Source organism: Ursus americanus, chromosome 11 (assembly GCF_024610735.1).
Source record: "Ursus americanus isolate L20-20 chromosome 11, mUrsAme1.1.p, whole genome shotgun sequence".
NCBI lineage: Eukaryota > Metazoa > Chordata > Mammalia > Carnivora > Ursidae > Ursus > Ursus americanus.
Window position 1 is genome coordinate 27,399,339 of NC_142137.1, and position 288,358 is coordinate 27,687,696.

The 288,358-nt window shown below is 39.1% G+C and overlaps 3 protein-coding genes and 1 pseudogene across 15 annotated transcripts; 3 read left to right on the forward strand and 1 right to left on the reverse strand.

Moving 5' to 3' along the window:
* Positions 1-4,845: 4,845 nt before the first annotated feature.
* On the forward strand, positions 4,846-34,119 carry LOC123792895 (uncharacterized). 12 transcript variants are annotated; one of them, XR_015726073.1, is made up of 5 exons: positions 5,023-5,446; positions 27,174-27,312; positions 29,021-29,091; positions 31,353-32,493; positions 33,502-34,119. XR_015726073.1 is itself a non-coding variant. In XM_087865394.1 (3 exons), exons 1-3 carry the CDS (start codon positions 5,043-5,045, stop codon positions 24,748-24,750), a joined length of 546 nt encoding a protein of 181 aa, XP_087721520.1. In that variant the 5' UTR covers positions 5,017-5,042; the 3' UTR covers positions 24,751-27,161. The 12 variants fall into 12 exon arrangements, 4 of the variants coding, with proteins under 4 accessions (XP_087721520.1, XP_087721521.1, XP_087721518.1 ...); XR_015726077.1 differs by adding an exon at positions 18,529-18,573 and having other exon boundaries at positions 5,028-5,387; positions 29,021-32,493; XR_015726080.1 differs by adding an exon at positions 18,529-18,573 and having other exon boundaries at positions 5,046-5,446; positions 29,021-32,493.
* On the reverse strand, positions 28,122-192,203 carry CDK19 (cyclin dependent kinase 19). Of its 2 annotated transcripts, XM_045798477.2 has the most exons (14): positions 191,825-191,960; positions 149,236-149,297; positions 128,003-128,078; positions 75,756-75,866; positions 73,358-73,498; positions 53,453-53,510; positions 48,545-48,676; positions 44,237-44,380; positions 44,000-44,069; positions 39,253-39,325; positions 38,753-38,850; positions 37,989-38,067; positions 37,020-37,286; positions 28,122-32,517 (listed from the first exon to the last, which is right to left on the reverse strand). In XM_045798477.2, exons 3-14 carry the CDS (start codon positions 128,024-128,026, stop codon positions 32,386-32,388), a joined length of 1,329 nt encoding a protein of 442 aa, XP_045654433.2. In that variant the 5' UTR covers positions 128,027-128,078; positions 149,236-149,297; positions 191,825-191,960; the 3' UTR covers positions 28,122-32,385. The 2 variants fall into 2 exon arrangements, with proteins under 2 accessions (XP_045654433.2, XP_045654432.2); XM_045798476.2 differs by lacking the exon at positions 149,236-149,297 and having other exon boundaries at positions 191,825-192,203.
* LOC148109256 (large ribosomal subunit protein eL39 pseudogene) lies at positions 64,636-64,791 on the forward strand (annotated as a pseudogene).
* Positions 192,204-240,345: 48,142 nt separating the features above from the next.
* On the forward strand, positions 240,346-259,090 carry AMD1 (adenosylmethionine decarboxylase 1). Its single transcript, XM_045798478.2, has 9 exons — positions 240,346-240,732; positions 254,715-254,801; positions 255,794-255,920; positions 256,498-256,600; positions 257,726-257,768; positions 257,873-258,017; positions 258,122-258,214; positions 258,294-258,449; positions 258,804-259,090. The coding sequence occupies exons 1-9, from the start codon at positions 240,623-240,625 to the stop codon at positions 258,942-258,944; spliced, it is 1,005 nt and encodes a 334-aa protein (XP_045654434.1). The 5' UTR covers positions 240,346-240,622; the 3' UTR covers positions 258,945-259,090.
* The last annotated feature ends 29,268 nt before the right edge of the window (positions 259,091-288,358 follow it).

The window sequence follows — 288,358 nt, forward strand, 5'->3', positions numbered from 1 at the left end:
GACCCCTGCAGCGTGAGGTGGGTCTCCAGGGCCTTTTCATCTCAATCCACAGGGGGAGGAGGAGGGAGCAGGGGACAGCTGGGCTGGAGTGGCATTCTGTCCACTGACTGATCCTCACCTCTTCCTCAGGGCAGCAAAATACTAACGTGGCCTTCCTCAAATAGCAGCCCCAAAACCCGAGGAGGCCCTGCTGTGGTTTCCAAACATCAATTCAACACAGTTTTGGGGATTAACTGGAAATAGTACTCAGCAGATGGAATTCACTGAACATCTGCTATGTGCACTTTGGACCTGCTGCCATCCTCCATGACTACAGTTTCTCTGAGGACCCATCATCAAGAAAATCTAGAAAAATCTAGAAAATCTAGAAAACCATGAGAAAATGGTGTTTATCGAACCCTATAGTGCTTTGTACTAAGCTCTTCCATGCAGTATTTCATTTAATATTCAAAACAATACCAGGAGGAGGGGACCAGCCTCTCCCATCTCACAGAGGAGGAAACAGGTTCAGAGAGTTGAAGTGGCCCAAGATCACAGAACCAGAGCCAGGACTCACAGCCAGCGAGCGGACCCACAGACCATGCACTTACCCACCAGCTTTTGTGGGAGCCGGGGAACAAGGAGCAGGAGGCAGAGGAAAGGAAGAGTCAGGCAGGTGGGTTTGTAATGCAGGTGTGGTTCAGAGGACATCCCCTGTGAGTCTCCCAGAGCTGAGATGGAGAATTCCTCTCCACGACACCAGACAGAGAGACGGGGGGGGGGGGGGGGGGGGGGGGACCGTAAAGAGAAAAAACAAAACAAAAAACCCTGCTCCCAATGAGGAGCCAGGAGCGGAGTGTTGATGGCAAAGTATCTGGGAGACTGGGAGACGCTGTGGTTTATGCTCTTTGTCTCGCGTCTCCGGCTGCCGTGGCAACAGTGCGTAAGGTCGCGCTAAGGCTCCGCACAGTACTGCCTACTCGGCTGTCGCTCCAGGCAGCAAGGACTGCTAAACAGAAACGCACGCTGATTTCTGCTCCGTTAAGCAAGGGAAACATGATCAGGGTCTGCCTGGTGCAAGAAGACCAAAAGCAGATGGAAAGATGCTTATATGTCAAGGTTGTGCGAGAACAAAGAAGAAAGAACAGGTTGCAAATTATTTTTTGAAATATTAAGCTACTAACAAAACCTTAACACTCACCGAGACAGACGGCAGAGGGAATAAAATGGGGAGGGGCGGGGAGGGCTGGGGAGTCGTGGCTGAGGCCGCTTTGGCGCAGCATCCTGCTGCTGCCACGTTTTTCTAGAGTGTCTGAAAATATCAGTCTTTAAAATACATAGGCATTATTTTTTGAGACGTGTGTGTCTATAGCCTCAGGGCCGAAAAGCAAACAACTCCATTGCCATGAGCTCATGCTGGAGTCGGTGTAAATTGTTTCCCTCCTATGTATAATGTTTCTAATTAGGACTATTATGGAGGACGAGCTTTGTGGGCTGGTGAATTGGCTCTTTGTGCTCATTGCAAACAGAGGGCTCTGTGCCGGCCTGTACTCCGCTGACCTGCTTCTTAGATGCCTCACAAGGTGCGGTGACCCCTCCCACCCCGCTCCCTGATGTCCCGCGTCAGGGGAACCACCGAGGGGACGTGCTCCCTGCCTCCCCCCGCCCCCAACACGCTGGTCATTAAAAACAGGACGGCGTGAAGAGATGATGACCCCGGCTTCTAGTTGGCCCTTTTACTCTGATAGAACACCTTTCATTCACAGAAGTCCGGGGCGACGCCATTCCTCTGAAACTATTCACCTAAAAGGAGGAGGGCGAACAATATACACTGGCTCCTCCCTCCGCATCGAGAATTTTGGAAAGATCCCACTTTGACATCTGTGAAACGAAAGTGGAGAAGGCCTCCGCTTCCCTGAACGGCTGAGGCCCGGGAGGAGGAGGTAATCCAGAGGCTCTGAGTCGGACTCTACGGTTCCCCACTTCCCCGTGTCTGTCAGAAACACAAGAAATCAATCCTCAACCAGCTGAGTAGCTAAGAGGAGGTAATTGCCTTCTACAGGTAAAAACCTCGTTCATCCTTTTAAGAACCGTCTTATTAATTACTACCTCCCGGGTCTGGCAGAGGTATGCGACGCCTAGAAACAGAGTTGGCTTGGCTTAGAGGTCTCTGCATTCTTGGTCACAGAGGACCATGGAAAGGTCCCCTCCTGATCCAGCAAACCGTTTCCATGGTGGGACGAGAGGCTCCAGAGTCCACAAGGGTGCCAGAATTTTAAGGTGGGCGGAAGCTGGCACGGAAAAGCCTCCCCTGGGGATTCTGATAAGCTCGGATGGGGTGATAGCAGTGGTCCTGGGCACGCTTCCCATTACCTCAGGCCAAATGTATCAGCGCCTCGTCCAGGCCTGCAGAGCCAGAATAGCCCAGCCCGCAAAGCCAAAGCCACAGGGAAAGGAGCTCAAGCTGTGGCCGGAGAGCCAGACGCTGCCAGAAAAAAGCCCCATTCTTGCCACCCCAAGGCAAACCCTAGATCCCTCAGCCATGGGCCCGTTGGCAGCTCCCTGCGCCTGGGAACCGAGTAGGGTGGTGAGTCCCCAGAGCCAGTGGGACGTGGGGTTCCAGAGAGTCTAGCTGCAGACCAGGCCGAGGGGGTAGAAGCAGACTGCGGCTCTGAACCACAGAGGCATTCTTGCCTCATGCCTGCTGGTCTGTCTGGATGCCCTATCCGTGACTTTTTTTACCTGGCTTAAAAGGAGAAAAACCAGGATCACATAGTATATTTTTAACGATGCCCAGTTTGTTCAGTTTTGGAGAACTACCATTTGTTCTGGGACGATGTCCTTTCTACTTTTTTGGTAGAAAAAAAAGGGCGTGTTATTTCAGAAACAGAGAGGATAATGTAATAATAGATGATAACATTTCTTGGCTTTGTGTTTTTAATATTCCTAGTTATCAGAATAAACTATGGCAATACCATGCTAGTCTTCCCTTTCATTTTTTCGGGGGTTTTGCTGGGGTGTGTAGTAGCTTGAAGATGCTCACCAATTCTTTGGCTCCTCTCCCACCGAGAGGGGCATCTAATTTGTCTCCCTTTGAATCTGGGCTGGCCTTACTGACTTACTTGGCTGATAAAATATAGTGGACATAACAGTCAAGATCTTCTGCAACTAGGTCATAGGAAGCCTTGCAGCCTCCTCCTAGGCCTTCTGGAACACTTACTCTTTGAACCCAACTGCCATGCTGTTAGAATGCCCCAGAAGCCTCAAGGAGAGGCCCATATAGAAAGGAAGCAAGGCCCCTGGCCAATGCTGGGTGAGCTCCTAACTGATAACCGCCTCCCACTTGCCAGACGCAGTGAGCCCTTTTGGAAGAGGATCCTTCTGAGCTGCCAGCTGAGCCGCCACAACTGATACTACATGCACCAGAGATGAATTCCACCAACACTGCCCAAATTGCAGATTTGGGAAGACAATAAATGGTTTTTGTTGCTTGCAGCCACTAAGTCTGGGAGCGATTTGGTACACAGAAGTAGATGACCAAAACAGCTTGTTTGTCTAAACAGTTTGTGAAATTCAAAAGTCAGAGGATTGTGTTTCCTGTTGTTTGTTAAACATCTATATTAGGCCGAATAATGCCCCGCCCCCAAGATGTCCATGACCTCATCTCCAGCATCTGGCAATATGTTCTGTTACATGCAAAAGGGAATTAAGATTACAGATAAAATTAAGATTGCCAATCAAAACGGGGAGACTTTTCTGGATTATTTGGGTGGACCCGATATAATCACAAGGGTCCTTCAGTGTGGCAGAGGAGGCAGAAAAGGAGGTCAGAAAGATGCAGGATGAGAACTTGACCTGCTGCTGCTGGCTTTGAAGATGGAGGAAGGAATGTGGATGGCCCCTCGAAGCTGGAAGAGGCAAGAAAAGAGATTCTCCCATAAAACATCCAGAAAGGAATGCAGACCTGCCAACCCCTTGATTTTAGCCCAGTGAGGACCCATGTCAGATTTCTGACCTCCAGACTGTAAGAACATACATCTGTGTTGTCTTAAGGCACTAAATTTGTTGTAATTTGTTACAAAACCATAGAGAACGAAAACAGTGTCTAGCCTGAGCTACCATGTACCATTCACCTCTTCGAGTCAGAATAGATGGTTAAATCTGCTTGAAGATCTTGTACAGCCCCTATTTTAAAGATGGGAATATAGAAGCCTAAAGGTCAACTCTAAGGTCAAACAGCTAATGTGTAATACAGCCAGGACTAGAACTCAGGTGCTCTCAAATTTAAACTCCTTGAGGAAAGGAAAGTTGGGGGGCGATGGGGAGTTCTCTTTGGTCCATCATTCTATCCCCAGTGTCTAGAACAGTGCCTGGCACATGGTGGGTATTTGTGGAAAGAAAAGGTAAAAATTAATTCCTACATGTTGTGCGATCGTCACTTCCTCCTGTAAAGTCACCAAAGGACAAAATCCATAGCTTCGTCAAAGACAAAAAGACCTCCATCACCTCTTATATTTTACATCAGATTATGTGGCTTTTAACAATGTGCTGTCTTAAATCTCACCATTTGCTTAATGTCAATTATAAGTTATATATTTTTATATAGATATATGGTACAAAATTTTTAAAATATGAAAGAATACAATGAAAAATAAATCTCATTTTCATCCCACTCTCTACACGTCACCAAAGTTACCACTTCCTCGTGCATTCTCCCAAAGACTTCGAGCCGGATCTTTGAGACTTGAGGCTGAACAGTTTTAAGTATGTCTACCGTAGTCTTTGGATTTTTACCTTCTCGGCACCTCTGTTGCCATTTGTCACTTTGGCTCTAAAAGCATCTGAGCTACTCCTTGTAACTGGACAAGGCTCCCCCTGCCCGAGGCGGAAGTCAGGGTCTTCCCGGTGCCGGGGCTCACACAGACCTCCAGGAATAGGATTCGCGGTGGTTATTTAGCTCCGGGGCTGGTTACTTAAGGCCCAGGCGAATCTGACACTGTCTCACGTCCCACAGCTGGCGGAAGAGACATGAAGATCTCAGTCGCGCTTTCCTGACACACTCTATGGAGGCTGACGGACATACAGCACCCTGCTTTAACCACTGGGCCCTGATTGAGTTCAAGAGGCGAACTGGCTCCTCTCCAAGAACCGCCCAGTCACTTCCTCGGTTGTGCGCTCCGAATGACAGCAGCAGCTGGATCATGATCTGCGTGCAGTCAGCCGTGTGGCCGCATAGAATTCTGGGCTATCTGTTATTTAGCCCGGGGCCCAAGGACCCAAAGCTGTTCTTTGACAAGAGCACAGAGGCAGTTTTCAGGCCTGGTGGACCCGATCTTGTGGGAAGCCCCCTTGGGGGACCTGGAATTCTCAGCCGTTGGTTCTCCAAACGGCTCCGTATCACTTTGCAGGTCAGTTTGAATACCGGTGCGTGGCTGTTCTTTTCTACAGTTATTAGCACTTTGGACATGTAAGTAAATGTGTTTTTGTTAAAGGAAGGCGGGTTATTGTCAAACGGGTGGGGAGGCATTTGGGGCCCTGGTAGAGAGGGACCCCAAGCGGGCACCGTGCTCATCGCGGCATCAGCACCAGCTCCGTGGTCTGCCTCAGCCGTCTCAAGACTTCGCTCTAACTGAGCCCACTCCGGTCCAAAGCGAGGAGCGAGAAGTTGTGGTGCCACAGAGCGAGCCAGAGTTTCAGGGAAGGGAGGACATTGGTAAGGAGACAGACTCTTCTATTTATCAACCGTCGTTTCTGTCTCCAAACGGCAAACCAAAACATAAAGTAAAATATGAAATAAAATCAAATTTAAAATCCCTCCCGGTGCTTTCAGAGGTAGACCGGTCCTGGCCTCTCCCCAGCAGACACCACCCAAAGGCCCAATAACCTCATTCAGTTTTGGTGCGAGAGCAACTGTCTACTTATAATAACGTTCAAGGTCCCTGCTAAGAACAGGGGATGAATTAATACTTAGAAATTTCTCTTCTCTGCAAGTGCCATGCCATGTTAAAAAAAAACTGCTATTTTGGGCTAAAATTAACAAGTCAGGAAATGACAGATGCTGGCGAGGATGTGGAGAAAGGGGAACCCTCCTACAGTACTGGTGGGAATGCAAGCTGGTGCAGCCACTCGGGAAAACAGTGTGGAGGTTCCTCAAAAGGTTGAAGATAGAGCTACCCTACGACCAAGAATCACACTACTGGGTATTTACCCCAAAGATACAAATCTAGTGATCCGAAGGGGCACCTTCAGATAAACCCAAAGTTTATAGCAGCAATGTCCACAATAGCCAAACTATGGAAAGAGCCCAAGATGTCCATCAACAGATGAATGGATAGAGAAGATATGGTGTATATATATATATATACATGGAATATTACGCAGCTAGCAAAAAACGAAATCTTGTCATTTGCAATGACGTGAGTGGAACTAGAGGGTATTATGCTAAGCGAAATAGGCCAATCAGAGAAAGACAATTATCATATGATCTCACTGATATGTGGAATTTAAGAAACAAAACAGAGGATCATAGGGGAAGAGAGGGAAAAATGAAACAAGATGAAACCAGTGAGGGAGACAAACCATAAGAGACTCCTAATCTCAGGAAACAAACTGAGGGTTGCTAGAGGGGAGGGCGTGGGCGGGATGGGGTGGCTGGGTGATGGACATTGGGGAGGGTATATGTTGCGGTGAGCACTGTGTGTTGTGTAAGACTGATGAATCACAGACCTGTACCCCCAAAACAAATAATGCATTATATGTTAATAATAAAAAACCCTGCCATTTTGATGATTCACATTTCCTTCAAAGAGAAGATAAGCACCTTGATTCATATCCATGTGCAAATGTCCCCATCATGCAGGGAAAGTGGTTCCTCTGAAGGGCTGGGGGGCTGAGAAGCCCCTGGGTTTCCTGAGGACTCTGCCTGATCCCTGCTGGTTTGTGGGAAAGAGGAGGGGGTGCATCCTGTCACATTTACTGTTTCCTATTTCTTCATTTCATGCTTTCATTTAACTTTTACTTTGTAGAAAGTGAGAAGTGTTTTGTCTTTGTGAATCTTTCACCCAAATCAGTATTTCTTCTACTCTCTATCTACTCCAGAAAATACTGCAAGAAAATTCTTTGTATGTCTTTAAATAATAACATTCAAATTCTTGTTGGAGAAGTAAGCCATGTTCATTACTGGAAATCTAGAGGAAAACAAACTGCCCATAATCCCAGGATCCAGAGACAGTCATTATTCATAATTTGGATTACCAGATAAACCTGTCTAGGTCCTGATGTGTTACCTTTTTGTTCATTTTGCTGGATGTGATTTGCTAATTTTTGTTAAGGATTTTTGCATGTATGTTCATGAGGAATTTGGGTCTGTAGTTTGTGTGTGTGTGTGTGTGTGTGTGTGTGTGTGTGTGTGTGTGTGTGATATTTTGTCTGGTTTTGGTATCAGGGTAATGCATCCCTAATAAATTGAGTTGGAATGTGTTTCCTCCTCTTTTGTATTCTGGAAGAGTTTGTGTAGAATTGGTATTATTCCTTAAATGTTAGAATTTGCCAGCAAAAACATTTAGACCTAGTTTATTTCATTGAGAGTTTTAAACTACAAATTCAATTTCTTTACTTATTATAGATTTATACAGAATTTCTCTTTCTTCTTGAGTCAGTTTTGGTAATTTGTTTCTTTTCCTGATATTCCTATAAAATCCTTTCATTTTATCAGGAGTGCCTGGCTGACTCAGTCGGTAGGGCATGCGATCGTTCAACTCAGGGTTGTGAGTTCAAGCCCCCCGTTGGGTGTAAAATAAATAAACTTAAAATAATAAATAAAATGTAAAAATAAAACCTTTAAAAGAAATGTTTTTATTTTATCAGATTGGTAGTGATATCCCCCTCTTTCATTGCTGATTTTGATAATTTGTGTCTTACCTCTTTTTTTTTAATTGTTCACTTTAACTAAAGTTTTATTTTTATTTTTATTATTTTTTATTATGTTAGTCACCATACAGTACATTAGTTTTTGATGCAGTGTTCCATGATTCATTGTTTGCATACAACACCCAGTGCTCCATGCAATACGTGCCCTCATTAACACCCATCACTGGGCTAGCCCATCCCCCCACTCCCCTCCCCTCTGAAACCCTCAGTTTGTTTCCTGAAGTCCATTTAAAAAAAATCTTTTCGAAGTACATAGTTTTGGTTTAATTGATTTTCTGCATTACTTTTCTGTTTTTTATTTTATTGATTCCTACATTGATCTTTATTTTTTCCTTTCTTTGGCTTACTTAAGGTTTCATTTGTCCTTCTTTTATAATTTCTTAAGACAAATGATGAAACAATTGGCTCATAATATTTCTTTTTTAAAGATTTATTTTATTTATTTTAGAGAGAGAGTGCACGCAAGTGAGCATGGTGGGGAGGGGCAGAGGGATAGGGAGAGAGAATCTCAAGCACACTCAGCACTGAGTGTGAGCCCAACCCACGACCCTGAGATCAACCTGAGCTGAAACCAAGAATCGGACACTTAGCCCGACTGCACCACCCAGGTGCCCCAATATTTCTTCTTTTTTAATAGAAGTATTTGGTGTTATGAATTCCTCCCAACCAGTGCTTTGGCTGCAATTCATAAATTTTAATATGTTCTGTTTTATTTTAAATTCATTATTGAAATACTCTTTAAAAAAAAACTATTTTATTTATTTATTTATCTTAGAGAGAGAGAGGAGGGGCAGAAGGAGGAGAGAATCTCAAGCAGACTCCACCCTGAACGCCAAACCCAAGTGGGGCTCAATCTCACAACTCTGAGATCATGACGTGAGCCAAAATCAAGAGTCAGACACTTACTGACTAAGCCACCCCAGTGCCCCTCCTGTTTTTTGTTTTTTTAAGTAGGCTCCATACCCAGCATGGAGCCCGACTCAGGACTCGAACTCATGACCCCAAGATTGAGACCTGAACTGAAATCAAGAGTCAGATGCTTAACGACTGAGCCACCCAGGCACCCCTGAAATTTTCTTCTTGATTTCTTCTTTCGTCTGTGGGTTATTTAGAAGAGCATTGTTGACCATCCAAATATTTGGAGATTTCCCGAGTTTCTTACCGTTGATGATCTTTAACTCCATTGTGGTCAGAGAACATCTTTTGAGTAATTTCAATCATCTTAAATTTATTTAGCTTTGTTTTAGGACCTAGTATATGATCTATCCCGGAGACTACTTCGTGTGCGGTCTAAAAGGACATATATTCTGAGGCCCTTGGCTGGCTCAGTCAGTAGAGTATGTGACTCTTGAATTCAAGGTTGTAAGTTCAAGCCCCATGTTGGGTGTAGAGATTACTTAAAAATAAATCTTTAAGAAAAATAAAAGGATGTGTATTCTGCTGCTGTTAGAGTTTTTAAGTCTCCTCTACCGTTATTTACTTTCTGTCCTGTTATTCTGTCAATTATCAAAAGGTGGGTATTGGAATCTCTAATGATAGTCTTGGAATTGTCAATTTCTTCCTTCACTTCTGTCAATTTTTGCTTTGTATATTTGGGGGCTCTCTTTGTTAGGTGTGAATATACTTATATCTTCCTGATTTATTGAGATTTTAAGTATTGTGAAAGACCTCCCTTTGTCTCTTGTATAGCTTGTTTTAAAATCTGTTTGATATTAATACAGCCATTCTATCTCTCTTATGATTACTGTTTATATAGCAAACATTTTTCCATCATTTTACTGTCCATCTAAAGTTTGCCTCTTATAGACCGTATTATTGAGTCTTATTTTATAGCCAGTGTGAGAATTTCTGCCTTTTCATTGGATGATGAGTAATGTAATTAATTTGATGCGATCAATGATAAGATTGGATTATGTCTATCATTTTGCTACTTAATTCCTCTATGTTTTTTTGTTCTTCTGCTGTTCTTTTGCTGTTTCCTTTTCTGTTAAACAAATATTTTAGGTGCAACATCTTTATTCTATTGCTGATTTTAAAAGTATTTTTAAAATTTATTAATGATTGCTCTAGGGATTAAAATCTTACCTTGTCATAATCTAGCAGTTCAAGTTAATACTGACTTAATTCCAGGAAAATGTAGCAACTTTGTGCCAATATAACTCCATTCCCCCTTTCCTTTATGCTATTTCTGTTTATATATTACATATGTGTTCATTATAAGCTCACCACGTGTTCTGTTATAGCTTTACAGAATATTGATTTTTAAAGAAATTAAGAGAAGGGAAGATATATTTATACAGTCCTTTATATCTACCCACATATTTACAGTCTCCCATGTTCTTCATTTTTCTCTTTTTTTCTTTCTCTTAATGATGAACACTTTACATTTAGAATTAGCCAGCTGGACTCAGTTTAAATGACCCTAATTTCGTTGGCAACATCCAAAGCATCATAGTCAGGAGCCAAACATATGCCTTCTTCTGTCCATCAGGCCTCTTCAGGGTGCTGACCTTGGCCACATCAGTGTCACAGAACTTTCTCACGGCCTGTTTGATCTGTTTGTTGGCCTGGACATCCACAGTGAGCACATGGCTGACTCGGCAGTTAGGGGAACTTCATGATGGCCTAGTGGTCAAGCTTGTTTCTCCCAGGGCACTCTTCCAGAGATATTTGGGTTGCCGTCTCAGCTGCAGTGTCTTAGGCCATTACAAAGTAGGTGATGTATGGATCTTTCTTTCTGTGTGTGGCTGTGGACATCTTTCAACACCACTTTCTTGGTTTTCAAAGTCTTTGCTTTGGCTTTGGGGAAGGAGCAAGGGTTTCCTTCTTTGCTTTTGACACCATCCTGTAAAAACCTTTATTTCTTCTTTGGATTCAAGTTACCATCTGGTGTCACCTACCTACTTTCAGCCTGAAGAACTTCCTTATAAAGCTGGTCAGCTAGCAACAAATTCTTTCGATCTTTATCTGGGAACGTCTTTCTTTCATGTTCATTGTTAAAGGACAGTTTTACTGGATATAAAATTCTTAGTTGAAAGTTTTTCTTTTTTCTTTGAGCAATCTGAATATCTAATTCTATTATGTTTAACCTCCATGGTTTCTGACAAGAACTCGACCATTATTGTTCCCTTGCACATAATGAGACATTTTCTCTCACTGGTTTCAAGATTTTCTCTTGTATTTGGCTTCCAGTAGTTTGACTATGGTGTGTCTAGACGTGAATCTCTTTTTATTTATTCTGCTTGGAGTTGGTGAGCTCCTGGGTCTGTTGATTATTGCTTTCAATCAAATTTGAGAATTTTTCAGCCATTATGTCATGAAATATTTTTTTGCCACTTTCTCCTTTAGCCTTCTGGGACACCAATCACATGATGTTGGTATGCCTAATGTTATCTCTCCAGCTTCTCAGGCTCTGTTTAATTTTCTTTAGCATTTTTCCTCGCTGTTCCTTAGATTGAATAATTTCTACGGATCTGTATGCAAGTTCACTGATTTCTTTCTTCTGTGACCTCTTCTAGCAGATTTTTAAATTTCTGTTTTTATATATTTCAATTCAAAATTCCCATTAGGTTCTTTTTTATAATGTCCACTTCTTTGTTGCAATTCTCTACTTGTCAAGTCATTGTCACTGAACTGTTCTTTAATTCTTTTTTTTTTTTTTAAGATTTTATTTATTTATTCGACAGAGAGAGAGACAGCCAGCGAGAGAGGGAACACAAGCAGGGGGAGTGGGAGAGGAAGAAGCAGGCTCATAGCAGAGGAGCCTGATGTGGGGCTCGAACCCATAACGCCGGGATCACGCCCTGAGCCGAAGGCAGACGTTTAACCGCTGTGCCACCCAGGCGCCCCTGAACTGTTCTTTAATTCTTAAGTGCAGTTTCCTCTAGTTCTTTAAACATATTTATAGTAGCTATTTTGAAATTTTTTTCTTCTAAATCTAGCTTCTGGGCCTACTCAGAGAGTTTCTATTGTTTTGTTCTGAGTATGGGTCACATTTTTTTAGAGTATGAATCAGATTTCTTGTTTCCTCTCATGTGTCATCATTTTTCTTGAAAATTTGACATTTTAGAAAATATTCTATAGCAACTCTGGACTCTAATTTCTTTTTCTGAGGTGGTTATGTTGTTTTTATTAACTTGTCTGGACTTAATCTGTAGAATGTGTCTCCTGCAGTGTGTGGCCATGAATGTTTTCTGCTCAGTTTTTTGTTTTTAATTCTTATATTTAATTTTTAGCCTAGCTCCCAAAGCATTGTCCCTGTGTCTGCATAGTTTAGAGGTCAGCTGATGACTGGGCAGAGTTTATGCTCAAATACCTTAAGCCTATAAGATCCGTCCTCTGTTGATGGATCTGTGTGTGGGTTGAGGAATGCATTCAAAGGTCAGTCAGTCTTCAAGTCTGCCTGACTTGTACTTTCTTCCAGGCTTTCTTGGCTCTTCTCTGTACATATGCATAGTGTCTTGCTCAACTAGGGATGCATGGAGAGCTTAAATAGCTTTTTTATGGCTCTCTTATTTCTAGGATTTCCCCATTAAGTGTCTGACTGGTCAGCCGCTCACTCCAACCAGGACTGCAGTCTCAGGCTAGCAGCTCTGCAAGGTTTCCTTTTTAAATCCTAAATGAGTTGCTGCTTTTACTGACAGCACTGCTGGGTGTGGGTTTTCACCATTCACTCCAAATCAAATCTACCCCCTCTGACAGTGAGGCCGCTGGTTTTCACAGCCAGTACGGTGCTGGTAAAATTATCAGGCTAGATGTGCTGGGGACACAGGGAAGAGAGCCATGAAGGACACAGACTCTCATCATTTTAACACAAAAGGTTAGCAGTTTCTCATGACTAAATGCTTCTCGATTTGTTCTTCCCTTTGCTTGATTTCCCAAACCCTGAAATTGTTTTTGTCATTTTGCTCAGTTTGATATTTTATTTTGGGGGGGTGAGAATTTGTCAGCCTTTTCACTCTGCCATAGCCAGAAGTCCCACCCAATACATACTTTCAAAATACAATCACACTGCACATTCTGTTTTCTATACTGAAAAGTCTATCTATTCAAGGTTTTCAATTTCATTTCTGAATTTGATAAGTTGTCTTCTTTTAGCTGCTTTTCTGAATTCCCAAATTGAACTTTGGGGACCTTTACCTCCTTTGTCCTAGGATCACTTTAAAAACTCAAAAGAAATTTTAAATGACCATGTAGTTAGGAGACTCCTAACCTGGACCCCTTAAACCTTAGGAGTAGGAGAAAGTAGTGACAGGGACAGGGAGGGGCAATCAATAAGAAAATTTCAATATTTGAAAAACACCACATGAACACTGTACAATTACCAGAGACAAGGCAAAGCTTACCACAATGTCTCATTTCTAAGTTTGGGGCTGGAATTACTTCACCTCAATATAAGGATTCTGGTAATCTTATGCTGATCAGAGGTGTTTGCTGGTAGTTATAAATAGTGCCAGTTAACAAAAGTGGGAAAGTAAGCCAATTATTACCTAATAGCGGTTTATTTTAAACAGGGGTGTGGGTCCAAGGGAACAAAGTAACAAAGGGACCTTAGAGATAAAATAGATAGAAACCTCTGATGTGGCCCGCACCTCCCTGGTACAGAGGAGGAAACATGAAACCAGTCCAATAGGCCACATGGCAAGTTAATAGCAGGACCCAAACCTCCATCTATGGGCAATTCAACTTTCCCTTTAAGCCTATAAACATATTACAGCACAGACTACACAGTCACTATCAATTAAGTCCTATGATTTAAATAATATAAAATACATATCAATGCTATCTAACAGAACTTTCTGCAATGAAGGAAATATTCATATTTGTACTGTCCAAAATGGTAGCCACCAGCCACATGTGGCTATTGAGTCCTTGAAATATGGCTAGTGAAACTGAAGAACTGAATTGAATTCTTTATTTACTTTATAGTGGCTCAAGTTTTGGAGAATGAAGATGTAAACATCTGAGTCATTCATAAAATTAAATTCCTCCTCTAAGCTATTCAAAGCATAAGGCAGTTATTTTCAAACTTTATTTTTTATTTTTTTTAAGATTTATTTATTTACTCTAGAGAGAGAGAGAGAGCAGGGGGATGGGCAGAGAGAGAGGGAGACAAGCAGACTTCTGTGCTGAGCAGGGAACCCGACGCGGGGCTCGATCACAGTGCCCTGAGATCATGACCTGAGGCAAAGTCAAACCCTGAACCGACTGAGCCACTCAGGTGCCCTTCAAACTTTAAATCACAGAATCTATTCTTTTAAAAAAGAAAATATTGTTCCCAAGCTAATAATACGTAAACCAGAAGAGCTAACATGAGGGTGGGCATGGAGTCAAACTGCTTCCTCGTCTGCTTTCCACCTTTACAGAGTCTCACCTGCCCAGCCCACGGGGGCCCTTGGGCGCCTCCTCAGAAGCCCTAAGACTGCACTGAACATAGTGTGACAATCACCAACAAAAAGTGCAGGAGAACAGAGCAGCAGGAGGGAATTCCCCCCACAAATATTTACTGAGCAGCAGCTGGGAACGAGACACTGGTCTAGATACTATAGGAATTACACAGGAAATATGGCCCCTGCGACGAACAGACAGGAAAAGACAATAATGCTTATCAATAATATCTTAGCCAGATGCTATCTATACCTTATCTCATTTTATCATTGTGTTAGCTCTGGGACGTGTTATGATCATAACCAGCTCCCCCAGGGGTCTTTTTAGAAATTTGTGGGAACTTTGAGGGTAATCTAACGATTGGAGGGTACTGCTGGCCTGCAGTGGGTGGGGGCCAGAGCTGCTGAGCACACTGAAATGTACCGGCCCGTGCCCCACCATGAAGAATTGTCCTGCATCCATTGCAACTTTTGAATGTCCTCTCAGTCATTCATTAGGTGAATTTTTTTTTTTTTTTGAGAGAAAGAGAGGGAGTGTACAAGGCGGGGGTGCAGGGGGGAGGTGGAGAGGGAGAGAATTTTAAGCAGCACAGAACCCAAGCTGAGGCTCCATCTCACAGGCCTGAGATCATGACCTGAGCCAAAATCAAGAGTCAGATGCTTAACCAACTGAGCCACCCAGGTGCCCAGGCGAAAATTGTGTTTATAATTATTTGAACCCAGAACAAAACTTACCTTATATATAAACAAGAAGTATTTTCTGCATAGTCTTAATATAGCTGAATCGCTAGGAACGAGGCTACCGCATGAATCAAGGTAAGTTGGACTTTTGTGCTTATCATTTAGATTGTTCATCGTTCATTGGTCATGTCAGAAAGTCGCATCACTAACAGCACCAGGGCTGATGGTGTTCAAGCTGCCAAGACCACACATTACATCAGTATGCATTTCTTCAGTTATTCACTGTGGCTTCTGCAATCAGGACAACCATTTACATAGACACATACAGATATAGATATCTACATATTACTTTATCTTAAGTTCTTTTTCTTTTTCTTTTCTTTTATACCACAGCTAGAGCACTGACTTGATAAACAGTTGACCCTTGAACAACATGGGTCACCTATATGCAGGGGCCACTTATATGCAGGTTTTTTTAATACTGTACAGAACTGCAACTGTATTTTCTCTTCCATATGATTTTCTTAATAACGTTTTCTTTTCTGTAGCTCAATCGTAAGAATACAGTATATAATACATATAACATACAAAGCATATGTTAATTGACTGTGTATATTTTTATTTTTTAATTAATATATATTGTATTATTGATTTTGGAGGTACAGGTCAGTGATTCATCAGTCTCATATAATACCCAGTGCTCATTACATCACATGCCCTCCTTAATGTCCATCACCCAGTTACCCCATCCCCCCACCCACCTCCCTTCCAGCAACCCTCAGTTTGTTTCCTATGGTTAAGAGTCTCTTATGCTTTGTCTCCCTCTCTGGTCTTGTCTTATTTTTTCCTCTCTTCCCCTATGATCCTCTGTTTTGTTTCTTAAATTCCACATATCAGTGAGATCATATGATAATTGTCTTTCTCTGATTGGTTTATTTCGCTTAGCATAATACCCTCTAGTTCCACCCACGTCATTGCAAATGGCAAGATTTCTTTTTTTTTTTGATGGCTGAGTAATATTCCATTGTGTGTGTGTGTGTGTGTGTGTGTATGTGTGTGTGTGTGTGTGTGTATACACACCATATCTTCTTTATCCATTCATCTGAATCGACTATGTATATTATTGGTAAAGCTGCCAGTCAACAGTAGGCTATTAGTGGTTAAGTTTTAGGGCTGTCAAAGTTTATACAGGACTTTCAACTGGGGGATTGGTGCCCCCAAGCTCCATGTTGTTCAAGGGTCAACTGTATTTTGAAGTTATATATATAGGCCAGTTCCCTTATCTATGAATTTCATACTAGATAAAGGGGTGTTACAAAAGTATTTCTTATAGGGGCACCTGGGTGGCTCAGTCGGTTAAGCGGTATACTCTTGATTTCGGCTCAGGTCATGATCTCAGGGTTGTGAGATCGAGCCCCACGCTCAGCAGAGTCTCCTTGAGATTCTCTCTCTCTCTCCCTCTGTCCACACCTATGCCCCACTCCCGATTGTGAGCACTCTAAGTAAATAACGAAAGAAAGAAAGAAAGAAAGAAAGAAAGAAAGAAAGAAAGGGAGAAAGAAAGAAAATCTTAAAAAAAAAAAGGTATTTCTTATAAAATGGGTTTGCTGGACAGGACAGAGTTGAGCCACTGACCTGGATAATACTCTTATCACGTCCACCTTCCCCCCACTCCTTTCATCCAACAGGGGGCCTGCAGAAAACACAAACAAATAAGAGAAAATGTAGGGTGTTTCAATTAAATGCCAAAGTGAATGGTTCAGACTGGGCATCTAGGAAGAATCCTTCCAAAAGGCTGTTTAGTGGAGGCTGGAGTAACTGGGGAGGTTCCTTGCGGATGGGACTTCAGCAGGACTGGGATGGGGAGTAGGACTTGAAGGAAGGGGAGGGGACTGTGCCCAAGCTTTGCACACAGGGAGAACGCGATGCAAAGGAGAGAACGGTCTTTGCCCTGACAACGTGCAGCATACGCCGGGCAACCCACAGGGAGACACAGGGCTGTTGTGTGTGTCTTGCTTCCTACGCCCAGCTCCGGCTCCGGGGCTTGTGGGGAGTTATGGATTTCACTGTTACAGCACTTTGATAATTGTTTATCATCTTAGCCTGCCCCTGCTGTGAAGGAATAAATGTTTCATTTTCTAATTTAGAGTCACTAAAAATGGTAGTATTAGAGTCACTCGTTTAAATATACAGGCTGCAAATCCTGGTAATAATGGTGGTGGACACTCCGTTTGTAATAAGCTACTGCTTTTTAACAATTAACATTTCAAAAAAAATTAATATTTCCAGAAACAATGCTTTGAATGTTCTGTACTTGTGCCAATGGTATTGAGGCTCTGACTAGTGAGAACCCCATATATGGATGATTTTGACTGCAAATATTAAGAAAAAGAAGAAAGAAATTGATATTTAAAGTAAGGACTATCTATAATGTCCCAGAAGAGAACTCCAGAGACTGGGCAGTTCCAATGGTAAAATGAGTGAATCAGTGCAGTTCTCAACACCACGGGCTCTTTCCATTTTTCTTTTCTCGCTGGTTTCTGTGTGGCCTCCAAGACTGGCTCCCTTCGTAGTCTTGAAATGGCCGCCACAGCTCATATTTAGAAGTCCAGAAATAGAAAATGGACTGTTGGTGTCTTGGTTATCTTTTTAAGCTTAAAACAAATCCTCCTAAAAACCCTCCCTGAAAGTTTTCCCTCAAGTTTTATTGGCCAGGATTGCATTACATGGCCCTGCTTGAGCCAGTGGCTTAGCAAAGGGAATGAGACCAATGTGTTGGGTTTGGTTCAATCACTATTCACCCTCTGGAGCTGAGGGGGGCCAGCCTCCGTGGAATGAGAAAGCCACTCCGGACAGAGTAAACAAATAGGGCTTCTGACAGCAACGGAGGAGACAACAACACTGTCTGCCACAACCAGGGGTTTCTAAATTGGTTTCCCCAGAGCATTCTTTGGAGGTGCAAGAAATAGGAGTTCTTTGGTCAAGTAAGTGTGGAAAAGGGTGCACTAGCTCATCTCCCCAGGAATTCACAGTGCCATCAGCATATGAAAGGCTCTGAGAAAACCTGTACTTTATGTTAAACCTAGAATTTCCCAGATGTGTGTAAACTCCTGTTTGTGAAATGCTGTGAGCAATCCAACAGAAGCAGTGTTCCGTGAAACATCTGTTTGTGAGACGCTGGGGTGGCTACTGGGTCTTTATTTGGCTTTTGTAATATTTTAAGTTGGATTTAGGTGTTAATAAGTTTTAAGTGTTAATGCCGTTATAAGAAAATTTTAGACAGTTTTATTTTAGAGTGTTTTGCTACTTTTTTAAAAGATCTTACAAATGTTGCAGAGTTCATTTGTTCCCTTCTCCAAATTAGAAAGGGTGTGGCGGCGGTGGTAGGCTGGAGACCAGCTTGTTTGCTGAAACTAGATCTGGTGTAAAGATCTAGATTCTAGATCTATTGTTTTCATTACTTAGCCTTTGGAGCAAACAAAAGTTAATTCTGTTGGCCAGGGTAAGCTCCAGATAAGATGTCCAGCCTTTCTATTATTTTGTTTTCCCACAGAACACAGGGACAGGAACAATCCAAAGAGACTATCCAAGTCACATGGTACGTAACCCACTCCAAGGGCAATATAATGGTTAATAGTTTCCAAAATGAGGGCATGTGGCCTCGCTTAGGTTCACTAACCAGTTAGCAAAGTTTCAGCTTAGGAAGTTGCTCCATATGCTCCCCCCGAATCTTCTGTATAGTTCACTAACAAACGCAATTGAATGTTCACTGTATGTGTAAGGCCCTGGGAATTTCAACAGTGAACAAAACCAGAAGCATGGTCCTTGCTTTAACAAGTGCACCATCAGGGCACCTGGGTGGCTCAGTCAGTTAAGCATCTGACTCTTGGTTTCAGCTCAGGTCATGATCTCACGGTCGTGAGATCGAGCCCCACGTGGGGTTTGAGCTCAGCACGGATTCTGCTCGAAATTCTCTCTCCCCCTCTGCCCCTCCCAATGTGCTCTCTCTCTTTCCCTCTGAAATAAATGAATAAATCTTAACAACAACAACCACCACAACAAAAAACAAGTACACTATTTAGTTGGTGTCAAGAGACAAGTCCAAATGTTAAAATGATACCAGGATAGCTAACTGATGCAGGGCAACTTCACCAGAGAATATTAATTAAGACTACATGAGACACACCCTGAATTTCCGACTAAAAACTTATTTTCCTTTGTCCAATCCTCACTGGAAATAAAGAACGTGTTACAACAAATTGTACAAGAATTTTTCACATAATTTAGTTGCCAGAAGCCCCCAGTTAATCTGTAGTTCTTTGGATCATTTTCATATGAAAGTTCCTATGAATTACGAGTAAGGAATTCTATATGAAAACTATGTACACATATATATTATAATCAGTGCTAAGCTCGTTGTTTGTTCCAAAAGAGCTATTATACACATAGTATGGTTGGGGAAGCAACATAAGTCTATTCCTCGTTTATATGGAAAAAAGGGTGTGGGATTTTTTTAAGCCATGGGAAAAATGGAGAAAGTGGTTTTTGAAAAGATTTTTAGATACATGTGTAGAATTGAAATGCTCATGATTAAAAGAGCTTAATACATTTCTACAAATACCTTAGGGGGGAAATGCCTTTGGATTTTCCGGACCCATCTTCTCTGCTCCATCCCCTCTTTTCATTTGGACCTCCTCTTTCCTTTAGCCCTGTAGCCTCTGCTCTGCTCAGTTTGTATGATGGTGGCTTTCTGAAAGGGAACTTCGTTTTATTGGTTTGGAGTTTGGGCTCAGACTGCTCCAACTCCCGCAGGCCTTTCCTCCATGGCACTTTCCAACAGCCTGGAGTCTCTGAGTCTCCCAGACTGGGAGTCTCACCTGCTAAGGGCTGCTCTTCTCAGGGGGGCCCTCACGTTGTCTATGTACAGAGAGAGGATCTCTTTCTCTTTCTCTCTTCCCTCCTGTCCCTTGGGTGACACAGACCTTCCAAACCCAGCCTGTAGGGGCTAAAAGGCAAAACTCAGGAGCTCTTTTTATTCCTGGTGACCTTTCTCCAGATGAATGATACAAAAGTATTGGGAGTGGAAGGGTTTTACAAATCTCTGGACCATGTCTTTGTGAGATGTGATGACTCAGGAGTTGGAAGTACAGATGGCAACTTATGAGAACCACAGTGAGGAACTGGAGGAACTATGTTCTCTTTGGACCTAGACTCTGTGGGTGGCTTCTGCCTCATGTTGCAATTTCATGTCCAGAAAAGATAGTTGCTCTGATTAGTATAACCATAGCTACAGATGGTATGGAAACACTATCTAATGCATTTATGCTCTTTTTAAACAGTTTCTCTGTTTTTTCTTTTTTTTAAGATTTATTTATTTATTTTAGAGAGAGAGCATGTGCATGAGAAGGGGGAGGGGCAGAGGAAGAGGGAAAGGGAATCCTCAAGCAGACTCCCCATTGAGTATGGAGCAGGTCACAGGGCTCGATCGCAGGACCCCAAGATCATGACCTGAGCCAAAACCAAGAGCCAGCCACTCAACTGACTGAGCCACCCAGACGCCCCTAAAGTTTTTATTTCAATTCCAGTTAGTTAACATAGAGTATGAGTTTCAGGTGCACACTATAGGGAAATGCGGGAAAGCAACAGAAAAGGTGGTGGGTAATGCCACCAAAACACAGTGAAAGAGTCCCTCATTTTTTTATAGTGTTTCTTTAAACAATGAACCCGAATACCTATTACATAGCCCCCTGCTTGTAAGAGTGCTCTGTGGCTCAGTGGGTGGTGTCTTCGGCATTCAGATGGCTGACCAGTAATCTGTGCAGATATAGATGTCATTCTCTATACAAAGAGAGATCATCCAATAAAGGAGATAAAGGGTAGTAAACTTCCTATTTATACTAGAAACACACTCAAGTGCATAGAAATTTCAGAGGGAGGAAAAAACCAAAGGAACCCACATTTACTGAGAGCCTCCTATGGGGCAGGCATTCTTCTGGGCACAACACATATTAAATTATTTAATCCTTCAACTCTATGAGGTAGATGCTATCTTTTGCATTTTATGGACAATAAGGTAAGATCAGAGAGGTTCAGTAACTTATCCAAGGCCACGTAGCTCAGAAGTAGAAGTGCTGGGTTTCAAGCCTAAATTTGTCTCCAAATCCCATGTTCTTTCTGTCGAGCCATGTTGATATGACTGAGGCGGAGGTGAATATCACAACTCAATAATTATTAGAGACTATAAATGGAAATTATCCCAGTGATTTTTTTAAGTAATCTCTATGCCCCACATGAGGCTCTAACTCATGACCCTGAGATCAAGAGTCCCATGCTCTACCAACTGAGCCAAGCAGGCGCCCTCGCCCTGTGATATTTAACCAGCTCAGTTTTTATGGGGTCTTTTCTGCAATGTGGTGAAAATATAATGGGAAACACCATGAAATCAAATCATGGGGACCTTTGGTCAATCAAGGTTTTTCTGTTTTGGACATAAAAAAGGTGCTCCCTCCCCCTGAAATGTCAAGATCAGGGATTAGGTTCCCCCAAACACTTCTGAAGCTATCACTTGGGATGACTATGAATTTCTTTGCTCCTACACCTTTTGTCCTCATTGATATCTGGTCCCCTGGCACCACAATGCCAAGAGGTACACAGAACTGCAAGGAAAATACACAATTCAGAAAAGGATCATCATTAACAAAACCTGAAGAAGACTTTGTATTTCAAGCTCAGGAAACAAAAAAAGATTTTTATATTTATATAAGATAATATATTTGCTTCTCCCTACTCCTAAAGAACGAGATTAATTTAGCACTCAAGCACCACATGGTTGCCTGGATAGGTTAGAAGTGTTAGAATTGAGGGGCATCTGGGTGGCTCAGTCGTTAAGCATCTGCCTTCAGCTCAGGGCGTGATCCCGCGTTCTGGGATCAAGCCCCACATCAGGCTCCTCCGCTGGGAGCCTGCTTCTTCCTCTCCCACTCCCCCTGCTTGTGTTCCCTCTCTCGCTGGCTGTCTCTCTCTCTGTGTCAAATAAATAAATAAAATCTTTAAAAAAAAAAAAAGAAGTGTTAGAATTGAGAACCCACCCCCAAAAAAGGAAGGTCAATGGAGTCAAAGGCCATGTAGAAGAGAGGAGGCCCAAGCAGGGCAGGAAGGGAAAGACAAACTGACTCTCACCAAAAGAACCAAAATATTTTTTTTAAAGAAACAAGACAGGGGTACCTGGGTGGCTCACACAGTGAAGCCTCTGACTCTTGATTTTGGCTCAGGTCATGATTTCAGGGTCCTGGGATGGAGCCCTGCCTCAGGCTCCATGCTCAGTGGGGAGTCTGCTTGAGGATTCTCTCCCTCTGCCCCTCCCTCCATGCTCTCTCTCACTCAAATAAATCTTTTTTTTTTTTTCTAAAGAGAGCAAGACACTACTCTTTGCCTATCAAATTGGTACATAATTTGAAGATTGCTCATAGTGAATTTTGGTAAGGCTCAGGGACGTCACACTCTCATATGCTACTGGTGAAAGTAAATTAATCCAGCCTTTTTAGAAGGTAATTTGGGAGTATATGTGAGAAGAGTGTGGTACAAGTCTGGGGTTCTCAAACTTTAGCATGCATCAGAATCACCTGGAGGCTCATTAAAACACAAATTGCTGGGCCCCACCCCCAGGGTTTCTGATTCAGCAGTATGGGGGAGAGTCAGAGAATTTGCATTTCTAACAAGTTCCCACATGATGCTAATGACGCTGGTCTAGGGAATACATTTTGAGAACTACTGGCATAAATGGTTGGGAATTTGGCTCTAATGCTTATCAGTTGTGTGACATATGCAAGTTACTTCTCTGTTTTTCATTTATTGAAAATGGGGAAAACAGGGCACCTGGCTGGCTCAGTCAGTGGAGAGTGCAACTCTTGACCTTGGGGTTGTGAGTTCGAGCCCCACATTGGGTGTAGAGATTACTTAAAAATAAAATCTTTTAAAAAATATGGGAACAATAAATAGTGTCTACCTCATACAGTTGTAAGAATTAAGAGTTAATAAATGTAAAGTGCATATGGGAAGTGCTCACTAAATGTTAGCTCAATAAATGTTTTAATGTTTTTTTTCTTAAGATTGTATTTATTTATTCGAGAGAGTGAGCATGTGAGTACACACGTGCACAAGCAGGGCAGAGGGAGAGGGAGAAGCAGACTCCCCGCTGAGGAGGGAGCCTGACATGGGGCTCGATCCCAGGACCCTGAGATCAAGACCTGAGCCAAAGGCAGATGCTTAGCCGACTGAGCCACCCAGGCATCCCTCAATAAATGTTTTCATAATTTAAAATGCTCATTCTTTTTGATTAGACAATTCCATGTCTAAGTATTTATTTCCAGAGAAATATTTATATTACAACCTAGATGAAATAAATTCATTTAAAAATATAACAATAAAATATTCTTGACTCAAGACTAAAAAATCTCTATAGCTCTATAACCTTTAAAGTAATCCGCCTTATAATTAAAATGTTTCTCATAAAGAAAAATCCAGAGGTCCTCACTGGTGTCTTCTACCAAACTGTTTAAGGAAAAAATAATACAAGTATTGCACAAAATATGTCAGACAACAGAAGATAAAACATTTCCTGGGGTGCCTGGGTGGCTCAGTCATTAAGCGTCTGCCTTCGGCTCAGGGCATGATCTCAGGGTCCTGGGATCGAGCCCCACATCAGGCTTCTCCGCTGGGAGCCTGCTTCTTCCTCTCCCACTCCCCCTGCTTGTGTTCCCTCTCTCGCTGGCTGTCTCTCTGTCAAATAAATAAATAAAATCTTAAAAAAAAAAAAAAAAGTTTCCCAAATCATTTTAGGAGTCCTGCATAACCTTGACATTGAACTTGACAAAGACATCACAAGAAAATTATAGACCAATATCCTTCATGAATATAGATACAAAAATTCTTAACAAAATACTAGCAAATCTGTTGTCAAAAACCGACCTCTGTGCTCCAGAGCCAAAACATGTAACGCAAAGACAGAGCTGGGGTATAAAGAGGAACAATAGATTTATTGCTTTGCCAGTCAAAGGAGGCTGCCTTCAAAACTGCAAGGCCACCCAGAGGAAGGAGCTGGGAGTTTTATAGGGAAGTCCAGGATCTAGCCAGTTCTGACAGGAACTGTGTACGTGCCGCCAGCCTCCTTTGCCACGTCTTCAGGGTGGTATCAGGTTCCTGAAACAAAAGGCTAAGATGGGAGGGGTGGTTTGCAGAAGAGAGGGAAAAGGTTACCTAAAGATTTATGCATTTATTTTAGAGAGAGTGACAGAGAGAAAATGTGAGTGGGGGGAGGAGCAGAATCTTTCAGGCGGACTCACCACTGAGTGCAGAGCCCCACTTGGGGCTCAATCACACAACCTGAGATCATGATCCTGAGGTCATGACCTGAGCCCAAACCAAGAGTAGGATGCTTAACCGACTGAGTCACCCAAGCGCCTGAGGTTACTCAGTTTAAAATCGAGTTTTCCTGAAGCATTAGGGCAGCCATTTTGATTTTGTTCCACTTTACGCTTTTAAGCAGTCTCAAATCAAACCCAGCAAATTAGAAAAATGGTAATACACCATGACCAAAATCTGTATTAGTTTGCTGTGCTTGTTGTAACAAATTACCACAGACTTAGGGGCTTAAAACAACAGAAACTTATTCTCTCTCAGTTCTAGAGACCAGAAGTCTGAAATCAGTGACAGCAAGGCCACATTCCCTTCAGAGGCTAAAGGAGAATTCATCCTCGCCTCCTCTAGTGTCTGGTGACTGACAGCATTCCTTGGCTTGTGGCGGCATCACTCCAGTCTCTGTTTCCATCTTCACATCGCCTTCTCTTTGTGTTGATCCCAGGAATGCAAGGTTGTTTTAACACCCAAAAATCAGTCAGTGTAGCCCCCAATACACATCCTACATAATTCCCCTCCCTTGAGCAGGATTTGTGAATATGATGGAATAGTTACATCGGTGATTACATTATATTATATAAAACTCTACCATTTAACAGACCAAAGAGGAATTTTCCTGGTGGCCTTGAAGAAGCCAACCACCATGTTGTCGAAAAGGCCACATGGCAAAGTACAGTCTCTGGGAACTTAAGGATGGCCCTCCACTGACAGCAGACAAATCCTATAACCACAGGAGCTAAATTATGCCAAAAACTAGTAATCTTAGAAGAGAACCCCAAGCCTTAGATGAGCTCAAAGTCCCAGTTGCCACCTTGAGATCTGGTGAGACCCTGAGCAGAGGACCCAGTCAACACGTGACCACACTCCTGACCCACAGAAACTGTGAGATCATAAATTCGTGTTGTGCTAAGCCAAAAAAAATTTTTTAATTTATTTATGTAAGTAATCTCTGCACCCAACATGGGGCTCAAACTCACAACCCCAAGATCAAGAGTTGCATGCTCTTCCAACTGAGCAAGCCAGGCACCCTTGGCCAAAAATATTTTTTAATGTAATTCCTCATATTAACAGGATAAAGGAGAAAAATCATATAATCATCTCATATGCAGGAAAGGCATTTAACAAAATGCAGCACCTGTTTGTGATTAAAACTCTTGTCAAAATAGAAGTAGAAGGAAACTTCCTCCATTTGATTTAGGGCACCTATGAGAAACCTTGATCTAACATCATACCTACTAGTGAAATATAGAATACTTTCTAAGACTGAGAAAGTTACAAGGTGTTCACTCACACCAGTTCTATTCAACATTGTATTGGACATGCTAGCCCATGCATTTAGGCAAGAAAAATAAATAAAACCTATTTAAATTAGAAAGGAAGAAGTACTGTCTTTATTCACAGATGACATGATTGTATATGTAGAAAATCTAAGGGAATCCTCTCATATTAGAACAGTGAATTTGGCAATGTTGCAGGATATAAAGGCAATATGCAAAAACCAACTATATTTCTATATATAGCAACAAATAATTAAAAAATGAAATTTTACCCCTCAAAAATTCTACCTTCCATAAAACACTAGAGAACAGGGGCACCTGGGTGGCTCAGTCGTTAAGCATCTGCCTTCGGCTCACGGCATGATCCCGGAGTTATGGGATCGAGCCCCACATCAGGCTCCTCCACTGTGAGCCTGCTTCTTCCTCTCCCACTCCTCCTGCTTGTGTTCCCTCTCTCACTGGCTGTCTCTCTCTCTGACAAATAAATAAATAAAAATCTTTAAAAAAATAAAATAACATAAAACACTAGAGAACAATTCAGCCATGTTCTTTGCAACTTTGTAACAAGGAGTGCCTTTTCTCCAGTTTCCAATTACCTGTTCCTCATTTCCATCTGAGACCTCACCAGAATGGCCTTTATGTCCCTATTTCTGCCAACATTCTGTTCGTGATTATTGGCGGGTTCTCTAAGAAGATGGAAGCCTTCTCTCTTGCCCTCCTCTTTTCTTTCTAAGCCCTCACCCAAACTGCCTTTAACATTTCTCATTTCTACCATGTACCTCAGACTCCTCCAGCCTCCCCCATCCCCCAGTTCCAAAGCTGCTGCCACACTTCTAGGTACTTGTTACAGCAACACCCCATTTCTTGGTACCAAAATCTGTATTAGTCTGCATGAGTTGCTGTAACAAAATGCCATAGACTGGGTGACCTCAACAACAGAAATGTATTTTCTCACAGTTCTGGAGGCTGGGAAGTCCAAGATCAAGGTCTGGCAGGGTATGGTTTCTGGTGAAGGCTGCCTTCCTGGCTTGCAGCTAACAACCCTCTTGCTGTGTCCTCACATGGTAGGGAGAGAAGGCTGTGGGGAGAGAGAAGAAAATGTGGGGGTGGGGGGCAGAAGGTAAAAAGGAGAAGGAAGAGAGCTCTTACAAGGAAACTAATCTTTCTTACAAGGAAACTAATCTTAGTAGATCAGGGTTCTATCCTTTTATTGCCCCCCCATCACGGTTCTATCCTTATGACTTCATTTAACTATAATTACTTTGATAAAGGCCTCATTTCCAAATACAGCCACATTGGGGATAAGGGCTTCAACATAAAAATTTTGAAAGGACACAAATATTCAGTTCATAATATCACCTTTATGTGAAAAAATACAGCAGTACTTTCTAAAATAATCGAAGCAGCAGAAAAAGTCTGAAAAATCAGCAGTAATGTACTTAATACATCTTAAAGCTTTAAGTCAGTATTTTTATCTCTTTCTCTTATATTATATTCTCTCATTTAGAACAAATGAACAAATGTTCCTGTTGGGCTTGTGTTTTGCTGGTCCAAGCTGGCTTTCTACTGCCTGCAAGATTAAGATGATGCTATCTGAGGCTTTAAAATGCCCACCATTTAATATGATCCAGGAATTCTATGCCAAGGTAAAAAAATGACGCTAATGACTTGCCCTATTAATTGCCTGTTCTGTGTTGGGTATCATGACAGGTGCTGGGAGTGCAGGAGAAATAAAGCCCACGGCTTGTCTACAAAGAACTTACAGTTGGCTAAGGACATAGACCTGTCCTTTCAAAGTGATTTTCCCAGGAGTGGTAAGGGGTTTGTACAGTCCTCACATTCTCTTATCCGGGTGGCTGGTTAGAAAGGCAGCTTCCGTCAAAGAATAGTTTTCCAAGAGAAGCTCTACCCTACAAACGGCGCTGTACTGAATATACATATGGTCTGTGACAAGCAGTGAGGCAACTGGACTGTGCAGTATTTATTTTAAATAGAAATGGAAGTTTTGTGTTTGTGCCACTTAAACATTCTTCAGTTTACTCCATGACACCCTTGGTGGTATTAGGTTCATCAAGTAAACTATAAGGGGCAGCCAGGGAAAACAGAGTGTTCTCATAAAAAGGAGAAGAACCCAATGCCTCTCTACCCACAAAAAGCTGCCTATTTGTTTTTTCCAAAACGTCATTCTGATCTTCATTTTTTTATAAAAAGGATGTTTCCCCGAGAAATGTTTTAAAAACCGTGATTTTGCTTCTGTGGTATAAGTACGCAGTGTGTCTGTGGTTTTGTGACATCGTAAGCATCCTGAATAAAATAACATATTGCAACTCGCAGGGAGACTTTGCATCTCTGCAGGACAGGTGTCCTCTGAGAAGCTTCTAGGCATGCAGATAAAATTTTGACACTAAAACTTATTAACAGGAGCTTTCCTAGACTTAAAAAATCCACAGAGAAACAAAGTCAATTAAATTTTATTACAACCAAGAATATAAAATAAATGCAATGTAATTTATTTTAGTTTTAACAGTCATTTCAAGAAGGATGGCAGGACAACTCAAAAGCAGGGAAACACTCGGGCTCCAAAGTGGCTGCTCTCCTGCCCCCCACGGAGCACGCCTCGCTGGGGGGCAGCCGGCTCTGAGCACACACTTCGCAGCAGAGTGTGGGAAGCGTACACAGTCATCTCTATAATCATAGAAAGAGGGGTGCGTGCAGAAAATGGCTGAGAGAAGAGACAAGGACAGGTACACTTCACAGATAGGAATTATGGGAATTACAAACTAGGCAGTTTAGAAAGGATATACTACATAACATATATAAAAAGTACTTTAAATTGTTGTTAAAAAGGACATCTTCAGTCCAGATTTTGTGTAATACTTTTAGTGTCTACACAGACAAATCTTTAAAAAAATTAAATAGTATTAATTTACTAAATATTTAGGAGATAACAGTGCATTAAGGATCTTTTTCATATAATACATACGTATCACTCCTTTGCAGTGATCGCGTAGAAGAGTAAGTATGGCCTTAGGTACAGCACATTTTTTTAAAAATCCTAAAACAATGAACTTTGCTTTATGAGATCTGTGACTACTCTTGAAGATGATGGGGGCCTAAACTGCTATGTCTGATATAAAATGTTACTTATACTTGAAATCCTTCGAGCCTCCTTTAGGCTAACTGCTATGTTACTGCCTTTCTCCATTCCCTAGAAAGATATCGCCAGAGAGTTTAGGATTTGCAATTTTCATAGAATTCTTCCTTCATTGTATAGTTTCTGCCACATCATTTTGTTCAAAGCAGAGTAAGCTGCAAATCTCATTGTCCAACGATTTTTCCTTTTCCCTCGAGCAGAGAAAACAGCATCGTTTCAGAGGCATACACCCAGCAGTTGCTTCACCAGGAGTGAGGCAGTGAACACGTAGGTAAACATCGTCCCTTTCCATTCGTCAATGTAAATTAGGTTTATAAGAGCGAAAGAGTAGTGCAGAAGGGCAAAGGTCTAAGTACTGAAGTTTTAAAACCACACAGATATAAAAATATACATGCCCTTGGTTTTCGTATGTTACTGCACGATCTACTTTCATCACAAGGATTGCTTCAGCCTCATAGTAACAGCCCTGCCACCAGGCTACCTTACCCTTGGGCTCAGCTCTCCTGAAACTCTAGAATCCCTTTTCCCAAACACACACCTCACCAGAAAGCTAATTTCAAAAACTGATTTGTAATATGGAGGGCAGAGGAACTTCACTTTTATTCGTTCCTTCCTTTCAAATAACCTCCCTTGGTTTGGGTGTTTTCATGGGCTGAGCCCCCTACCCCTGCATTCTCAGGGAGCAAGACAGTTAATACGTTTTCAGAGAGGAATGAGGTCATTTGGGGACCACAAAGTTAAATTCTAACCTCAAAAAGCTTCACAGATCTCCCTCAATGTCCCACAGTTTAGGGTCCATAAGAATGTTAAAGGCTTTGTTCCCCTTCACGGAGAAAAGGAACTCATGAGCCAAAATTATTTCAAGGGTACTGGGCCCAAATGGGCATCCCCAACTTCGATGCAAGAATGAGAAGAGGGCTGGCCGGTACCAGCACAGTGACCAGAATAACAGGAACATCTGGCTGTATCCTAGAGAACACCCTGGACTAGGAAAAATGGATGAAATCCCCTCACAGTTTCTGTATCAGTTCTGCCAATAAAATTAGCTATCTGCAGGGAAAGCAGGGTAGTTCTGTGATTATGTAAGCACATATCACAAGAATAGTACCTCGAAGCTGCTCAGAGTATTCAGGGGCATGGTGTTTTGGCCTATGCATGTAGGTGGGCTCTCCTCTTATTAAATGTAAGTGCGCCCAAAGGGCAGTGACAGAGCCTCTGTTTTCATTGTAATTTCCCACAACCACTTAAGGAGTGTATTCTGCTTATAAGGGCCACCCAACTGTTGTCGAGAGGCTGCTGTGAACATTTCAAATCTGCATTAATGCCTGTTGTGATATTTAATTGCTGGCTTTCTCTAAGGTCTATAGAAACCTCTCGATAACACACAGAATTCGGAATAATAACTCTATCCAAGTGAGTAGAATTCGGAATAATAACTCTATCCAAGTGAGTCTGGAAGTAAAAAAAAGGACCTTCATACTCTTATAAGCCACTCCTCTCATCCCAGGAGAACTCACTGTCATGGAATGGATCCTAAGCTCCTTACGGACAGGAAGTATGTCTTGCCCTTTGAGTCCTCCAGCCAGCATGGCACTGGGCACGTGGTGAGGGTACAGTCAGCATCCGATGACCAATAACTCTGGACAGTGAGGCTTCAGGGCACAGGACAGAACTTTACACAGGTAGCTACGTTATGCAAAGGGCAATCATTTCTCATTTTAAAAAAAATGGAAGGGGTGAATTACCATAGAGACGATCAGAAATTCCTTCCAATGGATCATGTCAACTGTTTCATCTTCGATGTTCATGAGTGTCACTATATAGCTTTTATTATTAACAAGCATTATTATGCTGAGATCAGTAAGGTCCTTGCTGGCTACAGTATCACATTAATAGTGCAAAATGTATACTGGCTTCTGTCTAAAATCTTATTTTACTTGTGTATGGACCCAGAGTATCATAACCAGGTAGATAAGTTCACAAAGAATAGTTTTTTAAAAATGCATATAACTTGCATATACAACAATCAGCTATCTCTTCTAGCTCAAGAAAACATTTAAAACAAGGCTGGTGCTGCTAGTAGCATTCAGAAGAACACAAATTTCTTGCCCCTTACATTACAATGGGAGCTCTAAGTTTTTACATTTCCTGTGACTCTGGGGAGGGAGGGGCTCCTTTCCCTGGCTAAGAAAGAACTCAGCCTCTAATTCATAGATCGTGGAAATGCACTTTATCTAGTATAGTCATGTATACTTTATCTAGTATAGTCATGTATACTACCTGCCCATAGTTTTTTAGGCACAATTATTAAGTTTTCTCCTAGGGGCAAAGAAAGCATTCAGTGCAATGAAAAGATTCTTGATAGAATTAAGTTTCAGTAACAACAGCAAAATTATGCATACATAATACATACTTGAAACATGAATAAAACCTAAATTTTTAACATGCTTTAAAAATAGTCACTCTATGTCTAATGCAAATATGGAGAACACTGCTCTTTAAAAGCAGATTAATTTGCAAATCAATTTGCAGGCTTCTGTTTGAGTACTCTTGATTATGTAAGAAAGTTACTCAAGCTAACCCCGACGTGAAGAAACCAACGATTCTTTAGAGAAGCCAACTTTATGTACAATACACACTAAAAGCTTTTCCTTCAAAGGTAAGTAACACACCCTTTGATCAGCATTACTCCTTAAAGAAACCCTAATGCAGTTAATACTCTCTTCTGCTTTCTGGTGTGGGGCACCAGAGGGCTGCAGTTCATCAAAGCTCTCGAAACCCTTTTTAAGGTAGACTTAGCCACATGAAGTTTAAATGAGAATTCTTCATTACTGAATACTCTTCGGAACAAGGTGATTCTGGGAACTACGTTCCATGTGAATGATTGATTATACAAAAACTAGCACATACTTCACTTCTTCATAGCACAAAGCATAGTAACTGTAAAGATCTAGGCTGTTTTTGGTTGTAGGTTCCCTCTGTCCCACCATTTGTCTTCTTTTAGACCTTCCCTGAAACTAGATAAATAAAAACGTAATAGTAAAGTACTTTGGGACAGTAACAGTTTCTGTTTAAGACTTCCATGAGCAAAACAGTCATATTCTGTGAAAACAACGTAGTGCTTTAAAAGGTGCATTTTTACCTGTGTTGCTAGATCAGTTCGTGAAGTATAAAACTATACACCACTGGAGTCCTGTTTCTAAAACATTAAAATCCTATTAAAAGAGCTTCGAAAAGATAAATCATAGTGATTGCTACAGCATGAGAAAGGTGCACCAGGAAATCCTTCCAAAAAATGCTGAAGGTTACAGAAGTGAAGTGCTGGGTTAGCTCAGACGCTGGATCAAAGTCACAATGGAACACATGCAGGGAAAGGGTGTGGGGGGACTTCACAAAAATCTTCTTTACGTCAATAAAGAAGAGGCATCAGTCAGTCCTGCAAAATGCTCAGGATGGAGTCTTCCTCCTAAGTGGATGAGTTTTAAATGGCATCATCGTTTGCATTTTTTGGTTCTTTTCAATGCGGACATCATATTGCTGGAGTCTGTGCTCTGGGCCGCGGCGGTCAGTAGCGGTGGCCCTGGTGAGACGGGTGGTACTGTGCGCTCTGCTGGGACGAGGACGAGTAGCCGAGTGTGCTCTGGGACTGAGAGGATCCCTGAACGCTGCTTTGGTAATTCAGGCGAGAACTGGAGTGCTGGGGGAAGGAAAGGGAAAAAGGGAATCACTGGGGGAGGCAGAGAATGGCTCCGGGTTCAGATCCACGGCAGCTGACAGCTGACGTAAGCTTATTAACACATTTTGCACATCTGAAACCATGGCCTGCCACCACTGTGACAACATGTTGTGGCAGGCATGAAGTTTGGGTGGATTTCTGTGGGGCATAAGCCGCGGTGGCAAAGAAAGGCAGAGGGGAAACGTAGGCTGACCCCCTGCTCTTGATACTAACTCTGCTGAGTTGTTCTTTGTGTAACTGAGATGTGCAGAAAGAATGATCAATTTGGCACACTGAATTCATGGTATTCTTAAATGGATACGGATGTGCTGTTAATTTCCTCATTATAAATAACAAAGCGATGATTAAGAAGTCATTTTTAGAGAAGAGAATTTTCAGAGGTAGAGGTTGGAGTGGCATCAGCAGCACCACCGATAAGACAAAGCAAGGCATGCTAGGCAGGACTGGCAGCAGTAAGTGCGTCGTATAAACCACAGGTAACATTTAGAATGAAAAAGAATGTTCATACATGAAAATGCTCTCAAGAGAAAGCAGAGACAAATGTATTTCAATTCAATGTTTTTTTTATTAACTGAAATGAAACATTCATCTTTATGGCACCAAGGGCAAATACGGAAAATATGTTTAAAAAATCATCCATAGAATAAGAACACGGTGCCTAGTTAGAGATAAGCATAGCCGGAACCAGTGTCTTTTGCTAAGCTCAGAAGGCTGGTTTTTCCCGTGAGCAAAGTGGGAAAGATCTTCCTAATAAAACCATTACTCGGAGTAAAAAATGTAAATGACCTTGAGGTACTGGGTGTTTAAGGAAGGACAAATCAGCAGGGTCCCCCACTCAGTGTGCAAAGGCTGCCAAACCGAACTTGCAACATCTGGTCTAAGACAGCAGGGCCATAAGACAGTCTTGGTGAAAAACAGCTCTGCTTAGCTCCTTCTCCATTACAGAACTCCGGCTCGCTGCAGAGATCAAGATGGAGTCACTCGTGTCAAGCAGGGGCCTGTGTCAAGCCATGACATGGCAGTGAAGGGGACTGCAGCTACCAGATATCGCCGAGACCAGCACCAGCTGATGACACCTCAGAGCTCATAATCAGCAAAAGCAGAGGAGGTCGGCAGGGGCCCAAGACTGATGAAATCCCTTTAAAAAGGGAGAATTTTTACAGCAAACTATCCCACTCCTCAGACACTGACCCGTCTATGTCCGACCACTTCAAAATGGCACCTGCAGCCAAAGGCTCTGCCTGATTGATCTCTGAACAGAACCGAGATCTTCCACTGCCTGAACATCAGAAGCACTAAGTGCTGAGAGCTGACCTGGACCGGACCGAGACATTGTCTCAATGTGCGCCCAGACTGACTTCTCGTTTGGTTCGGTAACTTCCTGCCCCCTATGCGACCTCCTTTGTTGTGTGACTTATCTTGTGTTCTGCTCTGTGTGCCATGTACGGAGCCAAGTTAATCATGTAGCGAAGTCACTGAGGAATCCTCAGTGGAATCCTGCGCCTGCTTTATAATGATGTTAATCTTGCTTTATGACTGAATAAAGCTGACATTGTGGAAAGACGCAACTTGTGTTTGCACCTTCATAGCGTGCTCATGACACTAGATGTGTCAGTGTAAGAATCCTTTCAGGCTCCCAAATTCACACGTTTTATTTTTAGGTTTATTATGAAAAACACATTCTTTCCACTCATAAGCCCTACAATTGTTAGGCTGGCTATGATTACTTTACTTTACCAGATTAGATTCAGCACGAAAGTTCCCCCATAAGAGACAAAGAACAAACATGTTGAAATGTGAGTCACAGGTAGGTGCAATGGGGTTCTCCCACCTCCATGTCATACTGATCTCTCCAACGAAGCAGCTGCAATACCTACCCATTCCACAGATACGCTATTTTTAAGTAGATAGCATAGTATAGGACAAAGAAAAGCATTTTGAAGAATTCTTGGGTTTGAAAGGAATACAGTAGGGAAGTAATCTGTCCATAACGGACTATACTCAGGTTAATATAATACGATCAGAGACACAAAGATGAAGCAGTATATAATAAAGGTTTGGTGCTCACATAATAGGAATAAACTACTGTTGGGAGGGGGGAACGGAATTTACAATAAAATTCAAATATGTTCATGACTATTACCCAAATTGCATGCTGTTTTTAGTAGGTCAAAATGAAGCCTTGATTAGCTTCATTGTGTTTAGAGAACAAAGCCACAGGCTCCAAACGGTGTCACTTAGGCCAAGTCACCAAACCAGAGCTTAATACCTGATCTAATTGCAGTTTCAACTTTCCCCAGAAATGTAGTTGACCAGGTCAGTCAGGAAAGTTTCTGATGGGTGCCAAAAAGTCTGCCACCTGGGCCCTCTCCGTTCCCCCAAAGGAAGATGACGTAATTTACACAAGACCCCTGCTCTTTCCCCCTAAGGGAAAGTGACCCAGCCTGGAACAATCTTTGCTTCTCTTTTAAAAACCTGCCATTTTGCACAACTCCTGGGAGCTCCCCTCTACTTGCTAGATGGGCTGCTGCCCAAGTCACAGATCATTTAATAAAGCCAATTCGATCTTCAAATGGACTCTGTGGAATTTTGTTTTTTAGCCAGTGGAACCAATGGAAGTGCTACTGTGTACTCCTCTTTGCAGGGCCTCTCTTCCAAGAGAAGTTTCCAGAGAAGAGGCTGTGTGAAAACACATTCGTCTGCAGATATATTCAAAACGTAAAGCCAGTTGAGGCAGCTATTTGTTATGTCTTTCTCGTTAATGTTTCTCTTGATTCCCGTTCCTTATCAGTGAGTTTATGGCTCCCTTGCCTGTGGTTTTTGTTTTCTATTATCTCCATCCTCTTGCTCCTCTTCCACCAGCACCCTGAGGTTCTACATTTTTTTTTTTTAAGTTTTATGGGTTTGTTTTTGTTTTTCCCTTTCTTAGATCTTAGCTGGGTACTTTCCTTGAAAATGAGAGGGAAGAAAGAAGAAAGAGAGGGAGAGAGGGAGGGAGGGAGGGAGGGAGAGAGGGAGGGAGGGAGGGAGGGAGAGAGGGAGGGAGGGAGGGAGGGAGAGAGGGAGGGAGGGAGGGAGGGAGGGAGGGAGGGAGGGAGGAAGGGAGGAAGGAAGGAAGGAAGGAAGGAAGGAAGATGAGGGTTTTGTGGGGTTTGTTTTTTTGCAGTATTCCCTATGGTTTTCACAGGTATTTTTACCTCTCTCTCTCTCCCCAAATACTAATAATCCTGAGACTTTTTTCCCTTTAATTTCCCAAATTACTAGTACAATCTGTAGATGCCACTTTTAGACAACAAACTTGAGCAATGAAACTTGATCAAGGCAAAAGGGCCCACAGCGACCCCCTGGCTGAACACAGACGGGCCCCTCAGGTGACCCACCTCAAGATAGCCATCGGCTGTAACTGACCAATGGGCTACTTACAACCAGGTACGGTTAGCATAAAAGGGGAGAATTCCATAGTCATCATACCTCCTCACCTTCCCGCCTTCACCACAGCCCCACCCACAGCCTCCTGGCATACAGCCTGTCGTCTGCTGTCCTGTCTGCTGTCCTGCCCGTGGCTCCCTTGCCGTGTATTCAATAAACTTCGGGCTCCTTTGTTATCCTTTCACCGCCTGGCCCACCAGCTGCCACTGGCTTCCACCTATCCTCACCCCACACCTGGGGGCCCCTATCCCACGGAGAGAGACACCACATTTAGCCAGATATCACACAACTGTAGTGGGGTTTTTTTAAGCTTAATAATAAAAAGTATTTTCTAGTCTCAAGAATACTTCTAGTGAGATTCAACGGTGATTTCTGAAAAGTCTCCATCTTAATCCCTTTCTATGTTTACATGGCTACTTACTGATTATTTCCTGTCGGTGACAGCAAATCTTTCTCAACTATGCAGCTTATTTTGGACAAAATAAGCCGCCACTCCTCTCTCTTTCAGTTGCTTATCTAGCTATCTTTTCTGACCCAAAGCTGACAGGCAGCTGGAACGGTAATACGAGAAATTTTCTTTGAGGAGGGAGATGCCTGCCTCCCCTTCCCTCCTCAGGAAGTCAGGAAAAACCAGTCAAGAAATGAAATGTTTTGTAATTACGTGAAATGTGACCAAAATCTTCATTTTTATATAATGACCTAGAAATAGGATTGTAGCGTTTGTACGAACTTTAGAGTTAAGCACTACTTAAGCCTAAAAGGCTCTATTATAAAATTGACTTCCGGGTCGCCTAGGCGGCTCAGGGGGTTGAGCGTCAGCCTTCGGCTCCGCTCATGATTCTGGGGTCCGAGGTCGAGCCCCTCGTGGGGCTCCCTGTTCAGCCGGATGTCTGCTTCTCCCTCGACCCTCCCTGCTGCTCGTGTTCTCGCTTGTGCCCGTTCTCTCTTAAAAAAAAAAAAAAAAAAGAATCGACTTCCCATTTCATAAAACCTACGGCCGTTAACAAGAACAAAATGCAGGGGCAGGGGAGTACCTGATAATCCGACGGCATAACAGGCCCGCCTGAGTTTGCGCCCGAGGGCCCCAGGCGGGGCTTCTTGTTCGGAGGCACCGGATTGAGGCCCGAGTCCTGACTGTGCTGCAGGCCGGCCCCCGCAGCCCCGGCGCCCGCCCCCGCCCCGCCCGCAGTCCCGTTGGTCTGCGTGCTGTTCTGCGGCGGCGGGGGCGCCTGCGGGGGGGCTGCCGCCTGCTGCGCGGGTGCTGCGGGCTGCTGATGTTGGTTCTGCTGCTGCTGCTGATTCTTGGGAGAAAAAGAACGAGGCAAACTTGGTTTGGCACTAAATTTACAGGACGGTGCTTTCTGTTCTATTCCCTTTTTTCTTTGTAACAGGACATTACTTTGATGACTGGACACGCACACTGACTGCCGGCCGACCAAGCTGGCGAGCGGCGACCTAGGTGGGACGCGGACGTGACTACAGCCGGGGAACGCAGCATCCCCAAAGGTCAGAGTACTGAGTCCTGAACAGGATGCACTCTCTGAGGTTCATTTACGATCGCGCTGTCACCCTCCGCGTCAGTCCCAGACACCGCGCTGAGCGCCCGCGGCACCCCGGAAGTAGTTCTGCAGTCGTGAACCCAGCCTTAACGGTGTCCATCAGGAGTTTGGAGAAGCAGAGGGATACGGGGAGGGCCTGATCTACCCAATTACAGGCAAAGAAGAGAAAGATGCTTTGCCAGCAGCCTGCATAAAGTGATGGTGATGACACCGAACAAACAAAATGCAACAATTAAGAATCAGGGAATAAAATGGGCTCTAAAACAAATCAGAAGTTCATTTATCTGTAAACTTATTACATTTCGAATTGCAAAGTACATCTGCAATCACGTCAATACACACTTAATTAAAGGCAGTTAAATATGGAGGAATCATTCTACTTCCCCCAATTCTGTTTTTGCCTCCCTTACTCTCTGGACGTGAAGTACACGGTGTAGCTTATACCTTGTCACCTTTCTCTTCAGGTTCATCTTCATTAAGGAATTCTCGTTTGGGGTATGGAATCTGGCAGCCAGCAAACACACTACAAAATCATTTAAAAAAAATATACATCATGATCTAAATTCTACAGTATCATTGCCCTTGTTAACTTAAAATTCCACTTTTTTTTCTTAACGTATTTCCCACTCTTCATCTATAGCTAATATTTGCTGGATGCCTCCCAAGACAACTTAACCCAGGCAAGTAAGAAAAGAATTTGTGGTGTGCCTGGGGGCGCAGTCCGTTAAGCATGCAACTCTTCATTTCGGCTCAGGTCAGGATCTCAGGGGTGAGATGGAGCTGCACTGGGCTCCGACCACACCGGGCATGGAGCCTGCTTAAGATTCTCTCTCTCCTTCTGCCCCTCGCCCCCCTCTCTCCCTCTCTAAAAAAAAAAACAAAAACAAAAAAAGAATTTGTTGTCTAAGTTTTATACTAATTGTATAAACTCATCTGGCTGACTGATCTTAAAGTCCCACCTGTTCTCAGCTTTAGTTTTTTTCTGTAATACTGAATAATGGTCATTCCCAAAATACTCATTTTCGTTTACACCTCTCTATAGTTTTGCCTGTTCCAGAATACAGGCCCTTTCTCTTGAGTACTCCTTCTCCAAGGTAGTATTAATGGAGAACTTCAGTGACACTGCAGTAAAGTGCTTCTCTTACTTTCAGCCACCATCCGACACCCTCAACCCGGAGCAAAGGGCACAGAAAATGCAGGATACATACTCTAATGTTGGCAAGGGGTCCTCCTGAAAATAGGGATCCTGCAGAGCCTGCTCCGAGGTAATTCTCTTGGTTGGATCCATAGTAAGGAGTTTCTGAAGCTAGAGTAACACACAAGAAATTGATAGCACGTGGAAAGATTGCTTATAAATCAATGTTTTGACTTTTGTATAAATGTCTAGCAGGATTCATATCAAATGCCATTTTGTAGAGCTCACCGAGCTATTAGTACACTACACACATTTACGTGAAATTGGCAGAAATCATTAGCATTAAAGCCCTTTAAGAATGTAATTTTTTTTCCTGCTGATAAATCATTGGAAAAAATTAAGTCTAGAAGTGAAAGGTGACACCTCACAAGAAAAATATTTAATTTTGCCTCAGCATCCACCAATTTTTTTTCTTTCCAAAGAGGAGGAATAGCTAGGACAACTCCATGGTGAATGGGATGAGGTGGCCTGTGCCACGGACCCGACGTCCCCGTCCAGAAGAGAGGCACCTACCAAGAGGAACACTTTGCTGTCAGGCTTGACCTTGTGTTTCTCCATGTACTTTATGAGGCTACTGTTGGCGTACCTGCAAGGACACAACAATCACGCATCACTGTGAACACTCACACATTTTTTTCATAAAATGTTTATTACTGAAGTACAGGTTACACAATTTGTATTTTTTAACGGAAACCTCCCAGACTGGTTTTCCTATAAGGTACATGTTTAGCCCATTGTTTTTTCTGACTAATAAAAGAACACATGACCGAATACTGGCAAATGTGTGAAGAAGTAGGAATTGTTAAACACTGCACGTAAGAGTTTCCATTGTTATAATGGCTTTGGAAAACAATTATACATTAACCATTAGAGTTGAAAATGTAAACAACCTCAAATCTAGCAATTCCTTTCCTAGGTACATACTCTAAGAGATTCCTTTGTGCATGTTTATCACAGGGTACATGAACGAGAATGTTCTTAGCAGCATTTCTGTAGTAGAAAAACTGTAAACAACACAAATCCCTATCAACTAAAGAATGGGTACATTGTTATATATTCACAGAATGGATGGTTACGCAATAGTAAAAATGAATACAGAAGTTGAGTGGGGAATAAAAGCAAATAAAAGCAGACTATAGAATATAATTTCTATAAAGTTCAAAGATATATTAAACTGAAACAATAATCCACTTAGAGATACATACACCTGTAGCAAAACCAGAATAAAAAACGTGGAATGATAAATACAAATTCAGAATAATGTTTACCCATTGAGAGGGACATGAACAGGAAGGCAGTGTACACAGAGCACTTCAGTAATCTTAGTAATGTTCTATTTCTTATGTTGAGGGGTGAGTAGAGGAGTATTCATTATATTATTCTAAAAAGACTACGTATCGTATTTTCATCATATATGTTCTTTCCTATATATGAAATATCTCACATTAAAAAGGTAAAAAAATAAGATACATACATATATCTTATATATATCATATACATATATATGATATATATATAGTTTATGGTAGAAAATTTAGAGAATACAGAAAAGTGTAGAGAAGAAAACTGAAATCACTCATAGTTAAGTCATTCGATGATTAAAAAACCAAAAAAACAAAACACTGTTGATATTTTGCTAATTTTCCTTTGGCATTTTTGCTACATATCTATGTATGATACAAACACAGAGGGGTTTTTGTTTTGTTTTTGTAAAATTGGGATCATATACAAATTGTCCTACCTCTTTTCACTTAATAATAATGTTTCATAAACATTTTTCCTTGTCGAACACTACCTACACTATTAATTTGCAGTGGCTATATATTCCTACTGTTACTGATGTTTGTTTTATTAAGAAATATGGGCCCTTGTAGGTTAATCTGACCCGCATGGTAGGGAGACAATGCTGCACAGCAGGTGAGAATCAGAGACCCCTCCCAGACTCCTTGACTCCCACATTTACCAGCTGTGTGATCCTGGGCAGTTCCTTAGCCCCTGCGAAAGCCTCAAGTTCCTCCTCTGGAAACTGAAGATTATAATCATACTATTTTACAGAGTTGTTGTGAGGACCGTATGAGAAAATGTAGCTAAGGGCTTAGCACCATGCCTGACACATAGTAAGTACTTAGTAAGACACGTGCGGCTGCTCTGATTGCTTCCATAGGATAAATTCTTGGATTTATTAGGTCAAAGCCATTTTTACGTGCTCTAAACCTTGCTACACAAAGCTGGCCCTCAGATCAGCAGCATGGGCCCTGGAGAGCCTGCATTTTTAACAAGGTCTTCCGGTGATTTGTATGTACATTAAAGTTTGAGAAGCATTGTGCCCATTTTGTCATACCCTTGCCAACCCTGGGTATGTTCATTTTTAAAATCTTTGCCATTAATTTAAAATATTCTCGGAGTGCCTGGCTGGCTCAGTCAGTAGAGCGGGTGACTCTTGATCTCAGGTTTGTAAGCTCGACCTCCACCAAAGGGTATAGAGATTGCTTAAAAATATAATCTTAAAAAAAATTTTTTTTAAGTTTTTCCTCCAATACCAGGAACATTTTTTTTTTTAAGATTTTATTTATTTATTTGACAGAGATAGAGAAAGCCAGCGAGAGAGGGAACACAAGCAGGGGGAGTGGGAGAGGAAGAAGCAGGCTCCTAGCGGAGGAGCCTGATGTGGGGCTCGATCCCGGAACGCCAGGATTACGCCCTGAGCCGAAGGCAGGCGCTTAACCGCTGTGCCACCCAGGCGCCCAATACCAGGAACATTTTTATTAGCAAGGTAGTCACTAAGTTTGTTAATGGGAAGAAATTTTAAAGTTTATATAGAAATGGGAGTTTGTCTACATATATGTCTTTGGTCATTATATTAAATCAACTGATTTCTTGGGTTAACTCCAGATTCTAAGTTATTTGTTTCTATCGGACCATGCTTATTGGAGCATTCAATTTTAAAGTCAACTTAGAGATAGCCTTTTAATTCCACTTTCACCTTGCCTTCTACTGAGCGAATAAGAGCTGACACTCTGGAAAGATTACAGAAGCTTCTATTCACTATCCCTCCCAATTCACTAAAAGAAGGTCAATTCTTTTCATCTGATATAATGAAAGCAAGTTATTTTACTTTTTATGGCATTTCAAATCATGTTTTCTGGAATTTTTAAATTATATTTTACTTTAGTGACTTGTATGTACTCCATTAGATTTAGCTAATTTTTAATACCTTCCTTTTATCTTATGTATCAGTAGCCTGCTTTCACGGGGTAGAACCATTTGCGTAAGACACATGGGCTCTTATTGCTGAGCTTCTCGAACTATTACTTTTCCAACTGAATTTCATTTATCGAACTATTACTTTTCCAACTGAATTTCATTTATCTTTTAAAACTTCTCTCCTTTTATTTCCGGTTACCGTAAACACTATCATTCTATGTGAAAATTTTCCTTTGGTCTTTAAACACTAAGATAAATGTTAAGTGCTTACATTAATTTTCTCCATCTTTGATACTATTAGCGTGTCTTCAATTACTTGTACCACTTTCATTAATACCCCTTTGACAAGTAATTAATGTACCGGTACGTACCATGTACCAGGCCCTGGGGATACATACAACGGTGTATAGAGTATTCATAACCCACGCTACCTAGAGGGAAAGGCAGGTAAGCACTCAAGCGAACTGTAGTGTAAAGTCATCAGTGCTGAGAGAAGCAGCAAGGATGCTGGGGAGGAGCTGGGGGGGAGTACCTAACTCAGACCCAGAAGGTCAAGGGAGGCCTCTGCAGGCACGTGATGCCTAAGCCAGGACCAAAAGATAAGTAGAAAGGAAAAATAGGAGTTAATCTGAGGAGTTAAAAGGAGTGGGAGGAAAGTACAACCTAGACTGAAGGAACAGGGTGTATAAAAACTCAGAGGTCAAAAAAAGCTCTGGGTTTTTCAGGTTCTTAAAGAAATTCATGATGTCCAGGCTACCGAATACAAAGTGGACAGTGGTTTAGTAGATGAATTTGGTGATGTGGAAGCCGAAGCTCTGTAAGCCATCCCAAAGAATTGAGAGTGGCAGTGAATTAAGAGCAGCGAGGAGACCAACATGATCCAATTTGCTTTTGGCAATGACTGCAGTATAGACAGTGAGTTGGAATAACGACCGGAGGTAGCAATGCCACTTGGAAGGCCACTGCAGGATCCTAAGTGAGAGACAGTGGTGATCGGGACTGTAATAGTGGCAGAGTAGATGGCGACAAATACAAAGAACTGACTAGACCTACTGTTTGGACCCCGCAAGGTAAAATGGGAGAGAATGGGATAAGAGAAGGATTGGGGATAGCTCAGGTCTTGGGCTTGAACAACTGGGTGAATCATGGAGCCATTTCCTAAGATAGGAAATACAGCGGGAGGACGGTGTGGGAGGATAGATGATGAGTTCAATTTTGGACATGTAACTTGAAGTATTTATGGAACATTCAAGTTGGGATTTCATAAGGCAATTAGACAAGTGGGTCTGAAACTTGGAAAAGAGATCGGACTCGGATGTGTAAACTGGGAGTTATCAGCATAATCAATGGTAAACTATGGCCAATAAAATCAGAGAAACTGCCCAGGGAAAACGTCCAGAGTGAGAAGAGAGCCCAAAACAGAACCTTGAGCAATGAGTGTTATCTTTAGGAGACAGATAGAGGAAAAACACCCCACCAGGGACCGTGTACAAAAGGGGCCAAAAATGACAAGTGTCATTTCCTACTTCTCTTTATCATGTCTGCTTTTGTTCCTACAAGCCATCCTGTCCTGAAATTTTCCTGTTCAGTTGGCCGAAAGAGAACCTGTTTTGCCTTTTCCTCCAGGCGTGCACATTTATAACAATCTCCTCTCATGTTGTCACCTTTATTCTCTCATTTCTGCTCAATATACACCGGTGTGTTTTACACCTTCTGCTGTCCTTCCTGGTTGCTTGACCCAGCATTTCAGTCATTATTCAGATAAAGATAAAATCACAGTTGCGGCCTTAAACTCAGCCCTCATCACGCTAAAATAGGAGAGACGTTTAAACACTACATTGACCCTTAAAATTCTTAAAGGTTTGTAAAATACTACAGCCTAAGCCTGACATGTACGTTAACAACATCTGGGATAGCGTCTTTAAATCATAAGCATAATTAATATGTTAAAATCTAAATTTCTGGTTTAAATACTAATCTATATCTGGTTTTTAAAAGGATTAATTTAAATATTCCCATTGAAGTTACTACTTATATTTAATATGAAATTACTTACGTTGTTCTTCTAAAGTCTTTCTGAAGTGTGGGGTATTCTGGCATCTTTCTAATATCTTCCCAATCTTTATCTTACAAAAAAATATCGAATATTGTTATAGAAAATAAGGTCACTTACATGAAAAAATCTACTTATGTTAGCTTAAAAATATACATAAAAATACTCAAAATATGCTTTTGAAAAGGAATTATTTTGAAATATGACTCCAGTATTATTTTGAAAAGAAAAATAAATTACCTGCAGGAAACCCCATGACACTAAATATCCGATCTAGTTGATCATGATGAAAGGGGTTGCTTGTTTTTATATCTTCCTGACGACAGTGAAAAATAGGTTCTGAAGTCAACAATTCAGCAAATATGCAACCTATTGCCCATATATCTAAGAAGGAAGAAAAACAAGTTTTTATACACATTTATTATATTTCTCGGGTTATAATTCTTGAGTATAATCACAACCTACATATAAAAATACTTTTCAGTGATGGAATATACAGCTCTATTAAGAAGATATAGATATAGATGACATGAAAAGCTGTATCATCACATAACAGATTAAAAGCCAAATAAAACACATTTACTTATGAATTTCCTAATGAAGATACACTGGGGAAACTCAATTTAGCAAGTAATGAATTTACACTTAGGCAAAAGCGTTTCTAACCACTATTAATAATGTAGTCACTGAAGCATTCAATTAATAATCTAATGCAGGGTTAAGTACTCATGACCTGAAGACTAAAACAATATCATCATCAGGTATAGTGATATATTCCTTTAAAGCAATCAAATGCATAATGATAGAGCATAATTTCTGATTTGTGAGTGTAGACAGACAGTATAGGCCATATAAGATGATTTGGAAAAACTCAACTTCTGTATGAAAGACTACCAACTTCAATTTTTTCAACAAATTGTAAGGTCTAGAAGCTGATAAATACAAATATCTACGGGTACAGCATGACGCCCATAGAAATAGACGTTATTTGAATATATTCAGTAGGATCAAGCTGCTCCAACCCTCCAACACTCCAGGACAAAGTCGGACATCTTTAAAAGTTTTATTAACTATTTTAAATCACCAGTTATAGATTATTCTATTTGGATTTTACACGTTGAAAAGCTGTAATTTCGATTCTGACTATAATATTATATTCACAATGTTTTGCCAAATGTACAAGTGAATTAATTTTTGTAAGATATATATGCACACTTGCCCACTTAAATAAATGCTATTTAATTTTTCTTTTTTAAATAATGCACGGACCACAGTACAGTATAGAAAAGCACAGTGTTTAGTAGCCCACTAGATGTGGGAATCACATTCTGTAGACAAGCTAAATAAGAAAAAAGCCTAATTATACCCGTTAGGTAGAATTAACATTGGTATGCTATTTCATAAAACAAACTGCCAAATGAAAAAAAAAACAAAAACAAAAAACCGGAGAGTAAGTGTCTTACATAGCTGACTCCGTTCAGGAGCGGCTTCCTTTCATGTGCATCAGCCTTTTGGATAATGGAAACACAGCCCTTCAATAATCATTTTTATTGTACCATTACCTGCCATCTTAAGAGGCTATAAAATATAATTTAATCTTTCTTAATGACTCAAAAGGGTCATCATAAACATCCATCATGAAAGAGTAGAGTAATAATACTCTTCAGTGTCTACTTTTAAATTCTTTTCTCTCTCCCACGTCATGTTGTTGTCACTCTTGCCCCTGATACAGCTGCCTCTGACACAGTCCCATCTCTCTTCCTGCTGGCTGCCTCTCCATGAAGTCACCTGGGACTGGGACTGCATGTTCCTGGTCATGCCAGTTCCTGGTTTGCCTTCCATTTAAAGGACAGAAGCCAGGATCGAGATTCTCCTAAGAACTGCTAAGAGAAGGAACCTCAGTGTAGCCGGTAATGTTAAGTTCTAGGGTTTCTTGCTTCATATTAGCCTCTAATTTTAAATGGTCATCTGGCTCTCGTATCATCTATACCGTTTCTCAGCTCTCATTCCTCTATCAATGACTTGTTCCTCCCTTCCTCCCTCTACACACACACACACACACACACACACCACGGATGCACAAACGCAGTGACTCCCCTCCCCCTTTAAATGTTACTCCATAAAACGTCACTGATATCAAATCATCAAACTCTTCTTTTATATGCTCTGAATAGATAAAATACTCATTTCTGACATGAACCAGTATGGAGGAGAGTAAGAACGAGTGAATGTGTAGGTATTTAGTATATTTATAATGTCTGCTATGAATATATTTGAAACCTAAAAATAATTGATTTGGGGATTATTCTTTTTCTGTGTCTTTTTTCCTAACTGCTATCCAGAATGGATAATTGCAACTTGGCTAAAATTGGAAATTAGTGATTATATTTGTATCTTTATCTGTAAGTTGCAAACTGGTTTAAATTCAATTTTAGTAGTCCTTGCCCTGAGGAAATAGGAAATAGAGTTGATTTCCAATTCATACCCAATTATCTTTATTTCCCCAAAAAACATCTAGCTTATTTCAATAGTAGAACAGTTAGTCAGAAAATATTCATAGAACTGTGCTTCTCAAAGTGTGGGCTGTCAAAATGTATGGACCACATACACAGAATCATATCATGGCACATATCAAAAATGAGACTTACTACCATGGATTTGCTCTATAAGAATCTCTGAGAGTAGGACAGACTTTGGTGGGGAGTCATTTAGTTCAATGGAAGGTTTTGGCCAAATGTGCCTTTTCTTACTGGAAATCTCCCTTCTAGATAATAGACTGCATGTAGCTTGGTAGGAGCCCAGGGAATGTGGATTTCTACTGTTACCATGTCCTCTACTTGCTGCCCTATGCCCTGGGTTATCTCATCATCAATTTTGCTCTGAGGCACCACCTGTTACTTCCCAGCTACCACCCCCTTTCTCTGGTATATTTTCAGTCTCTTCCTATCCCCTGGTTGTCTGGTTCTGAGATTGTCTAAGAGACTTTACTGTTCTCATCTGAGAGGTCTAATAGAAAAAGCAGACATAATTCTAGAAGTTGCAAAGATACAGCTCCTCAGTAAAAATCACTCACTGGAATGTAAGTTAGAGTCAGGCTCTGATTTTAACGCCTCATTCCGAGCGCACTCTATTCCTTCCGTCTGCTTGTGTAGTACTCCTTTCTGCAGCCTCCACACACAGCTGCCACGGTCTGGCCCGATGCCGATGACACGGCCTCGGCAGCCTCTGAATGGGGCCTTACCAGGGACTTGGCTGCTAGCAGAAGGGTCAAGGGTTGGTCTCACACGCCCCTATTGTCAAACACTCATGGGCTTTTTCACGGATTTAACAAAATCTTTCAGCAATATTTATAAAGTATTACAAGATTCCAGCACTGTCCTGGCATCTCAATCCTTTGACGAAGTATAAATGTGTGCTGGGTGTTGGAGTTTTGCAGAAACCACATCTCCTGATGAACGAGGACATCACTATATTTTAATCTTTGTTTCTCCTTTTACCCACAACTAGGTTAATTATTGGTCTAATCTTTTCAAACACAGGAACTACCTTTGTAGTTCTTCGCATGCCGTTAGATCTTTTATTAACTTAACAGAAAGGCTTGTGCTCATCTATTTTTAATAATTTTATACTTTTATCGCCTTTATTCAATAGAACTTAACCAAAGCAGCTAAATGTAGTAAAACATGATATTAGTCTATTACCAGTAAATGGAAAATTCAACAAAAGGAAAATTTCAAGAAATATACCTGGCAGATTTCGGTACCTTATAGAACTAGCCCAACCCAGTGACAGTACTACCTACCCTTCTCTATCCTCTCTTTTTACCTCATTTAAAGAGATCTCAAGGGTTGAGGAGAGTTCTCTCTTCCTGACTCCCCCAGTTCATAGCTGGGCCCTCTGAGGAAACCGGAGTGATCAGGTAGCAAAATCTCTGCTTCCTCTGTTTTGCAGACTTCAAATCCTACACAGAGTGTGTTTGTAACAGGCTTCCTCACTCCGTCTCTTCACTTAGTAACATGGCAAGATGCTGAGCACAGCTAACCCACCCGGACTCTATTTCCTACTGTAACGGAGAAACCGTCATTCTGATAACGGTAACGGCAGGAGAGAAAAATCTGTCACGTTATTTCTTGTTGAGGAAAGGACTGACTGACTGACTTCTCCCCCAGACAGAAGGGGCTCTCTTCAACACCACCCTATACCTGTCTTCCGTTTTTCTTTTTGTGGAGAAAACAATTCTAAACCTCTCTCCGGTTCTTCTGATCAATGGTAGGTAAGTGCGAAATAAAATTTCCATAGCAACTCAACAGGCTCAAGTAACTCTGTTCTCTACAAGAAAATGCTTTCTTCTTGTTAAAGAACCATATTCCCCTACGAAGTTAAAAATCCTAATCTACCAGAATAGAATATCTAGGAATATAGAAGACAATGGGACTTCGACAAAGAGATATAAAAGTGGTTTTTACAAAGCAGCTTCATTATTGTTATACCATTTGGTATTTACGAGACTTCGATGCTACAACAGTAAGTCATTTTAGACTAACTTACCAATGGCCTTTGTGTAATGCCTCGCACCAAGCAGAAGTTCAGGAGCCCGGTACCAAAAAGTCACAACTACTGGATCCAAATCTGCTAGTGGCTTTAGAGGAGAATTGAATAATCTGGCAAAACCCATGTCAGCTAAAAAAAAAATGAAATAAATTAATATAACACTCAGTTTGGCATGCTACTAGAACCATGCAAGGTTGATGACAATAGCCACTAGCCTTATAAAGCAATCCTTTTCCTCCTTTTCAACCAGGGGTCTGCACCAGGCACCAGATTCCCCCTTCGGAGGCAGATATTATTATTGTGCCTGTTTTACTGATTAAAAAACGGAGGCTTAAAGATATTCTGACTTGCCCAAGGTCATAGAGCTAGTAAACACAGAGTCATAATTAGAATACAGGTCTGATTTCAGAACCCTGGCTTTTAGAAACATTGCAATAATCTTAAATGTTTTATAAAATTGAAATAGTCTACAAGTTTCCATGATTAATTATGACCTCTGTATGCCTATGAATCTAAAAACTGACTCCATCTTAGTTTGGTGTGAGCTGGAGTTGGAATATGGACACACGAGAGCCAATTTGTACACATTTCTTCCCAATGCTGAGTTCAGTGATGTCATATTGGTGACTTGAAACTGGCTATGATGGGAATATTTGCATCATGAAAAACAACAAATGCTACAAATTGGGGCTTTTTTAACCCCAGAGAGTCACTGTTGTATAATTACCAGCACATCATAAACATGTTTCCAAGAACGTGTATAGAATAGGTAAGAGATAATTTGTTATAATTCAGGATTTAACAAAGCTCTATACCAAAGCTAACTGATTTAAATATTAGAGGTGTATGCAAGTAGTAAAAAGAATAGTTACTACTATAATAAATTCCTGGAGACGATCTAATTTTCTTAACATTTCATCAATAACAAACACCTTTTATCTATCAAGCACTTTAGAGTTTACGGATGGTTTTCACATATATCATCCATCGCTTCATCTAATCCTCATACGAATGCTGGTTTAGTATTTTGTTCCCCACCTCTGAGATGAAAAATCTAAAGCCCGCGGCAGTTAAATGACTTGCCCAAGGTCACAGGGATAGGAAGTAAAAATGCCAGGGCTCAAGCAAACCACGTTACAATTTAGCAGCTATATTCTTAATCATTGATCTGACATCCAAGAGAGATACTCCCATGTCACAAAGGTAAAATCACGAGAATGAAAAACCTCTATAATTTGAAATATATAATAGACACAGTATATTTTGATAATAAGGAATAATGTACATTATGTAATAGTACATTAAGGTTTCAATGATAATCATTTAATCTAAAATTAACATGCTATGATATACATTAAAATTTTAATTGACAGTGATTTTATTTCTTTGGAGTGTGAATAATTTACAAGACTTTCTGAGAATGCTTTGGAGAACACAGGTCATAAAAAAATAAAGCTATCCAAGGAAGCCTGTGCTATGCCTACTCTTTCTTAACTAGATTTCCCTAGGGCAAACGAAAACATTCAAAACCATTCTACCAATATTACGCCTACTTCGAAGCACTGCTTTATGTATTTAATAGATGCTGATTGTTACTGATGGCAAAGGAATATGATGCAATGCTGTCTCACCCACTGAAAAGCATATTATTTTTAAGTAAAAGCTAACGCCAGTATTTCTCCCCTTATTGTCTATCTTCTTTGTTTTATATAAGCCTCATCTATTCACTGTCAGGTAAAGTCAAGTCTAAAGGAAACAATAAACATTCTTAAAAACAATTCCTGTCTATTGTTTGAACTTTACAGGAGTTTCAAACCCTTCCTCAAATAATCAGTACTTTAGACATAAGGTAACTAGCCTAAACATTACTAACAGTTGTTTTCCTAAAATTAGATATGAGTGAAACTGTTCAATTCAGTGGACTGCAGTGGTAACATTCTGGTGTGAGGGCTAATTAGATAGTATCAGATGATGGAGAAAAGCAGGAAAAGGCAGTGCCTACCACCAAGGAACTTACACGAAGGTGAGGTGACAAAATACACGGAGTGGATAAAAGCAAAAAAGGGTAAGGGCTGTAAAGCTAAAAGGAAAGTTGCCAGTGGCTTCTACTAGACTTGACGTCCTTTGAGGGGAGGGCTTGTGTCTCCCTGGCTTTAACTGGAACAGTGCTTGCTAAACCTCTGTAGCACTGGACTAAATTGAACGTGGGACTTGAGCTGTATTGTACCTGAAGGGTGAATCACTGTGAACCGTAAGGGGGGCAAGCAAACATTTCAGGTAAGGCCTGAAATCTTAGGCTGCCGGGGCAGGGGAGGCTCAGGGGCAGTGAAGGGCATGATGCATTTTCCATTTGCACTTTTCTTTTCAAGTCCTTTTCAAAAAAGGACTGTATAAAAGCGTTAAGCATAGGCATCCAAACATTAACTAATTTTTAAAAAGTAATGTGCTATTAAAACAAAATTTAAAAGCAATTTAATCAACTAGATTGCCGACTAGACTGTTGGTATTGCTTATTGCTTACTTTTAACCCTGATTTTATCCCAAATCTTGGATAGAATGACAATCCTAAAACTCTTAACAGGAGCGCAACTAACGGGCCTGGCTGGAACGCAGCATTTATGCTGCGGACGACTGGAGATACCTGGGAGCGGTGGGAAGACAGTAAGTGCGGGTGACCGGGATAAACGTGATGACTGGTACAAACAAGGGGGAGTATGGCATGTGACGATGAATTTGGTTGGAAACAACGGAGGAGAGGTTGCCAGCAGCACATCCAAACAAAGGTAAAGATTTCAGCTGGGGTGAGAGAAGAGAATCTGAGATTCAGATCTTAAAATGACTTTTATAGAATCCACGATTTTTAAGGCCACAATTTATCGATTCCTTAAGGAAGTAATTGCAGAGGGAGGCCACGCCCCAAGCCAGTGCCTAGGGGATCTTGAAACAAAAGGCTAATAGGAATAAAAGCCAATAATGAATAAAATGCAGAAGTAAGAACAAAAGTGGTAAATAGAAAAATAGAATCCTGTGGTGTCATATAGACCAAGGGAAAAGACAGCCCTGAAGCCAGACTAGTCAGAGGAAGGAATGACTAAGGCAATAAAGGAAAACGGTGACTAACTACAGGCCACTGGCTCTGGTGAGAAAGAGGTCATAGGTGACTGTCTGGAGAGCAGTTTTGACATAGGGATGGAATTAGAGGACAGATCATAACAAATTAGGGTGAGTGGAACCCGTGGGTGAACACAGTGTGTTCTACAAGTAGAGGAACAAGGGGAAAAAATGAACACGTGGTAAAGAAAACACAATGGATATGAGAAGATTTATTCTAGAATTGTGAAGGGGGTTATGAATGTTGAAAGGTGAAGAGAAGAAACCCGGGAAGCAGAGAGTGGAGACACAACAGTGTGAGAGCTTAAGTACAGCAGGAAGATATTTAGAAGCTGGGGTGGGGGGCGCGCCAGACAGGACTCAGGAAGGGGGAGAGTCGCTCTTTGTCTGAGACCCTTTCAAAGGCAGCACTGTGCTGACAGAAAGTGGACGGTGAGGGTACAGCAGACGGCTTTGATATCTGGGCAGCAACGTTTGTTGCAGGGAAAGAGACTCCCGACGTGGAATTCGAGCCTTCCATCGGAGAGGGTCCGTAAGCTGCAACCTCTCTAAAGCCAGCTCCCCTCCTCGCGCACACCCACCGTGCAGGGTGGTTGAGTAAAGTAAGCGAGGTAACGTGTGACGGCATTTACCACACTGGACGGTGAACTGTCTGTGTCACTGTCCCGCATAGGGAGGGTCACCCGTCACCACCCTTTCCCTTTCAGCCATGTCGAGCAAAAGGTAGGGACTCGAATACCTACAGGAAAAAGTATGAGCGTGAAACAGGAGGAAGTGAGGAGTGGTGGAAAGGGGGTGGGGCGGGCGGAAGAGGGAAGGGAAGGAAAGCAGCTATTCAGTTCTTAGTGACCATCAACAGTATTTTTTAGGACTCTGAATCTCAGTAAACTCGGCATAGAGGTTTAAAGGAAGGGAAGTTGGTTTAAAACAGCTTCTTCTGGAACTAGGCTAGCAAACTAATCGAAGAAGTAGAAAACCAAGCAGCAGGCAGGCGCAGTTGTAGCAGGACAGAACGGATGGGTAGCTGGTCAAGTTAGCACGATTTTGCATCACCTCTAGTATGATATATTCTAACAGCAAAGAAAGCAGGTAGATGAAACAAAATTTCTTTTAAAATCCTTCTAAAAACCATTGAACATTTAACAAATGTAATTTATATTACAAAAAAATTAGAATAAACCATTTCTTTAGCTCATTTTCTTCCCCGATATGTCATGTGTATAAATGATGCCAATTTCTTTTAGAACACCCTCAGGGTTGCAAAGGAAATTTTAAGATATAGATAGGATTCCTGCTGGTGCCTTAATTTAAGACTACCAAGTAAGAGAGTCTATAAACATATGGATTCATTTGGAAAAAGTATGTTGGTACCTGGCCCAGGCATGCAGGGGGCAGGGACAGGTTTCTGGGGAAGACGTGTGTATTAGGTCAGGAGGGAGAGAGGCATTCTGGGAAAGAACTCTGGTGAAGCTGAGACAAAAGCAAGACTTAGCAGATTATGCTTAGGGTAACTGTGCAGGGCAGTAATCACGGCACAAACGGATGCTTGGGTACTGTATGGGAATGACGTTTTCATGGGCTTGCTTGCCTCAGCTTAGAATCACAGAACCTTTTTGGGGAATAAACCTGCGGAATTTTATAAACTATCTATCTACACTCCCCAACACATTTTCTAAAAACATGATGAGGAAGTCATTTGAAAATTACCTACTTAAATAAGAGTCTTAAAAAGGGGATACCACCTTTGCAGTCACTTCGGTATCTTAAAAAATTATTTTAGAAATAATTACCTACCTATTTTGACTCTCCCCCTTTCAGGACCTTCTCCCATTACTAGGATATTTGCTGGTTTCTAGAAATAAAAATAGAGCATTCAAATTACTATGCTTATTCTTTTGACATGCTCTAAAATGGAAAGAAGTTCTTAAAATATGAAAATATCACTTCTGTATTTGCATCAAAACCATAATAGAATATTAAGTACCCTCTATATAAAAGCATTTGACATACCTGAAGTTAGCACTAAACTTCTATAAACATCTTTGCTTTGAAAACATCTTATTTTCAAAATTATATCATATAAGTAATTATAAAAAATTGAAGCTATCATTTCTGTTTACCCCACAGAAGTAACAAGTAATAATAATTTTTTAAAAACCTGCACATAAATAAACTGTCCACTTGCTGCCCACAACAAAGTTTTTGTGGTTGAAAATTTTTATGTAAAATTTCTAACCACAACATCATTGCCTTCATTTAAGTGAATCAAATAGGATATTCCTTGCTCAATATTTCTAAACCACTATAGGAAAACATGATCGACATTCAACAGACTCCATTAAAATCCACATGCATTTTCATCTATAGTTCATGCAAACGTGAGAAATTCCAAATAGAATTTCAAGATGTAGGAAAATTAAAACCAGGGCTAATACGGAGCTATATAAAGAAAAGAATAAACTGCAAATGTATCCACTGTCTTTTAAGTCATCCTCATTTGTAGATATTTGGAAACAGAGGAACTGTGGAAACAGGCTTTTGGGCAAGTCAGTCTCCTCTGTAAACTATTTAGGGAGAAAATTTATGATTCATTTATTCAATCAATGAAAGTATTTTTAGCATCTTCTAGGGACAAAAAAATATATTAACAATTAAGAGGAAACACAAGCGCATGATGAACCAAATTCCTAACCTCCAGATGCTCGTTACATAAGTAGAACGAAAAAACAGGAGCTTTGTATCTTAGAAGCTAATGCCATTTATGAGTTACGGAGAGGAGTGAGGTCTTAGGCTAGAGGTTAAACCAGATTACATTTAGATCCCTTCCAATTTGCTGGCTCTTCTTAAAGTTTCAATGAAAACAATAAGCACTCAAACAAACAAAAAACCAGTTCAAAGGAGGAAGTGATTAACCAGAGTTTCCAGAGTTTCCATTGTTGAGCGGATTATTCATTGGAGGTGAGGGCAAGGGTGGTGTCCGTCATCCAGATTCTGAAAAATGAACAGGAACTAGCATGGTGGAATAGAAGGGCAAGAGAACCACAGGAGGTGAAAAAGGCTAGGAACGAGGTAGGCTTAGGAGACCATAACCTGGACAGAATTCTGGACAGAAACCAGAGGACTCATGTTGGGGGTAGTAAAGTGAACCTAGATTCAGGATAATCTTAAATGCCAGGTGAAGTGATCTGAGTTTTATATGACAGGCCGTGAGATGATGGGCGAGGGGCAAATATCAGAACTAGGCTCTGTCCAAGGTCTTCTCGGCTGAAACGGAGAGGGAGGTATGGAACTGAGTAACACTGTGAAGGAGAAATTAACATGACTTTGTGACTAGTTGAAGTCAGAAGACTAAGACAAAGGGTGATAAAATTCAGCAAGGTTTTGAGTTTCCGCAACTGGAAGAATGTTGGTGCCTTTATTATGAAAAAGTTATGAGAGGTCCTGGTTAGGGAAGGGGAATAATCTGAGATGCCTACATCCCACTAGCTAGGGGAGTGGAAATAGGAAGATTCAGATTTGAAAGTTTTTGTCACTGGAGTATGATGACTAAAGAAAACATGAGACAAAATTAGTTTATCACAGCCAAAAGAGAAAACAGCACTAGACAAAACCCAAACCTGCAAGATTCAAGTTTGACAATTTATCAATGATCCATTATAGATAAAACACTGTACTGCAGACTTTTTGGAAAGAAAGAAAAATAAAACATGAAGCTCTTGACTTCAAAGAGCTTTTGAATCTAGTAGGGAAAGACAGACAAACTGTTTTTTGTAATATCAGGCAGGTTATGAAAAGTACCAAAATAAGCCAAAAGAAAGTAGAAGTAAAAAGATAATGGTAAGGGCAGAAATCTATGTATTTATGAATCCTCTAGAATGACTACTGCAAGAGAAGAGAAGGTACAAATAAACATTACAAATTATAAGAATGACTATAACTACAGGTCCAACAGAGGTTAGAAAGATAAAAGAACCTCACAAAGAACTTCATATGGATTAACTTTAAAATGTATACAAAATAGCCAAAGTCAAGAAAATGTAACCTACAAATGGACGCAAAATGAATTAGAAAAGCTTAAGAAACCAATAAGTGCTAAATGAATTGAAACTATAGTTAAAAATGCTCCTTCCAAGAAAATACTGGACCCCAAATGATCACAGAAGCGAGTTCTCCAAGTTTTCAGTGAACAGATTGTTCAATCTTATTCAAACATTTGCATAGAACAGAAAAAGAGGGGACGCTCCCAATACATTCTAGAAGGCCAGTGTAATCTTGGTAGCAAACCCAAAGCATTCGAAAGAAAAATTTCAGGCCAACCTCATGAAAATAGATACAAAAATACTCATAAGTATAGATGCAAAAATATTAAACAAAATATAAGTCAAAAGCCATTAACAGGAATTCCAGGATGGCTTAATATGAGAAAGCCTATATATGTCCATCACCATATTAACATATTAAAAAAGAAAGATGGTATAATTATCTTGATAGAGGCTGAAAAAGCAGTTGATAAAATTTAACACCCATTCATGATAAAATCTCTCAGCAAGTTAGACTAGAAAAGTACCTCCTTAACCTGATAATGGGTATGTCTCCAAAACTGAGAAGTAATCTGGGAAGGATTTCCTTTAAAATCGGGACTAATGCAAGGATACCCACCATTACCACTTCTAAAATCAACATTCCACTGTAAGTCTAATGCTATAAAACAATAATTAAAGGAATATGGATTGGAAAGGCAGAAACAAAATTATTGTTCATTGCAGATGATGTAATTATTTACATAAAAAACTCGAAGTATTTACAGATAAATTATTAGCAATAGTAAGAGAGTTTAGTAGGATGTTTGCCTAATTGAACAATATGAAAAAAATCAACCGTATTTCTATATAACAGCAAAAAAAAAAGTAGGAAATAAAAATTTTCAAAGGCAGCATTTCTATAGCAATAAAAAAAATAAGGTACCTACAAATAAATACACTAAAGGATGTACAAGATTTTTGTACAGAAAATCTTGAAACTTGATCTTAAATGACATTAATAAGTCCTAAATAAATTAAGGGGTCATGTTTATAGATAAGAGGATTCTATATATAAAGACATCAATTTTCCTCATACTTATCTGTAAATTCAATGCAATTTCAATCAAACTTCCATCAAAGTTTTGTGTGTATGTGTGCGTGTGCATGTGAACTTGAAAGCTGATTTTAAAATGTATGTGGAACATAAAATAAAATAAAATGTATGTGGACGAGTGAAGACCTAAGGATGGCAAGATACTCATGAAGTGCTAGGGGTAGGGAATGAGGAGAGGCATCTGACTCAAAACAGGATGTCACGATTTATTTTAAAGCCACAGTGATTAAGACAGTGTGATACTGGTACAGAGAGAGACAAATGGATCAATGGGATAGAATGGAGAGCCCAGATGGAACCATAATACTGGGAGAAGAAGAACTTCAAGTCAGTGGAGAAAAGAGAAACCATTCACTAAATGGTGTTGGCACAAGAGGTCATCCAAATGGAAAAAAAATAAATAAAATGAATGCTCACCTCATACCACACACACAATTTCAGGTAGATTAAGGATTTAAACATGCAAAACTTTAAAAGTGTTGGGGGGAAGGGAGAATGTAGAGAATTTCTTTCTGACTCTCAGGTAGGAAAGAATTTCTTAAACAAGATTTTAAAAAATAATCAAAAAAGAAAAGACTGATCAATCTGGCTATTAAAAATAACTTTCAATCATCAAAAATAAATAAAATAAAAAGACAAAGCACAAACCAGAAGTATTTGCAATACACATAAGTAACAAAAATTTTGTATCCAGAATAAAGAACTCCCCACAAATCAATATAAAACCAACCTAATAAAAAAATGGGCAAAATGTCCGAACAGGCATTTAACAAAAGAAGAAACATATAACCATTAAGTATATGAAGATGCTCAACCTCATCAATAATGAGGGAAATGCAATTAAAATCACAGTGAGATACCATTTTACACCTGGTATATTGTTTAACAATTAAGAACTGTTGAGTAGGAAGTGGGTCAGGGGGAACTCCAGTACATTGTTGGTAAGAGAATAACTTGGTACAACTTCTTTGGAAAACAATTTGGCATCATCTTGCAAACCTGAACAATCACATACCCTTTGACTCAGTAATTCCATTTTTAGACACACGAGAGAATGTTCATAGCAGCATAAGTTGTAATACAAAAAATCTGGACAAAACCCAAATTTCTAGCTAATAGAAAAATGGAGAAATTAATTTTGGTAGAATCACACAATGGATTTTAAAATAGCAGTGAAAATTTTGGGGTTACTAATAAAGGTAAAAAAAAGTTTGAATCTTAGAAGCATTATGTGGAGTAAAAAAAGCAAGTTTGGAGGACTATATACAGCAGAATGCCATTAACATAAACTTAAAACCAAGCAAAACTAAAGAATATATGGGTTAGGCCCACAAACAAACATGATAAACCTATTTTTAAAAAGGAGTGAATAATGGATTCAAAACTTAGGATATTTGTTACTTCTTGAGGAGGCAGGAGGATGGGATGGGGCGGGGAGCATAAATAGAAACAAGCTACCAGTAATGTTCGAGTTACTGGGGTAAGTGACAGGCTCTCGACTGTTAGCTTTGGAAGGTACATAATGTTCCAAATACTCTTTTGTACATATCATATATTAAGACGATAATAAAGACAAAAAACAAAGCGAGGAATGGGGATATGCATTGCTGGGAGGGTGTCATTTTTAATAGTAATAAGCTCAGAGAATTGCTCAGAGAATGCCTGCTTTTGAGAAGGTAACTTTTGGGATAAGACCTGAAGAAAGTAAAGAAATAAGCTGCTGGAATTTAAGGGAAGAGCAGTCTAGACAAAGGGAAGGGGAAGCTGAAAGGTTTGAGACAGGAGTTCGGCTGGTGAACTGGAGACTTACTAGGGAGAACAGTGGGCATCAGGAAGCACAGAATAAGGCGCTGATGACACTAGAGAGAAGGAAAGCCAACAACAGAGGGCTTGCTTGCTGTTCCCAATGTTCTGCTTTGGGCACAAGTCATCTGAGTACCAGAATTGGTAAGTTCTTGAGCACTGTCTGGCCTGCGCTCTAAGAGTAGGTGAGGGCTCCTGCAAGATTTGCAGAAGGGCAAGGCCATGGCGTAGAGTAGTGAGGAGAAGCCTTGGTGAGCCAGCAGCCTGGTTAACTGGAGAAGGAGCCAAGAGGTCAATGTGGCTGGAGTCAATGAGACAGCAGGAGAGTTAGCACAGGAGAAGCAGTGGAGAGGTAAGGTGAAGCTGGCAGGGGGCTGTCAATCATACAGAATGATGTAGGAACTTGCAAAGACTAGGTTTTACATGACTAGAATTAGCATTATTTTATTATATATTATCTTTCTCTCTTATCCATAATTTTTATAGGTTGTACAATATGGATTTTGGCATTTTGCCAAATCTCTGATGGAAGGATATGGAGAGACTATCATTTTCTACAACATTATATATTTCTATAATGTCTGATTTTGTATTTTTTGGTATGGTTTCTCATTAGAGAAATAGAATTTTTTAATAAAAAATAAGTAATGTTGAGAGAAATAAAAGGTGTTTAGAGGGAAACAAGCCTAATGAAAAACCCCGCGAAGGAGCAACCATGGTAAGAAAACAGAGCCCGTAGTGTTCTAGAAGCTAAGAGAGCTTGAAAAGGAAGAGGTAGTCTTTAGGTGCAATAGAATGAAAGATGGGAAGAGGCAACTTCTGTCCATTTGCACAAGCCAGACACAGTACATGAGACCCAAATAAGTAGAGAGAAGGTAAAGGCAGAATTAGAGTATACTGTTGAAGGCCTTAGTGAGAACAGACTCTCTGGGATATAACAATTCTTGGGGCGCCCAGCTGGCTCAGTCAGAAGGGAATGCGACTCATGATCTTGGGGTCATGAGTTCAAGCCCCACATTGGGTATAAAGATTACTTAAATTAATAAAACTTTAAAAAAAAACAACTCTTAAAAATTATCCAATAAACCACAAACCATAAACCCTTTGCTATATTATTTGTAATTCCTAAATTTTGAGCTTAAACCCTCTCAGAATAAATCTGTAAGATAAAAACACAAAGTATGTGAAAAGGGAGCAAAGTTGCTTCTCATATGAAAGGCAAATAGATTATGAGCATTTGAATGGGAGAAGAGCAGGAAGCTGGTCTCAGATCACTGTTAGCTAACTCTCAGAAGTTCCTGCAGTCATGCTCTCTAGAAAGAGAGAATATGAACACCACTATGGAATGAGGTGACAGAGACAGAGAGAGGAGTCCAGCTGGTAATGAAGTTTGTAAGGAATACCTTGTATATAAGATACTTGAAGCCTATGGAAGCTCTAAGTGTGGGGTCCCCCTGGAGAGCCAGAGTTGAGGGCAGAGGCAGTGACGTGGTTTGGGGGAGCAGCGGCTATAAGCTCTTTGGTACAACCTAAGAAAGGAACCCAGGGCTTGGGCAGTATCCACAGAGAAGGGCTCCTGTAGTCAAGTTAAGATCCGGAATTGCACAGGAAGCCATTTTTAAATACGCACCCCTTAACTGGGATTACATGCCCCCACCCCCCGAACAAGTACATAAATGTTAAGGTCACAAGATATTTGATGTTTCAAAATAACAATGATAACAACAAAATAAATGTTATAAGCACCATTAAAATGCGTTTACATTTTCAAAGCATTTTCATATCAATCATTTCCTTTTTCTTAAACCGAAACACTCAAGGGCCTACAGGTCTGGGGCAAGTCTCAGAACTCCGCCTGGTCCTCAAGGTTCCAAACCAAGTCATATTTACAGATATTACGCTTACTTTTCAAAGACTAACTTTAATAGTGATTACCTGAAGTGAAAGTATAGGCTTTAATAAAAAAAAATTAAGGCAACTGCAGCTCACGCACACGCACCCACACCCACGCACACCTGAAAGAACGAAGAAAGGATACCAAAATTGTTCTGACCTACTTACATCCCAATTAACACAGACTGTGCTTTACTAAAACTCCTCTTACTGTGAACACAAAATGCCAGCTGTGAAAGAAAGTGATACTGCTGGGTTTGCACACTTTCGTTACCATAGAAACAGCAGAAATGGCAGGACTTGGATGCCTCACATTTAAGTTATCAGCAATAAAATCGGATAGACAAATCAAGGCTGCAGGGTTTAATTTAGTTAAACTGTATTTTAAAGGCAAAAGTCAGGGAAATCATGTGACAAACAATATGATGACTTGGAAACTATTCTTGAAATATCTGCATTTTAGCAAAATTCAGCTAATTCTTGAAGTTACATTCATGATGCTTTGCGTGTACTTCAGATTTGCTTTTTCCTTCTATAGAAACAATTTTTTTCCCACAGGGTTAAATTTATTTTAGTTAATTGGCACCTCATAAAAGAACAGCCTAAAGATACACAATTATCCTTTACTACATTTCCTTTGCACTCCCCACCCCAGGACATTTGAAACAAAAATATGAAGCCACAAATGACTCTTATCAGCACCAATAAAGAAGACAGGAAAACACAAACACAATTGTCTACCACCCTGAATAATAGGGACAAAACCAATCAGAATATCCATCGGACCAGTTTCTGAACAATGAATAGTGCTGGTCTAATACTAATAGCTACAACCACTCTTTTACTTAAATTTAGTAGTGGCACAACTCTCCTCATATTTGATGCAGAAGTACATTCCCAGGAGAAAACCCTCCGTTTATGGTCCTTTCTTTATACTGTTCTCCATTGTTCACCTTGAACAAAAAAGATTGTGTTGTAACAAATTGCACAAAGAACTATGAGTGAGATAAATGTGCTTTTTCTCTTTAGCAAACACAGCAGTCATTTGCTAAGAGCATCAGATTATCATAACTGTTTATGCCTTAAAACCACCCCAGTGATAGTAGAGGGTTTAAAAATACGGAGAATCTGGTCATTGTGAATGGAACCTCCCAGAGGGCAAGGAAGATACTTCTGTCACCACTTTCTGTATCTGCTGAAATCCAGGGACACAGTATTTAATAAATATTTATTGGATGAAGGAATAAAAATTGTCAATGGTTAGTACTCATGGGAGGCAAGTTTTCAATTTTAAAAGAAGTTGCAGGGCGCCTGGCTGGCTCAATCGGTGGAGCATGAGACTCTTGATGGCGGGGTTGTGGGTTCAGGCCCCACGTTGGGGGCTTTTACTTAAAAATAAAATCTTTAAGAAAAAAAAGAAGTTTACAAGAAACTAGAGTCAGCACTTACCCCAAAATATGCCAAGCTCACTTCTGAATACAGGTCTCCCCTGCTTTCTAAAAGTTCAGTCACACCCCTTTACTTTTACAAAGGACCTGCGTTAATATCTGCTTTTTCTAACTGAAAGAAATACAGAGATTTCGTTTAAAAAAAAAAAAAAGATGAGAAGTGAAAATCGCATTCAGCATCGGTGTGCACCCACCGTTAAGGGGGCAGTGCGTCTGGGGCAGGGAGAGCGGCTCTGCCAAGCTCCGCCCCCCGACCGCACTGGGCATCAACCTGCCATAGCTTTCAACTAGCAGCATCTGGGCTTTCTCTGGATTTATGCTGAGCATCTGTTAGCAAGATGTGTCCTAAGGCATCAGAAAAGCCTGAGAGAGGTTATTTTTTGGGTCTAGGAAAGCTCAAAAACTTCCATATAAATTAATGGTTACCATTTCTTTACTCCGTTTCAGCCTACAAAAGATTTCATAGGACGCTCTACTTTCAGACAGTGGGGGAAACCCGTAGAGGTGTTTTTTTTTTTTTTAATCCTGATTTTAGTTTATTCTAGAGTTTCAGCAACCACCCGTATGCTAATGATGCTCAAATCTATAACCACAGGTCTCTAAACTTCTATATACTTAGAGTTATGTCAACGGTAGGTTGGCTGTCTCCACAATCATCTCCACTTATTCAAACTGAATTTTTACTGCCTCTTTTTCTGGTATTCCCTTCTCAGTCAATCAACGAAAGCGGAAGTCTGAATACCCTGTCCTTCATCCCTCAAATCGAATCCTCAGCTCTGATTACCTTACTTCCTACATATTTAGCTGCTCTTTCCCCTCCGGTCTATCTTGATTACCTCTGCCAGGTCTTCACCAATTCTCCACCACCTGATTACAACAGCCCGAAAAAGCTACTATCCCGGCACCCTCAAACCAGTTCTCCCTATCCCTGTCTGAGTGGTCTCTCTTCAGCAAAAACCTGATCAGCTCAGCTCTAACTGGCCAAAGGAAAAGTCCACGCTTCTGAACACAATGGTGAAGCATCACCATGGTCGGGTCCTTACTTTTCTGCTCCTTCATTCACTACTTCTTGCTTCGTTCCAGTGATACCAACATGCTTGTAGTTTCTTACCCCATGCCCTTACTCCTGCCAGCTCCTCTGCCTGGAATGCTGCCCCCCCTTCCCCCTTTCATCTTATAAATCTCTACTTCTCCTTTAGACTCAGCCCGCACCCCAAATGGCCAGATGTCCTTCTCCTGTGCTCAGTACCTTCTGCATAGCGGATCTCTGACTATACCTCATAATGTCCTTTTTTTTTTCTTTTAAGATTTTATTTATTTATTTGAAAGAGAGCGTGCATGAGAGAGCACAAGTTTGGGGGTGGGGGTTGAGAGGGACAGACGGAGAGGGAGAAGCAGACTCCCCATTGAGCAAGGAGCCGGACGCAGGGCTCGATCCCAGGACCTGGAGATCATGACCTGAGCCGAAGGCAGACACTTAACCAACCCAGGCACCCAGGTACCCCCATAATGTCTTTTTTAAACCTTGTTGTTATATGATGATCCATTTGTATATCTTCCCCACCATGCATTCACTGAAGGAAGGGATTGTATTTTATTTATCTGTGTAGTCCCAGCGCCCAGCATAGCTCCTGGTACATATTAGGAGATCAAAATCTATTTGTAAAGCAAATATTCTGAGTCTATAAGCCAGCACTTCTTCCACAGAAATCCAGTTATAAATGAACAATCTAGTTAAAATGACAATTAGTTTCCATAGTTCTTCACGTGTCACACTTTAGCTATATTGTAGGTGAAATAGGCATTTTTTTTTTAAGATTTTATGTATTTATTTGACAGAGAGAGAGACAGCCAGCGAGAGAGGGAACACAAGCAGGGGGAGCGGGAGAGGAAGAAGCAGGCTCCCAGCAGAGGAGCCTGATGTGGGGCTCGATCACGCCCTGAGCCGAAGGCAGACGCTTAACGACTGAGCCACCCAGGCGCCCCGAAATAGGCTTTTGTATTCAGAGAACCTGACCACTGTTTAAATTGCTATTTCTGAGCAAAAATGCCTTCCCAGTTCAAAATTATTTATCTACAACTAGATGCAGGCTATCTGTAACTCAGGAACCGTCTACAGCATTAAATGCTGTGATTCATTTCATTTTACTTAAAATGGTTTGGAGGTATCTGTAATAGGTTAATCTGAATAACCTATGTTAATCAAACCTTGGTGCTCATAGTAAACAACGCCTGCCAACCCAGCACTGCACAACAGTTAACAATGCACTTCTTTGTTTTGGCCTTTTAGGAGTGGTTACGGGCCTGGACAGCAGAGATAAGGTTTTCTTTTCTCTAACAGGAACCAATAAAAAGCAGCCGTTATTAGAAGCTTAATGCAAGACAAACACAGGTATCTAGAAGGCTACTTACCTAACTGCAAGGTCACTAAGAGTATAATCAAGATAAATCCTACATTGATGGCAATGCCAGGACTAATGCTACAAAGACATTCAGATTCTATCTTACTCGTTAATGAGTACAATCTGTCCTCAGAGTAGCAATGCTGGTAGAAAGTAGTTTTCTATTTACATTTGTGACATTCATATTTAAATCAAATAATTCAGTCTTATCATTGAGAAATTAAGAATGTCATAGGCAGAGCTCCTCTCTCCTTTTCTCTGCAGTGGTGGTATGTGCCGTTGACGGTTCCTGGCCATGTCTTCTCCCAAGACTTTCAGGATCAAGCGATTCCTGGCCGAGAAGCAAAAGCAGACTCGTCCCATTCGCCAGTGCATTCGGATGAGAACTGGTGATAAAATCAGGTGTAGCTCCAGGAGGAGACAAGAGAGAAGAGCCAAGCTGGGTCTCTAAGGAATGGCACATGAGACGGCACATGTGTTTATGCTGCATGCAGGTCATGTGCTCGTATCCTATCACTCTGTAAACATCACGCCTACCTGAACAATAGACCTGTTTTATCGGGGGGGAAAATGATTGTTCTCTGTCACTATGCTTTTGCACCAGTAGGCTGGTTCAGCAATAAATATGGAAGACCTTTGGTTTGGGGGGGAAAAAAAAGAATGTCAGAGGTAGAAATTATGAAACTGAGCCCTCTCTTTTGACTCATGAAGACACGAAGGTGAAAGACCTACAATCTTACTCAAGTTCATTGTCCCCCCTAGACAGTGGCAGACCCAGGATTAGAACTCAAGCCTCTCAGGAATGCACCACAGGCCAGGGTTATGAGAACAAAAGTGCACCTGGAAAATGCACAACACTTAATTGATTTATGGCCCTCACCTGTAGAAGGCTTCTACTCAGATGAGTGCTTAGTTGAGAATAAGATCACCCAAAATAATCATCATATGCAGTCTCCCAATAAATAATCAGTCCATGCATGTCAGATCCCCTCTTGATGAAGACACCATCATTCTCAATGAGGGATCCTGAATCACCCTAGAGTTCTAGTCACAGAGGATGCCTGTGGTAGTGATTACCCTGGTATATACATTTGTCCAAACTGATCGATTTCTAACTAAAATGGATACATTTTATCGTGTGTGAATTCTACCTCAATAATACTAATTTAATAAAATAGTATGCCTGAAATGATTCTTCAGTTTTAAACACAGGCCTCAAAGTGCTGGGGCTCCTGTCTATGGCCCTTGATTCTTAACCAGTTCCTGCTATTTCTGTCACTGTGGAATATATCTTAATTATCGCCTCTTAGTGACTTTGGAGTTAGTTTGGCAAACCACCTTCTAGATGCATGTGTTTGTCAGTACAGGCTACTAAAACTTTACGCTAAAGTCAGGGATCATCACAAGAGCCCTGTCCCTGAGCTGAACCTTAAGAGGTCTCATCCCCTTTGAAGTGGGCCCTCTTGGAAGTGTGGTTCTTAGTGTTTATCACCTGTCCACGGAACAGATGGTGCAGCAATACACTCCAGCTCACACCAACAGATGTGTAGGACTCTGCAGAAAGCTCCCGTGACTGGGGTATGGGTGTGCGTGATTGAAAACCTGTTATGCCAAAAAAAAAAAAAAAATCACAGCCCAGGGGCGCTTCAGTGCCTCAGTCGGTTAAGGATCCAACTCTTGATTTCAGCTCAGGCCATGAACTCAGGGCTGTGAGACCCACGTCTGGCTCCATGCTAGGCGTGGAACCTGCTTAAGATTTTCTCTCTTTCTCCCTCTGCCCTCCACCCCACTCACACCCTCTAAATAAATAAATAAATGAATAAATGAATAAATAAATAATAAAATATCACAGCCCGTATCTAGAAAACACCTCAATAATACCTTCTCACATTTTAAGGTATATGTCACAGTATCCAGAGCACCTTAAGAAACATTATCTCGCCTGATCTTCACAAGGCTTTAAGTACAGGTGGGACAGGGGTGACATCACTACCATCAAAGGCCTTCGGCTGCAGACATGAGCTGCTGAGCCACAGACTCTGGAGGACCCAGCCCTAAGGAACTAGTAAGGGACCAAAGGTCACCAGCAGGAACCCCAGTGTGATTCATCAGCGTGACAAGATCTGGAATTGCCCAAAGTCACCTAAAATTGCAAGTGAGAAAATAACCAAACCATATTTTCCTAGGATTTTTATTGTTAGCTCTGCATTCTAAGCCATTAGGAAAATTCTTCAAAATGCCAGCATGATGGCTACTGTCAGATTTTAAGGGGTTCATTGTGGTAAACACATTTACCCTGTCAGGCCCTGTTTAGCACAGACAAAATTAAAGACCTGATGTATCTCCTTGTCAGACAAGGTATGAATAGAAGCTGTGCTGCACACAGAGATTCTTAGAAAACTCTCCAACCACTGAGCACTTATTTTAATCAAACTTCCACAAAGAGTAACAGTACAGCACTTCCTCTCCAGCTGAGTGGAAACAGAGGCCATCTCTGACTTTCGTACGTTGATCTTTATACAGCGATGTTCCTAAAGCACCTTCAAATGCTCTCTCTTAGCTAAAGGACGATAATATTTCATGCTTCCTCATGGTGTCTTTTCATTGCTTGTCAGCTCCCTGTTTCAACACAGCAGCACTACCAATTTTTAGTAGTGGGAAACTTAAATTTTTCTTTGCATTTTTGCCTTTGTTCGAAAGAAATGCATGAAAAATAGAAATGAGATAGTGGTGATAAACATAGGCCTCAGACTGTATAACAAAGATGGGATCTCTAGGTACGTTCAAAGTGAAGAAAAATCCCGGATCTCAAATGAACACACCCTCTAGATTTAAGTAGCTTAAACCTGTGGTTCCATAATGGGTGGGGAAGAAATGGAGGGGGAGGGGACAGGAGAGGAGGGGAAATGAACATACACCAAATTCTGGAAATAAATCACTGAAGAATGTTTGGAAAAGCGGAGGGATAAGTGGTACATTATATTATTTTTTAGCTCTTTAGAACCAGAACTACCCCCAAACTCTTGCCACTCAAGCAACTTTTCAACAAGGAAAAAGTGATATATGAAAGAAGGGACTTCTTGCACTTTCTTATGTTTCCACTAAATAAATAGAACAATAACAGGATCCAAATATCATATAAAAGCCTCTTAGAGTTTGCGGTAGGCAGCCTCGGACACGGTTTCCAATATCCCCACCCCTAGTAAACACGCCCTTTGTAATCACTCCCCGAGTGTGGGCTGCACAAATGACTTCTAGTGAACAGGAGACAGCAACGGTAATGGGATGTCACTTCCATGATTCACTAACAGAACACCGTGACTTCCATCTCGCTAACACACACTCTCTCGCCCTCTTGTTTGCTCACTCTGGTGAAGAAAACTGCCATGTTGTAAGACGCTCTGTGCAGAAGCCTATGTGGCAAAGAACCAAGGGAAGCCTCCACCTATCGGCTCCTGAGGAAATGAATCCTGCCAACAACCACGTGAACAAGATGCTTCCTAGTGAAGACTTGAGATGACTGCAATCGTTTAAGGAGACTCTGAGACAGGATCCAGATAAGCCACACCGAGAGTCCCAACCCACGGAACCTGTGAGATGATAAATGTTGTTTAAACATCTTTAAAGCCACTACGTTCAGGGGCAATTTGTCATACAGCAGTAGATAACTAACACAGACTTAAAACATACACAGCCAACAGGTCATAAACAACCTAGAATGCTGTTGAAAATCAAATAAGTATTCTGCCTGAACAAGCTGGTGTCATAGGAAAAAACAAACCAAACCTATGTAGCTCTCTCTCAGTTAGTATGACAAAGTATCCAGAGGCATTAGTACACATTTCTCTGTAGCTAGAATATCTATTACACCATTTTCTTTAATCAACTGAAATATACCTGACTCTAAGTATTGGCAAGTTTATTATTATTATTATTATTATTATTATTATTATTACTATTAACCTCTAATTGAATAAAAAAGTCTTTAGGTCTGTGACAGGAGTGACTTTTTGACAACCGTAAAATGTTTAGTAGATGTTAACTAATAACAAAACTCAAAAGACTACTGGATACAAAATCATTTTCTCCCTCAACTAGATCTCACAAAATGTCCACGTACCATGTTTGCAGACAATATAGTTATCTGTACCCATACACTTCAAAAGAGTACAAATTCACCCACCATTGTGAATAATAATTACCATTCAAACCCAAAGTTAGAGTTTTAGGATGGGACCCCCACAAATATTTTTTTGAAAGACAGAGCATGATCAGGGCCCTGGAGCATTTACTAAGATCTTTCATTTGATAAAGACCTAGCATTTATCATGTGTTAGGGACTGAGATAGGAAAGTGACAGAGAGAGTTTAACTTATAGTTCAGTTTATGCCACTGATCCAGTAGCAACACTGAGTAACTAAGGAGCCATAAATCTTAACAACACTATCATTGAGCCAGTATTTCTCTACCTTTGCTAAAGAACAATATGCAATTGTCAGATGGTTTGCTGAAATTCAATACATGTAACTTAAAACACAAACAATATACCAACACTAGGAATACAAAAATTAGTAAGATATGATCCTTGCTGCCCAGAAGCTCATAATTTTGAAAAAGGGATAAACTGTATCTTGGCACTCTTCCAGCCTTACCAGAATCGTAATCTCATAAAAGTGAGTCATCCTATATTTCATCTTCTTACTCTTAGCTATATCCTGCTGTAAAATTAAAATACATCTTTTTTCCCTTGGTGTTTACAAGTTCCAAATATTTATAGACTCATGTCTCTACTTTGCTGTCTCTCAGCCAAGATGAATATATTTAGCTCCTCTTCTCCTTTCCTTTTAAAGCAATTCCTCAATATAAGTAATCTTTTAGTGACTTTATTTAAATTCTCTATTTCTGTTTTAAATTCTGGGATCCAAGTGACATAACTAAATACTACTCCAGATATGTAATCAATCACAGGGAAAAACCCCAACCTTCTTTGATGATATAATGCCTGTTTGTAGAGTCCAAAACACTGATTTATATTTACTTTTTCAGTTTGGGGGTTATACTATTACACTGTAAATTTAATGCCTTTAGGATCTTGCAAGTTTCTCGCTCTGAAACAATTGTGACCAACAAATAGTATAAAGCCAAATTTCTTTCAGCGATAGGAAATGAAGCATTAAAAAAAAACCACTCATGATTAAAATCGCAACTCTATTAAGCTTACACACAAAAAATAACTTTTCAAATGTCCCCATCAAGTTTTTAACACCACATTCATATTTGATATACTTTATATTTCTATATCTACTACAGAATACATTTAAAGTAAACATACAAAACAAAATCTTCTACTCCTGGAAGTACTTTGGCAGAACCATGACAATATGTTCCAGCTATCAGGATTCATGATCAGTGATAAGAACTTAGCAGGCTGTCCCAGGGTAGATTCCTACTGGTTCAAAGTTTCAAATATTATTAGTTACTTATTTGAAGAGTAGAGGCATTCAGCGAATGTGAGTAAATTATGAATGTGCTATCCAAGGTCAGAACCACATGCAGAATGTATTTTCAACACTATGCTCATGCTATGGATGAGGTAATAATAATCAATAGTGGCTTTTTTAATGGGAAAAAAATTTTCATTCCAGAAAAAAACATTCATTCTGTTGCTTCCAATTTTTTTTTAAGTAAACTCTACACCACACACAAGGCTTGAACTCACAACCCTGAGATCAAGAGTTGCATGCGCTACCCACTGAGCCATCCAGTCCACCCCTGTTGCTCACAAACTTTTAGTACTTAAGAACAAACAAACTCCCAGGGCACCTGGGTGGCTCAGTCAGTTAACCGTCTGCCTTCGGCTTGGGTCATGATCTCGGGGTCCTAGGATCGAGCCCTATGTCGGGCTCCCTGCTCAGCGGGGAGTCTGCTTCTCCCTCTCCCTGTGCCTCTCAACCTGGTTGTGTTCTCCCTCTCTCTTACTCTCTGTCAAATAAACAAAGAAATCTTAAAAAAAAGAAAAGAAAAAAAAGAGCAAGCTCCCTAGCCTGCTATCTAGAGCTTCCTTGATCAGGCTCTAACTGATATCTTTCTAGACTTCAGCACACACTACCACAATTTAGCTTATCCATTTTGTAGTCAGACAGAATTCCATACTCTTTCTGGGATAACTCAAGAGCTTTCTCACCTCAGAAATGTTTACACCCAACACTCCCTTAGGTTACCCTCCTCTCTCAAATCTCTACTTAGGGTGTCAGTATAGCCGAGCGGTCTAAAGTGCCAGACTCAAGCTTCGCTTCCTCAAGTCTCTATGTTCATTCTACTTATCCTTCAACGTCTGGCTCAAGTGGCAGCTCTGTGAAGCTTTCCCTGAGCCCCCCCCCACCCCTCATAACCTCTTCTAACCTTGAGTAGCATTTGGTCTGTGCCTGTCACATGGCCACGATCACATTCTTTCTCATCTAGCTTATAGCATCTTGCTTGCGTCCATGGCACATTTCTTCTCTCAGAGTAAAGTCCTGAGGAGAAGGTCTTCCATGCAGTCATATTTGTACTTATCCCCATCCCTCATGCTTTAAACATACAAGGTAGTAATAAATGTTTATTGTAGACAGTGTGTTGAAATATATACATGTTACTTGATCCAAAAGCATACCATAATAATCAGTATTCTTACTCATACTCACTCACTGGGGAAATATTTACTCAGTACCTATTGTGTACTCAGGTACTACTAGGGTGCCAAAATGAATCATAGACCCTGCTCTCTCAAGAAGTATACTGTCTAGGGACGCCTGGGTGGCACAGTGGTTAAGCATCTGCCTTCGGCTCAGGGCGTGATCCCGGCGTTACGGGATCGAGCCCCACCATCAGGCTCCTCCGCTATGAGCCTGCTTCTTCCTCTCCCACTCCCCCTGCTTGTGTTCCCTCTCTCGCTGGCTGTCTCTATCTCTGTCAAATAAATAAATAAAATCTTTAAAAAAAAAAAAAAGAAGTATACGGTCTAGAAGATGTTCTAAGGCAGCTACATAAATTGCTATAATATTAACGGATAAATTTCATAAGAGAAGTAAAGATGTACAACAGCAACCAGCAAGAAGGAGAGATTATTTCCAAGTAGGAATGGCTATGAGGGTAAGTTTTAACATTTGTGCAAGTCCTCAAAGACAGGTACTATTTGAATATGAAGAGACGGGGTAATAAATAAAGGCCACTGAGGCAGGAAATCTCAGGACGACACAAGAAACAATCAACAGTTTAATGGTACAGTGTAAATGAAAGACTACAGGGATAAAGAAAAATTCTAAAGGCAGTTGGAGCTATATCTGTTACGACCTTGAAAGCCCAATAAGGAACTAGAGCTTTAGTCTGTAAGCAATGCGGAACTATTTCAAAGTTCTGGAACGGGAGCTCTATAATTATTCAGAAGGTCCCAAGTGGATGGAAGGGAAAGAGACTGTTTGCAAGGAGACAAGTCCAGAGGCTAGTACCATACTTCAAGAGAGAGACAATAAAGGCCTGAGCTAGGAATGAGGCACCAGGGATGGAAATGGACAAATGGAAGAGATAGTTTGGAGGTGAAACTGACAAGACTAGGCAAGGTCTAGATGTATAGTGCAAGGGTCTGCAAGGGGTAAAAAAAACTTTCTAGGCTGAGAGGAGGGTGATGCCATAACTAAAATAGACAGGAAAGCAGCAGCTAACCAACTAGGAGAAAACTGAGTCCTAGTCATACTGAGCTTTAGTACAGGTGGATACTCAGGTGAAAACGTCAGAAATAAAATCTGTTAATCTATGCTATTCAGAATAAAATATAGAATTTTGTGAAAAAAGAGTTGAAATTAATCTTCAATAAAAGATTCTGATCGATGATGATTCAAACATGATCATGAACTCAAAAATAACTCACATCCGTTACATTAAGTACATATAGCAAATTAATATCTAAAACCATTTATGAAGGAGGCTTTGATCTAGAACGACCTCAGGTACCCACGTAAAAAGTGCTGATTCATGGTTAATAGCAAAGTGGATAGGTGGAAGTCTTTGAGATCCTTACAGTTCAAAATTACGAGGTGAAATGCATCTGTTGAAATGGTAAGTCCATCTTTGTGGTCACTGTCATTTGCCTCCAATTTAACTTCAATGTCACAGAAAGAGATGGTCAAGTCAGACGGCAAGGCCTGACTGACAGGGTAGCAAGGGGTACTAACTAGATGTCCTGTGTATTCATTCCTTTCTATAACAAATACTTCTCAATTAGTAAAACCGAGTCGACCTAGATTTATCCCTACTATATCCCTAGAATCTCCAAAAGCCTAAAAAAAAAAGATCATGAAACCACTTTTCCTAGGAGAGTTGGGAAATAAAATTTCCAATTATAAACTCCTGGGTATTACAACTATTCAGTAACCATATTTTCTTACGAAAAACAAAAAAGATCTCATTAATATAAACTAACATGACAATAATGCAAAGGTAACTAGAATCTGACATTAATAAATGTTTGTTACATGTGTACTGAAAAAAGTAAAATCAAACATTTGATTTATTGTAATACTGGTAACATTTACTGATAACACTGGTAACAACAGTCTATTTACTGGATGCAATGTCATTATTTCAGCTTAGCTCTTAAGGAAAAAAAAACAAAGAGAACTCAATTTTTATTATTAATGTTTTTACTAATAATGAGCAATAACATGAAAAACAAAATGGATTGCAAGTTACTTATTTCACATACAACTATCCATTAAGAGTATACCAATCATTCGTTGAAAACCACACTGACATTTTATAGCTATGCATATATATAATGGAAGAACGAACACCAAATGTTAATAATGGTAATCTTTTAATTGTAGGCTTATTGGTGATTTTATTTCCTTCCCTTTTGCTTATATGTGTTTTAAATTTTTTTTACAATTAATATTTATAATAATTCTACTAAGAGGAAAAGATATTTTTTAAGAGAAGGTAAAAAAAAATTGTATTGATCAATTTAAAAGAAACATACTTACCAGATCTCTGTGAAGCACCCAATTTGCATGGAGGTAATGGATACCATCAAGAATCTGGTAAAGTAATGATTTAACCATAGATCTTGGCAACTGCATGGGCTTTTTATTTGCTTTTGATGCCCGGTGAAACTTAATAATATGCTAAAAATTAAAAAAAAATAAAACATACAAAATAATATATAGTATTTGCTAATATCTACATCAATGAAACACAAGTCTGCAATAAACTCTCTACATTTAAAAATTACTTACTAAAGGCCAATAATGACGCAAAGAAAAATAATTTGAATAATAAGGTCAACCAAATAGAACCTATATTGGGGGTGAATGTGACAATGTTATTGAGGGTATAATGACTAGATTTACTGAAACCATTAAGATTTTCATTAAATAAGACCGACAGGTAAAAAGCGTTGATGTTTAAAAGCCTGCATAAAAATAGTACTACTAGTTGTATTCTCTATTGACAGAATGAAAGACTAAAAAAAAGAGAAAAAGACCCTGTAAATCTTTACTGTTCTTCTTCTCCTTCTTCTTTTTTTTCTTTTTTAAAGAAACTCCATGCCACATATGAGGCTTGAACTCAACAATCCTGAGATCAAGAGTCCCATGCTCTACTGACTGAGCCAGCCATGCACCCCTATATCTTTACGATACTATAAGAAGTTAGCACTTAGAGCATTTGTGTAATGTCACTGACTATGTGTACATTTGAATAATTGTTAAGTTCTACCTTCTTTTGGTACAGAATGAAATTAGGATACAATCCCATTAGTTAATATTAAATAGGAAATCGCTAGAAAGGAGTAGGGAGAGGAAAAACGGGAAATTCAATCCCATTGGAATAAATACAACTGCATCAACATATTATAATTTTTATGTCCACATGTTATTTCTAGGTTATAAAAACATTACAATGACAGGGAAGAAATGCTACCTGTCCCCCAAACCTGTACCTCCATCTTCACCTCACCCCTACGCAAAACATGACATAATGGGTATTAAAGGCCACTTAAACCCCTATTAAACAACACTGGTAAAGCTGTCAACAATGCTCCACTAACTTTAAAGTGGCCAAATCGTATGGAAAAATTTTAAGCTGTTTACATAGATTTTTTGCTTTTTTATAAACTGTTCAACAATATGTACTTTATTTAAAGAACTAATAGAAAATTAGGGTTTATACTGTAGCAGCAGTGCCCAAAAAACAAAATATATATATATATATATAGTAAGAGCTACACATATATAACTTTCAACTTTTTATAGCCACATCAAAAGAAAAAAAAAAGAAACAGGTAAAATTAATGGAATATATTTTAATTAACCCAGTATATTCAAAATATTATCATTTCAACATATAATCAATATAAAACATATTAATGAGATATTTTACTTTTTTTTTTTTCCTACTAAATCTTCAAAAGCCAGAGTGTATTTTATATCTGTAGCGCATCTCAACTTAGACCAGCTACACTTCCAGTGCTCCATAGGCACACGCGGCTAGGGGCCGCCATGTTACAAACAACACAGTTCTGCGGGGAAGTACTACATGTTCTTTCATCACATCACTGAGGTTCAAAGTGAAGTACACATGTTATCAAATAAACCTTGGCAGAAATATAAAGGATACAGAGAAATAGGGAAAACATAATTTTTATGAATATCCATGAGAAAAATTCACTGGACATTCTTGTCAATATGCTATAATAGCATAAATTCTGAAAGTTCCTTCAAGACCTGTAAGTCTGTTAAAGTTACTCTAAACAGATGTGCCATATGTATAGATGACACACCACAATATGTCAAGTCAAAACTTAACTACCAAAAATCTGGACTTACTGCCAAGTTTGATTTTTTTTTACTTTTAGCAACTCCTTGGATAAAACGTTTAAATACCCTGACTTCTGACATAAAAAATTGGGAATTAGAATTTGGGGCTAATATTTGTAAAACTATATATGTACTTCCATTTGGTGGAGTCGGTTTTAATTGGAAAAATGCTGCAAGAGATTGACCTTAACTTAGGGAAATTATTCACAAGTACATAACTGGTGAAATTTGAACTACCGTGTGTACCACAAAAGAAAGCAATTTTCACTACAGATTATCAGTAAAGTGTCACTGATTACTTGCATAAAATTATAATCTCACACACATTAACACTTTCTGAAGTGAAATTCCTGAGTGTTACGAACACCATGTTCTCAGTATATGAGATTATATGTTTATTGCTTGAGTTCTTTGAAATCTGCATTTGCATTTGATACTTATTTTACACTCTGGTCAACAAAGCAAGTTTTCCTTTATATGCATTAGCAATATGCAGTGCATACATTAATCTGTTTCTCCATACGTAGATGAAATAGTCCTAAAAATAAAGCTCGTTTAGACTTACCCACAAATCATGTTCTGCATAATCAAAGAGCAGCCACACCTTCCTGTCACTGTGAGAAAGGAACACCTTCTGCAAGGCGATCACGTTAGGGTGCTTCAATTCTCGCAAAAGCTGAATGCAAGAGGAAGAGAGGGGTCACTCTCCTGTTCGCAAGCAGGGGGAAATGATGCATTTTCTAGTGAAATCTTTGAAAATTTAGACAATCCGGATAAGCAAAATAAAAGAAAAAAAATACCCCTACTCCAAGATAAGCTCTGCCCCATCTTGGTGCATATCCTTCCAAATCCTTTTTCCACCTGTATGTGTGTGTTTTCAAAATGGGATCATTTTAAGTAGTAAAACGTAAAATGGTAAACAAAAGTAAACATCATAGAATGAAGTAATTAAAAATAATCTGGAATGTGATTTTTTTTTTTTTTACTATTGGGGGGCAGGAATCACGTATTATTTCTGTTTTTTTCTACCCTAGCACAGTAGGTGCTCAGTAAATATTTGACAAAAGAAGGAAAGAGATTTAACAATCCCTACACTTATCCATGCCTAGAGCATGTACTTGAGGTTTTTTAGAAAAGCAATGAGTATAAGGTAATGACTCTGATACTCGCTGATAAAAAAAAAAAAAATTGGTGTGGAGAAGAGGTCCCATAAACAGAGAATAAGGAATAGGTCCTCACGCAGTAGAAGCCAGACCCTGAGAGTAAGAAGGAAATCATAAGATAGACCAGATCCGCAAGTGAAACCTTAGCACTTGGCCCATAACAGGCAGCTGCTTGATAAATTATTTAGCAACAACAACTTTCGCTGTTTGAGGGGAAAGCCTTATAAACACGCCTGCCTCAGGCAGTTCTTAACCAGGGTTCAGATTTAACACTAACATGCTCCATTTGATATTTTCAATGTCTTTTAAATGTAAAACTCTGTGGGAGATACAAAAAGGGAGAGGGAATGAAATTTCTACTGAATACTCTGTGTGTCGGATTATATATACATGTTTTTCTCTCGTTTAATCCTTATAACAATCCTATGATGCACATGGAACCTGAAGTCAGTGTCATAAAAACAGCTTGACCAAAACCAAACACCTAGAAAGAGAAGAGGTTTGGATTTAAAGAGATCTGCCTAATTCCAAAGTCCATGCTTTGTCCACAGTGGCTGAAGTTTTTGTCTTCAATTCCCGCAGTGTAATGGGCAAGACAGACACACAAATCGATTAACGAGGCAAGAGAAAAACAAATTCCTTACCCATTCTAATAACTTTATTATTATTTTTTCCCAATGACTTGAAATGAGTAAAGTATACCTTCAGTGCCTGTGCTGAAATCCTGTACAAATTCATGTGAATTCCATCTCTGGAACTTTTAATAAATTACTTCCCAGTTGCCTAATTCTTCACTACTTTCAATGTTGTTTCCCAGTCCTTCAATTCTCTCATTTTGGCTCTATACTTCAACCCTTTCTCTTGACCTGCACTTTGACCACCTTTGCTGGAAGGTGGTGCTCTACTGGCTATAATTTGGGCATGGTTCCGGGATACTACTCCCTGGGTTCTCCTTCAACCCACATGCCCTGGAACACAGCTAAGAAACAAGGCTTAGGATGGGCTTCTGCTTCACAGTCTGCCTCAGGGTTCTACCCGCATTGCCTACTGGATCTAGGTGGGAAAGGAGAGCTGGAAGGAAATGTCCAGGGAAGACAGAACAGTCCTACTCCCTTGGTGGAGAAGGAGGGCGGTGGGGCTATTAGGTGGGTGCTCAGCTTTGGGCTGCTATCTCTGTTCCCACTGCCTAAGAAATGTTAAACAACCCTGCTTCTTGCTTCAGACGCAAATGTTAGACATAATATGCCCCTAATTAATAACTGAATCAGAGAAAGTGGGGGATACAGAGCTATATCCAGACAGTTTCCTCCTTTTGAATGGTTTAGGCTCTCTGACACAGTAGGTTAATATGTTTAATGACCCTATTTGCCATGGTCAACCTTCAAGCTCTTGGACTCTGGGAAGAGGCCTCACTGCAGGTGCAATGTCTTGTCACCCTTTCTTTCTGACTCTTGGTATTAATGAACTTAGAGAGTTTGGCTTTATTAAGTCTCTACCCAAAATACATTCTCTTTGTTGCCTGCAGTGGAAGGGAGGTGAAACTCACTGCTGCATCTAAACCAGGTTCTGACTTGTTGGGGGAAGGGGATGTCACATGTAGCAATGTTTCATCACATAAAAAATTATGTTTTCTGTGACTACAAATTGGTGATCTCTCTACAATGAAACCACTTTAACTCCCATGTTTGAACATTACTTTGAATAGGTAATACATTTACATGGTCCAAAAATCAAAAGTACATAAAAGGATATACACTGAGATGTCTCATAACCATGCCTGCCCCTGGTGACCTTAGTCCTCCTTTCCTGCTAAAACTAACAACTTTTATTAGTTAATTCTTCCAGTGTTTCTTTATGCAAATAAAAGCAAACAGGAGTATATATTTTTATCTGTCCTTATTTACTCAAAAGATAACACTTAAGTTTTTTTCAATACAATCTATCCTAGAAATTCTCTCCAATATCAGTATACAATATTAGTATTGTAGGTAGAAATCTTCAATACAATATTAGTATTGTAAGTAGAAATCTTCCTTTTTCTTCATTACGGCAGCAATAAATTTCTAGGTCTTTTCTTTTCCAGCTCTTTTTTTTTATTGTGGTAAAATATACACAACATAAACTTAACATTTTTTTTTAAGATTTTATTTATTCGACAGAGACAGAGACAGTCAGCGAGAGACGGAACACAAGCAGGGGGAGTGGGAGAGGAAGAAGCAGGCTCATAGGGGGAAGAGCCTGATGTGGGGCTCGATCCCATAACGCCGGGATCATGCCCTGAGCCAAAGGCAGACGCTTAACTGCTGTGCCACCCAGGCGCCCCTAAACTTACCATTTTAACCATTTTTAAGTGTACAGTTATCCTTTGATACTCATTTTGCAGAAATATCTCACTGTTATAGTCTTTATTCATCCATGTAAAGCAAGAGATAAGACAAAGGCCAAATAATGGGGAGCCTTGTACGCCATGCAGAAGTGTCACCAGCGAGGCTCTCTAATATCACTGGAAACTTGGTGAGCACAGAGGGTTAGTGGAGAAGCCAGCCGATATTAAAGGGTCCCACACCTTAACTATCTTCTGTGTGTGTCTCATGGTCAGGTCACCGAACAAGGAAGTTTGAGGGTGACGGAGTTTAAGACGACTCTTAGATTTGGCTTCACGAAATCATCTGTACTTTATGTGTATTTATATTAGTATTTTTTATACTGCTTTAACTGTTTACAACTGTCCCCCATTAAACCTTGAGGACAGTTTTTAATTTATCCCTGTATCCCCAGGGACTAACGCAGGGCCTGGCACATAGAAGAAGTCCTGTTTTTAGTGATCTCATCTACTTTGAGGGCTTTAAATGTCACTGACGTGCATGAACTCCTAAATGTTTATCTCTGTCCACACATCTTCCCTGAGCTCCAGCGATAGGTATCCAACTGCATCAACATCTCCACTTGAATGCCTAAGGGCCAAAACTGAGGTGGTGATATCCACCGCCCCTGCCCTCTACCTAACTGTTCTTACCCCGGCTCAGTTCATAGCAACCTCATCATTCCAGTTACTCAGGTAAACAACTTCCTCTACTTTATTATTTTTTTTTAAGATTTTATTTATTTATTTGACAGAGAGAGAGACAGCCAGCGAGAGAGGGAACACAAGCAGGGGGAGTGGGAGAGGAAGAAGCAGGCTTCCAGCAAAGTGGGGAGCCCGATGCGGGGCTCGATCCCAGGACCCTGGGATCACGCCCTGGGCCGAAGACAGACGCTTAACGACTGAGCCACCCAGGCGCCCCAACTTCCTCTACTTTAATTCTATTCACAATACCACTTTCTCGGCGAGTCTTTCCTGGTTCTCCCTCTGCACCTTTATTTTTCTGCAAAGCACTATCACTGTCAAACTATTATAGCTCTCTATCCCTTATCTATAATTCTAAAGCACTCAGAAAACAAAGCTTTCTAGGAACTCACGTAGGGAAAAAAATTTAACTTTAATGGGGAAAAAAATGCACTGTCAAGGGTACACCCTTTCAGGTTATCAGATTCTGATCCTATGGAAGCTATTTTACAACTCAGTACATTATAGATAACTGATAACAATGCAGGATAATTCTTGTCTATACACATGCAAACTGTCCTGTCAAGGACAGGTTCACCGACTTCCCTCTCCCGTTATGGAAGAGGTGAGTTTTGCCTCAATTTGCCCATCATTTTAGTATTCCTGATCTATAAATACTTCTGTTCTAAGGATTCTCCTTCGAATGGGCTATACCATCTACTGGGTTCCTTCATTTAATAAGTTAAATAAAATCTTCAAAATGTGCTCATTTTGTATCTGTATCACATCATAATTTTACCTTCTTTGAAAATTATCCTTTGATACTCATTTTGCAGAAATATCTCACTTGCCCTAATGTGAAGCTGTTATAGTCTTTACTCACCCAAGTGTGAATGATCATACTTCTATACTAAAGAACACTAACAGGGTGATTACTATTTCCCTGGCTATCAGGTGACATAATATATACACCATATTATCTTTCTAAAATCTTTTAAAAATATTTTAATCTAAAATACATGTGGTTCCTGAGGCTTCATTTAAGGAATTGGGGACCTAGGTATTGTTTATTTATTTTATCTTGTTTATTGTCTGTCTCTCTCCATTAACCTATAAGCTCCATGAAGGCAAAGTTTTTGCTGGTTTTATACCCCCGCCCCCCGTGCTTAAAATGGTGCCTAATAATTTATTGAGTAAGCACTCAATAAATATTTGTCAAAAGAATTAAATCTACTGAAGTTACCTAGTTCTTACAAAACATACCAGCAAACAGCTCGGAATATTATAAAACTTTGGTATCCTTGCAAAGGTGTTTTGAATGATTTTGTTTTTAATAAACTGAATAGACTGTGTCTAAAATAGTTTTTCTAAGTACCGACTTTCTGCAAGCTACATCTATTTTAAGCTTAAAAAGGAATCGTTCTCTCAACTAGCGCCCACACGACCAGAAGCAGAAGAGAGCTGCCTTGATGTGAAGGGCAGAAACACAGCTCTTAAGAGCTCAGGGTGAGGTATTTCACCTGTGCAGAACCTGAAACGGAGAAGGGTGCTGCGAGGGTGTTCCCTGAAAGGGCTATGAATGAAATAAGCACTACAAAATTCTGAAGAAAATGCACGCAGGAAAAGGGGACCTGGGGGGACACACCTGAGGAAAAAAACAGAGATGACTTCAATCACTGGTTACTTTCAAGGCTAGTTTACCAACACAGTGCTACACCCTAAAAAATGCCATATAAGAGTGTACTCTCTACCCCGATTTACTGAAGCAGACAAATGAGAAAAAGGAAATTTCCCTACCACTATTTACTGAAGAAACAAATGAACAAAAACAGCAAATATAAATGTCCAATAAGAAAGCCATTAGGTGAATTACGGTATATCCACATATTGTGGCCATATGCCAAGAGTTTTTAACTACATGAGAAAAGACTTATACTATAATATTGTGATGTAACATAAAAAGGCTGCAAAATATTAAATGTCTATAAAATAGGAAATACATCAAAACATTAATAATAATCAAAAAATCTTAGGGGATTAGGTGTGATTTTTAGTTCTATTTTTCTATTTTACAAGTTTTTTATAATGAGCTCTTATAATTTAAAAACTTACTCTTATCATTTAAAAACTCACACACATGTAAACACAAACTCCCCAAACACAGTTCTTTCTCTCCAGAAAGAGATCTCCTGCTAGGTTAAGATACTATCAAACTATCACGGTTTCTTACGTGATTGATCTGAAAAGGGACTCAAAGAAAGAAGGAGATGGTTGTGCTTGCTTGTACTTTCCTACATTCTCGGCAATATCAGATTTTACCAATGGACTTGAATCTCTTGTTACACAAATATTTGTTCAACATGACATCATGCAACTACCGATATGCTTTAATCATATCTAAATAACAGTTAAGTATAATGTGATTTTCCTGTGAAAATCCCACACTAAATGATAACCTCTCCTGTGCAGATACTCAGAGTACTAACATAATCTCAAAGGGGCCTAATGAAGAATGTGCAATGAACATTCCAAGACTTTATCTGCTCTTCCTTCAAGGGCATATAAGTGCTATGAAGAGTATCCACTTTTCACTATCCCAAACATATAATAATTCAAAGTTACAGTCCTAATCTTTTTTCCCTAAGGCACTATTTAGGATCCTGACTCACTTTGGGGAGGCTTGGGCTAGACTACCAGTTACAGAACTCATTCTAATTTTTATACACACATCTTTCTTCCCCTTTTGTCCCCTTTCTATTCTCCAAGTCTCTGATGCCCCCATGGGTTCCAGATTCCTCTTTTAGGGTATCTGAATGGAAAGGGTCCTCTTATACTTCAATAACTCACTTATCTCAAAGTAAATTCAATTTTCTATTCTTTTTTTTAAAGGAGGAAGAGAGAAATAGAGGTGGGGGAGGAGAAGAGGGAGAGGGAGAGAGAGAAAATCTTAAGCAGGCTCCACACCCAGTGCAGAGTCAGAGGGCTTGATCTCACAACCCTGAGATCATGACCTGAGCTGAAAAATTGGGACACTTAACTGACTGAGCCGCCCAGGCGCCCTCAATTTTCTACTCTTATTTGATCTGTTGCAAGTAACTGTGTGTTTCATTTGACTATCAATCTTTCCCATGATGAAATGGCTTTACTTTAGGAAACACCTGAGTGTATCATTTTTTTAAAATGATACACACACAAAAAACCGGAAGACGAAGCAGTTTATTTTATGGCAAAGAGGGGACTCACCTAATTCCAAAATGCTGCAGTATTCCTAAACTGAAATCTAAGAATTAGCATTTTGAAATCTGCCCCTTCCACGTCTGTGACAGCAGCCCTTTTGGAAGCTGGTCTCTGCAAACACATAGATACATTATAACCTTCCAGCAGGTGGCACTCATACCCTGAAAAGGGGTCTATAAAACAGTAACCCAGCGCTGGGTCAAGGTGGCCCTCAATTATTTTGCTTTATTTTACTTTAGGGACACTGCTTAGGTACCAGTCATAAGCTTCAGGGAGGTCAATGCTCCTACTGCCCCAGAGTAGAGGTAATAGTGAAGCAGCAGGCATAAGGCAAAAAGTACAGGTTTTAGAATTCCGAGATCTGAGTTTGAGTCCCGACTTATTAACTATGATATAAAGCAAGTGGATTTCAAAACCCCTCTGGACCTCATGGAATAATGAATATCTAATGCCAAAAACAAACACAGGGTCTGTACGAATTCAATGAATATAAGTACACTGACTATGTAACACAATGCATAGGACATATTAAGTACCTGATAAATTATAGTTATTACTCTTATTAACTCTTATTAACAAGAATGTGATATGGACTAAATGACATAATATAGGCAGAATGCCTGACATACTATAAGTTCTTGATGAATAATAGCTATTATTGCCCGTATATGTAAGTGAAAGAGACCAACCGGTCTGGATAGTCAGAGAACCTGTTAAAGGGAGATGTGCTGCTGGGGTGCCTGGGTGGCTCAGTCCATTAAGTGTCTGCCTTCAGCTCGGGTCATGATCCCAGGGACCTGGGATCAAGCCCAGTATCGGGCTCCCAGCTCAGTGGGGACCCTGCTTCTCCCTCTCCCTCTGCTGCTCCCCCTGCTTGTGCTCTTTCAAATAAGTAAGTTAAATCTTTAAAAAAAAAAAAAAAAAAAAAGGAGATGTGCTGCAATGGGGAATGCCATAGCATTTCCTTACCAAATTCCTGAAACTCCCCTGGTACAATCTATAAATAATACTATGGCTATAGGAAAGTTACTTTCCTTTCCATTTTGTAGAAATCTGGTTTCCTTTTCTCTCTGACCTCAAGTACTACTTGAGAGATACTTGAAACCAAGTGAGGTCTGTAATAAATAAATAAATATCCCCTCAACTATGATAGCTTATATGTTCTTTTTAAACTATGAGGGTTTTTTTTTTTTAAGATTTTATTTATTTATTTGACAGAGAGAGAGAAAGAGCACAAGCAGGGGGAGCGGCAGGAAGAAGGAGAGGGAGAAGCAGGGTCCCCGCTGAGCACAGAGCCTGATGTAGGGCTCAATCCCAGGACCCTGGGATCATGACCTGAGTCAAAGGCAGACACTTAACCAACTGAGCCACCCAGGCGCCCCTCTCCTATCTCTTTTAATACATCCTATGCATTGACATCAGAATATCTTCCTAAAATAAAAAGTCTGATAATGTTAACTCTCCCATTCCAAAATCTTAAATGGTTTCAAAGTTAAAATTCCTAAATAGAACATTCAAAACCATCCACCCCAAAGGCTAAATCTGTTTTTCCAGAAATAGTCTCTTGGGGGGAGGGGATGGTGTGCTGGGAGGAGCTGAGACTCAAGATAAAACTGCACTGTAAATGAGGCAGATGGATAAGATCCAAATTAAGGACCAGTGAGCTTTTCCCTGGTAAAGGGAGTATCATAATCGCCATATGTTGTGGCCCTCACCGTAAGGATATTCCCTATGTCATCATCACGAATGGGCTCCCAAGCTCTCCACTGCTCTGAATTCTGCCCATTACCCAATATCTCCCACAAAGCCTTGCCCTAGGACATGCAGATAAGGCAGAAGCATGATAGAAAATACCCAGCAGGTAGCAATGATAAAGAAAAAAAAAAAAGAGAGAGAGAAATCAAAATGCCTTAATAAACATGAGTGCTGAGCATACTGCAGGCACAGGGACCTCAGGTTAAGCTTACGGAGTAATAGAGACCAAAGAGGAGAAAGAGTAAAGAAGTAACTTTTAAATTATAATTATGATGAGGCTATTAAGAAAAATGCAGAACATGCATATACAGCAAACGTAACCTGCTCTGGGAAGTCAGAGCCGGTGCTCTAATGCAGTGTGCTTGCTGGGAAGAGGACGGAGAAGTGCAGAGCCACCACCTGCCAGCAAGTGCGCTAGCAGTTACTCTATGTCGTGAAGACACCAACTCGAAGAACTCCCTCACCATTCATCTTCTAGGAGCACATATCAAGTGAAATTCCTACCCTATTCTAAATTTGCCTGGGCAAACCTCTCACTGTGTAACAGAGATGTGTCTTTTCTTTGCAGATGAATATTTATAAAACCACCTAGCACAGGACTTGGCACAAAGTAGACACTCAGCATGTTTTGTTGAATGAAGAAACGAAAGCAACAGTATATGAATTGGTTTTCAAACACATTGGTTAAATGACATTTATTCCCCACTGAAAAAAATAATATTTTCAAAACAGAGAAACAAAATTTCTAACAAGGAATTTATTAAGTCTGAAAATTGAAGTTGGCATTTGATTAGTTGAGCAAATAAAGTAGTAATTTTATCCTAAATGGCCATAATAAACTTTATTTTTATTTCAGTGTACTCTCAAGCTATCTGGGTTCACACCTAACCCATATCTTTATAGCTTATACTTCTAAAATATATGGTTTACATTTTCTTATTTATTTTTTATTTTTAAAGATTTTATTTATTTATTTGACAGAGAGAGAGCACAGGCAGGAGGAGCAGCAGAAGGAGAGGGAGAAGCAGCTAAGCAGGGAGCCTGATGCGGGGCTCGATCTCAGGACCCTGGGATCATGACCTGAGCCCAAGGCAGACACCTAACCGACTGAGCCACCCAGGTGTCCCTGGTTTACATTTTCTTTAATAAAAGCAGGCAACCAAGTAGCCCTGAAAGTCATCCCCTACCCTCTCCCTCCCCGCCTGCCATCTAGATGGTTCTGGCTAAGGATCTTCAGGGAGAGGGAGGGGGGTTTGCTTTCTAAAGGAACTGGTTTAATCCATGTTGGATGTTCTGTTTTTCAGAATGACTGGCATATCAGTGGTCAGACACCCCTCCCATACAACTACAAGAAATTGCACTAACATTTACAATTTATAAAGGTTTTGATTAATAATTAATAGCTAAAATACCAATACCAGTAACTCAACATATTTCACATCACTATGCTTCCAGAGAAGATAAACACAGTAAAGTCAAGGCTCAAATAAATTAATCATTTATAGCTCCGGAAGACCTCAGGGGAATTTAAACAGTAGTAATAAGAAAAGCTACTAAATGATCTGACCAAAATGCAATCCAGGAAATATCTACTGTATTGTCTCCATTAAACAGAAAATCCACTTCCTTCCTATTCTGCTAAAAAACCTTTGGACGCATTATAAGCAAACACAGAGGGGGGTGAGTTTTCACAATGAAATAAATGACTTCTTTTATATTAAACATATTAAACATCTACTAGAATTAATAAATCCTAAATATTTCCACTATTTACTTTTTTAAAAGAGCTACACTGCGACATATGTGACTTTTATGAAAATATGTTAAAACAATTAGGGGGAAAAACTAGTAATTACTACATTATAATGATGAAAGATAATTCAAAAATACTATAACTTTCAATAATATTGTGTTTAGCAGAGCACAGATGCAAAAAAGGACATTAACTTTAATAAGCTTTCTTTGAATAATCTTAGAGCTTTGAAATGTCTTCATTCAAGACTGTTTGAAAAGTACATATAAAATGTCAAATCTCACTAGACTCTCCTCTTTGAAATGTAATTCTCCAACATAAGTTCTGGTCACACTTAAAACAAATATCTGCTATAGGGAAAAGCTCTCCTTTTAAATAAAACTCACAGGGAAAAGGTTAATAAATTTGACTACAAAACTATCTTGTTCAGAAAATATATCCTAAACAAAGTCAAAAGGTTAACAACAAATGTGGAAAACATCACCAAATTGTAAGACATTAACATAAAGGGCTAATTTGCTTGATTTATAGGGTTTACAAAAATCATTAAGGAAAAAAAACACTTCAATAAAACAATGCGCAGAGAATATGAATAGACATTTCACAAAAAGAAATACAAACAAAAATCTGTATTATTGGTATGGAAAGAGTACCAAGATAAAATGTTAAGTGATATAGATGGAACAGAATATATAATATCTTTTGGTACTTTTTAAAAAATATAGGGGCGCCTAGGTGGTTCAGTCAGTTGGGTGTGGGACTCTTGGTTTAACCTCAGGTCATGATCTTGGGGTTGTGGGATCAGCTCCCTGTCAGGCTCCCTGCTCAAGGCAAAGGCTGCTGGTCCCTCTCCTTCTCTCTCTGCCTCTCACCCCACTCACAGACACACTCTGTTTCTCTAAAATAAATGAATAATGGGCGCCTGGGTGGCTCATTTGGTTAAGTGTCTGCCTTTAGCTCAGGTCATGATCCCAGAGTCCTGGGATGGAATCTCACATGGGGCTCCCTGCTTAGCGGGAGTCTGCTTCTCCCTCTGCCCCTGTCCCTGCTTGTGCTTGCGCTCGCTCGCTCTCTCAAAAATAAATAAATAAAATCTTTAAAAAAATAAATAAATGAATAAAATCTTTGAAAAAAAATTTTTAAATAGAATATATATATGTGCTGATATACACATAAAAAAACATTGGTAAAGCCAAAAGAAGTCATTTATAACAGCTACTTTTGTACAGAAGCACCAGGCTGAGGAAGACAGAGATTTAAAATTTTTCATTTCAAATTTTTCAATACTTTTTGAATTCCTATTATGCTATATTTCTTCAATACTTCTGTAAGATCGACAGGAGTTACCTGAAGGAACAAATTATGCATAACTGAATTTGCTACCTTATACTGCTCTGCATTTCTTAATTTTTCTAAAAACTTACTCTAAGATACAGTTTTTTTAACTGCAGCTTATAACCTATTAATGGATTATGAAATCAGTTTAGTGAGTTGCAACCAGCATTTCCCATCCACCAGGGGAAATCACCTCAATTGGGACTAGAGCAGAAAATAATTGAAAACATCGTGTACCTCACAGGTTATGAGCAGGAGAGAGCCAGAGCAAGAGTGGAGTAAGGAGGGCACGTATTGCACGGTACACTGGGTGTTATACGCAACTAATGAATCCTCGAACTTTACATCAAAAACCAGGAATGTACTGTATGATGACTAACATAATATAATAAAAAAATATTATTATATAAAAAAAAGAGTGGATGACAATCAAAGAGTTTGGAAACCACTGCTCTAGGATATTATATGTTAATACTGTTCTGAGTCAGGAAAAATCTTAACGACCTTATCATTCCCATTCCATGCCAAGAACCATCTTATAGTAAACTGAGTTTTTATATGTCAATTCTTAGTATGACCAACTTGGGAAAAAATGCTATTAGTTGAAATGGTAATGAAGAAAAAAATACAATTTCTGAAAAATCTAAAGAGATGTATTAATAAGACACCTATGCAATGTACACAAAGACTTGAATGAATTTTCTTAAAATGAGTGAATTTTTAAAAAACGAATCTACATACATTTATTGGGAATAGCCCCATATTATAAGTTATAAATATTAGTAATCTCTGGAATTGATAAGATGGAAAAGAAAGAAGTTTGGTTAAGATAGTTTATCTATAAAGAAAGCACCAAAATAACAGACTTTTTAAAAAGGCGAGGCTGAGAATTTCAGAATATTGACAGAAGACCACATAGCTCAAGCACATATACAAAAGATATTCATGAGGGCATGTATTGTAGGTTCTTTCTGGTGTCAAAGTATGTGTTTATTCTGGTTACAAACACAACCTATTGCCCAATCACCTGTTTGATAAGGGTAGATAAATAACTAAAAAGTGATTAGCCAGGATTAGGAACATAGTTCAGTCCACCATAAATTAAGTAAAACTGAAGAACTACAGGAGAATGAAATCAAAAGACTTTGTTTTCACTAACATGGCAACTAAACCCTATACATTAAGTACTCAGTGCATCCACTTCACAAACTTTAATTTCATGTATCTTTACTCCTTCCATTTTTTTTCTCCCTTTCAGCCATGCCCAATCCTCCACTAACCCTTGCTGGCTTTTTGCTTCCTTCGTTCCTTTCCATTCATGAAGGGCTTTACTATTAATGATCTCTCACTCTTCCAAATCCCTATGGCAATTATATATACCACTCGTTTCAAATTTAACATATGATTTCTTATATTATCTACTTTTTCAATACATATCCTAATACTATTACATATAGTTATATACTTATGCTAACTCTTTGGTAAGCTATATGGTCATTCCATACGATGACTATAGTAAATATCAATAAATCCTTTTAGTTATACTTTTAAGTTCTCATATAACCTAGAAGTCAAAAGTTGTTCAGGGATGGGTTCCATGACTAAATAGATTCTAGGAATCCACATATGTCCCAGGAGTGTGGGACCATGGGCCAAAACTAATTTTGGAAGCAGTGAGTCCAATAAGTCTTTAAAGAAGAGACAGGTAGAATACTACTCAGCCATCAAAAAAAACCCACGAAATCTTGCCATTTGCAACGACATGGATGGAACTGGAGGGTATTATGCTAAGTGAAATAAGCCAATCAGAGAAAGACAATTATCATATGATCTCACTCATATGTGGAATTTAAGAAACAAAACAGAATCATAGGGGAAGAGAGGAAAAAATAAAACAAGACAAAATCAGAGAGGGAGACAAACCATAAGAGACTCTTAATCATAGGAAACAAACTGAGGGTTGCTGGATGGGAGGGGTGTGGAGGGATGGGGTAGCTGGGTGATGGACATGAAGGAGGGCACATGATGTAATGAGCACTGGGTGTTATATGCAACTGATGAATCACTGAACTCCATCTCTGAAACCAATAATACATTATATGTGAATTAACGGAATTTAAATTTTTTAAAAGGGGGTAGGAAAGACAGGGAGGGAGGATATTACTAGACATGAACGGCAGGGCAGAATTAGTATGATATGCTAAGAGCAAATGATCCAGGATGGCACAAACCACTGAATAGATAGTGGTAAGATTTCTTTTATTTTTTTTTTAAAGATTTTTATTTATTTGACAGAGAGAGAGAGTGCACACAAGCAGGGGGAGCCACAGAGGGAGAGGCAGACTCCCTGCTAGGCGGGGAGCCTGATGCGGGGCTCAATCCTGGGACCTGAGCCAAAGGCAGACAGTTAACCGACTGAGCCACCCAGGCGCCCTGATAGTGGTACAATTTAGAGACAAGGGAAAGCATTACAGCTTTGAGAGGGGGAGAAAAATTGATTTTACTATCAAACGTGACTGAATTTGAGATGTTCGTGGGGCACCTTGATAGTAGTCTTGGATATGTGGATCTGGAACTCAGGAGCGAGTGTGCAGTTGGGACAAAAAATTGAGGGGTCATCAGCACAGGGATGAGATGGCCCTGGAAGTGTTTTACATGAAAAGGTGAGAAGGGCAATTAGTAGAGAGCACTTTTGGGAAATTAAAACATTTTTTCTTAGAGATTTTATTTATTTATTTGACAGAGCGACAGCATGAGCATGGGGAGGGGCAAAGAGAGAGGGAGAAGCAGGCTCCCCACTGAGCAGGGAGCCCGATGCAAGGCTCGATACCGATACCGGGACCCTGAGATCATGACTGGAGCTGAAGGCAGACACCCAACCGACTGAGCCACCGAGGCACCCCAAAATAAAAACATTTAAGAGTCTGAAAAAGAAACATTTAAGAGAAAGAGGATCACACAAAGACTCAGAATGCGTACTCAGAGGAAAAGCCTTCTTCTTCCAGGAGAGAGGATACTGTTATAAAAACCAGAGGTTTTCCCTCCTCTCAGAAGGGAGAATAGATAATGATTTCAAGTGTTGAGAGAAGTGTTTATTAGATTTGTCAGCCTTTACTGGAGGTATTTAGGGAGCTTAGAAAGAACAGTTTTCTCCACTGATACCTTAAATTCCAAAGGAAAGTTATCACAGCTGTCTTGTTTATTGTCATTTACTGCATGGAGAACAGGGCTACTCACTTGCTGGGCACTCAATAAATTTTTTAACTAAACTGAAAGTGGAAACAAAGTCAGATTGCAACAAAAGCTAGGGTGCCCTTAAGAGTTAGTGGTGAGGAGAAACTGCCAGGTTATGAACGGGGGCACTAAGGGCTCAGAGAGGTGGTTTTATATCGTTTTGCTTTGTGTGGTAGGAGAGTCTTCAATATTTTTTAAATATGGGGACGCCTGGGTGGTTCAGTCAGTTAAAACATATACATAGATATATATACATATATGTGTATTATATGTATATAATATATATATTTTTAAATATGGAGAGAGAATAATCTACAGAGCAGGAAGAAAAAGCAAACATCTGCCCAGACTTCGTATGTGACCCTGCCCAGAATTATTTGCTAACTTTAGCCCAAATGAATATCTAACTGGATGAAGATCTGAAACGTTTTGTTTTAATGAGTAGGAAAAAAACAAATCAAGCAACATAGGATTATGATACAGAACAGAATAGCCTCCTTATAAGCGAGCGAGTATGGCAAAATCAGCTACTGAACCACTACACATCTCTTCCCCAGCTTCCTCCCTCCCTTTACATCTAACTCACAAATTCTTTAAAGGTGTTCCTATAGCAGGGACAACGAGACCTTGTGGGAGTCAGAGTTTGGTACAGGTGCGGTGATGAGAAGGGGGAAGTAAGGGAATAGGGAAGGAAGGAGCTGAAAGTTCAGGAAATACCAACACAGTTTCAGTTGCCAATTTAGTGATATGGTAAGACCCACATCATTTAAAAAAGGAAGAGGAGCAGGAGGAGGAGGAGGAGAAGAAAAGGGAAAAAACAGGAAAAAGGAAAAAAAAAAGAAAAGACCATGACCTCACATAAACTTCCATAGAAGTTCGGAACACCTCAAATCTAAATCTATGGCATTAAGTGTGAGCATTTTTTTAAAAGATCTGATCAAACAAAAAAAAAATGGTCAGCAGTTTCTCTTATCCTAAGCATATTTCTGAAAACATCAACACTAGAGTTCCTTGACCTGATTCTCCAGCTTTGTCACTGGCTGGCCTCTGGCTTGTATTCTACCTCAAGCCACACCAACCCACTTTCAGGCTGCCCAGTGCCCCATGCTGCCTCAAACGCCAGCTGCTTCACTGCCAGAAAGGCCTGGACCCCAAACGGCAAATACTCAGACACCCACCTTCAGGATCCAGCTCCACATCCTGTCCCCTCCTTGATAGCCCCTTTTCAACTTTCTCTGCCCACAACCCACCCTCACTCACTCAAAATATAACTGACCACTGTTCCACTGGTACCCTCCCGTACCCACTCACTTTTACCATACCCACGTTTAACATCTGACTGTTCTGGTTGTTTAATTGCCTACCTGGCCAGACTGGCACCTTTCTCGTTTATCTCATTCCCCAGAGCCCAGAACAGAACCTGACACATGTAAATTCTAAGCCAAGTGAAATATAAAAGATTGCTGCCAACAATTTTGGAAATACAAAATTCAAGGCTATCCACCAAAGCAATACCCTAACTTGGTGTCTATAGCTTTGCCAACAATCTACACCACCGTTAGAGCGACTGAAGCCCAGAAATAAGCAATCACAAACAAAACCATCCCCAGAGATAACTGTACTGTTTTTGCCCAGATTATGAAAGATACAAGTTAAAACATAACTTGTCTTAGTCTTCCCTGATGTAAAATGTGATTAAAACTATAATTCTACATTAAGGAATGTGTTTCAATTACACTACTACATTTCCAACCACCTTAATTTTACAGATTTTCTATGACCACAAAAATAGTCGTGCATCTCTAAGGAGAGTGATGAAATCCGTATTATAAATCTGTATCATAAATCCTTCATCCACTTACCATGAGTCATTTTGTTTAACTGGTGTTATTGTATGTTAATTACTTAAGCACACAGAAAGATTTTTTAAGATTTTATTTATTTATTTGACAGAGAGAGAGAGAGCGCACACACAAGTAGACAGAGCGGTAGGCAGAGGGAGAAGCAGGCTCCCCACTGAGCAAAGAGCCCGACGTGGGGCTTGATCCCAGGACCCTGGGATCATGACCTGAGCTGAAGGCAGATGCTTAACCAACTGCGCCACCCAGCCATCCCAAAAGTTTTAAACATTTTAAAATTATAGAAGTCATACATGTCCAAATGCAATACCAGAATCTGAAAACATAGAAAATCACGAATAAGAAAATATAGGTCACCTGCAATCCTACCAGACAACTTGCAAGTACTTTTTATGTACTCCTAAACTTTCTCCTATGCACATATACATACGATAACAATAATAATCACCAAGACCACAAGAAAGCTGCTGCTTTATATGATCTTATCACAGGATGATACAGGCATCCTGCTAAGCAATTCAGCCATGTTATTTCATTTAATCTTTAAAACAACCCAATGAGATAGTTGCTATTTTTAATCCCTCTTTTACAGTGAAAAAACTGTAGAGGCTGAGAGGTTAAGTAACTCGCACGATGTCACAGAGTTAACAGATGGCAGAACGAGGATGAAGATAAATCTTTTGATGCCTAAGTTCCAGATCCTATTTATCTATGTATATGTTTACCATACACACACACGATCTTTTCAAATATTGACATGAAAATAGGGGAACACACTAACCCCATGGTTTTGTAACCAACCTCCTTTCACTTAACATATTGGAAAAAACTTTTCTGTCCCTAAATGCCTATCTACATCAGCATTTCAGTGAATGCGTACTACCCCAACACTCTCCGGGTATGAAACAGACTGCTTTAACCAAGACATTCATGTTACTCTGATACTACATATGCTTTTTAACATAAAAAACAATGCTGTGATGATAGCTTTTGTCTGATCAACTCCTTAAGAGAAAAATAACCAAAAGAGGAAAGCCCTTTTTAAGGCTTTTGGTAGTTATTCGGTTCTTAGCCACATTTCAAGGGCTCCACACACTGGACAGCACAGATATTCCGCTAACTGCAGAGGGTTCTACTGGGCAGCACTGGCCTACACTGTACTAGGTCGTGCAGATCACTGTTGATTTTTTTTTAAGATTTTATTTATTTATTTGACAGAGAGAGACAGCCAGTGAGAGAGGGAACACAAGCAGGGGGAGTGGGAGAGAAAGAAGCAGACTTTCAGCAGAAGAGCCTGATGTGGGGCTCGATTCCACAACGCCGGGATCACGCCCTGAGCTGAAGGCAGACGCTTAACGACTGAGCCACCCAGGCGCCCCCTACTGTTGAATTCTTGATTAGGGCACAGCCTCCCCATTCAGCCTGAAGCTGGTAGGGGTAGGAAACTCCTTTATATTCACTTACTATGGAGGAGCCCCCTCCACGGTGACGTCTGCTCTGACTTCCACCCGGGGTAGGATACAGATTTGACCTACTGACATCACTGGTCCCATTTTTGTCTCCAGCCCTAGCTCCTAGACTGGACGTGTTACTAGACTTACATGGAAAACTAGGCTTTCTGATCAACCTCCTTAGCCAATTTCTCCTGAATGGGCTGGCTGGCAACTGGCAGGCTGACTTGCACCCTCGCCCTACTCTTACCTTTACTGTTTCCTACCATAGCTCTTCAAAAGGAGGACAGTGGGAATGAGACTCTCCATTAGTTTTCCAAAGGTGATATAAATTTTTTTGCATTCTACCATTTGGGTGGTTTCAAAAGGAAATTGGTAAGAGGGTGAAAATAAAAAATAATCACCATCATGGACTCAGAAGTTAGAACTTTTGAGGTTTACAGATATGAGAATAGTTTTAGATAACAACTTGGTATCTCAACTATCTCTCTTTATCTTTCCATTTAGAATCCGCTTAAGAAATAAGTACCTAGTGATGTAATGAGCACTGGGTATTAAATAAGACTGATGAATCACTGAACTCTACCCCTGAAACTAATAATACACTGCATATTAATCAATTGAATTTAAATTTTAAAAAAATGTTTTTAAAAAACAATATAAAAAAATGAAGGAAATAAGTACCTAGAAAAGCTTTGTCTTGGTAAAGTGTCAAAATATATTAAGCAAGAAATAGTAGATTGTCACAAATTTAAAGTAAATAGCAACTAGACTTTACATGGGATCTTTACCATGGCAATGCAATTTCTTTGAGGTAGAAAGGACGGAGGTATTTTCCAATTTTTTACATAGAAAATAAATTATCAGCCCACATGTAATTACATAATGAAAGAGCAAAGACAAGAATTGAAATTCCCAGTTCTCACCCACAATCATGCTAGAAAGGCTTTTTCAAATATTTTATTTTTATTTTTTTATTTGAGAGAGAGAAAGAAAGAGAGCATGAGTTGGGGGAGTGGCAGGGGGAGAAGCAGACTCCCTGAATGAGCAGGGAGCCCGATGCAGGGCTCAATCCCAAGACCCTGGGATCATGACCAGAGCCGAAGGCAGATGCTTAACGGACTGAACCACCCAGGCGCTCCATAGAAAGCCTTTTTTAAGAAGCTATATTATTCTTTAAATTTTTGTAAGCCATCAAAAGATATATAGAAGAGTAGAATCGGACAAAAACAATATTAAAGATAAAACTTCCAGCGGACAAATCATCTGTTTGCTACTGATATATATCTGTATATCATTATGTGTTACCATTTTCCCAAACAAACAAGATTTTGGCTTTAGGAATTCATCATCACGTGCGCACACACACACACACACGCAAAGATTACAGTATAGATTCTAATTTCATTTTCAAACTCCCTCTAATTTGGACAACAGAATATGTACAGAATTGAAAATATTATGCCATAACAGCTAGTAGATCACATCAAAGTACAAGACACCATTTGAGAAGAAAGGCTGCTTGTGACTAGAAAAAGCAAATACAAGAGAAAAACATTAATTTACAAGCAAGCAAAATTAAAACTAGTCTTAAAGCCGACTCAAACAAAAACAAAAAGCTTTCACTTCAGGCTTTGTCGAAGTGCCAAGACGGTCTTGTGAGAGAAGATCTGTTCCGGTTCTTCGGGAACTCACCTGGGAGTCATTTTTACTTCATCTGGGAGAAGCTCTGAAAGCACCATGTTCTATCGCTGCCAGACATGGCTGACTTGTATGGGGTCAGGAGCCAACAACACAGAAACGACTCTGAACAGAAACCGGGGCCATCCGTCAAAAGACAGAGCAGGAGATCTAAATGGAAATATAATACACCCCTAAAACACACAAGAGGAATCCAATCCACACGGCTGTGGGCTTTATTTCCCCCTTAGATTCAAACACTGTGCCTAAAAAAACAACAAAAAAGGGGCAAGCCACAACAATCTAATCTTATCCCATGTATACTAAGAGAGCCTCACAGATTATTGATGAATATATGTGATACCCATTATAAACTATAAAGTTCTCAAGAACAAGAAAGACAATGTAATGAGAGGTATATTATAGAGAAAAGAAATTCAAGTACATGAAAAGGCTAAAATTTTTTAAAGCTAAAATCCTACACTAATTACACCTAAAAGAAGAAATGATACCTACTATGTATTACGTAGGAATATACTGTGATACATAATTTTAAGTGTCCACACATTTTTATGTTATTAACGGAGAAACACTGAGTGCCAGCTGTTTGCTGTAGAGAAGAATTAACAAGGTAATGAATTGTGCTTATTTATTAATTATACCTTCTACATCCAAGGCTAATTACTTTTTTAAGAAAGGGCCTGTCTTGACAAAAATTCATAGTAAATGAATACATGGCTTGGATTTCAAAGGGTGTTTGAATTAGACAAGTCTGAAATTTTATAACAGACTCAACAAATACATGTACTACAGCTTTAACAGAGCTGTTTACTTATTTAAAACTGGGAATGTCCTAAGTGCCTTAGTCACCCTTCAAAAAATATTTTGATATAACTAAGTAAGAAAGAGCAAGAAAATCACTGAAAGACAACAATCTGACACTTGTAAGTAAAGGGGAAAAAAATGAGGTCTATCTTGATAGAGAATTTATAGGATAACTATAAACAAATGCTGTACATTACATAGAACATATGAAGGATAGGTAGTTTTCTTACTAGCTGATACAGGTAGCTATTTTTTGGAATTAAAATAAAAACTTAAAAAAATAATAGAACACTATATGTTAGCTAACTGGAATTTAAATAAATAAGTAAATAAAGACAGCTACTTTTTTTTTTTTAAGATTTTATTTATGTATTTATTTATTTGACACAGAGAGAGAGACAGCCAGTGAGAGAGGGAACACAGGCAGGGGGAGCAGGAGAGGAAGAAGCAGGCTCCCAGTGGATGAGCCTGATGTGGGGCTCGATCCCAGGACTCTGGGATCACGCCCTGAGCCAAAGGCAGATGCTTAACGACTGAGCCACCCAGGCGCCCCCGACAGCTACTTTTTTTTTAAACTACAGTTGTACAAATTTACAATGCTCTAAGACAATATCTTCCCAACTGATGTTATTATGTAAGATATTAACAGCTATGCTGTCCCTTCCCGCCCTACCAACAGTTCTGGGCTCAAATAAGTTTGGAAATGCTGAGTCAAACAAGTTTCTTGACTACGTTTCAGAGCCCTTAAAGACTAAGGTGTGATATATCCCCAAGAGGGGATAAGCAGCATTTTCTAAATATATTTGACCATGGGAGCCTCCCCCTTCCAAAGCAGAACTTCTAGTAATATTACCAGGGACTAGTATTCTGTGGAACATATTTTGGGAAAGAAATAACTACTCTCAAGACAGCCTAGATGTTCTACGTTGACTAGAAACATAAATTTACTGGATAAGCTATATAATAAACATTAAATAATGTTTGATTTCTGGAAATAGCAGGCCTATATGGAACCAGAGTGCTCACATCTATGGACAGTTCCTCTTCTAACAGATTTCACAAAGAAGACAGGGCCTTTGTTTCATTAGCTTTCATTCACCCTTCCCCCTATTCCTGTCTTTGGGGTCCTTGCTGTCCAGGTTTCCTTAGGAAGGTCGAAGAAGTGAAGATGCTGAAACATGAAAGAATCTAGGTAACTGAACAGGGCCGTGGGGAAGCAAGATAAACAAGGTGTTTATTCAAAGTGGCTGGAAACAGTGTCTGTGAAGGAGTAGGTTAACTAATGAGAGAGACCCTATTAATGCTAATTGAGCAGTATATAGTGTCATGTCAGAAAGGCATGCATGAAGCTCACGACAGTAAGAAGTCAAGCAGATCTAGAAGAAGATGGCAAGGAAAGTGTAAAAGGTTGAGAGACACTGCTCATGACTACAGAGAGGGCCAGCCAGTTAAAAAGCAACGTACTAGGGGCGCCTGGGTGCCTCAGTCGCTAAGCATCTCCCTTGGGCTCAGGTCCGATCCCAGGATCCTGGGATCGAGCCCCCGCATCAGGCTTCCTGCTCAGCGGGAAGCCTGCTTCTCCTTCTCCCACTCCCCATGCTTGTGTTCCTTCTCTCGATGTCTCTCTGTCAAATAATTTAAAATTTTTTTTCAATTTTTCAAAAAGCAACGTACCAGTCACAGTACACAGCATGAGACTGCCTCCTAGTGCTTTATCCTACCCCACAAAATCCCTCTGAATGAGGCACAAAACACACATACCTTGTATTGAAACCTGCTCTAAAGAATATTTATTTGACTTCATACGTATTTTCACCAAACATGTTTTGTAATTTTTCTAAGCACAAAATAACAATGTCGAGATAAATTTTCCTTCGATATTAAAATTCTTACTTTATTATTTCACTGAGAATTATAATCACACTGAATATTCTTTTTTACTGAGCTAAAATTCTATAATATAAACTTTACTATTTTAAAGTTTATTTAAATGTACTGGAAGTTCAGTGACTTCCAGGACATTCATAATGTGGAACCAGCAGCACTGTCTAATTCCAGAAAATTTTCACCATCCCACAAAGAAACCCCATAACCACTGAGCAGCTATTCCCCATTCCTTGCTCATCCCAGCCCCTGGCAACCATTAATCTGTTTTCTGTCTCCATAGATTCACCTATTCTAATCATTTCTTATAAATGAAATCATACAATATCTGGCTTTGTGTATCTGGCTTCTTTCACTTAATATTTTTAAGGTTCATCCATATTGTAGCAAGTATCAGTACTTCACTCATTTTTATGGTTGAATAATATTCTATTATATGGATGTACCACAGTTTGTTCATCCATTCATCAGCTGATAGACATCTGCGTTGTTTCTCTTTTTTGGCTAATACGAATAGTGCTGCTATAAACATTTGTGTGCAAGGTTTTGTTGGAACACCTGTTTTCAGTTCTCTTGGGTATTTATCTAGGAGCTGAGTTGCTGGGTCAGATGGCAGTTCTATGTCTAATTTATTGAAGAACCACAAAAATACTTTTCACAGCATCTGCACTATTTTACATTTCCACCAGCAATGTATGAGGGTTCCAATTCTCTATATCATCAACAGTTGATATTTTCCTTTTATGATTATTATTGCCATTCCAGTGCATGAGAAGTTGTATCTCATTGTGGGTTTTAAGTTCCTTAATAACTAATGGTGTTGAACATCTATTCATGTGCTTATTGGCTATCTGAATACCTTCCTGATAGAACTGTCTATTCAAGTCCTTTGTCCATTTTTAAATTAGATTGTCTTTTTTGGTGAATATTTATTTTTAAATCTATTAAGCAACTATCTTTTCTTTAATTCTTCATGTCTATAGACTGGTTTTATCAATATTTTGTAAGATATTTTCCTCTAATATTTAATATTTTCTTCACCATTCTCCATGTTTACATCTTACAATTACCTTCTGGAGCACTGAGGGCCAGTTCACAATATCTAACATATCTAAGAGTAGCTTATTAAGTGAAAAAGAGAACATTACGCTACTAGGTTAACAGGTCAAGATTAACTTGGTCATTTAAACTCAGCCAACATTTTCTTTTTTTTTTTTAAAGATTTTATTTATTTATTCGACAGAGATAGAGACAGCCAGAGAGAGAGGGAACACAAGCAGGGGGAGTGGGAGAGGAAGAAGCAGGCTCATAGCGGAGGAGCCTGATGTGAGGCTCGATCCCACAACGCCGGGATCACGCCCTGAGCCGAAGGCAGACGTTTAACCGCTATGCCACCCAGGCGCCCCTCAGCCAACATTTTCTGAACACTCCTACATATGAGGCACTGTGTGGGCTTTGTTAAAGTACTTAATTAATCATAAGTCTCATGAGTATTGAAAATCTTCACAATGGTGCTACCATTCATTTCATGTGTTCAGTTTCTTGGCAAAAATTCTATTTAAATGATCTGATCAAATCTCTGAACTCTGAAATGTCATGTAGTTTGCTTTTCATAGCACTTTTATAAGATTAAGTAATAGACTAAAAACAATGGAACCTCTTTCTAAGAATAATCTTAAAGTATTTTTGGATTGTAAATGTTTTTATTTTAGTATCTTAAAATAGTTGGCACTACTCAACGACATTCTTCATGAACAAAAGCATATTACATTTATTTAAAAAGCATACATTTTCTCTATGGAAGGAAGTGTAACAATGCCAATTGTGTTTTAAATCCATGGGGACCATTAAAAGGAGTTACATAAATAATACTGTGACTTTTCTGAGCTTTGGGGTAGGCAGATTATGAAAAAAAAAAGATAAGGTAATTAATTTACAGATGTAAAATATCTCCTTCATTCCACATCTAACACTCGACTTTTAAGAACTTTTTTTTTAAATAAAGAATGCTCAAGTATAAGGAAATCATAGATATAGCAACATATGTATCATTTATATCAGAGTATTTAACATGATTTTATACCATAGAATTAATAAGTACTCTCTGTATAAAAGAAAATCAAGCCATAAAATTCATACTTCATCTATTTATAAGAAGTATCCATCACTGGACCACTTATTAGTTCAAACATTTATCAAACTTTGGGGCACCTGGCTGGCTCAGTCAGAAGAATATACGACTCTTGACCTTGGGGTCATGAGTTTGAACCCCATGTTGGGTGTAGAGATTACTTAAATAAATTAAATTAAAAACAAAGTGCCAGTACAAATATTTTATCAAGCTTAATTTAAAAAGCATGACAGGGGGCGCCTGGTTGGCTGTCGGTTGAGCAGCTGCCTTTGGCTCAGGTCATAATCGCAGGGCCCTGGGATCAAGCCCTCAGCGGGCGGGGGGGTGGGGGGGAGCCTACTTCTCTCTCTCCTCCCTGCTTGTGTTCTCTCTTGCTATCCTCTGTCTCTCTCTCTCTAACAAATAAATAAAATCTTAAAAAAAAAAAAAAGCATGACGAAGAATATCTAATGAATGACAAGGGAACAATGTATACTGTATAATCCTACATAATGCTGGTACTGAGGATCTAGGAACCACACTCCGAAAACTGCCTTAGATCATGGCAAAGAGTCTTTCTATAGAAAGATTCATTTAAAGAAGTATTAAAAAAATCTTCCAAGGCAGTTGGTCATGCCTAGGGTGGTGGCAGGCTTTGATAGACTCAAGGTAAACAGGAAACAGGGGCTCAAGGGTATCAGTCCACAAGGGCTGTGTATGTATCAAATGGCACTTTTAATCTCTTGGTCAAATAAAGCAATCAGTCAATCAGTCAATAGGAACTTAGAGCTCTGGACATGTTAAACACTTCAACTAACATATAGAATAGCACTCTGGGAAATCTCCTGAGGCAGAGAAATAAATCTCCTGTTTTCAGGACGCTCTCATTTTTTGTTTTCTACTGTTAAACACATGTTAAATAGTGAATCCGAAAAGACAAAAAAAGAAGATTCCCAGGTTCCAGGAACCTAGAGAGAAAAATCTAATCAGAGCCAAAAGAATAAGCTGATATAGAAAGCGCATGGAGATTGGCAACCTGGATCCAGGCCCTAGGAGCTGAGGTTCTAATCCCCACTGGAAAACAGAAGATGCCATCTTAGGTATCTAAGACTGGGGTACGGGGACAAGCCCTTCCACAGAACCCTGAGTCCAGGCGCCGCTACAGTGAGAAGGCAGTGAAAAGAGGACCAGAAACTCTATCCTCTGGCTGCAGAAGCAGGAAAGAAGTTTACTGTATAACCTGGGCCTTGTGCAGCATGAAGAACACGTCAAAGGCAAAGCGAAAACCTTAAAATCAGAGAGAGAGAATGGATTACCCAGAAAGACGAGACCATTACGCTAGCAAGCAGACATGCCATCAGCAAGAATCAAGGCCAGAGGACCATGGAGAAATCTTTAAAGTGCTGGGAAAAAAAAAAAAAAAAAACCTATATTTAATTCTATGTCTACCTATATGATGTTTCAAAGTGAGGTCAAGATGGACATTTTCAGCCAAAGACTGAAAAAACTGGTTAAACAAACCCCTCGCTGAAAGAACCATTAAAAACGTACCCCAATAAGGAATGTATGCAAAAAAGAATCATAAAATAATAGTAATAATAAGTAAATCTAAATAAGTCCTGACTGTGAAGAAACCTAAAATATACAAAGTTGGGCGTGGGGAGAGAGGAGGTTAAGTAAAAACAAGGTAGAACTAAAATAATGGAAGTAACAGGAGGGAGAGAGCTGAGTTAAAGAGGTTTGAAATCCTACTACTTGGAGGAAACAGGGTAACTTTAAGAATTTAAGTCAAAAATGCATGTAAAAATATAAGAATAATTGCTAAATTAGGAAAAAATATGTGATTTTCAAACTAGAAGTTTAGAAAAGAAGGGAAATAAAGTAAACTCAAGCAATACTTTAGAAGCCAGAAAAGAAAGGGGGGGGGAATCAAAGCATGAGACATAGAAAACACGAAAATTAGAAATAAATCAAACTACATGAATAGACACATTAATGTAAACAGAGTAAACTCTCTAAACTTAGAAAGGATGCTTAGATTAGAAAGGAAAGGATATTAAATTTAAAAGAAAATTAAAATGAATTCCACAAAAATCACTTTCAATTAGAAGAACGCTAGCTCTTCTCTTGAATAAAGAGGTAAAATAGTAAGCAGAATGGTTAACATGCCAGAGGTTTTAACAATCCAATCGATTGCTAAAAGTGCTCTGAAAACTCTGATTCACAAAGTTATGTAACAGCGAATGGAATCTGAATTCCCCAGTGGTTGGAGACTTATTCTTTGGAGAATCAATGAACTTCTCTGCAACACAAAACAACCTTCTATTCCACTCCCATCTCTCAAGAGAAGCTCCAGACAAGGCAGTGATTCAAGGCCCTGACTGGGATGAAGTGTGACTTTCAAGACATCAGACAAGACTGCTTTCATGATCTTTGGCAGAGTCTTTGATGCTGATGTAAAAGCAATGATTCACAGAGACCTATGGAGCTTCCTTCTTCATCAGAACAGCAAAACCAGATGTGCTACCAGGTATGCCATCAGTTTTGACGGCAAGCCACTTTTCACCGTTTTAACTCTCAATGGTCTCACGGGTCCAAAACGGGTTCACGACACAAGAATCTTGATGGCCTCAGCATGCTCTTAAAGGACAAAAAAGAGCAACTAGCTTTACTAAGAAACATCAGAATTTCATTTCGTTACATGCTCAGAGAAAATGGCTAACTGCCAATTCCTTTAAAACCTTGATTTGGGAGAAAACAAGGAAAAAATGTCAACCATTCTAGAAGAATAATATCATCTGAAAGAGGCTTTCTTGTTTGGCTCCTGGTCACAAACCATCAGGAAGGAGTTCAGAGAGCTTCATTAAGGCCTCTCCAATCATATCACTACTTTCGCTTACCAGATTTTTAAGATAAGGCTTTTTGGTGCTGGGGCAAATCCAAATTTCGGTAAGGTTCAAGCCTTTTCAAAATAAGGCACCTTCTTGTCAAAAGAATTCACACTATCCAGTATGTCTTCTGGCTGGCCAGACATTGAGGTTTCTTCAGTTGTGTAAGCTTCAGGCTTCCATTAGCAAGAATCTTGCCAGAGAAAAAGCTAGACTTTGTATCTCTGCACATTCAATCTTTAGAGTAAGATCAAAGGACACACAAGTTTTGTCCTGCTTTTTCTTTTCTCTTTTTTTTTCTTTCCTTGTCTTTTTAATTTTCAATTTTTAAGTAGCCTCTGCATCAATACAGACAGCATGGTAAATTTTCATGGATTCTTTTTTTTTTTTTTTTTTAAGATTTTATTTATCGGTTTGAGAGAGAGAGAGAGAGCAAGAGAGACCACGAGCAGGGAGGTGAGGGAGAAGCAGGCTCTCTGCTGAGCAAGGAGCCCCATGCGAGACTCGATCCCAGGACTCTGGGATCACGACCTGAGCCGAAGGCAGACACTTAACTGACTGAGTCACCCAGACGCCCCCAGTTTTCACTGATTCTTATCAGTGGGAAGCTGACATTGTCTCCACATGCAGCAACAATGAAAACTGAACATATCTAACTGGATAAACTAATGATTCATGACACTATACTTGTTTAAAGTAAGAGAAGGAAAAAAATATCTAAGCAATTTTTACTTTAAAGGGGACGAAAAAATGCTTTTAAAAGCCAACCATCAAAGTAACAGAAAAATATACTTTTTAAAACATTTTTTTTAAAGTTTTCAACCCTCAGTTCACAGACTCCTAAAGTCCTAAACTCCCTTCATGTAAACAGGTAAAGAATTCTTGGTCTTTTATCTCTAAAGTCATTATAAATATGCATTTGAAATGAAAAATATTAGCAAATATTCGACTTCACTGTTGCGACAGGATGTATTTTCCAAAGACGGCCATAATAGTATCTCCAGTACCAAATGCTTTTCTAGAACTTGCCACCCTCCCAGCAAGAGGTGAAGTCCATCTGGGTGTGCATATGTCTCACTTATAACCAACAAAATGCAGCAGATGTGACATGCATAGCTTGTGAGACTTTATCAAAAAACAAAACAATGCAACTTTCTCCTTGTTCACATTAACACTTAAGTTTGATCTGACGATGCCGAGACCACCGTGTTGCACAGAAGCAAGGCCACATGTGTATGTACTCTGGTCAGTGGTCCTAGACTCTTTGAGACTTCCCAGCCCCGATGCCAGACATGGTGGTGACAAACCTTCAAATTATGAAATAATTATCCAAATTATTCCAGCCCCTAACAGTTAATCCCAACCTTCAGGCTTTCCCAAAGGCAACACCCATCATTATAAGAGCTGAGAAAACTATACCCATTATGCCCTTTTGGAGTTCCCAACTCACAGAATCTATGTGCATATAAAAAGTGTGTTTTATGCTACTAAGTTTTGTAATAGGTGTTAGGCAACAATCCTAAATGGAATAACTATCTCAGGGGGAAAAAGTTAATCTCATCTCTAAACTCCCATGTTTTTTAACGTAGTCTCCTTATCTAAGAAAGATGGTGGGGGGGAATGTGATAAAATTATACATGGGCTTTCTCTTGTGTTTACCACCAAAACTTTTAAATAAATAAGTCAAAATTTAGACTAACCACTCCCGATTTTCACAAATGACATTAAAGGTCTTTTATACTTCAACTCTTAATTAAATCCCAGAGAAATTACATGAACAGGCTCATAGGCTAGATAAATTGCTTATCTAAACTGTGATTTCTTTTCCTTTGTGAGAATTAGAATATTCTCTTCCTACTATTGAGAAAGAATGATTAACACAGTCCAACAATACCTAATATGTCTTCTATACGTAGTCTACAATTGATAGTGATCATTTACTGCGCAAGCTAAGATCCTGGAAAATACACAAACATTCTAAACAAACTAGCTTTAAAAGAGAATAATCCAAACCAGCCATTATAAATGCAACAAAGTAAATGAAATCTTACTGAAGTGCAAATACTGACTCAAGGCAATAGAAACTGATTCTGAAATAACCTGTCTAGCATGACTACTCAGAAGATTCCTTTTATCTCTTCTATGGTTTGGAAATAAAAATAAAGAAAAAACATACATATAACAAAAGTACATAACCTGGTGAGGAGTTTTAAAAAGCATGACTAACCACTGTCCCGCTGATCCTCAGGGACACCAAGGTTGGGTTGCCCACCACCCCTACCCTCCCCAAATCTTAGTGTACGGTTCTTTTTCTAGCTAGAAACACTGCGGAGCAGGGAACTGATATGATCACATCCATAGTTTAAGAAGACCAATCCATTGGCTATGTTTGGGCCAGGAGAGGCAAGGAGAGAGAGAATACTATTGCTAAAGTTTAGGCACAAAGAGGGCTTAGATGAAGGCAGTAAAAATAAAAATAGAAAAGCTAAAGATGAAAAATTTTTTGAAAGAAAAATTTACAAGATTTGGTAATCCAGTTGGGTAAATCTTGAGCTATTACCCAAAAAAAATACATTAAAGAAGATATATACCTAGATAAGATTAAGTTTTGGTTTCTGTGCCTGAATTAAATATAACTGAAACTATAGTACAACATCAGAAAGTATTAATATATAGACATGTAGCTGGAAAATGAAATATACAAAGTCACGCAGAATTCTAAATTATACAGAAATGGAGAAGGTATCAGCCAGTGGGGTCTTTCAAATTAGCACTGTGAATATGGAGATGAAAAGAGCCAAGTGAGCAAATGCAAAGAGTGTTCACAAAAGCATTCAAAATAGTTAAGTCTTGGGAGGGGGGTGGAGGGATGGGGTAGCTGGGTGATGGACATTAAGGACAGGCATGTGATGTCATGAGCACTGGGTATTATATAAGACTGATGAATCACAGGCCTATATACCTGTGAAACTAATAATACATTATATGTTAATTAATTGAATTTCAATACAAAAATGTTTAAAAAATAGTTAAGTCTTCAGCTGATATCCACTCTGTAAGCTCCATCGGGACAGAATTATTAATGTCAGTATTTTTTTCACTATTATATCTCCACATCCGGTATTTATTGAATGAACCAGTAACTAAAGTACATTAAGTATGGGGCGCCTGGGTGGCTCAGTCGTTAAATGTCTGCCTTTGGCTCAGGGCATGATCCCAGTGTCCTGGGATCGAGCCCCGCATCAGGCTCCCTGCTCCCCTGGGAGCCTGCTTCTTCCTCTCCCACTCCCCCTGCTTGTGACCTCTCTCGCTGGCTGTCTCTCTCACTCTGTCAAATAAATAAATAAAACCTTGATTTTAAAAAAGTACATTAAGTACAACCTCCACAAATATATCTATACCTCCAAAAATATAACCTATGGTAGCTTCAAAGGATTTCTTATGGATCTATAGCTTTCAAAAATTCCAGCAAGAGAATGGAAAGGAAAGAGCATGGTAGCCAAACTAGAACATACGCTTTTGGAATTGTGAAAAAGCCAGAAAGTCTGAGTTAATAGGAATTAAACCAAATTTAGAGCAAGAAAACTAAAGTAATTAGAGATTATCATGCTAAGTGAAGTCAGTCAGAGAAAGACAAATACCATATGATTTCACTCATATGTAGAATTTAACAAAACAAATGAGCAAAAGAAAAAAAGAGAAAGACAAACCAAGAAACAGACTCTTAACTGTAGAGAACAAACTGATGGTTACCAGAGGGGAGGGGGTGGGAGGATGGGTTATAGAGGGGATGGGGATTAAGAAGCGCACCTGCTGTGATGAACACCAGCTGATGTACGCAAGTGTTGAATCTCTATATTGTATACCTAAAACTAATATTACATTGCATGCTAACTGGAATTTAAATAAAAACCTTATAAATGAAGAAAACTAAAGTAAACAGAAAAGGAAAAATGGGTTTAATAATTTGTTATAAATATAATGTCTTCCCTAAAGCTTCTTTAAAAAACAATGGATCAAAACTGAGTATTACTGGGACGCCTGGGTGGCACAGTCGTTAAGCGTCTGCCTTCGGCTCAGGGCGTGATCCCAGCGTTCTGGGATCGAGCCCCACATCAGGCTTCTCTGCTAGGAGCCTGCATCTTCCTCTCCCACTCCCCCTGCTTGTGTTCCCTCTCTCGCTGGCTTTCTCTCTCTGTCAAATAAATAAATAAAATCTTTAAAAAAAAAAAAAAGAAACTGAGTATTACTAAAAGCCAACACATAGTAAGAAGCAGCTTAAAATGGATGACATAACTTATAAAATTTAAATGTAAAAAGATTTAAAATTACTTGACATTGATTTTACAAACGAGTAGACAAAAAAAAGCCACAAAAACAAAAAAGAAATCAGAGGAACAGATCCTGAACAAAATCCACCATGGAGCCTAAGAGGCTGGAAAATCATTACAAGAGTATTATGAGCATTGCTCTTTCCTCTAACAGTCTTTTTTTTTTTTTAAGATTTTATTTATTTATTTGACAGAGAGAGAGCACAAGCAGGGGAAGCAGCAGAGGGAGAGGCAGAAGCAGGCTCCCCGCTGGGCAAGGAGCCCATGCGGAACTCGATCCCAGAACCCCGGGATCATAACCTGAGCCAAAGGCAGATGCTCAACTGACTGAGCCACCCAGGCGCCCTGTTCTAACGGTTTTATTAAGCAACCTACAAACGCCTGGATACGGGTATTACATTTAAGCAGAACTTACAAATTATTTAACTGAAATTTGGCAGGATTTCCATTTTTTTATTTAAGCTGTTCAAATCTTATTATGAGGGAAAAATGTCAATTTAATACAAATTCAGAACTTTCACACAAGCAGAAACCCACTGGGAAGCTCACATTACATCAATGTGTAAAATCCTGTTACAGTCTGCTTAAAAATGCTTTCTTAAAAATAAACAGTTATGTTCTGTTGGCTCGATTTTATAAATAAACTCTTCCTGAAAGCATTTCTCTTTTTCAACCCAACTTGTGAAAGATGCAGCGTTTGCCATAAGAAATCGGTTAAGTATTGCTATGGGAACAATATTTTAATATCATTTTAAAACACCAGTAGCTTCAGAGAACAATGAAGTAAAGAAGAGCTAAAGAGAAAAGGGGGGGGGGGAGAGTACCCTAATATTTCACGATACAACCATTATTAATCATGAGGCAACCTATATACCTTTTTCTTTCTGTCCTTGTTGGGAAAGTATGAGGAGACACTTCAGGAGATAATAGGAGACTATTAGAGAAGGCCAGTTAATGCCAGCCGTCTTGAGTAAACGGCTGTAATCAGGTCCTTCTTCCAAGAGTTAAAGAAGGAAAGGACTCAGATGTGAGCGAAAACTATTAAAGGGCCATCCCCCATTCCTAATTTTGGAAAGCCCTCAGAATCGAAGTGTAAGTGTTCTCACATCAAGTCTGGTGAAAATGGGGTAGGGGGAATTGATGAAGTAATAACTGATAACAGGTATGGCCTGAAAATATTCCCTATCTAATTATAGATACTTAAGTGGGATTTTTCCTTAACCTTAACTAACCTTAACCTTTCCTTAACTTTCCTAATCCTTAAAGAATCTTAACTTTATTGGGCCATTGAGAAAAATGTTTTAAACAAGTGGATTAAGTTTATTTTATCTATGTTAATAAAGAACTATGTTTGGTTTTTTTTTTTAAGACTTTATTTATTTGACAGAGAAAGAGAGCACAAGCAGGGGGAGCAGCAGGCAGAGAGAGAGGGAGAAGCAGGCTTCCCGCTGAGCAGGGAGCCCAATGCGGGGCTCAATCCCAGGACCCTGAGATCATGACCTGAGCCGAAGGCAGACGCTTAACTGACTGAGCCACCCAGGCACCCCAACAACTATATTTTTGTTTATAGCAAACACCATAATTAAGTGGAAAGGGAAGAACACTATATACTACCTTGTCTACAGAGAATGAAGCTCTTCAGACCCTTAAGACAAAGACTTAGGAGGAAAAGCAAGTCCACTGATGGCAATCCTTTCGTTATACAACAAAGAATATTTACTTCTAGATTCTAAATAGTAACATGGAACATATGGAAGGGTTAATAATAATACTTTGCATTAGCATAAAACCATAAAGTCTACAAGGTACTCTCACATAAATTAAATTGGATGCCATTTTTTCCCCTAAAATACCAAGCTAGAAAGGATAGCCATTACTACATGGCACATCTGAACAGGTCAACAATATAATACTGAGTTTAAATAATACAAACTTCTCAATAAGTAGGAAAGGTGGAACTATATAAGATAGAATTATGCTATATAAGACAATATCTCCTGAGGGATATCAAAATACATTATACAAGTCAACTTAGATATAAAAGATTCTTGGTTGAGTTGTGATTAATATTAATCTAATTTAAACTAATCTATGAAACTTTGAGAATACCATGTCCAAAGAGGCCTCACTCCACTTACTCTACTATTCTTTTAGAATGTATTCATTCACAACCTTGTAGCACTAATTATATTCAAAAATGTGTCTTGCGGCGTGCCTAGGCTGAGTGTCTGTCTTTGGCTCAGGTCATCATCCCAGGGTCCAGGGATCGAGCCCCACATCGGGCTCCCTACTCAGCGGGAAGCCTGCTTCTCCATCTCCCTCTGCTGCTCCCCCTGCTTGTGCTCGCTCTCTCTCTCTCTCTCTCTCTCTCTCACTCTGTCTGAAATAAATAAATAAAATCTTTTTTAAAAAAAATGTGTCTTGTCTTCCCAACCAGCATATGATCAGCATATAAGCTCCGTAACGGAGAGAACCATGTCCTATATCGCTGTCCTTGAACAGGATCCCCAGGTGATACATAGGCCCATAAAGTTTGTGAATTTCTGGACTATAGAATGACGACTGATAATAAGGGAGATAGGCTAATATAGAAAGAATGCAGGCAAATCCATAAGGATAGAAAGTAGATTAGTGGTTGCCAGGGGCTGAGAGCAATGGGGGGAAGGGAAATGACTACCACTAGGGGGGTACAGGGTTTCTTTATAGGGTAATGAAAATGTTCTGGAACTAGATAGTAGTGATGGTTGCACAACTGTGTGAATATACTAAAAATCCGTAAGTTGTACACTTTAAAATGATGAGTTTTATGGTATGTGAATTATATGTCAATTTTAGAAAAGAATGTAACAGCACCAGGCCCTTTGCAGTCCCTTGCCTGAAGGAGTCTGATTGCTTCAATACTATATGGTTGACTGTTAAAATTAAATATGGAGAGTTACACGGGAAACTAATCTCTTGAATAAAACCACCCAACTTTCTCTATTTGTATAAACTATCCTTTGTTCAGTAGTTGTATTTATATAGACTGTGAATGGCAAATCATCTATGTCTTCATAAAGAGAAAAGAGAAGGGATAATGAACACCTTGAGCAGAAGGAAATAATTACTTAGACCGTAATAATTCCTTGAAATTTTAGTCTTAAATTTTTTTTATTATGTTCAGTTAGCCAGCATATAGTACATCATAAGTTTTTGTTGTAGTGTTCAACAATTCATTAGTTGCATATAACACCCAGTGCTCATCCCAACATGTGCCCTCCTTACTACCCATCACCTGGTCACCCCATCCCCTCACCCCGCTCCCTTCTGTAATCCTCAGTTTCCCAGAGTCCAGAGTCTCTCATGGTTTCACTCATATATTTCTAATTATATTACTATTATATCATCTTCTGTATCTTTCCCAAAACTAAGCAATCAAATCTGTGAAATTCAGGTCACCATCTTCCTCTAACCTCCCCACTTCTTGCCCACCTCTGCTCTTTTGCTCAGTATAGCATGCCATCATCCACCTAGCTGATCAAGAGAGAAATGTTGTGGTCAGCCTTGTCTTCTCTTGCATTCCCCATCACTAAATGTCTGCTTCCTCCAACCCCTTTATTACGTTCCAATACAAACCACTATCATCTTTTGTTTTGGCTTCAGCAAAAGCTTCTCAACAGGTCTTTCTACATCCATTCTTGCTCTTGTCCAATCCACTGAGAAGGCAAGGATGGTTTTAAAATCGAACTTAATACTGTCTCTCTTAAAAACCTTCAATGGCTTCCTGATAATCTTAGGATAAGCCTTAATAATTTACAAAGTCATTCAAAATGGCCCCAGCCCAAAATAACGTTCCTACCACCAACACTTCCTCTCAACCCAACCATATTAGACTTTTGTTCCCTTAATGCACCAAACTCTTGTATTTTTTATACTACTAGTATTTTATTGAGGTAAAATTTACATACAGTAAAATACACAAGTCTTAAGTGATTGGCTTGAATTCTGACAAACATATACATCTATTTAACCACCAACCAGATCAAGACAGACATTATTTCCATCACTCCATAAAGTTCCCATGTGCCTCTTTCTACCCAACATTTCCCCCCAACTCCATGCAATCACAATTCTGATTTCTATCACGATAGATATTTCTGTCATTCCTGAATTTCATATAAATCAGATCATACCCATATGTATTCTTTTAGTTTGGGCTTCTTTTATTCAACTTAACATTTCTGGCATTCATCTATGTTACTATATCAGTTTTCTTTTTTAGAGTTGAGTGGTAATCTTTCCTATAGATATACCATAAATTGTTTATTCATTCTTCTACTGATGGACATTTGAATTGTTTCCTGTTTGGGGATATTATGAATAAAGCTTTTATGAACATTCTTCTACAAGTGTCCTATACTCATATGCACTAAATGTTCTTGGATGTCTACACCTACAGATGGAATTGCTGGGTCATACAAGAGGTCTATGTATAAATTCATCAGACACTGCCAAGCTTTTTACCAAAGTGGCTATACCATTTTATACTTTCACCAGTACCAGTTACCCCATATCCTCACCAAAAATGATCACTCTTCTTAATTTTAGCCATTCTAGTGGATGTATAGTAACTTTTAATCTAATTTTTTAATCAAAATAATATATTAATATTGTTCAAAAACAAAATTGTAGTTAAACCCAAAAATTTCAGTTGCTTAACACAACAGAAATTTATATAACATTGTTGCAATAACTAATAACTAATAACTAATCTGGTAGGCTTAAGGGAACTAAAACAGTGTACTTCTCCATAGTTGTTCATAAAATTAAGAGCGGCCAGGCTCACTCTCTCTCACCTCTGGGTCTTCCTACCTGTTGTTTCATTAGGCCAAATGCTCTATTCCACTTCTTCCCTTCTTTACCCAGCCAGCTCCAAAGTGTCCTTCAGACTTATACTACCACAAAATCCCTACAGAGCCCTCCCAGACTCCCAAGTATGGGCTATGTGTTCTTCCAGCACTTTGGGCTTAACTGCCATAGCACTGATTACATTGTGTTGAAAATCTGTGTTTTCTTATCTGTGTCGTCCAAAACTATAAACTTTTTAAGAGAAAAGGAAAATTTTTGTTTACTGCTTTTTCCTGGATTACAACAGATACTCAAATATTTCATGAAAAATCAACTTATTTAAATAATTATTCATATACATATTATTTCTATCACTTATCCATTAAATCACACATGGTTAATGGAAAGAGAATCAGAAGGGATCCTAAATTTTAAATAATACAAACAGTCCACAAAGTTTAATTTTATATTTCAAATAATAATTAGCTTAAGCAGAAAGTTTAAAATCATCTACTACTGGGAAAACTTCAGAACATACACAATTGTTAATATTGTTAAAGTAACAAATTCAAACTGTTGCATTTACTCAATAATTTATTAAGAGCCCACTTTGTTCTAAGCACTGTACTAGACAGATTCCAAAAATTCAAGAGTGACTATATTAGACACAATACCTGACCTAAAAATTATGAAAGCAGAATGAATCTATACTAAAAATACCTTTAAAATGTTAATATATGAACAACAAAAAAAACACAACAAGAATCTCAATTCCAAAAAGTCCAATGGCTTGTTAATTTTTGTTTTCAAAAAAGCATTTCAAATCATTAATTAATAGCTTAACTGAGCAACTGTTTATATAGTAAAGGATTTCCTTATGCCTCTGGGAAAATTCTGAGTATGAACCTCCATACCTTGCATAACTGAACAGATAGGAAGATAAGAAGAAAAATAGTTAAAACAAGTATAATCTTTGTGGCTACAGTCGTGAACAGACCTACTATTGGCAAAAGGTAGGAAAAAAGAAAACACATAAGAAATAAGGCAGAAATGAAAAGAGAAACAATAAATAGCATAAACAATAGAGAAAAAGAAGTGAAAGAAAAATCAAATGAAGAGATAAAAATATTATCTAACGTGCTAATGAGCTTCACTCTTACATTCCAGACTCAAGGTAAGAATCTGGGAAACAACTAGAATTTCTTTTCAGAATCTCCTATGGAATTGTGAAGCCCACAAGTTAATCAATTCACATATACCACAGTATGCATTTAGCACAACACAAAAAACAGTGCTAATTCAAAGGTACCCAGAACCACACACTGCATCACCGCAATTACATGTTTCACCATTAGGTATGCATCTAGGATCTGATTAGCATTTAGATATCATAATAAAAATGCCTGATTCTGGGGCGCCTGGGTGGCTTAGTCAGTTAAGCGTCCGACATTTGATTTCAGCTTAGGTCATGATCTCAGGGTTGTGAAATTGAGCCCCGTGTCTGGCTCCACACTGGATGTGGAGCCTGCTTAAGATTCCTTCTCTCTCCCTTTGTCCCTCCCCCTCTTTCCTCTCTTAAAAAAAAAAAAAAAAAAAAAGCCTGACTCTTATATATTTAAATATGTTATTTCATTATAAATTACTTTCTTTTGCTTTTTTTATAATAAAGAATCATAATCATTTTTTAATTATGCATGAAAATAGATTATATCACCCATGAATTTCAGTTCACGGTAGTAAACAGAACTATACAATAATTTTTATAAAGGGGGAATTAGGTCAACTGGGGGTTGAGAAGCACCTGCTACGGCATCTACATCTAGGAACGAAGTTATTGGGTAACAAGACATATGTATCTTAACTTTACTAAATAAACTGTTTTCCTTGATGTTGTAATATAATAATTTACAATTCTCCTAGCACTGTATGACAGTTCCAGTGTTCCAAATCATTGCAAATACCGGATACATTACCAATCTGGTGGGGGAGAAGTACACCTTATTGTGGTTTTAGTTTCTATTTCTCTAACAATTAACATAATTGAATATCTTTTTTATTTATTGGCCAATAATGTTTAATTTTTTTTCAAGTTCCTATTTAATTCTTTAGACTCTTTTGCTCTTGGATTAAAAATACCTAACTTTGGGAGCACCTGGGTGGCTCAGTTGGTTGAGCGTCTGACTCTTGATCTCAGCTCAGGTCTCGATCTCAGGATTGTGAGTTCAAGCCCTGTGTTACTTAAAAAAAAAAAAAAAAAAAAAAAAAGAACCTAACTTTAAGAATTCTTTCTGAGGGGAAATAAAGTGAACACCATACACCATGCCAGCAACATCCAAAGGTCAAAACCATAAATAAAATTAGGTTTCTTAATCAGATTATTTTAATATAAGATGGTACGGCACACGTAGCAGAAAAGCAGACAATCTGGAAGGAAAAAAAAACTTCTTTTTAATTAGAACTTATAGAGAAAAAGGGGCGCCTGGGTGGCACAGCGGTTAAAGCGTCTGCCTTCGGCTCAGGGCGTGATCCCGGCGTTACGGGATCGAGCCCCACATCAGGCTCCTCCGTTGTGAGCCTGCTTCTTCCTCTCCCACTCCCCCTGCTTGTGTTCCCTCTCTCGCTGGCTGTCTCTCTCTGTCAAATAAACAAATAAAATCTTAAAAAAAAAAAAAAAAAAGAACTTATAGAGAAAAAAAGGTGACAAAGCAGTTTGTACTCAAACCTCAGTTATTTACTACTCTGCAAATAAGATTTTCCAAATATCTTTTTCTTTCCTTGATATACTTTTACTATGAAGAATACCAACCTAGCACTATCTTGGGTAAATTTTAATCCTCTGGCAGTTATTCTGTTTCAAATGCTAATTTGTTTTCAACTATTTGAAAGCTATATTGTCTAATAATATCAGTAAAATCTACAAACTGTAGAATTTTCAATCAATTAGAATGAATTTCTTCTAAATTTCTTCTAGCCTATTCAAACTGAAATTACTGAGCTGCTGAGTATGTTCAGAAGCTTGTAAACTGACATTTATGTTTTATCAGTTTATCCCATTCCCATTATATACTGCCTTTTATAATAATACAGGATTATCTGGGGGCGCCTGGGTGGTTCAGTCAGTTGAATGGCTGACTCTCAATTTCAGCTCAGGTCATGATCTCAGGGTCCTGGGATGGAGCCCCAAGGTAGGCTCCATGCTCAGCAGGGAGTGTGATTGAAGATTCTCTCTCCCTCTCCCTCTGCTCTCCCCTCCCCCCACAACCTTGCACAGGTGCACATGTTCTCTCTCTCTAAAACAAATATTTTAAAAAATAGAATTATCTGCTTTTGAATAATAATCATCATCCTTTCAAAATACAGTCTGTTAACTCTAGTTTTTTTGTTTGTTTGTTTTTTAAAGATTTTATTTATTCATTTGACAGAGAGAGACAGCGAGCGAGAGACAGAACACAAGCAGGGGGAGTGGGAGAGGAAGAAGCAGGCTCCCAGCAGAGGAGCCTGATGTGGGGCTCGATCCCAGGACTCCAGGATCATGCCCTGAGCCGAAGGCAGACGCCTAACGACTGAGCCACCCAGGTTCCCCTGTTAACTCTAGTTTTTATCTGTTAAAGTTCTACTTCATCTTGACTTTGCACCATTCTGATTGTTATTTAAGTCAAAGACCTATATTAAAAATGTGAATAGCTTATGTCACCAGAAAAAGAGATATAAAGCCAAAATAACAGAATAATAATATGTGAGACTATGTCATTATGATAATCCACTGGTGCTTGAAGTAACTAAACTGCTTTGCCTAATTATGCTAAATTCTTTGCTATAATGTGTTATTGTATCAAAACCCTAATTATGGGTTTCCCTGTTTCTGATCCCTATCACTTTAGATTACCCTGTTCACTAGCTCTCTCTACTGAATCAAGACAGCTACTGACTGACCAAGGACCTCCATTCCTCATTTACCTGATTACTTCCTAAAACCCCCCCAACTGCCTCCCAGGTCCCTAGCCTTCTTAGCTCCCTCCTTAAATCCTCCCAGGCAAAACCCTAGTCCCCGATCCTCACTGCTTGGATAATACAATTTCTATTCCTTCTTCTGGTTGCTGTAAAGCCCCCTAACCTCTGACACTATGGCTAATCTTCCCCAATTCTTACTCTAGTTTCTAATGCCTCAAACCCCTGGCCAGTAACCTGGATGTGAAGAGACTGTTTCCTTTTAGAAAACTATGACAAGGCAAGATATAACCTAACATGTAAGATTTTAATTAGAAACATGTTTCTCCATCAAAACAATGTTATAAGTAGTTCTCAGGTACTGCAGTACTAGAGTACCATAACTCAGTTACCTATAGGCTAAATAGTTTTGGTGCAGTAGACTGGTAACCTGGGCATGAGTGTTCCCTGAAGCAAAAGGCATTTCAAACAACTGGTTTAAAGATAAAGGCTTACAGGGGCATCTGGATGACTCAGTTGGTTGAGCCTCCGACTCTTGGTTTTGGCTCAAGTCATGATCTTGGGGTCATGGGATTGAGCCCCACGTGGGTTGGGCTCTGCACTCAGTGTGGAGTCTGCTTGAGATTCTCTCCCTCTGCCCCTCCCCCTGCTCACATGTTCTCTCTCTCTCAACTAAATAAACAAATAAATAAGATCTTTTTTTAAATAAATAAAGACTTCCTTCTTCCAAAAAAAACTGTTCTATATTCTCTCAGCAAGCAACACTATGTTACAAAGAGTAGTGATCGACTTCTGTTAATTGACTGATATATTTGAAGGAATGGGAGCGTGGGGGCAAAATTGTATCTGCTGCTATAAGTATGTTTTAAATATAATTCAGCATTCACAGACCACAATGAAGTAACTGAATTTTTAAAAGTACATTTACTGGTCCCCTGTTTATTATTACCGATCAAAGCTAAGGCCACTAACAACTTACCTTTCCATCCCATTAACAAATTCAACGTAAAAGAAAGGAAGAAACCTAACCTTCACTGAGAACTGATTATGAACTAAAACGTTTATGTGCTTTAACTTATCCTTACTACAATTCTATGATATTAGGTACCACTGATCCCCTTTTAGACATGAAGAAACTAAGGTTCACAGAAATCAGATACTTTGATAGTTGGTTTATAGGATGAATAATTTTTATTAGGCCAAAAAAGAAAAAAATTCCAAATCCAAATAAATCAGAATAAGTAGTCTGAAGGATGAACTAGAAATATAATTAGAAATTAGCCGTATTTTAACCCAAGAGCTTAGATGCACATTTAGTGTGCACCACTAAAATATATGCTAGGGTCAGACTGTCTGCTCTCACAGGCCACTCCTCCCTGCTAAGAACTTTTAAGATTCCTGAACATATCTGGAAAAAAGTACTTTGTCAAAATATTTCGTGTGATTTGGCTGATATTCTGGTTACAAGGTAGAGCTGAGAATGACCTGGAACATTAGCAAGAGGCTCGAGGCTCAGAGAACCTGAGAAATCCGGGGAACCTGTGGACTGCGGCATGATCTGCTTCCTTGGAAATGCCAGCCCTAGAAGCAAATCAAGATATAACCCGATTCCCTGTTAAAACAGCTTCATTTTTAAATCCTGATTATACTTCAATGTAGTTAATTAATTAAAATAGCTTCATTTCTATAGCTACCTAGAAAATGGGCCCTTGTAATAAGAGCAAGTTGCCCAAGACATACAGGAGTAATGGTGAAATCTAGACACAACTCCAAGTCTATCCAAATCCAAAGTCCATATTCTCTCTCACTTTACAATCTGAAACCAAAGGCATATTTTTTTAAGATTTTATTCATTTTTGTGAGAGAGAGAGAATGAGCACAAGTGGGGGAAAGAGAGAAGCAGACTATTCACTGAGCAGAGAGTCTGATGTGGGACTCGATCCCAGGACCCTGGGATCATGACCTGAGCTAAAGGCAGACGCTCAACCCACTGAACCACCCAGGCACCCCCAAAGGCATATTTTTTAAAAGTTTTTGAAGTTTTCCCACTTCAATCTCTTATTCTGAATCTATAATTACCAAATTTAAATTTTATAATTTAGTATTTTCTATAATGATAAACTTTAAAAATTAAATGTATAGATTCTTAAAAATAATTTACTTTGACCACAGTGAAAACAATTTCAACTAAAAATTATATTTTCTTTGATTAGAGTTGAAATACAAAAAAGGTGTTACTATCAATAATAATAGTAATAAAAACCATTTACTGTGCATTTACACTCAGGCTCTAAGATAAGACCTTTGCAAACCACTATCAGACTTATTTTCAGTCCTTTACTCTGCATAATATCACTAGTATAATTTTGCTTCAATATTATTTAAGAGAAAAATAAACAATACTAAAAATAGGGAATAGCCAATTAAATCTAATCTAATTAGAGCAGGAATATGAAATTGATCACTTTATATTTTCAGAATGGAAATACTGATGTATTTAGTAGGGACGATACCAACACAGCAGAAAGCCAACTCTTTCAATTACCCAGCTATTCTTCACGGAGAGAAAGGAGCTACAGAAACCACAGGCCCCTGCTTCCAACCAGCTAACCTGTTCTCCTAGACAAGGGGAAGAGTGAAAAGTGGGGGAGTTTTCAGTTACATATATGACTCATGTTGCCACACCAATCCATCTTCCCTCACCATAACACACACACAAACATACACACATAAAACAGTGGTGAGCAAAACCATATTATCTCTTCCAAAACTGTTCCTTCTCACCTCAGTCACCTTTATAAAAAACTTCAGAAACCTACATGACCCACATCTTTTCCACCACTGGAAACAAATCAGCATCTGTGACTACAAAAGATTTATTAGTTAGTCTTCTCAGAGGAAACATAAAGTGGCTTGAAATAGAAGCATGCACACACACACACATGCGCAATAATACCTTCTAAGAGACTGACGACCTAACATATATAGTAAGGCAGACAGATCCACCACAAGACTGAAGAATCTGCTTGTGATTCCTCTTACCCGCCCCCTTCTACCTTCTCAGCTCTTGGACGGAAAGGAAAAGTGCTACAGCATGGTTCCTCCCTATGAACTGACACTATATCCATTTCCCAGGTTCATCCTAAAATAATCCCAAACCCCATCCCCAACTCATACAAGATTCTCTTTTTCATTATAAGAGTCACTAAGAATATATTTATTTTGCCAAGAAAGCTGAATATATTATATATATGAGAAAAGTAATAACTATCGCTAGCCAATCAATGCAAGAGAAAAAAAAAACACATTTTAAAGCGGAAAAAAAATCTATGCTGTCTTCAGTCCCAAAAGTAAACTTTTGTTTGTTTCTAAGGAGAATACAAGGACCACACCAAAGAACAGGTTTTGCTCAAAGGCAATTTCATACATAATTTATTTAGTCCTAGTCTCCTAAAATTATGCCAAACTTTTAATATAATTATCATTACATAAAAATAATTATTAAATAATCATGTTAAAAGTCTACTGAAAAAAAAAATTTTTTTACCCTTAGTGGTTTTCACAAAAAACTTAATACTACACTTCTATTTTGTCTCCTTCATAGAAAGGGTAAAATACCTGAATTACACATCTATTTCCACAAGTCTATACTTCTATACAGTTGGACATATATTTAAGGAAAAATTTGTATTCCATGCAACATAAAAGCAATTGAGAGGATATAATAAATCTTAATGAGAAAAAGCAGGTATTTCTCATCTTTCAATACATGAAACTTTAACAAAATAGTTTTAAGATTGATAAAAAGAAATATATTAGTTAGTAAGAATTGGAGTCTTGCTCATAGACATTTTAAAGTTCTCAAGGAATCCACAGCAAACATATATTTTATCAATTGCATTTCATACATTTAAAAAAGCAAAAGGTTATTCCTTGATGACAGGGGCAAGTTCCAGGTATTCTACTGAAGTTTACATACTGGCCTATTAACACTACCATAGTGCCAAGAGAGGTGAAGAAATGGTGGCAAGTCCGTGAACTGCCACTCCACCCTGACTGCTCTGTGCTGTGAGGAAAAACTGCAAGGGACGGTACATTATAGCTGATACCTATCACCCGTCACCATGGGAGCATCAATGCTGGGGTGCTGGCAGTTACGGAGAGTCTGGACAAAACTCTGCAGAGGTGAATGAGGAAGTGGCAGATGAAAGCCAGCAGTCAGGAAGATAGCAGTACCACAGGAAGTCAAGTTTTCTCCATTTCTCTTCCCTCCTCAGCCTATGCCTCTGCCCTACTTCCCCGACTAATTTTTCTTTCAGTCTATCTTCACTTTCTTTGAGAACATCTCTATTTTCTGAAGAGTACTCAGGAGTTTTATATATGTATACACACATACACACACACACACACACACACACACACAAAATAGACATATATGTATATGCATACTTTAAGATTTTATTTTTAAGTACTCTTTACACCCAACATGGGCTCAAACTCACAACCCTGAGATCAAGAGTCATAGGCTCTACCAACTAAGCCAGCCAGACGCCCCCTCAGGAGTTGTATTTTTAAATATTTCTTTCTGCCCGCAGAATCTAACATGATTAATAAACGTTCCACCAACTTATTTTGATAGTCGAAATTTACATTTGTATCACTCCAGCTAAAATTACATTTTATAAAAAAAAATAATGGAATCTCCACTCTTATGGGAAAAACATCTGTATTTTTGCAAAGAAAAAAGTCTAGAAGACTATACACAAAATATTAATAATGATTATTTCTAATTTAGCATCTGTTAAGATGCTTTTATTTTTTTTTTAAAGAATTTTTTTTTTAATTTATTTGACAGAGAGAGAGACAGCCAGCCAGAGAGGGAACACAAGCAGTGGGAGTGGGAGAGGAAGAAGCAGGCTCCCAGCAGAGCAGGGAGCCCGATGCGGGGCTCAATCCCAGGACCCTGGGATCATACCCTGAGCCAAAGGCAGACGCTTAATCACTGAGCCACCCAAGCACCCCTAACAGATGCTTTTAACATCCTTTTTCTATATTAAGAATTTTTATTTTTATTTTTTTAAGTTTACTTATTTATTTAAGTAATCTCTATACCCAATGCAGAGCTCAAACTGATGACTGGAGATCAAGAGTCACATGCCCCTTTGACTGAGCCAGCCAGGTGCCCCCGTCTGAGAATTTTGTAATGAACGTATTTGAATTTCATAATCAGGAAGGAAATGAATGAGATTTGAATTAATGACATTTACAACATTTCTTTTTTTTTTTTAAGATTTTATTTATTTACTTGAGAGAGCACGTGCACATGAGCTGGGTGGGGGCAAGGGGGAAGAGGGTGGGGGGAAGAATCTCTAGCAGACTCTACAGGGAACACAGAGCCCAACTTGGGGCTCAATCTCATGAGCCTGAAATCATGATCTGAGCAACAACCAAGAGTCAGATGTTAAACCGACTGAGCCACTCAGGCGCACCATTTACCACATTTTTAATCCAGCAACTTTATGATTACATAGGCCCTAAAGGTAATACACTTTATATTAGAACTTCCCTGTAACCTCAGGCTAATGTTCACATGTTCCTCATATGTTCATCACCCAGAATTACCCCCCTATTATGGCATATTGTAAACTGGAAAGCATCATACAAAGATATAAATAAGGTTCAAATGAAATTTAAATTTGATATGACATTCTTTATTAATGAGACTTGAAGTAATAACACATTTTAGTTCTTAAACTTCTTCCCATTCTGTACAAATTCTTCCAAGTTCATTCCAGTACTTGGAAGTTCTTTGACTTCTTTTCTCATCCTCCAAACCTGCTCTCATAAGTTCTTTTATGGACAACAGTCCCACCATTTTGGAGGGAAGAGTGAAATGTTCCTTACCCATGTGAGACTATATGAACTAGAAAATACTAGGAGTTAGATATATCAAGGGATAGAGAAGAAAAAAAGGCAGAGCACAAGCTCTATCTACTCTTTAATTTATGGTGTTGTCTGCATTCTCCTGGCTCTATCAGTCCCTCTTCACTTCTCTCTCACCCACCTTACACTCTCTGTCCTTCTACCACAACAAACAGAAAAATCCATTTCTGCCTTCTCACACTGGGCTGCTAATGGAGAGAACCGTACAACGGTCCCATGATTCATCTCCTACTTTATGTGGACTACAATGCTTCTATAATCTTATCTTTGATCAGCAAATTTTCACATATCCTTCATCAATTACCTCAAATGCTCATCACTTAACACCACACCCACAAAAAAGAGGCACACAAGAATGTAACTACCTCATCATCTCCCTAGCAAACAGACATATGTTGACAGCAACATTTCTTCTCTCACTGCAGTTTCAAGGGTGAACTAGCTACTCCATTTCCTATTCAAGGTCCATCCCTCCAGCTGTGCTATGATCCACTGATTTTTACAAATTCCTCAATTACAGACCCTTTATCCACTACTAAACCCATACAGCTTTATTGATTTTCCTCCAAATTTACGGAGATATAATTGATGTGCAATAAGCTGCACAAATTTAAAGCATACCATTTATGAGTTCTGATATAGTTACACACCCGTGAAATCATCATGACAATATGATTGAGACTTACATTGTCTCCAAAGACTCCTCATACTCCTTTGTAATATTTCCATTTCCATTCCCATCCTCAATCAATCACTAGTGGATCTACTATCTACCACCATAGATTAGTTTGCATTTTCCAGAATTTTCTATAAATGGAAGTGGGTAGGAAAGAGTGTAACCAGAAAAAAAAAAAAAAAAAAGACTGTAACTATGCTCATATGCAGAACTGTGGGCATGTCCAGGAAATAAATAAAAAGGCTCTAATTTCTCACCCATTAAGGCTATACAAGCAGGATATGAAGGCTAAAGTAGGGTCCCAAATTAAACAGCAATAAGATACCTATTAGAACAGCTAATATCCAGAACACTGACAACAATAAACGCTAGCAAGGATGTAGAGCAACAGGAACTTTCATTCATTGCTGGTGGGAATACAAAATGGTACAGCCACTTTGGAAGAGAGTTTGGTGGTTTCTTCCAAAGTACCCATACTTTTGCCATACAATCCAGCAATTGTACTCTTTGGTGTTTACCCAAAAGAACTGAAAGTTATGTCCACAAAAAAGCCTGCACACACTGTTTAGAGCAACTTTATTCATAACTGACAAAACTTGGAGGCAACCAAGACGTATTTCAGTAGATGAATAGATAAACACACTATAGTACACCCAGACAATGGAATAGTATTTAGTGCTAAAAGAAATGGGCTATCAAGTCATAAAAGACATGGAGGAATCTGAAATGTCCATTATTAAGTGAAAGAAGCCAATCTGAAAAGGCCACATACTATATGATTCCAACTATAGGACATTCTGGAAAAGACAAAACTATGGAAACAGTAAAAGGATCAATGGTCGTCAGGGGCCAAGGCAGGGTGGGAGGGTATATAGGATAAATAGGCAGAGCATAAAGGAGTTTTAAGGCAGTGGAAATATTCTGTATGGTACAATAATGGTAGATACATGTCATTAAACATTTATCCAAACCCACAGAATATACAATACCAATACTGAAACCTAATGTAAACTGTAGATTCTGGGTATCAACATAGGTTCATTGATTATAACAATTGTACCACTCTCTGGTGGGGGATGTTGATAATGAGATAGACTACGCATGTGTGGAGTAGGGAATATATGGGAAATCTCTAGACTTTCTGTTCAATTTTGCTGTAATTACTACATGTTATTTTGGTAATATAGTAATTTTGGAGTTGAAAAGTACAACAACTAAAATGAAAATTTCAGTCACATATCTGAGTTGGCAGAACAAAGAATCAACAAACTTGAAGGTAGGCAATTGAAAGTATCCTGTCTGCAACAAATAGAAAAAAAAAATTAGGAAAAATAAGCAGAGCCTCTGAGACCTACAGGTCACCATCAAGCCTATAAACGTGTATTACGAGAGTCTCAGGAGGAAAGGGGAGAAGAAAGGGGTAGAAACAATATCTGAAGAAATGATGGCTGAACATTTTCCAAATTTGATGAAAAACGTTAATCTATACATCCAAGAACTCAACAAACTCCGAACAGGATCCACATTTACACACATATAGTCAAAGAGGAAGACAAAAAGAGAATCTTTAAAGTAGCAGAAAAAAAACTCTTTGTGTATGAGTTCTCACAAATTTAACAACTGACTTATCAGAAACCAGGAAGGCCAGAAGGCAGTGGGTTAATAGAGTCAAAGTGATGAAAGAAAAAGACTGTCAAATAATTCTATATCCAGCAAAACTATCCTGCAAAATCAAGGGAGAACCAGGTGAGGAAGGAAAAAAGCAGCAGCAAGTAAGACATTCCCAAATATAGAAACTGAGAGAATTCATCACTAGAAGATCTGCTTTACGGGGCGCCTGGGTGGTACAGCGGTTAAGCGTCTGCCTTCGGCTCAGAGCGTGATCCCAGCGTTCTGGGATCCAGCCCCACATCAGGCTCCTCCGCTATGAGCCTGCTTCTTCCTCTCCCACTCCCCCCGCTTGTGCTCCCTCTTTCACTGGCTGTCTCTATCTCTGTCAAATAAATAAATAAAATCTTAAAAAAAAAAAAAAGAAGAAGATCTGCTTTACAAAAATATACTAAAGGGAGACCTTCAGTTAAAATGAAAGAACTATAGACAGTAATTCATCTACACAAAAAATAAAGGGCACTGGTAAAGATAAAAACATGGGTTAAAAAAAAAAAGAGCATATATGTATTTTTGTTTGTAACTTTTTTTCTTGTATATGATCTAAAAGACAACTACATAAAGCAATAATCATAAAACTGTGTTAGCAGGCTTATAAGGTACAAAGAAGTATATATGCACTTAGCCACTACATAATAACATCTATGCTCAACTTACGTCAAAATCACTATCACACTGGGGCTAGGTCATTCAGGTAGTGATAAAATACTATTCAATCTAGAAACCGCACACTTTCCAGATGTCTATTAAGCAAATTCTCAATAAAAATATGAAGACTGTGAATGGGTCATGCTTTTCCAGCTTCTGCACAGCAAAATAAACAATCAACAAAATGAAAAAGCAACTTACAGATTAGGAGAAAATATCTGCAAACCATATATCTGATAAAAGGTTAATATACAAAATATAGGGGTGCCTGCGTGGCTCAGTCGGTTAAGCACCTGCGTTTGGCTTAGGTCATGATCCCAGGGTCCTGGGATCAAGCCCCACATCAGGCTCTCTGCTCAGCGGGGAGTCTGCTTCTCCCTCTGCCCCCCCCCACACCCCCAACTCGCACTTGCTCCTTCTCTCAAAGAAATAAATAAAATCTTTCAAAAGAAGAAAAAGAGGGGCACCTGGGTGGCTCAGTCATTAAGCATCTGCCTCCGGCTCAGGTCATGATCCTGGGGTCCTGGGATTAAGCCCCGCATCAGGCTCCCTGCTCAACATGAAACCTGCTTCTCCCTCTCCCACTCCCCCTGCTTGTGTTCCCTCTCTCTCTGTCAAATAAATAAATAAAAATCTTAAAAAAAATATATCCAAAATATATCAGAAACTCATACAACTCAATAGTAAAAAAAAAAAAAAAATCCAATTAAAAAGTAGGTAGAGGAACTGAATAGACATTTTTCCAAAGACAACAAACAAATGGTCAACACATAAATGAAAGGAGCTAAACATTACTAATCATCAAGAAAATGCAAATCAAAACAACAATGAGATATCACTTCACACCTGTATAATGACTATCATCAAAAAGACAAGAGATAACAAATGCTAGTCAGGATGTAGAGAAAAGGGAACCCATGGATTCTTCATCATAGAGAAGTCTCTGTTTCAAAAACAGCATCTACAACTGGGCTTTCATTTCCTAATAATTAATCCCTTAAATATCAGCTTTTTTCCCAATTAACTCATAGAAAGTGAATTAATGCTATACTAAACAATGGTACTCTAAAATAGCAAAATTGTACACCATATTCATATTGGTTGAGATATTATGCTTAAGAATTTTAGGGAATTAAAAATCATTTACCAAATGCTTATTCTGGCAAGGCATTACAAATACCACTTTAGAATTAATAGAAAACTGCCAAACTAGAGGTTTTTAAATAATATATTTATATTCTAAAGCAAACTTACGATCATGGGCTGCTAGTAGAATTGTTTTTGTTCTGTTTATTCATTTATTAATTCAACAAACATTTATGGACCACCTGCTATGTGCCAGGCACTATGCTAGGAACTGGGGATAAAAAGACAAAGGCTATGCACCTTAAAATGTACACAGTCTAGGGAGAAGCTCACATTGTGAAAGCAAGGGATTTATGCCTAGAAGAGACCTTATATTTCCCTTATTTCACAAAGAAACTGGCACTCATAGCTAATTAGCCACTCAGGCCAACAGACACTCAGGTCTATAGATTTCCTGCCCCGATGTTCTTTGCACCACACATTTTCTTCAACTCAGTGGTGATGGAGTACTTCCATGTGGGTGATGCAGAAACATGGAAACTGTGGACAATATGTGTACAGTTACCAAGTTAGAAACAGAAATACCTAATGCATTTAGATAATATAAATATTTAACAATTTAGAGACAGAAATCCCTAATCGATGTGATATCATGATAAAGCCCCAAGAAGAAACTAAAGAACTAAAATAAGAAACTGAACTAAAATAAGGTAATACAATGGTAAGCCTTCTAAGCCATAATTATGATACGTTAAGTGGGGATATTAAAAGTACTTATTTCATATGATTGTTGTGAAAAGTAAATTAATTCTTGAAAGCACTTAGTAAGCCTGGTACCCAGTAAATACTCAGTAAATGTTAGGTATTCTTATAGACAATCATTTCTTAAATGCACAAGTATGTCATACAAAGACAAAAAAAAAAGAAATGATCTTTCTTTAAGGATTTATCCTATTATTATAATGATAGCCCTATTTTTCTAGCAACTAGTAAAATCTAGTATAAAACATGTATTTCAGAAAAAATATTTAATATGCATAATATCTAATATCACCCCTTTCTCTGTAGACATATATATCAGTCCTAAAATTATAAGAAAAATAGACATTAATCAAATTATTACTTTATTAACAATGAATTGTATTAATAATGAATTATATTGATTAATTGTATTGATTATTAATTATATTAATGAGATATTAATTCATAATTTAAATTAAATCATCATGTAGTTCAGTATTTCTAAGATTATAAATCCTAAATACCATTAAGAGGATGTTTAAAGATGACTTTCAAGTAATTAAAAAGTTTATGCAGCTTTTCTCATCTTACATAAAATACCATTAAACTAATTGACATCTTGAAATAACTATGCATGGAATACATCAATGAAACTATTTCATATTAGTATCACTCATCATCCAATATCAATAACAAAACAGATAACATATTGATTTTCACTTACTGCAATCTCTCTACAAGCCGACATGGATATTCCTGTGCCTTCAATTTGCTTCAGTGCATATTCCTTTTCATCTTTTCTGCATACGAACAAAAAAAATATTTTTTCTAAATATTATTTTCAGATTCAAAATCATGACTACAAAAACAATAAAAATACACTAGTCTCTCAGTGATATATAAACATTCTCACTATGCATGCATTGCTTACTGCTTCTGATAATATTACAACTACAGAAATACGAAATACCAAAAAAAAATTCATGTTACAATGAAAACACTAGACAGAGCCAAAACACAAAATTCAAAATTGAAACAGGATACTAAACACAGCACTAGTTTCAAAAAGTAAACAAGCATAAATATAAATTCAAGCATATTGCAAGATAATTCTACTCCTGTCTTAATTATCTGTAATCTATGAAAGCATTCTGTTATAAACATTAACTACAAAAATAAATGACAGATGTAAACTTCTATATTTGTTTAAAGTAATTTCATAGTAGAAGAACCACTTAATAGGAGGGACGAGCTATAGAAGAATGTCGACCCGTTGTGACACCCTACTTCTGACCTAGGATAGGGGACGTTCAAGAGCCTCAAGACCGCAACCAAAAGCCTTGGAAAGTTTTTAAAACTCTAGCCACCAACATCTCATTCTCAAGAACTCTAGGAAAAACCTAGTAGTTACGGTGTATTTTCCAAATATTGTAGGCAGGGTTAGGAATTCTGGGAAATCACAATAGTTACCAGGGTGCTCAACCAAGGGAAGACAGCAGTTCAATAATGGTGATACAGTCCACAAAAAAACAGTACCACATGAGGGGCGCCTGGGTGGCTCAGTCAGTGAAGCATCTGCCTTTGGCTCAGGTCATGATCCCAGGGTCCTGGGATCAAGCCCCACATTGGGCTCCCTGCTCAGCGGGGAGTCTGCTTCTCCGTCTCCCTCTGCCTCTGCCTCTCTCCCCAGCTTGTGCTCTCTCTCTCAACTAAATAAATAGATAAATAAAATCTTTAAAAAAAAAAAAATAGTATCACATGAGCGGCTAGAGCAACACAGTATCCTCAGGGAACTGACACCAGAACCGGACACACAAAATGTCAGAAATGTGGTTCATCGTGTGGGTTGTTCTGATAAGAGAAGTATCAGCCACACCCTCTGAGTTTTGCCTTTTGATTATATTGGAGCCTCAGCAAACTTTGATCATGTCATGATGGTTTTCTCAAATGACAGCACCTAAATGGTGCTACCTACGTCTGTCCTACTTACCCATTCCTTATCTTCCCCATTCTGTGTTGACTAGCAGATAAGGCAGTTTTGTTAATAGGCTCCACACCTGGCATGGAGCCCAACACGGGGCTTAAACTCGTGACCCTGAGATCCTGAGATTGAGACCTGAGCTGAAATCAAGAGTTGGACAGCTAACTGAAGGAGCCAACCAGCGCCCCGCAGATAATGCAGTTTAAGAGGTTATTTGTTATATGCATTTTAAAACATTTTACGTGCCTTCTGAAGATTTTCACAATTATCTATGGTTTGGGCAAATAAGTGAATTATAGTTACTTTCTCCCACAATCAGTTTGAAAATTATATCCATTTTTCTTCCACACATGGGATTCAGGAAATAATTAGCAGCATTTTAATAAACAGAAAACACACCTGTTATATCAACAGGATATAGACTGTTATGCAATTATTAAAATTATAATCATGACCATCATCAGAAACATGGAAAATGTTTACTACATATTAGCGAGAAAATACACAAATTATACCATATAAAAATATACATACATCTATAGACATATGCTGAACATGATTAAAAAACTGAAAATCAGTTGTGTTAAGATGCAGGAACTTATATTAATTAACTTAAGTGCTAATATTATATTATATTGTATTTTAAATTAGAATTAGAGGGAAAAAGAGAAAAGCCAAAATAATTTGACACCCTGAAAATAGTCACCTACTAAAATAATCATTAATATCTTCATAGTAATATCTTAGGCATGTTTTTAAAAAGCAAAGTTAAAACTAGGGAAAGCTTAAGTGATCACTTTTTTTCTTTTCTCTATCCTGTTTCCTCCAAACATAAAGCTAGACTTTTTTCAGACCACCCAGAAGCCACTAAGAAGTACAAACAGCAGGTGACTGAATGTAATTAAAGCCAAATGTCCCCCCCCACCTTAAATGTATATGTGAACACGTGTGTGAGAGCACTTATGCCAAGATGTTTAACATAATGCTCATGGTGCAAATTTCACATTTAATAATTAATTTAACTACCAAGTACTATTGTTAAATATTTAAGAAATTTGTTAAATTCTTAAAACAAAATTACATAAGCTTTCTGGCAAAACTTTCAATGAAATCATAATTGTTTAAAACAGAAACATTTCAATCCCCAGTTCCCCTGAATGAAGTGCTCCAGAAGCTCATGTAATTGCATGGTTTTATTTTTAATACTGTAAAGAATATTACACAATCTGGATAGGTTATTGTTGCTATGGAAACTATAAGGTTTTTTTTTTTTTTTGCAGTAAGTCAAAAAGTGCAAAATTAACACATCACATTAATGACTTTTGAATTTCATATCCAGGCTGTCAAAGGAATTTGAAAGCTTGAGCAGAATAAACTGAAGCATAGGCCTTTTCTCTGAATTATATGGATGGAATCTAGGAACAAACCCAATAATTATTTCCCTTAATAAGTTTAAATATAACTTCCATCTGCTAAATTAGCAAAATACTCAAAGATCTGCAAACTTAAGGTTTATGTGCAGCTTTGAGGTTGAGAATTAAAGAAAGTGGATATCTCATGGCCATTTGTCTTGTACATTAACCGTCAGACCGTGAGTGATAATGTGGCACCTGGGAGGTTCACCATATAAAGAAGTGGCAGATCCCAGAGGGCACAAGGGACTCACTTTCACCACTATACTATGTCAGTGCCAGTCTTTGGTCAGATGCCAATACCTTAGTTACGGAAACTAGATGCGTCCTTTCCCACAACGCCCACAAATATTTCAATGATTAGCACATGGGGCAGAGAGGCTTTGCTACTCTCAACCTACAGGGCTGCTGCCCCTCTCGGGCACTTTCTCCAAATGGTAGTGACAATTCATACCCCACAGCTTAGGTGTCTCAGGCACACATAATATTAAGTATCATAAAGGAATAATTTGTTCTTTTACATGACAAGGCTGAAAAGCAGGTAAACCTGCCCTACTTACATTACTATGATAGCCCGGCTTTTAGAGGCAGCTTGTTCTTTCTTAAGACGACCTTATTTCTAAATAACTTTAACTTCTAAATAAAAATACTTTATTATTTACTGTAATAAAGACAGACAAAGCAGTTCCAAAGCCTTCAGAGAAACCGCTTTCTAAATTTTCATATATATTAGATACAATGGTTAGAGCAACTGCGTATTGATAATCAAAGGTTACTAAATAAATCCAAGAGAATCAAAAATACATAAATTTGTAGCATAAACACGGATATATTTAGTACGTAATTTTTTTAATTTAAAGACATTTCTTCTATATGGTTGTAATGTATATCAAAACCATGCGGGCTTCACTCTCAGCAGTGACAAAGAAAAACAATTATTCAACAAGAACATTATGTAATAACAAAATAGAAAAATAAATTTGGAAGAGACTGCAATTCTATTAAATTTTCCATCTGAGACACTAATGCTCTGGAAAACTCGTGATGCAAGCAATTCTATAGATAGTAGAAAATACAAGAAGCACATATTTGTACAAATTGTAGAAATTGCTGCCTTAAAATGAAAGCTTTATCCCAGACAGAAAACCAGGCTCAGTGGTAGAATTTAAATGAAATTCAGGAAAGAATTTCTCAAGCTTAAAGAAGCAAGCTCAGGAACATCTCTTGAATGAAATACTAGGAACTGGTTTAATGAAAAAGCTACTCTTATACCTTTCAATAATGTCCAAACTTGGTGACCAGCCTCTAGTCACTTTCAGCAAGTGAAGCACCATTTGGCAGCCTATATATACAAGTATAGGCCCAAACCCCATCTGTTATCATCATAATTAGGCCCAAAGCTTTTTTGACTCCCATCAATACTACTATCAGGTGGGGCGCCTGGGTGGCACAGCGGTTGGGCGTCTGCCTTCGGCTCAGGGCGTGATCCTGGCATTCTGGGATCGAGCCCCACATCAGGCTCCTCCGCTATGAGCCTGTTTCTTCCTCTCCCACTCCCCCTGCTTGTGTTCCCTCTCTTGCTGGCTGTCTCTATCTCTGTCAAATAAATAAAATCTTTAAAAAAAAAAAAATACTACTATCAGGTGTCCAGATCAGCCCTGGACCATCTTTGGTCCTAAGGATCTGTGACAGACAAAAAAAATTGGAAGCATCTTTCAAGATAAGATGAGGAAATTCGGGGAGCTTGAACGGCTCAGTTGGTTAAGTGTCTGCCTTTGGCTCAGGTCATGATCCCAGGGTCCTGGGATCAAGTCCGGGCTCCCAGCTCAGCAGGGAGTCTGCTTCTCCCTCTACCCTTCCCCCTGCCTGTGATCTGTCCCTCACTTGCACGTACGCACTCTCTCTCTCTCCAATAAATAAATAAAATCTTAAAAAAAAAAAGAAAAGAAAAAAAGGATGAGGAAATCCAAGCTCAAACAAGGCTGACATAAAAATTTTCATCTTCATGGGTCGCCTGGGTGGCTCAGTCCGATGAGTGTCTGACTCTTGATTTTGGCTCAGGCCATGATTTTGAGGGTCCTGGGATCAAGCCCTGTGTGGGGTTCTCCACACTGGGGAGTCTGTTTGAGGATTCTTTCTCTCTCTCTCTGCCTGCCCCCCCCCCCACTAATTCGCTCCCTCGCTCGCTCACTCTCTCTCATTGTCTCTCCAAAATAAATAAAGAAATCTTTTAAAAAATTTTAGTCTTCAAACTAATAGGGTTAAAATCCTTTTCTTATTGTTTATAAGGAAAACAGAAGAGGCTTACTATTTTACATCAACCAACAAAAAACTACTGAATAAATATTGTATGTCCCAACACTGTGCCAAACTCCGAGGATGAACAAAATTAGAGACTGACTACCCTAGACATCATGGAGCTCAAAATCCACCTGGAAAGAGATTCTGGGTGAGTGGAAAATATAAACAAAAAACTCTGATATGACTTCCACTACACCCAGGATGTATGCATAACAGACACAGAGAGGATGAGACCGATGTTTCTTTCAGAGCTTCCGGGAAGGTAACTCCATGAGTGATGCCTTTAAGGAAGGTTCCCCAAGCAGAGAAGGGATGAAGGGGTCAGAGAATTGCAGGCAGAAGTACAGCATGAGAAAAATAACAAAGGCATATTCCAGAAACTGCTACTGTTCAGTATGGCTGGAAACTGGGGTATGATGACAAGGAGCAAGAGACAAGGTTAGAAAGTAAAGGGAAGGGACCCTGTGAGTCCTGCAAAAAAAACTTGTGTTCCATATGTCAACAGTGTAAGGTTTTTAGAACAGAAAAGGTAGTTAACAGATCTTTGCTCAGAAAGATAACTGTGGTAACTAGAAACTGGTGGCAGAGCAAACATCTGGTAGTTTGCGTCAAATGTCCAGATAAGGGAAGATGAAGAACTAGATTAGAACAGTGGCAGAAGAGAACAAATATGGATTCAAAAGACATTTCTGAGTCAGAACTGGCAGAATTTAGTAACCAATTTGATTCTGCAGGTGAAAGAAAGGAAGACTCTGAAGATGGATGCAGTTTCCACTTTGTCTAATTGTGTAAATGAGAACACTGCTATCCAGAGAAATGATGGCATGAATAAATGGAGACCAGGAAATTTAAGATTCTACTCTACAGGCAATTAAAGTTACATATGAAGATTAATCTCATTAGGAAGGACTGAGATTAGAGGTGTGAAAAACAATGAAGAGGTGACTGCAATGTAAGTGCGAGCAGGTAAGGACCCAGATTCTTGTAATAGAATGTTAGCTCCAAAACGGAGTAAGATGACCCTGGTGAGCCCTCCTCATTTTAAAGATGAAGAAGGTAGGCAAGCAGCCAGAAGCAGAGCTGAGACAAAATCTTCCAGTTCCAAGTCCAACATTCTCCATAACAGAGTGGTAACAGTAAGACTGGAGAAAAGAAGGAACACTTGTGACAGTCATTCTAAAAAAGGAATTGGCAGGGGCGCCTGGGTGGCACAGCGGTTGGGCGTCTGCCTTCGGCTCAGGGCGTGATCCCAGCGTTCTGGGATCGAGCCCCACATCAGGCTCCTCCGCTATGAGCCTGCTTCTTCCTCTCCCACTCCCCCCTGCTTGTGTTCCCTCTCTCGCTGGCTGTCTCTATCTCTGTCAAATGAATAAATAAAATCTTAAAAAATAAAATAAAATAAAATAAAATAAAATAAAATAAAATAAAATAAAATAAAATAAAATAAAATAAAATAAAATAAAATAAAATAAAAAAGGAATTGGCAGAACCAAGTTAACAAATAGTGAAATCAAGAAAGCTGAATCAAGGAGAAGTCTGAGGTTCTCAGCTTGCTGATGGGGAGGATGATACCACAAAGAACAAGACTTGGGCAGATCTCACAAGGTCCTTCAGCTCACAAATGATTCTTTTCGATAGGAAGAAAAACTCCAACCAAAACCGAAAATATCTGAGCAATTCAAAGGGAGATGCCCTAAAGGTGTTTACTGAGGAACTACCATAGTAGTTTCAGATTGAAAGGACTCCAATATATGATATTGGATTAGAGGAAGAAGCACAAAGATGACCTTCTTGGTATCCAGAAAAGAACTTGAGGCAAGAAAGGGAAAAGGGGGAAAGACAGAGAAGGAAGAAAAGACAAAAGGCAGAACAATTTCTGAACACTTCTCTCTCACATCCCTTGAGAAGACAAACTTTTCTATGAATTCGTCAAATTCCTTTTGCAAACCTTAAGAGTAGAACTCAAATAATGAAATCATCAGAGATATAGTCTCCAAGATGGTACAATATTACCAGTTTTTATAGGTAGGTGTTATCAACAAGACATTCTTCAAACAATATGACACCCAAGCTTACCAACAAATTTTTCTTCAAGAATGTGGACATAAATCAATATCCTATCCCTTTCTTTTCATATGTGATGATTGGGCTTAACAGATTAAGAGGCTTCCACATCATACAGGGGAAAACATATCTATATGGAATAAAAAAATTGGAAAAACAAAACCCAAAAAAGATCACTTAGTTTTACGCTGGTATCATTCCGAGTTTTTCAATATCATGAACTCAGTGTTCAGCCAGCCTAACAGTAATGGTTCTTTATTTGGGAACTCTTTCCTTTATTATATAATACCATATTTTTAAATTTTTTTTCATGAAATTTTCCAAAACTGAACGAAAAAATAAGTGACAGTGATAGTCTATGTATGTCACACAGCTTCAACAATTATTAACACATGGCCAATCTTATTCCTACTGCCTATCCTCTTCTTGATTATTTTGAAATAAAAGCCAGACACCACACCATTTCACTCATAAACAGTTCAACACTATAATATTTTTAATTATCAGGAATTTTTTTGTTTAAATGATAATAGACTTTCAAAATAATTCTGAAATATTAAAAACCTGTAACACAAGTTACTCTTAATATTTTGTATTCCCCTAATTAATGAAAAATGTCAAATAGTACTAGCACCTTCTTTACATCTTCATCTATCAAACACTTCATCTACTCATTCTCTAAACATCACCAAAATACAGTAATGGTCTCCTTATTAAAGTTCAGGATTCCCTTGCAACATGGAAATTTGACAAGCATTTATCTTTTTGCCTTCATTTTTTTTTAAGATTTTATTTATCTATCTATCTACCTATCTATCTATCTATCAGAGAGAGAGCACACAAGCAGGGGGAGCATCAGGCAAAGGGAGAAGCAGGCTCCCCACCAAGCAAGGAGCCTGATGTGGGACTCGATCCCAGGACCCTGAAATCATGACCTGAGCTGAAGGCAGATGCTTAACCAACTGAGCCACCCAGGCATCCTTTTGCCTTCATTCTTTAGAAAGACTGCCTTTATTTAGGTTTTCTTAAAAACTGAATAATGTATCTCCTTCTCTAGAAAACAATCTTTCATGTTATACTATTTCCTTCATTCAGAATTCCAATTCAGATAAACATTTACTAATTTAAAGGCTCTAAAATGATAAAATTTCAGAAATTCCTGTTATGGCAAATTTGTGTTGCTCAGAAGTTATTTTAATTAAAACAAACATTTCTGCAGTAATACTTTAAGACATAAGGCATCAAAGTGTTAAGTTTAAAACAAATAATTCAAGATCGTATTACACAAAAAGCAATCATTAGCAAAGATTCAGTATAAACCAAAAATTTTTTAGAGAATTTATTTGAGAGAGAGACAGACAGAGATAGCAACAAGCAGGGAGGAGAGGGAGAAGCAGGTTACCTGCTGAGCAGGAAGCCCGATGTGGGGTTTGATCCCAGGACCCTGAGATCATGACCTGAGCTAAAGTCAGACGCTTAACTGACTGAGCCATCCAGGTGCCCCTAAACCAAACTTTTAATATAAAATATATTCTTCCTATGAGAATTCTTGAATTTCAAATCAGATTTACTTGTTACAGAGGGTAATATAGCAAGTAATGCCAGACTTCCTTTTCAAAATATTTTACTAAGAATGTGCTGTGTGCCAGGCATTGTGTTGGGCTCTAGGAACAGGAGGAAGAACAAGATGATCCTTTCCCTTGTGAACCTTTACACTGAGAGGCACACCAGCAAGGGACACAATCTGATAAGCACTACAGCAGATGTATACGCAAAAGTACATCAGATAAAGAATGGAAAGGCTTTGGTTCTGGTGGAGGGGATAGACAGAAGGCTTTCAGGTAAATAATTTTCAAAGGGAACACCTGAGTGGACCTTGAGAGATGAGTAGGATTTCATTAAGCAAAAAAGAGGGGTCAGGGCCCTACGGACACCAAAAATATATGGACAAAGTCTGAAGATTAAAACCTATGCTATATTCAAGAAATTAGCAGAAGACTTAAATAGATGGAACACGAGAGATGAAATAACATAAAAAGAGCAAAGTAGAATTAGCATTGTCTTCTATGGTGTGCTAATAAGTTGGCATTCTTCCTGTACAATGAATGGGAAACCATCAGAAGTAAGCAAGAGAAATATATGATCAAACAGGTATTCTCAACAAGCAGTGTGCAGGATGGATCAGAGGATTTAAAACCAGAGGTTGGGCAAATAGTGTAAAAGCTCTGGAAAGAGTTGATAAGGACCAAAATCAGAGTAAATACAGTTAAGAATGGAAAGAATGTATGCAAGAGGCATTCCAGAGATAGACTCATCTACCGTAACCAAATATACATAGGCACACTGAAGGCATTAAAGAAATACTTGATGCATAAATGTGTATGCACATTTGTGTATGTGTATGAGAGAGTTGAACAGCCAGAGAAGCAGCTACAGATGACTGAGATTTCTAGCCAGAGTCTTGTCTCAGTAAAAATAAAGCCACTTACACTACACCTTCTACACTACCCCCCCAATAAAGAATACTGACAATGAGCCAGTTCACAAGTAGAGAATAAATTCATTTTGGACACGGTGATTTTGAAGTGGCTACTAGATGGCCAGAAGAAGATGAACAAAAGGAAATAACAGAAATGAAATCTGGAAAAGAAAATATCACTACACTGGGAACTGTTAAAACCATAGAAGTAAATGTGATCACAAGAGAAAGTGCACAGCAGAAAAAAAGAACTGAAGATGGCAGCCATTGCTCCTTCATATCATGGCACCTACCTACCAGGGTAAACTAACAGTGCTCACAGCAGAGGTGAAGGGACTTCCAGGGCCCCAAAATCCACTGACGGCCAAAGAACTTAGAGGATTAGGGGCGCTTGCATGGCTCAGTCGGTTAATCGTCCAACTCTTGGTTTCAGCTCAGGTCATAACTTCATGATCATGGGATCGAGCTCCACGTGGGGCCCTGCAATCAGTGCAGAGTCTGCTTGAGATTCTCTCTTCCTCTGCCCCTCCCACTCATGCTCTCTCATGCTCTCTCTCAAATAAATAAATAAATCTTAAAAAAGAAAAAAAGAACTTAGAGGATTAAAAATAGGACCCATAACTCACAGCACAGAGGAGGGGTTGGTAAGCCCTCCTCTAATTAATGCCACCCTCCAACAAGCTACAGGAAGAGAAGCTTTCAAAAGACCTTGAAAGGCAAATCTAGATGTGAGACACTCTACAAGAAAATTGGCCTGGCTCCTAAAAAGAAAAAAAAAAAAAAAATTTTTTTTTTTTTTTTCACCAAAAAGGTAGATTGGGGGTGGGGGGGAGTCTATTCAAACATGTAACAATCAATAGTGTGCATGAAAATCTTGACTAGACTGTAGTTCAAATAAAAAAAGAAATCAGGGCACTGGGTGGCTCAGTCAGTTAAGCACCTGACTCCTGATCTCAGCTCAGGTCTTGATCTCAGGGTTGTGAGTTCAAGCCCTGCACTGGGCTCCACACTGGGCATGGAGCCTACTTTAAAAAAAAAAAAAAAATTTATAGACTAGACGATTTTATCATTGTTAATTTTTATTTTTATTTTATTAATTTTCTTAAGTAGAGGATAATTTGTGATGGTTATGCAGAATATCCTCATTCTCAGGAGATACAGATTTAAGTAGTTTTGGGGTCTCATGTTATAACACTGGCAATTTATTTCAAATGGTTCAACAGCAACAAAGGACACACACACAGGTATATATATAAAGAGTGAGAGATAAAGCAATACAGAAAAATGGAAACAAAACTGAAATCTAGCTGGAGGGCATGTGGATGTTCACTGTTCTACAGTTTAAACTTTTTTGCTTTTTTAAAAATTATTTATTTATTTGTCAGAGAGAGAGCAAGCGAGAACAAGCAGAGGAAGCAGCAGACAGAGGGAGAAGCAGGCTCCCCACTGAGCAAGGAGCCCGATGCAGGACTCGATCCCAGGACCCTGGGTTCATGACCTGAGCTGAAGGCAGACACTTAACCCACTGAGCCACCCAGGAGTCCCTAAACTTTGCTTTTACAAAGCTTTTCTTAATAAAACAAAACTGAAGAGGAAAATAACTAATAGGCAGCAATTAGAGAGTTAAAAGAAAAACAAGGAAGTTGTATACGGAAGCCAAAAGACAAGTATTAAAACATAGCTGGGCAAAAGCATAGAAGCACAGTCAAACAGGAGGCAAGAGAGGAAAGCTGGTCGTATTTGGCAGCTACTGATGTTTTGCAAGAACATGGACCAGTAGAACATGCACTTTGCTCAAACTCTCTCAAGGTCCGTACCATACTCTACTTTGTTATTAGAATTACTTAGAATTGACTCATGTCTTATTTCCCAATTCCCAAATGAGGAAGGAGAGACTATCTTACTCATTTCTCTATATTCTTAAGGAGCTAACAAAGTACCTAGAAAATAGTAGAAACTAAACATTTGTTGCACTGAAATAAACATATTTATTAGTCTTCATAAACTTAAAAAATATTTTCAGCATATAGAAAATCTGGAAAATCTTCTTTAAAAAGTATATTTTCTAAAGACAAAAGTAAAGAATTCTGGAAGATAAAATAACAGTAATAAGCAAACACCGATACTTTTTAATGGAAAAGTAATCATATCTAAAAACTTACCAGAACCCTACTATCTCCTTCTAGAAGGAAAGGAGAAAAATATAAATATTTTGTCATTCTCAAATCTAGCACTGTCAGACCAGATAGAACTAGATCAACAACTTGTTCCTTTGGGGTACATTTCATATTTAAGTCTTCACAAAATCATCGCAAATCATTAAGTCTCCATGAAAAATAAATACTCAAAAGAAATTAACAGTAAAGACTAGAGCCATGGCACTGGGGGCAAGAGCATCTGGCTCCAGGGGTCCCAAACAGACCAGGTTTGGCCACTTGCCGCTGACAAAACCCAAAGGCAGAGAGGGGGGTGTGGTGAAAGAAGAAAGGAATTTATTTCCATGAGGCCAACAGCGGGAAGACTGCAGACTAGCCTCTCAAAGACTGTCTCCAAACGGGTGAAACTATTTCCAGGTTTATATAAAGAAAATGTGGGGCAAAGGTGGGTGGGTACATGCATGTAGACAGTGAAAGTCAAATGGATCATTGTCATGGAGTCAGTCCGGGAGGGGGTCTTATAGGCTCAGGTCAGTCCTTATTGCTTCAGTAGGTCGTTTCAGTTCCCATCAGGGGATGCTCTGCCCTCCAGGTCTTCTGCCTGAGCCAAAAGACAAACAGGAAAGAAAGACCCAACTAAAAAGTCTGAGTCAAAAGGGAGGCAGCTGATGTCCTCTTTCAAAATTCAAAGTCAACACTTAAAATTTAAATATATATCAGTTTTTCAACATACGACTCAAGTTTCTGCCAAACTTAGACCACTGAGGAATCTTCTTTTGATAAAATTTAGGTATTGCATGTTTTCCTGGCTGACCTTAACTACTGTGATAATAGAAAATGTGATATTGTGATAGAATAAGAAATATATATTTTGGTCTGCCTCCAGAGTTCCTGGGTCACATCTCTTAACACCCTTATAATTTCCTAAGTGTTTAGAGCATAGAAGCATCTTTTATTATAATATTTGGGTTTTGCTCCTGGAAAAGCTCCAGGGGATAAAAGTGAAAGAAACTCTTTTGTTATTCATAACAAGCCCCATTCAACCAGACCTGAGTTTATGTTAATGAGGTGATGTTTAGAAAGTCCTTCGTTAACCACTGGATGGGGGCTAGTTGATAGGGGGAAAACTAGATGTTGAGAACTTTCACCCCACCCCTCAACCTCACCCACATCCCCAAGAAGGGGGCTAGAGGTTAAAAATCAATGGTCAACAATTTAATCAATCATGCCTACATAATAAAGCCTCAACTCTGAAGTACAGAGTTCTAAGCGCCCTAGATTGGTGGAGAAGAACACATACACTTGACAGGAGGGTGGCATATCCCAAAACTCCATGGGGACAGAAGCTCCTGTGCTCCAGACCTTCCAGAAACAGACCCGGCCCTATATAGTCTTCACCTGGCTGTTCATTTGTATTCTCTATATATCCTTTGTAATAAACCAGTAATCTAGTAACTAAACTGTTTTCCTGAGTTCTGTGAGCCATTCTGGCAAATGACTGAACTTGCGGAGGGTGTCTTAGGAACCTCCAATTTGTAGCTGAGTTGGACAGAAGTTGTAGGTGACTTGGGAACCCACCACTTTCCATGGGGGTCTGAAGCTGGGGGCAGTCTTGTGGGACTGAGCCCTTAGTTTGTGGAGTCTGCCCCAACTTCAAGCAGTTAGTGTCAAAACTGAGTTAAATTGTAGGATACTCAGCTGGTGTTGGAGAATCGGTCCATATGAGAAAACAGCCACACATCTGGTATCAGAAGTGTTCTGGGAAGTGCTAGGTTTAAGTAGAATTGTGAACACAAAGAGGAACAAGAGGTTTTCCTTTCGGAGAGTCTATTTAATAATACGGTAAGTATCCTTGCTAGATCCCAAACCATTTGAACCATCATAATCCACAATCTCTGAAATACACTTGAAAGAAAAAAGTTGAAATCCTTTAAAGGACTTTACTTAAAACTTTAATCAGCATAGGCCATAAATGATAAAGTAAAAAGTCAGCTATTAGCTATTAAGAATTAATTTTCTTTTAAAAGTTGCCATGGAGGGGGTTCCTAGGTGGCTCAGTCGGCTAGGCGTTTGACTCTTGGTTTCAGCTCAGGTCAAGATCTCAGGGTTGTGAGACTGAGCCCTGCGTCAGGCTCTGCACTCAGTGGGGAGTCTGCTTGAGATTCTCTCTCCCTCTGCCCCTCCTCCCACTCATGTTCTCTCCCTCTCTCTCTCATAAAATAAATAAGTAAATAAATAAGTAAAATCTTTTAAAATAAGTAAAATCTTTTAAAAAATAAAGAGAAGTTTCCTTGGAGGTTCACCTGATATTATATCACCTTATATTAAGAATATAAAGCTGCTGCTCACCCAGGAAAAAAGATAAATATCAATTATAAGAACCAGCCAATCAACTCATAATTTATGGGGAAACAATGTATTTTTTCTGTTATCATTAAACCATCTTTAAAACATAAAAATTAGTATCATCCAATAGCACAACACATTTATAATAAGAGTTATAATAATAGCTACATTCGTATGGTCCTTAGTATGAGGCAGGCACCACTTTAAAAGCCTCACCTATACTAACTCTTTTAATCCTCACAATATGCTGAAGCAGATACTATTGCCATTCCATCATACAGATAAGGACCCTGAAAACAGAGAGGTTAAGGAACTCACTCTAGATCACACAGCTAGGTAAGTGGCGATTCAGGATTTGCCTGGATCTAGGAAGTCTGTCTCCAGAGTCTGTGCTTTCAATCACTACAGCTTCACCTATGCATCTGAAGTTCAGTAAGGCTGATTTAGAATAGGGGAAAGCAAGATAAAGCTAGGGGAGGAGGAGGCAGGGCCAGATCAAGCAGAACAGGTAAGCCACATTAAAGAAACTGGACCTTTTTTTTTTTATTTTTAAGATTTATTTGAGAGAAAGAGAACTGAGGGGATGTAGAGTGAGAGAGACTCCCAAGCAGACTCCCCATTGACCGTAGAGCCCAGCATGGGGCTCAGTCCCATGACACTGAGATCATGACCTGGGCCGAAAGCAAGAGTCGGACGCTTAACCAACTGAGCCACCCAGGTGCCCCCAAGAAACTGGACTTTATCCCAAGAAAAAAAGGATTTTAAGCAATCTGTGTGTTTGTGATTCAATGTTTTTGGTAAGTTGAAGTTGAGAGGATTGTGCCGTTGTTTAAATGGAGATGCCCAAAAGGCATTTGGATGAACCAAGAGCTTAGAAGGGAGATGGGGACTGGAGACAGATGTGATAGCATTTAGAAAATGAAATCTTGAAAACAGAAGAGAGGACAGAACCCTGAAGAAAATCATTTAAGAAAAATGATCCTACACTAAAAACAATGTAAACAACATGATTTGGTACTTAACGCTGATAAGTGGTTTCTAATTATTTACTTTACTCTGGTCTTCCCAAACTAAACACTAAGGTCACGGAAAACAATGGTTACCTCCTCTAGGCCTCTGAAACGCCACAGCCTTAGCATATTAATGGCTATCTGTGAGATATGAGGAAGGGATAAATAAAACATACTTGATTTTAGGAAAATCCTTTTTTTTAAGATTCCCTTGATCATCCATTTCTCCCCAGGCTTTTGCTCTCTCTGCACTTGCCACAATGATTGCTCTAAGATAAGGTTGGGAACTGATGACACGGGCGTTATGCAGTGGTTCTGTGATCTACTCTCTCATATTCAAAATCTAATGAGCCAACCCAGTTGAAATGATTTTAAGAGAAAAATGGAGGAGAGGAGTTCTCATTTAAGATAAAAGACAGGTTCAGACTGTTAAGGGACTTGATTTCAGGTCAGGTCATCGGATCAAACCCCCCATCAGGATCTGCACTCAGCATGCACTAAATCAATCAATCCATCAATCAAATCTTTAAAAAAAAATAAAATAAAAGACAAAATTTGTTCTATTGCATTTTACTACTACAGCAGGAATTTTTCTTATATTTTTATGTTATATTGTCGAATCCCAAAATACTTCCTATTTTTGATCCTCTGTCTTTTCCACAGTGATAAATCCCCTTGATCTCTCTTTCCCCTTATTATTCCTATCCATTAGACAAGCTTTCCAGAAATTTTGTAACACTCCAGTCTAAGGTCAAAGCTCTCTTCTCTGCACTCACCAAGTACAACTCTGTATTATACACATGACATTCATCACATACCACTTTGTATGGTACTTTTCCATAATGTATGATTTAGAGAGCATGGGATATGGAATTATACACCTGATATACTAAGTCACACAGTTAATAAGTTACTTATACCTTCAGGTTACCAGTTTTTGCACTTGTAAATTGAGAATAATAGTAACAACACTGTACACTGTTTTGAAGATAACTGAGATCACATACATAAAATGCCTAGCACTGTGTCTAGCTATAGGCTCAGTAACTGTCAGTTCTTGCATCAAAATTGTAAACTTTTCTTAGAATAATATGAAAGAAGTCCATGAATAGACACTTCAATCAGAATGCTTGGGAAGGGGGGCACCTAGGTAGCTCAGTCAGTTAAGTGTCCAATTCTTGATTTCGGTTCACGTCATGATCTCAGGGTTGTGAGAACCTGGGCATGGAGCCTGCTTAAGATTCTGGGGACACCTGGGTGGTGCAGTTGGTAAAGCGTCTGAATCTTGGTTTCCACTTGGGTCATGATCTCAGGATCGTGAAATCGAGCCCCAGGTCAGGCTCTGCGCTCAGAGCAGATTCTGCCTGATATTCTCTGGCCCTTTCCCCACCCCTCTCTAAAATAAATAAAACTTAAAAAAAAAAAATTATCCCTCATCCTTTCCCTCTGCCCCTCGCCCCCAAAAAAAGAATGCTTAGGAAGTGACACAGGAATATGAGTTTTTGGCAAATATCAGCAAAAATGGAACATAACATTTGAAATTAACATTTCCTATATGGATAATAAGTTTTCTGAGAGGAGGTGTCATTATCATGTGTGCCTTTGTAGCCATCACAATACCTATCAACTAACAATCAAATATTTTATGGATTAATTGATTAGAGGACTGATGTTATTCGTTATCTCCCTTTTCTACCTCCTTTCTAACAGAGGTTTACAGTTAAGAGTCTAGAATTAAGTTTTTCATTCAACAAACAGTTTTGCCTATTGTAATGCCTACTGGACCCTCTAAGTGTTATAATACAATGAGGTAAAATCTTTGTTCTATGGAGGTTGACAAGAGAGTAGAGGAACTAAGTAATGTGTGCAGTTACTAAAGGTATTATATGAAAAACTGCCTGAATCCCATAATTTAAAATACTTTTATAACCATCAATTTAATCCTATCTTTCTTTTTTTTTTTTAAGAGTTTATTTATTCAGTTGAGAGAAAGAGCATGAGCGATGGGGAAGAGGCAGAAGGAGAGGGAGAAGCAGACTCCCCGCTGAGTACGAAGCCTGTTTCGGGGCTCGATCCCAGGACCCTGGGATGGTGATCTGAGCCGAAGGCAGATGTTTAACCATCTGAGCGCCTCTAATCCTATCTTTCTTATAGAAATTTCAGTGAAGGGAAGGAGTCCTCCTATGACCTAATATGAGTAGTACATTATATCTCTTATACTACTGATAAGGATAATCTATTGAGAATGTCATACTTCATAAAGAGAAACTAGATGGTTTCCCTGCTAAGATCAGGAACAAGGCACTCCTATTCAATATCACACTGGAAGTCCTAGGGAATACAGTTAAAATAAGGAAATAAAAAGTATACAGATATGATTGCCTTTGGAGAAAATCCTAAAGAATCAACAAAAAACTCCTGGGACAAATAAATGATTATAGCAAGGTTGCAAGATACAAGGTTAATATACAAAAGTCAATTACCTTCTTATATACCAGCAATGAAAAGTTGGAATTGAAATTAAAAACACAATAACATTTACATTAGCACCCAAAAAATGAATAAATCTAGGTATAAATCTAACAAAACACGTACAAGATCTATACAAGGAAAACTGAGGAAAGAAACCAAAAAAGATCTAAATAAAGGAAGAGATATTCCATGCATGTGCCTAAGAAGACCCAATATTGACAAGATGTCTGTTTTTCCCAATGTGATCTATGGATTCAACAAAATCCCAATCAAAATCTCAGCCAGTGATTTCGTGGGTATTGACAAAATGTCTCTCAAGTTGACATGGAAAAGCAAAGGACTCAGAATATCCAACATAATATTGAAGAAGAAGAGAGCAAAAGACTGATATTACCCAACTTCAAGATTTACTATAAAGCTACAGTAATCAAGACAGGGCAGCACTGGCAAAAGAATAGGCAGACAGATTAACAGAATGGAATAGAGAGCCCAAAAATAGACCCACATAAATATAGTCAATAAACTCTGACAAAGCAACAAAGGATAGCATTAGAGAAAAAACAGTCTTTCAACAAATGGTGCTTGAACTAATGGACGTCCACATGCAAAAAAATTAATCTAGAGACAGACCTTGCACCCTTCACAAAAATTAATTCTAAATGGAACATAGATCTAAATGTAAAATACAAACCAATAAAACTCCTGTAAGATAATGGAAGAGAAAATCTAGATGACCTTGAGTTTGGAGATGACTTTTGACTAAAATCTAAAATTTCTGCTCTGTAAAAGACATTTAAGAGACTAAAAACACAAGCCACAGATTGAGAGAAAATATTTGCAAAATATGTATCTATTAAAGGAATGGTATTCAAAATATACAATCTAATATTGTTAAAACTCAACAATGCATGGCGCCTGGGTGGCTCGGTTAGTTAACTGTGTCCGACTCTTATTAATCTCAGCTCAGGTCTTGATTTCAGGGTCGTAAGTTCAAGCCCTGCGTTGGGCATGGAGCCTACTTTAACAAAACAAAACAAAACCAACTCAACAATAAGTGAACAAATAAACCCATTTTAAAATGGGCAAAAGATCTACACAGACATCTCACCAAAGAAGATAGGCAGATGACAAATAAGCATATGAAAAGATGGTCAACATCACATGTCATTACATGGTTGCAAATTAAAACACAAAATGAGATACCACTATATACCTATTAATCTTTTTTTTTTTTTTAAGATTTTATTTTATTTTTTTGACAGAGATAGAGACAGCCAGCGAGAGAGGGAACACAAGCAGGGGGAGTGGGAGAGGAAGAAGCAGGCTCATAGCGGAGGAGCCTGATGTGGGGCTCGATCCCAGAACGCCGGGATCACGCCCTGAGCCAAAGGCAGACACTTTAACCGCTGTGCCACCCAGGCGCCCCCTATTCACCTATTAGAATGGCTAAAATCCAGAAGATCAAATGCTGACAAGGATATGAAGCAACAGTAAAGCTCATTTATTATTGGTGGACACACAAAATGATATAGCCACTTCGAAAGAGTTCGGCAGTTTCTTACAAAACCAAACATTCTCTTATCATATGATCCAACAATACACTCGTTGGTATTTACCTACATGAATTTAAAACTATATCCACACAAAAATCAGCACACGAATGTTTATAGCAGCTTGATTCATAATTGTCAAAACTTGGAAGCAATCAAGATATCCTTCAGTAGGGGAATGTTTAGTTTAAATAAACTATGGTATATCCAGATAATGAAATGTTATTCAGCACTAAAAAGAAATGAGCTATCAAGCCATGGAAAGGCATGGAGGAAGCTAAAACGCTTATTACTAAATGAAAAAAGCTAATCTCAGGCTACATGCTACGTGATTACAACTATGCCATTCTGGAAAAGGTAAAATTATAGAGACAGGAAAAGACCAGTGATTGCCAAGGGCTCAAAGGAAAGGAGCCAGGGATAAATGGGTGGAGTACAGGATATGTTCAGGGCAACAAAATTATTCTGTATGATATCATATTGATGAATACATGTGATTGTACATTTGTCAAACCCACAGAATATCTACAACAAAAAGAGTGAACCGTAAGGTAAACTGTGGATTTTAATTAATAATGATGTAACAATCTGGCTCACCAATTACAGTACATGTACCACACTAAAGCAAGACATTAATTATAGGAAGAGGAGGCAGTAACGGAATATATGAGAACTCTCTGTACTTTCCACTCAATTTTTCTGTAAACCTAAAACTGCTCTACAAAATAAAGGCAATTATTTTTGAAAAAATACTTTAAGAGCCATCCGTTTCATCACATCTTTCTCATAGAAACTGGGGGGTGAGGACCTGGGGAGGAGAGTCTTTCTCTGCCTTGACAGAAGCAGAGCTTTTTTATACTCGTGCTTAGAATAATATATTGAGATTCTCAATTGGTAACAAAATATACCACACTCAGAAGAAAATATAAGGCTGTAGAGCCAACTAGCCTGAAAATGAAGCATGAAAAGGCCTTCAAGAAATTACTTCCAATATTACTGGTAAATAGAAAATATCCTCCAACAGGCCACCGAAAAGAGAAAAAGAAAGGAGAAAGGGCCTAAGAGGTAAGGTTGCAACTAACCACAATACACAGTCTGAAACTCATCTATCCTCTCATTAACTATCTCCCAGTTAATAAAAGAAGCTTCTCTGAATAGGAGAAAAATGAAAGAAATATTTATATATATATACACACATATATATGTACTAACTTTGACTTTGCATAAGGTATACAACCCACGTATAAGGTATAATGTGCAGCCACTACAAATAAAATTTCTAGAAGACATAAGGACACCATTCCTCTAATTCCCATTGAGAATCTCTCTAAAAACTAGCCACATTATGAATGTCATATCTAAGAGTATATTTTGTTAGCGGCTACAGATTTTTGTAAAAACAAAACAACAAAAAACCTCTAAACAAGTATATCCAGAGAAAGTTCATAAATGGTTTTGTAAGTTCACAGAAAGTAGTATCTATAATATCTGGCACATAAAAGGCAAAATGTTTCTATTTTTTAAAAAAATCAAAGAAGCACTACCCAGGAAAGGTGTGTCACATTACTTTCTTAAAAAGTAACTCATTAAGAAGGTCTCTGTAAAAACATATTTTACAAATACGTGGGATGTGTTTGTTTCTCTACTGAAACAAGAACTAACTTGAGAGAAGAGCATATTAACACATTCTGAAAAGAGAGGTAATTAACATATTGGAAACTAACATTTTTGGCACATGGGACCTCCAGCAAGAATGTCTATCCTCTAGTCATGAGTCACGGACCAGGCTGCCTCTATTGTGAAGCAATCTTTCAGTAAAAGGAGCAGCAGGGAAGAATACAACAGATGAATAATGACTTGGACAACTTCCCAGGAAGAAATCATCATGAAGCTAGGTCTGAGAAAGCTAGACTGTAGATATTATACATTATGCTAATGTTCTCTTTTCTTAATCACCCCGACTGTTTAGTTAACAGCAGAGGGTGAAATTTAGTCTTTAGTTCTATCTGAAGTTTTCTATTTGGTATGGATTTTAATAATACTGAACAAAATTATACAACTTGGTCTTAAATTTTGTATATTATTTAATGCATCATTATAAATTATTTGTGATGACATTTGTAAAGAGTTCTCACCCACCCCAGCACACACACACAATGACACCAGAAGGCAACACTCTGCTTTACCTTCTGCTGAAAAGTCTGCTACCTCCAACGCTTGAGGTCCATACACGAAGCCCTCCTGGTATCTATGAACACAGCAGAGGCAAAAGGCAGAGAAGTTTATGTAGATTTAAAGTTACACTGCCCAAAACATAAAATGCCAAATGCCTATCATAAGTCTACATATCTGCCAAGGAAACTGGATTTTAGATTTGACAGTAAGCAAATCAACAATATATTGATAATATTTAGAGTTCATTATATATTATGTAGCTAATTATGTGAAAAAAAGCAAAAGTTGAGCCTTAATTAATGTATACTCTCACCAAAAGAAGTGATTTATACTCTTTGAAATAGTAAAAGAGCAATAAAGTATGAATTCATATACGGTCAAAGGAACAATTTAATTTTTAAAATTATGTGAGAGATGGGGCACCTGGCTGGCTCAGTCCGTAAGAGCATGGGACCCTTGATCTCAGGGTGGTGAGTTCAAGCTCAATGTTGGGCATAGAACTTACTTAAAAATAAATTAATAAATAAAAATAAAAAATAAAATTATGTGAAGAGCCAATACACACATAAGGAATATAAAAGAGATTAAGTAGAAAAATATTCTTCACAAAATGGAGTGTGATAGACCCAACAGCTCAAGGTAAATTCCTTCTTAGGATATGAGATTGTTGGGAATATGTGAGAAAAACAATTAGAAACAGACCTGGAAGAGGACATGGTAGAGGAAAAAGGGAAAAATAGAACCAAAAAGATATTCTAATGCCAAGTCTGACAGTAATCTTGAAATGAGCAAGGCAGTAAGGGGGAAATCTACCGTATTCCAATATTATAAAATAAATATAAGCATGAAATATGAAAACTTTTCAGAAGACATCCATGTAAAAAACTAAGTATGTAATCAGGTAAAATATTTAGAACTCAGATTTCATCTCATTCTTTTCTAACGATAGGGATAAAAGACTACGAAATGCAGCTGGGGTCTGAGAACAGGAATCAGATAAATTTTACTACCTATTAAATTTAAAAGAGGGGCACATGTTAACTTCATGTAATATTTAGAAATCCTTAAAAATGTCATCAAATAATTAGGAAAGAAGAAACAAAGCACTGTCTTAAAACATGGTATGTCAAGAAAGAAACACAGTATTACAAAACATCGGCCCTAAAGTCAGGTGGCTTGAGTTCAAGTTCCAAATAAATCATTCAGTTGCTTTGCAACGTCAGGCAGCTCAATTTCTTAGTACAACCAGAGTTGTTCGATGCGGGCTCCTTCACCATCTCACAGACTTACACTGAATGTCAAATGAAGTAAGATTTTAAAAACCACAGAAAGAACTGTATTTTGTAAGAATTTAAATCAGTTCATTTGACTTAAATTAACAACTGAATAAAAGTCGTCATATAGAGGGAATATAGAGTGCCAAGCCAAGGAATTTGGGGAACTGGATGGGGAAGGAAGCCCAAAGCAAAAAGACTGAGCTGGCCAGAAGAGCCTAGAGTAGTTGTCAGGGCTAAATGGCAGCCAGAAAGGTCACCATCCCCAAGACAGGGTTGTATATTACTAACTTAGCATTTCGCCCAGCACTATCTGCCTCATATTCATTTCTCTTAAATCCCAAAACAACCTAACAGTCTGCACCCTCCTCTGTAGTGCTGCTTGTGACAGTCTAAACTAGTGCCAGGATCTGAGACACAGTAACCACCTGAATATTGCATATATTTCTAAAAAACTAAAATCCCACCCGATAAAACAATAATGGCAACAAAGTCTTCTGTGGAACGTACGATGTGCCAGGCACAATTCTATGAGCTTCACAGGTATTAAGTCATTAAGTCTTCATAACTCTGAGATTTTACTCTCACTTTACAAATAAAGAAACTGAGACACAAGACCTTAAGAAACTTGCTTAAACACACACAGCCAGAAGTAGCAGGTGTGCAATTCAAACAGACTACTTCAAGAGCCACACTCTTAGTCACTGTATCACCCAGTCTATGGAATAAAAACCATACAAACCAAGCACTTATCTATATGTCAGAAACCACACAATAATAAATATTCAATTTATTCATAAACGTTCAATTGAATTCAAGGTAGTCGATCATGCTATATAGATTCTTCAGCATTTGCAACATTTTCCTGGAAAATAAAAATTCAAATGATTGTTGTACAAAATACTTAAAAAAAAAATAAATAAAAAGGGAAATGCTTATGAGCCCAGTCATGAGTAATATATATACGGTCATACATATCCAAATAACATTAAAATAATATTGGTGTTAGAGTAGCAAGATTGAGTGACTTTGTTCCATTTTTTAAAACTGCTGCCATGTGGGACACCTGGCTGGCTCAGTCAGTACAGCATGCAACTCTTGATCTCAGGGTTGTGAGTTCAAGCCCCATGTTGGGCACGAAGCCTCCTTAAAAATAAATAAATAAGGACACTTGGGTGGCTCAGTTGGTTAAGCATCTGACTCTTGATTCAGCTCAGGTCATCATCTCCAGGTCCTGGGATCAAGTTCCACATCGGGCTCCCCCTCAGCTGGGAGTCTGCTTGTCTCCCTCTCCTTCTGTCCCTCCCCCTGCTCTCTCTCTAAAATAAATAAATATTTAAAAATTAATTAATTAATTTCCTGCCATGTGATTACGTAACTCACTCTTAAACATTTTATAAGCTTAAAATTCAACATGATGAGATACTACCACATGCCCATTAAGATGGCTACTACCAATTGTTTTTAAAGGAGGAAAATAAGTGTTGGTGAGGATGTGGAGAAACTGGAACCCCAGTGCACTGTTGTTGAGAATGTAAAATGGTGCAGTCACAATAGAAAACAATATGGCAGTTCCTCAAAAAATTAAAAATAGAATTACCATATTATCCATCAATTCCACCTCTAGGTATATAGTCAAAAGGATTCAAAGCAGGGAGTCTCAAAGAGAAATTTATATACCCATGTTCATAGCAGCATTATTCATAATAGCCAAAAAGTGGAAGCCACCCAAGTCTCCATTGATGGATGGATGGATAAACAAATTGTGGTATACCTGGGGCATACCTCCCGTAATCTCCAGTGATGGAGGCACCCACTTCACTGGGCAAATCATACAAGCCTCAATGAAAGACTTGCAAACTTCTTGGAATTATCATTGCCCTTATCACCCTCAATCCTCAGGCAAGGTTGAAAGAACTAAAGGGATCCTCAAACTTAAAACTTCTTAAACTTGCAAAACCTACTGGACTTCCCTGGCTAAGCTATTGCTTTTGATCTTGCTGACTGTTCCCAGTATCCCCTTTAGGAAATGAATTCATTCCACACAAGATAATCACCAGCAGACCAATGTCTACAGGCATACCACCCTCTGCTGTTCCCTTGTTGCTTTAGGCTAGTATGACCAGCTACTGTAAGTCTCTAATGCCTCATGTCAAGCCTATTATCAACAGGTTAAGAAGTCATCCCAGATCCCAATTCAAAGGATACTGTTGGTCACAGTCCGGTGATTGGGCATTCCAGAAACATCATCAGGGGATGGCAGCCCTCAAACCTCGTTGCAAGGGATCTTACCAAGTGCTCCTGGCCACTGACACTGCCACAAAATTAAAAGACATTGAACCTTGGACACACATCTCACAGAAGGCTCTACCCGACACTGTACAGACACTGGAGACCTCTAAATCAATTTGACGAGGGAGAAAAGTAGCTGACATCAAGGTAGATTGTTTCCACCCAAGACAATGGATCAAGACTTCATACTTGAAACTGAAACTTTCTCCTTTTCCTTTCCTTTCCTCTGGCACTGACCTAGAAAGATAACACTTCATCTTTATGTCCCAGGCCACTGCTAAGGGAGTAACTTCTGGAAAGTGGAAAAACCTTTTATTTCAGGCTAGGAGAAAATCTAACTGTGCCCCTAATTTTTTACAAGCAAAATGAGACATCTCATTGATAGACTCCCCTCCCTCCAATTACACTGTTGATTTAAAAAGGACCTAGGGGCGCCTGGGTGGCTCAGTCATCAAGCGTCTGCCTTTGGCTCAGGGCGTGATCCCGGTGTTCTGGGATCGAACGCCGCATCAGGCTCCTCTGCTGGGAGTCTGCTTCTTCCTCTCCCCACTCCCCCTGCTTGTGTTCGCTCTCTGGCTGGCTGTCTCTCTCTCTGTCAAATTAAAAAAAAAAAAAATCGAAAATAAAATAAAATAAAATAAAAAATAAAAAGGACCTAGCACGAAATATTCATGATTCAGGCTCCACTTCTTTGACATGTCCAATTTCCCTGGTGAGGGATAAATGTAATGAGGCTATGATCAAGAACTTCTCCTTAGCACGGCAGGGATGTCCGCTATCACCACTGCTCTTCAACATAATACTAGAAGTCCTAGCCTCAGCAATCAGACAAGAAGAAGAAACAAAAGGTTCTGAATCAGCAAAGAAGAAGTCAAACTCTCACTCTTTGCAAATGATAAGATACTTTATGTGGAAAACCCAAAAGACTCCACCCCAAAACTGCTAGAACTCATACAGGAATTCAATAAAGTGGCAGGATATAAAATCAATGCAGAGAAATCAGTTGCATTTTTATACACCAACAAGACAGAATAAAGAAAAATTAAGGAGTCGATCCCATTTACAATTGCACCCAAAACCATAGATACCTAGGAATAAAGCTAACCAACAAGGCTAAGGATCTGTACTCAGAAAACTATAGAACACTCATGAAAGAAATTGAGGAAGACACAAAGAAATGGAAAAACATCCCATGCTCATGGATTGGAAGAACAAATATTGTTAAAATGTCTCTGCTACCTAGAGCAATCTACACGTTCAATGCAATCCCTATCAAAATACCATCAACTTTTTTCACAGAAATGGAACAAATAATCCTAAAATTTGTACAGAATCAGAAATGATCCCGAATAGCCAGAGGACTGTTGAAAAAGAAAACCAAAGCTGGTGGCATCACAATTCCGGACTTCAAGCTCTATTACAAAGCTGTAATCATCAACACAGTATGGTACTGGCACAAAAACAGACACATAGATCAACGGAACAGACTAGACAACTCAGAAATGGACCCTCAATTCTATGGTCAACTAATCTCTGACAAAGCAGGAAAGACTATCTAATGGAAAAAAGACAGGCTCTTCGACAAATGATAATGGTAAAATTGGACAGCCACATGCAAAAGAATGAAACTGGACCATTTCCTTACACCATACACAAAAACAGACTCAAAATGGATGAAAGACCTAAATGTGAAACAGGAATCCATCAAAATCCTTGAGGAGAACACAGGCAGCAACCTCTTCGACCTCAGCCGCAGCAACTTCTTCCTAGACACATCACGAAAGGCAAGGGAAACAAAGGCAAAAATGAACTATTGGGACTTCATCAAGATAAAAAGCTTTTGCACAGCAAAGGAAACAGTCGACAAAACCAAAAGACAACCGACAGAATGGGAGAAGATATTTGCAAATGACATATCAGATAAAGGGCTAGTATCCAAAATCTATAAAGAACTTATCAAACTCAATACCCAAAGAACAAATAATCCAATCAAGAAATGGACAGAAGACATGAAGAGACATTTCTGCAAAAACATCCAAATGGCCAACAGGCACATGAAAAAGTGCTCAACATCACTCAGGATCAGGGAAATACAAACCAAAACCACAATGAGATACCACCTCACACCAGTCAGAATGGCTAAAATTAACAAGTCAGGAAACAACAGATGTTGGTAAGGATACAGAGAAAGGGGAACCTTCCTACACTGTTGGTGGGAATGCAAGCTGGTGCAGCCACTCTGGAAAACAGTACAGACGTTCCTCAAAAAGTTGAAAATAGAGCTACCCTACTACCCAAATGCACTACTGGGTATTTACCCCAAAGACACAGACGTAGTGAAGAGAACAACCATATGCACCCCCAATGTTCCTAGCAGCACTATCCACAATAGCTAAATTGTGGAAGGAGCCGAGATGCCCTTCAACAGACAAATGGATTAAGAAGATGTGGTCCATATATACAATAGAATATTACTCAGCCATCAGAAAGAATGATTACCCAACATTTGCAGCAACATGGAGGAGAGGAGACTGGAGGAGATTACACTGAGTGAAATAAGCCAAGCAGAGAAAGACAATTATATGGTTTCACTCATTTATGGAACATAAGAAATAGCAGGGAGATTGGCAGGAGAAAGAAGGGAAGAATGAAGGGGGGGTAAACTGAAGGGGGAATGAACCACAAAAGACTATGGACTCTGGGAAATAAACTGAGGGCTTCAGAGGGGTGGGGGGTGAGGGATTGGGATAGGCCGGTGATGGGTATTAAGGAGGGCACATATTGCATGGAGCACTGGGTATTATACGCAAACAATGAATCATGGAACACTACATCAAAAACGAAGGATGTACTGTATGGTGACTAACATAATAAAAAAAATTTTTAATTAATTTAAAAAAAGAGGTGATACACACACACACACACACACACACACATATACATACAGTGGAATACTATGCAGCCATCAAAAAATGAAATCTTGCCATTTGCAATGACATGGATGGAACCAGAGGGTATTATGCTAAGGGAAATAAGTCAATCAGAGAAAGACTATTATCATATGATCTCACTGATATGTAGAATTTTGAGAAACAAGGCACAGGATCATAGGGAAAGAGAGGAAAAAAATGAAACAAGACAAAACCAGAGAGGGAGACAAACCATAAGAGACTCTTACTCATAGGAAACAAACTGAGGGTTGCTAGACCGGAAGGGGGTGGGGAGATCGAGTGGCTGAACAATGGACACTGGGGAGAGTATATGTTGTGATGAGTACTGTGTATTGTATAAGACTGATGAATCACAGACCTGTACCCCTGAAACAAATAATACATTACAGGTTAATAACAAAAAATAAAAATAAAAACATAAAGATGGTACATAAAAAAAAGAACTTCTCTTTAATTCCTAAAATTATTGCAAAATCTGCTGCTAAAGCAATAGCTGCCCAAAAAAAGATTCTTAGACTTTCTACCCAAAGTTGTTCTTGATAATAGGATAGCTCTTGATTATCTTTCAGCCGAGCAAGGAGGTGTTTGTGTTATAGCCAACACCACCAGTTATACCAGGACTAACATGTCTAGGGAAGTTGAAACTTAACTAAGATCACTGAGCAGGCCGTTTATCTAAAAAAGGTGACTTCTTCAGTGGGTCTTTCCTTGACGTACATGATTTTGACTCGTTTGGGTCTTGGAGACCATGGCTTCAAAATGCACTCCAAATACTGGAAATTATCCTGTTTACAGTAATCACAATAATCCCCCTGGCAAATTGTATTCTCATAAAAGTTTTAAATTAAATGACTGTTTGCAGCCACTAACCACCAAGCAAATGATCTCCTCAGAAAAGGAACAAAGAGAATGACTGACTTAAAAACTGCAAACCTTAACTTGTTACTTGTGAATATCACAGAGATTAGGCAAAAAACATCATGACCTATGGATACCACACAAAGAAACAACAACTACCGTGGGAACTTTCCAGAGCAGTAGCTGAGATTGGTGCTAATGCCTTAAATGTTGAGTACATCTCTCAGTTAAACCAAGAGTCTGACCCCCAGGGGGTAATTGTTAAAAAGAAAATCACAGAGGGACACCTGGGTAGCTCAGCCAGTTAAGCGATTAGGTTAAGCGATTAACTCTTGATTTAGGCTCAGGTCCTGATCTCAGGGTCCTGAGATTGAGCCCTGTAGCAGGCTCTGTGCTCAGCAGGGAGTCTGCTTGAGGATTTCTCTCCCTCTGTCCCTTTCCTCTTCCTTGCACATGCACCCTCTCACTCTCTAGCTCGTTCTCTCTCCCTAAAATAAATAAATAAATCTTAAGGGGGGGGGGGGGGAGGAGGAGGAGGAGGAGGAGGAGGAGGAGGAGGAGGAGGAGGAGGAGGAAGAAGAAAAGAAAAGAAAAGAAAAGAAAAGAAAAGAAAAGAAAAGAAAAGAAAAAAGAAAAGAAAAGAAAGAAGAAAGAAGAAAAGAAAAAAGAAAATCACAGGCCCCAAATGGCATGACTTCATTTAAGGGCCCCAAGTCAGTAAACCCAGGCTTAATACCAGATCTAATTGTAGTCTCAACCTCCAATGTTTTCTTTTTTTTAAAGATTTTATTTATTTGGGAAAGAGAGAGAGAGAGCAGGGGGAGGGGCCGAGAGAGGGGGACAGGCAGACTCCATGCTGAGCACAGAGCCCAACACAGGCTCAATCCCAGGACCCTGAGATCATGACCTGAGCTGAAGTCAGACACTTAACCAACTGACTCAGCCAGGCACCCCTCAACCTCCAGTGTCTTAACTGGTCAATTAAAAATTTTCTGATCAGGGGCGCCTGGGTGGCACAGCGGTTAAGCGTCTGCCTTTGGCTCAGGGCGTGATCCCGGCGTTGTGGGATCGAGCCTCACATCAGGCTCCTCCACTATGAGCCTGCTTCTTCCTCTCCCACTCCCCCTGCTTGTGTTCCCTCTCTCGCTGGCTGTCTCTATCTCTGTCGAATAAATAAATAAAATCTTTAAAAAATAAATAAATAAAAATAAAAATAAATTTTCTGATCAGCACCAATGAGGTAATGTGTGCCATGGGCCTTCTCTATCCCCCAAAGGAAGATGAGGTAATCTGTATAATAAGACCCCCAGCCCGTTCCCTTAAGGGCACGTGATCTTGCCTGAAACTGTCCTTTCTTCTCTTTTGCTTATAACTTTCTTGCCCCACACTCTTTCCTATAAAAACCTTCCATTTTGTTCTACTCCTTTTTTTTAAGATTTTATTTATTTATTTGAAGGAGAGAGAGACAACCAGTGAGAGAGGGAACACAAGCAGGGGGAAAGGGAGAGGAAGAAGCAGGATCATAGCGGAGGAGTCTGATGTGGGGCTCAATCCCAGAACACCGGGATCACGCTCTGAGCCAAAGGCAGACGCTTAACGAATAAGCCACCCAGGCGCCCCCAATTTCTTCTACTCCTTAGAGCACCTCTCTACTTGCTAGATGGGTGCCTGATTCATGAATCATTTAATAAAGCCAATCAGATCTTCAATTTTTTTTCTGACGCATAATACAACATAGATTAACCTTAAGAATATGCTAGATGAAATATGCAAGCCACAAAAAGACAAATACTATGTTATCCTACTTCTATTGAGGAACCTGGAGTAGTAGGCAAATTCGTAAAGATAGAAAGTAGGATGGTGGTTGCCAGAGGCTGGGGGAAGGGTACTGTACTTAATTTTGTAACTAAAAATATCACTTCTCTTCTAAAACAAACCAAGTATCTTGAGTGGATAAGTTAATCTATATAAGTAAACAACTTTTGAGGTGTTCAAGAGAAAAAAGCAATAGAGAACATTTTCTCTCTTTGCAAGACATCTAACACACACTGAGGACTATTTATGTGCCAAGCATTATACTAGGCAGTTACAAAACAGAATAATGAGCTCTTTGAAAGAGAAAAAGCCCCAAGATACTGTGAGCACAACTATCCCCATCTCCACACGATGAGAAAGCTTAAAGGAGACGGCCTGTAGATTTTTTTTTTTTATTTTTAGAAAAGAGACTTTAGTTTTCCTTTTTTCATGAACTCAAGTTTGTTTTTAGGTAAGACAGAAAGTCAGTGTCTTTTAGTGCCCACTATGCAGCACTGTACCAGGTTCCAAACATACATAATTTCAACTAAGCTTCATAAAAGATCTGTGAGATAGTTCTTCACCTCCTTTTAAAGGCTAAGTAGTACATGATTTGTGAAAGTTAAACAGCTAGGATCTGAACTCAGAAATGTCTACCTCTAACAACTGTTGTCCATTACATGCTAGCTCTTAAATTCTTAGATATAAACATAAAATATAGGAGCCAAGAGAAAGTTATCGATAAATAACTCACCAGGTAACTAAGCTTTCATATGCTTCATCACTATTTACAACATTTTGGTTGAATGCAAGGAAGCCACTTTTTAAGTGATGAGGAAAAAACTGACTGTAAAGAGTGCCTAGCTGGCTCAGTCAGTAGAGCATGTAATTCCTGATCTCAGGGTTGTGAGTTCAAGCCCCACATTGGGCGTGGAACCTACTTTATTAAAAATAATAATAATAATAAATAAATTCAAAAACAGAGTACAACTAATAGAACCAAACATATTTCAACCTCCATCCCAAATGCTTACACTAGCCACCCTGAATTACTTGCTGTTGTGTTTCTTTTTATCATAATTTTATACATTTTGCTTCTTCTGTGTACAATACACAGATGTAACAATAACTTTCAGTCTGTTCCTAATAGTCAAAATGCCTCCCACTGGTAGTTATCAAGTCTGTAATCTAAGAAGAATAAACTCTCATTTATCTCATTTTGCACACACTATTCCTAACTGTAGCCTCCAGGCCCACAGCTATACCAAGACACTAAATTCTTTCCTTCTAATCAAGGAAACTGATGTTTTTAAAAGGATAAAATAAGATGATGCTTTGCATCCACAGCCTAAGAGATGATGACAATGCAGACTACTAAATCAGGGAAGGGTAGGAGTACAGAAAAATAAATCAAGGACCCTGGATAAATCCGCAGCATAATTTTTCACAGAGTACAAGAACTTTATCTGAAGTATTATAAACTTTCTTATCAAGTAAAAGCATAATAAAGTTAAATTTGAAAACAATGGGAATATCCATATTACTTTCCCTCCTTCTTTTAGCATGAAAATTCAAAAGTTGACCACTTTTTTAAAAGCACGTAATTCGTCTTGCTTTCCTTCAGTTTCTTCTACCACATAACAAGTACCAACAATCAAATGGAAATTAGAGACTACATAAACTCTTCTTTTGATTATAAATTACAAGTAATTCTCTTTCAAATCATATAAATTACAGAAACAAAACCCAGATTTTTTAAGAATACAAACTAAACACATGGGAAAAAAACCAAAATATTCCTCTCATTTGATTGTGTAATTGGGTCAAATGAAAGCAGCAAATAGCGATACCCAATACAGATTTCTACCTAAAGAAAAAGATAGGGAGGGGCGCCTGGGTGGCTCAGTCAGTTAAGCATCTGCCTTCGGCTCAGGTCGTGATCCCGGGTCCTGGGATTGAGTCCCACATCGGGGTCCCTGCTCCGTGGGGAGCCTGCTTCTCCCTCTCTGCCTTTGCCTCTCTCTCTCTCTTTCTGTCTCTCATGAATAAATACAATCTTAAAAAAGAAAAGAAAAACGGAAAGAGGAAGAGGGATAAATACAGTTCAATAGGTTACATGGTTGAAGAGCAAATCTAAGGATTTTCATACTTTTTGTGCTACATTATACAGTCTTAGTTCTATTAAAAAGAACAAAATTATAATGTTCTTAGCTGTAATAATGGTATTATGGTTATGCAGGAGAATGAGCTTATTTTTAGAAGATGCATGTTAAAATATTGAAGGGTATAGTGCCATGTTTAATTCTATATGAAAAAGAGAGGTTAGCATTAGTGACCTAAGTCTTTCTCACCCAAGAATGGAATGCCTTAGCTCCATAACCCCCCCACCTGCCATTAACTAATCAATCATCTTTTGGTTAACTGCATACTGAGGATCCTTCACTGTGTCCCAGAACTCAGAGTCTATGCTAACACTGCATTACTGTGAAAATGGCAGTGAGTCAAAGTTTCACACCATGAATTCTACAGCCCTGTTTCCAATGATAAGAAACATAGCAGAACCTGGTGAAAGCCAAGATCCTACTCAGAGACCTAGACAGCCCTTAATTCAGAGCCAAAGAACCTCTGCCAATAACTTGTCCAAGTGCCCCTCTTACCCCACTCCAATCCTAGTTCCTTAGAATAAAAATTGAAAGATTGCAACAAGAACTTTGTGAAATGTAAAAGTTATGCTACAGTTACACATCAAAACAGAAGCTGGTAACCCAGGGGCGCCTGGGTGGCACAGCGGTTAGGCGTCTGCCTTCGGCTCAGGGCGTGATCTCGGTGTTATGGGATCGAGCCCCACATCGGGCTCCTCCTCTGTGAGCCTGCTTCTTCCTCTCCCACTCCCCCTGCTTGTGTTCCCTCTCTCGCTGGCTGTCTCTATCTCTGTCAAATAAATAAATAAAATCTTTAAAAAAAAAAAAAAGAAGCTGGTAACCTTAATTAATTCAAGAGGGGAACAATTAGTAAGAGAAAAGGGCATGATATAATATATAGTAGCTCTTATCTGTCAAAATAAAATTGAATTCTTACTTTTACCCTTCCCTTCTAAATAAGCCTGGAAACATAGGATAAAAATAAGGACAAAGGACACAATTTCCACTCAAATTATTCCACTGGCAAAACTGCTATTTTTCCTTTAATGCCCCCTTCAAATGACCCCCCAAATTTGGTCCCAAGTTCTGGAAAATCCACTCAACTACCATCCTAGCCACTTTTCTGGGGGATCCTTCAGCCCATTCATCCACCTAGTCACTGAATCTCATTTATCTCCTAAATAGCCCTTGAACTGTTACCCCAACCTTGCCCTTTATCTACTTCCACAGCTGCTGCTAAGAAACGGGTCCTCATCATTTCTCACCTGGACCTAAGAGCCTCCTACTTCCACTCTCACACCTCTGGTCCTCTCCACCAACCACACCAGTGCAAAACTCATCATGAAATTCCCCACTGTGAGCTACACATGTAACTGTTGGCAGTGGACATCTCTCATGAATGCCTACCTTATATTAAGTATCTGCATTTTACAACAATATGTGTTCCTTTTACAGTCAGAAAAAAAAATTACTATTTCCATGTGGGGAAATATTAGAATCTATTCCATTTGGAATGCATTAATCTATGTCTCCATCAGGTTAAAGGCCAAGTTCTGAAGCCAGGCACACAACGATCATGCCATGATGATGGCAACTTAACTCTGAAGTGGTTCAGAAATACACAAACACATTTACAGAGAAAGCAAATATAGCAATCTGTCAACTGTTTAATCTGGATCTGGGGATGGCAAACTACAGCCCAGGCCAAATCCAGCTGTGGCTGTTCTTGTAAATACAGTTCTGTTGAACACTGCCATGTCCACTCATTCACTCGTTGTCTATGGCAGCTTACTCACTACAACGACAGAACTGAGAAGTTGTGACAGAGACTGTATGGCCTCCAAAATCTAAATATTGACTGGCCCTTTACAGAAATACAGAAATCATCTGGCCCTTTACAGAAAAAAAAAATTTTTTTTTTTGCTAATTCCTGGTCTAGATAGTGGCTATATATTAGGTGATCATAATAGGACTAAGTCTTTAAACTTCCCTGTAAGTTTGAGGTTTTTTAGAATCAAAAGTTGGAAATACATACAATTTTATATATGAGTCTTTTGATTTCTCAAGAAAACAGATGAATACAGAAAGAGATCACTGCGACACACAGCTTGGACACAATCATAATACTGATATGATACTGCAAAGAGTTATGATGCAGGTTTTAGTGCAAAAGGAACAACTTTTTAAAACAGCAGTTTAGTGATATCTATTTTCAAACACAGCTACCCTAGTAGGGATTTATCCTATAGAAATAAGCAAGTGTAAAAGATTAATAGTGAGTGCATAGCTTGTTATCTGCTAGACCCTGTTGCAAAGCACTTCACATGTATACAGTCCTCACAACAACCCTACGAGGTAACTGCTACTATTATCCCCACTTTACAGATGAGAAAACCAAGACACAGTTAATTTGCCCAAGTCAAACAGCTAAAAGGTGCTATAGATGGGATGATGAATCCAGATAATACAACTTCAAAGCCCAATCTTAATTGCCATACACACTGCCTATTGAAAAAGTACAAAGGAAATGAATGCTAAGTACCCAAAAGATGAATACAAACAGCCAATTCACAAACGAAGATGTTCAACTTCAATAAAATAATAATAATAATAATAATAATATCAATAAAGGCAAAATATCATCTGCCTATGAATTTAAGTAAGTAGCCAAAAGCCAATGTGGGCAAGGACGAAGAGAAAGAGATAGCACCAAGCCCTTTTGGTGGTACAAGTTGGCTCAACCTCCTTGGAGAAAGAGTGTGGTGATACATTCCTAAATTAGAAACAGGCCTACCCCATGATCCAACAATTCTGCTTCTAAGAAGTTATTCTAAAGGGATAATCAGACAAGTGGACAAACATACTATGCATTATTCAGTAAAAAAACTAGAAGCCACCTAAATATTCATCAATAGGGGATTAATCATATTAAAATATTGCCAGACAATGGAATACAATAAAACAAGATGATAATATAGATCTATATTTGCTAACACAGAAAGATAACCTCATAAAGCACTTAGATTAAAAAAGTAAGACTGGGGCACCTGGCTGGCTCAGTCAGTAGAGCATGTGACTCTTGATCTTGGGGTTGTGAGTTCAAGTCCAACATTGGGTGTAGAGACTACTTAAAAATAAAAACTTAAAAAAAAAAAAAAAGATTAAAATAACCTACGTAAAATGATCTGACTTTTGTAAATTGTTTTTCTAAACGCAAATATGTGTGTTTATGTACATACCACAAATGGATGAAAAGATGTCAAAAAGGAAATGCACCAAAGCATTAAGTAATTATCACATGACGGTGATTTTGAGTGCTTCTTACTTTCTCCCTTACAGCTTTCCTTACCATCTAATTACTTTTGCAGATTATACAACTTTTATAATTATTTTAAAAACTATAGTCAATTTAAAATATTTGCTTTTTACAGCTCAATAATCATTTCCTTATTAATAACATGCACAACCATTTCCTTGTTTATAATATGCAATGTGTATTTAAGTAAGAAATTAAGAAGAAAAAAAGGAAATTCAGAACAATTTGCTCTTAAGGACTCCATGACACCCTAGAAATAAAAAGATACTAAAGAGCCAATGATCATCAAAATTTCATGTTAAAAAATTAATGGTAACGGGCGCCTGGGTGGCACAGCGGTTAAGCGTCTGCCTTCGGCTCAGGGCGTGATCCTGGTGTTATGGGATTGAGCCCCACATCAGGCTTCTCCACTGGGAGCCTGCTTCTTCCTCTCCCACTCCCCCTGCTTGTGTTCCCTCTCTCGCTGGCTGTCTCTATCTTGTCAAATAAATAAATAAAATCTTAAAAAAAAAATTAATGGTAACAGAATTAACACACATATTACTTATAGTATAAAAGCACCATCTTCTTTAATCCTTACAACTCAAAAGGAAAAGACACCAGCCCCATCTTACAGATTTTTATTTTCAGACCCTAATCCTTTCCAGTTCTTCCCAAGGTATAAAAATTTTTATACACATTTAGAATTTATCCGGCCCAAACAAGAATTGAAATCTCCTCCAGATCTCTGAGTTTATTACTTCTTTCACCTTTATACTATGTATTTACCACTCATCTTACTAAACTAAAAACCACTTCTCTGTCTAGCTCACTCTTTGGCCTTCAAAATTCAGTTATCATGGGATTTCCCCATACTGGGAAGGTTTCCCAAGCACCTACACCATCGTGGGTCAGTTCAGTGTCCCTCCTAGTTACCCCCACAGCACTCTGTGCATACCTATAGAAAACAATTCATAGCCCTGTACTGTTATCTATTTTATTTTTTCTCTAGACCATAAGGAAAGGAACTATGTCTTTTATTCTTACACTACTAATTCCTGCATAGGGTTATTCATTGTCAAATAAATAAGTGAATGGTATTGCTAGTTATGCCGTGTATGTCTAATTTAGCCAAATACACTGTAAGTCCCAAAAGGCTGGAATCTTGTCACATGTCCCATTCACTGAAAAAAAGAAAACACTGCCAGAACCAAATGTAAGAGCTGAAACTACAGAACTCTTAGAACAAAGAAGTAAATCTTTGCAACCTTAGATCAAGAAGCAGTTTCCTATTATAAGCAACAAACAACAACAAAAGACAAACTGGTATCATCAAAATTAAAAACTTTTATGCTTCAAAGGACACCATGAAGAAAGTGAAAAAGCAATCCAAAATGAGAGAACATATTTGCAAATCATAAGTCTCATAAAAGCCTAGTATCCAGAATACATAAATAACTCTTACACCCAACAACAACAAAAAGAATAAAAAGAAAATGCGATGAAAATATGTGCAAGGGACGTGAATAGACATTTCTCCAAAGAATATACACAAATGGCCAAAAAGCACATAATTCCACACCATTGGTTATTAGGAAAATACAAATCAAAACCACAATGAAATGCCAGTTCACACCAACTAAGATGGGTAAAATCAAAAAGACAGACAAGGGTGGCTCAGTTGGTTAAGCTTTTGACTCTTGGTTTCAGCTCAGATCATGATCTCAGGGTCATGAGACTGAGCCCCAGGTTGACCTCTGCGCTCAGTGAGGAATCTGCTTTAGATTCTCTCTCTCCGACTCTAAAATAAATATATCTTTTGTATTTCTTTTTAAAGATTGTATTTATTTGACAGAGAGAGAGAGAGAAACCAGAGCAGCAGGCAAAGGGAGACGGAGAAGCAGGGTCCCTGATAGCAGGGAACCCGATGTGGGGCTTGACCCCAGGACTCTGGGATCATGACCTGAGCCAAAGGCAGACACTTAACTGACTGAGCCACCCTGGCCCCCATATAGATATTTTTTTTAATTAAATAAAAATTAAAAGAATGATGTACAGTTGACCTTGAACACAGGTTTGAACTACATGGGTCCATCTATATGCAGATTTTTTTCAATGAGTATACGTATAGTACTGACAATGTATTTTCTTTACGGTTTTCTTAATAAAATGTTCTTTTCTTTACCTTACTTTATTACAAGAATACTATATATAAAACATACAAAATATGTGCTAGTCAACTGCTTATGTTATCAGTACAGCTACCGGTGAACAGTAGGCTATTAGTGGTTAAGTCTTACAGGAATCAAGTTATGTGCAGATTTTCAACTGCATGAGGATTAGTGTCCCTAACCCCAGCATTGTCCAAGGGGCAAATATATTCATACATTGTACAACATGGATAAACTTTGAAAATACTATGCTAAGTGCAAGAAGACAGACACAAGCCACATATAGGATTTCATTTTTATGAAATGTCCAGAATAGACAAATCCATAGAGACAGAAAATAGAATAGTATTGCGAGGAGCTAGGAGAATGGGGAAATAGAGAGTGACTGCTAATAGGTACAGGGTTTCTTTTGGAATGATGAAATGTTCTAAAATTAGATAGTGGTAATGATTACACAATTCTGTGACTATACTAAAACCACTGAATTGTAAAAAAAAAAAAAAAAAAAGCCTCTGCCGAGGTGGACCTAAATAAATATATTTCACTGATGAAAACGGCAGCACTTATCAATCAATATCTTAGAAAGTTTATAGAAAAGTGCATCACAACAAGTGATAATTAATTTGCCTTCATCAGTCTCTTCATTAAAGATTATGGATGCTCTATAGCCAAAAAGTTCTCATTACCTTTATATTAGACTTCTTACAGGTAAGAATGTTGGGGCAGGAATTAGAAAACAACAGAAATATACCAGACACTGAAACATATCACGTGATCTTTAGGGAGGCATTAATATTTCTGGTCTTCTTTAAGGCAAGTGATTTGAACAAGATATAAGATTCCATGAAGTTCTAAACACTATAAAGTACATCCAGGAAGAAATATGTTTTTTTAAAGATTTTATTTATTTAGAGAGACAGAGAGAGAGAGAGAGCATGTGCCAGCAGGGGGAGAGACTGGGGGAGAGGGAGAGAGAGAATCCCAAGCAGAATCCATGCTGACTATGGAGCCAATGCAGGACTTGATCCCACAACCCAGAGATCATGACCCGAGCCGAAACCAAGAGTCAGTCGCTCAACCAACTGAGCCATCCAGGCACCCCAGGAATAAATATTTTAAGTTTTTAATTAAATTATTTAAGTCCTTAAAGCCCCTACTTTATTCAGATCAATATAGTAACACCAGGAAACACCAGTTCACTTTGAAGTTTTCTGATGCTGATCTCCATTTTAAAGTCTAACAGTTAAGGGCCGACAGAGTAGCTCAGTTGATTAAGTGACTGCCTTTGGCTCAGGTCATGATCCTGGAGTCCCGCATCAGGATCCCACATCAGGCTGCCCGCTCAGCAGTGAGTCTGCTTCTCCCTCTGGCCCTCCCCCATCTTGCGCTCTCTCTCTCAAACAAATATTTTTAAAAAATAAATAAAGTCTAACAGTTAAGCACATTTTGATTTATGTGTTCTCTCCTTTTCACTTTCATTTTTCACTTTAGAAAATTCCCTCTCAGAAAACCAAAATTTTAAGTAAATATCTGTTTATCACAGTGCTATTTATAATAATAAAAAGTTACAAACAACATTACCAATTAATAGAGTAACTCGGTAAACAAATAATGGTACATCCATACAATGGAATATGTTCCCTAAAAATAAAGAGTGATTTTCTGGGGAAGGAAGATCAGAAAGCAGACTTTTTACCCTCAAGAATAACTGCATTTACTTAACGATATTATTGGTGGAAGAGTTGTATATGTAAATGGTACAGTTTTTCTTTAAAGCAAAACCACTGCTAGGGTGCCTGGGTGGCTCAGTCGGTTAAGCGTCTGCCTTCAGCTCAGGTCATGATCTCAGGGTCCTGGGATGGAGCCCCACGTAGGGCTCCCTGCTCAGCGGGGAGTCTGCTTCTCCCTCTCCCTCTGCTGCTCCCCCTGCTTGTACTCTCTCTCTCTCTCTCAAATAAATAAAATCTTTTTTAAAATTTTTTTAATTAAAAAAAAAAAAGAAAACCACTGCTGGAAAAGAACATTAAATGAAGTGCAAAAATATCCACTATATATTTTTTAATGGAAAATTGAGCTTACCAAAAATCATGTAGAATACAACTACATTCTTGAGAAAATAAAAACACATATTGCCCAGAAAAATATACAGAAAAACGTATACCATACCATTCATAGTGTTCATCTATTAATTTACTTTTTTTTACTTATCTTACTTTTTTCCCATCTTTTTGATATAATTGACATATAACACTGTATAAGTTTAAGGTATACAATGTGATGATTTATATATGTATTGGGAAATGATTGCCATGGTAAAGTTAGTTAACACATCTATCATCTCATAGTTACGGTTTGTGTGTGTGTGTATGTGTGTGTGTGTGCTTTTCTTTCTAATTTTTCTTAAACATGTTCTATTTATAATAAAAAATTTTAATCTGGGGGGCCTGGGTGGCTCAGTGGGTTGAGCCTTGACTCTTGATTTCTGTTCAGGTCATGATCTCAGGGCTGTGGGATCAAGCCCCATGTGGGGCTCCATTCTCAGCATGGAGTCTGCTTGTCCCTCCTCCTGCTAGCACTCTCTCTTTCAAATAAATAAATAAAATCTTAAAAAAAATAAAAATAAAAAATAAAATAAAAATTTTTAATTTAATAAAAAATAAGGTTCTCCTGTTTCATCTGTTTTCTTTATTTTGAAGGCTTAAAATAAAATAGCCCATCACAGAACCCATTTTTCTTTCCTAATAGAATAAAGTTTTTTAATAACAATTTCACTGTAAATGAGGGGAAAATTCTAGCTTCCTACCGACCTTAACAAGATTAATCCTTATTCTCAAAACTAAGGTGACTATAATTTTTACTCAGTACCTACCCTTTTTATTTGCTAATTTAATCTTCAGGGAAATTTATCATGGAAACCCCCTTAATATATTTGGAGAATAAATAAACCAATACTTTGCTGGGGACTTTTATACATTATGGTTTAATTACTCCTCACAGCAACCACATGAGACAGTAAAAATTTATCGTCATACAAATTTTAACAGGTGGGGAAATTAAGGTTCAGAGCTGTTACCAAAATCCCGAAGCTAGAGAGTACTAGCTCAGATTTGAGGGTTTCCCGTTCCAAGGTTTCCTGACACCACAGTTGTGCTTTTCATTTATATGTGTATTTATTGAGAATCAGAGGCAAAAACCCATCAGGAGAAAGGACATTCAACAGTTCTTTAAGAAGGAAAAAGCTTTATTTAAATCATGTGGACCCAAAAGTACTTTCGTTATTCAAATGCCTTTGTAATGGAAAATGTTTTTCTGATAAAAGTACTGAATTTACAACCCCAATAAACTAAACAAAGAAGCTTAGTTAGTTGGCCTAGAGCAAAGATCACATGTAAAATTTAATATGACTAAATTCTGTTCTAAGTCCCAAATTTCTTTGTTGTGTGTACCTACCATATGTATAAAAAGATAAGGATTCCCATAACGTCATATGGCTCTACTTTAAAGTCCCTCTTTATCCATCTAAATTTTAAACCTTTATATGGACTTTAGGGTCTACAAAATTTGTTTTGGTTAATTATGGAAAATCTTTATATAGTGTGGGAGAGGGTGATAGTTCACAAATTGGATTTATCATTAAGCACTTGGGTGATAGCTAAGCTTTGTTAAAAACAAGACAACAGGCCCAAAATGGAATCACTTATGCTAAGCTGCATATCATGCAACCTAGCTCTATTTAATGAATTTAGTCTCTCCCTGAAATGGAAACTTGAACCAATCAAGAATCTCCTAATCAGCATTAGTTAGAGATAATCTGCCCGATAGACCCCTGCCAAGCCCTGAAGGAAAGTAACCTTGCCAAAACCAATTCGTTTTGTTGACTAGAACTTTCTTGCCCTCTCCATTCGGCCTATAAAAGTCTTTCATTTTGCACAGCTCCTCAGAGCTCCTTTCTACCTGCTGGATTGGATGCAGCCCCATCATGGGTTGTTGAAAAGGGCCAATAAGATTTTTAAAATTTATCTGGTTGACTTTTGTTTTTTAACAGTTTAGAATTAATTCAAAGGTTTCTTTCTCCTTCACCACCTCACAGTGAACTCTGTTCCACAATGTGTCAAAGATTATTACTAACTAGCTTCCCACAAGCCATTCCCAGCCTGCTTTTCCTTTGTCTTCCTCTACACCAGAGAAGGCACTTGCTTACTACTTGGTTGGCACAGTCCCTTTTGTCTTTCAGCCTCTGCCTCTTCCCCTGCTTCCTGCCTAGAACCTGGAATCAAAACCTGGAGGTACAACAATCATTTGACCATGTGTACAAAAACCACAAAACAGAGGGAAGGAGGTGAATCTCTGGTGATATTTTCAGCTAGCTGCGCCAGCAGAGCACTCTCCAACTCTAGCCTTTTTGATACAAGAGGAAAATAAACCCCTTACTTGTTTAAGTCCATTAGCAATTGGTTTTTCTGTCACATGACACAAAAACACACCTTAGCATATGTTCTTTCCAGAACTTAAAGGATGGCTAGATCTGCTCCTCTTTCCAGCAGTTGAAATTTTTTTAAATGCTTTTAACAATTTCTATATGTAAAACACAACATGTAATTTCCTTCAACACACAAGTAGAAAAAATGTGGATGCTAAGATTACATAAATACACAGTTTTCCAAGGGGAAAAAATGCTTTTCATAAGCCAAAAATATGTATTAACTATAAATTGGTAAACACTGGTGACACAGATAGAAAGAAATGAACTACAATACCTAAGAAGCTAAAGAGAGATGTAAATGGTAAAGCTGACCAGACCTTTATCTGAGCTTCAGGAGAAGTATATAGAAAATAGCTCTAATTCGTATCAGGCTAAGGCAGAAATGATTGCACCTATCAAACTGTGATAATGAACATTCAAAGCAAGAAAAGTATATGAGTTGGGTGGGAAGATGGTAGGAGGATCCTAAGCTCCCCTGGTCCCACGGATACAACTAGATAACACTGACACCAGCTTAAATAACCCAGAAAACAACTGAAAGACTGGCAGAACAAACTCCACAACTAAAGTTAGGGATGAGGCCACATCAAAGAACATAGGAAGGGCGAAGACACAGTCTGGGAGCAAAACAGACCTTGGTCATCCTTGGTGGGGAGAGAGCCGGTGGCATGGAAAAGGGCAGAAAAACAGACTTTCACACTAATGAGGAGGACAAATTCCCATATTTGCCTTTGAAAGCAAGAGGGGCCGAATTTCATTAGTTCTTTCAACTTAAAGCCTGGAATTTTAAAATCTGTGGGCTCCACTCTCCCAGAGCCGGGATGATGTCAGGAAGCAGAGTCCCCACCCATAAAGAGACAGCAGACAAACAACCCATGCAGATAGAGTGTAAAACCAGCAATTTGAAAACTGCCAGGGGCAGAGAGGAGGGACAGTGATTTGCTCATCTCAGAGTGGCCTAGAGAGATAGGGATCACAGGGAGTCCCCTCCAGGAACAAAGGAGCTGGCAGATGCCATTTCCCTCCCCCACCCCACAGCATAAACAGCCACCTGTGGGAACCAGCACAGTGCAGACACTCACTACTTAACTTGCTTACACCAAGCCCTGGCCCCATGCACTTGAGCAGATCCACCCTTCCCAGGCATGCTCCCCTTACTCCTGGTGCTGTGGGCCCCTCCCCCAGAAAACCAGCACAAATTCTGCCAACACCACCTATCCTGACCACCACCTATTGTAGGACCTCTGTTCTGGTGGGGGCAGGTATCCTTTCACCAGCACACTACCACACAAAATGTTAAAACACATCCCATCCATGCTGGAGACAAAACACTGCCCACGATAGGCAAAGAGAGCCACTGCAGACAACTGAACTGAAGGGAAAAGTGTCCAAGATTCAAAAGCAAAGTACACGCAACACACATAGGAGACACTCCCTGAAGCGCCAGGCCCTAGGAAACAGGGGACACTGCGCTTCAGGGCACTGTAAGACCTCTTCTTCATAAGGCTATCATCATTAAGAGCAACGAAAGTAGCTGACTTTCCTAACACACAGAAACAGACACAGAAAGTCAGACAAAATGAGGAGACAGGAAAATATTTCCCAAATGAAACAACAGAACCAAACCACGACAAGAGACCAAAGTGAAACAGATGTAAGTAATATGCCTGATAGAGAATTTAAAGTAACAATCATAAAGATACACACTGGACCTGTGTGTGTGGAGTGGAGGACATCAATGAGATCCTTTTACAGACATAAAAAAGAACCAATCACAGATAAGGAACACAACAGATGAAATTAAAAATACACATGATGCAGGGCTCCTGGCTGGTTCAGTTGTTAAGCGTCTGCCTTCAGCTCAGGGCATGATCCCGGCATTCTGGGATCGAGCCCCACATCAGGCTTCTCCACTGGGAGCCTGCTTCTTCCTCTCCTACTCCCCCTGCTTGTGTTCCCTCTCTCGCTGGCTGTCTCTATCTCTGTCAAATAAATAAATAAAATCTTAAAAAAAAAAAAAATACACATGATGGAATAGCAGGCTAGATGAACCAGAGGAACAAATTAACAACCTGGAAGGCAGAGTAATGGAAAGTAACCAAGCTTAACAAAGGACAGGAAAGGAAATTATGCAAATTGAGAATAGTCTTAAGGAATTCAAGCATAGTAACATTCAAATTACTGGGATCTCAGAAGAAGAGACAGAAAAGGGGGCAGAAAATTTATTTGAAGAAATAATAGCTCAAAACTTCCCTAATCAGAGTAAGGAAGCAGATATCCAGATGCAGGAGGCACAGAGATCACCCAAAAATTTAACCCAAGGAAGTCCACACCAAGACATATAGTAATTAAAATGGCAAAAAGTAGCAATAGAGAAAAGTTTTTAAAACAGCAAGAGAAAGGGGTGCCTGGGAAGCACTGTTGCTTGAGTGTCTGACTCTTGCTTTTGCTCCAGTTGTGGTCTTGGGTCATGAAAGCAAGGCCAGGGTCAGGCTCTCTGTTCATTTGCTTGGGACTCTCTCTGCCTCTCTCCCCCACCCCGCCCCACTCTCTCTCATTCTCTCTCTTCCTTAAATAAATAAATAAATAAATAAATAAATAAATCTTTTTTTAAAACACCAGCAAGAGAAAAGACAACAGTTACATAAAAGGGAAACCATGTAAAGTGATTAGCAGATTTTTCAGCAGAAACTTTGCAGGCCAAAAGAGAATGTCATGATATATTCAAAGTGCTGAAAGGGAAAAATCTGCAGCCAAGATTACTCTATCAGCAAGGCTATCATTCAGAATAGAAAGAAAGATAAAGAATTTCTCAGACAAACAAAAACTAAAGGAGTTTATGACCACTAAAACAGCCCTACAAGAAATATTAAAGGGGACTCTTTGGAAAGGAATGACCATAAATGAAAGTATGAGAAGTAAAAAACACAAAAGCAGTAAAAATGAATACTTCTGTAAAAATTAGTAAAGGGATTCATAAAATAAAAGGACATAAGGAGCACCTGGCTGGCTCAGTCAGTAGAGCATATGTCTCTTGATCTTGGGATGATTTGTTCAAGCCCCACGCTGGGCAAAGAGTTTACTTAAAAAACAACCAAAAAAAGTATATAAAATACAGCACCATATACCTAAAAAATGATGGGGGAAGGAGTAAAGAATGGGTTTAAATTTAAGCAAACATCAGCTTAATACTGACTGCTAAATGCAGAAGATGTTATATACAAACCTAATGGTAACCACAAATCAAAAACCAGTAATAGACACACAAAGAATAAAGAGAAAGGAATTCAAGTCTATCACTAAGGAAAGCCAACAAACTATGAAAGAGAGCAAGAGAAGAAAGAACCAGAGAAAATCCATAGAAACAACCACAAAACAGTAACAAAATGGCAACACATATCTATCAATAACTACTTTGTAAATGGACTAAATACTCCAATCAAAAGACATAGGGTGAGGGAATGGATAAAAAAGCAAGACCTATCCATATGCTGCCTATAAGAGACTCATTTCAGACCGAAAGACACCTACAGATTGAAAGTGAGAGGATGGAGAAACATTTATCATGCAAGTGGATATCAAAAGAAAGCTGGGGTAGCAACATTAATATTGGACAAAATAGACTTTAAAACAAAGACTGTAACAAGAGACAAAGAAGAACAGTATATAATACTAAAGGGGACAATACAACAAGAGGATATAACAGTGTAAATATTTATGGACCCAACATGGGAGCAGCCAAATACATAACACAGTTAATAACAAACATAAAGGAAATAATCCATAGTAACACAATAATAGCAGGGGACATTAACACCCACTTACATCAATGAACAGATCATCCCAACAGAAAATCAACAAGGAAACAGTGGCTTTGTACATGTGCTGCCAAAGCAAGCACAAGGAAACAGTGGCTTTGAATGACACACTGCACCAGATGGATTTAACAGACATATTCAGAACATTCCATCCTAAAACAGCGGAATACACATTCTTTTCAAGTGCACATGGAACATTCTCCAGAACAGATCACATATTAGGCCTCAAAACAAGTCTCAACAAATTTTAAAAAATCAAAGTCATACAATGCATCTTCCCTGACCACAATGGTATGAAACTAGAAATCAACCACAAGAAAAAATCTGGAAAAACCACAAATAACATGGAAGTTAAACAACATGTTACTAAACAATGAATGGGTCAACCAAGAAATCAAAGAAGAAATCAAAAATTATAAGGAAACAAATAAAAACGAAAACACAACAGTCTAAAATCTTTGGGATACAAGTGGTTGTAAGAGGGTAGTTTACAGCAATACAGACTTACCTCAAAAAGCAAGAAAAATCAAATAAACGTAACCTTCACTTAAAGGAGCTACAAAAATAAGAACAAATAATCAATTAATCTTCAACAGAAGGACTTGTATAATGGAAAAAGACAGTCTCTTCAACAAATGGTGTTGAGAAAACTGGACGGCAACATGCAAAAGAATGAAACTGAACCATTCTTTCACCGTACACAAAAATAAACACAAAACGGATTAAAGACTTAAATGTGAGACCTGAAACCATAAAAATCCTTGAAGAGAACACAGGTAGTAATTTCGCTGACGTTAGCCATAGCAACATTTTTCTAGTTCTGTCTCCTAAGGCAAGGAAAATAAAAGCAAAAATAAACTATTGGGACTATATCAAAATAAAAATTTTCTACACAGCAAAGGAAACAATCAACAAAACTAGAAGACAACCTACTGAATGGGAGAAGATATTTGCATATGACATATCCAAGAAAGGGTTAGTATGCAAAGTATAAAAAGAACTGATATAACTCAAATAATCCAATTAAGAAACGGGCAGAAGACATGAATAGACATTTCTACAAAGAAGACATACAGATGGCCATCAAACACACAAAGATTTTCAGCATCACTTAGTATCAGGGAAATGCAAATCAAAACTATAATGAGATAACACCTCACACCTGGCAGAATGACTAAGAACAAAAACACAAGTAACAACAAGTGTTGGTGAGGACGTGGAGAAAAAGGAACCCTCTTCCTCTGTTCATGAGAATGCAAACTGGTGCAGCTACTACGTAAAACAATATGGAGGTTCCTCAAAAAATTAAAAATAGAATCACCCTACACTCCAGTGATCACACTACTGTGTATTTATCCCAAAAAATACAAAAACACTAATTCAAAGGGATACATGCAACCCTATGTTCATTGCAGCATTATTTACAATAGCCAAACTATGGAAGCAACTCAACTGTCCATCAACAGATAAATGGATAAAGAAGATGTGGCGCGCGCGCGCACACACACACACACACACACGAAATATTCAGCCATAAAAAAGAATGAACTTTTACCATTTGCAACAACATGGATAGAGCTAGGGAGTATAGTGCTGAGCAAAATAAGTCAGAGAAAGATGAATACCATATGATCTTACTCATATGTAGATTTTAAGAAACAAAATAAACAAGCAAAGAAAAAAGAAAGAGAGACAAACCAAGAAACAGACTTTTTTTAAGTTTTTATTTTAATTCCAGTTAGTTACCATACAGTGTTATATTAGTTTCAGGCATACAATGTAATGATTCAACAATTCCAGTGCTCATCACACTTCTTAATCCCCATCACCTACTGAAATAGATTCTTAACTAGAGAGACTGATGTTTACCAGAAGGGAGGTAGGTGGGAGGATGGGAGAAATAGAGGATGGAGATTAAAGAGTATACTTATCATGATGAAAAAAATAAAACGATTTAAAAAAAAGAAAAAAGAACATTTAAAGCTACTGAAGATGAGATAAGAGGGGCACATATATACTGTCTGTGGTGGGGAATGAAACTACATATGAAAAGCAATTAGGAAATATATATTAAGAGCCTTAAAACAATTAATATACTTTTTTTTAAGATTTTATTTATTTATTGACAGAGACAGCAAGAGAGGGAACACAAGCAAGGAAAGTGTGAGAGGGAGAAGCAGGCTTCCCACCGAGCAGGAAGCCCGATGCGGGGCTCGATCCTAGGACCCCGGGATCATGACCTAAGCCTAAGGCAGCCGCTTAATAGCTGAGCCACCCAGGCACCCCAATTAATATACTTTGATACAGTAAATTTCTTTATAAGACTATTGTAAGAAAGAATCAGATATATGGACCAAAATGTACATACAAAAACATTTGTTAGTGTTATTTGTATTATCAAAATACTGGAAAGAACTTAAATGTTCAATAATTAGAAATGGTTAACTAAAATTACAAACCCACATGATAGAAGAATATAGACATCCATTATAAATCAAGTTTTCAAAAGAAATTTAATAATATGGATAAACATTCTTCACATCTTAAGAAAGAGTATCCCAAACTTATACAATCTTAGTATCTTACTAACTTGTTCATGACACCTCTGGGTCAAAAGAAATACCTAATAATTCCAGTATGGAGGTTCCTCAAAAAGGTAAAAATAGAACAACCATATGATCCAGCAATTACACTTACTGGTATATAGCCAAAAGAAATGAATCACTATCTCAAAAATGAATTACTAAACACTGCAGCATCATTTACAATAGCCAAGACATGGAAACAACCTAAGTGTCCATTGGTGGATAAATGGATAAAGAAAATATGGTGTATAAGTACAGGAATATTATTCAACCACAAAAATGAAAGAATCCTGCCATCTGTGACAATACAAATGGACTTAAAGGGTATCATACCAAGTAAAATAAGTCAGAGAAAGGCAAATACTTTATCATCTCACTTATATGTGGAATCTTTCAAAACTAAAATAGAATCAGAGAACATATTGGTGGTTACGGGAGAGGGGAGGCGGAGAGGAAAGTTAAAAGTAGTCAAAAGGTACAAATTTCCAGTTATAAGATAAATAAGTTGTAGGGATGTAATGTACAGCACGATGACTATAGTTAACAATACTGTATTGTATATTTGACAGCTGCTAAGAGAGTAAATCTTGAAAGTTCTCATCACATGAAAAAAAATTTGTAACTATGAAGTAGTGGATAATTAACTAAACTTACTATGATAATCATTTCACAACATATATATATATACACATATATATATACACATATATATATCAAATCATGCTGTACAACTTAAATTAATACAATGTTATATGTCAATTATATCTCAATAAAACTGGAAGTGGGGAGAGAGAAACCCAGAATGAGATAACCACTTTATACACACTAGAATGGTTATAATAAAACAAACAGAAAATAGCAAGTGTAGGTGAGGATGTGAAGAAATCAGAACCCTTATACACTGTAGATGGGAATATAAAATGGCAAAGCTACTGCAGAAAACATTTGGCAGTTCCTCAAAAAGTTAACTATAGAATTACCATATGACCCAGCAATTACACTCCAAGAGAATTGAAAATATGTTAAAACAAAAACATGTCCACAAATGTTCAAAAGAGCATTACTCACAATAGCCAAAAAGTGGAAAAACCCAAATTTCTGAGTGGATGAATGGATAAACAAAATGTGGTACATCCATACAACAGAATATTATTCAGCCATAAAAAGTAATGAAGTACTGACATTCACCACAATATGGACGAACCTTGAAAATATGCTAGAGGCACTTGGGTGGCTCAGTCGGTTAAGTGTCCAACTCTTGATTTCAGCTCAGGTCATGATCTCAGGGCTGTGGGCTCGAGCGCTATCTGGCTCTGCGCTCAGCAGTCTGCTGGAGATTCTCTTCCTCTGCCCCTCCCCCTGCATGTACACACACGCGCTCTCTAATAATAATTAAATCTTAAAAAAAAAAAAGAAAATATTATGCTAAGTGAAAGAAGCCAGCCACAAAAAGCCACATAGTATATGATTCCATTTACATGAAATATCCACAATAGGCAAATCCATAGCAGAAAGCAGTTAGTGGTTGCCAGGATGCAGGGGAGGGGAAATCAGAGTGATTGCTTAAGAGGCATGGATTTCCTTTTGCTATAACAAAAATGTTCTAGAACTATCTTAAATTCTTTAATAAGGAAATAAGTAGTGGTAGTGGTTTCACAGTGCTACAAATGTACTAAAACTCACAGAATTAGGGGCACCTGGGTGGCTCAGTCAGTTAAGCATCTGACTTCCTGGGATTGAGCCCCGCATCGGCTCCTTGCTCAGTGGAGAGCCTGCTTCTCCCTGTCCCTCTGCCTGCAGCTCCCCCTGCTTGTGCTCTTTCTTTCTCACTATCTCTCTCTCTCTGTGTCAAATAAATAAATAAAATCTTTAAAAAAAAACTCACTGAAGTATATAACTTTAAAATAATGAACTTTATGTTTATCAATCAAAATTTTTATTGTATCTTTATGAGAGAATTAACTAAACCTATTGGGGTAAATCATTTCACAATTTACATAAATCAAACCATTATGCTATACACCTTATTTTTTTTAAGTTTTATTTAAGTAATCTCTATACCCAATGTGGGGCTCAAACTCATGACCCCAAGATCAAAAGTTGCCTTCTATCCCCACTGAGACAGCCAGTTGCCCCTATGTGACACACTGCAAACTTATTCAGTACTGTATATAAATACTGTGTCAATAGAACTGGGGGAAAAAAAATACCAGGAGAAGAATATGCCAAAATATTATCAATGGTTATCTCTGAGTGGTCTTATTATAAGTGATTTATGTTTTCTTCTTTATGTTTCTATATTTCCTAACTTTTCTTTAATAAATACATGTTGGATTTTTTTTTTGTTAACACATTGATTTTTATAAGATAATAAAAGCTATTTTATTTTTTTAAAGATATTTGCCTTTTTTACACCTGGCGAGCACAGTCAGTAGAGCATTCCACTCTTGATCTTGGGGTCATGAGTTCGAGCCCTCATTGGGTGTAGAGTTTATTTTCAAAATAAATAAATAAATAAATAATTTTTTTAATAAAACATACGGGACACCTGGCTGGCTCAGTCAGTGGAGCAAGCAATTCTTGATCTCGGGATCGTGAGTTCAAACCCCACACTGGGCATGGAGCCTACTTAAAAAGAATAAATAAATTTTTAAAAAATTAAAAATAAAGGTATTTTGTCTTTTTCCCTTAAGTTATATATACTCTACAGTTTAATGTTTTATCATTTTTAAGTAGGTAATATAAATATAGTAAAATAAATATGTAGATATTTTTCAAATAATGCAAGAGTATACACTTTTTTCAGAAAGTCTTCTTCTCAACCCTATTTTTCTTCCTGTAGACAATCACAATCAGCAATTTGTTGTGAAACTTACAGGCTCAGTTTTTGCAGTCTGAGATTACATCTCATTTATCCTTGTATACTCGTTACCTATAGCACAATACTTGGCTTGAGGAAAGGAATCAAATGATAAATAGTAAACAAAGGATAAATGAATGGATACCAGAAAAATGAAGACAGATGAACAGAGGTAATAGACAGACAGAAGACAGGAAGATGGGAGGATGGATGGATGGAAATTTGGATAGAGATAGGTTGATGAATGAATATGTGAATAGATGGACGTTGCTGAGAATTTACTATTATATTAAAGTGACAGTAAAACCAATATAATTTCTATATATGTGAAAACGGAGGGGTGCATGGATGGCTCAGTTGGTTAAGTGGCTGCCTTCGAATCAGGTCATGATTCCAGGTTCCTGGGATGAAGCCACACCTAGGGCTCCTGGCTCAGCAGGAAGCCTGCTTCTCCCTCTCCCTCTGCCTGCCGCTCCCCCTGCTTGTGTGCTCTCTCTCTCACTCTGTCAAATAAATAAATAAAATCCTGAAAAAAAAAAAGGCATTTAGGGGCGCCTGGATGGCTGTTAGTTAAGCTTCTACCTTCTGCTCAGGTCATAATCTCAAGGTCCTGGGATCGAGCCCTGCATCAGGATCCCTGCTCAGTGGGGAGCCTACTTCTCCCTCTCCCTCTGTCTCCCCCGCTCGTGCTCTCTTTCTCACTCTATTTCAAATAAATAAGTAAAATCTTTAAAAAAAAAAAAAAAGTATTAAAAAACAGAAAAATGTTTCCATTATCTTGGTCTAGCACTCAGATTTTAAGAAAAATATTGAGGAAAAGCTAAAAACAGCACATGGTACATACAAAAGAAATTACTTAAGAAACACTAGAAACAAGCTAAATATGAATAGGGAATTTATTTACTTTATTAAACCAATGCCGTATTAAACTCAGGCAGTCAGACTCACACTGAATAAAAGAACAGTGACCCCTACCAAAGACCAAATTGGTAATCTAGAAGATTAAATAAAGGAAATCTTCCAGAATAGAGAGAAAAAAGAATTGCAATTTTTTGAAAATGAATTTAAGAGACATGAAAGATAGAGCCTAAAAGGTCAACATTTGTTAATAAGGATATCTGAAGAAGAGAACAAGAAAGGCAATAGAGGGAGAAGAAAAAATAATCAAATAAATAATAGGAAATAAAAATTGCCCTAAACGAAAGACAAAAGAAAAAGCCCACTAAAATATCCATAAGAAACGGGCAAGATTAGAAAAGGGGAGTGAAGGAGTAGGAAATGAGGCAGAAGGAATGCAACTAAACCAAATACCACTTTTTACCTCTGAAGTTCAAATTATATGCATAGGTTATCTATTCAAAAAAAATACTTTGTTAAAGACATGGAAACAAAACCACATACATTAAAAAAAAAAAAACCTACATTTTCTAGACAGACTTTGGTGAAACTTTAGAATGGCTAGATAAAGTGAAAAACCCTAAGAGATTCCAGAGAGGATAAGCAAGCTTCCAATAAAGAAACTCCCATGAGCGACAAAAAATACCAGAAGAAACAAAGCAACAGTTTTGGGTTCTGAGACAAAAATTATTCTTAATATAGAATTCTACATTCAACCAAATTATTGATCAAGTATGAATATAAAACACATTATCAGACACACAAGAACTCAGAATATGTATACATCCTACATGAAAAAGCTACTCAAAAAGATGTCCTAAGCTGAACCAAAACAAGGAACCCAAGAAAAATCACACATGAGATGTAAAAAAACACTATTAGTTAAGTAAGATTCAGAATATTTGAAGAAAGGGCAAAATAACTTAAGAGAACCCATCAGGCTTAATACCTAGAAGACTGTTTTAAGCAGTAATTATTTAATGCACAAGATTACTTTTCCTTCTCCATGGGTCTTAATATACTAATTCATCCCACAATAAATAATTTCATAATCACAACATTTTAAGGCTGTTAAATGGTTTTCAATGTTCCCTTTTTAGAATCACCTCATAGACAAAAAGCAGGATGATATAAAAATTATACTTTAAATATTGGCAGATGGAGAAAAAGAGTAGGAGAAATATATTACTTTCCTTAATATTCATGTCAGGAAGACCACAAATAATATCTAAACTGAGAAATCAAGAAAAAAGAAATTCATGATCTAAAGTCATAAAAGCACTCACTACAAAAAATTTAAAATTACCGAAGTAATAAATTTGAACGTTGAGATGGGAAAGGGAAAAACGGGAAGTAATGAGATTTCACAGAATTGTTCAGTTTTTCTAATGGAAAATCAACAAAAAACATCTAAAGTTGATAAATCAAGAAACAGAATTAATAGTGGTGTCTGAAGCATGGTACTGGCACAAAAACAGACACATAGACCAATGGAACAGAATAGAGAACCCAGAAATGGACCCTCGGCTCTTTGGGCAAGTAATCTTTGATAAAGCAGGAAAAAACATCCGGTGGAAAAAAGACAGTCTCTTCAATAAATAGTGCTGGGAAAATTGGACAGCTACATGCAAAAGAATGAAACTTGACCACTCTCACACACCATACACAAAAATAAACTCCAAATGGATGAAAGACCTCGATGTGAGACAGGAATCCATCAAGATTCTAGAGGAGAACATAGGCAGCAACCTCTATGATATCGGCCAAAGCAACCTTTTTCATGACACATCCCCAAAGGCAAGAGAAACAAAAGATAAAATGAACTTATGGGACTTCATCAAGATAAAAAGCTTCTGCACAGCCAAGGAAACAGTCAAAAAAACTAAGAGGCAGCCCACGGAATGGGAGAATATATTTGCAAATGACACTACAGATAAAGGACTGGTATCCAGGATCTACAAAGAACTTCTCAAACTCAATACACGAGAAACAAATAAACAAATCAAAAAATGGGCAGAAGATATGAACAGACACTTTTCCAATGAAGACATACAAATGGCTAACAGACACATGAAAACATGTTCAAAATCATTAGCCACCAGGGAAATTCAAATCAAAACCACACTGAGATACCACCGTACGCCAGTTAGAATGGCAAAAATTGACAAGGCAAGAAACAACAATTGCTGGAAAGGATGTGGAGAAAGGGGATCCCTCCTACATTGTTGGTGGGAATGCAAGTTGGTACAGCCACTCTGGAAAACAATGTGGAGGTCCCTTAAAAAGTTAAAAATTGAGCTACCCTATGACCCAGCCATTGCACTACTGGGTGTTTACCCCAAAGATACAGACATAGTGAAGAGAAGGACCATATGCACCCCAATGTTCATAGCAGCAATGTCCACAATAGCGAAATCGTGGAAGGAGCCGAGATGCCCTTCAACAGATGACTGGATTAAGAAGTTGTGGTCCATATATACAATGGAATATTACTCAGCTATCAGAAAAAACGAATTCTCAACATTTGCTGCAACATGGACGGCACTGGAGGAGATAATGCTAAGTGAAATAAGTCAAGCAGAGAAAGACAACTATCATATGATTTCTCTCATCTATGGAACATAAGAACTAGGAAGATCGGTAGGGGAAGAAAGGGATAAAGAAAGGGGTGTAATCAGAACGGGGAATGAAACATGAGAGACTGTGGACTATGAGAAACAAACTGAGGGCCTCAGAGAGGAAGGGGGTGGGGGACTGGGATAGACCGGTGATGGGTAGTAAGGAGGGCACGTATTGCATGGTGCACCCGGTGTTTTACGCAACTAATGAATCATCGAGCTTTACATCAGAAACCGGGGATGTACTGTATGGTAACTAACATAATAAAAAATCATTAATTTAAAAAAAAAATAGTGGTGTCTGGGTGGCTCAGTCCGTTAAGCATCTGGGCTCAGGTCATCATCTCAGGGTCCTGGGATCAAGCTCAGCCAGGACTCTGCTTATCCCTCTCCCTCTCCCTTTGCCCCTCCCCCCTCCTCCCCCCACGCGTATGTGCACTCGCACTCTCTCTCTTTCTCAAATAAAAATATTTTAAAAAGAAACAGAATTATATGCTTATTAAAGTTATAGTGGTAAGCAACAGCAAAACTTAAAAAAAAATAGTTAACATTGGTTACCTCTGAAAAATGAGGGAAGCTTGAGAGTGGACAAGAAGAAGGAAGGCTTTTACTTTTCATTTTATATACAGTTGTACTGTTGGAGTTTTTTTAATCATGTACAACTATTATTTAATACATTTTAATAGCATAAAAATAAAAATATTTCCACTTTGACACAAATATACTATAAGGATCAAAAACTGCTGAGAAATTAGTTAACAGAACTCTGGTTTTCTAAGTTACACAGGTTCAAATTACATAGAATTTTTCAGAAAAAAGTCACTTTTTTTTAATTTGCACCTAAATCCAAAGCAATAGGATTCACTGAGTGTTTAAGTCACTCTTAAAATGCAATTACAATAATTACACTGCAAAAGGCAAAGAGATAAAGGAAATTAACTTTTGCAAAAAGCAACATACCTTGTGCCTCAGACCACTTGGTACTTTCATAGGTGAGCTTTTTTAACAATCATAAAGAAAATTATAACTTTCCTAAAGACGCAACTAACCTATAAGGCAAACTAACCACCTGTAAGGCAAAAGTTTTACCTTATTTTTCCAGCAGCCTTGGATTCATCTTTCTGTCCAAATCTAAATATCTACAAAACAGTTTGCAATGACAAGGCTTTGGTCTGTGGTCACAGTACAAAATTAAATCCATTTCCTAATCACGTTCTCCTTGGTAACTGAAATCATCAACCACAAAATCTCATTGAAATATTAGACAGAAAACACACAACAGGGGCACCTGGGTGGCTCAGTCAGTTAAGTGTCTGCCTTCTGATCAGGTCATGATGTGGGATTGAGCCCCATGTGGGGCTCTCTGCTCAGCCAGGCGTCTGCTTGTCCCTCTCCCTCTGCCCTCCATGTGCGCTCTCTCTCTCCCTCTCAGCCTGTCTCTCAAATAAATGAATAAAAAAATCTTAAAAAAAAAAAAAAAAAGAAAACACACAACAGGTTTAAAGCCCCTAAAGGAGGGTGTGTTTCTCCTCTGAAAAGACTCATTATTTTAGAAACTAAAGATATTTTACAAGGATACCAATTATTTGAAGACTTCACAGGTTTTTACTTCTCTTTGATCCATCAGTTACTTTTGGATAAGAATTCAAACCCTCAATAAAAAACTACTGCTGCACACTTGTATCCTGAATTACATCCTGTCTCCTCTCTTGAGACTCTCTTTTATCCTGCACAATGCGAGCTCAAAAGGGCTATTACAGGAAGTGTTGAACTATCAGCTATTTATAAATGGACAAAATCTTCAAATAGCTTTGTCGGCTACTACTTCATGGTTCTAGACCTTAAAAACTACCTGTTTTTAAAGAAATAGTCATGTTAATAATTCAAAACATTAAAATGCTCTCTGGGGAAAAAATATCTTGTCCCTTTGTTTTGGGATCCAAAAGCAGCACTAACATTATACAGTCCCAACATCACAAGATAATGAACAGGCTGATCCTCAAAAAAACACATTAACCAAATAGCCTCACTCTCATCATTTACCACCAAGAAAATTTCAAATTGTAATACATTGCCTTCAAGTCTTCTATACTGATGTCTAATCCTCACTATGCTACATGAGCATTTTGCAAAACAAGTACACAGTTTAACATCACATATTAATTTTTTTATCCAGCATATTCAGTCCAAACATATAGTACACAAAAGTAAAAATCCTTAATTCATCAATACTGGCATCCATTACATTAAAAAAAAACAAAACAAAAAAACCCTTTTGGGTGCCTGAATGGCTCAGTTGGTTAAGCATCTTCCTTCAGCTTGGGTCATGATCCCAGGGTCCCAGGATCAAGTCCCCACATCAGGCTCCCTGCTCTGCAGGGAGTCGGCTTCTCCCTCTGCCCTTCCTCCGCACCTGTTTCTCCCAATCTTTCTCGCTCTCAAATGAATAAAGAGAATCTTTAAAAAAAAAAAAAAAAAAAAAAACCTTTCCATAAATCTACTTTTTTCCTACATAAAACTCGGAGACATGCCTTTCCCATGCTGCTAAAACAGTAACCTGTATTTCCTATAGCAAACTAATGATTTAAAGCTCATTTTTATTTATGAATAATTATTCTTAAAGCCTTAAACATTTCTCTTCCTTATTCTCAGCCTCCTTGTCTCCAGTCTTTAGAGATTTATACCTCATATATCACCATGTTAACAAATCATTTCAAGCCAGTACTTCCAAAGGTAAACAGCTTACAGAAATTTTAATTAGCTACACTAATATGCACAAAAACTGTACCTACTAGGCTATTCACTGTAGTATTAGTACTAGCAAAAGTCTGGAAACAGCCTAAATGGCTATCAAAAGGGATGGTTAAGTAAATTATGTTAAGTCAATACGATGGAATAGAGTGAAACTATTAAGAGGAACTAGGCATCTCTGCATATCAGTTTTATGTAATGATTTTCAAATTATATTTGTTTAAAAATAGAGAAACATACACTATCATCAAACACACACACACACCCCCAAGAAAATCTCTCTAAAATGGAAAACTAACAATGGCTGCCTGTGGAAATGGAAAAGGGTGGGGAAAGGGAAGGCTTATATATTACATTGTATATCTTTTTATGCACATGCACTTACTACTTACTGAACATACACTTTTTCTTTTTTTTTTTAACAAAATACTTTTTTGAAAAAGTGATCAAATATCCTTGATTGCATTCACAAATTGACAGTTTTTCAGTTCAAGTATCAGTTTGCATTATCAAACTGTTTCAGCCTCAAAATCTCTCCTATAACTTGAAAGACATGAGCTTTCCTATTTCATTTGTCCACACCATCATATACACATTTTTATTAAATGGTCACCTCAGGGGCACCTAGCTGGCTCGGTGAAGCTATGCAACTCTTGATCTTGGGGTCATGAATTTAAGCCCCATGTTGGGTGTAGAGATTACTTAAATTTAAAAAAGTCACTTCATGAATTTGAAAATTACATGTTGCCAAGCCACTCGTTCCAAAAACTAAACCTTCCCAGTCCAGTATCACAGCACCTAGCCAGTTTCTCAGTCATAGTAATCACACTCCTTGAGCCACAAGTGGCTAGTGGCTACTATACTGTAGAGCATAGATACATTTTCATCATTGCATGAAGTTCTGTTGGACATCACTGCTCTAGACTAAGGGCTGGTAAACTAAGCAGGGCAAACTACAGCCTGCAGATGAAAGCCAGTTCACCACCTGTTTTTGTAAATAAAGTTCTTTTGGAACACAGCCATTCTAATTTATATTCATTTATATATTACCTGTGGATACTTTTGCACTACAACAGCAGATTCAAGTAATAGCCCAAAATATTTAGTATCTGCCTCTTTGTGGAAAAAGTTTGTCAACCACTGCTCTAAACAATCAAATTTCATTGAAAAGAGCATTTATTTCCCTTGGGCTTCAAAAATAAAGTTCTAAAGGCTTGCACTGCATAAATGAAGAACCAATTAAACATAAACGAATGGCCATTTGATTTACTAAGTGCAAAAGATACTAAATTTATTAACATAAACCCACAATACCAATAAATTTCCTAAAGTATGCTTGAATGCTAACATTTTCTAAGCATCTTTATAAAATAGCTAGTAAAAGCACAGAAGGGGCACCTGGGTGGCTCAATCAGTTAAGCTTCCAACTCTTGATTTCGGTTCAGGTCATGATCTCAAAGTCGTGAGATCAAGCCCTGCAGGTTATTACTTATACTGATATTACACACCTATGAACAAAGAAGGACAGAATCACAGCTAGTGAATATACTTGGTGAATAAGAGAAGACTTCTAGAAGGAAAGTATTTGAATTGAGTATTAAGGATGAGCAGGAGTTTGCCAAGTTTATGGGAGGAGAAAACAGAGGGAGGAATGGCAGAGCAACACCATTCTACTTTGAATGCAGGGGGAAAAAATAGACATGAAAAGGATTTACCAAGTCCTAGAAACTATGAATCCAATGCTACAGAAGCATGGCTTGAACACTGCGGGAAAAAGGAGGGAGTTGGTAGCAAGCATAAAGGCTGTAAAGACTAAAGACTTTAGGATCCGAATGCAAATGGCTTTACATGCCAAAGGAAGGAATTAAAATTGGATGTGATTTTATGAGCCAGAGAGAAAGGTACAGTTTTCTAAGATGTAACACGATTGATTTTATTTTGTAGAAAAATGACCCCAGGCAAATTGGATCTTGGACTATCGTGAGGAAAGACTAACCTAACAGCAGAGAGCAATTTGGCTATTGTGCAAATCAGAGATGGTGGACAAAAGTAAGAGAGAATGGAGAGAAACCAGATAAAGAAAACTACAGGCCTGCACGTCTACTTTTTTTAAATGTCCATGTGATATTTTCCCTTTTCTGTATTTGTTGGTATAGATGTATCCTTTGCATGGAAAAGGATTGTCAAAACTAGAGGCAACATGGCCTTTTTTGTTTTGCCTCCTATGGTATTAAGAAGGAAAACACATTAGAAAATGTAAAACTCAAGTTATGAGATCTGGATTACTGTCATGTAATTTGCTGTGAGGCTTGTCTTTGCTGTGAGACTATGGTCATGACAACCTCTAACAGCTCTGGTTTTCTCATTTGTAAAGAAGAAATAAGACCAAATGATCTTAAAACTCTTGATAGCTTTCTAAAATGCTATGATCATACTGATACACCTTTAATCTTCGTAGATCTAAAAAAAATGCAAATACAATCATCTATCTTAACTACAAACCAAATATGAAACATCTATCAAAACCAGGCTGATACAACCATGCCTATTATTTACCCGTATGTATCTAACTACATGTACCTAACTACATTTATTTGTGAAGGATTTCATGACCTACATTAAGACATGTAGATACCAACTACTCATCTGTAACTTTATACATTAAGATACAGTCACCAACGACTCATTTGAAACCCTAAGGCAAAACTGAAACTGTTGTCAGTCAGCCATTTCACTTTCAATTAACACGTATCTTTCAGACATCTCCAAAAAGGAGCATTCTTTGATTGGAGTGCTTCAAAGACTAGATGAATGTCTGCAAAGTTGAATAGTAGTATTGTTGGGTACAACAGTTTCCAGACATAACACTATCCTATGGAATCAAGTTTGTTTGAACCTCTTATTGACAAAAGAGCTTTTTAACAATATTCCTTTATCTATCAAAACAAAGTTTTTCAGATTTAAGAAATATGGTCTTGAGATTTGTAACCATAAACCATAATATGTGACTTTTTACTGTTGAAAAAAAAACCATTATAAATTCTTGCTCATACTAAAAAATCTAGATAGTCTGAACTTGTTTCTCAAGAATAACTTTTAAGCCTGATTTTATTTAAAAAGGATGGTCAGGTCAAAAGATTCTCTTCCTTCAAAACAAAAAGAACAAGTAACATTTTTACTAAAAGTGAAAAACCCAAATGTAATCTTTCATTTCCACTGTTATAAATTTATGTAGTATGATTAACATCGCCTAAGTTAAAGTCATATTTCAATGAAAATATTCTAAGGTTTTTTAAACTGTAGTATTAAACTACAAGCAGAGGATTTTCTAGTGATGTTTTCTAGTGATGTTACATTACTTCTTCCAGTGTTTCTCCAAAAGACTTGATTTTTATTATATACTATGTTATACACATCAGAATAATTTCTTTAATGAACCCATGTGATTTTTTCTTGCTCCCTAAAATAGCATTATACATTTTTACTGAATTAACCAAAATAAATTCTGTAAAGATCTAAACTGTAATCGACCACGACCAGAGTGTAAAATCCTTTACTGTACAAATCTGCATCACAGTTTGGAACCATCACTAAAAACTTTGTTCTTTCAAACTGCTTGTATCAATGAACATAAAACTAATCCTACCAACCCACAAGAGATGTGTTTACTGTAAAGCCTCAAATCTCAACTAGACACTTGGTCCAAGAAAACCTACCTTTATTATGATTTTTCTTACAAGTAATACATTGATATCAACTAATGCTCAGATCCTACAAGTTTCTTTTAAAAGTATATTTTGAAAATACACAAACTGATCTTATTCTATTAAATAAATTTTATTAATTCTAATCAAACAAATTTCACTCAAGAAGAAAGTGTAGTCGAATCAAGAACTTTATTAGAGGGGAAAATATTCAAAAAGAACAATCAGAAGCAGAAGTTAAATTATCTGTTTTTTGTTATAGCCCATGCTATCAAAATACAATTCAAAAGCAGAATTTTCAACTTTTCTCAAAAGCTGCCTACTAAAAAGTAGCTATTTTAACAACAAAGATGAAAATACATTTTAGAAAGCCCAGATCAAGTATATTATAAAGTTAGCATGAGGAGTATGAAAAACACCACGTGTAATTTGTTTTGTAATGCCAATGTCCAAATACGAAAACTAGATGTTCTCTCTCCAAGTATATCTGATAAGATTCCTACAGGGACACCAGTAAAACAAGTAAAGTTAATACGCCGAAAACAAAATACAAGTTAATTATAGTACCTCACATTCCAAGATATTAATTCAAGGACACCTGGCAATTAACTGAAAGAATTATGAGAAAAGTTTACAACTGAATACCATGGGGCCCGTTCAGTTGTAACACAAAAATTACTTGCAGTTACAATCCTTTATACGTGTATAGTACCTGGTGATTTCCACGATACATTATGATAAAACAATTTGTAAAGTCGTGCTTTCTCGTTCTCTGTATGAAATTAGCACACACAAACTACTTTCGTCCTAAAGTTCATAAATCACCTATACCAATTACAACAGAGTGCGCAGAACGATAGGCAGCACTTCAAATCTTACTGTCATTATGGCTGATACTCACTTTACTCAGAAATGTTCTGTTACGAACCCTAAAAACTCTCTTTCATATACTTTTTGAAATCTAAGTGTTTGAAACTAAGCGGGACAGGAAGATAGACGTTCCTGGGCTCCTAACTTTGGGGGAGGAGAATTCCTGCCAGGATGGGCGGTGAAGAGGCGATTGGTTTAAACCTACCCTTCGCAGGCAGGGAGCTCGTTCCACCTGACCTACAGTACGAGCCCATCTACCCTACAGGACGAAGGACAGGTGTTCTCAATTCTTCAGCCAGCTCGCCTTCTCCTAAGAGAGCAATCAATGAAGGCTTCCTAAGAGGTCACTACGGTTCTCTCTCAACTCCCAGGAAAACAAAGATTCAGGCCCAGATCCCTGTCACTTCGCATTCCGTTCTGGATAATCTAGGTGCTCGATAAACCCCAGCACGCAGTCATTTAGCCAGGGGACGGAGTGGAGACATGAGAATAGCTAAGGAGGGGAGAAATGAGTTACCAGAGAACTCGGCAAACTCTGAAGTTCTGCGGGTAAAACGCGGTTTCCCTGGAGGTCCTACATTCGAGGGAAGGTGCGGAATTCAGAATGTGAAAAAGCGAAATCGGGGGCGAATGAGGAGGGACCCAGAAGTCGCCGGGTATAGACAGGGACCGGGGGCTGCGCTGAGAAGCCAGTGGACTGGCTGGCCCCAAGGGCAGAGGTGCCCGGCGGGTCAGACCCGTGAGGCTGGCTAGGACCCCAGCGCTCCGCCGCGCGACCGGCTCTTCGGCTAGGTTTCAAACCGCCGCCCCCGGGAGGCGCTCAGCCGATTGGAAGTTCCACAACGACCGTCACCAGCCGAGGGCCGGAGCGGCAACTCCTCGGCAAAGCTCTCCCAGCCCTCCGCGTCTCCCCAAGAGACCAGACCCCACAAACTCCACCTCCAACCGAGGTCCCAACTCGAGTCCCGCCACCAGCTCCATGCACGCGGAAGGCGCCCTCTGGGACGGGACCGACGCCCCCCGACTGGGCTGCGCCGCGGGAGTTCGAGGGGCGCGACGGGGCCGCGCGGGGGGCGGGCAGCACCCGCGTCCCTCAGTCCGCGCTGGGACGCGGCCTCGCGACCACCTCCGCCTCGCCCCTCGGGAACGGCCCGACCCGGCTCCGACCCACCCATCCCGCGCGGTCGCGGGCAGGGCGAGGACCCAAGCGAGCCTACTCCCCCCGCCCCTGCTCTTACCCATCTTTCCGCCTCGCCTTGTAGACGTGCCCGTAGGTGCCGCGTCCCACTTTGCACCCTTCGTACTCAAACAAATCCTCCACCCGCTCCCGCTCCGCCGCCAGCTTCGCCTTGAAATCATAATCCATTGTCTGCTTTCCCCATAGAGGCACCGGGACGCGGGGGCCGCCGCCGCTCAGTCCCTCCTCCTCCTCCCCCCGCGACCGCCGCTCCACTTCTCCAACAGCCGCCTCTCGGGCGCGCGCGCGCCGCCCGCCGCCCCGTGGTCCGCCTTCAGCAAGGGACTCCTCGGCGGCCGCGGCAGCCACCTCCTCCACCTCCTCCTCCTCCTCCGCGGCGGCGGCGGCGGCGGCTCCCGCAGGCAGCCCCAGTCCCGCCTCCCCCCTTCATTTCCTTGTTTTGGAACCTGGTGGGCCGCGCCGCGGCTTCCTCGAGCTCATTAACGAACCATCCCGCCCACCCCGAGGTCGCGAGGGCCCCTGGGAAATGTAGTTCCGAAGGCCACAGGAGCGGTTGAGTTTTGCCAGCAAAAGAAATACAGTACCCAGGTCGCTTTGGGCCTCTACAACCCCGCCCCCACGAGGCGTGCACGCCTGCGCACTGGGGCCGCCCCTCCCCCTCAGGTAGCGCCGGACTGCCAGTTTCTGTGGAGGTAGAAGGTTCAAAGTTGCTGTATTCTTTCTACGAGTCTGTGGGACCTGGTGGAAAGAAGGCCCTTGTTCTGGTGTGAGGAAGATACTCCACTATAACTGCTCCAGGGCGAGAAGGAGAGTGGAAAGTGTTTGACAAGTGCTTGCTAACAGTTTGCTCCAGCGGTTTGAGAGGCGAGGACTGTGGTTAGGACAGTTGTACTGCAGATTGTTTTTTGTGGCAGTTGGTCCGCCTGTTACCCCGCCCCCTCCCCCGTCCGACCGCTCATTGGCTGAGACTAGAGAATGACGTCCTCGTTGGTGCGTGGGTATCCCCAGGCTTTGGCTCCTTTCCCGCTCTTGATTGGTAATTGGGTGTGCTCGGTTGTTCCTGATAGGTTAATCTTTTTTCTTTACGATGCAAAAACCGTATTTCAAAAGCTGAGCCATCAGCGGTTTCCGAGCCCTAGCATGGGTCTGAGGAGAACTTCTGAGCCCTAACAGCCAATCATCCTTTTCCTCGCGCTTTAGTCAAGGTCTCCTCCCACCATATGCGGTTCCCACAGCCAAGCTTTGGCCATCTGTCTAAGGACAAAGTTCCAGGAGGATGCATCGTTTTAAAAACAATCATCAGGTTTGGATTGTAAAAGGTTTTTTACGGTCTATGCATAATGGTGACATTCTCCGAGAATGTTTAAGAAAGTCTCCTTAATCAGGGTGAACATTGATTCATTTAATTATTGCGTGCTTAACGTGTCAGTTGCATGGGATACAATCTTAAACATCATTGCTGCTAGAATAGGACTAATGTACCACATTTAGTGGGAGCACAAAGGAAGAAATTGTCACTTTTATCTAAAGTGGTAAGGAAAGTTAATAGTGACCTGCCTGCTAGGTTTTGGAAGAAACCTGGAAATTTTGGTGTGTTGGGGAGGGGTGGAGATCATTTACTTACTACAAGAGTAAATTTCTTGGGAAACTTTCTCAGATCTTGAAGTCAATCAAAAAGTATCTGAGTATCTGAGTTTCTTTTATTTCCAGGAACTGTGATAAGTGCTGGAGATACTAGATGAAAATTGGTCTTTTTCGATCAGGAGAACTAAAACCCATTGAAGAAACATGCTGGCAAAATGAAAATAAACTGTGTCGGTACAAAGAGCAGTGGTAGAATAGGAAGACTTCTAGAGGAGTCAGGCTAGGCTTCACAAGGGAAATCAGTTTGAGCCAAAATTTAAAGAACCTTATGTGAAGGGCAAGTGGGCAAGTAGCAGGAAATTATTTAAGGCAGGATGGCAAATACATATATAATGAGAAAACATGATATATTCTGAGAAATGCAACTAATTTGAATGTTACAGATTAAAGCAGGGAAAGGGGATATCTAAAAAGAGGTTAGACAGATAAGCAGAGGTCAGATTATGAACAGCAATATATATATATGTCAAATAAAAGTTTTAAATTTCATCATTTTATACATAATAGGAAGCCATTAAAGACTCTTGAGCTAAGGAGTATTATAATCAGTGCTATGTATGCAAAAACTCCTCCTGACAACTGTGTTCAGGGTAGATTGGAAGAAAATGAGAACAGTAAAGAAGCTATTGCCTTTGGGCACCTTGGCTGGCTCCCCAAGTTGGTAGAGAATGTGACTCTTGATTTTAGGGTCTTGAGTTCAAGCCCCATATTCAGCGTGAAGCCTATTAAAAAAAGAAGCAGCAGCAGCAATACCTATTGCCTCAATACTTATAAAATACAGGGATCTGAACCATAGAGTGACAGTGCTGATCATAAGAAAAAGACAGATACCAGAATTATTTATGAATCAAATTCAACAGAACCTAGTGATTAATTAAATGTGGGTTTAAGGGAGAGAGAATAATCCAAAATGACTTCCAGGGTTTTGACTTTAACAATAAGGTAAATAAAGGAATACGAGCAATTTTTAAGAGAAAAATGGTAAGTTTGGCTAGAGCGCATTGAATCTGAAGTGCTTGTGGGACATCAAGACAGAAATAACAAGTAAGTTGAATTTAAATAAAAAATTTTTTAAAAAAAGAACAAGTAAAGAGATGAATATTTTTACCTGCCAACAAGAAGTCTGGCCTAAATGTAGAGATTTGAAAAGCATCAGTGTAGAGTATGGAGAATATTTTTGGGTTGGTTGCTGTTTTTAACTATGGAGTTTTGCATTCATTTTATCCTCAAAATATCCCTATTAGGTTTGATTTATGATTCTTATTTTGCATATGAACAAACTGAGACAGCTAGTAAATTGCAGAGTCAGGGCTTAATGAGTATGTACTTGGGAGTAAATGAAAAGTGGGAAAATGTTTAAGTGAAAAATCAAATATAGATTATGAAAAGGTTAACTAAAAAAATCAAAAAGTTTTACCACATCGTGTGTTACTAAGGAGATGAGGAAATAGTCTTCTACATTGCTAGTGGAAGTACACATTCACAAAATATATACCAATATATACATTAGATTTTGATCTTGGCAGCATCTATCAAAATTATATAGTAGTTTCCAAAAAAAAAAAAAATAGTAGTACCACTCCTTGTGGTAGACGCTGTGATGTACCTCCCAGAATGGCTAAATAAAGTATGACGTGTCCATCAGTGGATTATTATGCAGCCTGAAAGATAATATGAAGTCTGTGAACTATTCCTCTCATCTCCCTGCAGGGAGGCTCCATCTGCTAAGCCCTGAATCTACCACTGCATTTGCAATGAGGCCACACTCCCGTGCACTGCTCCCAGTCGATGACTGAGCATAGCAGGATGTTCCGGCAGGTTCATTCCTGCAGGATGCGGGATTCCTCTGATGTGTGACTTTGTCTTAAGGAATCCCAAGGTTTAAGCCTGTCTAAAACTTTCTTATAACTATGTTGCAGTCTGAGTCACTGACTACCTCAACCCTTCATATGCCCCCACCCTTCATGGGGCTCAGATCAGCATCTCTATCTGATTGTCTCCAGCTCCCTCCTTTTTCTCCCTCACAGGCATCTCCTCCAGTAAGTCTCTTGCATGTCTAGTCCCATCTTGGCTTCTGCTTTTGAGAACACTTTAACAATGAGGAAATTGTTTAGGCACTGATATGAAAAGACCTCCAAGATAAAATTTTAACTGAAAAAAAGCAAGGATCGGAAGAGTGTCTGTAATATGCTAAAATTTTCATACAAAAGGAAAGATATGTATTTCCTTGTATATGCATAGACTGATCTCCAAAAAGACCGCAGGAAACCATTTGCTCAGGGAAGGTAAATGGCTTGAGAATCAGGGATAGGAGGGAGAATTTGTACTCTATTCCTTTCTGAATTTTGATTCATGAAATGTTGCCTTTTCAAAAGGTGAATAAATAAAATTTAAATGAAAAAGTAGGGGTGCCTGGAGGACTTAGTTAAGTGGCTGACTCTTGATTTCAGCACAGGTCATGCTCTGGATTGTGACATTGAGCCCCACCTGGAGCCCCACCTTGAACTCCCTGCTTGGTGGGGAGTCTGCTTGAGATTCTCTCTCTCTCTCTCTGCCCTTCCCCCCATTTGTGCCTCTTTGTGTGTGTGTGCACACGCACATTCTCTCTCTCTCTCTCAAATAAATACATAAATCTTAAAAAAAAAAAAAAGGACTTGGCTAAGAAAGGAGGAAGATCGAATTGAACCTACCATAGTCGAGAGAAGTTCAGAGTTTGGTTTTGTTATTAGTTTGTTTTTAATAGGAGGAAGAAGCTTTTCATATACTGAAGGGAAAGAACTGGTGGAGAAAGAAAAGGTAAAAACATAGGAAATATTGGGGCTAAAATATGGAGCTTCTAGGGGACAAAATCCAAACAGAGGTAGCTTCACACGAAAAGGGAGAAATCTTCAGAAGGTGAGTGGGAAGAGTAAGACTAGGCCCCCGTGAAGGAAAGGGAATTGAAGAACTGAGAGATTCCTAGCCTCATTATAATAAAAGTAATAATTTCTATATAACATGGAAAGAATGATCAAATGCAGAGGAAAAAAAGCAGTAGGGCTTGAGCAGGGGGCTTGAAGAAGGAATGATGGGCTTGGCATGGGTTTTTTTTGGCAAGTAACCAGAGTGAAAATGAAAGCTAATGTTGAATTCTAGGCATTTTATATAAATTAGCTAATATGATCCTCACAACCATTCTATGAGGAAGATATGTATTATCTCCATTTTGCAGATAAAAAAAAAACCTGAGGCTCTAGGAAGATAAATTATGGAGTATTACAGTTAGTGATAGGATTTAACCGCAGGTTTCTATGACACTAGAGGACAATACTGTCAAGTATTAACAGGGCCATTTATCAAGATCAAATGATCCTATTGAGACAGTCCATCCTCTTTGTCTTAAACTCCACTTTGTATATGTTAAAAATCACTACCTCTACTTTCTTTTTCTTAATATTTGATTGATATCAGTCATCTGTTTCCACTTTCTCAGTGCGCAGAAGAGTCAGAGGGCTTATGAAATACAGAGACTGTAGGATTGCCACAGCCATTGAGATGTTCATTGTCTTGTATGTTAAAGAGGCCTTCCTTGCCTTTGCTCTTCCATTCAAACAGCAACAGTTCTCTGGCCAATCAGATTTCAGAGTATTAATTGCCATGTAAATACCTGTAACTCTTCTGGGAGGCATATTCAGACTATTTAAACATTGATTAAAAGTCTGAGAACAAAGCTCCATTTAATAAGGATGGTCTAAGCTAAAAAGCTGGTAGGGAAACAGATTCTGGTATCTTTAATACACAGTCAGTGTCAGGGAAGCTGAGGAAGAGGAATGAGAGGCAATGGGGCTTAAGAATCAGGCCTCTTGGGGTGCTTGGGTGGCTCAGTCAGTTAAGCATCAAGCTCTTGATTTTGACTTGGGTCATGAGATCGAGCCCCAGGTCAGGTTCTGGGCACAGTGTGGAGTCCACTTGAGATTCTCTTATCCCTCTCCCTCTGCCCCTCCTCCCACTTGCATGTGGGGGCTCTCTAAATAAATAAATAAACAAAATTTTTATAAAAAGAAAAATTAGACCTCTTCCTGCTAGAACTAGAATTAGACCTCTTCCTGCTAGAACTCCCAAACTAAGCGAGGGATGCCCACCTGCTGCTGATAGGGCGTGGGAAGAGCTGACAGCCTCTGTCAGTTTAAGGCTGCTGTAACAAATTGCCACAGACTGGGTAGCTTAAAACAACAGGAATTTATCCTCTCACAATTCTGGAATCCAGAAATCAAGGTATACCAAGGTTGGTTCCTTCTGGGAGAATCTGCTGCATGCCTGCCTCCTAGTTTGGTGGTTGTCAATAGTCCTTGGCCGTCATTGGCTTGTGGTAACGTAACTCCAGTCTCTGCCTCTGTCTTCACATGGCCATCTTCCACCTATGTCTGTGTCCAAATTCCCCTCTTAAAAGGACATTAGTCATATTGGATTTAGGCCCCACCCTAATCCTCATTGTACAAGTTACAACCTCATTGTAACTTTTATACATCTACAAATCATTTCTAAATAAGATTATACTCTCAAGTTCAAGGTGGGCATGAATTTGGGGGGAACACTATTCAACCAGCAACCATGCTCAGTTTTGACTGTCACTGAATGAGGGGCCATCCTGAAAAAAAGGAGGCAAATGATCTTTTCCCTCACCCCACACAATATTCAGTGGGAATGGGAGGGAATTTTTGGCATCCCCAGAGTGGGCTTTCTTATTTATATTTTTCTTTTCGTAAAGGTAAGTCTAGGAGCTCCTAGGTGGCTCAGTCAGTGAAGCGTCTGACTCCTGATTTAGGCTCAGGTCGTGATTCCAAGGTCCTGGGATCTAGGGAGTCTGCCTCTCCCTATGCCCCTCCCCCTGCTTGTGTAAACACGTGCTCTGTTTCTCTCTCTCACATGCTCTCTGTCTCTCAAATAAAATCTTTATTTTTTTTTTAAAGATTTTATTTATTTATTTGACAGAGACAGCCAGCAAGGGAGGGAACACAAGCAGGGGGAGTGGGAGAGGAAGAAGCAGGCTCCCAGTGGAGAAGCCTGATGTGGGGCTCGATCCCAGAACGCTGGGATCACACCCTGAGCCGAAGGCAGACGCTTAACGACTGCGCCACCCAGGTGCCCCTCAAATAAAATCTTTAAAAAGTAAAAACAAAAATAAAAAATAAAGGAGAGTCTAACTACAAGAATGTTATTAAAACACTCCCTCTCCGTCTTTTAGCCGTATTTCTCTGCTCTGATGACAAAAACATGTCATGGTGAATGAATCTCATCTTTAGAAATTAGCCTTGGAGGGGTGCCTAGCTAGCTCAGTCAGTAGAGCATGCAACTCTTGATCCCAGGATCTCAGGGTCGTGCGTTCAAGCCCCATGTTGGGCGTGGAGCCTACTTTTAAAAAAAGGGGGGGGGAAAGTAGCCTTGTAAACAGATTACAAGATCTTCTTGTTCTTCTTATTATCATTTTTTAGTAGATTAAGTATGGGAAAATGTAGGATTTTTCAAATATACAGTAACTACAGTGTGCTACAAAATAACAATGAAGTAGGTCTATTCAGCTGATGCGTATCTCAAAGAGAGCTGGGGATTTTTTTTTTTTTTTCATTCAAAAAAGAAGAAAATTCCAAGTAGGATCAGGACTTCATAGCTACCTTATTTGTCTTTTTGGCTTTGCTATGTTTTCAGAAAAACAGAAAGAAAAAGAAATAGGAAGTTCACAAATATGACTTTGCCAATTATCTTTTCATTCTTTAAACTTCTTAGCCCCAATACAGCACAGATCATTCTCCGACATCTGAATGTAGCCTGCCCTGGGCTCTAAGCAAAAAACAAATAAATGATAATCACAGAGATATTAATAAGACCTAAATCATATGCCAATAAGGAATTTGGAAGGTTTGGCCTAAACATTAAAGTACTGAGTTCATTCGACACAGATAGAGAACCACAGTGACAGAAAAAAGTGATGGTTTCATCCATTTGTTCAAGTCAGAAGGAAAGGTAGGTGTGCCCCACTTCCAATGGATTAGTCATGAGGAGAATTGAGCTGCACATCTTGCAAATCAGGTTCAGTGCATATGTGATAGAAGGAGTGAGCAAAATCATTACTATTTTTTAATGCTTATACCCTTAGTCATGACCAGTTATAAGCTATGTGGAAGTCAAGTTTGAATATGGAGATAAATTACCACAGTCTACTCTAGTTCAGGGAAATTTATTGAAGAGATTTACCAGGTTGTTTCCTCATGGTTCAAGGCTCAACTCAGGATCATCTTCCAGAAGTCTTCCCTGGCCTCCCCAGACTAGGTTGGGTGCCCTCTTCATGTTGGTAACACCTGTGAGACCTCTTTACGCTTTCTTACCTTAAGCGTATCAGGTTTACCTGTCTTTCTTCCCAGACAGGCTGTGAGCTCCTCAGTGAGCAAAGATTAGATTGGTTGCTTTCCAAACTATATGTTTGATTATTTTTTGGCTGAATATACAATTCCAAGTTGAAAGTGAAATTTCCTCAGAACCCTGAAGGCATACCTCCATTATTTTCTAACAGTCAGTGGTTCAACTGTATTAGAAATCTGTTTTGGGATGCCTGGGTGGCTCAGTTGGTTGGGCGTCTGCCCTGGGCTCAGGTCATGATCCCCGGGTCTCGGGATCAAGTCCCGCATCAGGCTCCTTGCTTGGCAGGGAGCCTGCTTCTCCTTCTGCCTGCCACTCCCCCTTCCTGTGTGCTCTCTCTCTTTCTCTCTCTCTCTCTCTCTGACAAATAAATAAAATATTTAAAAAATAAGAAAGAAAGAAATCTGTTTTACCCCCCTACTTTAAAAAAGTTATTTTTTAAAAGATTTATTTATTTGATAGTGCATGAGCTGGGGCAGAGGGAGAGGAAGAGAATCTTCAAGCAGACACCCTGCTGGGCATGGAGCCACACATTGTGATCCCATGATCATGGCCTGAGCTGAAATGAAGAGTTGGACACTCAACTAAATGAACCACCCAGGTGCCACACCCCAAAAAAGATTTTGTTTCTAAATAATCTCTACAACCATTGTGGGGCTCGAACATACAACCTGAGATCAAGAGTTGCATGCTGTACAGACTGAGCCAGCCAGGTGCCCCTAGGATCTATTCTTTAATCATGGAAATAGAATCTTTCAGAATGTGTCTGGGTATGGGTATTTTGAATTCATTTTGCTCTTTTATTTTCTCTTTGACTTTCCTTTCTCCTCTTCACTACCATCACATCACCACTCCTTTTTGCACCCTTGGAGGACTCTGATTGACTCTCATGTTGGACCTCTTAGACTGATTTTTTAAACTAATCTGTACGCCCAATGTGGGGCTCAAACTCACAACTCTGAGATTAAGAGTTGCAAGCTCTTCTGATTGAGCCAGCCAGGTGCCCATCTTAGATGATTCTTAATGCCTCTTAATCAGTTCTTTCTCTATCCTCTGAGGAGCCAATACTTACATTAGGTGCCTTAGCGTTTCCCTTCTCTTAGAGAACAGCACTCCTGTTTTTGACTTGGTGCTAAATGTCTGATGCCTTTGGTTTGACAATATTTTGCCCATATGAAGAATGAAGTAGATAACGGAAGGTCTACTGTTCTACATGCAATTCTTCAATTAACATCCCAACTCTAAAGTCTGTCACTGCATTTCCTCGTATGCCAGCTCCAGCAGCCCCAACACTTAGAGGTTTGTGGCAGACCACCTGCATCTCTCCACCCTTGTAGATGAGGCCTGTAGCTTCCTCATTCCATGTGTCAGAATAGTCTCATAGAAATGTTTTAGGGGTGTCTGGCTGGCTCAGGCAGTGGAGCATGCAACTCTTGATCTCAGGGTTGTAAGTTCAAGCCCCGCCTTGGGTATAGAGATTACTTAAAAAGAAATCTTTGGGGGAAAAAAAAAAGGAAATGTTTAAAAGCTCATTCTTTGGTCTCTTCACTACTGTTTTATTCCTCTTTGTGCTTCTGAATCTCTATTTCAGTGATGTCGTAGGAGGGACAGGCAGAAAAAAAAAGGGACAGGAAGGAAACATATTCACCACCCCCATCTTTAACTAGAAGCAGGAATCATGGTACAAGGGCAAAGGCTATGTCTATTTTACTTACCAATACATAACCAATGCCTAGAAGCTTATAGTATTCCATACACACTTAGTAATTTGTTAAATAAAAGAATGCTTCAGGTATCCAAAGAGTTTATCCTTCCTTTGCATGACTTACCATCTACAGTAGCCAAGTGAACAAACATGGCAACAGAATTGGGGAGGTAGCACTCAGCTTTTTGTTTCTTTGTTTTGTCTTTGTGTTTTTAATAGACTTTATTTTTTAGAGCAGTTCTAGATTCTAGAGCAAAATTGAAAGGAAGAAACAGATTTCCGATGTACTTTCTGTCCCCACAAATGTGTAGCCTTCTCCCTTATAGGGATGTAGAACTAGTTTTAAGGATTCAAATACATCAAGAGAAATGAAACAAAGATGATTTTATCCATGAGGGGGAAAAAAGAGTGCTTCAGGTAGCCTAATCTTATTTTTTTTTAAGATTTATTTATTTATTTTAGGGGAGAGACTCTCTAAGCAGACTCCCCACTGAACATGGAGCTGGACATGGGGCTCGATCCCACGACCCATGAGATCGTGACCTGAAATGAAACCAAAAATCTGGCGCTCAACTGACTCAGCCACCCAGACACCCTGAGTAGCCTAATTTTAAGAATGAATTAAACTGAGGGGGTGCCTGGGTGGCTCAGTTGGTTGAGCATCTGACTCTTGATTTCAGCTTGGGTCATGATCTCAGGGTTGTGAGATTGAGCCCAACTTCAGGCTCCACACTGGGTATGAAGCCTGCTTGGGATTCTCTTTCTCTCCCTTTCCCTCCCTCTCCCCTGTCCTCCACCCCCACCCCCAACTTGTACTTGCACACATGCTCTCTCTCAAAAAAATAAAATAAAAATAAACAAATAAAAATAAAATAACTAATGAAACTGAAATTGAAGGTGGGAACCACTGTCAGTGAAGTAGATCACGAGAAAGAATATGCCTGATTAAATATTCTCAGATATAGTTGAATTTAATATCTTCTCATTGACTTTATTATTATTGATTGATAAGTAGTATCTAGCCTATATACCTATATACTTTTTGTAAAGTTTTGATTAAAGTTGCTTTTTTAAAACAAGACTCATAGTACACTAACTTCTCTTAAACTCTTTGGTCTCCATACTCCTTAACCCTCTTAAAAATTGAGGACCCCAAGAACTTTTATATATGTGGGTTATTTTTATAAATATTTAGTGTATTAGAAATAGACACTAATATTAATTTTAAATAGTTTTTATTTAAACATAACAATAATATATCAGCACATTTATATGAAAAATAACTGTTTCCCAAAACAAAAATAAAATTAGTGAAAAGAATGTCATTGTCTTATGTGTTCATAAATCTCTATATTTGGATTACAGAATACAGGTAGATTTTCATCTCTACTTTTGCATTCATTCTATTACAATAGGTTGTTTTGGTTATGTTTTATTGATTATGTTTTGCTATGAAGAAAATCCAGCATCACACAGATACATAGTTTCAAAAAAGGAGAGGTATGAGGTGCCTGGGTGGCTCAGTTGGCTAAGCATCCAACTCTTGATTTAGGCTCAGGTCGTGATCTCGGGGTTGTGGTATCGAGCCCCACATCAGGCTCTGCACTGAGCATGGAGCCTGCTTGAGATTCATTCTTTCTCTCTCTCTCCCTCTCTCTCTCTCTCTCCCCCCTCCTCCCTCTCTCTCTTTTTTTCTCCCTCTCTTAAAAAAATTTTTAAAAAATTAAAAAAGAGGGGTTTCTTAACAGACTTTTCAGATATTTATGTGGGTATTATATTCCGATACTATATCAAAACTTAACAAGTGATAGTGTTTTTTTTTAAAGATTTTATTTATTTACTTGAGAGGGAGAGTGCACAAGCAGGGGGGAGGGGCATAGGGAGAGGGAGAAGCAGGCTCCCTGCTGCACAGGGAGCCTGACGTGGGGTTCAATTCCAGTACCCTGGGATCATGACCTGAACTGAAGGCAGATGCTTAACCGACGGAGCCACCCAGGCACCCAAACAAGTGCTAGTTTATTAAAGATGATTACAATATAATATTTGAAACCAATAGCACTGAAGTTTTCATATTCTATTATCTAAAAAATCAACATTGGTCTATCCTGAACTTGAATATATCTTTTTTTCACACATTAATCATTAGTCATTTGGAAAATGTTTCCCAGAGTTATGCAAATCTGACAAATGTTGACACATTCCCTGATCATAAAAATCATATTTGTTAATATCACCATGGATCTCATCAGGAAACTCTTTAAGAATTGAGAAGATATCAAGCTCACAGTGTCAGTTTTTCAAAATACTAATTTTTGCTTGAAAACTCAACTGTTATCATTGGTAACAAATACCATCAACTCTTTTTCTTGAAGGAACAGTGCCACTTCATTCATTTCCTTTTTTTTCTTTAAAGTTATATATTTTTTAATTTTTAAGTAATCTCTACACCCAACATGGAACTCAAACCTACAACCCTGAGATCAAGAGTCGCATGCTCTACTGATTGAACCAGCCAGGCACCCCCACATCATTCTTTTCTGAGAAAATGCCAAATACCCAAGTCTGAATAATCCTAGTTTTTCAGGCAGGTATTCTTTCAAGTAGAAATGATAGTCTGTGGGAAAAAGTGGCTACTTCAGCTCACAGTTCCAGTGATTACACAAGCATTTTCAAGACAACCATTGTACTTCAATATGCAGCAAAAGTGCTTTGTTCTGCTTTGTCAGACAAAGCACTTGTCACACAAAATATAAAAAGTTATGTACTCTAGGGTCAAGATTTAATTAAGCTAATAATTGTTATGCTTCACCAAGGACATTCCTATACAGACTGGCATTTTCTTTATTGTGAGTATGGCAGTGAAGAATACAGTGAATACTAGTACGATTTGGTGCCATTATCTCATCATGTTGAGACACCAGCAACGTTACCCACCATTGATTGCTCTTGCACCATTATTGAAACATCAATGCAGTTTAAAAAAAAAAAAAGGCAAATAAAATCTTAATATTACTATGAAAATAGTTTTAACCTTATAGACTCCCAGAAAGGGCATTAGGGATGCCCAGGAGTCCATGGACCATACTTTAAGAACTGCTTGGTAAATAGCTAGTACCCTACTTCATAAGTTCCCGAGGGCTGCTGTAACAAAATATCACATATTGATTGTTTAAAGCAACAGAAATTTATTCTATCACAGATCTGGAGGCTAAAAATCTAAAATCTGGATATCAGTAGGGCCATGTTCGCACAGATGTTTCTTCCACCTTCTGGTGGCCCCAGGCATTCCTTGGCTTATGGCAACATAACTCCAATCTCTGCCCCCACGTGCACATGACTTTCTCTGCGTGTATGTCTGTGTGCTCTCCTCTTTTTATAAGGACACGAGTCATTGGATTTAGGCCCACTGTAATCTAGCATGAATTTGTAGGGGAGGAAAAAGTTTTCCTTTACCCTCTTAGGGTCCCTAGCTGGGTCTGCAAAAACTTTTACGTGACACAGGAGAACTTCATAAGGAAATGAAGACTCATAGAAACAGACCTGAGATTTTTATGCTAGATTTGATGAAGAGTAGACAGTTGTGGAAGAATATAAGTTAAAGGGAATAAGTGTAGTAAACTGGGGGAAACTTAGCAAGTCCTGTCTTGTTCATATTCTTAGGGTCCCTTTGTTTTCCTTCAGAGATAAGGATACTCCTTTCCCCTGGGATGTTGGGAGGCTACCTCTCACATGAGTGTTTTATGATCTCTTTCAGGGGATGAGAGAGGTGGTCGGGATGACTTTACTGCTTCTGCTGTTTTCTCAGACTGCTTCAGCTTTAAATATTCAATATGCCAAGCTGCCATATTTTGGAGTAATGTGTCCTAACTCCTATCAACCTCACCTTAACTAATTATATCTACAAAGAACCTATTTTCAAGTAAGGTCACATCCTAGGTTCTAGGTGGACATGAATTAAGAAGGACACTACTCGGGGCGCCTGGGTGGCACAGCGGTTAAGCGTCTGCCTTCGGCTCAGGGCGTGATCCCGGCGTTATGGGATCGAGCCCCACATCAGGCTCCTCCGCTATGAGCCTGCTTCTTCCTGTCCCACTCCCCCTGCTTGTGTTCCCTCTCTCTCTCTGGCTGTCTCTATCTCTGTCGAATAAATAAATAAAATCTTTAAAAAAAAAAAAAAAAGAAGGACACTACTCGATTACTTGACTACTATACCCACCAATATTCCCTGTAGGCAGGTACACCCATCCCAGAGCTGCTATGAGTGTTGGCAGCTAAAAGTTCACCGCTGTCGGTTCTCCATCTAGAGAATAAGCCCTTGACAAAGGGAACTGTTTAATCTAAGAAGGTGGTTACCCCCTCCCAGAAGCAGCTCGCAGCTCACAGTTGGTCTTCTTGCCTCAAGGCAGTACCTTTGTGGTGCAGGTCGTATACCAGAGGTCCCCTTGGGATAAGGCTGAATGAAGCTAGTCTCCCGCTGAGATGATAACCTGACTTCCTTCAATCCCTTTCTTTTGAGAGCATAATCTAAAATAATTCCTGAATCACTTTTCACCTCTCTGATTTGCAAATATATAACGATTGCTGCTTTTCACTAAAGATAGGGCAATTGGACAATGTTACACATTCTCAGTGGGAAGGTAAACTGATGTAATCTTTCTTGAAGGCAGTTTGGCAATATGAATTTAAAAATTTAAATACATATCCCCTTTAACCTAATAGTTCCACTTTGAGAACTCTTAAGATAAAGTAATCCCAGGGAAGGGGGGGTGAAGTAATCCCAAGCAAGTGTGTAAAGATATATGTACAAAGATGAATATGACTATGGTTTTTATGATAAAAAAATTAAAAACAGTTTAAATATTGGTTAATTAAGTAATAGCATATCCCTTCAGTGGATTACGCTACAGCCATTTAAAAGAATGGTATGGATCTAGTTTGTATTAATAGGGAGGGATGCCCATTTATATCACAGAGTAAAAAAAACCAGAAATTTTAAAAAATATTAAAAACAACACAATAGATTATTTAAAAATTGCCAAAATATTCTTCATTAGCACATCTCCCAAATATTTCTGATCATGCATTTTTTTGTCTCAAACTATTAAGAAATTAATAGGAATTCTACACTATTTTTATTTTAAAATCATAATGGGGCACCTGGCTGGCTTCGTCAGTAGAGCATGCAACTCTTGATTTCGGGGTCATGAGTTCAAACCCTACATTGAGCATAGAGCTTACTTAAAAAAAAAAAATCATAAAACACAAAACATCAACTGGCCTAAGTTTTGTTTTAATATATATACCTTCATTTATTTTACTGGGAAGGAATCTAGTGAAAAGAGCAAGTTAATATTTATAGGCTAAAAAAGAGTTGGTCCCTACTGGTAGGGAAAAAAGAATATTTTCTTCCAATTGTCTACATGTCTCCTATACAGGTTAGAAAAATTCTGGGTGACGTTTTACCATGCCTATAACTGATACATAAAATATCCCTCTGATTGTGTAAATTAAGTTTTCCAAGAATTATAGATAATCCATTTCTAGAGAGTTTATTAAGAAATTTTCTTTCAGCCTCTGCTGGTTTTTAGTAATTAAGGAAGAAGAAAAAATTCTGCTCAGATTCCATCTATCTTTAGTCTTCAAGTATAAACCACCAGAGACCCCTTAAAAGTCATGTTTTCATTATCTTAACAGCTACTTTCCAGTTGTACCATTAAAATATATCCCGTTAAATTGTTTGATGCTCCTTGGACAAGAACTCACACAACACGTTCCTCTTGGACCTTAATGCCAAGGAAATTATCTCTGGAATAATTTCTTTATATAATCTACCGAGTTTTCCTCTTTGCTATGGTGATTAGGAAGCTCAGTGTTACATTTCAAACTTGCCTAGAGTAACTGTGATTGGCTATGTGGTAGGTATTTTTCCTATTCAACTTCCAATGATTTTCATTTGTTTTTTTTTATTTCTGTTTTAATTTAAATATGTTTGTATGCATCTCTTATAAACCATATTTCATCATTTATGGAAACTTTTATAATTTATATCTTACCTATTCATGAATATAATTCTTTTAATAACTGACATTTCTTATGGATTTATAAAAGCTATTTTCTACACACTTGAATGATAGAGGGAAAACTTATTCTTTCTAGGCAAGACACGAAAAAGGAAAGAAAATAAACTATTACTGCATACCTACTATGTGACAGGTGCTGTCATAGGCACTCTTTACATTATTTCTTTTTATTCCTTTAACAATCTTGTGAAATAAGATCCTACATTTAGAAATGTTAAGCGATTTGTTGAAGCTCACACTGTTAAATTCAGGAGTGGACCTCAGATTATGATTCTTAAAACCATGCTTTCTACCTTGTATTACACTGCCTCCAGATTTCATGACTGCTGGAGTCATCAGCAACAACTAACAACTGTACCTTCTTCAAAACATTTTTCTAGGGCAGTGCTTTCTCAAACATTAATGCACAGAGGCACCTACGTGGCTCAGGTGGTTAAGCATCCTACTCTCGATTTTGACTCAGGTCATGATCGCAGGGCTCTAGGACCCAGCCCTGCATCAGGCTCTACACTTTGCCCTCAGCAGTGAGTCTGCCCCTCTGCACGTGTGTTCTCTCTCTCTCTCTCTCTCTCTCAAATAAACAAATCTTTAAAAAAGATAAAGCATTAATGCTCAAAGGAACCACCTGGGAATCTTGTTAAAATGCAGATTCTGATTCAGTGGGGCTGAAGAGGGGCCTAAGAATCTTCATTTTTAACTGCACCCAGATGGTGCTAATGCTGATGCTGTTGATCATGGGCTACACTTTAAGTAGCAAGTTTTCAGAGTCTGTTAACCCTGGAGTGATCCAAGTAGTTACTATATCAAAGCTATGAAATTGAATACCTGCAATATTTCTAAAGTTGCCAACAAAAGAATCAATGCAATGGTGCAGTTATTATATACAACTTAGAGAATCCTGAGGCCTTGCTTCCTGTGTATGGCAGCCTTACATAGGTAGACCCCCCAAGCAGGTGGTTCTTTAGATAACTGGGGGGGAAATCCAGTTCACTAAAACACCTCATTTCCTAATCATGTTGGTTAAGTATATTCTTTCAAACCTACCAGCCTTCTGGGTGAATTCAGCTTTCATTCAGATGACTCACGATACTCTAAGCTCCAATTATGATTACCTCCCTGCATTTTAGCCACCATGGCAGTATAGGAGATTAGAGACACAGAGTAACCCTCTCATATAGATAATAATAATAATACTTCTCAACAAAACAAAACATCTATTGAAATACATTTCTGAGATACTAAAAAATTAAGGAATAACCAGAGGCCAAAAACCAAGTGAAAGCAGGAATCTGGAGAGGTAAACAAAAACAAAAGGAAGATTTTATGGGCAGTGGGGGTGTCTTCTGAACTCTATTGAGCTTGGACTAGAGTTCTAATGACTATGAAGGGCATAGGGACAGGAGACAAACCTATGATTCCAGCCAAGGTGGGGAGTCTAATAGGAGATCCTTAACCCACACACATACTCATACACAAACTAGAACACAAAGGTCTACACTTTTATCAAACAAATAAAAACACTTGCCCTACACCAGAGGACAGCAAGAAAACTTATCTCTCTTGATCTTGGCTCTAAATAGAAGGGGGGACAAAGCTACCCTAATAATTTGCCAAACACAAGCATGGGTTCATGGCCCAATTCAAATTACCTATTGTTAGAAGACAATTATTAATGAGTTGCTCAAGTTTCTGCGCATCTTGCGAACAGAGGCACTGACTGTCTTTGTTCTAGACTATCTTTTCAATAGTTTACGTAGTGAGAAGTCTTGGAAGATACTGATGGTTCTTCCTCTGGACCAGAGGAAGGTGTGTGTACACCCTTAGAAGATAGCCATAGAGTCTACTCTGGAAAAGAAGGCAGGCATGATTACTGCCAATTATAAAATACGCATGTTCTGTAAGTTCAAGGTTCCTTTCCTGTAATGCAACCCACTGCATGTACAGATGTCACCTGGCCTGCTCTGTGTTGCCTCTGGGAATTGGGCCTTGGGGAGCCAACACAAATGCTGACACTCTCGCTACTGCTATTGCTTTGAGTAATACCTGTCCTTGGTCTCTGACCCAAGAGTAGTGTGTCTTCTGCCAAAATCCATGCAATTAAAAAAAAAAAAAATCCATGCAATTATGGCAGGCTAACTGGCGAGTAAATACTCAAATCTTTCACAGTTCTTAATGTGTAGGTCATACCACCGAACACCTTATGCTTAGGGGGGGCCTGGCTGGCTGTTGGTAGAACATGTGACTCTTGATCTTGGGGTCATGAGTTTAAGCCCCACATTAGATGTAGAGCTCACTGAAGGAAGAAAAAAAAGAAAGAAAGAAAAGGAAAAAAAAAAAAAAACCTTATGCTGAAAATATTTTAAATTGGTCCTAAGTCATGCCCCTAGAAAGCTAGTTCAGGTCTCAACTTATGACGGATTATGTCCCAATATACCCACTGCAAATTGAAAATATTGTAGGTTGAAAATGAATTTAATACACTACCTAACTAGCCTACTCTAAATGTGCTCAGACCCTTACATTAGCCAATAGTTGGGCAAAATCAACTAATACAAAGCCCATTTTATAATGAATGCTAAATACCTCATGTAATTTATTGAATACTGAAAGTGAAAAACAATGGTTGTATGGGTGTAGAATGGTTTTAGGCTTTTGTTGTTGTTGTTGTTGTTTAAAGATTTTATTTATTTGTCAGAGAGAGAGAGCACAAGCAGGGAGCAGCAGGCAGAGGGAGAAGCAGGCTCCCCGCTGAGTAAGGAGCCCATTGTGAGACTCAATCCCAGGACCCTGGGATCATGGGATAAAGAGTAACTGGAAGGGGATAGCCATTTGAAATAGGATGATAAGCAAAATGGCTAATGTTGTACCAGACCCTACTCTTGCCAGCTCACAAAAGCAATTAAGTTTCCAGGAATTCTGTAAGCCAGTTGAAAAACAGTCATCACTAAAAATTAAATTCTATCAACTTAAGATTAAATAAATTTTATAAAAACAGAGGTAATAAGTATTTAAAACAAATCACTTCCTAACTATTTTGCTACATTTTACTACTATCCACACTTTTGAGGTTATTCCTGTCTATCGTGTCTGTACGGCAGAAATGCTACGTAGGGGAGTGCTACTACTGCTCATCTTCCTAAGCTGAAAGCAGACACTTAACCGACTGAACCACCTAGGCATCCCTGGTTTTAGTTATTTTATTTATTTTTTTCATTTTTATTTTTTTATTTAAAGTACAATCTACCCCACCCCCACCCCCGCCAACATGGTGCTCAAACTCACGACCCTGAAATCAAGAGTGTCATGCTCCACCAACGGAGCCAGCCAGTAGCCCCCAGAATGGTTTTAAGTGTATTGGTTGCTTACCTGTGTGATTGGGTAGCTGAGGCGGAGCTGCAGCTCACTGCCACTGTCCAGCATCATGAGAGCGTGTATACCATACAGGGCTAGCCAGGGAAAAGACCAAAATTCAAAGTACAGTTTCTGCTGAATGCATGTTGCTTTTAATAAATTGACAGTGAAAAGTCAAAAAAATCCTAAGTCGAACCATCATTAAGTCAGGGACCATCTGTATAAGCAAGAGAAAATCCTCCCCTGGAATGAGACCTCAAACAGTTCCCATAGATAAAGTACCAAGGAACCATGAGCTTTTAGTCAAGTCATCAAACACACAAGAAAATATGGTACCATGAATTAGAATCAGTTTCACAAAAACTTTAAATATTAGAATTATTATTAGATATAGAACATAAAATAAGTATGTTTAATACCCTTAAAGCAATAAAAGATAAGATTGAAAATTGGAGCAAGACACAAGAGGCTGTTAAAAAAAAATAAGCCCTCTAGAAAAGAAATATATAATTGTTGAAGTGAAAAATTTAATGGATGGGTTAAATAGCAGTAAATGCTGCTGCAGGGGTACCTGGGTGGCTCAGTCAGTGAAGCATCCGACTCCTGATTCAAGATAAGGTCATGATCTCAGGGTTGTGGGATCGAGCCCCCATGTCAGGCTCCAGCTTAGTGCAAAGTCTTTACCTCTGCCCCTCCCCCACTCACTCACTCTCTCTCAAATAAATACATAAGTCTTAAAAAAAAAAAGGAAAGAAAAGAAAAGAAATGCTGCTGCAAAAAGAATGAGTACACTGGAAAATAGATCTGAAGAAATTACCCACAATGTAGGACAGACCAAATATGAAAGCAAGATTAGAAGCAATGTAAGATAGAGTTAAAAGGTGTACATATGTTAAATCAGAGTTCTAGAAGAAGAAAAGAGAAAGAATGAAGAGGCAATATTAAAAGTCAAATGGGCCAAAAATGTTCCAGAATTGATGAAAGAGACTGTATTAGTTTCCTGTCACTGTCACAAATTACCATAACAAATTACCATAACCATTACCATTAACTTAGAAATTTCAATCCTATCACTACTATCACAAATGACCACAGTTTTCCATAACTTTTTACCATAACCATAACATTACCATAACCAGAGATTGTTAGTTTCCTACCACTACTGTTACAAGCTATTATAACTTACCATTACCAACAACACAAATTTATTATCTTAACAGTTCTGTAGGTGAAAAGTCCAACTTAGGTCTCATTGGGCTAAAATCAAGATGTCTCCAGGGCTGCATTTCTTTCTGGAGTCTGTAGAAGAGGATCTGTTTACTTGCCTTTTTCCAGCTCCTAAAGACAGCCTGAATTCCTTGGCTCATGGCCCTCTTCCTCTTTCTTCAAAACCAGCAACAGCAAGTCAAATTTGTCTCATATCACATCATTTCTGACCTTCCTTCTGCCTCCCCCTTCCATATCTAATCCCTTTGTGATTATATTGGGCCCACTTAGATAATCCAAAATAATCTCCCTATTTTAAAGTCACCAGATTAACAATCTTAATTTCTGGGGGCGCCTGGGTGGCACAGCGGTTAAGCGTCTGCCTTCGGCTCAGGGCGCGATCCCAGCATTATGGGATCGAGCCCCACATCAGGCTACTCCGCTATGAGCCTGCTTCTTCCTCTCCCACTCCCCCTGCTTGTGTTCCCTCTCTCACTGGCTGTCTCTCTCTCTCTCTCTCTCTGTCAAATAAATAAATAAAATCTTTAAAAAAAAAAACAATCTTAATTTCATCTGCAACCTTAATTACTCTTTGTCATGTAACCTAACATATTCATGGGTTCTGAGGATTAGAATATGGACATTTTTGAGCGGCCATTGTTCCACATACCATAGAATTTACATGTCCCAGAATCCAAATCAATTTTTTTAAAGATTTTATTTTAAGTAATCTGTACACCCAACATGGGGCTTGAACTTACAACCCCAAGATCAAGAATCACATGCTCTACCATCTGAGCCAGCCAGTGCCCCAACAATCAGTTTCAAGCAGAATAAAAAGAATCCATATCTAGTCAAAATTCATACCTAATCATGTCATAACGAAACTTCAGAATGCCAACAACAAAGAGAAAATATGAAAACAGCCAGAGAGAAGAGAGATTTCCTACAAATGGGCAATAATTACAGTTGACCTAACAGCTACAACTAAAGGCAGAAGAAAGAAGCACAAAATCTTCATTCTGTTGAGAAAAACTAATAGTCCATCTACACTTATTTACCAAAAAATTATAAAGAACAAGTGACAAAGAAATTTACTAATCGAGTGTAAACTCAGAGAATTTTCCACTCAAAGACTCTCAGGATGTTCTAAAGGGCAAACTTTAGGCTGAAAGAAAGCACACATCAATCTGAAATGCAAGAAGGAATGTTGAACAAAAAACTGCAAATGTGCATTAGCCATATTTTTTTTTACTATAATATGCTGTGTAATAAACCACACCAAAAACTCAATGGCTTACCAACAACAAGCATTTATTCTCATGCTTATTGGGTTGCAGGTCCATTGTGGTTTAGCTGATCTAGGCCCTCTCAGCACTGCAGCAAACCTCAGGCTACAGGTTGGGCTCAGGTTTGCTCTTGTCTCATTCTGGGAGCAAGGGCTGAAAGATAAGTAAATATTACTTACCAATGTCTGTGTCTCCCACTAGATCATAAGTACTTTGGGAAATGGAAGGAGCATCCTTTATTCACTGTTGAATTCCTGGTAGCTAGTACTTTGCCTAATACTAAGTGGAAATTCAAGAATTTTTTGCTAAAGAAATTCATAAATCAACCGTAGTTGCCATTATGAATTACAATTATGAATGGCACTCATAATTGCCAAAGAACCCGACAATTGGTAGGTAATTAGTAAGGGTTTAATATTTTTAACCACATTAAAGGAGAGAGGGAGGAAAGAAAGAGAAATGAAAGGAGAGAATGAAACTTGATTAAAGTGAATGTATCTAGGCAGATAGCCTCTCCTCTGCTGTCCTGCCCGCTGCTCCCTTGTGGTATATTCAATAAACTAGTATCGCCTTTAAAACAAATAATAAATAAATAAATAAAGTGAATATATCTAAAATGAACTATACTTACCTATTAAACCTTTCAATTCAGGGGGCATCACAATGCCGGATTTTGAGCTGTACTACAAATCTGTGATCACAAAGACAGCATGTACTGGCACAAAAACAGACACATAGACCAATGGAACAGAATAGAGAACCCAGAAATGGACCCTCGGCTCTTTGGGCAAGTAATCTTTGATAAAGCAGGAAAAAACATCCGGTGGAAAAAAGACAGTCTCTTCAATAAATAGTGCTGGGAAAATTGGACAGCTACATGCAAAAGAATGAAACTTGACCACTCTCACACACCATACACAAAAATAAACTCCAAATGGATGAAAGACCTCGATGTGAGACAGGAATCCATCAAGATTCTAGAGGAGAACATAGGCAGCAACCTCTATGATATCGGCCAAAGCAACCTTTTTCATGACACATCCCCAAAGGCAAGAGAAACAAAAGATAAAATGAACTTATGGGACTTCATCAAGATAAAAAGCTTCTGCACAGCCAAGGAAACAGTCAAAAAAACTAAGAGGCAGCCCACGGAATGGGAGGATATATTTGCAAATGATGCTACAGATAAAAGACTGGTATCCAAGATCTACAAAGAACTTCTCAAACTCAAAGCGTGAGAAACAAACAAATCATAAAATGGGCAGAAGATATGAACAGACACTTTTCCAATGATGACATACAAATGGCTAACAGACACATGAAAAAATGTTCAAAATCATTAGCCATCAAGGAAATTCAAATCAAAACCACACTAAGATACCACCTTACGCCAGTTAGAATGGCAAAAATTGACAAGGCAAGAAACAACAATTGCTGGAGAGGATGTGGAGAAAGGGGATCCCTCCTACGTTGTTGGTGGGAATGCAAGGTGGTACAGCCACTCTGGAAAACAGTGTGGAGGTCCCTTAAAAGCTAAAAATTGAGCTACCCTATGACCCAGCCATTGCACTACTTGGTATTTACCCCAAAGATACAGACGTAGTGAAGAGAAGGGCCATGTGCACCCCAATGTTCATAGCAGCAATGTCCACAATAGCTAAATCGTGGAAGGAGCCGAGATGCCCTTCAACAGATGACTGGATTAAGAAGTTGTGGTCCATATATACAAAGGAATATTACTCAGCTATCAAAAAGAATGATTTCTCATGGGGCGCCTGGGTGGCACAGCAGTTGGGCGTCTGCCTTCGGCTCAGGGCGTGATCCCGGCGTTCTGGGATCGAGCCCCACATCAGGCTTCTCCGCTATGAGCCTGCTTCTTCCTCTCCCACTCCCCCTGACTGTGTTCCCTCTCTCACTGGCTGTCTCTATCTCTGTCGAATAAATAAATAAAATCTTTTAAAAAAAAATGATTTCTCAACATTTGCTGCAACATGGACGGCACTGGAGGAGATAATGCTAAGTGAAATAAGTCAAGCAGAGAAAGACAATTATCGTATGATTTCTCTCATCTATGGAACATAAGAACTAGGAAGATCGGTAGGAGAAGAAAGGGATAAAGAAAGAGGGGGTAATCGGAAGGGGGAATTAAGCATGAGAGACTATGGACTCTGAGAAATAAACTGAGGGCTTCAGAGGGGAGGGGGGTGGGAGAAAGGGATAGGCCGGTGATGGGTAGTAAGGAGGGCACGTATTGCATGGTGCACTGGGTGTTATACGCAACTAATGAATCATCAAACTTTACGTCAGAAACCAGAGATGTACTGTATGGCGACTAACATAATATAATAAAAAAACATTTATTTATTTATTTTTAAAGATTTTATTTTTTTATTCAACAGAGATGGAGACAGCCAGCGAGAGAGGGAACATAAGCAGGGGGAGTGGGAGAGGAAGAAGCAGGCTCATAGCGGAGGAGCCTAACTGCTGTGCCACCCAGGCGCCCCAATAAAAAAACATTAAAAAAAAAAAACCTTTCAATTCATTCAGCCTGTGGATAACAAGATAAGTTTTATTGTTATCTTGGCCTTTTGAAAATAGCTCTACAAAATACAAAGAGGCATTTTTTAAATTCATAAGCTATTCATCTGTTTCTATATTTGAACCTCAGATGTTTTTTAAAAGTTTTATGAGGAGTTCTGAAATTGGATTTTATAAATTTACTTTGAAACAACTATTTATGCCTCAAGGTTTTTTCGAAATTAAAAACAGTTTGAAAATCTAATTTTGATTTTCTCTAAGCAAGGTTTTTTAAAAATTTAGTTTAACATTTTTATAATATCTATATTAAAGCTACCTGATTTCTCACAGAATCCCTGAATGTGAAGGTTTTCCCTCTCTACCCCTGTTCCCCCTCCATTTATCTTTCACAAACATTGCCCCCCAATACATCTATTGCATCCTAATTCCTTCTTGACAGCTACTCCCTGGAAGACCCAGTCTTCACAGGCACTGACCATATTTTCCTTATATAGTAAACAGACTCTCAAGAAGGGAATTTGGGGATTGCGTTGCTCACCTAAGTACAGCATAAATGAAGTGAAATTAGGATACTAATAATCCATGCAGAACTGCTTCGTGGGCTTATGGGCCTCACGTTCAGAAAGGCATCATAATTAATTTTATCTTTGAACTTGTGTTTTGTAAGCGAAGCTCATTAGGACAATGGAGCATTCTTGTGAGCAACCGAAATACACCGGGAGGGAAGGAGGCAGCACATGCAGACAAGGGTTCAGACCCAGGGGCACAGCAAAGCCTGGGTATGGAGCAGCTGACCTGGCAGCCCAGGGCTGCACCCACCTTTGCCTGGGCCTGGGCCTGGGCCTGGGTCTGGGTCCAGACCGGTGTTGGTGATGATGGCAGAGGCAGCACAAGCAGCAGAGGTGGCTGCATCGGCACAGATCCTATTTTTCTGGCCTGAGTCCCCAGACAGGAACTGCCAGCACTCTGGCAAGAAACACTGTCAACAAATTATTACAAAATGAAAGTGTGCATGTGGCTATTGTAATAAGTCATTTCAGAGAGTTCTCAAAATTCTTAAGTGAGTTTAAATTCCAGAGGTTTGAAAACAACAGTATTGCAAAGAAAGTATTCATAGTTTTTACAAATAATTTAAAGATTGTCACATGTAATGAAAAGAACACTATTTTCATATGAAGCTGTAGGTGAGCAAATTGAGAAGGAAGAGAACTTGAAAATTAATTTTTTCCTTTGAATATACCCTAATAGAATGCAGAAACAGCCGTCTTGAATTATATACAAATCACAAAGCCACTTTCAATTTCTTGTATGACCGTTGCAAATTACTGGAAATGTCAGAAGAAACATTAAAATGCCATTGCATAAATTTACATTTACAGTTAAATTCAGGCTTACAAGAAGCTGATATATATGTGGAATTAAATTTTTTTAAATTTATTTATTTTTTTAGTAATCACTATGCCTGGGGCACCTGGCTGGCTCAGTCAGAAGAGCCTGCAACTCTAAATCTCAGGGTTGTGAGTTCAAGTCCCATGTTGGGTATAGAGATTACCTAAAAATATAAATAAAAAACTTTTTAAAAAATCACTACATATATATATATATACACACACGTTTGTATATGTAAATAAATATATATATAAAATATATATAACATAAGTTATATGTTGTATTTTCAATGTAAGTTATCAGAAAATTACCCCAATGTTGTCAAAGTCTATGAAATACTCTTAATAGCTCCAGTAACAGTTGCATCAGCAGAAAGATCCTTCTTGAAATTTAAAATTATCAAAAATTACTTGCAATCTGGCATTTGCCAAGACCAACTGATGTTACTTTCAATTATATTGATTAAAAATGAAGTTGCTAAAAGTATAAATTTTGATGACCTAACAGATGAATTTGCAGGCAAGCAAGCCAGAAAAATCTTAAGATCAATCAAGGTATCACATTAATAAAGTATTATTTATTTAAAATTATGACACCAAAAGTACATTTTTGTAATCAGTAAGTTTATGTTGTTACTAGTGTATCATTGCCTCCATATGTTTTATAAATAACAAAATATTTTTAAGGAAAAAAGTTGTGTTTTAGTATGGCACTTATTTCCTGCTTTTTTGTTTGTTTCCTGCTTTTTATTATTTTTTTTAAAAGAATCCCCATTCCACCTTTTTGTTGTATTTTATATTTTATTTGGGGGGGGGAGTGGGCAGAGGCAGAGGGAGAGAGAGACTCTTAAGCAGGCTCTATGCCCAGTGCAGGCCCGCCACAGGGCTCTATCTCACAACCCTGAGGTCATGACCTGAGCCGAAATCAAGAGTCAGATGCTTAACCAACTGAGCCACCAAGGTGTCCCTGTCTCCTGCTTTTTGAATAAGGGTCTCTACATTTTCATTTTGCAGTGGGCCGAACAAATTACGTAGCTAGCTTTGACAAGGCATGTGTATCGGGGTCCTGATGTTCCAGAGAAACGAAATCTAATATATATATTTCTCTAGTACGTATATAAATATGTATATTTCAAGGAATTGTTACCTTAAGCAATTGTGTGTGTGCAGTCAAGTCTGAAATCTATAGGACAGTCAGGCCCTCTGGGTAGAAATTCAGACAGAAACTGAAGCTGAAGTCCATTCAGTGGAATTTCTTCCTCAGGTACTTTGCTCTTTTTTTTTTTTTAAGTTTGTTTGTTTGTTTGTTTGTTTGTTTGTTTGTTTGTGAGACCAAGCACAAGTGGCAGGGAGGGGCAGAGGGAGAGGCAGAAGCAGGCTCCCCGCTGAGCAGGGAGCCCAACAGCAGGCGGCACTTGATCCCAGGACTCTGGGATCATGACCTGAGCCTAAGGCAGATGCTTAACTGACTGAGCCACCCAGGTGCCCCGGTACTTTGCTCTTAAAGGTATTCAACTGATTGGATGAGAATAATTATCCAGTTAATAATAATAATAATAATAATAATAATAATAATAATAATAGAGGGTAATCTCCTTTACTTAAAGTTAACAACTGTAGAATTTAATCCCCATCCCACCTATGAAATTCCTGGATTAGTGTTTGATTGAATAACTAGGTACTATAGCCTAGCCAAGTTAATACATGAAACTAACCATTACTGCATGGGATGACATCATAATTAAAAAATGATCTGTTTGAGATGGAGGATCTGAAAAGGGCAAGGCTTTGAGAATTCAAGTCCTGGCTAGTTTAGTATGATGATAAAGATGGCCACAAAAACTGAGAGGTGAGATTCCTTCTAATTATACTAGGGAGTAAAAGAATATTCAGTAAAAATAAGAAAATGTCAGGACATTTAGTTCTGAGCTCAAAAATAGGTAGAAAACCACAGAAATTCTATAACCTTAAAAAAAATGATCTCTTGCAAGTGTCTGGCAGACAAGCCTCCAATTTAATTTTGCAGATGACAGAATTACAGCAGAACACACAACTTCACCAAGTCCTTTTTTGTTTATTTAACTTTTATTTAAGTAATCTCTACACTCAATGTGGGGCTCAAACTCATGACACCAAGATCGAGAGATCAGGAGTCACATGTTCTTCCAACTGAGCCAGCCAGGTGCCCCCTCACCAAGTCTTTAATGTTAAGAGCAGGGTATCAGTTGGGAAGGAGGGAAACTCTTGAGACTTGAGTTGGAGGTATTTGGATGGAGTAAGGCAAAGCTGAGAATCTTGTACACAAATTCCCCTGAACCTCCCTTGCAAGTAAAAACAGAACCTCCTTCTCTGCCTGGGTAAACCAATTTCCCTTCTTAAAAGACTCTGTAAAACCTTAGCAGAGGATGCCTATTTTCCTGAAGACTCACTGCCACCATCCCTTCCTGCCTCCAGAAACCAGTTAAATTTCCAGGGTACCCCAAGGGGAAAACTGCATTTCTGTTCCAAGAAAATATAGCTTTACATACCAAAATAATTGCAAAACCATGCAAGTCTGTATTAATAGGAATCTGGGAAGCTTGTGGGAATGGATTCTAAGAGTGTTAGAGCAAAGAAGATAGAATATAATACCAAATTGGGCACAAGTTATCAATATAAAGGCTCTGACTTGAGATCCTGAATTTAGTGTTCAAGCTGGAGTAGCTGAAATGGCTCTAACATTTGGCTTGATTAGTTGACTGAAACCTAGACTAAGCAGTGGTTATTATTTGGAAAGAAGACATCCTGATTTTAGTTCTATTTGTGATTAATTTTTAAAAATATTCCTAAGTAGTTTTTTTTCTAAGTAGTTTTGAAATATAGAACATATCATTATAATACCATTCAACTAATAAAAATTATATAACATTTTAAAAAATCAAAATCCAGATTGCATACCCCCAATCTCATTACCCGGAAGTAGCCGCTGTTAACCCTTTGGTGTATATTTTCCAAAAATTTTTAATGTATATGCATAGGTAAATATATACTTTTTGAGCACATTTCTAAGGCAGAATTGTAGGGACTGAGATTAGGAATCATATACTACCAGGAGTGAAAGATCAAGAGTGAAAGGAGGGTCATAGCTACAGGGAGTATACATACATCCCTAGTTTTCTGGGCTGAAACTGATTTCAGTGTTCTGCCCCATTGTTGGACTATTATTCAAATCATATGTCCCAAGCTTAGATTTGGAGAATATGTTATCATAATTAGGCCTCAGAAACTAGAAACATACTTAAGCAGAGGGAGTAGATAAGGGTGTATATGATGAGTGAGATTAAGTAATGAAATGAAGTGATAAACTCAGAAGAGTTTGTGCTTGATTTATTAGGTGCTTTGGAATTACTAAGGATATGAGAAAAGATGTAGGTTAATCAAATTCATCAAACAGTTATGAAGCATCCTGAGTCCAGGCCCTTCTGTGACAAAAGAAACAGACTCACCTCACAAACTCCTGCACATTGAGCCTTCTAAGTAGGGCTCAACTAACAAATTGTGAACTTTTGAGTAAAATTTTAATCTCTGTAAGCTTCAAAAAGGAATTCCTTAAGGAGGAACCCTTAATAAAAAAGGCTAATAACACCTACCTCACAGGGTTAATGGAAAGAACAAATGAGAGGATATTTATGTGAAGATGGATGTTAAAATGTAAATATTCATGGAAATGAAGGTCATCATTATCTCAATCTTACTTTATGTAATAACTTATATTGAGTGTTTACTATGTGTTGTGTACCCCTCTAAGGGCTTTATGTGTATTAACTCTTGAAATTAATTAACACAAGGCATAATAAGATACTCAACAACTAATTACTTACTGTGAAGACTCTACATTAATTATCTCATTAACTCTTCAAAGCAACTCTGTAGGAATTTACTACTAATACAATCTTCATTTTGCAGACCAAGAAGCTGAGGGATAGAGAGGTTATATAACTTGTACAAGATCACTCACCTGGGAAGTGGCAGAGCTGGGATTTGAATCCAAATGCTACAGTACCTATCATTTTGTGTGCGAATTATGTGACCCAAAAATCCTGAAAGTTTTGTTCTGTATTTTATATTATGCTCGATTCTGTAATATTCCTGTTAACAAGTAGTTTATTTGGAAGTATTAGAAAAATAAGCCAAACTCATTTATTGGATGATGTCATAATACAAACCTAAATTTCATTCTACATTTCTTTAAAGATTTTATTTATTTATTTGTCAGAGAGAGAGGGCACAAGCAGGGGGAGCACCAGGCTGAAGGAGAAGCTGGCTCCTCCCTGAGCAAGGAGCCCAATGTGGGACGTGATCCTGGGATCACGACCTGAGCTGAAGGCAGACGCTTAACGGGTTCAGCCCCCAGGCATCCCTTATTCTACATTTTTATGCACAGCTATAAATCAAAATATGTTAGCTTTATTATTTCTGGTGAAAGGCAATGTTTTCCCCAGTTTCCCTAGTGGGAAAGTTTACCTAGGAGAAAGTTAGCAACAGAGATTCCTGGGCCCCAATCAAGACTCAATGAATCAAGATGTCCAGGGGAGAGACATGATAGATAATCTGCAGATTTGACAAGTGGCCCAGGTGCTAGGGATGTTTGGGAAAGCCTACTATAGAGAAAATGGGCTTCTGGATCCTACTGGCCCTTAGCTTTAAGATTTATGTTCAACTTTTTTGACAGTCCCTTTCTCAGAAATATATAATCTTATCACTCGTTGGAACTTTGTACAGTTATTTCACAATTTAATATGGTCTGTGATGAAGAGCTGATTTTAAATATAAAATATTTTAGGGGCGCCTTGTTGGCTCAGCCTAGAGCATGCAACTCGTGATCTTGGGGTTGTGAATTCAAGCCCGACGTTGAGTGTAGAGATTATATATATATACACATATATATATATAGAGAGAGAGAGAGCACTATTATTAAAAATAATGTTCAAAAAAAGGTGGTTCATTTTAATATACCGTTTAACAATATCAATCACACACATGTTCATGTTTAAGGGAAACAAACATATTCCTCTTCCCCACCTGAGTTCTGAATTAATTAAGAGCAGGTATATGAAGAATCATGATAGATAGATAGATAGATAGATAGATAGATAGATAGATAGATACACATTTATATATATATATATATATATATATATATACACTTTTTTTAGAGACAGAGGGGAGGGTGGGGGAGGGGCAGAGGGAGAGGGAGAAAGAGAATCTTAAGCAGGCTCCACACCCAGCGTGAGTCCGATATGGGGCTCGATGTCATGACCCTGAGACCATGACCTGAGCCAAAATCAAGAGTCAGACACTTAACTGACTGAGCCACCTAGGCACCCCAGGATATTCTTTATTAAAACTAAAAGCAGATATTAGAGAATATGGCTTACATTTGTGGGCATGTGGGCTTCCTAATACTGAACTCCAAAAGTAGGCAGATTTGCCTATCTGGTCAACGGGTAATGCTGGAAAACCATAGGCTTCACTTGAAGAGACTGGCCCCTTCTCCCATGACAATACTTGGATGCTCATGGAGGCTGCCAGCTATCAGGAGAATGGAAGAAGTGAGTGGGATACACAAACCCAGTTTCTTCCCTACAATTCATCAATCAAATCATTTGCCTTCTCTGGGATGCATAGGGGAAAGTGAAAGAGACTGTTAGCCTAGTGAAATCCTCTTCACAGAAAAGGAAACATTTCCCATTTCACAAAAGACATATGCTGTTTCATTCACTTTAAATTCATTATGTTAAAAAAAAAGCATAGTTTGTTGATTTAAAAAACAATCTTTGACATGTGTTTGTTTTTAGGACAAAGTATGTATAAAATATAGACTGAAGTTAAACTTCATTATGGTGTCACAAGTAAATAAAAACAAACAAACTTGCTTTTATGTCCTGATACATCAATTCATGAATTTTGTCCTAAAAAAGTAATGTAGTTTATTTTTATAATTTTAGGTGTTTTGTTTCTAAATGCTATAAGAGAAAAGGTTTTAAGTTGAGATCTTTAAGCACTTTTCTGTGATTAATGCGTTGTGTATATGGGTGGATTTTATTCCCAATAAATGAGAAGCCAAACTACATTTAATAAACTGTAGTTCTCTAGTTCAACATTTTTAAGTGTTAGAGGCATTCTGATGTACCATATGAAATTTTTATCAGATGAATACAACTGAAGCTCATGGGAAGTTATAGAGCATTTCAATTAATGGGGAGGTTCTGGACACAAGAGTGTCCAGATCTGGTTCTGTAGTTCAATCGCTGTATGAATTTAGCCAACTTACTGCACCTTCTTTTTTGTTTGTTTGTTTTTTGTAAGTTATCTCTACGCCCAATGTGGGACTTGAACTCATGACCCCAAGATTAAGACAGGCATGCTCTATTGATTGAGCCAGACAGGCACCCCCTGCCCTTTTTTTTTTTAAATTAACCTTAGTTTTATTCTGTTTACCTTATTTATTTTATTGTTTATAAACAAGAGAAATTTATTATCTCAGTTCTGGAGGCTAAAAGTCTGGAATCAAAATATCAGTAGTGTTCCTTCTTAGGGCTCTGAAGAAGAATCTGTTCCATGCCTCTTTCCTAACTTTTGATAATTTGCTGGCAGTCTTTTGCATTCTTTGGCTTGTAGAAGCACCACTCCAATCTCCGCTTTCGTCTTCATCTGGTGTTCTCCTTGTGTGTCTCTGTTCACATACCCCCCCTTTTTTTCAGTGAAGTATAATTGATATGCAATATTATATTAGTTTTAGGTGAACAACATAGTAAGTCAACATTTATATACATTACAAAATGATCACCACAATAAGTCTTGTTACGATCTGTCACCATATGTAGTTCTTACAATATTATTCACTATATTCCTTATGCTGTACTTGATACCCCTGCCGCTTACTTCATAACTGGAAGTTTGCACTTCTTAATCCCTTTCATCCATTTTGCCCATTCCCCTACCTCTCGCCCCTTTGACAACCATGAGTCCGTTCTCTGTAATTATGAATCTGCTTCTGTTTGTTTTGTGGTTTGTTTTTTTTTTTTAGATTCCACATACAGTGAAATCTTATGATATTTGTCTTTCTCTGTCTGACTTATTTCACTTAGCATAATACCCTCCCGGGTCCATTCATGTCACAAATGGCAAGATTTCATTCTTTTTTTTTTTGTATTTGGTAGAAATTTTTAAAATTTTAACTCCTGTATAATTAACATACAGTGTTATATTAGACTCAGGCATTCAATATAGTGATTCACCAATTCTATACATTACTCAGAGCCCATCACAGTAAGTGTACTTTTAATTCCCAATCACCTATTTCACCCATCCCCCCCACCGGCTTCCCCTTTGCCAACCACCAGTTTGTTCTTTATAGTTCAAAGTCTGTTTTTTTCTTTTTTCTTTTTGGTCTCTTTTTTTCCTTGTATATTTGTTTTGTTTCTTAAGTTCCACATATAAATGAAATTGTATGGTATTTGTCTTTCTCTGACTATTTCACTTAGCATTATACCCAAGATCCATTCATGTTGTTGCAAACCGCAATATTTCATTCTTTTTTAAAGCTGAGTAATATTCCATTGTGGGTATAGATACCACATCTTCTTTATCCATTCATCTATTGATGGACATTTATGTTGCTTCCATATCTTAGCTATTGTAAATAATGCAGCAATGAACATAGGGGTGTTTATATAACCTTAGTTTTACTATTTGTAAAGTGGAAATAATGACAGTCTCTGCTTCTTAAAACCTAAGTGAGATAAAGCATGTAGTATTTAACATGACTCCAGGTTATATATATTAAGTGGTCAATAAATATTAGCATTATTCATATATTTTAGGCATATTAAGTTTGCCAGAAAAAAAAAGGAAAGTTACACTAGACAAAGAATAGGGGCTGAATATGCAAAAATAAATAACAGGTACAGCTCACTTTAGACAATAATGTGCTTTTTTGTGTGTGTGAGCTCTACACTCTACACCCCCTTTTTTTAAAGATTTATTTATTTATTTTAGGGTGAGGGGCAGAGGGAGAAAGAGAGAGAATCCCACACTCAATGTGGAGCCTAATGAGGGGCTTGATCCCACAATCCTGAGATCATGACCTGAGCTGAATTGGATGCTCAACGAACTTCACCACCTAGGTGCCCTTACACCCTTTTTAAAAATAATCTCTACACCCAACATTGGCTCAAACTCAGGACCCTCAGATCAAGACTCATGTGCTCTTCCAAATGAGTGAGCCAGGCACTCCAATGTGCTGCTTTTTTTTTTTTTAAGATTTTACTTATTTATTTGAGAGAGAGAACATGCATGAACAGGAGAGAGGGGCACAGGGAGAAAGATGTGGGGCTCAATCCTAGGACCCCAAGATCATGACCAAAGGCATGGCAGTGCCAAAGGCAGACACTTAACCAACTAAGCCACCCAGGTGCCCCTGCCTTTTTTTTTTTAAATATATATTTATTTATTTTAGAGAGGGGGGGTGGAGGGTGGGCAGAGGCAGAGAGAGAATCTCCATCAGACTCCTCACTGAGTGTAGAGCACAACTGGGGACGCGATCTCACAACCTGAGCCAAAACCAAGAGTTGGAGGCTGAACCAACAGAGCCACCCGGGCACCCCTTTAAAATGTGTATAAATTGGGACACCTGGCTGGCCCAGTCGAAAAAGCATGCAACTGTTGATCTTGGGGTTGTGAGTTTGAGCCCCACATGGCGTACAGAGATTACTTAGATAAATAAAACTTTAAAATGTATATAAATTGATTAAAGTCAAACCGAGAGCTGCTGTTTAAAAGGGAACTCTGGTAAATTCTTCTATAACATAATGGATTTTCTTTTCTTTTTTTTTTTTTTAAAGATTTTATTTATTTATTCGACAGAGATAGAGACAGCCAGCGAGAGAGGGAACACAAGCAGGGGGAGTGGGAGAGGAAGAAGCAGGCTCATAGCGGAGGAGCCTGATGTGGGGCTCGATCCCACAACACTGGGAACACACCCTGAATCGAAGGCAGACGCTTAACCGCTGTGCCACCCAGGTGCCCCCAATGGATTTTCTAATATGTATTATGTAGTTATTCATGTTCAGACTTTCTCCGCACCTCCCTTAACAGTTGGGAAATATCGGTTTTGTAACTCATAGGCCTATCAAATAAAGGCTCAAATTCTAACCTTATCAAAAATAAAATGTGACAATTATAAAGGATTCAAGGAATTGCTGATTTTGAGCTCTCTTTTTTTTTAAGATTTTATTTATTTATTTGACAGTGATAGAGACAGCCAGCGAGAGAGGGAACACAAGCAGGGGGAGTGGGAGAGGAAGAAGCAGGCTCATAGCGGAGGAGCCTGATGTGGGGCTCGATCCCAGAATGCCGGGATGACGCCCTGAGCCGAAGGCAGACGCTTAACAACTGAGCCACCCAGGTGCCCTTGATTTTGATCTCTATACTTGTTCATTTTTATAACAAACTGCTTACGGAAACCTCACAATATCAATATAAGAGTCTCAATTTCAATAGCTAAGACCTAACAAAATGTCCAAATAGGTACTCAGTGAATAGTTGTTGAATGAATGAATGATTTCTTTCATTCATTCATTCATTCATTCATTCATTCATTCATCATGAATACATAAAAATGATGCCTAAACCTAAAAGTGTTCTGGGGAAAAAATAAGACTAACAAGAAAAAATCATAGGTATAAGTAACCATGTCATTCTTCAACTACCTGACTTTCTGGACTAACAATTGAGGTTAGGAACTCTCTATTTTGCCTCTCTGTATCTACATAATTTTGCAGCTCTTTTATTATATTGTGGAATGCTTGTAAGCCAGCACAAAGCTCAAGGTTGTGTCATCTGATAGGCCCACTGCACAACTGTACCCCGTGGGTTCCTTAGCAACATTTCTCTGCCCCCTCTCTCATCTCCTGTTGGGAAACCTACTCAGGAGGCGGAACTTGGCAGGGGTAAAGGAAAACTCAGCCACTGTGATACGTTATGTCCAGGAATATTCAGACACTCTGGATGACTCTTGGTTTTGGGTGGTGATTTTTGTTATTTTTTCTAGCTTTTTTTTTTCTTTATTTAAGGATTAGAAGCTATATATTAGAAAGTTTACTCCACAATGGAAGATGCAGAACAGAAACATGTTTGACTGGAATAGGGTTCAGTAGCACTAGAGATGCCACACCTTAGTTGCTAAAGATACTGCTGTTGAGAAACACTGACACTCCCCTTCTCACACTTTGGGTTACAGTTAAGCAATGTACAACTTCACACCGAAGACTGACTTTAAATGAGCTACAACTAACTTTTATGTAGGTTAGCAAGGTGCACAAAAAGGAAAATAAACAAGTACAAAGGAGAAAGGAATCACTTCTTTCTACATAATTCCTTGGATGGTAGTATAATGTGAATGGATAAAGTAAATTCTCCTTCAGTGTAATTATTTCTAAGTGGCTGAAGTGTATACATCAAACTAGCCTATTTGGACAAAACTAAGCTATAATTACCGTAATACTTTGTTCACATAATTGCTTTCTTCCAAAAAAAAAAAAAAAAGATTAAGCTTTAAAATACTCAATGGAAAATTAATAAAAGTAATGAAGTGATTAATTACTTTCTTAAATATTGTTTTTCTTAGGAATATTCTTAAGGAAAACTAAGCTTATAAGCAACAAAAAGGTTATATTCTTTTTAAAGCTTAGTGCAAGTAATACTAGATATGAAATAGGTATGGAAATACCAAAATGAATGGAAAACTTTCACATTTCATTTAAATATGAAACTAAATAAACAGTACTGTGACTTCACTATTCAAAGTAGATAAAAATTAACTTGTCATATATAGTTAAACTCGTAAGATATTCTAATTTTTAATTACCCAAGGGTAGAAACAATTTATTTTTTTTCATCCATGATAATGATGATTTTCATTTTGGTCCACCTTACTTTCATAAGGATTTAATGATTGTAAACACTGTGACTGACTTATAAATAAATGTATGGTTTTTAATATCTCAGAATTTGAAAGTCATTTAAAGAGGAATCTACTTTAAAAGTGCATTCTTTGGGGACACCTGGGTGGCTCAGTTGGTTAAGCATCTGCCTTCCGCTCAGGTTGTGATCCCCGGGTCCTGGAATCAAGCCCCACATCTGGCTCCTTGCTCAGCAGGGAGCCTGCTTCTCCCTCTGCCTGCTGCTCCCCCCCTGCTTGTGCTCTCGCTCTCTCTCTGACAAATAAATAAAATCTTAAAAAATAAAATAAAAAATAAAAAAAGTGCATACTTTGTAAAAAAGAAAAAAAACACGCATACTTTGTGATATGACCAAATATCAGAGTACCCCTAATTATCTGATGTTTGCCTATACAAAAAGTTATCTACTCTTCCTAACAGTATGATTTCCCCTACTTCAGATTTTTGTAATTCTTTCATTCTATGGAATGAAATTCATCAGTTGAATTTATACTGAGATGTATAAATTCCTAGTTTCGTGCATTTTATGTATGGTCCTTTGAAGGGTCCTCATCTTATGCTTTCACATAGTGCTAAGTACACAGCAGACACAACAACTTTTGCTAAATTGAAAACTACAATTGTGGATTTTGGTTTTCTTTTTTTAAAAGATTTATTTATTTGAGAGAGACTGAGAGTGAGTGAGAGCACAAGCGGGAGGGGCAGAGGGAGAGAGAACTCAAGCCGTCTCGGCACTCATCGCAGAGTCTGACATGGGGCTTGGTCCCGGGACCTTGAGATTCAACCTAAGCTGAAACCAAGAGTTGGGTGCTTAACTGACTGAGCTACCCAGGTGCCCCTACAATTGTGGATTTTGAATAAGTAATACTAAACTGGTTCTGTTAAAAATGTGAAGATTAGGTATGTTTATAAATATTTACCTGGGGAAGTTCTCTACACATTCTCTGAGTACATGGCTAAAAATTCTCTATTTTGACAATTTCTCAGCAGAGACTTTCTCAAATAGAGATCTCAATACTGTATTTGTTGAAGTTTCAACAAGGGACCAAGAAAAAACTCCACAAAAAATATAACCTTACAGTTTTTGAAGATTTTATTTATTTATTTCAGAATGAGAGAGAGAGCGAGCTAATAAATGGCATCAAATTATGTAGCTTATTCATCCGGTTCATCCTCTGGTTTCTTCCAACGTCTATAAGACCTACTGAAGAGCAGGCTGAGTCTTGAAGGGGTGATCTTTTAAGCACCTCTGAATCCCTGTAACTAGAAAGACCCAGACATCCCTTCTGTAGGACATTGCAAGGAAATGTTTTTTCTTGGATATTTCCATATTCCCAAATAGCTTAAAACAGATTACAGAGGACCTGTAGGATCCAGATGGCTAAAGAGGTATGAAAAGGTAGAGTCATGGGTGACAAAAATGAACTTTTAAAAACTATTGAGTCAGGGATTCTTTGGTTACAAGTAAAAGGAAGCGATCCAAATTAACTCAAGTAAAAACGAGGTAATTAGAAGTCCCAAAGGGGAAGGGCGCCTGGGTGGCTCAGTGGGTTGAGCATCTGACTCTTGGTTTCAGCTCTAGTCATGATCTCAGGGTCATGGGATTGAGCCAGGCATTGGGCTCCACACTGGGTGCAGAGTCAGCTTGAGATTCTATCTGTCTTCCTCTGCCCCTCCCCCCACTCACACGTGTGTGTGTGTGTGTGTGTGTGTGTGTGTGTGTGTGCGCATGCTCTCTCTCTCTCTCTCTCTCGAGTAAATAGATAAATCTTAAAAAAAAAAGAAGGAGGAGGAGGAGAAGAAGAAGAAGAAGAAGTCCCAGACGAGAAATCTCATCGTTCCCAACACAAATATAGAAATGGTCCAACTTGTCAGACCATTACTTTCTCTTTCTCTGGTGCTGTATGATTTCTGCTTCCTTTGGCACATCCACGTTATGGCCTATCTCTGAGGACCAGATTTCTCTGCATATAAACAGCAACAAATTACTGCCACTCCTGAGCCTACCTGACCTTACAGCCCTAGTTTCTTCCACAGAGTTACTGACTCGATGTATAGGTCTCTGGGTTCAAATAATCAAGCAAAAGAACCTGACTGGGTTAGGTGTTCTCCCCTCATCCAATCAGCCACAGTTCCGGAGACAGGGTCTAATGGAAGCAGGGCTGCCCCTTCCAGGGACTGTGGGTTGGGTAGATTCTCTGAGAAGGGGATGTGGGTGGGGATGAAATAATGAGTATCTCAAGTTACCAGATACCAGATAGGTTGAAGTTCGACTTTCTCAGTTGTTTTTAAGTCTCTTTCAACTTGGGAATTCAGGCTATGGATGGCAGAAATGTCAAATCGTCTCAGAATATTCTTCTTATTACAAAACAAGGTAAGCTTTTGGTTTGTGGCAGAAATAGTTTATTCTATTAAATATGGGAAGGGGGAGCATCTGGCTGGCTCAGTCAGTGGAGCATGTGGCTCTTGATCTCTGGGTTGTGAATTCAAGCCCCATGTTGGGTGTGGAGATTACTTAAAAATAAATTCTTTTAAAAAATGGGGTGTGTGGGGGGCACCTGGGTGGCACAGCGGTTAAGCGTCTGCCTTCGGCTCAGGGCGTGATCCCGTCGTTATGGGATCGAGCCCCACGTCAGGCTCTTCCGCTATGAGCCTGCTTCTTCCTCTCCCACTCCCCCTGCTTGTGTTCCCTCTCTCACTGGCTGTCTCTATCTCTGTCGAATAAATAAATAAAATCTTTTTTTTTTAAAAAAAAAGGGGTGTGTGAAAGGTTCTTGGTTCCTGCTGACCTCTCTAGCTTCCAGAATGAGTGGAAGCTTTGAATGACCAACTAAAACGTGTTTCCAGGTGCCAGAACAGCTCTTATTCTTCAGCTGCAAATAAAGATATCCTAAGAGAGATAACAATTTATAGTGATAGATTATTGCTCCAATTCTTCCAGTTATTACCTTTCTCAAGTAAGGAGAGTACAAGAGAATAAGTCATGAACAAATTTTTTATTTTTTATAAGATTTTATTTATTTGAGAAAGAGAGTGAGTGAGAGAGAGCATGAGCGGGCAGAGGGAGAGGGAGAAGGAACCCAATTTGAGGCTCGATCGCAAGCCCCTGGGATCATGACCTGAGCTGAAGGCAGAGCTTAACTGACTGAGCCACCCAGGTGCCCCTCAGAGATTTCTTAACTTTTATTTTCTTATTTTTATCTTTTAAGTAGGCTCCACACAAGGCATGGAGCCCAGTATGGGGCTTGAACTCACAACCCTGAGATCAAGATCTGAGCAGAGATCAAGAGTCAGACACTTAACTCACTGAGCCACACAAATGCCCCAGAGAGTTCTTCAAATTTATCTCCCACCTTTTTTTTAATCAGCTAACCTATTTTTAATTTTCAAGCACTCTCTTTTGTTCTTTGAACATTTTTTATTTATGTAGTATTCTGTTTTTGTCTGTTCTGTTTGTTTTTGTGGATAGAATAATTTCTCCTATCCCCATCGTGTATAATTATGGTCTTTTTCCTTGGAAGTTTACTTCCACTGCCTACATTATTTCTATTTCCTCTGGTTTCCTTTCTTTCCTATTTACTTTGATCTCTCTCTAAATGTTGAAGGAAAGTTTTCTTCTAATATCTGATACTTGGCTGTAAGTATTTAAGCACTACAAAACAGATTGTAACTTCTTGGCTTCTGAACTTGTGGGCTTCACCCTAGAAAGACCAAGTTGAGGGTGTGGCTTTTGCCTTTTTTTTTTTTTTTTTTTTTGAGAGAGAGCGTGCATGTGCGGGGGGGGGGGGGGTGGGGGGTGGGGGGGGGTGGAGCAGGGCAAAGAGCAAGACTCTTCAGCAGGCTCCTTGCCTGGCACTGGATCCTACCACCCTGAGATCATGACCTGACCCGAAATCAAGAGTCAGATACTTGGGAGAATATATTTGCAAATAACACTACAGATAAAGGACTGGTATCCAAGATCTACAAAGAACTTCTCAAACTCAATACACGAGAAACAAATAAACAAATCAAAAAATGGGCAGAAGATATGAACAGACACTTTTCCAATGAAGACATACAAATGGCTAACAGACACATGAAAAAATGTTCAAAATCATTAGCCATCAGGGAAATTCAAATCAAAACCACACTGAGATACCACCTTATGCCAGTTAGAATGGCAAAAATTGACAAGGCAAGAAACAACAATTGCTGGAGAGGATGTGGAGAAAGGGGATCCCTCCTACATTGTTGATGGGAATGCAAGTTGGTACAGCCACTCTGGAAAACAGTGTGGAGGTCCCTTAAAAAGTTAAAAATTGAGCTCCCCTATGATCCAGCCATTGCACTACTTGGTATTTACCCCAAAGATACAGACGTAGTGAAGAGGAGGGCCATATGCACCCCAATGTTCATAGCAGCAATGTCCACAATAGCTAAATCGTGGAAGGAGCCGAGATGCCCTTCAACAGATGACTGGATTAAGAAGTTGTGGTCCATATATACAATGGAATATTACTCAGCTATCAGAAAAAACGAATTCTCAACATTTGCTGCAACATGGACGGCACTGGAGGAGATAATGCTAAGTGAAATAAGTCAAGCAGAGAAAGACAATTATCATATGATTTCTCTCATCCGTGGAATATAAGAACTAGGATGATCAGTAGGGGAAGAAAGGGATAAAGAAAGGGGGGTAATCAGAAGGGGGAATGAAACATGAGAGACTATGGACTATGAGAAACAAACTGAGGGCCTCAGAGGGGAGGGGGGTGGGGGAATGGGATAGACCGGTGATGGGTAGTAAGGAGGGCACGTATTGCATGGTGCACTGGGTGTTATACGCAACTAATGGATCATCAAACTTTACATCGGAAACCGGGAATGTACTGTATGGCGACTAGCATAATATAATAAAAAATCATTAAAAAAAAAAAGAGTCAGATACTCAACCAACTGAGGCACTCAGGCACCCTGAGGTCTTTCTCCTCTTGAAATGAACCTCAAATGTGAGTATGTAGATAGAATTCTTTGACTTAGAGGTATTCGGCTTCTATAGAGTATGAGTCTCCAAACTCTGAGTTTTGAGTTGCTTTCTGAAATGAGATGCTTGACCTGAGAGAGGGAGAGAATGGGGCTAATTTTCCCTTAGAACTTAAATTTAAAAGTTCAGAAGAACTTACTTCCCATAATACTTGCTTAAAAATTTACTATAAGCAATAGATACAATAACTGAATTTCTGTAAATATTGTCCCTCAGTGAATGCGGACTTTTTTATTTCAGTAATCTCTACACCCAATGTGGGGCTCAAATTTACAACCTGAGATCAAGAGTTGCATGTTCTACCGGCTGAGCCAGCCAGGTACCCTAGGGCTTTTTTATTTCAATCTGACAGATTTTTTTGAGATAGAATGGCTGATGGGACCCAAAAGATTAAAAACTTCTAAGAAAACTTTGTCTACCAGTGGCATAGAAGGACTAGGAAAGAGGTGGGAAGTTGGGGCTTTAAGCTACAGGTAGAAAAAGCTGTTAGAAGCTAACTTCTGTGAACTCTGAAACCAGTATCTTAGACCCAGCAAGAAGGGCCTTGCCCTTGCATGTCACAAGTATACACCCCAAAAGCACTTATTAAATAACATATTAAATAACATTGAAATTCAGGGCACATTGTTGGCATAGTGTGACCCATAAACTTAAACACCCAGTCCTGGAAATAACACCAACTAGACCCCAGGGAAATACTTTTCCATGTCTCTTGACCTACGTTCACTACGCAAAAGGCAACTGAATACAAGTGCCATAAAGGCTCATGGTTTACATTGCTGTTGACATAGAAGAAAGACCTTTGGAATGTGGGGAGGATCTGAATAGCAGAAACTGATAAGAGAAGAGACAAAATAACTGTCAAATTCTTCCTCTTACTGTGAATGCAATAGCTTTGGGCCTCACGAGGTATCTTTTCCTGGTGCCAAGTATCCATTTTCTTCTCTCGGGACACCAGAGATACTCACAAATTAGCGTGAAAATTCAAACAGTTGAACATGATGGCTGAGGAACATTTTGCAATACTGAACCCTTTTATATTATTCTTAAATTTATGTCGGGGCACCTGGGTGGCTCAGTCAGTAGAGCATCCAACTCTGGATCTCAGCTCTGGATCTCAGGGTTGTGAGTTCAAGCCCTGTGTTGGGTGTGGAGCCTACTTTAAAAAGAAAAAAATTTATGTATAGGTAGGTATAGACATAATATACATGAAATGTGATACAGACTCTTTACATTAGTAGCAAAATGGACATGTTATACAAGAATTGCAAATAGTTTAATTTTCATAAAAATATTTAATGTTTCATACATTTGTAAAAATTAAATTTAAAAACTTACCTTTAGGGGTGCCTGGGTGGCTCAGTCTTGTAAGTATCTGCCTCGGCTCAGGTAGGTGATGATCTTAGAGTCCTAGGGGCAGGGAGCCTGCTTCTCCCTCTTCCTCTCCCTCCCACTCCCCCTGCTTGTGCTCTCACTCTCTCTGTCAAATAAATAAATAAAATCTTTTAAAAATAAAAAAAAATAATAAAAACTTACCTTTATAATTGTAAATTGTTATTAATTATAATTCATATATGTATTGTCTTTAATTTTAACATAATTATACATTTTGAAAAAATAGGTTTTTGAAGTATCTGAAAATAATTTTATTTTGTAAAAAAACCTTTTAATTTGTGATATTTTTACATTTAATTTATATTTTATACATATTCAAAACACTTACTTTTTTAATCCTTTAGATGACAGAATGAGTACAAGTTGAGGTCATAACCAAAAAAGAGAAAACAAAAGTGGACCTCAAAAACAGTAAAAAAAAAAAAAAAAAAAAGGTCTCAAAAAAAATTTTAAAAACCTTTGAAGAGGCTATCTGCTTAAATATTTAAAAACTAAAACAAAGTGTTTATGAACCACATGAAATTTGCAAACAGCACTTTACAAATTCTTTGCTTACTGAATATTTAATTACTGATGAAAACAAGTAAGAAACTTATGTTAGCATATTTTGCCAGGACAATGGCCAGCACATTGTTTATAAGTGGCTTTGCCCATTTCCATTAAGGTCGTTGTCAGTCCTTTCTTATTTTTAAGTTTATATCTGTGGCTAAATATTTAATTCAGCCTAGGAAACACCATCACTAAATTTGTTATATTCTGAGATTCTTATTCTCTCTCACTAGTTTCACTTTCTAATGTTACTTGTCCTTCCCCTATGTCTGATAAATTGAAATACAACACAGAACAGTAAGGGGAATCGTTCCAAAGAAAACTGCATTTTCACTTTTGGCATATCTTCTCTTATTCATATTAGTCACACCAAAGAAGTCAACAGTTCTGGGGACAGATTGTATCTGGGCACTTTTGTTTCACAATTTAATGTAAAACACATCAGCTATGACAGTATTGTTTCTTTCCTTTTTGTTTCTGTATGTTGCAGTGATAATGCCATGTCTTAGCTTGTATGTGGTTCTATAGTTTCCAAACCATTTTTATCACTTACAATCCCACAACAGCCTTGGGTGGTGGAACTCACATTTACATTAGAGAAAACCATGTTTTCAACACCATGAATGTGACAGATTTGGGACAACCAGTGGTATACTGGTAAACGTTTAACAACTGACTCTTTGAAGGTATGGAGAACCCTAATTGTAGAGTTTACCAATTTCCTTGAAGTAAATGCTCCCAGCATGGCCAATTCAACCTACCTATGTCAGTTGGCTCCTAAAAGTTCTGAACACGTAGCAAATAACTCTTACAAACAGGAAGAAGCCAGCTCTAGCATACCCCCTCAGTCACTTTAAATTCAATCCAAAAGTGTATATGTGCCTTGTTTTGAGATTGGAATATCCAAATAGAAGATATGGGTGTGCCAGTTTAGTTGGCATATTAAACCAACAATGAAGCTATTAAATGGTAAATTATGTGGTCATATTTATGAATACTCCTGTAGGGGCACCGGAGTGGCACAGTCGGTTGGGCCTCCAACTCTCAGTTTCGGCTCGGGTCATGATCTCTGGGTCATGGGATTGAGCCCCACATTGGGCTCCATGCTCAGTGTGGAATTGGCTTGGGTTTTTCTCTCCCTTTCCCTCCCCCCCTCCCCCCTCAAATAAATAAGTAAATATTTTTTAAAAAATTAATAAATGCTTCTAGAGTCCCAGAGGGTAGTGAGTGTGATGATGGGTAGGTCCTAAACTGGCTCTCAATGATCCCTGACTCCCAGTATTCACACCCTTATCAAATCCACTCCCCTTCAGTATGGGTAGAACTTGTAACATTATTCTAATTTTCTTAACCAGTAGAATATGATAATGGTACAAAGCTAATAGAATGCCACTCTGTAATTATGTTATATTAGATTGTAACTTCTGGCTTACTAGTGTTCTCTGTTTCTGGGTTTGATGAAGGATATGGCAAGGACCTATAGTGAGGAACTGAGGCCCACAGTCCAGTAGCTTGTAAGGAACTGAATTCTGCCAACAACCATGGGAACAAGGAATCAGCTCCTTTCCTAGTCAAACCTTCAGATGTGACTGCAGCACAGTCCAATAGGTTGATTATGGCCTTGTGAGAGAACCGGATACAGAGGATTCAGCTAAGCCATGCGCAAACTCCTGACCCACACAAATAGTGAGATAATAAATGTGCACTGTTTTAAGCAACTAAGTTTGTGTAATTTATCATGCAACAAGAGATAATACAGTCAGTGTGTGCTAGAGTACTGTCCTAGAGAATGTTATGTGGAATTATAGCTAGTATTGGAAATTGAATAAGATTTTTTATAGTGTGAAGAATTGGGGGATGGGCTTTGAGGGGATGTTGGGAGATAAGATTCATTTGAAAAAGCAGAATCTATTAGGAGGGCACTTAAAAATTCATGTTTTCAGCTAATACTGATTGAATACATTATGCCAAATACTTTTTTTGGGCAATGCTATACAGTTTTAAGCAAAGACAAGTTTTACATAGCTTAAAATCTGACAGAGACCTAACAATCAACAAATAAGTAAATACAAGAGAACAATAAGAATTATGCAGAGAATTAAAGCAGAATGGTGTGTTAGGGAGTGTCTACTTGGCTACTGTAGATTAGAAAGTAAGAAAGGTGTGGCAGGCCTGGAGAATGGCCCCCACATCCATTCTCTCCTTGTTTCCTCTTAAGTAACAGAATTGGCCAAGTTTTGACCAGGCAATTAGCTACCCAAGTAGGAACCATACTTTCCAGCCTCCCTTGCAGCTAGGTGTGAACATGTGAGCAGAACTGATATTGCAATTTCCAAGCCTTATTTGCATAAGAAAATTATTTTTTCTGCACTTTCTCTTTTTCCTTTTTTTCCAGGCTGGAATATAGACAGATGTGGACAAGCTTTAGTCATATGAATGAAGATTGTACCCTGTGCTAAGAACAGGCTAGAAGGAATCAGGATCCCTGTATGAGCTCCTAAAGCAGAACTGCCTCACCACCCCCCTGCCTCTGGATGTTATGTGAAAGAGAAATAAATTTTAATCTTTTTCTTGAGTTACTGTATTTGGAGGTCTCTTTGTTATCTTAGTTTAGCCTATGCCCTACTACTACAGGTGACCTCTCAGAGGTGGGGACATTTAAGCTAAGAGCTAAGTGAAAAGAATGAAAAAGCTATACAAAGTGGAGAGAGAGCATTTGAGACATATGAAAAGGACCTAAAAAGGGAAATGTCAGTATGCCTAGGGCATAGGCCTAGGGAGTGGAGATGGGCTCGGAGAAAAATTAGTTGAGGACCACATGATATAGGGGTTTGAAGGCTAAGGTAAAGAATGTTGATTTTAAGTCTAAGGAGAAACCATTGGAGGATTTTTAAATATTAAGAGAAATGTCATAATTGGATTTATGTTTAAAAAAATCACTCAGGCTTGCTCTGTGGTGAATCATCTGAGGGAGCCAAAGATATGTTTTGGACATATTAAGCTTAGCAAAATATTCAAATGAGAGTAACTGACCAACTTAGTAATTAGTACAAGGGACTTTGAGCCTCAAGATGGTAATGATGCTTAAGAAAAATAATACATTTTACAAAGGACCAATCCAATTGGTAGACACTATTTAAATTATCCTCTATCAAATTAACAAGGACTTACCTTGCCAAGATTCTTGGCATTTTTATATTAACTTAAATTGCATTGGGAAAAAGCATAATAGTAACTGAAAAGCAACTAATTATAAGCAATTATAAGCCAAATTATGTTTACACCACAATTAGTGTTTGAGGTGGTTTAGTAGACAGATTCTTCATTTCAATAAGCAACCATCAAATAATTGAATAGCTTGTAAAACACATAAATACCTCTTTTATCTTTATTCCAAGTATAACTACCACATTCTCTTTGAATTATTATTATCATAAAATAAGCAACATTTATCTTTTGTCCCAATTCCCAGTTTGAGTTGGATGCTTTTAAAAACATGGCAAGAGTAGTCCATGTACCTACCACACAACGTAGCTTCTTTCAACAGGTTTCATGGAGAAATGTGAACAAACTCACATTCTTGTAAGACAAATCCTACCCTGGAGGGAATCTAGAGTGCAAATTCAAACCACGTCTTTTTCATTAGGTTTTTCACGCTTAAAACATTATCTCATTTCACTTTCGGTTGAGGGAAGTGTTCTCTAAGGATGATAGAGAAAAGTCTTTTGGGTTGTGACAACGGTAATTTTTATATCAGGCTGGGTTTTTTCCTTCCATATTCCCGAGTAAAAGTCATGAACTTTGTTACCACAATTTTGCCACCTCGGGTTAAACTGTTTGAAAACTACGACTTGCCAACTATTTTACAGTTTACATTGATTACCTAAGTATTAAATTTATGGTTCTTTTTTTAAATTTTTAAAAAAATTCATGGTTCTTTAAATCACTGCTAGTCATAGGTCAGAATGCCTGTTATATGAATTTCCAAATTCTTCTGGAGCACGTGAGATGATATCACTGTAAATTTTGGAAGGGGGGGGGCTTTCAACTAGTTCATCAGTTTGAGAATAGTCAAAGAAAAATGTTATCAAACAATTTCAGATTATATTTAATAAACCAGTTTCTAGAAATAGTTTTGCAAAATAAATTCCCACCAGTTGACCTAATCGAGCACGGACTTGCCAGTGCTTCCACGGCAGCTGCTGCACTCGGCCAATTCCAAGGCTTGGCAAGCCACATGGTGGGAGGTAGGTAAGAGCCGGAGCCCTCCAAGGCTGGGCGCCACGTTGCTTTTCTCTTTTTAAATAGGGAGACAACGCTTCTGGCTATTGTGTAAACGGGTCGAGAACTGCGTTTACTCGCACATCAGCTAAGGCACGAGCAGAATTAAAGTGCCTTCTAATCCGACCCTTAGCAACATGTGCGTCACGAACAAATGTTGAGTTTTAATGCGTGCCTTCTTTAGCCTTGGGGAAACGCACTTTGAGAATGGCCAAGTACCTCAGCAATCGCGGTGAACTGCACAGGATCAAAACCACCACGCCATCCCAGCAGTGGCCACCGCCCCCGCGGAACCCCGCCAACCCTTCCTAAGGATCCACCCATGTTCTCTGCTAATCAGTTGTTTAACGCAGCACTGCACAGCCTTTCCTCACTCCCTTCCTGTTCTCCCCACCCATTCTGCATTCGACCCCAGGTTCCTAATCCCCAGCCGGACCACACAGCGCCGTCTCCCGCCCAAGGGACAGCGCGAACCCGAACCGCAGCGCGGCGGGTAGCTCCCCGCGCTCCTGGCAGGCGGGCCGCCAGCCAGCCGCAACACGGCGGCTGCTGATTGACAGGCGGCAGCAGCAATGAGCCTCAGGGGCGGGATGCTGCGTCACTTCCTGGCCTTTCGGGGGAGACGGGGTATATAAATGCGGTGCTCACGCAGCGCCCTCGCTTCCACAGTATGGCCGGCGACATTAGCTAGCGCTCGCTCTACTCTCTCTAACGGGGAAACAGCGGACTACAAGAGACTGAACTGTATCTGCCTCTATTTCCAACAGACTCACGTTCAACTTTCGCTCACAAAAAAAAAAAAAAAAGCCGGGAAAATTTTATTAATCCTTTTTTTTAAAAAAAGTTAATATAAAATTATAGCAAAAAAAAAGGAACCTGAACTTTAGTAACACAGCTGGAACAATCCGCAGCGGCGGCGGCAGCGGCGGGAGAAGAGATTTAATTTAGTTGATTTTCTGTGGTTGTTGGTTGTTCGCTAGTCTCACGGTGATGGAAGCTGCACATTTTTTCGAAGGGACCGAGAAGCTGCTGGAGGTTTGGTTCTCCAGGCAGCAGCCCGACGCAAATCAAGGATCTGGAGATCTTCGCACCATCCCCAGGTGGGTGCTGGGAGCTGTCGCCGCCGAAGGCATCAGCCACGGGCGGGGGGCGGGGGCCGGGTTCCCGCAGCCTTCAGGTGGGGTAGGTCCCCGGGCGGGGCGCGTTTCGGTGGCCGTGGAGGAGACTGCGGTGCTGGGGGGAGCGGCCGCGTCCACGCGGGGCGCGAGCCGGCTCCTCCCGCCGCCGTTGCTGGGCCGGGCGCTGCCCGGGGGGAGGGGAGGAGGCCGGCGCGCAGCGTGCTCAGGTAACGTCCCCCGCGCGGCGTGCGGGGCGGCGGGCGGCGCCACTCGGGGTGGTTTGTGGGCCCGCGCCTTACGACTTTCCCCTCCGGAGTTGGCGGTCCGGGGCCCCGGGTGTGGACGTCTTGGGGCCGCGCGGGCTGCTCCCCGGCAGGTGTGGCTCGGCAGGCTTAGTCAGGCGCTAATTTGGGCGTGCCTGTCTCGGGGAGCGAGGAGGGAGGGAGCGAGTCTGAAGCCGGGCTCGTTCTTTCCGCGTGCTGCGGGAGGAGGGGGCTCTCCCGGTCTCCGACTGAGGGTCTGGCGCGCAGGCCTCCCGCCCGCGGTCCGCGCTGGCAGCATGTGGCGCCCGGGCGGCGGGGATTGGGCGGGAGCAGTGTCGCAGTGGCTGGGCCCCACCGCCGCCTTAATGCGCTCTGCACCAAATCCTTTTCGGGGCGGCCCCGGGAAACGGCCGCGAAGCCCACCGAGGCTTGCCCCCGAGACTCTTGACCTTGGGTGTGTAACCTGTTACGGCGTCGGCGGGTTCCGGCCGAGGTGCGGGGTGCTGGGAGGTTTGCCTGCATTTACGGGCTAGAGGCCCGTCCGAACCAGGACATAATACCTTTAGTGCCTAAGCCTGCAAAGGAATCTGGGGCCCCAGCCTCCCACCCCGGGCAGTCACGCGAGAGAGCTGGGTTGATCGCGCAGGAAAGGAGAGGTCTTGAGGTTTTTGGAAAGCCAAGCGCAAATAAACGCGCAGGCGTTTGCGAAGGTGCTGGGCCTTTCTCCGCGGCGCTCACACCGCTAGCCACCCCTTGCCTTTCGGCGCACAAGTGCGGCGAGTGTGGCGGTGCGGCGGAGGAACCGGCGCGGCTGCCTCATTGAGGGCGACGACCAATGAGCTCCTGGGCCCGACCGAGAGCCTGGCCCCAGGGTGTGGGCCAATGGGCGTTTCAGGAATGTAGGCTGCGCTCGCTGCTGTCCCTGACAAAAAGCAACTGGGGAAGGGAATCCAGGCGGACACGTGCTGCCGGGACTTTTACGGCAGTATATCTATCTTGAAGGAGTCTACTCCTGGAAAGCGTCGTGTTAGCTAAAATGTGACAGGTCTCATTTTTCAAGCGACACTTAAAATGTCTATCGTAGCCTTTTACTACGTGCCAGGCTGAGCTTTAAACACTTTATATTCTAGGAAGCAGTTACTTACAGATAGGGGAAGCTTAAATTTCCTCCATTTCACAAAGGGGAAAACTCCCTGGTGGTGGTGGTGGTGGTGGTGGTAGTGGTGGTATGCGTCCGATGAAACAATTGTGATTAGATACTGTTAGAAAATTCTGTCAGTGAAGAACTAGTGAGTAAGTCTTACAAGGTGGATAACAAATTGTTTTGCTCTGGCTCTTTACATGTTTGGAAGCTTTATTTGTAAGCACACATTCTTAGTAAAGGAAAGGGTTTTTCCTTCCTCCAGGTTCTTAGGCAAAAATGCCAGAATTTAAGCTTGGGCTTTTCTGGTTAAGTTCCCTGAGTCGAGGGGGAGAAAGGCTTATAAAAGGGGAGCTTGCCTTCTTTAAATGTCTGAGAACCACTTTTCCTTTGTACTTTTGGCTGCTGAAATTGTTTTGCTCCTTCGGTGTGGTTCTTAAAATGATGGCAGAAGTTAAACCTTCAAGGACAGAATATTCTGTTTTGTTCATAATTTAGTGCCACAATGTTTTATAGACATTAAACATTCGTTAAATCACTATTTTGAGAGTTTATATCACATTTCGGCTGTTGGAGATTAGAGCAAGAAAGAACTGAAAAACCTGTCCCATTTAGCTGAAGTCCATTGGCAACCTTTAGGAGCCTTTCTCTGTGACCTGTCAAGCAAGGATGCACAGGTTAGGTTATTTAGTAGGAGGTAAAAATACGTGAAAAATAGTAGATGCTTGGTAAATCATCTAAAATCAATGGCCTGGTGAGAGGGCTCATTGGTTTCTGGTCTCTTGAGGAGTTGGGCAGAGGAGGAGGATTATAACCTAAAAGAGTAATGTATAATGAAGTAGTTAAGTACATTGCCTTGGAATATCTAAATTTCAATTCAGACACCATTTAATAGCCAGCTGTTCGGTGTCTCCTCATCTCAAATGAAGATGATGGTGTACCTGTCTTCTTAGGGTCGTTGTGAGGATTAAGTGGGCTAATGTATGTACAGTATTTAAGAAACTGACACACAATAACCACTCTGTAAGTATTATTATCATCTTTTGGAGGGAGTTGTTTTGTTTGCCTTTAAAGACCATCTCCTCCCTCCCTTTTTTTCTAAATTTTATTTATTTACTTTAAGAGAGAGCAAGCCAGAGAGGGCTCAAGCAGGGGGCAAAGGGAGAAGCGGACTCCAGGCTGAGCAAGGAGCCGGTCCTGGGACTCAATCCCAGGACCCCAAGGTCATGACCTAAGCTGAAGGCAGACGATTAACCGACTGAGCCACTCAGGCGCCCCTCCTTTTCTCCTTTTTTAAGCAAACAAGGCTGGGGAAGAGTTTGTCAGATTGTAGTCTAAAAGGCTACATGTTAAAGGGTGTCCTAGCAGTTTGATGTATTTTTATTCAAGGGGAGGAGATCGAGTCACTAGGGAGTTTTAGATTATATCATTATATTTCTATAAAGTAAAATTTATCTTTAGTATCTTTATTTAATGATAAAAATGTAAAAGCCAGAAAGCCCTTGCCTCCATACCTCCACTAAGTAATTACATTAAAATGCAAATAGACTAAAGTCATAGTTAGAAGACATTAACAGACTGGATTAAAATAAACAAGTAAATAAATTACACTGTTAATAAAACAGATAAAAACCTAAGGACATGAAAAGGATTAATTGGGAAGGCACAAATGTTCCGAGAGGGCCTTGCTATAGATGCTAGACGTTAAATAACAAAGATGTTACGGGAAAATGCCCCCTTGTACTTCTTTCCAGTTACAATCCTACCCTCTCCTCCCAACTTTTAACCACTATAGATTAGTTTTCCCTGTTTTTGAGCTTTTAATAACATGGAATCATTTAGTGTGAATCATTATGTAAAGCCTCTCTCTGGTCAACCTTATGTTTGGCATTTTGTGTAGTGTTTTGTGTCAGTGTAGCACAATTTTTCATTCTATTGTGAATGGGTATTTGAGTAGATTCCAGTTTGCTAATACAAATATGTTGCTATGAACACTAATATGTCATTTGGTGAACAATATGTCTGCGCTTCTGTTACATATACACCTCAGAGTAGAATTGTTAAGTCATAAGATGTGCATATATCCAGCATGAGGGTGCCAGTTGCTCCATATCTTCATCTAACACTTGGTATTATCTTTTTAATTTTAGCTATTGTGGGTGTACGATAGTATGTACTTCCCATCGGACTAATGGAGTTGAGCATCCTTTCATATCTTTATTAGCCATTTGGATATCTTTTGTGAAATGCTGCCTATTCTTTTGGAATGCCTCCTCAGTTTGTAGGAGTTCTTTATTGTGGATGAATTCTAATATGTATATTACAGATATCTTGCACCCTCAGTGGCTTCTTCCCCTTTTATTCTGTTAGTGATATCTTTAGAAACAGAAGTGCATAGGTTTTGTGGTTTTATTTTTTTTTTAAGGTTTTATTTATTTATTTGAGAGAGATCATGAGTGGGAGGCGGTTGGGGCACAGAGAGGGAGAAGCCAACTCACCACTGAGCAGAGATCCTGACACGGGCCTCTATCCTAGTACCTGGGGATCGTGACCTGAGCCGAAGGCAGAGGCTTAACCAACTGAGCCACCCAGGTGCCCCAGAAGTGCACAGTTGTAATGTAGTCCACTTACCAGTATTTTACCTTTAATGGTTAGTAGGGTTTGTTTTTATTTTGTTTTGTTTTGTTTAACCTACCTGTACAGGCAACATGGGGCTTGAACTTGATCAAGAGTCTCATGCTCTACCAGCTGAGTCAGCTAGCTGCCTCTGGTTAGCAGTTTTGCATTCTATTTAACATATCTTTGCTCATTTTAGATTAATGAAGATGTTCTTTTTTTTCCCTCCTAAATTTCATTTTGCTTTTCATATTTAGATCTGCATTCCATCTGGGATTTTTTTTTTAAGATTGTATTTATTTATTTATTTATTTGAGATTTCTGGATTGATTGATTGAGAGGTGAGAAGCAGGCTCCCCGCTGAACAAGGAGCCGGAGCCCCAGCCCCATCACAGCGTGACCTGAGCTGAAATCAAGGACAGTCAGTCACTTAACCGACGAAGCCACCCAGACACCCCTTTTTGTTCTTGAATTGTGAGATCGAGCCCGCATCATGCTCTAAAAAATAAAAATAAATTTTAAAAATGGAAAATCTTGTGTAGCTCAGGTTGAAGAATACCGGTTAACAATATGTTGAAGAAAAGCTGCAGTCCAGGGTCTCCATATGAATAAAGGAATAGATGATATGTTCTAAAACAGACTTAATTCACACATTACTTGAATTTGAGGAAGGAGTGGTATAATAGGTTTAACCCGCAGTTTCTCCAGCAGTTTTTCAGATTTCAAAAGGATCTGAACAGAAATCAGTGATCATATATTAAAAGGTCTTAGGGTTGCTGGACCAAACAAAAGCCTTTTATGTTCTAGGAAATGGCAGCTATGGGGAGGAAGTCTGTGAGAAAATAAGAAATTTTGCTGAGAAGAAAGACTTTTGCTTTTGAATTCATAACCCTGAGCTATTATTCCTAGTAATGAGGTGGGTTCAGATGGGAAATTGTAGTGGAGGTGAAGAGAATATAACTGTGGGAAGGTTAGAGGTGTAGTATTTGCACAGTTAACGTGAAACCATAACAACTAGAATCTATAGTGTTCGTGTTGGAGAAGACATTTAGGACTAGTGGGAAGTTCTGTTTTTCTCCTTCAAATTTTGTAAGCTAGAATTTAAATTTTTAGTAAAGGATTGGGGGCACTTGCAAAGAGTGTAAATCACACCTCAACATTAACTTTCCCAGAACTCCTGCCTTACTTAACCATATCATTGCACAGTATTGCAGTATCAGTGATTTTACATTGAAGAAAAGTACAACCCATTAATGGCCAAGAAACCTTTTAGTGTAAATGTTTTGAAATAGAAAAGCTTCATATTGAATTAAGCTCCTCATTACATTCTTCACAAAAGTTTCAAAAAAAGTTTGAACTGCTATCCCCAAAGCACCCATTTTTAAAGAAGTATGTGTTGAAAGTAATAATCAGCTGAGTGTAGCAGTAATTATACTAATAGTAATTAAAATTTTAAAGCTTGAGATAGAGAATTTAATACTGTGATTAAAATACTGTGTATTTTCAGTTGATTTCTTTGAACAAAAGGGAAAGGCTATTTTAAGGATGGTGTTGACCCAAATACTAATACCTTGGGTAAGGTATGGAAGCCTGAATGTACTGTGGTAAGGGGTAAGTCCCTAAAACAGGCATCAGGCTGTCACCTTAAGGTCACAGCTCAGGAAAGCTTCATGTAGTTGTGTGACTTTGGGGTAAATTATTTGGTAACCCTGAAACCAGCAGTTTTTATTCGCATGGAGGCCTTTTAAATGCAAATTTCTAGGCACCATTTGCAACGGGTCTGACCTACAGAATCTGAGGTTAGGATACAGCTCATCCGGTGATGTGAGAGTGATACTCTGCCTTGACGGGTTTCTTCCATCTGCCAGCAGCATTTTGTTCCCTCAGGCATTTACTTCGTAAAATTGTGATTTAAAAGAATCTAACATTAAATTTACCATTTTAAGCGGGTAGTATTGTAAGTATAGTCACATTGTTGTGCAACAGAACTTTCTCATCTTGCAAAACAAACTATACCCAATAAGTTCCCCTCTCCTCTTCCCCGAGTCCATGGCAACCATATTCCTTTAGGATTTTGGCTACTTTAGATACTTCGTAGGAGTGTGAGTACCTCATAAATGGAATCATACAGTATGTGTCCTTCCATGACTGGCTTATTTCACGTAGCATAAGGTCCTCAAGATTCATCCATGTCGTATGTATATATCACATTTTCTTTATCTAGTAATCCTTTGATGGACATTTAGGTTGCTTCCATCTCTTGACAGTTGTGAACAACAACAAACATGGGTGTGCAAATCCCTCTTCCAGACCTTTTTTGAATTCTTTTGAATATATACCCAGAAGTGGGATTGCTGGATTGGTCATGTGGTGGTAATTCTATCTTTAAGGTTTTGAGGAACGTCCCTACTGTTTTCTGTAATGGCTGTACCATTTGATATTTTCACTAATGTGCACGAATGTTAATACTTCTCCACTTCTTTGCCAAAACTTTCTGTTTTGTTTTGTTTTTTACAGTAGACATCCTAATGGATGTGAGGTGTTATTTCATGGTTTTGATTGGCATTTCTCTTACGATTAGTGATGCTGAGCATCTTTGCATATGCTTGTTGGCCATTTGTGTATCTTTTTAGAGAATTGTCTATTCAAGTCCTTTGTCAGTTTTTTAATTGGGTTAATTTACTTATTTATTTATAAGATTTTTAAGTGATCTCTGTACCCAAAGTGGGGCTCAAACTCACAACGCCATTTTAAGAGCCCCACACTCCACCGACTGAGCCAGCTAGGTGCTCCATTGGGTTATTTGTTTTTGCTCTTGGGGAAGTTCCTTATATATTCTGGATATTTACCTTTTATCACCTGTATGATTTGCAAGTATTTTCTCCTGTTGAGTACTTCCTATGATGTGCAAAAGTTAAGTTTGATGTATTCCCATTTGTCTACTTTTGCCTTTGTTGGCTGTGCTTTTTGTGTCATATCCAAGAAGGCATTACCAGATCCAGTGTCCTGAAGCTTACCCTATGTCTTCGAGGACTTGTAGTTTTAGGTCTTAATTTTGATCTTTAACCTATTAATAATTTTTATAGATGGTGTAAGGATCCAACTTCATTCTTTTGTGAGGACACCCAGTTTTCCCCGCACTGTTTGATGGCTTTTCCCCCTAATTTTGTAGTCTTGGCACCTTTGTTGAAGGTCATTTGACCTATGGCATTTACTTTTTACATATTACATTTAAAAATGTAGTCAGTTGTCCATTTCTGGTTTTGTTGAATCTGATGATCTAGAAGTCTTTCATATTAGTTGTATCTTTTCCTTTGTAAGTGCTCTAACTTGTTCTGTTTTTATTAAATCACAGATTCTTTAAGAAAACTTCAAATACAATATACTGTTAATGTTTTGCTTTCTGGTATGGTAACCTAATATTATTCAATCTGTGTACTGTTATTGGTAAAGAACATCCTATTTTGGGGAGATACTTAACCCAGATCTGGTTGTGGCTAGGATCCAATAAACCTTAATTTACAAAAGGAGGCTTATTTTCCTGGAAGAAGTGTGATAAAATAATTTTCTGAAATTCTCAGCTGTTTTTGGAGTTGGTTTTTCACCTTTCTCTTTATATACATGTATAGTATTGTATTGGCTTTTTCAGTTTTCTCTCCCATCTTGCTCCTTGATTTTTTTTTTTTGAGGCTCTCCTAAAATTGTCTTTTTGATTGATCATTCAGCTGTGTTTTAAGGTGTTCTAAATAACCGCATTCTTTTATACCGTGACTTTGAAAAAATAGTAGAGGGTTTCTTTTAGGTGAGGAAGAGTTTGGTTGCAAAATTTATTAACTGATGGTGAATGAGTGCAAGAACATTTGGTTTCCCTCAAGGTGGAATAAGCACACTCTACTGTCTCTTGCATTTACTAAAAACCTTGGGCAGAGTGCATGGAACAGCTGAGGACTTTGAAAAGTAAATGTTAGCAGGTGAATTGAAGAAGGTTACCATAACTCAAAATACCACTGAAACAGCTGTGATTTCCTGTTTCTTCCCCCCCCCCCTTTGGTTATCTCTTGGGGTGGCCTGAAAAGCTGCCAGAAGCTGGGAACTGCACCCTATGTGCAGACAAAAAGAGTTCCAAGAGAGGTCTTTTTCTGGTCTGCAGAGAAGGAAAGGGGGCCTGCTCCCTTGGGTCAGAGAGAGTAGGGAAAATCCCTTTTTTGTCTTTGTATCGCTTTGCTTTGTGTGTGTGTGTTCTGCCCACAGCGCAGGCAGTCCTGTAACAGTTGTGGTGGCCAGAGAGATGCCTAACACTCTGGGTGCAGGGGGGGGACCCCTTTTTGACCAGAGGAACTGTGGTCCCAAGAGTGAAGAGCATCGTGGATATTCCTATTGCTCTTTTCCCTTTTTGTTGTCTACCCATTTGGCCACAGAGGGACAGATAGTCACAGGCAGCCTGCGGCAGGTGGACAAACTAAAGCCTTTGCTTTCTAGCCGGAGAACCCAAGAATCGGGCCCCCCACCCCAAACCGGAAATTGTCGGCAAGATTATGGAAAGGAGAGAGGTGAAGAAAGTGATCCCATAAAAATTTATATAAAGACCAGTGGGCTGTTCCTGTATAGATCTGATCATAAATGGTGTATCAACGGCTTTGAAAACTGATGGATCACCTCCCAGTCTGGCCACTGGGTGACACGAAAGCAGGACAGATCTGAGTACCATGGCAAGGGGCTTTCATAACTAAACTAAAACCCAGAGAAGCTGGATAAAAACTTGAAGACTGAACTTAACCATTTCAGTTGCCTGTTAAAACAGTTTTAAAAATCAACATGCTCCATAGGATTTAAACAAGATTTAAAATTACGTAACATCAAAATGTTCAGGATGCGATCATAAATTGCTCAACTTACGAATGGGAAATTCTCAGCATCCCTCAAAGGAAAAAGACAACCTCAAGGTGATGCAGATAAAGCTTTATAAACAGCTGTCATAACCATTCTGTAAGAGTGAACACTCTTAAAAGGAAAAGACAAAGTCTTAGAGAAATAGAAGGTGGAACTTAAAAATGCAACAGGAAAATAACTACTGGAATAAAAAGTTTCCTTGGTGGGCTCTAGTAGATTGGAGAGGACAGAAGAGTGAGAAACATCAGTAGGAATTATCCATTCTAAACACACAGGATTGGGGGCAGCAAATGTTCTACAGATCCCAAACAGTAAAGGAGCATGTAACAGTTTTAGATTTAAAAATCTTTAAAGCTATATGGGGCGCCTGCCTGGCTCAGTTGGTAGAGCGTGCAACTTTTGATCTTGGTTGTGGGTTTAAGCCCCACTTGAGCATAGAGATTACTTTTAAAAATAATAAAAAACAAAAATTTTAAGGCTGTTCATTATTTTCCCAAATGTCCATAAGGTTTAATCAGAATAATTATTGCCAGATTCAACAAATACTTGAGGGCCTCTTAGGAACTGGGCTAGGCACTGGAGATAAAAACAATAAAACACAAACTCCCTAACTATATGGAATGACTAGTGGGATTTGCATGAATACCACAATAGCCACAAATAAAATGCTTTGAAAAGGTTTCTGAGTATTAAAACCTTTTTGTGAAAAGATCTTTGATCTGATGGGAAGAGTGAGGTGACTTGAGTTAGAGGAAGGGTGCTGAGGACGGGTTGTAGGTAGGGTGAAATCCATTCCAACAGTACCCAGAGCAAAGTTTATATGTGCTGTCTCAGTGTAATTGTAATGCTGTCTTTCACTTTCATGTGGCTTGATTTGGATGAATAAATTTATGATGAATGGTTGGTGGAAAAGTCCACTGTGGCTCAAATACAGGAAATGGGGATAGAGCTAGTTACCTATATATTCATCAGTGTGTGTTTTATTTATTTCAACTGCTCTTCTGATTCATTGTCTTTATATTATAAAATTTGTCTGAGTCAGATGAAAAGAGGGGTGCCAGGAAATCTGAAGATTAGATAATGGTTTATTCTCTGGGAGTAAAAAAGGATCTCTCTGAAATGAGGGGACCAGGTACTGTTGAGGGATAGAGTGACTATACTGAAAATAAAGAATAAAAGCTTCTAATGAGGGGCGCCTGGGTGGCACAGCGGTTAAGCGTCTGCCTTCAGCTCAGGGCGTGATCCCGGTGTTCTGGGATCGAGCCCCGCGTCAGGCTCCTCTGCTACAAGCCTGCTTCTTCCTCTCCCACTCCCCCTGCTTGTGTTCCCTCTCTCGCTGGCTGTCTCTATCTCTGTCAAATAAATAAATAAAATCTTTAAAAAAAAAAAAAAAGCTTCTAATGAGTGAGATCCTTAGCCCTTTACCCTCTTTTGCCTACCAGAAATCTTAATGTTCTCCAGGCAAGAAAATGGAATATTTGGATAATCTGACTTGCCCAGGAAAGAACTTCAAAAAAAAAAAAAAAATACCGATAGGGAGGGAGTGCCCCAGTGAAACCCCCACAGTGCCCTGTGTAGGCCCACAGTCAACAAGCCCCATCCATGTGTATAGACTTTCTGACTAGCTAAGTCTTGGTACCCTAATCTTGGCCAAGAACCACTCAAAAATGTTCAAAGGAAACAGTTGGGGGAACATCTGAGGATAAATTAATGCATAGAAAACCAAAGCAAATGAAAAAGCAAGACAGCTTTTAAATCCAGAGAAAAACAAAGTTCTACAAGAAGGAAAGTTACGGAGCATGATTAAAAGTCTTAATATACTGTTGGGGCGCCTGGGTGGCTCAGTCGTTAAGCGTCTGCTTTCGGCTCAGGGCGTGATCCCAGAGTCCTGGGATGGAGCCCCACATCCGACTCCTCCGCTGGGAGCCTGCTTCTTCCTCTCCCACTCCCCCTGCCTGTGTCTCTCTGTCAAATAAATAAATAAAATCTTTAATTAAAAAAAAGTCTTAATATACTGTTAACACTACTGTGTGATATGTGAAAGTTACGAGAATAAATCTGAAGAGTTCTCATAGTGGAAAGATTTGTTTTCTTTTTTTGCTTTTTTTTTTTTTTTTTAATTGTGTATGTGAGATGATGGATCCTAACTAAACTTTCTATGGTAATCATTTCACAAACATGTAAGTCAAACCATTATGCTGTGTACCTTAAACTTACAATGATGTATGCCAATTATCTCAGTAAAACTGGGGGGAAGGAGTCTGCATGTATAGTGAATATAACTGAGGAGGTAGAGTGTCCAGTGGGTGGAAGAGGATATTTGCAAGAGTGCTGGATTCTAGTGGGAAGTTGTTAGGTAAGATCTGACTTAGATGAGCTCTAAAGAGAGACCCCCCCTGTGCTGCAGAATTTTACTCAGTGCCTCTTATAGTGGGTGTTTTTATTATTTACCTACGTATCCAGTGCTTAAATTCTTACCATCAAGTAGGTAAATTTTGTATGGGTTATGTAATTTAATCTTTAGTCACGTGATACCAGTCATGGGAAGTGGGTTTTATTGCCTATTAGGTATAAAGAAACCAAGCCCAGAGATATTTAATTGCAAGAAATGTCACAAAACAGAAAAGCAATAGCTTCTTTTAGAGCCCTTTTACTCCTTTTTTCGTTAAAGCAATTATTTGTGGAATTGAACTACAGTGGATTCTGAAATGTTCATACATTAGTGAACTTTGAGTCTTAGAAATACAAAAGCCCAAATTATTGTATGACCACCTACAATGAAAGGATTAAAATGATCAGTTTGTGTTGCTCAGAACTGGATCTTAATTGTAATGTTTTCTTCCTAAATAACAAATTGTACCATTTAAAAAATTTGAAACAAACTGCCAAGATATGGCCCAGTATGTATTTTTTCTTTATATAAACAGTTGTTGGCACCTTTTTAAAAGAAAGCTAATTGTTAGCTCTTTTAAAAAATGGTTTGGCAGGGGCACCTGGATGGTTCAGTCGGTTAAGTGTCTGACTCTTGTTTTTTTGGCTTAGGTCATGATCTCAGGGTTGTGAGATCAAGCCCCTGTATCAGGCTCTGCACTGAGCATAGAGTCTGCTTGAGATGCATTCTCTTGCACTCTCTCTTCCCCTTTCCTCCCACTCCCCCTCTCTAGAAAGTAAAAATAATTTTTTTTAAGATTTTATTTGATAGAGAACAGAAGCAGGGGGAGCTGGAGAGGGAGAAGCAGGCGCCCCCCAAAATATAAATTTTTAAAACTCCTTGGCAAAGTTATAGGCAAATAGGCTCTATAATCATTAGCAAGCCTAGAGCACCTGGGTGGCTCAGTTGGTAAAGCGTCTGCCTTCGGATTAGGTAACGATCCCAGAGTCCCAGGATTGAGTCCCACATTGGGCTCCCTGCTCAGCAGAGAGTCTGCTTCTCCCTCTGACCCTCCCCCTGCCTCTCCTGTGCTCGAACTAATTCACACACTCTCTCTGTCACTCAAATAAATAAATAAAATCTTAAAATCATTAGCAAGCCTAACGTATTTTAAGTTTTTTTCAGGTAGGTCTGAGTACTGTGCAATTTAACTAATTTACCCAACATAGGAATTACTGCCTTCTGTGATTGGTCATATAATTTCTTTTAGAAAATAATGAAACGGGCACAAAATGCTAGCAGGGTTGACTGGTACTATGCTTGTGTGTTTTGGGTTTTTTTACGTGTGTTTTTTGTTGGTTTTTTTGTTTTGTTTGTTTTTTAAGTTCTCTCTATACCCAGCATGGGCTTGAATTCACAACCCTGAGGTCGAGTGTTGCGTGCTTGACTGGCTGAGCCAGCCAGGTGTCCCTGTGCTTGATTTTTAATACAAAAGAATAAAACATACCTGTTTTTGTGCTGACTGTGCTGTTGAGGATTTCTTTTACAGAGTCTTAACTGGATAAGAAAGCTAACCATAATATGCCATTTTCTTAGGTATACAAGAATGATCTGTCAAACATTAAGAGCCTTAAAAACATTTCTAGCCTTTACTCTGGTCATTGTAAGCTTGTCCTATTGTTTTATGTATTTCTGTTCGTAGTGGGCACACTAAAGAGGAAGCACTTCTTAGGTCTCAATCAGATAAAATTAAAACCAACTTCATGCCCATTTGACTTCCATTTTGCTGTTGCCTGTAATACAGACTTTTCACTTTGTTGAAATATTCATTTTTTTTAATCCTATTAAAGAGTGGCATAATGTTCCCCCAAAATCTTATTGACTTTGAATTGCCAACAAAGGCAGTGTTTCAAGTTTTTGATGTTTCTAGACTTTAGATACTACTAGGTATTATGATTAGCTGCTAATTTTATAGAAAATAGTATCTAAACAGAATGAGAGTTGAGCTTACTAACAGTCAGGCCTTTAAATCTTTTTGCCAATCTGATCAGGGAAGGAGATGATGCTTTTTAAGTTGTAATTCTTCCAGTAGGATTAAAAATCTAAGAATTTTGATAGGCGACGGGGCTCCTGGGTGGCTCAGTCAGTTAAGCTTCTGCTTTGGCGCAGGTCATGATCCCAGGGTCCTGGGATCAGGCCCATGTGAGGCTCCCTGCTCAGTGGGGAGCGTGCTTCTCCCTCTCCTTCTGCAGCTCCCCCTGCTTGTGCTCTGTCAAGTAAATGAATGAAATCTTTAAAAAAAAAATTGATAAGCAAAAAATCTCATTTTGACTTAATTTCTTCACTTGCTTGTTGGTGAAAGGTAATGATTTTCCTTGGTTTATTGGCCTTTTGAATTTCCTCTGTGCATGGCTTATTCAGTCGTCATTTGTTTTTTCTTAGTAAATTGCAAATAGCTTATATTTCCAGTTTGCTCTTTGTTACTTGGTGGATATGTCAATATAGGTAGGCTTTTGAAGTAAAACTAAATGTTACCCAGAAGCCGGAACAAGAATATGACAACAAACATAAAATACATGGTGTAAATTGTGTTAGAACACTGAAGTATAAGAGCTTTATAATTTTTATTCAGGTAGGCAAGTACTATTATGACTTAATCATCTTTTTTGTTGTTGAATAATAGATCTGAGTGGGACATACTTCTGAAGGATGTGCAATGTTCAATCATAAGTGTGACAAAAACTGACAAGCAGGAAGCTTATGTACTCAGGTAAGTCCTGCAAAAACAAGTGTTAGCTACCTGATTTCAGTCTGAATCATACTTTATGTGGGAATAGCAAATTGTTCCTCTGGATCTTAGTACTATAATCATTTTTACCTTATTTTGAGAAATAGTGGTATAAAATAAAGTGTTTACTTTAGATGTCCTTTGTGGTATATAGGAGAAAAAAGCCATTCAACATGTTTATAAGTACAAAGCTAATTTATCCAATAAAATCATTAGTTTGGTGGTGGTTTTTTTTTTTTAATTTTATTTATTTATTTAAGAAAGAGTACAAACGTGTGAGGGAGAGGGAGAAGCAGGCTCCCCACTGAGCAAAGAGCTCAATGGGGGACTCATCCCAGGACCCTGAGATGATGACCTGAGCAGAAGGCAGACGCTTAACCGACTGAGCCACCCAGGCGCCCCAAGTAAAATGTTAGTTTCTTAAATGTATTACAATGGACCTTGAGGCTACTGGATTGAACAAGGTGCATAAGTGCCTGGTTTTTACTAAGCTTGTGTTTGGCATATACAGATATTTATCGAATGCTTATTATGTGCCAGGCCCTAGGAATATAATGGTGAGTAAAACCAAATTCCTTTCCTCATGGAGTTTATTATCTAGTGAAAGAAGTAATGAGATGTTTACAGAAATAATGTGAGAGTGGGTGGTACAAGCTGAAGTAAAGTATGACTTTAGTAAATAAATCCTAAGATACGTGAGGTGAGGAGGAAAGTTTATAGTTAGAAGGGAGTTTGTGTAATGAGCTGATACACTTTATACCTAATTCAGTACCGTTCTGTGGGTTCTGGAACCTTAAAATGAGTTCTGTAAAATAGAAAAAGGAATACTGTAGTGCCTATTTTTGGCTTCCTTGATTTCTTCACATTTAAAATTAATAGCCAAATTTTACATTGTAAATAATCCAATAATAGATTAATAACATCTCAGTAATACATAAACATCATTATAACCTTGTGACTTTTTTCAAATGCAGTGAGAGTAGCATGTTTGTCTCCAAGAGACGTTTCATTTTGAAGACATGTGGTACCACCCTCTTGCTGAAAGCACTGGTTCCCCTGTTGAAACTTGCTAGGGATTACAGTGGGTTTGATTCGATTCAAGTAAGTAATTAAACATTTAATCCTTTTTTCCCCCAGGCAAACGTTAGGGCTCTGTGATATGCATATGCCTAGTAAATAAATGTGTATATTTACTGCTTAGTTGTGGTGGGTAATCACTGACTCTTGAAACTAAATGTACATATGTTCTCAAATTGTTGCTTCCATGCCTATTTAAATCAGATCTGAAATTACTGCTCCAGAAATAATTAATGTACCTTGTTTCTACAGTTGTTGTGACCCATCATGAGTAGATTGGGTATTTTTTAGTTTCCAGAAACTCAGAATGTGATCTGCATTCTTAATGCTTTCTTGAGATTCTTCACAGCTTAAACACAGTTGCTCTGTGTAACAGTATCGCATGGATATTGATTCGTCTGGAACCTTGCTCTGACACAGTGGCCTTCATTTTTTGTTTATTGGCCAGCAAAAGACCACTTACCTTTTAAACCTATTAAAGGGAAAACATGTTAAATTTCATTGGAGAAAATATCTATAGATTTGATTTTGATATGCATATGCAGAAAATAGTTGACTAGGAAAGGTGACAGAATCCTACATATAAAGTTATCTTTTTCAGAGCTTCTTTTATTCTCGTAAGAATTTCATGAAGCCTTCTCACCAAGGGTACCCACACCGGAATTTCCAGGAAGAAATAGAGTTTCTTAATGCAATTTTCCCAAGTAAGTTTAAGTAGAATTGAAACCTGTTTCCTTAGAGGGTCTATCCTTCCAGGATCTTTTTATGTATGTGAAAGCATATGAATGCAAATATGGTTATTTGGTTAAGATACAAATCAGTAAAGTTGATTACAAATTTTAGAGTGTGTGTACTCGTCAGGTCAATGTTGCTGAAAAGATGGAAAAAGAAAATGAATTGATCACTTGGTAGAGGGAGAGGTCATCTTTGTCTAGCCAGTTGCTCTAATTTATATCTAACTTAGGGGTTGTTCCCATCCAGAAAAATGCATAGTGCCTTCACATCCCCATGCTAAGATGCTGGTCCATGTTAAACTCTGGCCTGGCATTCTGTTCAGGAATCGAGGTGGCTTAAAAATGATCAACACAGTGAGATCATAGCGTCACTTCAAATAAATTGGCAAGATTTTCTTCCATTTACTAAGCTTTTATTTATAGACCTTCCTTTTTGAGCTTCAAGGTCAGGGAATTAAAGGTTATCTAATCTAACACCCTTAACACCCTTCCATTCTAGATGTGGCCGAAAACCTAGGATGATTTTACTAACTTGGCACAAAAGCACTTACAAGCATGATTTAAGATTTCCACCCCCTCCTCCCTCACAGGCATAATTCGAAAAGAAAGTCCGATTTTTATCCTATTCTTATCTACTAATATGAAATTATACAACGCTCTGTCAATGCTGAGTATAATTGAGTGTAAATATCTCCCAGTTAATTTACTGTGTTGAGTTAGGCTTTGAAACAAAAATACGGAAAGAATGTATTACATAAAATGACTTGTACTTACTTGGGAATGTAGATAAATGGGTGATCAAATTCCATTTCCTTAATGGAGCTTTAGGGGAGAGTGAGCCATAGTTTTCTCAGCACTCAAAGTAACTCACTAGCTGAAGTATATCTCTAAAGGACAGTAAAATATTTTTAGTAAAATATTTTTTTAAGGGATGGCGGAGGGCATCCTGCCTACTTGTGAGCTCACTTCCCTTCAATGAGAACGTTTCTGGTAGGAGGCAAGCACTATCACCCTAACCATTGGAAGGGTGGGGGCAAGGCTATCCTACCAAAAGGAGCTGTTAAATTTACTTTACATTCTCTCCTCCCTCAACAGATGGAGCAGCATATTGTATGGGACGTATGAATTCTGACTGTTGGTATGTTGGACGCAGTTTCATGGATTTGTGTGTGTGTGTCTCTACAGGATTTATTTTAAATTGCCATTTGTCATTTTTAGAAACTACTCTTTACTTTTATATAGGTACTTGTATACTTTGGATTTCCCAGAGACTCGGGTAATCAGTCAGCCAGATCAAACCCTGGAAATTCTGATGAGTGAGCTTGACCCAGCAGTTATGGACCAGTTCTACATGAAAGATGGTGTTACTGCAAAGGATGTCACTCGTGTAAGCAGTTTCAAGAATAATTCTGAATTCTTCTTGGGGACTAAAAATTTAACTCATTCACAAATTTTTCAAATTTGTGTGTAATTCAGTCTTTCCTTTCCCAGGAGAGTGGAATTCGTGACCTGATACCAGGTTCTGTCATTGATGCCACACTTTTCAATCCTTGTGGGTATTCGATGAATGGAATGAAATCGGATGTAAGTGATATTTTGCTTAATAATTATTAAATATTTAAGTGTGCCCATTCCATTATTAACATAAAACTATTTGTTTAAGGGAACTTATTGGACTATTCACATCACTCCAGAACCAGAATTTTCTTATGTTAGCTTTGAAACAAACTTAAGTCAGACCTCCTATGATGACCTGATCAGGAAAGTTGTGGAAGTCTTCAAGCCAGGAAAATTTGTGACCACCCTGTTTGTAAATCAGGTAATCTGTTTTATTACCTACAGTAAAATCTTAAAGGAAATAAAAATATCAGATATCTAGAAGTACTACTGTTAAGGTTACTGGAAGAGGAGATGCTTTATATCTTCGTTTAGACTTGGTCCTTGCTTTATATCTAGCCCAGTTGATGGGTTCCTTCTGTCCTGTTTTCCCTGTAGACAGATGGGCAGGTGGGGGGACAACATAGGATGTCTCACTCCATCCACACATGAGACAGCTAAAATATTCAAATGCTACAGTTTCTTCAGACAGTAGTCTTAAATACTTATTGACTATTTTGTTTGAAAACTTCTTCAGACTGGAAACATTAATCCTTTATTTAAATTTTTTCCCCAGAGTTCTAAATGTCGCACAGTGCTTTCTTCACCCCAGAAGATTGAAGGCTTTAAACGTCTTGATTGCCAGAGCGCTATGTTCAATGATTACAATTTTGTTTTTACCAGTTTTGCTAAGAAGCAGCAACAACAGCAGAGTTGATTAATAAAAATGAAGAAAAAACGCAAAAAGAGAACACACATAGAAGGAGGTGGTGGCTGCTTTTTAGATATTGATATCGGGGGCCATGCTTTCCATAACCACCACCTTGTAGCTGCAGAAAGCCCTAGATGTAATGATAGTGTAATCATTTTGAATTGTATGCATTATTATATCAAGGAGTTAGATATCTTGCATGAATGCTCTCTTCTGTGTTTAGGTATCCTATGCCACTCTTGCTGTGAAATTGAAGTGCATGTAGAAAAAACCTTTTACTATATGAAACTTTACAACACTTGTGAAAACAATTCAATTTGGTTTACGCACAGTGTAATATTTCTCCAGGTATCATCCAAAATTCCCCACAGACAAGGCTTTCGTCCTCATTAGGTGTTGGCCTCAGCCTAATCATCTGGGACTGTTCTATTAAATTGCTGCCAGGATTTTACATCCAGTTACCTCCACTTTCTAGAACATATTCTCTACTAATGTTACCGAAACCAGTTTCTACTTCATACAGATGTTTTTTGCAACAGCAATTAAAGTTTATCTTCCACGAGTCAAGTCCTCTTAAGAAAATGATTGCAGTTATCCATTTTGTGTATTACTATTTTAACATTATTGCTTCCTGTACCTGTACTTTAATTGATTTTGTTTCTCACCATGGTGTCTTGCCTCCCAACCTCCCCCAATAAAGCAATACACTGTTACACTGTGGGTTTATACTAATCTTACACCCGGGAGGGGGAAGGGAGAGTGGACCCTGGGCTTAATCTTCTTTTTAAGGTCAAGGCCTCCTTTTATATTAACATGGGCTCTTTTGGGAGATAGTGACAAAAATAAACCTGTTGTTGATTAGCAAGGAAGACACATACATTTATATTAGGGTATACTGGCAGAACTGTTCCAGAAACTATGCCATTCTGTGTTCCCATTAAATGAGATTAGCTTCTCATGAGTACCATGCCTTTAGTAATTTGCTAAGTAGTTATATAAAATTTTTTATCACTTAAGTTTATTAGCAAGGAAATTAAAATAAAGGTATTTTTACAGGATTTAATAAGTCAGCTCAGATGATTCACCCTAACTTTTACTATAGCAGCTATCTCCAATCATTTTCATTCATAATGTACCATAAACTTTGGTTGAAAATGGAGTCTGTCTTTGTCATCTTATGACTTAAAGTTCTTTGACCTTATAGTGCATTATGATAGTGTTCTGACTTGAACTGCTTCTCTTCTTGGTGTTCCTTTCACCATGATTTCATAGCATCAAGTGAAACTTCCCAGAATGAGAACTGTTCAGGTTATTCAGTCATACACAGTGAAGCAGAATGCTATCCGTAAGACAAAATTCCAAACTGGTCAATGGGAAATAACTAGAAATACAGGCTTTGAGGAGTTGGCATCTTTTAGCTATATTTGCAAATATGAGATTTAAGCAGCTGAGAAAACAAAGTTGACTAAATTTTTTATATTCTTGTCCTCACAAAATTTTTTTGATTCTTTCTGGATTGATGCAGTGATGTTTTTGTTCCTTCCGTATTTATAAATGAAACACTTTTTTTTAGTGTTTCTAAACATAAAATCTACTTGGTTTGAAATCAAGTGGTTGGAACACAAATTTTGACTTTTATTTTAAACATGTTGATTCGAAGTTTCATTGAAGAAACTTTCAGTCAGTGGATCAGTTTGATTCTGTAATTACCACACAGTACCTAATGTTTCAGTACTGTTTTGAGGACCAATGCTCAAAGTGGATTTTGTTCTTGAACAGTATCCCAGTAGATTTGATGACATTTGTTGGCTTGAGGTCTGATTTTTTTTTTTCCTAATAGATTTAAGATTTCTGTCTAATGTTGAAAAACACAAATTTGTATGGAATAAAGCCTAGAAAAATTAAAATTATAGATTAAATAGTAATCAAAATTAATCCTAGTGTGTATGATAGAGGAGGGAAAATTGTGGTGCCATTATTTCTCTCTTCATGGTGTTGGACTTAAATCAGTTGAAATGTATTTCTGTACCACACTTTAAGCTTCAATAAAAGTTTGCTTATTAATTCATTGTCCAGTGACAATCAGAAAGTTTTCTGTTGATGTCTAGTATTTGGTCATGTATACTGTTTTAAAAATCTACAATTTTTGTGATTTGAGGAAATTTATATTTGATGGTTATTTTCTAACATTTGGGAGAATAATCATGAAGACATAAGATCTTTAAGCTCCTGGGAGAATAAGTAATTTATACTCAGATTTAAGCATTCTTTGGTTAGTGGCTTCATAACTGAAGCTTAAAAGAAATAGCTGGGTTATAGACGTATACCGGACATCAAAGAGTAGGAAAGGTAAGTAGTAAGAATAAGAAAATGCGTTTGTGAGTTTGGAGTTAAGTTAAAAGTTTGAAGGTAGAATGTTAGCCTTTATTGTGGAATAGGCTCGTACTAGTGGCATGGGGAGGAACAAGTTGTAAACGTCCTTTATTTCATTCACTGTTATTTCTGTTAACTAGAACAAAGTTACAGCCTTGATCATTTTTGCCATTTTAGATACGTCTCATGATTTACGTGGCAGAATTTCAGTTCTTCAGTCTCATGTCAACAGTAATCTGAAAATCAGAATCTTATAAAAATGTGTATCTAGATCTTTCTCAGAAAAAGCATATTAGAGAATATTTTCTAAGACATGAATGAAAAAAGGATGGATCCTAGAAAAGTGAAACATTGTCACATAGTGTAATACCGTCAACACCAGGTTCTTTTACAGGAACAGGTAAGTGATGGAGATTCAGACACCTGTCACAGTTGTGGTATTACACTATGAAAGGTAAAGGACCTTACTTTCATTGTCCTTGCCAAAGAACTGTCACCAATTCTTGACTCCTTGCCGTCAAACTTGATGTTTTCTTCCGCTTTTATTCCTCTTAAAATGGAAACTGTTCTTTGGATTCCATCCCTTATACCTTGAGAGACTCTAAGCTCAGCTCTCTGCAGGGATTAGCTAGGACCCCAGAAAATAGATGAGATTTGTAATTAAACATTTTATTTGGAGAATCTTCAAATACACAAAGTAAACAAAACAGTACGTTGAATCTTCATATCCTCCCTTAAACTATCCTCAGTTCTGCTCTGGTACATCCATCTATCTACCACACATCTTTTTAAGGAAGATTTATAAAGTTGAAATATGCAAATCTTAACTACAGTTCTGGAAAGTGGATACACTTTTTAGCTCACAGCCATATTGGGACCAAAGTTCCATTTAACCCTAATTAGGCAACTCAGCAATCTACGTCTACCTCCAAGCTAACTACTTTTCCAATTTTTTTCCACCATAGCATAGGGTCCCACTGGGGACCCTGCCCTACTTGAACTTTACCTTAACTGAATCATGAGGTATATACTCAGTGCTTTTCATTTGATAACAAAGTTCTTGAGACGTTGAATCATGTATTCCTTTTGCCAACTAGGAGCCATTGTATATGAATTTTCTGTAGTTTATCCATTCTGTTAAACATTTTATTGGTTTCCAATTTTTGGAAAACATGAATAAAGCTGCTGTGAACATTTGCATACAAGTGTTTTTATGGCTTCTGGATGTGTAGTGGTATCTTGTGTTAATCTGTTTCTGTGAATACTGAACATTCATATCTTTATTCATCAGTTCTTTGAAAGTGTTCTGTACATTTAAGTTAGGTTGGCTGTTTTGCATACAAGTTCCTCGTTTAGTGTTTTGCGGAGGTTTTCTATCTAGTCTTTTTGTCTCTTCATTTTCCTAATAGTGATTTGATGAGTCGAAGTTCTTAATCTCAAGTCTTGATTTACCAGCATTCTAAATGGATATTTTTCTGTCAGAAAATCTATCCTCACGTGGTGGTGGTGGTATTTTCTTGTGAAAGGTTCATAATTGTTGGCTTTCACATCTGTCATCCGTCTTAGATTTCTGTGTGTGGTGTGTGGTAGGGACTGAAGTTTGTTTTTACCCATGTGATTGTGCCGTTAACTCTGGCACCATTTGTACTGTCTCCATTGAATTACTTTTGGCACCTTTTAAATTCATTTGACTAGTTCCTGACTGCTTTGACTCTTTGACTACTTCATGGTTACCTGTATTTCTGTGTAAATACTAGTTTACATGGAACAAGCCTGTCTTTTTTTTTTTTTTTAAGTTCCACAGCCAAGATGGGGCTTGAACAAAATCCCAAGATCATGAGTCCCATCTACTACCAATTGAGCCAGCCAGGTGCCCTTCAATTTCTTTTTTAAAGAGCCTGGGGCACCTGGGTGGCGCAGTCTGTTGAGCATCTGACTCTTGGTTTTGGCTCTGGTCATGATCAAGCTGGTCAAGCTGAGCGTGGAGTCTGCTGGTGTTTCTCTCTCCCTGTCGCTGTGCCCCCCCCAAATCTTTTAAAAAGTAATAAAGAGCCTGATAAAATTATTAGGATTGGGTAGAATCCATTATAATTTTTCTCAGAAATGTTTTGTGTGATGTTCTATGTGATTTTGATGAACTCAAGTATTTTAGGTTCCTTGAGGCTAGTGTCAATTGAAATTGCTTTCCAATTGTTAATTTATACATAAATTGTAATTTTTGAAGTCTTTGTAGGACCTTGCTGAGCTCTTTATTAATGCACTGGTTAGGAGCTCTAATTCACTGAATATAGGTGGTAAGAGGAGCAGGCTGTGCCTAAGGTGAGTTTAAGACAACTAGGGAGCAAAATTCAGGGAGGTCCTCTTCTAGAGCAAGTGGGCATCAGAGAGTACATCCTATCCTTTTGCTCGATAAGGGCTTTGCTTGCGTGAGTCTTATCCTGGTCTCCAAATAGAGTCATCTACTTGTTTCAGTTTTAGGAAGGAAACCTTGCATATTCCATTAGGAAAAGTTTGCTGTTGGTTTCTATGTATGGATAACTTTTACTTAGTCTCCGTTTATAGTTTGCTTATTTTCTCAGGCGTGGGTAATGTATTTTATCAGACCTGCCCTCCACCTTTTGGCATGCATGAAATGATCCTGTCTTTATTAATATTCCTGTCCTTGAGGGAGTTTATAATGGAGCTTTATGCCTGAAGCAGGCTCCCAACCATTGGAAGCAGAAATGTCTCGTAGAAAGTAACTTTGCCCAAGATTTCAGAAGTAGAAGTAAGCGTTCGGATTCAGGGTTTTTTGGGTTTTTGTTTTTGTTTTTGTTTTTTTTTTTAAGTAGCCTCCACACCCAACACGGGGTTCAAACTCAACCTGGAGTCACTCTGCTGACTAAGCCGGCCAGGCACCCTCTCTGACTCATTTTCTTAATCACCGTGTGGCCTCTGCTAACTCTTTTTGAAATGTTTCTTTTCACAGCTACCCTAAAACTTGGGAGTTCATTCAGTTATTTCACCTTTATTTACAACTCAGTTCCTCATCTTTGATAGCAGATTTGCCTATTCAGCTTTCACCTTTAGCATTTTGGCAGTAAGAGAGGTTGAGGTGAACCCTGGATGTTAGAGAAGCCTTCGTTAACCCCTTGATGTCCTTGACCCTGGTTCTGCAGTTTCCTGGTATCTCCTCAACCATTTTCCTGACCAGCCCTGATCATTTTGCAGGGATTCAGAGCCTGCAAAATGAGGTGAAATAACAAAATCTTAACACTGGCAAGGTTTTCTGGAAATAACACTACTTCAATGATGGTAGTCTGAATAATAGTTCCTAGGGAGAATAATCAGCAATCCATTTTCAGTTTTGAAGAAATTTTTCAAAATATGTATATAGTCCTATTCAAAATTGCATGTAGAAACAACCTGGATGTCAAAAATAGAGTGCTGGCTAGTTCATTTGGACATGTCTATGCAACTGCATTAAATTTTTTTTTATTTGACAGAGACAGCCAGAGGGAACACAGGCAGGGGGAGTGGGAGAGGAAGAAGCGGGCTCCCAGGGGAGGAGCCTAATGCGGGGCTCGATCCCATCGAAGGCAGACCCTTAACGACTGAGCCACCCAGGTGCCCCTTCATTAAAAAAATTTTTTTAAGATTTTATTTATTTATTTGAAGGAGAGAGAGACAACCAGCGAGAGAGGGAACACAAGCAGAGGGAGTAGGAGAGGAAGAAGCAGGCTCATAGCAGAGGAGCCTGATGTGGGGCTCGATCCCATAACGCCGGGATCACGCCCTGAGCCAAAGGCAGACGCTTAACCGCTGTGCCACCCAGGCACCCCTGCATTAAAATTTTTAAGGGCTGCCTGGGTGGATCAGTTAAGTGTCCGTCTCGGTTTTGGCTCAGGTAGTGATCTCAAGGCACTGAGACAGATGGGCACAGCATGGAGTCTCCTTGGGATTCTCTCCTTCAGCCCCTCCCACCTCCTCATTCTTGAAATCTTATTTCACTATACAGGTAAAACTGTTCAACAAAAAATTCAGAGTATGAATTAAAAGCTGGCCATAATGCTAGACGCTGAGAATATGTAAATGAATGAACCATAATCCACCCCCACCCCCTGCCTTCAAGGGCCTCATTCTTTTAGAGAAAGTAGATGCATAGAGTGATAGAGACAGGTGCAAGAGCACAGAGGAGAGTCTGCCGCTTCCCTGGGGAGGTTGGGACATAGAAGGTTTAATAGAAGTCCTTTTATTTTATTCCCAGTTGTGGGAATCACTAAAAAGCAAGGACAGCATTCTAATCTTTTTTCAGAGAGGTGAATTGCTCTAGAAATCTCAAGAATCTGTGGAGGAGCTGAATGGACAGAGGGGAGGTGGTTAAGATGGTGGTGGATGCTATGGTAGTAAACCTAGATTTCCTTTCCCCTCAGCCCCTGCTCCCAGGACCAACACATTAATTTCCCTTACTTACCAGGAGTATTGGCTACTGGCACCTCACATCTGAGCCCCTTTCAAATTGTTTCATCCAAAGACTTCTGTGTGATGAAAATATTTGAAGAAACAATGTAGGTGGGGAAAATTTGAAGATCATTCTGGAAGGAGTTTCAAAATAGGCCAGGTTTCTGGAGACCAGTGAGCCTCTGCAAGAGGAGAGGTAAATGTGACAGCTAACGTGGTGAAATTACAGTAAAATGATAGGAGACCTGGAGTTTTCTGGCTTGGTTCTACTGACAAGGAGAGGGAGGAGGGTTGGGTTTGCTTTTGGATATGTTGAGCTTAATGAGCCGAAAGGTGAATAAACCCAAATTTGCTATGCTGGGATTGTGAGACTATTGGTACTTTCATAGAATGTCTAACCTAGTCTCCAAACTTCTTTTTTTTTTTTTTTAAGATTTTATTTATTTATTTGACAGAAAGCCAGTGAGAGAGGGAACACAAGCAGGGGGAGTGGGAGAGGAAGAAGCAGGCTCCCAGCGGAGGAGCCTGATGTGGGGCTTGATCCCAGGACCCTGGGATCATGCCCTGAGCCAAAGGCAGACGCTCAACGACTGAGCCACCCAGGCACCCTATATTCTCCAAACTTTTAAAGTTTATGATTTAAAAAGAATTGCGTCACACAGGCAAAACCTGTGCACCTGTATGGGCCTGGTTAGATAATACACTGAAGTACATTGAAGCTATCAAAACTTAGATGTATAGTGACATAATGTTTGAGTAGTAAATAAGATTATCAAACAAAGCATTCCTGCTGCTGGTCACCAATTCCCTGGAGCCTCCTACCACAATCTGCACTGTGCAGGGATAGTAGTGTGAATCAGAATCTCCCATTGAGCAGGTGCAGCACTAGGGAGGCCTGCCGAAGTGAGGGTACTGATTTGAGGCCTGCTGCAGAGATGGAATGGAGGCTAAGGTCACAGTAAGACTAGGTTCAAAGACAGGCTACTAGCATTCACACTTCCAAAAACAAGGCTGGACTGAGGCAGGAACTGGCATTTTTCTGAAGACATCGGAGGTACAGGGTCATCTAGAACAGTGTTACAGATACTTTTTACTTAACCAGATTTTATTTCCAAATTCTCACAGCCTGAAGACTGTACACTGTAAAAACCCAAATACAATGAAGATGGGTTTTTGAAAGATACAGTGTGATTGAAAAAATTCAGCTGACAATTATTCTGCCAAATAGTTACAAAAACTCGAAATGCTTGCCCTTGGTTTCTGTATTTATCAGATCATAAACCGGTAACAGTTTGGGGCCAATAGCAGTCAGCAGACATTTGGTAGCACTGATCTCGAGCTTTAATGTACTTCCGAACATAGAAACTGAAGAATGGGAGAGGGGAAACCTGACAAGAGGGGGTCACTTTCCTGTCTTTGTGGAGGTCATGTCACCCCGATACGAAGTAAAGTGGCCTTTGGGGACATGGGCCATCCCCACCACACAGCTCATTCACTAGGTTCATTCAAAATACATTTGAGTGTTGGTATTGCCTCCTGAGAAAATGAGCTCTACACTAAAGGCAGAATAATTCTGGGCAATTTTTAGAATTTATTAGGCATTTATAAAACATAGTATTAAAATACATATAAAATACAACACTCACTTCCTAGAAGAACAGAAAGGGCTTATAGCTGAAAAGTAGATCATCCCATTTCAAGTAATCATTATCATTGTTACTATAGAGGGAGGCAACACTTGCTCAAGGACATCGTAGAACTTAAAGCAATTGCTTCATAATTTAACCTTTCTTGCCACCTGACAGTTATGATCAATAGATCCCTAATCTAGTAGCTAACTGTTATACACCCTGGGAGGAAATTGATCCAGTTCTTAACAAATTACCAGGTCTTAAGTTTTTTTTTTTTTTTTAAAGTAGGCTCCCCACCCAATGTGAGGCTTGAGCTCAGGATCCTGAGGTCAAGAGTCTCATGCTTCACCAGCCGAGCCAGTCAGGCGTCCTTAACATTGATTCTCCTTTTAAAAACACTACATTGTTGGGGTGCCTGGTTGGCTCAGTTGGTTTAGCAACCGACTTGATTTTCACTCAGGTCATGATGTCAGGGCCATGAGATCGAGCCCGCATCTGGTACTGCTCAAAGTCTGCCTGAAATTCTCTCCCTCTCCCTCTGCCCCTCCGCCTGCTCCCGCATGTGCTCTCTCTAAAATAAAATCTTAAAGACAACACTACAGTATCACTAAATGGTACTATATTTGTGATGTACTATTCATTGGTCCTAATTAAAAAGCTATCAAGTTTTATCAGTAATCAAAAGGACGTCTTTATTTCCATTCAAAAGAATGAGAAAACAGTGGGACTGAAGGCCTATTAAGTATGGGAGGCAACTGGTGAAGAGAAGCTTCCTGCCCAAAGCTTGTTGTCAAGATTCATTAAATCACTACTAAATGTTTTTTAGGAAAGTATGTGAATTATTTCTGTGGTGTTTCTAAATTGTTTTTAGCTATGTGGTAAAGTCTGAAGGTTCTGCTATGTCTTGTCTGCCTCAAAACATCTTCCCCTCTGGCTACCCTGGGGCCTCCCGACAGTTGTCGCTATTAGTATAAAACTCTCAAGTCAGCATCTTCACATACGGCTCCCACTGAAATCAGTCCACAAATATTTATTGAACAGAAGCCTAAGACATAAAATACAAAACCCTCTGCTCAGAATCTTCCAAAACTTCCCCATTTAACTCAATTCCAAGTCGTTTATAGGGCTTTTTAAGACCTGTCCCCTTCCTCTTTTTTTTTTTTTTTTTTTTAAGATTTATTTATTCATGGGGCACCTGGGTGGCTCAGTTGGTTAAGTGCCTGCCTTTGGCTCAGTCCATGATCCTGAAGTCCTGGGATCGAGCCCTGTGTTGGTCTTCCTGCTCAGTGGGGAGTCTGCTTCTCCCTCTGCCCCTCCCCCCTTATGTTCACACCCTTGCAAATAAATAGAATGTTTTTTAAAAGAGATTTATTCATTCTAGAGAGAGAGAGTGGGGGAGGGGCAGAGGGCGAGAGAAACTCAGGCAAACTCTGCGCTGAAGTGGAGTCAGACGTGGGGCTCTATCTCATCACCCCAGATCAGATGTGAGCCGAAACCAAAATTCAGTGGAGGAGAACACAGGCATAACCTCTGTGACCTCAGTGGCAGCAACTTCTTGCTAGACACGTCTCCAAAGGCAAGGAAAACAAAGGCAAAAATGAACTGTTCGGACTTCATCAAGATAAAAAGCTTTTGCACAGCAAAGGAAACAGTCAACAAAACCAAAAGACAACCAACAGAGTAGGAGAAGATATTTGCAAATGTCTTACCAGATAAAGGGCTAGTATCCAAAATCTACAAAGAACTTGCAAACTCAACACTCAAAGACAAATAATATAGTCGAGAAACAGCCAGAAGACATAAACAGACATTTCTGCAAAGATGACATACAAATGGCCAACAGACACATGAAAAAAGTGCTCAACATCACTTGGTATCAGGAAAATACAAATCAAAACCACAATGAGATACCACCTCACACCAGTCAGAATGGGTAAAATTAACAAGTCAGTAAATGACAGATGTTGGCGAGGATGCAGAGAAAGGGGAACCGTCTTACACTGTTAGTGGGAATGCAAGCTGGTACAGCCACTCTGGGAAACAGTATGGAGGTTCCTCAAGAAGTTGAAAATAGGGACGTCTGGGTGGCTCAGTCAGTTAAGCATCTGCCTTCAGCTCAGGTCATGATCCCAGGGTCCTGGGATGAAGTCCCACATCAAGCTCCTTGCTCAGCAGGGAGTCTGTTTCTCCCTCTACCTGCAGCTCCCCCTGCTGTGCCCTCTCTCTCTGACAAATAAATAAAATCTTAAAAAAAAAAAAAAAAAGTTGAAAATAAAGCTACCCTACCATCCAGCAATTGCACTACTAGGGATTTACCCCAAAGATAACAAATGTAGTGATCTGAAGGGACACCTGCACCTCAATGTTTATAGCAGCAATGTCCACAATAGCCAAACTATGGAAAGAGCCCAGATATCCAACGATAGATGAATGGATAAAGAAGGTGTAATTTTATATATATATATATATATATATATATATATATACACACACATATACACACACACACACATGCACATACATACAATGGAATACTACTCAGCCATCAAAAAAGAAAAAGAAATCTTGCCATTTGCAATGTGATGGAGCTTCACTTATGCTAAGTGAAATAAGTCAATCAGAAAGACAATTATCATACGATTTCACTCATATGTGGAATTTAAGAAACAAAACAGAGGATCATAGGGGAAGGGAGAGAAAAATTTAAAAAGATTAATCAGAGAGGGAGACAAACCACAAGAGACTTTTAATCATAGGAAACTGAGGGTTGCTGGAGGGGTGGGGGTGGGAGGGATGGGGTAACTGGGTGATGGACATTAAGGAGGGCAGTGATGTAATGAGCACTGGGTATTATATAAGACGGATGAATCACTGACCTGTACCTTTGAAATCAATAATATGTTATATGTTAATTAATTGACTTTAAATATATATATATATATATATATTTTTTTTTTTTTTTTTTTTTTTTTTAAGGAAACCAAGAGTCAGATGCTCAACCAACTGTGCCACCCAGGTGCCTCCCCTTTCCTCCTCTCTGACCTCATCTACTTTCCCCCTTGCTCACCCCTTCCAGGAACATTGACCCCTTGATTTCTCTAGAACATACCAGGCATGATCCTGTCTCAGAACCTTTGCACAAGTTGTGCCCTGGAATGCTCTTCCTTTAGATACCTACATAGGTCAGGCCCTTACCAACCAAAGGTTTTGTTTAAATATCTCAATAATACCTACCAGGAACACCCTATTTTTTTATTTCATTTTAGTTTTAAGTAATCTCTACTCCTGACATGAAGCTCAAACTCATGATCCCAAGATCAAGAGTCGAATGCTCTACCGACTGAGCCAGATGCCCCTGAACATCCTATTTTATTTTGTTTTTTTAAGATTTATTTATTTGACAGTGTGCACAAGCAGTAGGGGGGGCTGAGAGAAAGGGAGAAGCGGTCTCCCCGCTGAGCAAGGAGCCTGATGTAGGGCTCAATCCCGGGACCCTCAGGTCCTGACCTGAGCTGAAGGCAGATGCTTAACTGACTGAGCCACCCAGGCACCCCATGAACAACCTATTTTAAATTGCAACCTGACCCCAAAGCAATCTTAATGTTCCTTAATCTTTTTTTTTCCTTTGAGATTTTATTTTTAAGTCATCTCTATACCCAACACGGGGCTTGAATTTATACCTCCAAGATAAGAGTCACATGCTCTACCAACTGAGCCAGCCAGGCACCCCTGTTCCTTAATCTTCATTTTTTCCATTAGATGCTGCGTAATTTATCATGTTTATTATCCAGATGCTTCCTCTAGAATGTAAACTTTGAGAGCAAAGATAGTATGTCTGTTTTATTTCTTTATTTCCCAAGTGTGGAGGCCAGCTTCCAAGATGGCCCCTGATTGTTCTCACTTGATAGAGCTGACTTAAGTAGCCAAGGGGATGGTATGGCAATTACCAAGTGTGACTCCAAACGAAGGGTTTTACATGGCATCTTGGAAAGAAATCCTCTAGGCCCATAAAGCCTTTGGATGACTGCTCCTGGCCAACATCTTTTCTGCAACCTCATGATACCCTAACCCAGAACAAATTGAGGTGCTCCCAAATTTCAAATTTATTTAAATTGTGAGAGAAAGTTTACTGTTTTAAGCTGCTAAATTTGGGGGTGATTATTTACTTTGTAAGAGATAATTCATGTACCAAGGATCTAGAACTATATGTATGGCACATAGTAACCATTTAATAAATATTTGAGGAAGGAACAAAACTGCCAGAGGTAACCTTACTTTCATCAAAGCAGGATTATTGTCACTTCTCAGAAAGCAATGTAATTGGATACTTAATTTTTTAAAAAAGATTTTACTTTTAAATCTCTACACCCACCGTGGGGCTCAAACCCACAACCCTGAGACCGAAAGCTGTACACTTCACCAACAAAGCCGGCCAGATGCCCCTGTGATTGTACACTCGAGATGGGTGAATTGTATGACATGTGAATTATACCTCAAAGCTGTATTTTTTAAAAAGGCTGGAGTGTTGGGGAGAATGTGTAGCGACTGGAACTCCCACACATGGCTAGTGGGTATAAACACTTTGAAAAAGTTTGTCAGTTACTTAAAAAGTTAGGAATACACCTACCATATGAATCAGCTATTCCATTCTTCGGTATTTCAACAAGAAAAGAGAAAGCATATGTTCATATAAAGACTCGTACATGGGGTACCTGGCATGGAGCATGGTACTCTTGATTTGGGGGGGTCATGACTTCAATCCCCATGTAGAGCTTACTGAAAAAAAAACCAAAAAGACTTATACATGAATGTGTGTAACAGCCGTATTTGTAACAGTCAAAATCTGGAAACGACCCAACTGTCCATCAATAGGTAAATGAATAAATAAATGGTGGCATATTCATACAACGGAATACTAGTGAGAAATAACATGGAATAAACTGATTTGAGGGGTGTGGTTGGAAGGTTTGTGAGGTTATAGGAGGGTAACATGAGAATCTTGCAGTGATAAAATTCTTATATCTTGATGGTGGTGGTGGATACATGAACCTACGTGTGATAAAGTTGTATAGAACTAAAAACCCTCAGAAGACAGTAAGATTAATGCATTGTATAATGCCTATATCCTGACTGATATTATACTGTAGTTTATTGTATTTTTTCTATTCTTCTTTTTTTTTTTTTTTTAAGTAAGCTCTAGAGGGCACCTGGGTGGCTCAGTTGGTTGGACATCTGCCTTTAGCTCAGGTCACGATGATGAAGCCCTGCATTGGGCTCCCTGCTCAGCCGGGAGTCTGCTTCTCCCTCTCCCTATGCCCCTTCCCCATTCATGCTCGCTCTCCCTCTCTCTCTCTGTCAAATAAATAAATAAAATCTTTAAAAAAAATAAAGTAAGCTCTAGGCCCAGCAGGGGTCTTGAATTCACTTTTTGACTCCAAGTCACGTGCTTTACCAACTGAGCCAGCTAGACTCCCCAATTAGACTATAGTTTTACAAGATGTTACCACTGGGGGAAACTATGTAAAGGGTACACAATCTCTCCCTGTATTATTTCTTACAACCACATGTGGACTTAGAATTTCAAATTTTAATTTTAAAAAATTGGTACATATGACATAGGTGAATCTAAATAATTATGCCAAGGGTTAAGAAGCAGAGAAAAAGAGTACAAACTATATTATTCCACTTGTATAAAATTCTAGAAAATGCAAACCACTCTAGATAGAAAGCAGATTGACAGTTGCTCAGGGAAGGGAGAGGGTCTGGAAGGGCAGGAGGGAAGGAGTATAAAAGGGCAGGAGGAAATTCTTAGAGGTGATGCCTATGTCCCTTATCTTGACTGTGGTGATAGCTGTACCCATACCAAAAGTTATCAAGTTGAACACTTTGAGTGTGTGCAATTTATTGTACGTCAACTATACCACGATAAAGCTGGTAAAGCCGTGGAAGTTATAATATCTGCAACAAAACTAAATTTCCTAAGCATGATTTCACCAAATTGACCATCCTACTCCTGTGAAACATTGAGGGGTTTCATGATCCAAACGTTGGTGAAGACTGAGCGGATCAATTGCGATGTAAAGTCGAGTATCAGCTCTCCTGTCAGGGTGAGTTAGTTCTACGAGAAAGCACAGAATCCCTGAAGCTTCCGGGTGGGGGTTGGCCACCAGCTGAACCTGTTTCAACAGTCTATCTATTGTATGAAGTGAAACTGCCTTGGGCCTTTTTTGAAAGCTTATCTAGAGAATTTTGATAGCTGAGGAGTTTTTCCCACATTAGCCAAAGGCCAAAACATTTCAATTCTTATTTTCACAACCACCAACTTTGGGGGGGGGGGTCCCTAGATTGCATGTGCGCTCATACACGCATACTTTTTCTTTGAATGTAAACTTTGGTAAAAGTTACAGCTTGGAGGGGCGCCTGGGGGGCTCAGTCGGTTAAGCTTTCCGCTTGTGGTTTTGGCTCAGATCCTGATCTCAGGGCCTGTGATATCGAGCCTGTCGGGCTCCCACTGGCTATAGAGCCTGTTTACAGCTTGCTTAAGATTCTCTCTCCCTTTCCCTTTGCCCCTCCCCCCACTCTCTCTGAACAAACGAATAAATTAAAAAACAAACAAAGAAATACATACATAAATAAAATCTTTAAAAAAGAAGTTACAACTTGGAGAAAGCACAGGAGTATATAAAACATATTAATAACGTGTGCGATTTTTAGGGGTAGGGGGATGGGCAAAATGGGTGCAGGGAAGTGGGAGATACAGGCTTCCAGTTAGGGAATGAATAAATCAAGAGAATAAAAGGCACAGCATAGGGAATATAGTCAATGATACTGTGATAGTGTTGCATGGTGACAGATGGCAGCTGCACTTGGGAGCACAGCATAATGTATAGAGATATTGAATCACTATGTTGTACAGCTGAAACTGATAGAACATTGTGTGTCAACTATACTCAAAAAGAAAAAGCTTGTTAAAAAAGAGACTTACGTGATTTTCTTTCTATAGAAAACCTATATTCCCTAGGGCTCTGCTATTTTCAAAACTCAATTTTTATTTTTAAATTTTAATTTCTTTTTAAAGTAGGCTCCATGTCCAACATGGCGCTTGAACTCATGACCCTCGGATCTGAGAGTCGCTTGCTCTCCCGACCGAGCCAGGCAGGCGCCCCCAAAACTGAGTTTTTAATTAAAACTTACATATACTCAGGGCACCTGGCTAGCAAAGTTGGTTAAACATCCGACTCTTGGTTTCCGCTCAGGTCACGATCTCAGGGTCTTGAGTTCACGCCCTGTGTTGGGCTCCTCGCTCAGCGCGGAGTCAGCTTGGGTTTCTCTCTGCTCCTCCCTGCCACGCTCACACTGTCTCTATTTTTCTCTCTCTTTCAAATAAATAAATAAATCTTAAAAATATACTTATGTATAAATCAATTTATTAAAAATGCAAATGGTAAAAAGCATAGAGTGAAGTCACTCTCCTACTTCTATTCCCTACCTATCCAATTCCCACCCCAGAAACATCCAGTTTTGCCAGTTCCTTGTATGAACTGCCAGAAAGTCTATGCGTATACAGACAAACATACACACATACACACGTACATATGTCTTAGGACCTAGCACACAGTCTTATTACCTCAGTTTAAAAAAATAATAATGGGGGCGCCTGGGTGGCTCAGTCGTTGGGCATCTGCCTTTGGCTCAGGATGTGATGCCGGCATTTTGGGATCGAGCCCCACATCAGGCTCCTCTGCTGGGAGCCTGCTTCTTCCTCTCCCACCCCCCCTGCTTGTGTTCCCTCTCTCGCTGGCTGTCTCTCTCTCTGTAAAATAGATAAATAAAATCTTAAAAAATAATAATAATAATAATGACAGGGTGCCTGGGTAGCTCAGTCAGTTAAGTGTCTGCCTTCGACTCGGTTCATGATCCCAGGGTCCCGGGATCCAGCCCATGGTGGGCTCCCTGCTCTGTGGGGAGCCTGCTTCTCCCTCCACCTCTGCCCCACCCCCTGCTCATGCTCTCTCTCTCTCTCTCTTGCTCAGTCTCAAATAAATAAATGAAATCTTTTTAAAAGTTATTTTTAAACAGATGTGTTAAAATTCAATAAGCATAACACTGAAATTTCCCTTCCATATGTGCCCCTGCTTCCATCTTGTTCCCCTCCTAAACAACTAGTATTACCAGTTTGTTGTATTTCCTTCTAGACTTGGCCAATGCATACATAACTGTTTTTATTGTTTTGTTTTACTAGTAACACAATCTTGCTCCATAAGTGCCAGGACTTTGCCTATTTGGTTCAGTGTTTCTTCCCCAGCACAGTCCCTGGCACATAGGAAGTGCTCAATAAATATTTTTGGAATGAAATCATGTAAACACAAACATCATCCTTACCTCTCTAATCGCTCTCTTCTCCATTTTTCAGATCTACCTAGCAAGTCTAATTGATTCTCCAATGGGGTGGCACCTGCCTGGCTCAGTTGGTAGGGCACCCAACTCTTGATCTCAGGATTGTGAGTTCAATCCCCATGCTGGGCATGGAGCCTATTTAAAAAGAAAAAAATGAGGGGCGCCTGGGTGCCTCAGTCGGTTAAGTGTCTGATTTTTTTGGCTGAGGTCCTGATCTCAGAGCCCTGGGATCCAGCCCTATGTCAGGCTCTACCTTCCACAGGGAGTCTGCTTCCCCCTCTCCCTCCGCCCCTCCCCCTGCTTATGCTAGTGCTCTCTCTCTCTCTCCCTCTCTCTCTCTCTCTCTCATATGAATAAATAAAATCTTTAAAAAAAATGATTCTCTACTGGGAATTTTTTTCAGTTTCGTCCCTTCCTTTCTTTTCTGTGGCCACAGTGCAAGCTCCCTACATGCTTCATACTACTACAAACTCCAACGGAATCTCCTCGCTACCTGTTGTGTAGATAAACAGCTCTGTGGAAAGACAAGGCCATGGGACATAATGGGTAGGAGCGCCAGTTTTTGAGTTAGACTGCCCACGTTCGCATTCCAGGTCTGCTACTCAGAAGCAATGGGACCTTGGGGAAATATGTTACTTGAACAGATCATTGCGTCCCTTTCCTTGCCTGTACAACAGAGGTAGCAGTGCCTCCTTCACAGGGTGGCTGTAAGATGCACTGAGCTAATACGTGGAACAATTAACGTATAGGCGTCTGACCTACAGTCAGCGCTCACTAAATGTTAGCTAGCTAATACTAGCATAGCACAGCTTCTCTTCCTCAAGCACTGTTTCGAATATAGGTAAGTTATGTGTAATGCTTATGATTTTCTCAGAAACTGTCGACTATTCACACTGAGGCTTAAGGCCCCCTTTCAGTTGACCTTTTCCCCCTTACTCAACCAGCTTCTTAACCTGCTGAGAGTGAGCTCCATTCTAGGAAGCCAGTCAGCTCCATATACCACATGAAGGTCATACCCACTCACCCCAAAGCCTCACTTAGCACCATCCCTCCCTCTTAGTAGCCATGTTCATCTTGCCTTTTCTTCCTGCTTTCCTTCCTCTCCTCCTCCTCGCTCCTTTGACTAGTTCTGCCTCTGAGTGTAGAGATACAGATATGGTGGTATATGTATGCTATAGTACATTTTTTTAAAGTTTGATTATGTATTGATTGATTGATTTGAGAGAGAGCACAAGCAGGAAAGGCCGAAGGAGAAGGAGAAGCAGACTCCCCGCTGAGCAGGGAGCCCGACACAAGGCTGCATCCCAGGACCCTGAGATCATGACCTGAGCTGAAATCAGACACAACGGACCGAGCCACGCAGGGGCCCCAAGATATAGTACATTTATATTTCTGTATTATACATTCTTAGATATTTTCAGTGGTGTGATCCAGATTATCCCATTAGATTACAGTGACCTCAAATGTCTACAATGTCTATTCTCTTGTTACCCTTTGTACAATATGTTCACAATTAACTCATGGACAAACATTTTTATTTTCTTTCTCTTTCTTTTTAAAAATATTTGATCTTCCTCCAAATCCCCTGGCTTCCAGAAAAATAAAAGCAATAAAATATAGAGAAGGCTATGCCTGGGTATGAGCTAAAGCAGGCTGCAGGGGTCTGGGAGGAAGGCCTGCACCAAAGAACACAGTGACAAAGGGGCTACTCCCCAAGCACTCTCCTCCCAGAAAACACGCAGTGTAAGTATTTTGGGGATTTTCTATAAGCAACTTATCTGAAAGCATAACAGTCGGTCACTTATGATGGGTCATTATGATCACTATGATCGTTAGCAAATATTTACTTAGCACCTTTGTTGTGAAAGCACCATGCTTCAGGATACCAGGAGACACGGAACGATTCTTCCTGTGATAAACTAAAAACCTAATGTGATATCAACCCAATATGCTAAGACACCTGAGCGGTACAAAAAATAAGAAGTCATCATCAAGGGCTGTAACAATGAATGAGTGCTTCATGATCTAACCCTCGAAGAAAGGGTCAAATGTTTAACGCGCATAAGGCAAAGCAAATATTTTAGGTGGTAGATACTATATGAATATTATATTCTTTCATGTGAAATGCCATTTAAAAACTCAGTTTCAATAGTATTTTGTAGACAGATCATTCAAATGACATGTACTGAGTATCTACTATCTGCAAAGCACATGCACGGTAGAAATGGGATATAGACGTGAAGAGGGGGTGATCCCTGCCCTGGATGGGATTACAATAGAGTGGAGAATACCAACATGTAAACACCCGCCTAACAACTTGCAGAATGATTGAAGATCAGAAAGCTAGAACCCCCAGACTGGAACAAAGATTTCCTGACTGCCACACTGTTGTGTCATCTAGCTCTAGAACACAGCAAACCCCTTTAATGCCGAATTTTGGCCACGTTATCATCGTGGATAGCATCAGGGGATACCGCAGGGTCGGGTGCAGGGCTACCGAGGTCCGCTGGGTGGCCATGTATGACTCTGGCACCATCCTTACTGTTGTTCTTGCCATACCTGGTTTTTTGTCAGTTCCTTGTCTCAGCCACAAGAACTTTTGGTTCCTGAAAAAGCATGAAGCAAGCTATGTAGTAAGGATCAGAGTATTACCCAACCCAATTTTCTCATTTTATAAACGAGGCCACTGACATCTGCTAAACAACTGCTTAAGGGCCGTGAGGCTTTTTCTTTCATTCATTTCCTTGATGATAAAGGCACTTATATTTAAGTTTTGTACTGTAATTTGTCATTTTTGGACATTTCTTAAACTTCGCATCTCACGACTTTCTCCAGGATGTGACATCTGTGACAGCAAGTTAGCACCGATATGATTAAGTGCTGTATGCAGCTTCTGTGGCCCATCCCCACACCCCCATGAGCAGTGCGGGACTTTCGTTCCATGCCAGTCAAAAAAAAACTTTGTTATTTCTCCAAGAGAACATCAGTACGGTCAAACACAATAAAACAGAAGAATGTTGAAATTAGTTTTTGTTATATTTTATCTTTTTTTCCAAGCTTCAACTTTATTTTTATTTATTTATTTTTAAGATTTTATTTTTAAGTCATCTCTACACCCAACATGGGGCTCAAACTCACAACCCAATCTCAAGAGTTGCACACTCTGGGCGCCTGGGTGCCTCAGTTGGTTAAGCCTCTGACTCCTGATTCGGTTCAGGTCATGATCTCAGGTAGTAATCTCGGGGTCATGGGATTGCACCCACCATCCCCGAAGGGCTCTGTGCTGGGCAGGGAGTCTGCTTGGGATTCTCTCTCTCCCTCTCCCTCTGCCCTTCCCCCCACTCACATGTGCTCTCTCTCTTTCTCTCTCTCTAAAACATAAATAAATAACTCTTTTAAAAAAACCCAAAAAGTTTCATGCTGTACCAACTGAGCCAGCCAGGCACCCCTCTAAGCTTCAACTTTATATGACACCCCGTTGCATTGGTAACATACTTCTGAATAGAAATATATGTGGTTTTCATGTTAAGAAAGTTAGAAAAACTAAGGTAAGTTTGTTTCCCCAAGTTAATCCTTTTTTGCCCTTATGTACTGAACTTTTATCTACAAACTGGCATTTTGTAATGAATTTGCTCCATTTCATCGAATATATATCAATCCGCTACTATGTATGCTGTTGTAATGCTTGACACCAAAGGACATGATAATAAGTGACACATGGTCTCTTACTCTCAAATTGTTTATCAGCTTCTGGACAGTGTTTCATGGAACACAAGTTCGTGAAGGATACATAGATACTATTAATTTAGCATAATGTGAGGGGGCGCCAGGCTGGCTCAGTAGGTGGACCGTGCAACTCCTGACCTCAGGGTTGTGAGTTCAAGGCCTACACTGGGTGTAGAGATTACGATAAAAAATAAGATAAAATCTTTTTTTTTAAAGTTAGCAAAAATGTGAGTAAAATATTTTTTCTTCTTCCTAAAGCTGTATCTAAAATTATCAAGAGGCTTCTGAAAAGCTACTGATGGTGCTCGTTTGTGTTCCCACCCTACCAGAGTGACTTCCACATAGAAAATGATATAAGGAATCATTAGAAGAGTTCTGTAGAGTTGAAGCAAGCACCTCCTTCCTTAAAAAGAACAAATGATTTTTTTTTAAGATTTTATTTATTTATTTTTCAGAGAGAGAGACATACACAGAGAGCACAAGCAAGGGAAGGGGCAGAGGGAGAAGCAGAGCCCAATGTGGGACTTGATCCCAGGGTCCTGGGCTGAAGGCAGACACTTAACTGACTGAGCCACCCAGGCCTCCCACAAATGATTTTTTAAAAAGATTTTATTTATTTATTTATTTAGAGCACGAGCAGGGGGAGGGGCAGAGGGAGAAGGAGAGAGAGAATCCCAAGCAGACTCTGCACTGAGAACAGAGCCTCATGCAGGGCCCAATCTTATGGCCTGAGATCATGACCTGAACCGAAATCAAGAGTCGGGCACCCAACCAACTGAGCCACACAGGTGCCCCAAAATAACAAATGGTTAAAATAATAACAACAACAAAAAACCCTGGGGTGCCTGGGTGGCTGAGTGGGTTAAGCTTCTGCCTTTGGCTCAGGTCATGATCCCAGGGTCCTGGGATCGAGCCCCACATTGGGCTCCTTGCTCAGCAGGGAGCCTGCTTCTTCCCCTCTCTCTGCTTGCTGCTCCTTCTCTCTCTCTCTGTCAAATAAATAAACAAATAAATAAAATCTTACCAAAGGAAAAAAAAAAAAAAAGAAAAGAAAAAGAACACAGAATGATGAGTTTATAACTAAGGTTTAGATATCTGTCACAAATTTGTCCTCTTATTTTTTTTTTAAGATTTTATTTATTTATTTGACAGAGAGCGAGGGAACACAAGCAGGGGGAGTGGGAGAGGGAGAAGCAGGCTCCCCACTGAGCCAGGAGCCTGATGCAGGGCTCAATCCCAGGACCCTGGGATCATGACCCGAGCTGAAGGCAAATTCTTAACGGCCGAGCCACCCAGGTGCCCCAAATTTGTCCTCTTAAATACGAGAAGTAAGTGTGTTTCGAAGGTTTGTGCTTAAAACCAGGAATAAGGTCTAGTTGCTAAAAAAAAGTTGTTCCTATAAAACTCTCTTGCTCATAGAGATGAGCTTGCCTTACAGTAGGTCAGTTTGCTCTCTGATTATTTATGCTAATCTATACAGTGACAATAACTAACTTCCTGCACAAGGGTACTTTGTTCACAAAGGACAGCACTGGAAATCCAGTGGGCTTAAATAAATGCTAAGTATTATTACTGACCCGCTGTCCCCTTTGGCTACTCAGAGTTCCTGTGGCAGTTTTAAATAAAGGGCCCCTGTGTTGTTCACTATACCCTTAATATGATCTCACAAAATCTATGGTTATTGATGCCAGGGGAATTGGGATTCACATGGAGAGGTGGATAGAACGTGTATTCAAGGCGACAAGTAAAAAGGTTTCCTTAGCACTGAAGCATCCACTGAGTGTTGACATCATTGGGAAGACAATGCAATTGAAGCAAGAAAGAAAAACTTCTTAAAGACCTGTTTGACATCCTTCAATTTCATTCCAACCTCAACAACAACAGAAATGGCCAGCACAATAATGAAACTGCAGAAAACAACACTTAATTCTTGGTTCAGAACTACTTATTTTAGATTTCTGATTTGATCCTTCATCTATAAGCAAATGCAATTTTACTTTAAATCCTCTTCTCGTCCTGAAAGAAAATGCTTCAGTGTAAAAGGGGTAAAGAAGGCAGAGAGAGAGAGAGAGAGAAGGAGGGAAAGAGATAGAGATGGGGGGGGATTATTGTTGAGCTCAGCATCTCTAAAATGAGCAAAATATGGACATGTCTTCTCTTCCATCCACGAGGGCACTAATGTGCTCTTTAGTAAATATCTATTGAGTGAAGACTGTATTAATTGTTCTTACAGCTAGATTTTTATCTACCATTGTTCAAGTTAGAAGATGTACAATTTGAAAATGATGCTATCAACAACGATTAATATCTGTCTGAGTGGGTGTTGCTGAAAAGACCGATACTGGCTGACTCTACGGTTACTGGGTGTGGTATACTTTTTCTACTTAAGAATTAAGGTTAGAAGGGCATCATGTCTGCAACTTATTCTTAAGGGGTTCAGAAAGAAAAATATGTATATAGAAATATAGAAATGTATACGATGTTATAAAGTGAAAACTATCTGGGGATTCTTTGCAACTTTTCTGTATAACTGAAATTCTAACAGAAAATCTTTAAGTAGGGGTGCCTGGGTGTCTCAGTTGGTTCAGCGTCTGATTCTTGGTTTCTGCTCAGGTCATGATCTCGGGGTGGAGAGATCAAACCTTCATGGGGCTCTGCACTGAGCGTGGAGTCTGCTAGAGATTCTCTCTCCCTCTGCCCCTCCTTCCACTTTCTCTCTCTCTAAAATAAATAAATAAAATCTTTAAAAAAGATCTTTAAGTAGAGTTAAGGTTCATAGAAATTAAGTATACTTTTTTTTTTGCCCACGCCGCCCCTCTACTTCTTTTTTTTTTTTTAAGATTTTATTTATTTGTTTGACAGAGATAGAGACAGCCAGAGAAAGAGGGAACACAAGCAGGGGGAGTGGGAGAGGAAGAAGCAGGCTCATAGCAGAGGAGCCTGATGTGGGGCTCGATCCCGTAACGCCGGGATCACGCCCTGAGCCGAAGGCAGACGCTTAACTGCTGTGCCACCCAGGCGCCCCTCTACTTCTTTTTTTTTAAGTAAGCTCTATGAACCCAACATGGGGCTTGAATTCACCACCCCAAGAGCAAGAGTCACATGCTTCACAAACTGAGCCAGCCAGGTGCCCTGTAATGAAATAATTTTTTAAAAAATGATTTATGGGGCACCTGGGAGAGTCAGTCAGTTGAGTGTCGGGCTCTTGATTCCAGCTCAGGTTATGATCTCAGGGCTGTGGTATTGAGCCCCATGTAGAGCTCCATGCTGGGCATGGAGTCTGCTTGGGATTCTCTCTCCCTCTTCCCCTCCCCCTCTTTCTAATAACAAATAAATAAATAGATTCATTAAAACATCAATTAAAATTGGGGCACCTGAATGGCACAGTCGATTGAGCATCTGACTCTTGGTTTCGGCTCAGGTCATGATCTCAAGGTCGTGGGATTGAGCCCCACAGCTCTGAGCTCGGCGGCATCCACTTGGGTTTCTCTCTCCCTCTTCCTCTGCTCCTCCCCACTGCACTCTCTCTCTCTCTAAAATAAATAAATAAATGTTTTAAAAAATCAATTAAGGGGAGCCTGGGTGTCTCGGTCAGTTAAGCATCTGCCTTTGGCTCAGGTCATGATCTCAAGGTCCTGGGATTGAGCCCCACCTCAGGCTCTCTGCTCAGCAGGGAGTCTGCTTCTCCCTCTGCCTCTGTGTGCTCTCCCTCCCTCTTTCTCTCTGAAATAAATAGAATCTTAAAAATTTTTTTAAATAAATTAAAGTTATGATTCCAAATTATTATGAAAAATATGTATCTAAAGAAATTTTGAAATTTCTATATCTTATGTTTAACATAAGCTTCAGGTTATAGTCTCAGATGAAACATTAGAAAATAATGTTTTATGTTTTTATTCAGGACCTGTATTGTCAGAAATAATTAATACCAAAAAAGTAAAATACCAATGGCATTTAAAGTTTGGCTTTCAAGCAAAGATTTCAGTAGTTCCTCAATTTTAGTCCTCTGTTAATAGCAAAATTAACTACATTCCACAGGCTTTATTCCTGACCTAACCACTTACAAGCTCTTTGACCTTAAGTAAGTCCCTCAACCCCTCTGGATCTAGCTTCTTCATAAACATTTAAAGAGTTATATTAAGTTGTCTCAAAAAATTCCTTGTAGTACTAATATTCCAATGTAAGTTCCTTTTTACGAGTAGGGAAATGGAAATTCTAATCTTAACTAACTTTCCAGAAGTCATGTGAGAAGAAGAAAGCCCAATTTAAAAAGAGTCAATTAATTATATCCAGTCTGGATACACACACCAACGAGGAGCGCATTGTGGAAAACTGTCCTAAACTTCCCAGGCGCACCGCTGTCAAGGACCCATCCTCAAGGGATCGGTTGCCAAAGCTCATCTCACTTCATAAAGGGAGGGGATTGGGGAATTGTACACCCTCGGTTTGGTCTTGGGAATATTTTCCATCTATCGGAGGCTAGCAAATCTCCAGGAGACAAGAGGAAGAAGGCCTTGGAGTCCACATGGTCTCCAGACTCGGGACAGGAGATGATTGGGCCATGGGACTGTTGCTACAATAGGCTTTGTGTTTTGTGGCCCTTCGTAGCTCCCCAAACACTTTCTGGTAAGTGAGAAAACACGTTAGGCTTTTTGAATCCCTGCCCTTTTATGTGATTTTAATTATGGGGAAGCCGTAGAAAAGACTGAGGACTGATCCCTGGCTCATCAGCATGTGGTGAAAGATCTAAGCTTTCTTTGTGCAGGTTTACCCTGGGATACGGCAACATTCTGGTTTGAATTGTCCACTTCTCTAAAACAGAGAAGGAGAAAGAAAGGAAAAGCGTTGTGGGTTAGGTTTTCTACAACACGACAGGCTTTATACAGAGATGTACCAGTTGTTGGAAAGCGGATACTTATAATTCTGATAATGGCCAACATATACATAGGTTTATCCTATCAGACTGTTCCAAGCACCTTACATATATTGACTCATTTAATCCTCACAACAACTTTACAAGATAATTATACAGTTCTTCCCATTTTGTAGATGAGGAAACCGAGGCACGGGGTGGTTAAATGGCATGCGTAGAACATATATTTAGTAAGAGGTAGAGCTTGGGGAACGCAGTCCATCTGGCTGCTGAGCCCCTACCTTCCTGAGCCTTATTTGTTTGCTCTACCTTTTACTTAGGGTAAGGGTCCTCAAAATTATGGGAGCATCAGAATCATCTGAGGCACTTGTTAAAAGTGCCTATTTCTGGCCCTTACACCCACCCACCCAACACTGCTCCCACAAGATTCTGATTCCAGTAGGTCTGTGTGGTGGCTGAAGAACTTATATTTTTAACAAGCATCCCAAGTGACTCTAATATAGGGAGGCCAGTATCACACTGGGAAGAAGATTCTTTTGAGGGGGGGTTATAAAGCTTGTTTAATAATAATGTAACATTTTTTTTTCAAAATTAGCATTAATGAAAGAATAAACAGTAAAGTTCTTCCTTACCTACAAAAGCTCCCTGGAACATTAAAGATCCTAGCCACACCCACCTAATACAAAACACTATGAAAAAGCAGAACCAACCATTTGTTAATTCTTAGCTCTTTCGCATCTTGGAGCCTGCAAAGCAAGATTGCCTTTCTTGACAATACTAATCTATATCTACATATATATCTATATATGTTTTTTATTTTTACTTTTCATTTAATTTTTTTAATGATTTTTAAAAATTTGACAGAGACAGAGTGTGCAAGCAGGGAAAGCAGCAGGCAGAGGGAGAGGGAGAGGGAGAAGCTGACTCCCTGCTGAGCAGAGAGCCCAACACGGGGCTAGATCCCTGGGATCGTGACCTGAGCCCAAGGGGGACGCTTAACCGACTGAGCCACCCAGGCGCCCTTATAGATGTTTTTTAAAGTTTGTTTTGTTTTGTTTTAATTATAACTCACGTTTGAATCTTTAAACCACTGTGTATGCAGGGGAAAGGTGGGTAGGCCACCGACAATACTTGTTTGCCCTTAGCCACAGAGCAAAGGCAGAGTTGAGACGGGGCGTCTGAGGCTAAGGCTCCTGACCCAGACTGACCCCTGCACTGAGATCCCAATCACAAAAATCACAGCGCTTTGGTAACAGGTTCCTAGACAGCCTCCTGACCTATTTCCAGTGACTGCGTGGCTGCATCCAGGCTGCTCGTCCCTGTGGAGAGAAAAGCACGGGATGAACATTCTCGTTTTCAAGAGACTTCGTGGGTTCCAGGCTGAGCGGCATTGCGTCTCCACACCGCTCCCTTCGGGGTTTCCGGCCAAAATGCGCATCAGCCTTGCAGCACGCGCAGCGCACCGGCGTCTCCCGATGATGGAGATCGCAACCTTGCCCTCCAGAGTTGGGCTCTCCCATCGGGAGCGGGACTTTGAACTCCGGTTTGATCCCCGGGAGGAGGACTCTGCTTGGACTGAAAATCTTTCCCGGCAGACGTGCCTCCACGTAAAGCACCGATGGTTTCACAAAGCGCTTAAACTCAATACCAGTCCCGTGGAGTGTGCGCAATGAGACAGTTCCTGGAATGGGGACCCTTCTTGCTGGCTCCTGGGCCGTGGGACCCCGGCAGGGTCTTCATCCTGAAGGGCACCATTGCTCGTGCTGGGAAAGAAGATTCTTTCTTCTGAGGGAAAATTTCTCTTTGCAATCCATTCATCCACTCAAGAAGCATTTACTAAGTACCCACGGTGGACTCAGAATTGTATTACAGTTGGCCCTTGAACAAAACAGGGGTTAGGGTGCCAACCCCCACCCTCGACAGCCAAAAATGTGCAGATAACTTTTGACTCCCCCCAAAACTTAATGACTAATAGCCTACTGTTGACAGGAAGCCTTAATAACATAAACAGTGGATTAAGACATATCTTGTATGTTACATGTATTATATACTGTATATATTGTACATGTTATATATACTATATATGACACATGTGTTATATGTATTATATACTGTGTATATAGTACATGTTATATATAGTATATATATGACACATGTGTTATATGTATTATATACTGTATATATAGTACATGTTATATATACTATATACGACACGTGTTATATGTATTATATACTGTGTATATAGTGCATGTTATATATAGTATATATATGACACATGTGTTATATGTATTATATACTGTGTATATAGTACATGTTATATATACTATATGTATGACACATGTGTTATATGTATTATATACTGTATATATAGTACATGTTATATATACTATATATGACACATGTGTTATATGTATTATATACTATATTCTTACAATGAAAAAATATTATTAAGAAAATCATAAGGAAGAGAGAATACAGTACTGTATTTATTGAAAAACACCACAGGCATATAAGTAGACCCATGTAGTTCATTCAGTGTCATTCAAGGGCCAACCATAATTCTAAAATCTGTGTGTGTGTGGAATGTCTGGCTGGCTCAGTTGGTAGAGCCTGCGACTCTTGACTCTTGATCTGGGGGTGGTGAGTTGGAGCCCCACATTGGGTGTAGAGTTTATGAAATAAATAAATAATATGTGTGTGTGAGAGAGACTACTTCAAATATTGGGTCACTGTCATGAAGGAACTTGTTCTCTTAATTGTAAAGGTTAAATAATACACATTAATTTCTTTTAATAATTAACAAACATCTTCTGAATGCTTAACATGTGTCAGTCACTCACTTCTATAGAGGAAATAATATAAATGGTGAATGAGTAAGAGTCAAAAAGAAGTGATTCCAGGGGCACCTGGGTGGCTCAGTTAAATGTCTGCCTTCAGCTCAGGTTAGGATCCCAGGGTCCTGGGATAGAGCCCCCACATCAGGCTCCCTGCTCAGCAGTCTGTTTCTCTTTTCTCTCTCTTTCTGCCTCTCCCCTGCTCATGCTCTCTCTCTCAAATAAATAAAAATAAAAATCTTAAAAAAAAAAAAAAAGAGAGTGATTCCAGTCAAAAATGCTTAGGAAGGAGTGCACAGTCTAGAGATAGGTCACTCAACTGAATCATTTACAATGTAGCCCTCAAAGCTGTTTGGACTTGGAATGCCTTTTTTTTTTTTTTTAAAGATTTTTTATTTATTTATTTGACAGAGATAGAGACAGCCAGCGAGAGAGGGAACACAAGCAGGGGGAGCGGGAGAGGAAGAAGCAGGCTCCCAGCAGAGGAGCCTGATGTGGGGCTCGATCCCATAACGCCGGGATCACGCCCTGAGCCGAAGGCAGACGCTTAACCGCTGTGCCACCCAGGCGCCCCTGGAATGCCTTTTAAGTTCTAGTTAAGTATTTCCTTCAAGGTGCCTGGGTGGTTCAGTCGGTTAAGTGTCTGCCTTCAGCTCAGGTCTTGACCCCAGAGTCCTGGGATGGAGCCCCACATTGGGCTCCCTGCTCAGCAGGAAGCCTACTTCTTCTTCTCCCCACCTGTGCTCTCTCTATCTGTGTCTTTCTCTTTCAAATAAATAAGATAAATTTTAAAATCTTAAAAAAAAGTATTTCCTTCAAATTCCTTTGAATTAAACCAGTTTCATATTATTTAATTCATTCATCTATCCATTTATTCAATATCCTTAATGAACTCACAGTACTGGACAAAGAAGCCAAAAAAATTAAAATCATGTTGAGAAAAAAAAATACACATACACAAACAAATGTAAAGCAGAATGCAAACAATATGATTTAAAGTTGTGTTAAAAGATTAAAGTGAGGCATATTAAAATGTTTAGGCGTTTATTTGAGCAAAAATTGGTTTTTTAAAAAAACATTTATTTATTTAAGTAATCTCTACACCCAATGTGAGACTTGAACTCGTGACTCTGAGATCAGGGTCAC

Coding starts and splice junctions, on each gene's coding strand:
- AMD1 (XM_045798478.2), top strand. CDS start 240,623: ATGGAAGCTGCACATTTTTTCGAAGGGACCGAGAAGCTGCTGGAGGTT. Junction 256,601..257,725: donor TCTTAATGCAATTTTCCCAA/GTAAGTTTAAGT, acceptor CTCCCTCAACAG/ATGGAGCAGCATATTGTATG. Junction 257,769..257,872: donor CGTATGAATTCTGACTGTTG/GTATGTTGGACG, acceptor ACTTTTATATAG/GTACTTGTATACTTTGGATT.
- CDK19 (XM_045798476.2), bottom strand. CDS start 191,952: ATGGATTATGATTTCAAGGCGAAGCTGGCGGCGGAGCGGGAGCGGGTG. Junction 44,381..48,544: donor GCATTACACAAAGGCCATTG/GTAAGTTAGTCT, acceptor CTTCCTTCTTAG/ATATATGGGCAATAGGTTGC. Junction 37,287..37,988: donor CTGAAGAGAAAGGTGACAAG/GTATAAGCTACA, acceptor TTTTCTCCCAAG/AATCAGCAGCAGCAGCAGAA.
- LOC123792895 (XM_087865392.1), top strand. CDS start 5,043: ATGGAGGCTGACGGACATACAGCACCCTGCTTTAACCACTGGGCCCTG. Junction 5,447..27,173: donor GTTATTAGCACTTTGGACAT/GTAAGTAAATGT, acceptor TCTCTCATTTAG/AACAAATGAACAAATGTTCC. Junction 27,313..33,501: donor TCCAGGAATTCTATGCCAAG/GTAAAAAAATGA, acceptor TCTCCATTACAG/AACTCCGGCTCGCTGCAGAG.